This window comes from Ambystoma mexicanum, chromosome 12 (assembly GCF_040938575.1).
Source record: "Ambystoma mexicanum isolate Mex_15411 chromosome 12, UKY_AmexF1_1, whole genome shotgun sequence".
NCBI classification, from domain to species: Eukaryota; Metazoa; Chordata; class Amphibia; order Caudata; family Ambystomatidae; genus Ambystoma; species Ambystoma mexicanum.
In genome coordinates, this window is record NC_090936.1 from 691450821 (window position 1) to 691739178 (window position 288358).

Below are 288358 nucleotides of genomic sequence, written 5' to 3' on the forward strand. Positions count from 1 at the left end.
CTTCATGGTAAGCTCCGAATCCTGGACCACACTTAGGGTTTTAACTTTATTTTGGATCGCTATGGTACATTCAGCTACTGAAAAAATGACTGTATTCAGGGCTACGTTTTGCCAATCTATTCGAGGTATCCGCAAGCATTGACTCAATTTTGCCGTCATTCAATACCATTCCATTCATCACCATCCAATGTTGAAGGAGAGCGTACACCTAATTGACAACCACAGTGTCCCTCTCAAAGTGTCCTGTAATTAGAATGAGCTACTGTGTCATCCTCGTAGTTTGTGTATTAGACACCTTTCTCATCCATTAGCTCGAATAAGGGCATGGTGAATTATGTACAGAGTGGGGGAAAGGCATGACCCCTGGGCTACCCCATATGGCAATTGAAACACATCTGAAGCTGCTGTACCACTGAATACCGTAGCAGATCTGTCCCTGAGAAGAGCAGAGTGCATTCATCTTTCGACTAGGATCTCATAATCAACCCAGTCAAATGCTGCTCACAGATCCTGGAGCATCAGTAGCACAATGCTGCCTTGGTTCATTGCTTGTAAAATGTTGGTCTTAAGATCTATCAATGCTGTTTCAGTCCCATGATTTCGTCTGAAGCCTGACTGAGGCAACCCAAGGATGTTATTTTCTGTTAAATGTTCCTTTAACTGCAGTTACGCTGTACAATCAAGTATCTTCAACAGGAACGGCACGTGTGTAATGGGCCTGTAATTGGTCGTGATATTAGTATCCAGAGAAGACTTTTATTTAGGAGAGGGGAGACCCACGCCTGTTTTTATTATGTCGACAACAAGCCCTCCAAAAAGGAGCTGTTCATAAACCTGGTTATAAGAGGTAGTAAGGCAGGCACACACGCTTTAATTGCGACCGTAGGGCTGCTGTCTCCTTTGCAAACCGTAGGGTTGAGCTGTGCCAAAATACCTGTGACCTCAGACTCAGTCACTGGCTTGAAGGAAAAGATGTTAGGGCAATGCTGTGCCATGGCACCCTCCGCAGGTATTTTGGTTGCAAAATCCTCACCCCCAGATGGAGCAACAATTAGCCCCTAACTCTTAAACGTAGTGCTCTCCCTGATCCGCTGCACCTTGCCTACCTGGGCATCTTGAATGGCTACAGACCATGATTTATCTTTTACTATGCGCCTGTACATGGGAATGGGATATTCCAGCTCCCTAAGGATTTTGAAGATTTCACCAGAGTCTGATTCCGAATGCGTAAATCATAGGAGGTTTCCTTTGCCTCAATGATGGCGTGCTTATGGTTACTAGCTGCTACGGCATGCATTTGCCTATTCTCAGGCGTTTGTGACTTGGCCCATCTATTATAGGCCTTTTGTTTCGCTTTTTTAAGACCGTGTAATACCAAAAATTCCTTTTTTTTACATGCAATGTCCAGGTATTTAGCAGCGCAATGTGGTCCACTGCACTGGATAAGGAGGTTTGATGTAATGTTGACAGTTCTTGTGATGTGCCATAGTTGTCCAAATCCTGGGTTGCTGGATAAAAAACGGCAGCATCGCTTCTGTTGTAAGCAGGCACGTATTTCGTGTGACCACTATGACCTTGTTCGGTTTCTTATTTTGCAGTTGCAAGGATCCCTAAACTTTAAGGTGAATGAGGAAGTGGTCCGGCCAAGGGGAAGAGAGCACACGAAGATTGAGAATGTTTCCGTTGCAGCTGGCTACCCAGTCTATGGTGTTCCCTCTTACATGAGTAGGTTCTGTTTGAATCCCAGACTTGCCAAAGTAAATTCAATGGCCAGTGCAGTGGTATCAGCAGCATCTCAGAGCCTTAAATTAAGGTCCCCACACACTATGATTTTACCATTTCCTGTGTGCAATGATAACATTGCGAGTAACTGGTCGTGAAATTCAGTCATGGGCACTGGGGGGCCTTTAAATGAGTATCAAATTAAGTCGTTTTGGGGACTGTGAGGATTTTAATATGCATGATGTCACAACCCAGCGGAATCTCCACCCCTACCTCATCAATTTTAAGGGATTTCTTATAGATTATACCCACTCCCCACCTCTATTCTGGGACCTGTCAGCTCGAAAAAAAACATACGCAGCTGGCATGGCCAAAGACAGTGCTCGCCACGCAGCACTAGGTAACCATGTTTCAGTGATGGCACAGATATCTAGATTGTGTGACACAATGTAACCTGCAATCTCAGTAGAGTGTTTGACAAGTGACCATATATTTAATAAAAGACATTTGAGAGATAATCCTTTTTCCTATCGGATATATCAACTGTATCATCTGCCTGTGCTTTTGGACCCAACGCTAATACGCAATTTGAGACTAAATGCGCATCATCTATCACTGCAGATATAGTGCCAGTGTGTGCACTTTCTGGAAGAGCATGGCCATGTTGCAGGGGTGCAGGGGTGTAGTAACATTCTCCAATTGCACGGCATGCAGAGGAGAGGAGGTGCAGGGTGGCCGGTTGCCCAACACAGGTACCACCCTTTCATGCTTCACCTGAGCTGCAGGTAATAAACAATGGCTGATCTCTGAACATGCCCTAGTGGCGTCCAGAAGGGCAGTCAAGTTACAAATAACATCCTTAACTGGCACAAAATCCATAGCCAAATATCGTTGCAGAATCAACGCGGCATGATCCGACCTTGATGAGATCCCCATCTTGTCCCTGGCAATAAAACAGCACTAATTCTGAATAATTCAGAGCAGACTCTCCCTTACCTGACCTTGTTCGCTCAAGAGCAACCTGGACCGGAATACTGAACAATAGCGAATCCTGGTAAGCCAATAGGGGGTTCCATGTGTGAAAATGGCGGCAGAAATGGCTGTGGACACAAAATATTGCTGCAAAAATGCTCACCGCAATCCATTTATAGGATGCGGGGGCCACCTCCGCAACCCACAGACCCATTATACCATTTAAGGGGAGCGTGGGGAACCCCCCAACCCTCGCTCCACTTCAATGGGGTAATGGGGTACACCTTTAATGGGTCAAACCACAGCATTTTTGCAGCGATGTTTTTTTGTACAGGCGACATTTTTGCAGCAATTTTATCACTGCATACCCAATAGAGTCCTCCACCACAACCCCACACACTCTGCACAAACCGGCTTGCCAACATGGAGGCGCTAACTCGCCACAAACGATGATAGATTACAGTGCATTGGGTGTGGTTAGTCGTTGATATGGTAGTGTGTGATAGGGCTAACGAGGGTTATGCAAAAATGCATAAGGGGGCGTAAATGTATGCTTTATATCGTTTTATAGCACAGAAAAATACATTTTGGTAGAAATATTGAGGAAACATTCAATATAATTAATATGACATTATATGTAGTTTATGCTAAAGTGAAAAATTGTTTCTAGAAGCCAATCTGCGTGAATAAAGCAGGTGAACTTAGAAGAAAATATGCTTATCGGATACCAGAAGACCTCAGAGTATGGGACCAGCGAAGCATGAGTGAATACATTGTGATTGCCTTGCCAGTGCAGAGGCATATAAAAGTGAAATGGGCCTGGATAAAAAGGATGTCTATCATTCTCTCATCTTGTTGATGTGGTCTAGTGATTAGTGCTGAATTAACCACTCACTGGTCTGCCACTTCAGGATCAAGAAAGACAGAATAGCTGTTGCAGAATCAATTAGAACAGTTGATCACCTTGCGTGTACAGAGAATTCTCAACTGAAGCCTCCAAACACCCATTGCCTCTCCATGCCTAAGAACTCTAATCGGCAGAACTCGGCCCAACAGGGAGACTGCACGCTTACCCGTGCTCAGATAACAGGGTCCGTTTCACTACATGCATTTGGAAATAAAGTCCTACATGTTGACTTTAATGTGGGTTGCGACTGGGAGATAGTGCTGGTCGTGGAGAGGAAACACAGCCACTTCTTTTACAGACACAAGCGAAGTGTACAGCGTCATTTTGGATTTTCCAAGGTCTCAGAATTATTTGATGAGTGCAATTCAATAAATGGCATTGGCATTGTGAATCCATTAGTTAACTGATGCCCATTTCATGATATTTCGAATTAAAGTGTAGCATATTGGATTAATACTTTCAACTGCAAGAAACGTGTTTTAATAGCCACATTCATTTTCAGTTTGGGGTAAGGGACTGAGATGGATGGAAAAAATACAACTTTTTGGGATTGTTTTCTGAGTGGTTGGTCTACTAAAACATTCTGGTAGGGATATATAGACAATGTGAAGCTCTTCTGTGTACTACGAACATAAACAGTTTGCTACCATCAAAGACATGAAGTGCCAACCATCGACCGGTTCATCAAGTTGACATGGAACAGAGAACACTGAGCCTTCTGACAATTTCTATGATATAACAATATCCTACGCAGTTGATCCCCAACTCTATTCTGTATGTAGTTTCACAAACCTAATGAAATTAAAAAAGGTTCCATAATCCCAGGTACAGATACATTGCCCACAACGGGAAGATGGTATTTGCTCAGCAAATCAACTAATTATTCCCCAGAAAACCTCAAAAGGAACCTCACAAGGAGTTGTGGGTGTCAGATGTAATATATTCTTGTTCTGTGCATTTGCAAGACAGTAATATTCCAACCTTTCACCAAAGATGTGTTATTGGGCGAAATCAATGACATGGACCCAAATTATAGAGCTAAGTCCAGTTTTTAACTTTTTTTCTGCCCTATCCAGTCATGATTTTAGAAGGCATTTGGGGTGCTGTCTAAACTGAAATCTACACCGAACTTCCTCAAAGTGTGCATTCCTCTGCTCTTTCTGCAGTCTTGTTTGATGCATCAAAGGTCAAGTGTAAACAACCGGAGGTCCTCATGGAAGCACACCTCACTGTGTCAAGAGGCCCCGTGTATGCTAGCAGGGTTTTCTTCTCAGTTGTGGCTCCAATGGTTTGGTATTCTATTGTGCTTGTCATTTGTATAGCACAATTATACCATTATTGTAGTCTCAATGCAATATGCACTCCCTCCAAATCTTCACTCACAAAGTGCCCCTGTTCCCAGATTGTTGCAAGACCTATTTTTCCATATGGCTTTTCCCTCTTGAGGTTAGTTTTATGTATTTTATGATAGTCTTGTTTATTTACAGTTTTCCTCTTTCCACATATGCAGGAATGTTGTCACACTTAAACTTGAGCATGTCATGTCAAACAAGTAGCCCCAGAAACCATTGTGCTAAGCTTACCCCACGTTCCACTTAAACTTGAGCATGTCATGTCAAACAAGTAGCCCCAGAAACCATTGTGCTAAGCTTACCCCACGTTCCACTTAAACTTGAGCATGTCATGTCAAACAAGTAGCCCCAGAAACCATTGTGCTAAGCTTACCCCACGTTCCTAAAGCCTTTGACCTAGAGAGGAGTCATAGCACCTGTGCATTTGCTTCTTGGCTGGTTCTATTCATCAGTACTATGCTGCCAGGGGAAAACAAGGTACATGCTAATTAAACCTGCATAGTGATGGACCATCCTGCTACCGTCTTCATTTGATGCCTATTGCTGCTGACTGCAGAGTCCATGCTGGATGGCTTGTTTTCCTGTCAGATTGAAGTGTCAGTAATCTAGTGCTACCAAGGGGGAACTTGCTCTCTTCTAAATGAAGGGCTAATTGTGTGCAGCTTGCTGTGTACCTAGTCTGTCGGGCCTCTCGCCTCATGAGCTACAAGTCTGTGCTGCTCGGGCCCTCCATTATATCAAACGTTATATTCAAGCATTCATGCACCCTGGGAAAAATAGACTTGTTTCGTTAGACACAGGTTCAAACTATTGCTCTGGGTCCCAATCCCTGGGCATTCTTCAGCTTTATTTCTTTATTTTTACATTTGTAAAGCACCCAAACCGTGGGGCACCAGGGCGCTGTTGCAACCAGGCACATGAGGCAAGTTTAAGTAAGGCAGTACATAAAATGCTGTGGGCATGAGATAATAACAGAGGCAAGGTTACTACAGACCAAGAGTCAAATGATCCTGTAAAGAGGAACGTTGTGTGAGGCAAAGAGCCACGTGTTCAGTGACTTTCGGAAGGTCCAGTATGAGCTTTCTGATCTCAAGCCTGTGGGAAAGGCATTCCAGTGGTTCGCTGCTACCCAGGGGAAGCTAGCCCTGCCTCATTTAGCTCTTTTGAATTTGGGTAGGATGAGTATGTGAGCGTAGATAACCCTAATTGGTCTGTTAGGTGTTGCTCTCTTAATTGTATGGGCCATACAACGCGAGGTGGTATTGCTCAGACATTTGTTGGTGATGGATCACAATTTAAAGATGATCCTTTCGATAACTGTGAGCCAGTGTGCTTTTTTTCTTGCAGCAGAAATGTGGTCTCTCTTCAGGATGTTTAATCCGGCTCTGAGGGAGTTATTTTGAATTAACTGGAATTTGTTAATGTTCTTTCTGGAGGTTCCAGCAAACAACACATTGCAGTAGTCCAGTTTTGCGCCCGTGGTGGCTCTTGCGATGGTCCGGTATCTCTCTGGTGTCCGAAAGTGTCTTGCTGCAGAGATGAGTTTTGCTCTGTAAGATGCTGAGGAGGCAACAGCGCTGACTTGTTTGGTGAGCGATAATGCAGAGTCAAGGTGTACACCAAGGGTTTTTACTGTAGTAGAAATGGGGATCTGGAAGCAATCTATCCTGAATGATGCGTATTGTGGGCTGAGTTTCTGAATCAGAGAGCGTGAGCCTGCCAAGTCGATCTGTGTCTTTTCATCATAAAGACAAAGGAAGTTCGTGGCCATCCATGTTTGAATAGTGGCGTAGATGTGGTTGAGGGAGTCTTTTTCATAGGAGCCTGACAAGGGGAGATGGATTTGGGTGTCATAGACATAGTTGGTGTAAAATATGCCGGTATCATCCACGATGTCAAAAAGTGGTTTTGTGAATATATTGTAGAGGGAGGAGGAGATGCAGGAGCCTTCTGGGACACCACAGGGGATGGGGATGGGGCGGCATTGACTGTGTCAGAGAAGACTCTTATGGTTCTACCTTCTCTAGGAAGGAGGCTATCCAGGAGTTGATATTGGTGGAGAAATTCGCTGATGAGGTGAGGTGGTGGCATAGGATGGTGTGGTCAACTAAATCGAAAGTGACTGATAGGTCTAGTGGGAGTAGGATTGCAGGTTTGCCATTGTCCCTGGGGATATCAAGTTAAATTTTTAAGTCCAGCAGGGCCGATTCTGTGCCGTGACCTGGCTGGAAGCCTGATTGACGCATGGCAAGGATGTGGTTGGATTCGAGATAGGATTGGATCTAGTTGTAGGCTGCCCTATCCAGAATCTTGAGAAGGGATGTAACTGGAGTGATAGGGCAGTAGTTGCTGGGATCTGTGGGGTTGAGTGAGGGTTTTTTCAGCAAGAGGTGGACCCAGGATTGCTTAAGGCTGGCTGGGACAAGGTTAGTGGAGAAGGAGGCATTTATGAATTTAGTGATGAAGGGGATGAGTGAATCAGAGCAATCTTTGATTACTGATGCCAGACAGGAGTCTCCCTTACAGTTCGTGGGTTTGAGATTGTTAACAATATTGGTGGTTTCTAGCTCAGATATTTGTCTGAAGTGGATGGCCGGTGCCTGGTGTACTCTGGTGAGTGTGGGTGTGGTCGTGGGAGTGGGTTTTGCTTGTTTGAGCTTGATTTTTTGCCGTAGCTGACCTATTTTCTCACGCATGGCATTCTGGATGTTTGTGTACCATGTCTCGTCTTTCGCAACAGCTATTGGGGCTGTGGTGGGTGTCTCCAGTTCCCTGAGGATTTTGGATAGTTCCTTGGAATTAGAATTGGCGTTTTTGATTCTTGTCTTGTAGATGTGTGCTTTTGCTGCTGTGATAGCTAGTTTGTATTCTTTTGCGATTTTGTTGAAAGCAAGTTTAGGAAGATTGGAGGGGTCTTTTTCCAGAGGGCTTCTGCCTGACGCTTCTTGGTGCGCAGGTCTTGGAGCTCTGAGCTCTGAGTTGAACCACGGGTTGAGGTGGCAGGTTGGTTTATCCTTTATAGGTAGGAGGTATAGAGGTCTTCTAGGGTTTGGGGGTCAGTTACATCGAGTGCTTCCGAACTGAGGGGTAGAATGAAGGGGGAGAGAGATCCTTTTTTTTTTTTTGCAGCCACTGCGGGCTAGGGTAGGCAGGAGAGTGGGTGTGGTTCCTGAAGTTTATTTGTCAGAGGGGAATGAGAATGCAATGATGTGGTGGTCAGACCATGGGCAGGGGGTGTTAGTGGAGATGCTCACCTGGCTATTCAGGTCAGCTATCCAGTCAACGATCTTACCTTTGTTGTGTGTCGGAGAAGAAACGCAGTGTGTAAAGCCAAGGTCGGTGAGAGTGTTAGCTGTGATTGTGGCTGCTGAGTCTGCTGGGTTGTGGAGGCCAAGATTGAAGACACCCAGTAGTATGGCTCTTGAGGTGGGTTTTACATCTAGCATGTGGATGAGGTTTTCTTCAAACGAGGTGGGCAGTCCTGGTTTCCTGTAAAGTATGTGTAAGGTGATGGATTCCTTGGGGGCCGTAGTGAGTTTGATAGTAAGGTGCTCACAGTGGTCCTCTGTGGATTGATGGGTGGGTCTGATTGGCAGGTCCTCTCTGTAGATAAGGGCCATGCCACCACCTCGGGAGTTGGGTCTGTCGCACCTGAGGATGTTGAAACCCTCGGGCAGAGCTAGGGAAAGTGTGGGACCGGAGGCCTGGTTGAGCCATGTTTCTGTGATGGCTAATAGGTCTAGTTTATGGTGCGTGATCAGGTCATTGATGTCTAGGGAGTGGGCAGGGAGTGACCTAGCGTTTATGAGAGCCCCATAGATGAGTGGGTGGTCATGAGGGGATGGGTTTAGGTTGGGTTGGCTGTTGTTTGGTAGATAGGGTGTTGCAAGGTCGCCACCAGGGATGCCTATGTAGTAATTGGTAGCTGGTGGTTGGGTTGGGCAACCATGTTTGGAAGTAGAATGGGGGAGGGGCGGTGTCCGGTAATGGTGAGATGACTTGTGATAATGGTTAAGGTCATAATGATTGGTGTAGGGGTGGAGCAAGGTCTTTGATCTTGAATTGAGGTGTGCGTTTCTGAAGAGGGTGGAGGTTGGAAGCTGGGTGGGATGGTATGTTGAGGTTCTTAGGCCAAGTTTGGTATTTCGTGTAGCAGTGCTTAATGGCTGTGGTGTGTCTGTTACTACAGAAAGCCATCTTGGTGCGTGAGTGTGCTTATCATAGGAGGGTATGGTGCTCTTAGTGTGTGTGAGCTGGGGTGGGCTGTCTGTGGCAATAGGACATAGCCCAATGCTGTGTTGTGAGGTGGAGAGGCTTGTGGCAGTGTCAGGGGTTTCGAGCAAGGGATAGTCGCAGGCATGATATGGCTAATCAATGGTGGGGGATAGGTGCAGCACTGCACCAGTGATGTGCATGGGATCCGGGTGAGCTGGCAGTGCATGGAGCGAGGAGTTAGTGCGCGGTCGCTCTATGGGGATTAGCTCTATGTGATACCTTATGTGGCCAAGAGGAGAGGCACCCACCAGCATTCACATTTCTATGTGACCAAGGAAGAAAAAAGAAAGCTTGATTGCCACAGGTCCTCCTGTAATTCTTTGATGCTCCAGCGCATTGGTGTAAAAGAATTCAACTGCTCCAAATTTCTTGCTACAGGAAAATAAATAGTCCCCATGGACTCTGCTTCCAATATAGTGCTATGTGCCATAATGGAAGACCGTAGTGCCTCTTAGTGCTGCAGATAGGTGAAGAAATAGTTCATTTCGCTATAGAACCATGAATTTTGGCCCACCTTTAGACCACAACCTGATGAACAATTTTGTCTATAAGGTGTAAGAAACCTGAGGGTATTCTTCCAGGTAGACCTCAAGAATCCCTAATTCATGTGGCCAGGGATGGGCTGGTGCTCTCAGATCCCAAACCTGGGGGCAGACGAGTGAGGGAGGATCACCTGGGTAGGGAAGCCTGGGGTTATGCTTGGGGGAATACCCCAGGAGAGATGCCGTATTCTACCAGGGACAAAGTCCCTGGAGCTTTTCTGGGTTATTCTACATCCACCTCCCTTCCAAACAAAGAAGCTCCCTTACTAAAATCCAACCACCTGTTCCACTCAAAACCCACAACTCCCAGAATCCTTGTTTTTCTCCCCGAATACTCCCCGTCATTCTTTTTCACGACCCTCTGATTGCTCTCTTCCGAACCCCCAGTATACCGCATTTACATCACACAACCATTCCGACAATTCTCCTTGTTTAAGTCACAATAGAAATTCTTCTCATCTTTGTTCAATCCACAACCCCTACCAATCTCACCCTTCTGAACTTACCCAAACCCCTAGCACGAGAACTATAATCCTGTTCAACACCTTTTCTCCATCCTACCCCGTAGGATGCTCAAAATTCCTAGCACCCTTTTTCCTGTAGAATACTCAAAAATCCTACAACCCTCTTTTTCCAACATGAACACTTGCTTGCACAGTGACAGACAGTGGGCTGATGTTGAAACTGTTCACCTGACCTGTTTAGACACAAGAGTCTGGCAGAGGCAAGCAATTAACCAGAATCACACACACCTGACTGCCTTTCTCTTCCTCACAGGGAAAAAAGGTGGCGCACAAGAGTGCAATACGAGCAAGGCAGACTGCACAACGTGAGAGCTACCTCGGCATGGCAGTTCAAAAGGAGAAGAAAGACAGAGCATACCGAGGGGATGACAAGGAGAGAAGCAACCTTGCCCTTTCTGAACAAGGCCCGTGAAACCTCAGCAGAAGGAATCATAAGACGGCGAACAATAGCCAGCGTATGGTGCAGCCTCCGCTGATAACCAATTCAGGGAAGGGCACTAGTCACAGTCGTACCAACCTTGACTGTAAGGATAAAGAAAGCCAAGCAGTTCATCACAGCCAGTGAGTCGAGGGGAGAATCGATAAGAAACCGAACTGTGTTGAGCAAAAAGTAGCCAACGGCTAAATTTAACTTTGACGGTTTTAACTACTTAACTGCCAGGAAAAAGTGTCCTGATGGGACTTCCCATGCACTTAGGATGAGCAATCTCATCCTTGGCACTTTTAAAGACATTATTGATGAAAGAAGGGGAAAACCAGCAACAGAGGAGGCCGGCATCACGTGGGTGTTCACGCAGCAAACACTGGCTGATTACCCGGTCGGTAGAAACTACTGTATCCAGAGGACCTTGGGAAAAGGCGAAAAGAGGTCAAAGTGGTCATACAGGGGTCTTGTAAAATCCTCTGTGCCATCGAAATTCTTTGACCGGCAGTTGATTGCAAAGCTAAGGGAAATTAATCCCGCTTGATGAAATGAGAGCATGAACAGTGTGTTACAAAGATTGGCAAGTTATCACCCAAAGTTCATTGAAAAAATTAGCTATTTAGTTGATTTGTTGAATACGATTTGTGAACGGTATATGCCAGGAAGAGGGGGACCCAGTGGTGGAGCCATCACCCAAAGTATATGTAGAACAGAACTTTTTTATTGAACAGAGACTTAACCGTCAAAGAACCTGATAGCTGGTACGGAACTGTTGGCTCGTGCTGGGAAAGCTTGAGTGTGTGCTGTGCTCAGGATATCCACTTTGTCTTGTACTCAAAACGTGGGGACGGGAGACCCCTGGCAATCACCTCCTGACATTTTATTTGTGAACACTTCTTTCTGTATTGAAATCCCTATCCCACAGTCTTTCTGTAATTAGTTTGAAGGATTTGGCAATCCGTTTTTTTAGTATAGGCCTTTTTATTTTGACACAACACCACAAGGACTGCCTTATTTTTAATTTGATGGTCGAAGCTTGCTCCCATCTTAGATTTAGGTTTAGTTTAGGCGTTTATCCACCGTGCATTTACAGCTTAATAAACACCCTTGAACTGTGATCACTTGTGTCTGCCACCATGAATTCCTTACAGAGGCCATCTCAGATTTTTCCTGTAAAATAATTTGGCAGCCCTTTTTGAAAAATTGAAACTAATGTCATTAGGTATCTTAATTTCTGTACATATTAATTGTTCAATTATTTACTTGTGGTAATGCGATACCTATTGTACACTTTAGAAGTATAAATGAAGCCTAATAGTAAATCATGTTTTTTTTTCTTCATAATTTATAGCAGAATATATAAATTAATTGATGAAGTTAAGAGAAGAAAAACAAAACCATGAACAATTATTGATTGATGTCTTTGGTATGCAAATGCAGTGCATTGTATTACTGATTTGTATGCTATTGTTCATTATTGAATAAATATTGATCCTATTCCTCAAACATATTATTGCTAATAACACCCCCCCCTCTTATTTCGGTCCGTATGAAGATTGCCACAAGTACAAAGAGCACAACACTGTAGGGCAGACTTTTTACACTTGCACTGTAGTGTGCAGCCTTTCTTGGAGCCACGTTGTAAGAGTGCCCTGCAAGCTTGCGTACCTTTGATAGGGTTGTCCAGGATATTTCCTATCCACCTTCATCCTCCTTCTTCCACCCCCAGTCACTTGGTGATGGAAGCTGTGGTGTTGCGACCATCATTTGGGCCCAGCAGCAACCAGCCTGGTAAACAGCTCTTTTTGTATGCTGAATGAGCGCATCTTGCATGGCAGGTAGATTGTCAATTGTTCTACCTTTCTGAGTAAATAGGCGTTTTCTTGCCTCATTAACATGTTTGTCGCTGCTAATACAGTCATATAGCAAAACTACAAATCTCTCCAATGGCTTCAGCATTTCTTCTAAATCCTGCTCAGTAGGCCTGTCGGTCAATCCACAAAAAGCTGAGGTGATATCTCTGTATGCATTCAAGGTGTCCCATGCAGCCCTCTTGCTTCTTCCTCTCTTCCTCCAAGGAAGTACACAGTGTCACAACCAGTTATTGGGTGAAACATCTGTAAGGCAGTACTACGATTTGGAATCACATTTCTTGCTAACTCATGAATGGCAAATAACCGGAAGTTCTTTCCAACTCCAAATTTAACCCATAGTTCATTAATGTTCAGACGTTGTGCAGATGTGATGGCGAGAATCACGTTGGTGTCCACAGTGTGTATTTTGGCTTTGTTATATCTTTGCTGCACAGCATCACATAAATGGAGTAGGATGCCAGTGTCTGCTTCTTCGTGTGAGCATGGAGCCAGTCGCAAGATATCTTGATGAGTTATAGAAAGACCATTGATACTATTTGTGGGAATTACCTGCTTTTTCATGTCAATAGCTGATAAGGTTTTTGCCAAGAAAGAGCACAATTCAGTTTTATTTTCATCAACCCAGAGAAAATCCTGCCAATTTTCTAGGAAGTGCGTTTCTTGGCTCAACCGATTTCTGGACACCTTTTCCCCTATTACTGTTTACCTCACTCTTCAAGCTGTCAGGCCTGTACACATCCCAGATGATATTTAGTCTTGTAACATATGGAAGCTTAGATTTGATATAGTGTATGAACACAGTACTGGCATAATCATCAAACGTTTTTGCAAATCCTGGTTGCATCATGTTGACAATTGCAGCGCCTTCAAGAATATTCATTTGGAGTGTTGGTTTGGAAGTAGTGTTTTTTCCAGGTGTGAGATCTTACAGGAAAATGAATAAATCAGACCTTTTCTGGTTCTTAGTCTCCCTAACTTCGACAGTGCGGGAGAATAGGTTTGGTTTTCGTGTCTAAAGAAATCATCCAGATCTCCATTTTATATCTGTGATGCGATGCAGAATCTAGGAAATAGTGAGCAGTCGTGCCTCAAAGATTTCAGTTGTAACTGTTTAGTTGACTTTTCACGAACTGGAGGATGGCTGAAGAGGTGGAGGTTATTCCGCTTAATAGGATCTATGATACATTTAGTTTGATTACATTAATTAGCCTGTTGTGAACATATAACTCACACTGGTCAACTCCAATTTTTTCAGTATTTAAGAATGTTTCTGCAACTGCTGGTACTATATTTCATATCTTTGCTGTCAAGTACTGTTAGATAACAGACAGTTTCACTAAATGGGTTTCCCATATCTATTGCATGAGTAAGAGACTCCATATATTTTGCAAAAGTCATCTGCGAATGCTTGTTGACCTCATAGTCATGCTCATATTTTTCCCATCTCTTCATCTTCCTAGAATTAAATTCTTCAACTAAGCAGGCCATCTCTCAGGACCAGAAACCATCCAAAAAGGCAGAGCTGTTGGGTTTCTGTTAGGCCTACAACCCCTCAATCATAGTTGACTGATGCGTTATGTTGTTCATGGGCCTGATCAATGGCAATAGCAGAGAACGGACGCTTTGACTTTTTTGTTGCAAACTTTCCTTTCATGAATTCTGCATAGGTGTTCCGTTGATGCTTTTTAAGTGAAATCATATCATGTACGTGGACAGGAATCCATCATGCATAGCAAGCATGGTGCAAGGAAAAGAACCAGGGAACAATCTCCTTCTCATATCTCTCTTACAAAAGTCATCAAAAGGAGTTCTAGTTTTGGAACGATGTACCAGAATCTAAATTGGGTACATACATCACTTCTTTCTTTAAACCAGTCATCAAGTGCCTTAACTTGCCTGCTATCCTCTGTCTTGGTTGTAGTCAGTGTAGGCCTGCTGCAGAAGTAAATGGAGACTACTGGCTGTGATTTGATGAGCCCTATGTGCAGTGGTGTATTTACACTTTCTGCTGCCTTAGGCCCAAATAAGTGCATGCACCCCCTCAACCGTATTCCTCCTCTGACAGACTCTGCACCTTCATGAGATTCCACACCTACAACAAACTCTGTCCATGTTGTCCAAACTATGATCAATCACCCCCATGTTGTACCCCATTTTGGCTCCATAACATTATAAGGACGTTTTTAAGGTTGCAAACTTGCCGGCTTTCTCTCTATTAATTCAAGCCTGTCATCTTCTATGTTATTTTATTTGAAAAAGTGTTTTCAGATCTCTGCTGCCCAGGATTTGGAGAATGCAATGTGTTCTACAGTTGAGTGCACTGGAGGTAATTGTTACAGCTACTTGTCTACTTTCGGTTAGTCCGAAAACAATCTTTTAGAGGAAGTAATGAGAACATAAGCTGTCTGCCACTGGACACAAGTGAGAGAAGGTGGGAATGAGGAATTTTGGTTTCAATGCTAATATCTGGTTTCTCTCACAGATTGCTGAGTAGCACCTCGACTGGTCTGTAATATTAATGCAACATAACTTAATTTTTACATCCGGTTTTATCAAATGGTAAAGTTTACAAATGAAATATATGCAAGTGGTACAGGCACATCTTATAAAAATGTTGAATAAAAAGAGCTTCGGGGGGTACGCTGAAAAAGATGGCTGCCTAAACGTCGAGCTCTGCATCGTATAAATCCTTCCAGCTATATTCTGCGGAATGCGTAAGCCCCTGCAGATTTGAAATGAAGAATATGAAGCAACAACATTGTGGGCAGTAGCAGATGGAGTTTGGTGCTGAACCGCAGTTCTGGGCACCCGAAACCAGGGCTGGTCTCCGAGAACGGTCCGGTGAGGGACGCGCTGCCCACACGCCAAAACCGCATGAAGGTGGGTATCAGGCTACACGACACAAGGCATACGGAGGACCAGAACCAACTTGCAAGGCACGGACGGCTGGATAAAAGCACAGCTCTACCCGGTGGCACAAGCAGCGGCAAACATAATTATGAGGCAACGGGTGGCAAATTATGAGGCGAAGCAGCATCGGGACGCTGGCTACAAAAGGTACATGCATCCCGGCCCCAGGTGAAGTAAACGGGCACTGTACATGATAATCGGGGCGGGAGCACCCACCTACTGAGCCAAGACGTTCGAGAGAGGGAGGCGGACCGTAAATGTGAAACAATATGACCCGAGGAATGGGAACGGGAGCCCCCGCAGAGCCACTATACAGGCAGGTGATCCACACTAGGAGGGACGCGTATTAAAAGGTGTGCAGGTCTGCACATTTCAAATATAAACCCACGCTGCCTGGGTGAAAACCTAAGCCCAAATACACCAGCCTCTTGCACTACCAAGAAGGGTCGAACAAAGACCACAGGAGGCCTGGGACAGTACAACCGAAAGACCCTGGTGCTGGGGCCAGACAACAGAGCACGCTGCAGCTTACCCCGCATGGTATCTGAATGAAAACCCCTTTTGATAAGTGCACGGGACACAGCACTGACTGCAGGAGGCAGCCCGCAACAATTCGGGAACAGCTTGAAATAGCAAGGAGCTGACTCCACCACACAAGATCAACCGGTCTTGGAACAGTGCTGAGACGGCGTGGGCAGCTTGCACAACTACAGCAGACAGGCACAATCTACGTTATCACGAGCAGCAACACATCATGGCAGGAACAGAGCTGCAGCCTCGTAATGGCACAGAGCATATCTGTTAGTACATGGGAACGCCAACCATATTAGGGAACTGACACTACTGGAAGGTGTAGGGGACGCGGCTCCAACAGCAACATAAGCTCCCAGTGGAGGAACAAAGCAGGACCAATGGACCACCCCCATCCAACGCACCCTGGTGAAGAGACAGAGAATAAGACTGCACGCTGGCATACACTATAGACTACCATAAAGGCCAGCCGGGCTATCCTGAATTGTCATGACACGAGGTACAAAGGGGAACAGAAAGGGCCCCATTGATGCCTACACAAGCACAAGCGCCCAGGAGCACACTGAGGGGACCCAATCAACCACTGCAACGACCAGCCAAGCCCGCACAGAAATTAACATGGCTACCTATATGGCAGCACTACAGGTGGGATTCTCAGCAGTTAATAATAAACTTGATGACATTGGCAGTAACATCGTCTCCATCAGAGCCGACTTGCAAAAGGTGGATGCTAGGGACACAGAGGCAGAGACCAGGGTGAGTGCACTGGAAGACACAGCAGCCACACACGGCGAAGACATAGAGGCTATTAAAAAGAGCCTAAAAGCTGTGCGGGTCAAATGTGAGGACCTAGAATCCAGGTCATGCTGCAACAATATCCAAGTGGTTGGCATGGCCGGGAGGGCCATAAACATCCCAAGGGAAGTGTTCCTCGAGGAGGCACCCCGCATGATGTTCCCAGATGTGCAGTTTTCACAGCAATTCCTCGTGGAGAAAGCCTACAGATTGCTGGCCCCACCGCCCAAACCGGTTGCACCCCCACGCCCCATCATTGCCTGCCTATTAAATTACTGCGACAGCAACCTGATTCTTCGGTTCCACATCAACCCGAATCCACATCTACACCGATTTTCCGAATAGGGTAGAGGCAGCCAGACGCACATATGACCACGTCAAGAAGGTGCTCAGGAATAGGAAGGTTCCATACGCCATGCTGAAACACCAGAGAAGGCCATGTCGTTCATTGAACTGAACATCCCAGCTCCACCGAATAACGGCTAACATGTGCTCCCTATTGGTACACGATTTGCAGAGCTCAATCTTGCATAGTCATTGGGACACACGCAATATGTGGTTCTCACATTCCACTCGAGCCATTTGATGCGGCTCCTGAAGGCTGAGAGTTTCATTGCTACCTGTTGTGACCACAAGGAGCCACCCACTGTTTCAGACAAGAACGTTTGGGGAATGGGGGTACACTGTCCAGTTTGGGAGGGTGGTAAGGATGGGAAGGGAGGGGGGTGGGGGATTGGTTGGTTAATTGAAAAAGCTTATGGTTAGGAAGTATACAAAAAACTTACAGAGTGTTCAATTAGATGAATAAATATGCACCTAAATTAAATAGATGGTGATGGCCGGGCTGAACTGTTCGTTTAAGCTCCTCACCTGGAACATTAGAGGGCTAGCCAAGCCTATAAAAGCACGGAAAATTCTGGCATATGTGAAAAGTCATAAGATTGATATCCTGCCACTACAGGAAGCACATGCCATACGAAGGATAGTAGATACATTCGCTCGAGATTGGGGCCCCTTACGTTTAGGTACATATTACTCTACACAGTCTAGGGGGGGTGTTGACCATCACACACCAACGGATAGGGTTCCGACTCACTAGATTCACTGGTGACCCCAGGGGGGCGCTACGTAATTATATGATATGATATGGCATTTGCAACGCTATTATACACAAGTGTTTCAAGGCGGGGGGCTCAATACAGAACCAAGAAGTAAACTGCTCAATACATACGGCCCAAACACGGACGAACCCGACTTTTACCTCTATATCATCCAACAGATATCACCAGTGGGTGATGCCAGGGTTATTTGTGGGAGGGGACCTGAACACGATCCTGAACCCACAAATAGACAGAACAACCAGAAGCACCAGGGCGCACACCAAAGCAGCACTGACAATACTGCAGGGCATGCCCGCGATGCCCCTCATGGATGCATGAAGAGAATTACACCCTCACCTTCCACTGCCTGTCTTCATGAAACTGTGTTTGTAATCATTGTAAATCACTCTGTAAGTGGGCTGATTGCAAATTGGATAGATTTGATGTAACCATCAGTGAAAAATAAAGTTTAAAAAAGAAATGTCGCTTCAGGGAGGCTGCGTAAGGGCAATCAAAAGTGTACCTTTTTTCTTTGCACTTGGCTGATAACCATGATGTTTGTTTTTTGGGATAATTGGATATAGCACTGCTAAAAATCTCATCACAATATTTAATTAATGCGTTAAAATCTTGAACAAAAAACAAATGTTGAATAAAAAGAACTCAACCCCCTTCTCATGTTTACAACTCTGGTGTTTACAGGGGGCAGAATGGAAATAAGGCAAGTTACCTGCTGCAGCCGATGCACCTCCAATCCCTTAGGCTGGAACACCATTAAAATATGGCAAAATCACAAGTGAAATTTGTGAACGTTGCCTGGGCAGAAACACCTCAGTGGAGTGAAGACAGTTGGAGAAGGTTCCTGGAATCTTTGCCCGTGCATTCTCACGGTGGCGGTAAAACCAGACCCTGAACATTCATATGTGGGAAGCAACAGCATTCCTCGTAGATACACAGTGTTACATACTGTTTACATCATTGCTGTTTGTGAGGTTATTCAAAATACCCAACACTCCAATAGTAAAATGTAGCAATTGATTGGGCGTTCCAGCACAATATTACTTTTGTGGGTGTGGTTTATGCTATGGGTCTTGCCAGCTTGCGTTTAAGTTCATTTAAAATGTTAACTCCATAGAGTTGGTTCGAGTGTTCAATACATAGGAACATATTGAGACGTGTAGGTATATATATTTATATTTATGTCCTGCTGTTGTTTGAAGTACTGTTTCACAGTAAAAGTCCTACTTTGTATTTAAAATATAATTAATGTAAAGATTACATATCAGCATTACAGTTATGCATTGTGTGACATAACATTTCAGTTGGTTCTCCTGGTAGTACTGCGCTTGCAGCAGAATGTCATCAAAGACATGATAAACGGTTACCAGTCATTTGGTCGAAAACCAAAGGATCGAATGCCATTTGATCGACAGTGAAATGGTTGAAAAAAATGGTCGATTTTTTTTTTATGGGGGCGTTCCCCCCAACCCCCTGTTTTCTTTATTAAAAATATTTTTTAACCAACCAAAACTAAAAAAATATATATAAATAAATAAATAAATAATTCAACCTTTTTTTTCCGACCATTCGACTGTCGATCAAATGGTCATTCGATCTTTTATTTTCGACCATTTGACTGGACACCATGATAAACCCAGCAGGGATGCCATTTGCCTTCTTAGAACAGAGCAGGTTCTGTAAAGATGGCTGAATGGATATCTTTACGGGAAAACTTTACAGCTTGGAAACCGAGTGTATCTTTGACACACAGTTTTTGTTCTCACTCTTCTATGGCTGTGGGTATCCTTTCACAGGTTTCTTGCGCGTTCAGATTCGCTCTTCGCCATTTTAACTACTCTATGATCTATTTCATGCTTGCACCTTTTGTGAGGCCACAGACCTCTGAAATGTGGGGCTGGGTTGGAAAATTAGTGCTTGCTTCTGAACATCATTTTAGTGCCAACTGTAGGAACTCTGTGCTTGACTCAAGCATAGGGATGCGTTTAATATTGTAAAACGATGCATCTTTTTTTAACTTTTATTTTTCTGAAGGGAAAACACTCATTTGTGCAACGGTTTTTAAGAAATGCATGTCATGTATTTGATTATTAAAGTGATTTCTTAACACAGTGGGGGTCATTTCGACCTGGGCGCAAAGGGATACCGGGCACCGGTAATGACACCAGTGCCGGTAATCCCTTTGCGCCCTATTCCGAGGTCCCTTTGCGGGTCCCTCCCTTAACGCCTGGTTTTACCAGGTGTTCAGGACAGGACCCACAAAGGGATACTGGGGTCAATAATGGTACTGCAATTTACGGTACCGTTATTGACGCTTTCCCCCTTCCCATTGAGCCCTATGGCTTTTCAAATGGGGACTTATCGGTCCCGCCAAGGTCGGACTGGACCGGTAAGTCCCCATGCCACCAAGTCGGTAGCGGTACCGGTATTGGTGCTAGTCATGGCTAATAGCGCCATGACTAGCACCAACCTCGGAATGAGGGCCAGTGTATTGATTAGAAAGATCTAAAATATAATGTGAAGTGGCCCCAATAAAACCAATGAAGTTTTGGCTGTTTTGCATATTGAAGATTATTTTGGTATGATAAGAATGACCAAAGAGTTTTATATCTGTCATATATGTCTCTAAGAGTTGTGCGACTGACTCACTAAATACCTAAAGCAAAAATCATCCTAACAATAATGCTTTAACGCTTTCGCAAATATCAAGCATATATACAAGTTTGGCCATCAAAGGCTTCAGCGGTCACAGTGAAATTACTGCAAATAGTTCCAAATTACTTGCAGTGTTGTAGATCAGTCAGACTCGGATAAACAAAATTGGCATTATGTTTAAAAAAAATGACAGTAATCTGCCACCCTAAGCCAGGGCCTAGTCAACCTTGTTGTAAATACGTCTATTCCCATATGTACGAGTCGTATGGCAACCTTTTATAAACGAATCCGCTTTTCTAGCTGTCGTAATATATCTGCCTGAAAAGGTGCTGCAGTCCATCCACTTTCAGCCAAGAGAACTCCAAGAACCTTGAGAACTGCCATATCAATATGCAGCCCACCAAATATTACAATTAATTGATCTTTGCCATGAGTCGTTGGCCAGTTCCACAGGATTTGTTTTGCTAATGCGTAGAGTGGCTGGTCGAATGTAATGATTGGAATCTGCCCAGGATTAAGGCCTTCAATCGCTGTCTTCACAATATCCATTGATTGGTAAATCATGGCCACTGGCATTGCATGGTCTGAAATAGAGGAAGCAGGGATGAAAACGTTAGTTCATAATCTTTTGGAGTTTCTTCTTGTTGAGTTGTGTGATATGCTGCCCAGGTGATTATTTCATCTCTTTGTAGGTTGTCACTACCCAGAACCTATGTTACATGCTTCAGCCAGGTGTACTCTTTCACCATAGTTGCAGCATAACTTGGTAGTCTACTAAGTTCTCTTCTACTATTAGCAGAGGACAATCAGTTCTCATAGAAGGAATAGGGGACACGCTGGTGTAGCACTCAGGAAGATGTTTAGTCACTTTCTCGACCCAAGCATTTTTAGTCATAGTCCGATCAGCCCCCATAAAATTATCATCTGGATGTTGAAATATTGATATTCCTGTACCATGGATAGAGTCATGAGCTGTGGTAGAGCTTGGATTGTGGCCTATATTGTCGACTGCACTAGTAGTGACGAGCCCTCCTTTTAAATGAAAAGGAATGACCACGTTTTCCATGTGATAGTGATGATATACTTAATTTCCAAGTTCTGATGAGATGTGTAGCACACAGTTGTATGATATGCACAGTGTTTCAACAAGTTCCTGCTTTCGAGTTCTCGTATGGATTAAAATACCTTAGAAGATAGGCAAAGGAGTTTCCCGTTGTCGGTTGTACCTGAAGGCTCTTTCAGACTCATACTCCTGACTTCTCACCAAACTGTTGTACATTAGTAACTGCACAACAGTGAGTATTGGTTGTGGCATTGTTGAAGAAGTTGACTGTGCTTTAATGTTTGGGCTGTTCTTAACCATAGCAACCAGTGCTAACAGAGATGCTGGCACAGAGTTTTCCTGACACTTGTTTCCAAAAGATCAGTTGAAGTGATTTTTCATTTTAAAGTTGTCTTTTCTCCCTATATTTGTTGCTTTAGCAAGATGAACAGTGTCACTATCTGCATCATATTCACATGCAGATCTCAGTGCAGGTCCAATATCATTATTAAATATAATGTGACAAATCCCCAGATGACGCTTTCCCCATAGGGGAGCATTTTCCCATAATGCCAGAAAGGTGAGGCCACTGCCCTACAGTCCCCCTCGGGGTGGTACAGAGTGGGAGGATCTCATAGGGAGAGACTCCTCCTATGGGAACAGGGGCAGGCTTCTAGGGAGAATGCATTATGACGCCCTCCCAATTACCCCTCACCCAACACCCTACTCGCCTCCATGCTCCATAGACCCTAACACTTTACCTAGTAACCCCATGTACCTTTGTAAATCTGGGACTCTAGGAAATACCTAGCCGAAGAACAGTAGGGACTACCCAAAGTGAGGGTACCAGATATGTACTGGGATGAGGGGGAGGTGCAGAGCCATGAAGAAAACCCGGTGGAATTGTAATGACTATTCTAGCTTTCTGCGGAGGAGTGGTTGTGAGACAGAGATAAAAACAACAAGGGGCTTGCAGAAGTTGTTCTAGAGCCGAGGAGCTGCATTCGGGAGAGAAACAGCCGCACCAGAATGAGAAGGTCATTCTTTTGGTAGTCAAGGCCAAGGGAACTGAGACATTCCCCCCCCCCGCCCCGGTTGTGTTGAACTACATCCAGATACCAGAGACAAGACAATCTGCTTCATACGGCTGTTCCGATTCACGCCAGAAGCAGTACATCTCCTGCGCCACCAGCCACCGTACTCCCGGTCTCTCTCCTTGGTTGTCCTCACCACAGCTGGGCAATAAGACAACAAACTCCATACTTCTTTTCCTCAGCATGGTTTTAAACAATATCAGGCCAATCGGATTCTTCCAGCTACTAGACTTGCGGTGTTGGTTCTCATTAGGAGTAATCATCATTCCTCCTTGCCCCTTCCTTGTCTCAGTTTTTGTTTCTTTATTTGCTATATGATATTGAGGAGTACTGTCAGAAACATTGTCTAGTTGTTGAAGGGGATGTTGGCAGTATGCCATTCGGGCATGGGTAATGGAGGGAATATCCCTAAAAGGGAAAGGAGGGTCACCATGTCTCACCTGAATATGTCATGTTGTCCCACCCCCAAGGGTTGCCTACTTCAAATATCCACCCCAGAGTCAGGATTAGGTAGCGGCTGGCGCACACTGACCACATGAGGAGAGGCTATCTCAGGGAAAGGAGTGATGACCCCATCAGATTCATCGCAGGTTTTTGACACAGGGTGGTGCACTATTGATTTACACAGTCATTCTGACAGAACTCTTCACGTTTTAGTTGAGGAAGGGAAACCCCTCTTAGAGATGTGGAAAATTAGGTTTTCTCTTTATTTTCCTGACTAATAAAACTCTATAGCAATCACCAATCCACATGTGTGTCGTTCTCCTCCTTCTTCACCCTTACAAAAAGCATCACATGATGGCCTTGCTTATGTGCTTCCATGTCAGGAAAGTAAGCAAGTTCCTGTTTTTCAGTTTCGTGGAATGTATATGTCCTGAGAGACCACTGCCAAGTTGTTTAATCCTCATGCTGTACAGATTGCATAGGTCAACATGTTTAAATATGGGTGCTATTTCATTGTCCGTTCGAGCCTCTTGATTGTATGATAGGAGTTCTGCAAATGCAATACCATGGTTAATTTAGTCTATCTCAGTTTCTTGTGTTGTTTTTTTGCAATACGATCACCTGCACTCAGTTTAGCAAGCAGGGTTTTGTCTTCTAGTTTAGGGGCACAGTCATGAACATGAGTATCAAGGCCGAATGTAGATGCTGTACACAATTATTTTCCAGCTGGGGAAGGCATGCCACAAAAAAAGCATATTGGTTTTGTATTCACTTTTTTCTTGAACACTCTGATGGGTGAATTTCATGCAACTATCAGCATTATCCGCTGGTGATATCTATCTTTTCTCTGCTCTTTGCAATTTTGTTTTATTGAACTGCAATCTACATGATTTGTGAATCCAAGCTTTACATCGTACAAATGTTGCCTCGATGCCTCCACCTTCATCCAGATGCGACAGATTCATTGTCCTTGGTAAACACCCAACACTATTAAACCCTACAAGCACATTGGATATTGTCTTATAACCAGATCACTTTGATTCATGTTTATTCTCTGCTGAACAGTGAAGAACTTTTAGTATATGTGCCCCAGGTTTCATGCTTCTATCATCAATAGCACAATTCTTTAAACTATTTACCCTATCCGCTGTACTATCTTGCCATTTTGCTACTGGGCTAAGTTAGAAATGGAAGTAGGAAGAGCAGTCTTCTTTCCTTGTTTAAACCAAAAGGGCTTTCCTCCATAGTTCCCCCTCTTCACTTCACTCCCTGTGTCTGAATGAAACTCACTGGTGTGTGTCTCAGGGGCTATTTCAGGATTGCACTCAAATCTGACACTTATAATTGAGAAGGAAAGTTTGCTTTGACTCAGCCCAATTCAGGCATGGTCCTTGAATGGGAAGGGAAAAGCAAAGGCTGCCTTGTGTAAGAAAATACAAAGATTAAATGAGAAAAGAATCCCTGAGTGCTTGCAGCCCCCCCGCCCGTCACACAGATTGTTGGCTAATTCACTTATCATCGAACATTTTACTTTGTATGGACACCCTTATCATACTGGCCTCACTAGGCCCCTTGTAATAAAAGGATACAGACTCCTGGACCGGTTAACTTGCACTCTCCTTTGCCTAGATGAGAAAGAAGTACTCTTAGCACTCAGCTGTCTCCAGTATTCAGTTTGGTATTAAATGAAGAAATATATACTCTAGGACTGTGGCCCTGCCTGCCTGCATAAAAATGGGGAAAAAGAAGACCAAGGTAGATTGGTATAGCCACCCACCCTGCTGGCCATCCAGTGTGAGAATTGTAGTGAGCGGGAAGGGAGCTGTTTGGCTCAGCCTAGTCAGGCGCTCAGAGATTTCAGCACCAGACATTGCTTTAGCTCAGAGAGAAGAGATGCTACCCAGCCTTGCCGGCCTCAGTCAGCATCGCTGGGCCCGCAGCTCCAAGAAGTATGATTTTCAAGAATCGGTCCCAGCCTCATGTGTGGAACCAGGAATGAGACACGTACACAGAGGATTTACAGTGATTGCTATAAACTTTTCTTTAAATAATAAAAGGGTTGGAAAAGGCCTCACTATCCCTATTCTAGGCGGTATTTCCCTACTTCAACCAAAACTAATGGTATGTCCTGTGTCAAGATGTCCAAAGCAAAAAGTCCTGTGTCTGAAATCCTATTCTGGTCCTCGCATTTTAGAAACAAACTCTAAGTTGGTGAAGGATATGTCTTTGGCCTTGAAAGTGCACACATGTTCAAGTTCAACAAAAGGTATAACTCCAACCAAAGTAAATAGTGTTCACAGTTCCAGGGAATGTCTCCCTTCCCCAGGTTTCTTCACAGCAAAACAAAAGTTCAAAGAAACAACTTCTTAGTAGCTCAAAAAGGGTAACGTGCTCCTCTTGTTACCATTCACTTCAGGAGAAATGACTCCCTTCCCCAAGCTATTGTGACATTCAGTGCTCAAATCCTATAGGCATGGATCTTCTTTGGGATTCTCCTTTAATAAAGCACAACACAACTTGAGTGTGAGTGTCTGACTTTCAATACACCTGGTGCACTCTCCTGCCAGGTTCTTCCCACATTTAATGCAGTTCACATAACCGAAGGGCATGGGTCTTCCTTAGGATTCTCTTTTTACCATATATATATAGTTTGTTTCACACACTTGACTTTGCCTTGTATACTCTCCTGCCAGTACTTTCATAAAATATACTATGCACAAAACCAAGAGGTATGTGTCTTCTCTTTATTTCTTCCACCTTCTTATCTTCTCGTTATATTTGCTTTACTTGATTTCACAGTTTGCCAAATACTGAGACTGTGAAGATTATTTGAGGAGACACATCCCATTCCCCTTTCTCTGTAAGCAAAATCACCTTCTATGCTTTCTTATAACAGTTCTTCGGAGTCCCAGCCCTCCATTGTGGGCTCACTGGTATTGTGTCTCATGCCCCACCTCAACCACTCTTGTTCTGGTCTGTTTCTGGCTTCCATGGTGCTCAGGCAGCTTTCCCCAGCAGCGGCACAGTGTTCCTGAAGCACCCCATCACTCCACGGCCATAAAAAGCCTGTGTGTCGGCTTCTCATCTCAGCTGCATCGTTCTTGGGTTTTGTCAGCTTTGCATCCCCCTGGCAGCGCTCTCCAGCACAGAAGCACAGTGTTGATTTGGTGTTCTGGCTCTCACGGCTCGTTCGAACCCCTTGCATCGGCTTCTCGTCTCACCACTTTGACTCCGGGCCCTCTGGGACACATTCCCGGTTCGGACACTGTCTTCGCCATGCTTGTCCCTTCTTCCTCAAACTGCACGCCACTGGCCTCCCACTTGGAGTTCAGAGGAAACTCTACCCTAACAATCTCCAGCAGATGGGAGCCAGCTGCTCCTATCAACTTCTCTCGTCCTGGCTTCTCTCATAGGCACTTTAAATTTCCCGGCAATGCATATTTCTTTCCAACAACTAGAGTGTGGCTAGGCTTCGGTGCTCAAGTGATCCTCATAACTTCATTCCTCTTCCCCATCCCAGTAGCTTCAAGGGGTTCAAGAACATGGGTTTAAAAATCAGTTCTTGCTATTCTATGGACTACAGGATTTTGAAAAAGGCTATCTGCAAGTCTTGTGGGTTGTTGAAGGGGATTATCACAATCGGCTGGATGGAACATTCCTGAAAGGAAAAGGGGGATACAGCGTTTGGTCCGATGATGTCTGACCCCCTCCCCAAAGGTCACCTTCCCTCATGTGAGCCTGACAGGCTCAGGATCGGTAGCGGTTGCCGTCCCCTGGCCACATGAGGGAGGCTACACCCAGGAAAGTAGTGATGACATTATCAGATTCAACACACTCACCAGACTCTGAGAGCTCCATCCCATCTGCAGTGGGAAGCTACCCCATGTTTAATTTATTTATTTGTAAAGCGCACAAACAGCCCGCAGGCATTGTGGCACTGTTGCAGCAGTCAGAAGGCTCCTTAGTTACAGTGCTACATGAAACAAATGTAGAGATATAACATAGGTAAGTGAGTTGGTTACATAAAATGAGTGCTACAGATATACAACAGTAGGAGCGAAATGCACAGTCACAAATGGTTAGGAATGTTAATGACCCAACAGAGGGAAAAAAGCTGGTGCTTCCCTGTAAAATACAAGGATCTGACATGCATCTTGCAGCCTGCTACGTTCAACCAGGGCACATTACCTGTCACGGTTCAAATATAATGGAGACAAAAGATGATCAATTTGTGTGGAGTGAAGGCAGTCAACAGGAAGAGATGCCAGAGGAAGACAAGAACCTGTCCTTGAGTTTAAAAGAAGTACTAGGGCATCTTTGCTCCTCTGCATCCCTCTTCCTCATCCCAGTACTGAGGGAATTATGGGACTTGAAGTCCCTAATGATTAAGTTTGTTTTCTTAACCTCTTCTGTTGTGCAATAAGCCATGAAGAGACTAGGGTCTCAGGGAAAGTTTAACAGGGGAATGTCCCCTTCCTCTTGACCTGTTTCCTCCTCCCCCATGTGATCCTCCCACAGAACACCACCCCCAGTGACGGGGATCAGAAAGAGTCTGCCTTTCCTTGGCCACATGAGAAAGGTCCAAAACCGAGGTTTTGGGAGAAATCGCAACTAACTGCTGACACTAACTGTTACTGTAACAAAACATGGTGGTTTGCCTGGGGAAACACTTTTCGCTTACGTGCAAGCAGTCATTGCTTGGGTAGCCGGCAGATTTGAACTTCTTCTATACAAGTAGACTTTGATCAAATAAAGTATGCACTGTCCCTTGGGACTGGGAAAATGCAATCGGACACAGCGGATAATAGTTTAAAATGTAACTGTTTTATTTAGGCTTTTACTACAAAGGACCCAACCTAGGGGCTGCTTCCTTAAGACCTATACAGAGGGTTATTCAAATTGGCCAGCCTCAGGGACACTTCTCCCTTCTCGCTTCCCTCTGGTTTGAGATTCTCATGTGTCCTTGCTTATTCTTGGCCAAATGGCAAAACAAAAAAGTCTCTCCTTGGTTCCTTTTTATTTTTTTTATTTTAACCAACTGTATTTATTTTGTGAGACAGACAGGAGACAGCGCAATGACATTGTAAACAGATATCTGTACATGTATTAATTTACTAAATGGCAGAAAATCATCACGCACATTCCATATATTTTGTGATCGTAACAGCCATGTGGTGACCTCATACATTAGTTTTGTGGAATGCTTATCAGCCTTTATAGCAGTGCCATATATTTGTACAAATGTGGTTTATAAGCCCATGGTAAGAATGCTGTGCATAGTTAATAAAAGGGAGCCAAGTTGCTACGTAGGATGTGTGTCTACCCTCTGCTAGTGCCGTTATCTTCTCTGAGGCTAGGATTTCCCAGAGGTTACCCCACCACATCGCTATGATAGAACCTTCTGGGTGTTTCCAGTTGTGTCTCAGAGAGATCTTCGCTGCCAGAAGGAGGTAAGCGATTAGCTTAGATGTATTTCCTGTGAGGGGTATAACCCATCTCCTCGATGTCCCAGCAGGATAATGAGCGGCTCCAGCGGTAGCATCACTTTAAGCCTCGATTTAATGTGTGAGAGAACTTCTTTACAAAATGTTTGGGCTTTAGGACATAACCATCACACGTGATAGTAAGTATCTTTTTCCGGACATCCCTTCCAGCAAGTATAAGCGGAAACATACCTTCTGTAGCACAGTTTCAATTGGCACTTCTTATCTGTAGTGCACTTGGTAACTTTGTGATTACATTCCGAGGTACCGCACCAGGACTCTTGTCTGATCTGGATACCCAAATCCCTTTCCCAGCAATATATGGCAAACTTTTCTGAGGATCGTGAGGAGCAAGCAGATTATGGAGTACTGAAATTCTCCCCTTAATTAGTCCCGCTAACTAAGTGAGCATTGAAGTTTTTAGTACCTTTCTGTGAAATCGTGAGGTGAGAAGCCCAATGGCGTAGCTGGAATGTCTGAATCTTTCTCCATCCTGCCATGAGAACTCCTGTTTGCACTCTTGAAACGTATGTAGGGATCCCTCCTTATAAAGCTGTATAAGCTCCTTGAGTCATCCCTGGTCCAGCCTGAAAATGCTGCTATTTGCATGCCAGAGGCAAATTCGGGGTTGCAACTAATGGGCGATAGCGTACCTAAACCAGGCGGGGAGCCATATTTCTTTGTCGCTATGTTGCAGCACACGATTGTGTGGCTTGTAGAGGATAAAGTAGATCATGGTGGTTCCTGAGCTACTTTTGTGAATAGGAGTGCTTCAAGGTGTAAGGGAGATCTCCCTCAGCCGGGCTCAGGCCTCGTAATCACAGCACTTGCAGGGGTTCCCTTTCCCAAGCTTCATTCACATTCGTTAGGTGTTCGCTTCCCCTAACTTATTTCATGTTTTCGGTCTCTCGCAGTCAGACTCAGACCTTTCACTGTTGTCGAAGACTTTTGAATGTGCGAGGCTTTTACTTCAGCTCTCCCTTATGTTATTTGCCCCAGTGTCTCTTGGTAGTTCCCTACCACAATCAGAAAAGTTCAAAGAAATCTTCCTCTTAAAGCATTACCTTTTAGCTTCCCCTTCCAACGGGGTTAATCTTGACCATTGCGCATTTCAGAATTCGTTCATTTTGCCGCTTTATAACAAGACATCAAACATTTTGCAGAGACTTTCGAGTGGGCTATTTCTTTTCTCTGGACCACTCCGCTACTCTGTATCACTAGGTTCACAGTTATCATCAACTTAAAGGTTCACTAATGGTTTGCATTCTTTTGTGTCTCATCAGCATCAGTTCAACCTTCTATTGTGAGATACACTGTTGTGGCTTCAATATTTCCTCGACACAAACCGGCCTTTGATGTCTTTCACTAACTCACTGGTCGTGTGCATTCCTTTCTTATCTCTGCTGCTTTGATTTACGAGTAAAGGTTGATGCCACAGGCTTGGCCTCACCTCTCCAACTCTGTCGTTCACCCGGGAGGGTCGCTGGTGTCCTTGAAATACAGTGCAAGTTTCTTCTTGTCTGGGATTTGGCTTTCTCTGCATATCATACACGGTTTTCCAGAGGCAACAACCTCCTGCAGGCATCTTCAGGGTTTCCCTACCTTTTGCTCTAGTCCCTCGATTGGTCGCCCTGTTCCAGTGGGTTTGCCTTCACCCCGGAAGATCTGCTCCTTCTCGTGTCTCAACTTTCTCAGAGTGTGTCTCTGTGTTCCGCCTTTTATCCGTGTGGAGGAAGCTAATGCGTATCAGGTATAGCACACGGAAGATATCACAGGGGCAACGTTCTGGTCTTGGAAGCAAGACCGACAGAGCAACAGAGGTTTGAATCCCAATTCCGCACTTAGAAACCGAACTCAGGTATTAAGCACGTTATAAAAAACCAATTCAATAAATAAATATCAGATGTATGTGATTAAGGTCAAGTGATGACTTTGCCTGATCTGATTAACAGGACATGTCCAATGAGAAATGTAAGTGTTAGCCTCATTACACTCAGCTGCCCTCTTGCTCGACCCAGTGTTTGTGTAGAAAGGGGGGGTTGGGACGTTGGAGAATCCCAAAAAAATAGGATGGGACATGGGGACAGGAAAGGGGGAATACCGCGTCTCACCATTGGTTGCCTTACCTCCACTCCCCGAGGTCCCTCACCCAGGTGATCCTGCCGCACTGGTCCACTGGTCCGCCCCCAGGGTCTGGATCCAAAGGCGATGGTCGTGCCCTGGCCACCAGAGGGAGAGATTCCCGGGGACTAGCAAGTGAGACACCCTTTGGTTTCTCCCATACCCTTCCCCTATGCGATGTAGCCGCACTTGTTTCGCAGGGGAGCCAGGAAAGAAAATCAACATGCCCCTGTTCTTTACCTTTTTGGAGTTCCACAGTGACTAATTAGGGTTGTAGGTCCAAGTACCATTGCATGACTCAAGGGTTAGAGTCCTTTCATTGACGTATCCATACCAAAGGTGAGTGGTCAGTGATTGTGAATTTTCTCCCTTCCAGTTCCAACACTGAGTAGTTCTTCTCGTGACAGAAGACTTTATGACTAGTGAATAGGATGGGGTGTTCTAATCCATCTTGTGTATTTGAGAAAAAACTACTCTTAACCCTGTGAGGGAGGCATTGGTCTGTAATATGAATTCCTTTGAGATGTCTGCTACTTTTAATATGGGATTTTGGCATAAGGTTTGTTTCAGGTTATTGTAACAAGCATCGTCCTCACAAACCCAACACATTTTCTAGGTTTCTGCATTTCTTAATTTATTGGTAAGTCTGGATGTTCTATCTGAACATTTTGGGATATACCTGCGATAATATCCAATCAAACCTAGGAAAGCCCTAAGATCTGTCTTGGTCCTAGGTGAGGGGGCATCTAGGACGGCTTTCACTTTTTCTTGCTGGGGCTGTACACCACCATTCCCTATAAAGAAGCCTAGGTATTTCACTGCTGACTGAGCCAGCCTACATTTTGTTGGGTTGGCAGATAAGCTGGCTTCTCAGAAGGTTCTCATAATAGTAGAAAGATGGAAAAGGTAGTCTTCCCAGGTTTTACTATAAATGACTATGGGCTTCATTACAAGTGCGCCGGAACGGTAACAACGGCTTGCCAGAGCTGCTGTGCCTGACAGGGCAGACCATGCCAAACACAGCGGCCATGATAAGCAAGCCGTAATTGAATCACCGGCACCATTGTTAACGGTGCCGGTGCTTCCATGGTCCCCATTTCCATTGAGTCCTATGGGACTCAAATGTGAATGGGGATTAACATTTACCAGCGACTGACTTCCCAGAACACTAGGGTCTTAATCCCTCAGTGATTCCAGCAATCCAGGTGGCAGTATATATTGCAAGTCCGGCGGAAACCCGGACTCGACTTCGGACGAGTTTCATATGCTCTCGCAATCAGGTAGCGATGTCTGTGAGAGGGGTGCTGGTGCCTCTTCTCTTTCTTCACAGGTCTCTCTGAGCATGTCTAAGACATCTCTTGCTTCTCTACCATAGAGTAACTCGAAAAGGGAGAAAACCGTGGATGCCTGAGGGGTCTTTCTCATTGCAATCAGAGCCCAAGGGATCCCAGTCTTTCCCATCCTCGTCTACTAACTTAGTCATAATCATTTTGAGGGTCTTATTAAATCTCCCCACCAATCCATCCATTTGGGGGTGGTAAACTGGTTCTTAAGGTGATAATGTGTAATAATTCCTTAACTTGACCCATGAGCTTACTCATGAAATGGGATCCATGATGCGTTAGAATTTCCTTGGGGAAACCAACCCTAGAAAAGAATGGTAGCAGGTGTTTTCAAATTTGCTTGGTTGTGTTGTTCCACATGGGGAAGGCTTGTGGGTACCGGGTGGTATAATCAACGATTACAAGAACATATTTATTGCCCAGATTAGAAGTTTCCAATGGTCCAATAATATCCTTCCCGATTCTAGAGAAAGGAACTTCTATTATCAGTAGTGGGTTTAGAGGGGCAGGTAGGGGAATATGTGAGCTGTTTTTTGGCATATCTCACATGTCAGAATGACGTTCTATATGACAGCATGGATACCCGGCCAATACAATTTCCCACTGATGTGAGCTTGGGTTTTAGAGTGTCCCAAGTGTCCCCCTGTCAAGTGACAGTGTGCAATTTCTAGCACAATCTTATGATGGGTTTTGGGTATTACTAATTGAGCCTTACTTAGGCCTTCCCTTGAGGTTTCCCTTCTATATAGTAATCCCTGTTTCAGGAAGAAAAAGGGACTTCCCTTTTCTCATCTATCTCCCTCAGGAATTAAATGAAATGGTATTTTATTTATATTGTGCTCGTACACAAGTGTTTCAGAGTGCAAATCACTTGCAAGAAAGCCTCTGTGAGTACTGGACGAAGGCTAGGTCAGGAAGGATGATAGGTTCATCTTCCCCTTTTGCTTCGGTGGTACGAATCTCATCGGCCTCTCCAAAGCCCAAGTTACCTCTCTGTTTCCTTGGGTTCTGTTGCTGCCTCAAAACGGGGAAATAGAGCTTTCTCAAGAACTTCCTCTGCAATTGTGTCCCCAGGAAGTATTTCAAATGGGGTCTCATATGGTTCTGTAAAAGAACTTTTATGTCTCCTTTTATGTCTCCCCAAAGGTCTGGATATATAACGCCTGCTACAACATCCAGACCAAATTTCCAGGCTAGGCCAGACTTTGGGGCCAATCTTATATAACAACTCGCAGGGGGTATTAGAACTAAGTCAGTGGGAACCATCCCTCTTTTCCTGTGAGGGATAGTGGCCTCCCTGCTGTTACATATATCAAAGCCTATGGATTCTTTTGTGGCGATAGAGGGGTCTGAGGGTATGTGGCTACGTTTCTGGAATTTTAGGGTCCCTCAATTTGTCTCAATTGAATTGTATCCCACCACTTACACCATATATAAGGAAGGCATGGTATCACAAGTATGACACTGACACAAAAGTTACAAGTTTTCAAAACCTTTATTAAATTCTTGGGGTTTGGAAAAACTCCTTTGTTGCCCTATAGCTATTATGGGAGTAGTCTCTACCATCAAATAATAAAGAAAACACAGTTATGGTCAGTCTATGTCAAATCAAAATGGCCTATACTAAAATAAACTAATGCCTGCCCTATCGCTTATACAAAAAATTATGTAAAAGGGAGTGTGTATGCAAAGGAAAATTAGTGTTATAACATAATGGATCAAGGTGGCTGACTCAGCTCTCCTCCCCAGGTTGGACAGCACGGAGTACAGCGGCCCCCGTAGACAGGATGACACATTCTGGCTCAGGTTACCAAAAAAAGTCAGTTCAAAACATGGGTCGAGGGTCGCTTGGCCTTCCACGTTGAAAGTAACTTATTTTCAGTACACCAAAAGTTCTTTCACAGTTCAACAAAAGTTCACATAGGTCTCCCTCAGTCAGGCTTGGACCTCTCAAAGCATTAACAGTTTACGTAGGTCTTCCTCAGCCGGGCTCGGACCTCTCAATGAAAAAGTATTTGATTCAATGTATATCGCGTTCAGCCGGACTCGGACCTTGCAATCACGCACTTGCTGGGGTTCCCTTCCTCAAGCTTAATTCACATTCGTTAGGGGTTCCCTTCCCCTAACTTATTTCACATCCCAGGTCTCTGTTAGTCGGGTTCGGACCTTTCACTGATGTCGAAGACTTGCGAGTGTGTAAGGCTTTTTTCATAGACCTTAGCAGGACCACTTTGACTTTCACTTCAGCTCTCCCTTATGTTATTTGCCCCAGTGTCCCTTGGTCGTGGTAGTTTAATAACACAATCAGAGTGGGCGGTTTCCTTTCACCGGACCACTCTGCTACTCTGTACCACTGGCTTCAAAGTCTCGGTAAGGAAGTTCACTACTAGTTTACTTTCTTTTACGTCTCATCAGCACGCAAGCAACCTTCAATTGTCAGATACACTGTTGCGGCTTCTATCTTTCTTGACACAAACCAGCCTTTCAAGCCTTTCGTTAACTCACCAGTTGTGTGTTTTCCTTTCTTGTCTCTGCAGCTTTGATTCAAGAGTCAAGGTTGATACCACAGGCTTGGCCTCGCCTCCCCAGCTCTGTCGTTCACCCAGAAGGATCACCAGTGTCCTTGAAACAAAACACAGGCTTCTTCTTGTCTGGGATTTGCCTTTCTCCGCTTATCCTTCCTGGAGGCAACAACCTCCTGCTGGGATCTTCAGGGTTTGCTTGCCCGTCACTCTGGTCCCTCGATCAGTCATCCTGCTCCATTGGGTTCGCCTTTGTCCTGGAAGTTCTGCTCCTTCTCGTGTCTCACCTTGCTCAGAGTGTGTCTCAATGTTCTGCCTTTTATCCGTGTGGGGGGAGCTAATGGGTATCAGATGTATGTAAATAAGGTCAAGTGCCTGACTGTGCTTGACCTTATTAACGGGGCATGTCCAATGATATATACAAGTGTTAGCCTCTTTACAATCAGCCCTCCGCGGCCTAGTGTTTGTGTAGAAAGGGGGGGGCAGTTGGAACGTTAGTGAATCCTATACAATAGGATGGGGTATGGGCACGAGAAAGGGGGGATACCGCGTCTCACCATCGGTTGCCTTAACCTAAGGTGAGTCCTAGCTTTCGTGTAGGGCGAGTCTGTTTCAATAGCTCACGCCAAACCACCGCTTTCATGGCGTCCCAGACTATATTCGGGGAAATGTCCTTGATATTTTTCTCGAAATACGGGGTAATTGCAGTTTGAATCTCTTGGTGGATCACTATGTCTTTGAGTATTGGGTCATAGAGTCCCCAGGGCCTATGCCTTAGAGGCAACAAACCTGAGATAGACTGAGACAGTGAAACGGGGGCGTGACCTGATAGCACTGTAATGTGAATGGTGACTTCTGGGATTGCTGGGACCAGAGGAGAGGAGGTTAAGACTGTGCCAATTGGCGAGAATCCTCTGTGTACGTGGGAAAAGTGTGTGTAGTCCCTTTGAATGCAATAATGTAGCCTCCAGCTATCTGTCAGGTTCATGTCCTGGGTTCGTTTCCCCAAGCATATATAAGGAATATAAAGTGCTGCCTCAATGGACTCCTTGATGTCCCGGGTTCTGTTACCCTTCCTGATCGTTCTAAGAACATATCCCAAAAATGTGCCCCATACTCCTGTATGACTGGGATCTGGCTTGGTTCTAGTCCTTCAGTGATGAGGTTGCAAGGGTCCCCCCTCCCCGCCTCACTTTTAGGTCCCAGAGCTTTTAAAGACAGTCACCACTCTAGGTTCTTGCTCTTCCTTACCTTATTTTAACTATTTAACATGATATATCTGTGAAGGTTTTAAATGGATTGAAGAGTATTGTCGTAGGATGGCAGGACTCAGTAAGCATCAGACTGAGAGAACCAAGATGGCCTCCAGACTCTTGTGAGATCAGGACCTTTTCTGGGAATTGAAGTCCACTACCTCTGCAGTAGCCACTGCAGTCTTTATGTGGTAGCTAAGGCTTGCAAATGTCATAGGTTGTCCATCATCCCCTATGCCTGGAGAAACCCTAGTCTGCCTGACAACCTGTCTGCATCCGCTATACTCTATGCTTGAAGCAACCCTGCTATGCCTGATGATGAACTCCCTACTAACTCGTGCTCTACTGGTACCTGTTCCTTAATATTCCCCCTATGATCTGTGCCTGGTCATCCTTTACATCCTTGATGCTGCCAACCTGTAAACTCGGCCCTGCATGTATCTGCCCGCCCTTCCTGTCACTCTGTATAGCTTGAAAACGGATGCTCATGGCATTCAATGCATCAAGGTACTATCTTTTATGGCACACTTTGCCCATCAACTGGTGACTTTCTTGTTTTGGTTCCTTTGTACGTTTCTTGAGTTTCCCTTTGTTTCTTGTTCATTTCCTCTTTCTAATTATTGAGTTCTTCCTTTCATACTGCTTTTTCATTATGCAATGTTTGGTTGGCAGTAATTTGCGCTAAATTACAGAACATCTTTGATTTATCAGGTTTTCTGGGACATGTAGTTTCACTTTAACACTATAATAAAGGGCAAACACGTGTCAGTGTGCCAAGTGAAACGCAGGGAGTGGCTCTGTATGGCCCTCCATGACCGTGACGTGGGTCTACTATGCTGAATACTAATTGTTAAATTTACAAAATGTAACCTAACAGTATAAGCAACTGACAAAAATCAGAAAGAAAACCGCTGAACACAATAATCACACTTTAAGCAACTCCAGCACGTGCCCATGCTTACATAAGTAAAGATAACCTAGCCTAAGGTGAAATAAGGGTGGAGGTCAAACATATCTCTACTGTAACACAGTGCACATTTCAAAATCACTCAAATTAGTGGCAGCCGTCAGTTTTTCTTCGTCGGTGTCCTTTGAAAAGATTTTTAAAACAGCGTTTTGTTGGCGTCAGTTGAACATTACATGTGAACAGGATATGTGATTACCGTCAACCTTAGTATTTTACGGCTCGACACTACATTGTAAAAGCCTTTTTTTCATTCGATTGCTTTTTTGACCTCATAAACAAAACCTGTTATTTTTGATTTTCGGCAGCATTGAAAAGTGATGGATCGAAAGATCATTTCAAAGATTTTCTATCCATCGCTCATCATTGTATACATCTCTTGACACACATTGTCATTTCTCCAGAAATTTAGATTTGATCTTAAATGACCCTGCAACACAGAATATGTGCTGTTCTTTAAATAGAAAGCAACGAGAAGGGAAGCACATTTTGGACATGTTTTCCAGTTGGATGACACCTAGTGAAACAATGTTCTCTTCCTCACTTCCCTGTCAACATCACACTATTTCCTGAACGCTTGTTTCCTGCCTACATCACCAGCTCTCGAAGTGTAAAAAAACTAAGAAAGAGACTCGATTACTATTATAAACCACGTGGGTTGGATGTGTTCCTTGTTGCTCCTGCTTTGTTTTGGTGGTGCCGCCATTTTCAGATTTGCTGATTCAGATTTGCATCCTTTCCTCATATAGCCACACAATAGACAATGTGGACATTTGACAAAAGAAAAGTAGGGCCAAAACTATGTATTTTCCCAAAGACAGAAAGCCTTGGCTATCAATGGACCCAATTTGAAATTGCTGCACATCAGAAAAGAGTGAACACTGGTGTATCAGATATGCGTGCTCCAATGTACGTTCTACCTGGCCAGGTACGGCACTGTCCACTCGAGGGGAATCCGTGCTCGCTGAGCCTCTTGCTCCCCCTGAGCAGTGCAGAGCAGGAGGGCGCTGAGGCCCAGTAATTTTACCCACCATTATTCTGATACACCAAGGTTGTTTCTACTTTCTAGCTATCCTTCACACCATGCATACACATACTGTGCGACCGCAGGCACCCGTGGCATACACCGGCCTGCTTATTGTGCAGTACGCTTTGTTTGATGCTTCATCTTTTCTGCCATTGGGTCGGCAGGAAGGGCGTGACAGATGGAAGCAATGTATGATGAGTGGTGAGGAGCTTGATAAGAGGTGACTCTGTGTTTGGGAGCACCACGAAAAGCAAGGTCTGGAGGATAGGAGTAGTAGAAAGAGCCAGAGTGGGGGCAGAAAGACATCCGTGTTGGCAATTACAGGACAGAAAATCATTGCATAGTCAGAGAAAGTGGGCGGTGAGGCCACATATAGGCAAAGTAGTGTGAGTGCAAAGAGACAGAAGTGTATCAGGGTGTAGAATCAGAGTGTCTTCAGGCCAGAGAGAGGCACAACAAAGAGTAGGGTGCACATAGATAGAAATCAGAGGTGGGAGAGGGCAAAACGAACCACAAGAAATGGACCATGGTAAGGTACCGCAATGAAGTCCATTGTGGTATACAGACTTTCCATGGTCGGGGAAATGGAGGAAACCCGTATGCAAAAAATAATTCATTGATGGATAGAAAAAAGATTTTGGGAATTTTTGATTACGCATTTATTTCTATTAGCATACATTACTTGTTTCAAAGAAATGTCTGTATCAAAACAATCAGATTTAAGATTTAAGATTTTAGTTTGAAAAGTTTTGAGTACCATTACCAAATGTCAGCATACACACCTCTGCAATGCCTTCTCTTTAGAGCTTCTCTTTAGAGCTGTGAAGTTTAGGCGGTCCAGGCGGGGAATGATTTAATGTATGAATGGAATAAAGCACACCATGCATCAGCATACTAATGTTCATCTCAACTATCTTTGACTCTTCAGTAGCAGAAGAGTTTTCACTTAGGATATTCTGAGATCGCCAGTAAAGACATGAGCAGCTCTGTTAAATCAGCTGTTATGTTTCTTCTTTCATCTTCACGGTGGGAGTTGGATTAGGTTGAGGTGTGCAGATGCTATAAAATAAAGCCTTTCTCTCCAGTGCAGCTTTTGTTGGTCTAGCTCACACAACACCACAACCCCACCGCTCCCATAGAGGGGGACTGGAATGTGGGATGTTTTTACCCATGCATCCGAGCCCTACCACAAAAACTGTGCAGTACTGGCATTGAAAACATCAAGATGGCCAGAGCTTCCCAGAAAATGCCTGGGGAAATGCATGAAGAATAGGCTGCCACCCATTTTTGCCGATGTTATGGGCACAGAAGGGCACTGCCTAAAACCACCATTGGACTACCCACGCATTGCCATTCCCAATGAAACCATTGGGAATGGCAATGCTGATTGCCAAAAGCAACCTAGAACTGTGGGGAATTCATTTTCTTAAATCCCAAAAATGGTTGCATTACCAGTACTCACCACTATCAGAAAGCCGGCGTTTTAAAACCAACTGACTTTTGTGTAAAACTGAATAAATGAACCCAAAGCAGGCCAAAGAAAGACTTACTGAGAGGTGGATACAATGTAAAGTTATATTCTGAAGTGACTTGAAGGTTTATAACAAAACTGGCTGAGCTGTGGATTTCAGCAGTTTAAGTAAATTTGGACTGAAAGACACTAAAAATCTAAATGTTTAAAAGAAATGAGTGACCTACTTTTGAGTGTCACATAGGTTGCAATTGTTTAAATGTCATAGTTTTAAACTTAGAATCAGCATTCTAGCTGCATGCGTAAAAATTGGAAGTTTGATTTGGACAGGAAAACTGGCAGCCAAAGAGACATTTAGCTGAGGCCTGGCTTAAAAAGAGAGGGAATTTTGCCCACCAGCTACCCCCGACAGGAGTTGAGACTTGCACAACAGCTGTGTTCCCAGGCCTAGCTGCCTTTTGCTGTTCCCACCAAAAGGGATATGACACTTCTCTGATTGAATTACCTGGGCTCTGCAGGAAATTGAACAACGCCCTGTCCTGACTCAGGCAAATGTTTTATTGGGGGGGGTCGTAAAAGTGGCTTCCTCCTGGAAGGAAAGGGGAGGAGCACTGCCTTTGAGAGCAAGCTGGCTTGGCAGAACTGGAAAAACCAGAAATTCAACCTTGTGCTGGGGGGAAACCACACCCCTTTGGGGCCAGAACATAAATCTAAAAAGATGGATCATTCATAGAGCGGACTTGTGAACATTTTATAAGTGATATCATTATTCTTGTGATTTTTCTGTGCACAATTGAAGACGTGTTAGGACCCGGTGGTATGTTCAGGGGGGTTTTTAGCGGAAAAGAGGATATTACTCTAAATGTATGTATGTTAAAAATCTGACACTCCACCACCTAATGCCCACATGCTTTGCGAACATTTGTGTAAATGCGGGGACAAATCCAATATTGGTAACCCGACCAAAAAGTGAAATATGTTGCCATTTTTTAACCCAAGCTCCTAGAAACGACAGAATTGGAACAGGGGCTACCATCAGTAAATGCATGATGTGTGTATGCAATGCCAAACAACTGTCTGTCAGGGAAGTATGTATTTGGATCAGATATAGATTGTGTGTAAAGTTGACAGGGGTGGGTTCTCTGTATCATAAACAGACCTCATCATGATGACACTTCATTTCATTCCCCCAATCAAGGGGAAGAGGAGGACGTGGCCAATGACAAGTGGAGTGGGGTAGGGCCTAGAAAGCTAGCCTCTCCACCCACTTTCAAAACACATAAAAGCAGACAGTCAGGACAGATAGAGGACATTCAATTCCATTTGCTGCGGAGCATGCTGATCGACGACTTCACATCCAGAGATCCAGACTTCAAATCCATCAATCTCCAGAACCTGTAGCAGTACCTAGAAAGCAGAGCAGTATCCAGAATCCAGAGAGGCTAGACCAGCAGAGCAGAGCTGACCCAGACCGCTGTTAGCAGAACCAGAGAGCTGACCCAGATCACTGTGAAGTGCCGAGACCAGACCGGAGTCCAGTCCAAAACCTGACCAGATCCGTGGCGAGGCCTATTTCTAAATATATTGTGAGTACCTAGCAGAACTGTGCAGAACCAATCTCTTAGTTAAAATAATATAATTCAATCTATTTTAATCTAACCAGAACTGCCTCCTAACTGTCACCTGTCATTTGCAAAGCTGTCACCTGTCATTTTCTATCTGCAAGCTGTAACCTGTCGCTTTGAACTTTTAAAATTTCAAATCCGAAAAACTACCTTTATTTAATCGTCCGTATCTCTGGAACCGTTTGGGCTAGGAACTTGGTTTACCTTTCCTCTGAAAGCTTAGAATCTCAGCTTGTCAACAAGCTTAGAACCGACTTGCTACACCATGCTTGCCGTAATCACAATTCTCGCACTCGCGAATTTTACCGCGATTTGCGATTTGGTTAAAAATCCAGCCACGTGTAACCATCAGCAGTCATCTCTTTCCTTGCTAAAAATGTGTTTGCCTCTTAAGAACCATCCCTGAATCATTGCTAGAGTGAGCCTGGACTAATATTAACTAGATACCACTCACCCTGAACCTCCTGAAGGGAATTAAAAGCATTTTCAGCATATTTCTCACTGCATTGTCACCATATTCAAAGCACTTGGGCCTGTGTTTCAAACTTCTGTAGTCTAAGCTTGCTGGGGTGAACTGAATTACATTTGATTACGTTTCTGAGAACTGTGTGCTTTCCTTCCATTTCCTTGCATTGCATAAAGGGGGGGAGTGAATTGCCAGAGAAAAGTGATTGCATTGTCTTTTGCTGAAATCCTATCAAGTTTTTTTTCTGTACTGCATTTTCATTCCACCTTGCATCCATTTGAAACCATAAAAGTATTGTTGCTATCTTATGCATCCTATAACCACTCATCATTGATTATAAAGAAGTGTGCTAGTGCCGGACTATCCATTATTGATTACTGCTCAGATTAAGTGTGATATTCAATTATTAATTTATTATAAAGTGTGATATATATATATATATATATATATTGTTTAAATTATCAAATAAACCTTTTAAACTTGCAAAACAGAACTACTTCTTGGCTCAGTGGGGTCAGGGGGATTCCAAGAGAGGGGTGTTATATAGGGGTAGTCATGCAGAACTCATGAACTGGACATAAAGATATATCAATAAGGGTTTTCATTCAGTATCCCAGACTAGGCATTGACTTAGCTGTAGTGTTGAATTGAATCTTCTTACAGGAAAACCAGGCGCTGTGTGATGCAACACTTGGAGGTGGTATCTGGGGAATTTCCCAGACTTCCCTCAGTCACCCCGTTACAGGCGTGACATTACCCACTTAACAGGCCAGTCCATAGTATACACCATCTGAACATGTAGTTTCTGGGAAGTGGAGTAGAGCACCCAGAGTTGCTACAGTCTGGGGAGCGTGAGGTAAAGGGGAAAAACCCAGTGAAAATCTGCCTCAGAAAGGGTTTCCCAAAAATGCCCTACAAGTAGGAACTTCGGTCTTCTCTTCAGTCTCCACTCACAAATACATAGATGGAGAGGCATTCTTTAGCGAATGCATTTCTGGTGTGCAAAGCCCTAAGTGTGTCGTGGAGTGGAGGATACAGATGGTCCCCCTGATGAAGTTCAGATGAATTGTGTAAAACAATATTGTGTTGAATGAAACATTGTGAGTTGTTAACAATAAAGTAGATTAACATATTTAGTTGGACTAAGCCCCAGGGTAGCAAGAGATGGGGATGCATATTACTCTGATCATGGTAAGATATATATGAAGTATCCTAAATAGAAAGGAACCCATGAGCTACTGACCATTGTGTTCCTTTATGTATAACTATTGTGGTGTCCATAAAGGTGTCTTACATCATATGGTTTTGTATAGGCAGGGTGTCATAGGGTTTAGCACATTTTAAGTTTTTTGGAAAAAAATCTATAATAATTTTCTATTTTTTCTATTATTTGTGATGTACTTATTTTAGGAATATTTTGAAAAGGTTTTAGAAATATATTAAATTTGATATATTTTTTATCCATAGGTATGAAATTGGTGTATGAGTGATAATGTTGTGATGTATATGAAATAAAATTGTGATTATTTATTTGTGTCATGGTTATTGTGAATTGACTTAGTACTTATTTGGTCAACGTACTAAATGTTGAGACCTGGGAAACAACAAAAGGGAGAATCGAGTGGACGTTTTTGATCTTTCGTTTAGTGATTGTCCATAATTTGTTCAAAGGAGCATGATCTAAAAACGTCAATAAATAGCTCCACGTCTCCTTCTGGTTTTTGTTCCGTGGAGTGGAGCCAGACAAGAGTCTGGCAGTTGCATTGAGAGTGACAGAGGTTACACTCCCACTGTGATTAAATGCGCACAGCAGGTGGATACACTTACTGAATGCTCCAGTAGCTGCTGTCTAGAAGGACCCAAACACTGTTACTGATATGCCTTACCCCAAGATGCCAGGCAGGGTATTTGAACTCCTGGACCGTGGATGTCAGGGCAGTGGTCGAATTGTATCAAGAAAGAATCTGCACCATTTGAATCATATACAACCTAGGAGACTGCATGTGGGGTGAAGGAAAAACCAGTCAGCAAATACCAATCACAATACACTAGATTAATGTGGAAATGGACGCACCAATCGTCATGGTTCTTGGACCGATTAGTTCCTGAGTCATATATAAAGAGGCAGACACAAGCCAGCAGTGGAGGCTTTAGGACCATCTTCCAGAGTGGTGCCGCTGTAACAGTCAGCAACACATGAGATGGCCTTGCTATGTGTGAGCCACAGTGTAGAGAAGGTAAAGCTTGCAGGAAAGGAGGAGACACCGAGCTTGCTGGAACCCTTGATCGAAAAGCTGGCAGGAGTCAGTCGTTGAGGAGTAGGTGCAATAGTGTGTAGCCTACTGAGTGCTCTCGTCCAGATATTGGTGGTAGCTGCAAAGCCACCACTTCCCACTAAAGATGTTTTCCAGAGCCTTAAGAACCTAGGCTGAGCCTGCGGTGTGCTCAACCAAGGAGCAATACCCTTTCATGCAGGGGATGAGGGGGTATTACTGCTGCAGCATGACAAATACCCTGGTGGGAGGAAAGAAATTCCTACCAAGACGACAAAGGTGCAACAGGAGGACATTTCAAGAATGTGCCCTGGCAAAATCACAAAGGGGATACATACAGCAAGAGTGTTGTCGGAGAAACAGAGCTCATGCAATCATTCTTGGATAGTGGCACAATCGGACTGCTTTCTTGTCTTGCAAGACAATCAGCAGAGCTACATGTTTACTATACTGGAACAATCCCACAACAACCTGACCCACACACCAGACCTTCTCCTTTATAGGTCAAAGCCTCATGACCGAAACTGAAACCTATCAAGAAACCTTTGAGAACAGAATCCCAATGTTCAGTACCTAAGAGGAAGACTCCCTCCTCTGTCTAATTCATTGTGGAAGGTACACAAATCTGTCATCACCGCAGATGTCTGTTAAGCCGTTATCTCAGGATAGATCTAAAGAAACATATAAACTAAAATGTACCTGGTAATGAATACAATTTTGCATGCTTTTCAACAAACAACAATATCTCTCTAACAACATTAACTCTACATTCATTAATTTAATACTTACAAAATCCATAGTTATAGACAAAGGGATCAACAAACCTATAAAGCTGGTAGTAAAAGAATGTATACCTTGTATACACTCAAAAAGGCGGTCTATTGTCTATGCACTAAATTTGATTAGAAAAAATGAAAAAAGTGCAAGAAAAGGAAAACAAATATTAAGGGCCTCATTACACGGATGGCGGTAAGGGTTTACCGGTACCGGTAAATCCTTACCGCCTTACTACGAGGTCCCTTTGCTGGTTGGGGAAATTAACACCTGCTTTTTGCAGGCGTTAAAAACCCAACCCGCAAAGGGACCAGGGAGCTAATTATGGTACCGCAATTTGCGGTACCATAATTAGCGCCTTCCCCATCCCCATAGAGCCCTATGGGACAAAAATGGGAATGGGGAAGGGCAATGGTGGAAGGGGGAATTACCGCCCCGCCAACCTTGGAATGGGGCGGTAATTCCCCTTTCCACCAAGGCGGTGCCGATATTTTACCGGCATGAACCATGGAGCTAATAGCGCCATGGTTCTCCGCCATCCGTGTAATGAGGCCCTAAGTCTAAAAATAAAGTAAGACATCAGCACGAATACAAATGCAAAAACAACAGAATACCGCATTAAAATGCTGTAAAACCCAGTGGAAAGATGTTCTGCAAAACTAATGAGTTTTGTCTAACGTCTTTCCCCTTGTTCTTTTGCATGTTCTGTACATTATTAAGAGCAGATGAACTATGTAACACTAACGATATTTTTTTGTCTGTCCACATCTTCATGTTTGAGAAGCGACCATGCTATCTGATGGCCTTTAAATCTACAGGATGTTTTAAGTTTAAAAATGAAGTTACCAGCAATAGTGCATTATATCTCCCGTATATTTTTCCATATATATATCAACATATGAAGATGGTAAAACACCGGTTATACGGTGAACAGACAACGAATGTAGCTTTAAGTGTTTATTATATATTCTACATCAAGTATATATTTTAGTTAAGGGTAAAAAAATAGCAGGAAGAAAAATGGATTCTTAAAAAAATTGATTTTTTAAAAAAATATCAAGTGTATACCATGAATAATTAATTTATTTAAGTTGAAAAGTTGTAAAAGTTTGTTGATCGAAATAATAAACAAAAAAAGAAGCGACTATAGCAGTAGAAGTCTATTTTTTAATTAATCTATCCAGTCTGTTCTTTTAGGAATGACACGTAACCTTTAAACAGTAACTGCACCAAGGGTAAAGAAAACATGATATGTGTTACTAAATGGCTAGACTGACCTACATTAGTGCCGCTACTCTGTGTATACTTTCTTATTGTGGCATGGCGTTCTTTTACCTGACGTCAAGGGTATTATAAACATAAGTGTTGTTACCTGGCTAGAGTGGCCTACATAAAATGTAGAAAATATATCCAATAATCTGTATCAGATGCTCTGATGAACTCTGCTCAAATGAAACTCCTTCCTTAAAGTTTATGCAAACATCTTCTATCAATCACCCATAACTGAACAATCAGTTACTTTGTTAATACACTAGAGGAACACTCCACAAGAATAGTACGAGAAATATAGGGATAATGTGATGCGTGACCTCACGACTATGATGTCACGTGCAATAAGGACGCTGGCACATATTTGGGCCGTAAATTGAATATTATGAAAACTGCGAGACGAATGCCGAGATTTGCATTTGGTGATTTGAGGGACGGTTAACCTGACCAAAGTGAAGGTAAGCCCAGAGCAAGGGAGGTAGAGATGTTGGCTAATACACATTGAGAGGAGAGATAGAGAACTGATATTTGGTCATATATCTTGAGGCAGGATCAAGTGATGATGAAGAATGGTTGTAGAATATTCTGGGAGAAGTAGGAGGCAAAAGTGGACATCTTGGATATACTAGAGGCTGAATAGGTGTGACAGTCTATTTTCTATAGAGGAATAATGAGATTAATTGCATTTAAACAGAAGACAATAAGATTATATTATTGCAACATTATTTTCTACTGATTCATTAAAGTACAATTTTAAGGTGGGTGACAGCAGGAGCTATTGCATGAAGGTCAGCTAATTAGTTACGTTGATCCTGTGAGTTATTATAACTTTAACATTAAATTATAAGCAACATTTATTTGATTACTTTTTGTAGGAAGGCAGATCAGAAATTATCCTGAAGAAGAACTTCTAGTCTGAAACGTGTCAATATTGGAGCTGGATAGAAAAGGGATAAACTCTGAAGTTTGCTTGATCTGCTGATAATGGCTAAAGAAATTGAATAATCACAGAGTTGCAGAAATTGACTTGATTGATACATTTCTAAAATATTGCATGTAAATGAATGAAGTGTGCTGAAAATTAACGTGATTTGAAAAATATGGATATTGTGATTAAAAAATATAATGGTTTTTACAATAGTTTCATTTTTATTTGGTTGATTGTGATTGCATACACACACACACACACACACACACAAACTCACACAAACACACACACACAAGACTATCACCTGTGCATTCACACACTATTCATACAATTGCTTGTATGCACGTGCAATAAAAATGCAAGTTCAGCACGAAATGCCTGCCACTAAGGAGTGGGGGGAGTCACCACCCTGGCCAAAGTTGCGGACTGCCACTGCATCTGGCATTGGCATGAAGGGTAAAGCAAGCATTATAGGTGTTCTTACTTGGCTAGACTGGGCCGCATTGGTGGTGCAGCCACTCTGGGCATGTTTTTATAACTTTGGAATGTGATTTTTTACTAGCAAAGTCAACAAGAGTAAGTTCTAATACGGTAAAACTGGCATATATTGGGGCAGTCTGCACAGGAGTGTATGGACGCAGTCAGCATAAACATCTTTTTATACTGGTATATATTGTGGGTAAATGCATCATAAAATGCTCCTCTGTACTGTTGGTTGCTTGCACCTATTGGATTTTTACATTTGCTGCCATATGCAATGGATTTCAAACTGTTTGGCGTTTGGCAGAATTTTTCACAGAAATTGTGCTGGAAAATGTGCAATTTTAATGCATTATTTTAAACAAATTCTCAGGGGGAGAACCTCCCTAAATCTCTCTAAATCCCCTCTGACTCGGGCTCCCACACAATCATAGCAACCACTTAAGCCCCTCCACTTAAAATATTGCATGTAAATGAATGAAGTGTGCTGAAAATTAACGTGATTTGAAAAATATGGATATTGTGATTAAAAAAAATAATGGTTTTTACAATAGTTTCATTTTTATTTGGTTGATTGTGATTGCATACACACACACACACACACACACACACACACTCACACAAACACACACACGCAAGACTTTCACCTGTGCATTCACACACTATTCATACAATTGCTTGTATGCACGTGCAATAAAAATGCAAGTTCAGCACGAAATGCCTGCCACTAAGGAGTGGGGGGAGTCACCACCCTGGCCAAAGTTGCGGACTGCCACTGCATCTGGCATTGGCATGAAGGGTAAAGCAAGCATTATAGGTGTTCTTACTTGGCTAGACTGGCCCGCATTGGTGGTGCAGCCACTCTGGGCATGTTTTTATAACTGTGGAATGTAATTTTTTACTAGCAAAGTCAACAAGAGTAAGTTCTAATACGGTAAAACTGGCATATATTGGGGCAGTCTGCACAGGAGTGTATGGACGCAGTCAGCATAAACATCTTTTTTATACTGGTATATATTGTGGGTAAATGCATCATAAAATGCTCCTCTGTACTGTTGGTTGCTTGCACCTATTGGATTTTTACATTTGCTGCCATATGCAATGGATTTCAAACTGTTTGGCGTTTGGCAGAATTTTTCACAGAAATTGTGCTGGAAAATGTGCAATTTTAATGCATTATTTTAAACAAATTCTCAGGGGGAGAATCTCCCTAAATCTCTCTAAATCCCCTCTGACTCGGGCTCCGACACAATCATGGCAACCACTTAAGCCCCTCCACTTAAAAATGTAACCAGCGACCACTGAATGACTGTCTTGGAAAGCATGACGAATTATAAACAAGGATTTAAGATTCGATCAGAAACTTCAAATACTATATTTGTTGGAGGAGGAAGGGGGAAAAGAAAAAAGCCAGTAGAAGGGAAATATAATTCCTTTTAGCGCTAATGTTGAACTTTCCTTGTGAAAAAGAATTGTCGCTTTTCTTTAAAAAAGGGAAATCGTCAGGGATGTCTTTTGAGTATGGGAAATTTGTTGAGCCTTCTGAAAGAAAGCGTTTCCATTACGGCCCTAGTGTTTTATCATGGAAAATCGGAGGCTTGTTTAAAGCGTCTGACAAAACAGAGGTGCATGGTGTGTTTCAGAAATCCGCTGGCAGAGCAGTTGACATTATTTTGGGAGTTTAAAATAGCTGCTCGGACAGGTACTTTAAAACCACATCCTTTTTTGAACATGCTGCAAAAAAATGAGGCAGAGCTGGCTAAACAGAAGTAATACAAGGACGAAAACATACCTGCCCATCAACTGACGCACACTTTCCTAGCTCGTGCTTGCGTTCGCCTCATCTGCCATTCTTTTTATCATCTGATGTGGGGATGAATAAACAGCTAGTGAAGGTTGTTTAGCTATTGTGACTGTATGTGTAATTGTAAAGCTGTTACATCATCCGTACTAACGCAAAATGTGTCGCGCAGCCCATGGAGCGATTTTCTTTGCTTATTACTTAACTCGAGTGGTTCGTAGAGGTCAAGAATGAATCGCACACTTAGACATTCATAGGTGCGACCTACCTTCGTATGACCGTACATTGCAACTGGGCATGGTATTCACAAGAAACCAAGTGCAACACACGTGTAACTTCCGAACGTCGGGAATGATGCATGCAATGGGCGAAAATTCACAAAAGTCTGCATTTGTGACCCGCTGGGCATGATTCACAGAGCTTTATTCCTATGGGATTGATTCATTGTATAACAATTCTGTGAATCAGGCTCTATGGGCCTCATCATTCCGGGCTCCATTACCGGGTTCCTGCAATGGGGACTTACCGGATTACTCCGACATAGGAGGACCCGGTAATTATTCCTTGCAGGAACCCATCCCCATTTGAGCCCCCATAGGGCTCAAATGGGAATGGGGAGGGAGGTAATAACAGGCAGATTACATCTGGCCCATTATTGCCTCCCTCTTCCCTTCGCGGGACCCGGAAAGCACGCCTGGTTTTACCAGGCGTGCGATCCGGGTCCCGTGATGGGAAGCTCGTAATCGGCGCTCCCGGAATGAAGTGGGCCGGTCCCGTACCGGTTCCCTTCATTCCGGGAGCGACAGCCTTATAATGAGGCCCTATGTGTGCTTACTGTACACAACATATACAGAGCAAATCAGTAAATCAATAGGATAAGGATATACATGTATTAAGTTTTGATAATCCACTCTCCTTTCCCTGTCCCTCCCCAGGAACTCCCACGCATGGGCATCTATAGGGCATTTAGATAATATGGCATTCATAAGTGCATTCACTGTTTTCAAGTTAACACTGCACATTAAATTCTCTCCACATTTGGTATCATTTACGCATTCATGAATACTGACTTTTCCAGACCTAGCTAACACTTACTACTCGAAATAATGTGAATCGGATTATAGAGCGTGATTGTTATGATCTTCCCCTCATTTATTTGGGTTTTGGCGCACAAGCGTCAGAGGAGAAAAAACTGTTGGTCGGGATAGTAGTAGATGGCAAGCATGGATCAATGCTCACCCGCCTGAGTGGTGTATCATTATTCCCTCCTTTTGGATGCCCCTGGCATTTGAGTTGCTGAAAGGTGAACATTATGTGTGAGCCCTTGTTGCAGTTTGTATGTGCTCTCAATTTAATTGAAATTATCCCTTATGTCCTAGACTTGTAGGAACACCCGTTTGCTTGACTTTTTTGGTTTGGTTATATTTGTTGGAGAATTGGGTATAATTTTGAACATGCATGATTTGCAAAGTAGGCAATAAGAGAGAGTGGAGGCAATCCCTGGATAAGGTGCCTTTACATAAGAGCAGTGTTTGATTGAGTGAAGTATAATTCGGTGGTGAAGGCAGAGGCATTGCTAGGCGGGGCTGAGGGAGCTATTTTGGTTGTAGCTCTGGATAGAATCTCAGGGGCTACAACAAAAAAGGATAAGTAGCCCCGAGTCTCGACGGTCCTGCATTAGTGTAGCATCAGATCTTTTTCAGACTAGCAACACCCCTGGGTGAAGGGATAGCAGTGAGAACATACAACAGGGACATGGAATGGAAGACATCATTTTTTTAAATTCACTTAGTGTGCTTCAGTTACAAAATAACTTTTAACACAGACACATGAGATATATAACGACACCTTAAACAAACACATTAAGATCTAATATCTTTGAACATTGACAGCCTGCAGCCAGTATTTACACAATTACAGATTCCATTAAGTGGTCCTGAGGGCACAATGCAGGAGAGGTGGGTAGGGCAGTTCATTTGGATAAGATAGTGGAACAGTTTTGGGGCTCCTTCCATTGCTAGCAGCTGGAGTCTAAGCCAGGCTTTGAAGAGTTCCACTGAAGAGACAGCTGTACTGGCCAGGGTAGGGAATTCCAATCAGTCAGGAAAATAAGTTAAAGTTGAAGGAGGCCTGGGGGAACGGAGGCGGATATGTTGTTTAGAGAAGAGGAGCTAATAGTTTGTGAGGGAGGGTACAGTAAAATGCAATCTGAGAGGTAGCTGGGCAAGATCATGGATTCATTTATAGACCAGTTACATGAATTTAAAGTGAGAGTGATTTTGCATGGTGAACATTCCGGCATGGTGAAAGTAGATAGAAGTGGAGGCGGATCTAGGAAGGTTAAAAACGGTGTGTGTCACAAAGTTGATGATTTTGTTGAGAGGAACATAGAACTAGAGGGGTGGGCGAAGAAGTAAGATTGTGCAATAATCCAGTTTGCTAAGCACAACAGTAGGCAAAAGTGTTTTCGTTGAGTGGTGTGTTCAATTTTGGTAGATGTTTCTAAAGTAAAGAAGGTTGAGTTTGTCGGCAGAGGCAGTGGCCTTGATGAACTGGAGGTGGGTGGTGTACGAATACAGGGAGACGCTGGTCGTACACCTTGACAGACTATGGTTAGTGGTACTGTCGGGCTCGCATTCACAGAGCTTTAACTTCCCTTGGGGCCCGGGGGACAAACAGTGTCCACCCCAGACAGTAACGAGTTGAGGAGCGGGGGGATCCGTCACAGGCCTGCTGGAGGCTTGCTGCATATGCTGATACAGCGAGCACTAGCTGGGGAGAGCAGAAGTGGCAGAGGATTGCACCCCCAGTGAAAAGGTACACGCCCAGGTTGACCACCGAAAAGGTTGTGTGAGGAGAGGAGCGGGCCTGTGAGAGGACATTATTCATGGGGTCCTCCTGTGGACTGGTGCTGGAGGTGGTGGATGCGCCGGGACCCTGGCAAGCCTGATACAATAGACGTGGGCCTGGAGCTGTGCCTGGGACGTAGGCCTGGCTTGTAGTGCTGGGTACGCAGGTACCCTACCCCCGAGCGCATTGCAGTGCGGCCATTTTTCACCAGGGATGCTGAGCCCCCCCTTGTTTCCCCGTGATGTAGCCCATATATGAGAACTGCACATCGGAAGGGGAGCTATACGGAACGGGTGGGTGCTGGAGCTCCTGTTTCTTGGACTGCTGTGCCTGAGTGCCTGACTACTGAGATCCTTGAGCTGTCTGGCAATGCTGCCCGGGACAGCAAGAGGACATGCATCACCCCAGGCACCTTAAGCTCACCATCCCTAACAACAAGGAGCTCCACAAGCTGTTGGGCAAAGTCACAGTTGCCCAGGGTGGTGTCTTGCCCAAGTTGATCCAACATCACGCAGGGGAAATCCATACCCTATGTCCGGTTGTGGTTAGCTCCTGCGCATACGCTGACACTGAGCTGTGGAAGAAGAGTCCTGACCCTTCCTGGGATTACTGCTGGACCAGGTGAAAGTGACACTTGCCTTCTAATGCTTTAAGGATCCTGTATGTCTATTTGACCCTCCCCATATTACTATCTTCAGCTTGCAGTGTGGTAGGAAGCCCCAGTGGGTGACTGGTAATCTACCTATGACCCAGGAAAAAGTGGGGCCCAAACAGACCAAGATGGACTCCTTTGTACAAAAAGGCTGCCCAAGCAGGAGCCTCCTCTGGCCCATTGAAACAGCGGTCTGGGGTACAACTTTGACTTCAATGTGTACACGAGAACTATGCATGGTGAGGGAGATAAAACTGGGTAGATTGTTGGCATGGCTTGGCTGCGGGGAAAACCCTAGATATGTAATCACCTCTACTGTGGATGAGTGCAATGAAATGTGGAGGGTGCAGGGTGAAATTAAAGGAATTTTAGCAGTTATTATGGCTTGTTATATGGGGAGTCGGCCAAGGTACAGCTGGAGGAGATTGATTTCATGTTATCTAAGATTGTGCTACCTAGGTGTCATCTGATCAAGTATAAATGTTAGAAGCACCCCTGACGGTGGAGGAGCTTGTTGTGGTCATTGAAGCCCTAAAATCTGGAAAAACATCAGGAGGGGATGGTTTACCGTCTGAATTCTATAAGGCATACAGTAGTCTCCTAGCACCGGAACTGCTGAAAGTGTATGAGGAAGCCAATGAACAAAGTTATTTGCCCACTAGTATGCAGGAATCTGTCATTATCCAAATTCTTGAGCCTATGAAACAGGAACATACATGTGAGTCATATCGGCCACTCTCTATGTTAAACCAGGATGTCAAAATCCTGACAGCTCTGTTGGCAGGGAGGCTACATCAGGTGATAGGTACAGTTATACACAGAGACCAGACGGATTTGTTCGGGATAGGAATACTTCGTTGAATCTGAGGGGGTTGCACCATGTCAATGGTAGAACCTGTCACTCTGAAGCTGAATGCATGGTGGTCTCCTTAGATGTTGTTAAGGCTTTTGATTCAATGTACTGCCCATGGATGTATGCCACATTCTGTGGTTTTGCGTTAGGTGAGAGGTTCCAGAGATGGTTCTGATCGATACATGCAGCACCGATGACCAGGGTTAAAATGGACAGGCAAATATCATGACGCATGGGAATTATGTGTAGGAACTAGACTGGGCTGCCCACTGTCACCAATGTTGTATTACAAGAGGCTAGAATAGTGGTAAATGGGAGGAGCCATTTAATATCACAGTATGCAGATGATATGCTGCTGTACCTCCAATAACTTGCCCATAATCTGCCACTAGTGATGAAAGTATTTGATAATTTTGCCGCAATCTGGGGCATAAGGGTGAGCAGAGATAAATCCTGTATTTTCCCATTGGCTGTGCTTTCCACTAGAAGTCTAGAAGACTGTGGATCCCTGAGAAATGCCTGCCATGTACCCAGACACTGTTAAGGCTGGGTAGAGAGATTCGGGACAGGATGCTAAAGATGCTTGGGATTCGAGAACCCTATTGCCCACATGTCCCACTGAAGGCTGTCATAAATAAGAACAAGGGGGATGTCAAAGAAGGAGCGCCTCGGAGACTATGGGATTGGCCACGTGTGGAGACGTTTTCATGGATGATATGTTAATGGAGTTCCCTGCAGTGATGGAGGAATGTGGGCTGAGTACAGGGCAGTTTCTTTTGTACACGAGACTGACGACGACTATTAGAGGGAGATGGCACAGAGTACCCATGGAACCTGAAAACGGTAAGGTATTTAGGTTGATGTACGAGTTGGACGATGGTTGGGAATGAGTCTCGAGATTATATGCTGTACTATTGGTGAGATTAAATTGTAAACCGCTGCGGATCAAGCAGCTATGGGAAGCCATAGCATGGAAGTTGAAAGTCAACTCATTGTTTTTGCTGTGGTGGGAGGACCTGTGAACCTGTGGAGATAGTCTGTGGCTGCGACTACAGAATGGTATAGAGCCTTACAGAGGGGATCTTGAGAGACATCATACAATATAGAAGCCTGGAATGCCCTGTTAATTGATTGTGATTTATTTTTGGTGCATCAGATGACAAACCCCACTGAGTGCACTGGTATACCTGCAGTTTATTTAGCACTAGATTTAGACTTATTCCAATATTGAGATATTGTTGAAGTAAAATGCCCTATGCCCAGAGTGATGATTTTTAAGTTGGATCATTTGAGGATTGCAATACTTTAAAATGCATGGTAAACCCCATCTTGTTATGCATCATATGATGGAGGACCAAGACAAGATATTCCCTTGATTGTGTTTGGTTGTGTTTATTGTTTATTTTGTATGGTTCTTTTGAATGTTTTGTAATGATCCTATCTCCGATTGTCTGTGTATTGGTTACTGTTCGATATGAATAAACAGATTATAAAAGAAATGTATGCCATGGTATGTCCAGCTGGCAGGAGTTCCTCCTGAGAATGGGGGTCCTTCTCCCCTATGGGGGAGTATTTCCCGCTGAGGCCCCACTTTCCTCTACCCATAAGCAGGGTATTGCAGAGTAGTCTCACCTCCTTAGCCTCACAGGGGGAACTCCCGCTTGGTGAGAAGGGATGAATTCCCTCAATGCATCAGATACCCTTCACCTAATCTCTGTGGCTTCCCCTTCCGAACTGATGGGAAAGCGGCATAGGGAATCGACGTTTCCCCAGTTCTTGTCCTTTTTGGTATTCCACTGCAAAACAGGAAGGTTGTAGGTACAAGAACCATCTCATTACTCTGGCATTGGTATCCTTTTGCAAACTCATTCAGGTCAGGGGAGAGATCTGTGATAAGTCTACATTTTCTGCCAGTCAGGTAATATCGTAAGTGGGTGACAGCCCATTGTATGGTCAGGGCTTCCAGTTCCAGAGTAGCATAAGACTGTTACCTGGGGAACTGTGTCTGGCTTGTGTACAAAACAGGGTGTTCGGCCCCCTCATATTCCTGTGATAGTGCAGCTCCTAGCCTGACCTTAGAAGCATCTGCTTGTAATAAGAACTCTTTGTTAAAGTCTGGCATTTTAAGGATGGGTTTGCTTCATAGGATGTTCTTAAGGCCGTTGAAATGTTCCTGATCTTCTCTGTTCCAGATCAATGTTTGGTGCACGGCATGTTTGAACATGTCTGTTAGATTGGCAGTGACATTTGAATAGTTAGGGATGAGTCTTCTATGGTAACCTGTCAACCCCAATAAAGTGCAAAGTTCTCTCTTAATCTTAGGGATAGGTGTTTTTAGAACCACTTTCATTTTTTCAATTAGTGGTTCAACAAGTCCATTCCCAACGAAGAAGCCTAGGTATTTTACTGCAGACTGGCACAGATGGCATTTTTCGCTGGTTGGCTCTGAGTCTGGCTTTTCTTAGGGCCTGGATGATCTTATATTATAGAGGTGATAAAAGGTGTTCTGCCCAACTACCACTATGGACCACAATTTCATCCAGGTAAGCCCCACAAAAGGAAGAATAAGGTTTTAATATTCTGCCTATTAATCGTTGAAATGTAGCTGTGTATCCGTGAAGGCCAAAAGGCAAGACCTTAAATTGAAACTGACCACATGGGTTAGAAAAGGCTGTTTTCTTTCTGTTGTCAGGATTCAAGGTACTTGCCAATATCTCTTAGTCAGATCTAAATTTGATATACATTTAGCAGAACACGATTTTTCGATGAGTTCATTGGTCCTTGGCATTGGATAGTTGTTGAACAATTATATTGATACAAAATCACCAAGACTGATCAGGTTTAGCAACTAAGACTATAGGGGAGCATCAAGGATTCTCTGAAGGTTCAATTATGTCTGCCCTAAGCATGTCCTTTATTTCCTTTTCTATTACCTTCTTTCGGGCCTCAGGATTTTTGTATGGTTTAAGATTTATGGTTTTCCCTGCCGGTGTTCTAATAAAGTGGTGTGAGAATACCTCAGGAAACTAGTCTAACAAGACTTGAATAGTGGCCTGTTGAGAAGGTGACAGTTCTGAGAAGATTATCGGATTTTCCTTAGGGGAATTGGTAAATAGGGTTGCCATAGTAACAGTAGTTTTCTCACTGGGATCTATTTTCCACTCCTTAAGTAAGGTTACGTGATAAACCTGTGTCATCGGGCATCAGTCGGCTTGTGCTATAAGATAGTTTAGAGGACCCTTCTGTTCTAGTACCTTATAGGGACCATAACACCATAAGATCATTTTAGTGGGTAATAGGATCAATACTGACTGTCCTATGGAGAAGGTGTCATTGACTGCCCATCTATTATAGAGACAGCCTTTTGTTGTCCGGGCCTGGCCTAGATATTTCTTTACAATTTCTCAGACAGCTTGCATATGTGCTTTTAATTTGTGTGCTGTTTGAGAAATTGGTAATAGGACTTCTTCTCTTTCCACCCGGGTTTTCTTCAACATGTCTAAGGCATTGCATGTCTCCTTTACATACAGAAGTTCAAAGGGAAAATATCCCAGAGAGGCTTGGGGGTCTTTCCCGACTGCAAAAAGAGCCCATGGTATCAGCATGTCCCAATTCTTACTTTTTGTCTCTACCAATTATTTTAGTATTTTGTTTCAAGGTTTGGTTGAAACGTTCTATGAGCCCGTCAGTCTGGGGATGATATACTGAGGTCCTTAGGGTCTTGATATTTAATATTTCTTTCACCTCTTGCATCAGATGAGACATAAAGGTTGTACCTTGATCTGTAAAGATCTCTTTTGGGAATCCTACTCTGGAGATGAATGGCAACATGTGTTTTAAAATGTGTTGTGTTGGTGCATAGAGGGAAAGCTTCCAGATAGCGAGTGGCATAGTCCACAATTTCAAGGATGAAGCAGTTCGCCAGCTTTGAGGTTTCCAAGCGCCCCACTATATCCATAGCAGTTCAAGAAAATTAGACTCCAATCATTGGTATTGGTTGTAAAGTTGCAGTTGGTACGGGAGTGTTGGCAGTCTTCTGACAGATTTCACGGTCTGCTATACATTTTTTGATGTTAGAAAACACACCCAGCTAGTAGAATCTAGGTATTATTTAGTTCTGTGTTTTCCCTATTCCTTGGTGAGCTGTGGTTAGATGGGAGTGTGCTAGTTCTAACACTGTGTATCTATGACTCAGGGGTAATACCATTTGTGTTAGTTGTACTCCCTCAAGTGTTATATCATCTCAATAACCCTTTCTTTAAGAAAAAGAAGGGGCTAGCCTGGCCCCGTCCATCTTCTTCAATGAGTACCTTGTTAAAGGTTTCCGTGAGGATGGGATCATTTCTCTGTGTGAAAGCTAAAGAAGGTAAGGCAACAAGCTCTTAAAGCTCTTTGTGCTTTTTTTCTCTACGGCTAGGAGGTCAGCTTCCCCAAAACCCTTGGAACCTTGTTCTGTCTCTATCTGTTCTACCACTTCTTGGGGTACTGGGAACAATGCCTTCTCTAGAATACCTTGAGCAATCTTTTCCCCTTCTTTCACTGTATAGGGATACTTCCAGTGATTATGCAGAAGCACTTTGACAACTCCCCAAAAATCAGGGTCAATGACCCCTGATATTACATCTTACCCGGATTTAGAAGTTAACCTAACATAGGTTCCTTTGGGAGGGATTAGAGTCAAATGTGTGGGAATTAACTGTATCTCACCTGGTGGAAACTTAACTTTGTGAATTGTCTGAGTTCCCAACTTCTATCAACTGGTAATGATCCTACTCCTAACACCATTCGTGGTAAGTCAGAAGAAGGGCACAGACTCTCAGAGGATATGATATACTCTTGTTCATTAAAGTAAAGGTAGAAAGCCTAACTTTCCCTATAGCTATAAGTGGTCCCTGCCTATATTACTAATTAAGGTGCTTGTTTGTCAGTCGTAAATGTCCAAAGAAAATAGTCTGCTCTCCAAAACTACCCTAACTGACCCAACCAGTAAGAAAATGCTAACTTAAGTCAGGAGTGTGACTCCCTTCTCCTGAAGGTACTGCTAGTACCAGGCTTTAATATACAATCCACAAATAGTCTCTTGTGACTTCTTGTATTAATTTCTTTAATTCCCCAAGTGGAATGTTGCACTTTCTCGCTTCACTTTGAATCCCTTTTGGCTCTCTCTTAGCCAGTTTACGGTTTTGGTCATAGACCTGGTTGTGCCTTTTTCCTGAGGGAATATGTTTTTCATGGGCTTTTAATTTTCGGTTATAACAATTCCACTTTATCTGGATCGCTGGGGGTTGTATCTGATTTAGATCTATAGGCTCATAGCCCTGTCCTTCTCTCTTTAATAATATAGTTTTCTTGTGCAGGATGGCGCTTTGTTTTCCCCTTTTCCCAGGGTATTTTGTCCCACTGTGATAAGTGTGCCTGCTTATTTGTTAACCCAGGCATCCTGATTAAACATAGTGTGAAGGAAAAGTTAAATTCTGTATGAATGCAAAACCTCCTTTGTTCATGTGAAAATAGGAACATATAATAGAAATGAGACAGTTTAAATGTTTTTGTCTTGACATAAGGCATAGGCTTGGATATTTATCTTGAGCTTTTTTTGGTCGGCCTTTCTAATGTAAATAGCTAATGTCCCCCTCAGTTCTTTTCACTGAACAGTACGTTTGTAACAAAGAGGTGTTCATTGTTTAAATGTGCCAGTGAGAGCCTGTGGACTGCCTGAGCTGCTTTGTGTACTCTACCTCTAATCACTGCAAATGGAAGGCAGTCAATGCATTTTATTGCAGCCCTAAAAAACCCTAAGGTTTCATGCTCTTACCCGGAGATCCGTGGAAGAGCATGAAAACCCAGAGGCTCTGGGACAAACTCAGAGGTTAGGCAGGTCTGGCCAGGGGTGGGTGATACAGGTGTGTGTGCAGTGTGGATCCTAGTGTTTTCGGGTCCAGGTGGGCTCCATCCTTGAACCAAGATCTGTCCTCGAACTATTCAGCAAGCAGCAGTATTATGGGCTTCCATGGAAGAGGGACATTATGATTCCCTTCCGTTGTAGTGTTATGCAGACAATTAGGAGTGACATCATTGCTCCTAATTGCCTGACCTTGCCTCCTGTGACCTCCAATCTCGTATGCGTGCTTTTAGGCAGTACAGTCTATACAACGAAGCCCCCTACTGGGGTGCTTGAGTCTCAACTACACTAGTGCTTAGTGCTTGTCCCTGTTACTGCTCACTTGCTGATTTTTTCAAACTGGCAGAAGACGACAGGCTGACGGATACCCAATTAAGATCTATTACGGTGTTTCAAATCCTATTAATGCAATTGACACACTCCAAATAACGTGAAGATTAGTCTACAGCCATTGAGGACAATTGGTCAAAAAGGAAAAAACAACAACACTGAGCAAATATGTGACTTGGAACAGAAAACCATGGTGATTGGGCCATTTCAGCACACCCAAAAGTATACCTTAAAAAATACATTAGGGAACACAACGCTCCTTCATTAAACCAAGGACACTAGTCAATGCAGCACAAACATGCCAACTTCTGCCTGCATAAGGACTACAGCATGCATGAAACTACACTCAAAAAACACATTGGGCCTCATTACACGGTAGGAGGTAACCATGCCGCTATTAGCGGCATGGCTACTCCCTTACCGGATACCGGGTCCGGGTAGGCGGTATGGGGACCTGCCGGGTCATTCCGACCCTGGAGGACCCGGTAAGTCCACATTCCAAATACCATTCCCCATTCCCATTTGAGCCCCCATAGGGCTCAATGGGAATGAAGAAGGAGCTAATAACGGTACCGCAATTTGCGGTACCGTTATTAACTCTGAAGTCCCTCAGCGGGTCCCGTCCTTAACGCCTGGTCAGACCAGGCGTTAAGGACGGGACCCGCTGAGGGACCTCGTAGTAGGTCACTAAGGGATTACCGGCACCGGTGACCTTACCGGTACCGGTAATCCCCTAGCGCCTACCGTGTAATGAGGCCCATTGTACAAGTGCAAAGCAAGAAACATGATTTGATGAGAACCGCACCTCTCACCACTCTTGTTCACATAGAGCACAAGGAGTCACCCACTGCACATGCAAGTACCGAGTGTTTACAGTGCCAAGAGACTAGGGTAGACATGACCACACAAAGGATGCTTTCACACAGATAGGTGTTGCTGCCACCCCACAGAAATGATCATGTGATGGCAATAATTACATCCTGATAGAATGACCAATTTATGTTTGTGAAATGATGCCGCACATACAAGTGTCATAAAGACAAAAGAAAATGGTTGGCGATGCCTTAATCATCACACTTGCACACCTTGCAAACCCAGAATTAACATGAAGCGGAAAGATAGCCATTATGCCATGTTTAGGCAAATAACCCACGTAATCACAGGAGCGGTCACACTTCAAAACACAGACAATCCTTACCTAATGACCATCTGCACGCTGACCAATCGTCATACTTGTGTCAATCTACATTCTTTTTCAAAGTGCTGATCCTACCACACCCAAACTTGGAATTTTCAGCAGAGATGGGCACCATGCAAACATCATGACCCCATCAAACCTCAGCTGCTAATGTCAGGATCGCATAGCATCTAGGATATAACTATTGCATGGCATGTAGGGCATAACTACTGTCCTATATTTCACACCTGCTGTTGTCCTGAGGGAGCAAGCACTGCAAGCCAACAGGGTTCTCCTGATGCCTAGCTCTGTTATATGGCTATCATGCGGTCCACCTGATACATCCGGCCTGATTGTATCAGAACTATCAGACCACATGTGTAGTAAAAACAGCATCCAGCAACACCTGCACTCCATTGAATTCCTCCATAATGTGCTGCACTCGCCCCTGAGATCCCATAATGAGACCAGATGGAGCTGCATCAATACTACCAGGACAGCAGTTCATGCAGGAATGAAGTGATGCTGAAAAGCCTCATTGTATTTGGAGACACAACGCCAAACTATGTACAGCTCTATGAAAGCAGAGCTGGGGAAGTCCAGTGTAGCCACACCATCAACATAGAAGTACACACCTTCCTTCCCCAACGACTTTGCCAAAGACAACCAGCAAATCGTTACTTCAACCGTTCCAAGACAATCTGTGGTGGTACAGGACAATCTATGTACACAGGTACATGCAACCATGAAATTTGGGCTTTGAGTGAGCTGCAACCAGACCAGGAACAGTAGCTACCTGCTATCATTTATTTAATTATGTGTTTTAATTGTTTTCCTCTCGTTCTTCTTTAGCCTTTTATTCTCTTGTTTTATTCTTCTGTTCCTAAGTTTTTTTAATTCCAATTGCATTTGTATGGTTTAAGTATACACTTAATTGTATGTTCCTCTTTTTTTTGATAGGATGATTTTAACTTCTTTATGCAATGAATTTGTAAACGTTTAATTTAAACCATATACAACATTTTTCTTTTTTACACAGGTGACAAATCAAACAGCGCTGACAGCTACCCACGATAAAAAAAAAAAATCAACAAGTTGCAGGGGGGTAGCTTCAAGCGAGGCAAAAAAGGGTCTGACTTCAGCAATTCTGCTGCTTGCTACTGGCCAAAGACGTACCAAAGAAATACCAACGAAGACAGCCACATGTAACGTTGCAGTAAACCAGAAGGGAAAGGAAAATCAACTGCAACCAATGGAAAATGACCAGGAATGTAGACACCTTAAATATGTAGACACTTTTGCTGAAAGGCACAGGTTTCCAGGAATTGTGTGTAACTCAAAGTCAAGTATTATCAGATGTGCCTAACTTACAAACTAGAGATGGTGAGAAGAAACCGCATGGCCACATAGGCACTACCACTGGATTGGCCAGAGAACAGGTCTCTGGAGTGGGATGTGCCAAAATAAATGACTATGGTAAATGTGCAGAACGCATCTGGAAATGTAAATGCCATTCCAAGCTATTGCAAGGTCTACTTTGTCCTGCCAAGTAAACGTAGCTACCCAGGTGACTGCATATGCTCAGGAACTGTAGAAAATGCCCCTAGTGGCGAGAATGTCACCTCTTTCTGTCATCAGACCCGCTACACTTGGTATATATCATACAGCGGAGGTAGATGCTCATTGGGAGCTGCTTTACTGGAAATATGTTCTGAAGATGGGCAACATGTTTCATAAGGTAAGAATTAATTTCACTATTATTCATGACATTTACCTTCCCTTACACCCACAACGATTTAGAAGTCACTGGTCCCCCACCACTCCTGGCATTGTGCGCATGAAGGAAGCTATGTCTTGCATGGCAGATCTTGTGGTCATAAATTTGGGCAGGGACATTGTCCCTGCTTCTCCTATTGGAACTGGGTCATTATTGACCAGCAGAGGAGCCTGTCAATGTTTTGATATCCTCCGGGTCAAAAGGCCTAGACATGGTCCATGGTGATGATTCCAACATTTCTGGCAGATCACCATCACCAGTCCCATCTACAGGCTGGACAGCACTGTGGTTCTGGCAGGCAAGGAAGCCACAGATGCAGGCTACATAGCCTTTGGGGTGGCAGCACCAATGTGATGAACCCATGAGAGAATGGGCCATCGTCAGGGCAGAAGATAGATAGCAGGTGAGGTGGAGAACCTCATGAGTACATTACGTGTGTAACAGTATGATTTTGAGAGACATGTCACACGGGCTGACTGAGTGGGCAGGACAGGGTAGAACAAGGAAGGGCCAATCGAGAGTTCAGAGTAAAAACGACCCAGAGAAGACATACAATGGCAACCATCTTTGTCCCACCTCTTGTCTTTACAGTGGGAATATCTGTCCGTCTGCAGGATTTTAGGGCTGCATTGTGTGCACAGCACACACAATCCTGTGCATCAGTGGAGCAAGCCACATTTGTCTAATTACTATGCATTTCTCCTGAATAATGACAAAGTCCTCCATTCTTGGAAGGCAAGGCCAGTACTCAGCGCGCCAGAGATGTTACTCCCACAAGTCCACTTTGCCTGTTGCCTGAGCAATTTCAGGTCTGCTTACATGGAATTTCGGATTTTCTTCCTGGGTTTCTTGTTCTCCTCTATTCTTGAGGCAGTAGCTCTGTCGGCATTCACACAAATTGTAGCTTGCCATTTTTCTGTGCTAAACTTTCTGTGTCTGGAGGCCCTCCACCCGGTGTGAACAATGTTCACAGGGGCCTCTCCAACCTGCACCATCAGGTCCACCTGTTCCAGAGTGTTATGACTGGTTGCATGTTGGCATTTGTTGTTCATCTGTTGGGAGCAATGTAATGTATGGCATATTTCAACTATTTTGGGTTGGTCTGGATTGCTCCATAGGTGGCAATGCTAGCAACGGTGCCGGGGCTTCCGGTTCCCCACTCCCATAGAGTCTTATTGGACTCTATGGGAATGGGGACTTACAATTTGCCTGCGCCTGCGTTCCCGGGCCACTGGAATCGTAATGAGCCGGTTGCACTGGGAAGTCAGGTGCGGGTAAAATCTTACTGGTCCGGCGGCAACCCGCCAGCAGCACTGGCAGGGTTACCGCCGGACCCGTAATGAGGCCCAATGATTATAGACTCCTCCTTAACCACAGGTCGATTTCAGCATTCCTCACTTCAGTCTCATTTATTACTTGAATTTGTTCTTTCATGGTTCAATAGTCACACGTCTGTGTGGTTATGGGTTTCCTCTCGTGCCCATGCTATCTCAGGATGTTGGCCCCAAAGAAGCATAGGCAACCTAGGCTTTCTGTTATTGTTCCATGTAATAATGGGTCATTCAGAGTCTTTCTGAATAGGGATGCTTACCCTAGTTTATTTTTGCAGAAAAAGAAGTATGGCAGACTAACACTCTGAATGTGGGTCTGGCCAATACCTGTGAAAGTTATTTTATTTAATCATTTCATTCGTTTGTATACTCTAACATGTTGCCTTCCATATCCTTTGCAGCATAAGGGGTCTTATTTATTGTTGGTCATGAACATTGACCCTCTGAAGGGTTGTAAGCGATTCTTGTATTAGCAGGGGAGGTCTTTCGGGTGTGCCTCGGCTGATGTCATTTTGTCATTTTGATATCATTTTGTAACTTCTAGTGCGTAAGTAATGGGGCATGGTCCCTTCTTGAGAGATGGGTCACAATGATGGCAGAAAGTGTCCCAAATGCCTCCTTGAACAGGTACGTCTTCAGGGATCTCTAGAGGTCCCTCAGGTACAGATTCAATGCCTTCCAGGGTCTTGGACCCAGCAGCAAATTGGATTGCCCAAGCTTGTGTTTGACAAAGGATTGTGTGACTAATCTTGGTGTTTAATCACCCTTGTAATAGGGCTTCAGCTGTAAAAGATGTAACAATACACCAAGGAGCTCATTTTTAAAATGACTCATTATGTATGTGAATGGTGTAAAAGTCTATGGTGGAGAGGAGGAGCGGAATGCAACTTGCGTTTCCACCATCTCCCTTCCTCTCCACCATACAAATGCCCCAACATGTGCACTGGTGCAAATTCTGGAGATCCCTGTGGAGCCCGCCGGCTTTATGTGCCAGCATAATGCAGGCAGACTCTGTAGGGACTGATTGCAAATGCTGCCTGCCATTCTCACATGGCAGGCAGCGTTTATACATCTTGCACAGTGCAGGGCAAAAGGCAGCGTGCATGCTTTGTGGCGAAACAGAAGAGGGACTCGGACAACAATGGGTCTTGCTATATACGTATTTATTCAAATTAATGCCCTGCCTTCTAAAATAAAACTAAGGGTGCTCATTCTAGTCCAAAACAAAGCGTCCTGATTCCAGATTCCTAGCTACTAACTGGCCCTACCACTTTAGAAAAAACCTATCTACAAAAAAAGGAGGGTTACACAAACAGCCTCGGCATGGGCTTTTGCTTGACCCTGCTCTTGGAGAACTCATCTCAGTCGCAAAGTTCTGTTAGGCTATTTCTACACAATATCCAGTCCTAATGTGTAGTTTGTTGGTTAAAATATAAACATCCGATGTACAATTTTTGCTTTCCGCCTCTCTGGAAGAAAAAAGACAATTCCTCTTGCTTTATATTCTTCACAGATTATCACTGGTTAAATCCCTATGCAGCTTTTAGCAGTAGTAAAATCCATACAGCAATACTTTTGTATGTAGTTTCCTTTCTCCCACCTCTGTGGCACTCGGACTACCCAAATCCCTGTGGCTCTGTGGTAGAATTGTTACCTCACAATTCAAGCCCTTTTGTACATGTGTTGGCTTGCCCAGCCTGGATACAGATCACAAGTATTCCTTTGACTCTCCGGTCCACAGAACGTGTGTCAATGTTTTTTTTTTATTGTTGCTTTTTTAGTTTATAAAAAACCTTACACAACATATAGAAATATGCATAGCCACATAAAAAAATCAATTAATCCATTCACAATTAAAAAGCAGTAAATACATCAAGATTAACCTGTCACAATAATTTCATCAGACATTATAAAAAGGCAATGTCAACATATCTTAAGTCGCGCAAACCACACTTCAGTAAAACATTGGGCCTCATTACGACCCAGGCGGTAAGGGGTTTACGGCGGCGTAAACAGCGCCGACCCTTACCGCCTGATTCCGAGGTCCCTTAGCGCCATGGAGGATTTAACACCTGCTTTTAGCAGGTGTTAAAATCCATGGCGCTAAGGGACCTTGTTGTTAATTACGCCACCGTAATTTACGGTGGCGTAATTAACGCCTTCCCCACTCCCATTATGCCCTATGGGGCAAAAATGGGAATGGGGAAGGGTAAATGGGGATTGGGGACTTACCCCCCCCGCCAACCTCGGAATGGGGCGGTAAGTCCGCCAACCACCATGGCGTAAACGTAGTTTACGCCATGGTGGTAAAGGTACGACCCAGGCGGTAATTTACCGCCTGGGTCGTAATGAGGCCCATTGACTCTAAAACGTCCCTAAATGACCAAATTCTTTTTTTTTCCAGTTCTATTATAACCTGTTGTAAAAATGCATTTAATGCCAAAATCAGGGCAATATTGAACCCCCACATACATCTACTCCAGAAAAGGTTCACTGAAAACTCTTAATTTTTATCAAATTTGTCTTTAAATAACTCGAGTCGCATAGGCTCAAAATAAGGACAGATAAGCACTAAATCCCTAAGTGTCTCTTGGGAGTTTTTATCCCCACAAAATCGACACCGAAACTCCAGAGGACCAGACCCTAGCGTGTCTTTGTTACACCAGTACCGTGTCCTCTCAACAGTCGGTATCTGATTGAGCCTAAATCGCATGTAGCTCGTTCTTCCCCTAGAGCAAGGGAACCTCTGGAGATAAAGTGACAGACATTCTCTTGCGTGCCCATCATTAGAATATTCTTTATAGGTCGAATAAGTCTGTAAATGGTCAACAGTCTCGACCCAATCTGTCCTGAAAAGAGTCCTCTTCACTTTCCTAGGACATTGAACAAGATCATCTGTAGTTAAACCAAGGGAGTGCAAAATCAACTTCATTTTAGCACAAACCTTTTTCATAGACAGAACCGAAACAGTACTCGTAACCTCTCCTAGTGTTTCATACAGAGTATTTTTCGGGGGATCACTTATTTTCCTAAAAGAGGAGAGTTGTTTCCAAATATACCTTGCTTTAAGACATATTAGGCAGAGCTCATGACATATGACTGTGTTTGGCACTGCCATGGTTAAGCCCAATATCTCTTTACATAGTTTTCCTTGTATAATGTTAAGGGTAAGGGTCATATCATGAGTGCATAAATCCAGACCATAGAGCAGAATGGGCTCACATTTGGCAAGATAGTAACTCCTAATAGGAAGCAGAGAAAGTCTACATACCTTTTTGTTTCAGAAATTTCATTTCAGACTTAAACTTATAGGCCTTCTCTTGAAGGCTCTGTTTCCAAGATTCCAAACTAACCCTATTTGTGCGGTTATACCCCATATAGGTGACTGCCTGGACCTGGTTCACAAATTCATGACCCATAACCCACTTGTAGTCTGGGTCTTTTTTCTTTTGGAAAAGACCAGTATCTGAGATTTAGATGTGTTGGGCATGAGAGTATTAGCCACTGCATAGAGGTGTGTCAATGGAATTCACTCAGATTCTGATGCTGAACGCAACTTCCCCAGCCTTCATAGACCTTTTTCATGTTTCTTTCCCTCCCTTTAGATGGGGCTGTAGGCCCGTTCCATGCTTTCAGGTTTGCATGCACCCACTGACTTCTCCAGCCTTGATCTGCGATATTTGCAAAGCTCTCATTCCAGATTGCCTGGGTCTTGTGCTCGGTTCAGTTTCCCAGTGTTTCGTACCGGGAATGGTTTCAGTTGTCTCTGACCCCACTGCTTCTTGCCTTCGTTGGCGTCCTCACGGCGGGAGCATTCACCTCCCTGTTCGCGCTTATCTCCCTTGGACTGGCACTCACCGTGTGGAGCTTGGAGACTCTGGCTCTTTGCTTGTTTCTGATTTCAGCATTGGTTGCTGGGCGCCCGGCCCACCACTGAGCGTTAGTGGTCGTACCACCAGAAAAGATAGTTAGCTTTCCGCCCAGGCACCTTTCCTGCTCTGATCCACCTGCTTGGTCAGTGTATCCATTTCGTAGCCTCCAGCTAGTGGACCTTGCTCCTGCTGCACCACTGCTGGCTCCAGGCTATGTGAAGCTCTAGCCACCCCGCGCACAGCTTCCCCAGTCTCTCTCCATTCACAGTTCTTATTCTGTGCACGTATGTCATCACGGTAGGTGTGTCCTTCCTTTATGGCGGCCCTCAGATAACAGTCAGCATTACCTAAAGCCAATATGGAGGAAAGAGGATTTCTGGTATTTGTAGTAAAAATCTGAGAACACTCAGTTCTTTCCAGTCCCATACATGCAGACAATGTAGTCCTTTCAGGGAGGTCCTCATTGGACAGGGAGTCTTTGGCCCCTGAGGTGTGTCACTTGCGGCAAGGTCCCACTGCCCAGACCCCTAGGAACTGTTTTGCAGAGTGGGCTCACCTCCTTAACCTTACAGAGGGTGGCTCCTCTCTGGGTAGAAGGGACAATTGTTCATATGTGTCACATACCTCTCCTGTTAACTGCAAGGCTCCCCCTTGTTGATGAAGTGGGAAACGACTTAGAAAATCCACACTGCCTTGTTGCTTCCCTTTTTGATGCTCTACCGAGAAACAAAATGATTGTATATCTCAAAACCATCTCATGACTCAAGCATTAGAATCTTTTCTCAAACTCATCCATTTCAAGGGGTGAGTGATCCGTCACGAGTCGGAATCTTCACCTTGTGAGATAATAATGTAAGTTCAGGATGGCCCAATTGATGGCTAGGGCTTCAAGTTCCATGGTGGCATAGGATTGTTCTCTCTGGAACAATTTTCTGCTTGTGTATAATGTGGGGAGTTCCAAGCCATCATGTTCTTGAGACAGTACTGCTCTCAAACCGTCCATCTGCAGAATAAATTCTCTGTTGAAGTCAGGCATTGTCAGGATAGGCTCCTGATGCAGGATTTGTTATAGTCCATCAAAGCTTCTTTGGTCTTCACTTTCCCAGAGAAGCTTTTGGGGTTGGGAATTATTAAGCTTGTCGTTAAGATTGGTGGCCAGGTGGAATAGTTTGGTATACATCTCCAGTAAAACCAAGTAAACTGCAAAATAAATTTCGAAAGTCCCTTTTGGTTTTGGCCAAAGGTGTTGCTAGCACCGCTTTGACCTTCTCTGTTTGGGATCCATTCCCCACAAAATAGCCAAGATATTTTACAGCTAATGGGCCAGATGAGATTTTCTTGGATTGGCTGTCAAACCTGCTCTCTGGAGTGCTCGGGCGATCACATCAACATGGTGCATGTCCCCGGGTCAGGTCTTGCTATGTATGATGATGTCATTGAGATAGGCTCTGGAGAAACCAGAATGTGGCCGTAGGATTTTATCCATCAATCGCTAGAAGGTGGCAGAGGTATCAGGTAAACCAAAGGGCAACACTTTAAACTGAAAGAGCCCCTGCAAGGTCAAAAAGGCTGATTTTTCCCTATAGGAGAGTTTTAGGGGCACCTGCCAGTAACATTTGGTTAGGTCCAGTGTGGATATATCTTTGGACGATCCCAATTTCTCAATAACTTTGTAAATTCGGGGCATAGGGTAGTTATCGAAAGTGGAGATGGAATTTTACTTCCTGAAATCTATACAAAACGTACATGATTTGCTGGATTTGGCTACCAACACAATGGGGGGCGACCACAGACTCTTAGGGCTCAATAATGTGGGCCTTGAGCATCTCATGGAGTTCGGTATCAATTATTTTCCTCCTTGCCTCTGGAATCCTATACGGTTTTAGATTCACTGTTTGCCCGGCTGGAGTATGGATGTAGTGAAAGAAGCCTTGCACTGTACCTGGATGCTCAGAAAAGACTTCAGAGAATTGATCTAAAAGGTCTCGAAGGTTGTCCTGTTATGAGAGCGGTAGATGGTTGGAGATCAACTGTCGTTGTCAAGGTTGACAAGGATGGTGGACATGGTCACCAGAATCTCCTCCACAGGGCTGACCTTCCACTCTTTCAGCAGGTTTATACGGAAGATTTGGGTTTTCTGTCTCTGGTCTGGTTGAGCCACTATGTAATTCAATGGACCTTTTTTTTTCAAGAATTCTATAGGGATCATACCACTTGGATATCATCTTGATCTCTGAGGTGGGAAGGAGAATTTCTGATGTTCTTGTGCCCTAACCAGTTGGTGTTTGACAATTTCCCTTACAGCAGACTTTTGGGATTGAATTTCTGGGCTGTCTGGGAAATGGGTAGGATGGCTTCTTGTCTACCTCCCAGGTCTCTGTCTACACATCTAGGACGTCACAGGATTCTTGCCCATATAGTAACTCAAAAGGCAAATATCCTAAAGATGCCTCAGGTGTTTTTCTTATTGCAAATAGAGCCCATGGAATAATTGCATCCCAATTTCTACCATCCGCCTCTACTAATTTGTGGAGGATTTGTTTCAGGGTTTGGTTAAACCTCTCCACAAGGCCATCCATTTGGGATGATAGACAGAGGTTGTTGAAGTTTTGATGTGTAGAATTTCTTTCAATTCATTCATGATTTTGGACATAAAAGTTGTACCCTGGTCCATGAGGATTTCTTTGTGGAATCCTACTCTTGATAGGAAGGGAAGGAGATGTTTTAGGATTGATTGACTGTTGTTGTTCCGAAGAGGAAACACTTCAGGGTAGCGGGTAACGTACTCAACGATCTCCAATATATATATTTTCCCATGGGGCCCTCGAGAGCCAACAACCAGGATGGTTTGAAACTGGAATGGGTTTGAAATTCAGGAATTCCTGTCCCTGTGTGATCACATTATACTAACTTTAGTGAATTTGTCATGAACAGACTTTGTTATGAAACATATTTGATAGTTTAATATTAAGGAAAGAACTGGGTTCTGAGGCACAATAACCATTTAGAGGACTGACTGGATGAATTTAGCTGGGCGACTGTTACTTTAGGCATTTAGTCGCTAAGAGTAAGACTAGACACATCTACAGAGCCGTTTTACTGCCCTACTAGATCGGGAGAGAAACTCCTTTCTAATATGGCGCATAGGAAAAAGCTCCCCGAGTGAAGCGAGTGTAGTACCGGTAAACAGCAACAAAGGACTACGGATTACCATAGTAACACGGATGCCGTCTCCGCAGCGTTCGTTTACTTAGGTAGTCCATTTTCAACGGCAGACGAGATTTATACTTGAGACGGGGCGAGCAGGAGAGATATGGGACCAACGAAGCCTGTAACCACAATTACACTCAAGGTAAGAGGGTTGTAATTCTAACCTCTTAACCCCCCCTCCGACCTGCAGGAAAATACGCATCACAACGTATTAGCCTCATTACATGGAGGCGGTCCTGTTGTTAACACAGACCGTTTGAGTATGTTTTAGTCTATTTGTACCTCACCACACAGAGAATTGCTCAGCGTAAACTTGGGCATTTATATATGATGAATGTCTTGGCCCACTTTACTACAGGACATATACATTCTGTGACTTTCTATTTAATATAGGACGACCTGCAATTCTTTTGGGTCTCCAATAAGAAGTCCGGAATGGCGACCTCTCTACCTCTACCTGGCAGGCTGTTTGAAGATACCGCCACAGGTAAATTTCCCTTGGACCCCTGGGGGACGCTCATACGCAGTTAAACAATGACTCTTTCTTGTTTACTAGCACAAGAAGTATGTGCCTTTTACGAAATGCTGGGAATGCACAGTAGTTTAGCCCAGAGAAGGGTACTAGATACATCTTCCCTTATTTTCCTTTTCTTTTTCTTTTTCTTTACCAGCATAGGTAACCCCGTGTGTACGCCATTTTTAGATGACTGCAGTACTATTTTGGACTGACACAGATTCATGGTGAATACGGACAACACCGCGCAACAACTTCAACTTCTGTGGCCAAGCTGGGTGACTTTTCACCTCCGTACACAGCAAGCTCTATCGATACTCACCACAGGTGGGTGATTTTTGATTTGACAATTTTTGCAATACACTCTGGTGCCCCGACAACTTCATGTTTGTTTTAATGGAGCCACACGCTCGTACTGCGTAAGGCTAACTTGACCTTTGCTTATTTTTGCAGCCACAAAGTGGGGAAATTATTGTTCCCTACTGCAATTCAAAGGAAGGATTGCAAGCCCCCGCAAGAACCTCCCAGAGGTAATTGGTTTATCTTAGGCTTTATGGTTCCTAGTTCATTAGTGAACATTTAGAGACTGACTGTAGCAATTATAGCTTACAGATTATCTTTTTCTTTTAAACCTGGACAGGTCATGTACTGTTTGTTTTTATCTTCACTCAAGCTGGATGCAGAATAGGAATTTGATGCACACTATTTCCTCCTGATGAAAGTTCTGTACAAATGACATTGTGGAACTGAAACATGTCGAGAGACTAGTTATCTCTGTAAAATAACAGAGTGATAATTTGGACATCAATTGTTAAGCTACCAATGATTGTGAAATATGATTTATCATCTCTTGCCTTTTTTCTATGCTCCAATTTGAGGGTTAGCCTGTGAATGGCTATGTGTCAGAAAAATTTATTCTGATGACATTTGATTTAATACTTTTTTTATGAATGTTTTTGAATTATTAAACTACTGATTGTTATAATACTTTTTCACTGACCTGTCCTTTTAAGTTCTATTTCCTTATACTTTATACTTAATTCTTCCCAGAACAGATAGAATAGACACTACTAGCAGGTGCTTACACAGTGTCTACTGGGTTTCCTTCTTTATCTACATAATGTATCTGCTGGTACCTGTTCCCAGCGACTTCTGTCTCCTGGGAACAGCCAGCTGGCATCATTTTTCCCACTCCCTATTTACAGCGGAGCGCTCATGCAATTTTATGTTTGCCCATCATGCAAGGCCTGTCAATGTTAAACCCACGTGTAAGGGAGAATTCTCATTATACGGCTAATTTCCCTCACCTAGTGAGTCCCCCAGCAGCTTTGCTGGATTTCTGGAGTTTATTTTTTTCACTTGGTAAGAGTGTGAGCTTTTCCCCCACTCTTAACCATGTTTTGTCATGTGTTTTTCCTCTGTTTTTGTGATTGTGGACTCTGGAGTACACCACTACAGTAGCCCCCTTCTTTTGTGTGTTACACGGCACCTTCAGTGCAGTAACACAGGGTTGTCTTTTAGACTTCCCACTGACTCCATTTCTGAGGCTGACTACTGTCCCCCAGAAAAGGGTAAAGTTGCCATTAACTTTACATAGTCATTTAACCACAGATCCAGCACACCCCATCTTACATGGAGTACTGGAAAGGTTTAATCTTTAGCCCTTTTTATCTGTACCTCCTAGCTCTTTTAATATTTAGACTTGGCTGGTGGCAGTGGTATCTACCCTAACTTTTCTACTGCGATTATACTATAAACGTGGTATTGTTTTAGGCTATTATATTAGCCTCGAACTTAAACCCGCTTCACCAAATACTTTTTCTTTTGGCTCCGGTCGGGTTTATTCATCATTTCTTTTTGTTAAAGTCCTTCTTGTGTTTTACTTTGCGCGGCAAACCAGGTTTGCCTTCTTTGATCACTGTCTTTTGGCGGGCTTCTGCCAAGAAGCCCTCCTCTAGGCGCCTGGGTGTCTAGGTGGGCTGAATGTGAGGGAGGGGTGTAGTCACCCCCTGCACAGGGTATCCTAGGAAACCCAAGTCACACTTTGCCATGATTGGCTGAGGTGGTTGTCCGGGCTGGACAACCCCCATGCTGCGTGATTGACAGCCAGGCTGTGTGAATGGGGGATTTTCGCATAAAAGGCAGGACTCTTGGGCTGGAAGTCAGAGTCGCCACTGGAACTGCAAGAAACCGAAGAGAAGCAGAGAAGAAGTTGGCTGCTGCAACTATCCCATCCCGGTGAAGCCCTGCTGCAGTCCTAAGCTATCTACCCTTCGACGACCAGAGAAGATCCAGTACAGAGTCTTCTTCCCTTGAGCCTGGTGGGGATAAGCAGCTCATCTTCTATAGCCAGAGGATCCTCTTCATGGTCAAAATCGCTGCACACTGCTGTAGTGGTCCGGGTAGCCACCTGAAGAGCCTCTCCTGTTTTTAAGGAGCACACCTTTTATTCACCGTCGCTGCCTGCCGGCTTCAGCCCTGTGTGGTGCCAACCCCTCCAGACATCCTCCTTCTTGCCAAAGCTCCAGCAACCGTGGGTCTGCAGGAAACTACGAGGAACAACTGCCGTGGCACCAGCTTCTTCATTGAATAAGGTACTGTGTTCTGCTTGAGGAATTCGTTTGAACCCCTTTTTTCCTCCTACAAGGCTTGCCCTTATCTTCCCTCCTTCTTATAACTTTTGCTTCCTCCATTGACAATATCTAAGTACTCCTGACTATGTTGAATCTTGAATTGTCCGACTGTGTGATCCTCGACAACAGGAACCCGGTTCCACTTGACACTGGCTCCGGCCTATTGACTCTTAAATTTCTGTCCATGAGTGTTCTCTGATTCTGTCTGCCTTGACAAAAGTATTGCCTATGATTTTTGCCCCCAACTTTCTCTGGGTAACTCAGGTGCTAAGTGTGTCTTTGCGCCGGTAACATTTCTTGCCGCGGATACGCGTTTCTTTAGTAAGACCGAACTGTCATTACTGTCAAAAAGTGATCGCATATGTATTCCCGGTAACGTCTTTGTTTCACAACACCGGTCCGTAAAAATATAGGGTACTTACCTTGAAGATATACCGTTCAAAGTGAATTGGTTGGTTGTAGTATATTTTACGTGTGGTTTTGAATTAATAGAAGTGTTGTGTTTATAACAAACGGTTTAAAAATAAATGTACTTATATATTTTACCTGAAACCTTGAGTCAGTGTTTGCTTGAGTCACAGTAATTGTGGTCCCTTTGTCTAATCTCTGCTACTGCTCATATACTCTTGAGATAAGCCTGGCTGCTCCGCTACTGCTACCACTTTAACATAGTAGTACAGGCTTGTACCAAAGGTAAAACTTGTATTACCACCTGTAGTCTTAATTGTGTGTAGTAGTCCCTAAGGGCACTACACAGGATTCTGCCTAACACCACGTGATTTACATATCTGTGGTTCTCACCTCATAATGGCGGTTAGGGAGTTCCTCCTCGTGTTAGGCTACCCTAGTCATTTTGTTCTCATATTCCCCTCTCCCGAAGCCCCCTCATTTCCCCCTATGTATGCCCCCACCTGGTCTTGTCCCTGGACTTCTCGAGCTGCATGTGTACCCTAGACACCTTTATTACAGCTGTCAATGATGTCCTATCCGCCTATGGGTGACCTGCCCTGCTCCCCTTCATTCCCGCAACTGGCAGTTACTCCCCCCTTGGCAGCACTGGATCACCACCTTTACTGCATTCCCCCCTTCGATCAACCTATCGATCAACACTCTTTTTCCCACCATTTCTTTGCTTACTGTTTTGGGCTTCTGTAACCTTGATAACTTGGCCATGTCCCCTTCCTCCTCTTCATACCGCTCCAAAGTGAATCCTATTACCATACAATCCTGCCAATCTAAGGAACACGCTACCCAAAATGCGTCATAATCCTCTGCATTTGGTGGTGGCACTGCGAAGACCACCTGATCTTGCTCAGTACCATCATTCACTCCAGGGTGCTGGACCTAATTTTTGTTATCTTTCCCTCTACCTTCCTTTCCCCCATCTGTAGCAGACATTATATAACAACTTTGTTTCCTGCTGCAATTACAGTTTTTTAGGATCAACTGTCTTGCACAGAAGGTGACGAGCATCAAGACAAACAGGGGGACAGTCACCTTAAACATCACAGCCAGCCACTCAGGCCCTCAGGCAAACAGAGCATCTAGCCAACTGTCAGATGTAGTATTGTGCATTTCTTTGGTCATCTTCTCGTGAAGTGTGTGGATTGCCTTGATGGCCTCAGTCAGCATCCCATTGGTGGCGTCGTTGGCGGGTGTTGCCATACAGCAGCTGCTGCCAATTTTGTGGTAGGCACCACCTTCCATGACTGTCAACATGTCCAGGATGAATCTATTTCGGAGTGGTACCAAGCGTAGGGCACAGCATTCTTCTCTTACTGCATTGAGTTCTTTTTCAGTTGCATTAGCTAGTTGTAGCACTTTGTACATGGTAGTTTGCAGCCACTTGGCATTAATGGCTGCTTGCACCACAGGCAAAAACAGTGAGTCAAAGAAGATGGATGCTTTGCTGAACAGTCTGAAGTGGTGTGGCATGGTCCGCAAACTTTGTGAGGATTCTTCCAACAAGTAGTTAATACTCCCTTTTCTTCTATTCCTGGTATTTTACTGTCCTCCTGGTGCCCTTTGCTCTTTCACCATCTTCCTTTGCTGTTACGCTGAGTGGTTGTTGAAGGGTAATGAATCTGTTTGAGGCATGACCAATGCAGGGCTGTAGAGCGAGACCAGGGAGCACACCCCTCCCCAGTCAGGAGGCAGCTGGGCAAATGCTTTTGATCCGCTGGCCAGCCAGTGGTCCATCACCACTGTTGTCCCTCTCTGCAATGCCGGGATGCTCACCGTCTTGCAGCCAGTATTCACCCCCACTACAGTTGTCCCTGTGGCCCTGAAACACAAAGAGAATTTGGTAAGAGGCTTTATGTGAAATAGTTATTGTCTCTCATCGGTCCAAGTACAAAACATCGATATTGTCATTCCATTCTGCCTGACAACTGTCATTTTTTTTTGTCGCCACATCTTCCTGAAATCCCACTATGCCTTCTGCGTGACACTGTACCATTTCCATTTCCCACTTTCCATCATGAAAAACCCAACCCCATATTCTCATCAGGTATCTGGTGTGGCACCATTGGATATCATGTCCTCTGAATTCTGCTGTGGGTCATGAACCATGCCCCATCAGTTAGGTACTGTAGTATCATGTGCTTATCTCTTCATTTTTGGACATACTCTCCAGTTGCATATAATTATCAGCATATACTTCTTCCCCTTCATCTATCCAATGAACCACTACCATTCTCCTCTGAGACAGCCCACAAGCCTGTCTTGTTTTTCACAAAGTACACGGATGTATTTCTATCTTCCTCCCTTGGAGCTATACAGAATAACATAAGCAATAGGTAGCGCTGAAAACATGTTTACCAGTGGAATATTACGAGAAGAATTTGCATCAAGTGTAGCTTCCTCTGAGGCCTGGAGCAAATGTACATTAAGGCTCTGGGTGCACCCATAATGTACTGCACACATGCACTATGTTTTAGTGAAAAGCATTATAGATACCTACATAAAGACAGGTGCATTATGCATCCCTCTTCCCCTGGTGCTACCTCTCAGGGCAGGAATAGCCACGGTGTACCTGTAACATGTGGGATTAGAGAGCACACATAGCAGGTGCCATTAGCTCTCTCTCGCCCCACCCACTTGATTTCTTCGTACCACACGTTCCTGGATGTCCTGTCCTATACCCCTCCACCGCCATCATCTCATGAAATCTATCTATGCTGATAACGCTTCTTCTGGTTCATTTTCTCTAGGCATGTCACCAGACTCTTTATGCAATAGAAACCATAAGAGAAACAGAAACAGCAGAAAAATACAAAACAATCCTCCCACTATACATGGCACCTCTTTTTTTTATATTTTCTTCCATTCCCCACCTACTGTATGCCCATTGTCCTCCTCTTCCCCAAGCCTCCTGTAAAGTCTAATAGCACACAAACATGTTAGAGATGACTGAGTTATACTCCCCATCAAGTTGGTCCCCTCTCTTTCTCTCTCCAGAGGGGGTGATGCTGTTATCTCTGTGAATGTCTGACACGTGGATCCATGGTTTTCTTTTTTTACCTTGCACTGCTGTATGTGTCAAGAACACTACTTACTGGGGGCCAGTCAACCTAGGCTCTTGCCATTTCCATGCAAAATTGTGGATGAGCACCTTTTCTCCAGGATAGGGTGGCATAGCTTGTGGAAATGTGTCCTCGTTGTGTGTGCTTTTGGGTGTTCTTTCGTTGGCTGTTTGGCTGAGTAGTCGCTGAACCTGGCAAGACATGTATTCCAACATTTTAATGAGTTCGGTCAAATATACGTTAGATTCTTCCCCCAGCACATGTGCTGTTGCATTAGCATCCACAAATTGTACACGTAGGAGCAGAAGGCATATGCATTCTCCTGAAAGTAACAATTTCATGCAGTGTCAAATGATGATCACGCCAGGTAAGGTACATAATGGAAAAAGGACGAATGGATGTCAATAAAGACAGTTTTTGCCCCAGGTTGTTGTTAACTTTGCTAAGCGTTCTTTAAGCAGACCATTTAATCTCTCCCTCACACTGTTTGCTTGCGGTCGGTACACTGTGCAAAGGTGATGCTTTATCGTTAAATAGGTAATTCGAAAAGTGTTGTCTGTTATCTAGCCTCAGTTCATCACATACTCCCCATCTTGAAAACATGTCCTGCACCAAACATTTTGCCACTAACTTTACATCATTAGGTTCACAGGGTCCCGCCTCAAGCCAACGTGAAAAATTTCAGACGATGACAAGCATGTACCTATAGGAGGCACATCTACCTTGTATATCGACATAGTCTATTTGCAAATGCCAAAAGGGCCCTTGTGGTCGCGGTAGTGTCCATCATATTGTTTTCAATGTATGACCTGCTAAAAGTCGTTGATGCACCACACAATTCCCTGTAAACTCTACTACTAGGTTGTGGAGCTTGGGGAAACATCAAGCCTCTTTTATTTCTGCTGCTACATGTCCTTTGGACACATTGGCCGTAAAATGTATCTGCTCCAATGATATAGCCAGCAGTTTCCTAGGCATCACCATTTTCCCAATGCTAATATGTACCCACACCATATCTGTGGGAGAGAGAGGGCACCCCATCTATATCCATAAATCCTTCTCTTCCTGGGGAGTTTCCCTCTGTAGGTCAATTATCTGCACAATCGGTATTGCATTGAAATGCTCTGTGTTCTCTCACCCTTTATTCCACTTTTCCCCCGCAAGCATCATCAGCACCCTCCCCTCTGTAACTGTGTCCCTAGTGGTCCCTTCAGGCAGATAGGCCGCTTCTTTTGCTGCTTTGTCGGCCATGTCATTGCCCTGGGAGGTGAAGTCCTGCACACTCTATTATCGCTACATCTATGGGCTGTTTTAATGTGTTAATTAGTTCATTTAACAATTCAGCATGTTGTACGAGGGATCAGTCGCTTCTTATGAACCCCCTCCATTCCCAGCGGCCTAAACATGAATGTATGGTGGACGTGACATAAGCAGAGTCTGTAAAAATGTTGCCCACATGCCCTTCTGTCATGATTAGTGCACTTACCATGGCCACTAGTTCCGCTCCCTGCGCTGAGTAGTGTGATGACAATCTCATTTGGGAGGCAATAGGAAATTCTCTGTCCCTGTGATATACTACTGCAGCACAAGTGTATTGTCTCCCTGTATTTGGGTCTATGCTTGTGGACCCATCAATGAAAACATATCCCCTCCCTCTATTTCCTCCTCCTTTACCTGAATGTTCCCTTCCATCCTGTCCATGTATGCTGTGCAATCATGCATATACTCTCCTGGCGCGGCTGACTCTGCAATAAAAGTGGCTGTGTTCACGACACCTGACAACCTCAGGGGCTGGGTTTGTCAGTATAATCTCATAATCCCAAGCCCTCTGTGTGGTGATATTGGATTTGGATTTCTTCAGTATGGCATAAACAGAGTGCTCCACATACAAAACCACTGGGCACCCCAAAATATCCCTGCATCACTGGGTCTAGGCGACCACTGCAGTAAGCCAGAGACTTGTGTCCCTGCAGTTTCTTCTGCGTGAGTACTGCTGTCCTCACTGACTCGATTGAGTGTGAGAAAAGCTAGAATTGTTCTTGTAGTTGTGGCTTCCCAACACTAACACATGGACTAATGCCTCTTTGAGTCTGGCAAAATTCTAGTTAATTTCTGAAGCCCATTTTATAGGTCTCTTCTCTTTCTAGGTTCCTTTAGTGCTTGGAGGAGGGGCTTTGTGAACGTGGAGTAATTGAATACCCATGCCCTGCAACAATTGCACAATCCCAGCAATTTCTGTATCCCTTTCACTGAGTGGGGAGGTGGTGTTCTGTGGATTGTCTCTACCCTCTCTGGAGTTATCTTCTGTCCTTCTGTACTTATAATCTGTCCCAGTTACACCACAGTGTCCCAGGCTGTTGGGTGAGCAGAACTGCCAATGTATGATCCCTGTGTAGTTGGGGGGATAGACAAGCACCACAGTGTCCCAGGCTATTGAGTGAGCAGAACTGCCAATGTATGACCCCTGTGTAGTTGGGGAAGGGGGAATAGACAAGCACCAGAGTCCACACATCTTACTGCTGCAACTGCCAAATGGCACTATGTATGACACAGCCATGTCACAGCAATATATACCCTGGCTATCATTAGGAATACCATAGCCATGGAGTGGCACAACATGCAATGCCAACGTGTGGTTGTGAGTATCTCCCCCGGTAAATAAATATTACCTACACCTATGTGAACGATGGGTGCACCTCATGCTGTGCGCAGAAGTCACCTCATTGGTGTGGTCTGCGTCTGCCTGATGCAGATCTGCCCAGTACCTTACAATACACAAGCTAACTCCCACATCTGTACACATGTACATTGCAATGATTGAGACATGTACTTGCCTACCATCACTTCACGAATGGAACCATCAGACAAAACTGACTGTAGGAATGTGTGACCCAAGTGTGCAGAATAGATATGTCCAACATAGCAATACCAGATAGGAAATCTGGGGTTGTAGTGATCACTGTGCTGAATCCACACAGAGAGTCTAGACATGCTATCTAATACAAACAGTAATACCACAAACAGTAACATGTCTCCTTACTATCACTCCCATGCAGGTGATGCCGGATATGCACTCACGCCATGGCTCATGATGCCCATTCGACTGCCACGGAGCAGGCATGAGGAGGCCTACAACCGGGCACACTTACGGACATGAGGCATGATAGAGCGGACCTTTGGACTGCTGAAGGCCAGGTTCCGCTGCCTCAGCCGATCAGGCGGCGCATTGCAGTAAGCCTCGTAAAGGTAGGAAAAATAGTGCTGGCATGTGCCATGCTGCACAATATGTGCATACGCAGGAACATTCCACTGCCCCAGACATTGAGTTAGCAGATGAGGATGGAAATGATGATGACGATGACGACGATGATGATGGGATGAGTGTACAACCAGGCAGGGGTGCCATGGATGGACTACATGCACTGGGAGCACTTTTTTCTGATCAACTTCAAATGCACATGCTGCACTTCATTTGTGACACTTAAATTAAATGATTACAACACACACAAAATAAGATTGTCCACTCGCAATTTGCATCTGCACACCAGTGTATTAAGAAATTAACATATGGAACAGGTGCAAGGGGCGTGGCCTAGGCTCATGGAGTGAGGAAGCTGAATGGAGGGGGGTACTGTGAGGAAAGAGAGGCGCACACTCCAGCACAGAAGACAGAAGAAGGATCCTGAAGCCCGGGTACGGATAGACCGTGACCCCAACGGACACCTGGAGCGGCTCCTGAGCACAGAGATGCCAGTGAGGGACTGAAACAGAGGGGCCTCGAGCCGTGGTGAGGCGGTACCAGAGCCTGATCCCTGCAAAGGAAAGCTGCAGCCCTAACCGCGCCCGGAGTTATAACAGACCCTGCAGACAGCAGCTGAAGAAACCCAGCAACACAGTGAGGCAGCCCGCAAAGCAGCACCCCCGCGGGTGTACACGGATGGTGCTCTGTAGAAGGGGATAACGGCCCGGAAGGAGGGAGCCAGGACTGCCAACCGGGCAGGGCCCTCTGACAAACGGCGTGCAAATGAACGAAGGAGAAGATGTCGCCCTCGGCCCCTGACCTGAGAAACACAAGACCCCCCTGAAGGCCACTGAAAGAGGAAGCATGAAACCGATGGCTGCGGAAACGCTGGTGGAGGGCCCACACTTACACAAAGGGCAGCCTGGGCGACACCGGCCTGCAATGCTGGCGACAAACCACTGCAGAGGCTACCTCCACAACAAAGAGCTAGACCCAGCTGGCCACGAGGTAAGAGAAGGGAATCGCCACAATACAGCGGTGGATATTTTCTGCACACTACAACTGAATGGTAGCAGAGACCTCTGCAGGCCAAATATTACAGACAATCTGGGATATTAACACAGCGTTAGCTGCACTCTGAGGGGCACACACTGGACACTCTCATTCGGCACCGCAACGCCTCAAAGCTTGCACACCCTGGCTGGCTGCTTGGCTGGGCCCGCGAGGCACACCCTGTCACCAAACGGCAAGGGCCGGAAATAAGGCCAAAGTCGGCCCTGGGATGGACTTCAACAATGCAACAGACCCCGCCAACACACCACGGACCCTGAAAGACCTGGACCAGGGTATAGCGCAAATCCTCGCTGGGAAGCAGAAAAGAGGTATCCACCCTGTGCATTCTGCCTCCTCGCACATAACCACCACCCAAGATACCCCTACTAAAGACAGTGGACCAAAAGCCACAACACTAATACGCCTGGGAAAGCTGAAAGACATTCGAGGGCAGAGCGGCCTACACTCTGAACTCGGATTTACCTACAAACAGAGCGTGCTGCCCATGTCCATCTGCTGCTAGATGGGCAAGAAACAACGGCAAACACTGCCTGAGGCTGTGAAATTGCAAAGGGGCCCGTGCTGGACCCGGGCTACGCGGGACCTTGGCCGCAACCCACGGTTCTGCACTCCAGGCAGTACCTGACAATTTGAGTTGCCTATCGGACATCAACGACCTCCCACTGAGAACCTAGCACCTAGGAAGAGGACCTAATTGTGTGCATGGTAACAGGTAGGTGCAGGAACCCGTAAAAGAAGCAACAAGATAACACCACTGAAATGAGGGATCCTGACTGCCCTAACTGGTTATTAGAAAGATCGGACATCCCCAAACCGACTAGTGTTAACCTGAATCCCCTCGCGTCACCAGTGCTTGGCTTAGGGACATTGCAGCCCGACTTGGAAAGAAGAAGCAGGGCAGACAAACATCCTTGGTCGCAAACAACAAACATGTGCCCTGCCAAAGATAAGACAAAATCGACAATTATGGATTCGTTCACGGCAGCCAAACATAAGACCCCACCACCAACCACAATAGCAGCGGCCAATGATCCGCAAGCCCCTGAGAACGGCACTGGAGACGGGCAAGTACTGCAAGCCATAGCTGCACCCAGATCATTCATTGACATGAAAATTGAGGAGGTCAAATACGACATGTTACTGATGAGGCAAGATGTGCGCAACTTGGCAGAAAGAGTGACCACAGCAGAGGCGGTGCTCCTAGAAACAGCCGAAACCACTGTGGACCCGAAAGTGAGGGGCTGGAGTTGGAGAAGAAAATTGTCACAATAGAAGCGAGATCAGAGGAAGCTGAAGGGCGGGCCCGCCGCAACAATATTCGGCTACTGGGAATACCAGAAGGGATGGAAGGCTCGAACCCGACAGGGTTTTTAGAAACCCTGGTGCAACAAGAGGTGGGTGCTGGTCGACTAACACAAGGATTTGCGGGGGAGAGAGCCCATAGATCCCTGCAAAAGAAGCCACCGCCGGAATCACACCCACGCCCAATGATTGCAAAAATCTTAAACTTCCAGGATAGAGAGGTGACACTTAAGTACTCCAGAGAAGGCGGGGAGATAACAAGAGATAACTCTAAGATCACCATCTACCCTGACTACACGCTTGCAGTGCAAAAAGTGAGGAATTCCTTTTTACCAATAAAGGCCAGACTTCGCCAACTGAACTTGAAGTACATGCTGATGTACCCCTCCCGCTTGAAGGTGCTTTATAAGGGAAGTGCAGTGTTCTTGGCGACAACAGCAGCGGCCAATATGTGGCTAGAACACAACAACTTGGCTGATGGAGAAGAACCGGTTACATGAAAGCGCTGAACGAGGGAAGGGGCGGGGGAGTTGACGCTAAGAGATGAAGACTGAAGACTGAAGACCAGAGTAAGTCAACGAATGCGCACAAATGTGGTGACTCTGACATATGCTAGAAAATGAGCGGGTGGTTAGCTCGGCCATAGGACCTGAGCATAGGTAACCGACCCACAGAAAGACTGGTGCAGGCCTGTTGCTAGCACTCCACCTATGCCCGATGGCCCGAATGGCTCTGGAGGGCGAGGGAGCACCTGAGCGCTGCCGGATCCAGACAGCAGCTGGGCACAGTTATTTGTTGTTATTGTTAGTTCAATCACCTGTTGTGGTTGCGGTTACACTTGAAACACCTGTTACACAATCTCATGAAGCAGTGAGGGTTGGGCTGAATAGCCCTTTGAGCATGAAAGGGTACAAGCCTGGGCAGAAACATAGGGAAAAGGGAGGAATTCGAAGAGCAAGTATTGTAAAGCCATGATGACACAAATCAAGGTACTAACTTGGAATGTACGGGGAATGGGCAACTATCTCTGCAGGAGTCGAGAGAAATCCTACCTGAATAGAAAAAAGATCTCCATTGCCCTGCTACAGGAAACTCACCTGACAGCTGAGTCAATGTCCAAACTGAATGAATACTGGGGCGGGCAGGGGTATGGAGCAGCGTATTCAAAATATGCAAGAGGAGTGTACATGTGGGTTGACCCCGGGTACCTTTTAGACTGGCCAAGGTAGAGGCGGATGCGGAAGGCAGATACCTGATACTATGGGGCTCGATAGAACAAATGCATAATATGCATAATCAACTGCTACTTTGCGAATTGCACCTGGAGATGATGTGTGCCAAACTAGCAGAGACATTTACTGTGTGAGAGACCCCGAACTGGACAGATCTCTCCCCCCCACAAACCAAAAACCAGCAGCTTCAGTAGCCTTGAGCGGGTGCTGGGCACAATGAGCAGAGTGAGTGCCGCCTCACTGAAGCAGGGTTTCCGCTGCCGGCTGACTGGCACCCTTGAGGTCATCTTCCTCGTTGTTTTTAGCCAGGCAGAGTACCGCTGGGCCTTGTGGTTCCAGAGATTGCAGTAGATTGATGGCCACCACTCTCTTTCCGGTTTTCGCGATGCTAGTATTTCTGGCACTGGTGTTTCCGCCTCTGCTGATACCGGCATGGCCGTGGCAGATTTGGATGTACTGCTGGCATTTGGCATGTTGCATCCGTCTCTGTGGGTGTTACCATGATGGCAGTGGCACCGGTTCCGCACTGGGACGTGTGGCCGCCAACCCGTAATTCTTCCTTGTTTCCGCATACATGCTGTCACAGAACTGGTGTCACTGCTATCATGGTAACACCGGATTCTGGACAAGCAAACTTGTAATGAGGGCCATGGTGTTGATGCATGGGTACACTCATGTGTCCTAGAGATCCTCAAGCCCTCTCAGCACCGAGCCTTCCTTGCTGGCTTGCGCCTCCTGAGTGTAGGTGGCACTCAGTACCAGGCAGATCTTCGTGAACTCGGCATCTGCAAGACCTCCTCGATGGTGCGTGTAGATCTGGTCTGTGGTCACCATAACCGTGCTCCTCTTGAGGGCGAGCAGAATACCCTCAGTTGCCCGAGGGAACTGAGAATCTCACTGGGGACTCCAAAATGTATCGAGTGTCCTCCATGAGCACCTAGTCATTAAGACACCTAGGGGGTAATTCATATAATTTAGCGCACATGTGGCGGGCGCGGCTGGCGCCCAGTGTACGCGTGCGAATCTATGCACCAGCCGCATGCGCTAAAATCCATTTCCACGCACAGCGTATTCATGGATTTTAGCTACCAAAACCAGCTGTGGCGCACAGTGGCGCAGCGACCCTGCAGCATCGCCAGTTACGCCCCCAAGAACGCCCCTCGCGCAGGGAAAAGCCATCAAAATCCCCAATCCAGCGCAAAGGGCTGCGTTAACCCTGTACCAGTATTGATGGCCGCCACACAGCACACGGCAAGCGGGGAACGTGTATTACTGGGGTGCACGGGAAGTTTCACATGCGATTGGCCCTGTGCGACTAGGGTACGTGTATTTCTGGGGTTCGTGGGAAGTTTCACATGCGATTGGCCCTGTGCGAGTGGGGTACGTGTATTACTGGGGTTCACGGGAAGTTTCACATGCAATTGGCCCTGTGCGAGTGGAGTACGTGTATTACTGGGGTTCACGGGAAGTTTCGCAAGCGATAGGCCCTGTGCGAGTGGGGTACTTGTATTACTGGGGTTCACGGGAAGTTTCACACGCGAAAGGGCCTGGGCGAGTGGGGTATGTGTATTACTGGGGTTTGCAGGAAGTTTCACACGCGATAGGCCATGTGCGAGTGGGATACGTGTATTACTGGGGTTCGCGGGAAGTTTCACACGCGATTGGCCCTGTGCGAGTGGGGTACGTGTATTACTGGGGTTCGCGGGAAGTTTCACACGCGATTGGCCCTGTGCGAGTGGGGTACGTTTATTACTGGAGTTCGCGGGAAGTTTTACACGCGAAAGGGCCTGTGCGAGTGGGGTATGTGTATTACTGGGGTTCGCGGGAAGTTTTACACGCGAAAGGGCCTGTGCGAATGGGGTATGTGTATTACTGGCGTTCGTGGGAAGTTTCACACTCGATTGGCCCTGTGCGAGTGGGGTACGTGTATTACTGGGGTTCGTGGGAAGTTTCACATGCGATTGGCCCTGTGCGAGTGGGGTATGTGTATTACTGGGGTTCGTGGGAAGTTTCACACGCGATTGGCCCTGTGCGAGTGGGGTACGTGTATTACTGGGGTTCGCGGGAAGTTTCACACGCGATTGGCCCTGTGCGAGTGGGGTACGTGTATTACTGGGATTCGCGGGAAGTTTCACATGCGATTGGCCCTGTGCGAGTGGGGTACGTGTATTACTGGGGTTCGCGGGAAGTTTCACACGCGATTGGCCCTGTGCGAGTGGGGTACGTTTATTACTGGAGTTCGCGGGAAGTTTTACACGCGAAAGGGCCTGTGCGAGTGGGGTATGTGTATTACTGGGGTTCGCGGGAAGTTTTACACGCGAAAGGGCCTGTGCGAGTGGGGTATGTGTATTACTGGCGTTCGCGGGAAGTTTCACACTCGATTGGCCCTGTGCGAGTGGGGTACGTGTATTACTGGGGTTCGTGGGAAGTTTCACATGCGATTGGCCCTGTGCGAGTGGGGTATGTGTATTACTGGGGTTCGTGGGAAGTTTCACACGCGATTGGCCCTGTGCGAGTGGGGTACGTGTATTACTGGGGTTCGCGGGAAGTTTCACACGCGATTGGCCCTGTGCGAGTGGGGTACGTGTATTACTGGGATTCGCGGGAAGTTTCACATGCGATTGGCCCTGTGCGAGTGGGGTACGTGTATTACTGGGGTTCGCGGGAAGTTTCACGTGCGATTTTGCTGTCAGAGCGGGTACGTGTATCTAGTGGGGTGTACGGGGAGTTCCGCACGTGAATTGGCAGTGTGGGTCCTCCCAGGTGTGCCCTCCACCCCATCCACGGCCCCTGCAGGCTACCCACAACACAGGGGACTACCCTGCACCCCTGGGCATGACCCCCAGCCAGCAAACATGTCACCTTCCACTAGTGATCACCAACTCATGTCCCCCTGCACCCCAACCCCCCAGCAGTGAGGGGCACCTGCCAGCAGGCCCCCACTCATGTCCCACTCATGTCCCCCTGCATCCCCACCCCCCAGCAGTGAGGGGCACCTGCCAGCAGGCCCCCACTCATGTCCCACTCATGTCCCCTGCACCCACACCCCCCAGCAGTGAGGGGCACCTGCCAGCAGGCCCCCACTCATGTCCCACTCATGTCCCCCTGCACCCCCACCCCCCAGCAGTGAGGGGCACCTGCCAGCAGGCCCCCACTCATGTCCCCCTGCACCTCCACGCCCCAGCAGTGAGGGGCACCTGCCAGCAGGCCCCCACTCATGTCCCACTCATGTCCCCCAGCACCCCCAACCCCCAGCAGTGAGGGGCACATGCCAGCAGGCCCCCACTCATGTCCCCCCCTACACAAAATAAAGAAGCACAATCATGGGCCACTTCTACACCAAAAAACCACATCACGCCATCCCATTCTTGAGACGCAATGATTTCCCAATCCACCCCACACTGACATGCCTATCTCAAGACACAAACCAAAAGTCAACTATGTACTTCAACACATGTCCGTCACACAGATACACTGATTGGCATTGATTGTGTAAACACATATTTTCAAATGCATCAACCCAATGAGCAAATCCCACACATGGAAATAAAATATGAATATGTATTATGTACAAAAATAAATAAATGAAATGAAATCATACAAAAATAGAAAACATGAAATGAAAAGCATGTGCAAAAGATGAGTGAATGAAAATTATAACCAATCCAAAAAAATGTGAAAGAAAAACAGTCCAAACTCTCCCTCCACCAACGCAAATCCAAAGGAAAGGTAAAATAAAAATCCATTGCTTCATGTTCATAATGAAAAAAAAAATTCAAATTATTCCATAGTCTAACTATTTACAATACATTGTCCCAAAAAAAAATCCATTACTCCATGTCCATAATGAAAAAAAATATTCTAATTAATCCATGATCAAACTATTCACAATCCATTGTCCAAAAGAAAAATCCATAAATCCATGTGCAAAATCCAAAAAATAAATCAAATCAATCCATTGTCCAACTATGTAAAGGGTCCATGAGCCCAACCAACCAAATGAAACCTACCTAAGAAACTACATAAAAATAAAACTATATACAAATGTGTGTGGCATTGTCCATTGACCACAAATAAAAGGAAAAGGAAAAGGAAACCTAACTCTAAAAAGTATTTAAAATGGCAGCGGGCTAGTCCGACGGCTCACTTCCCGATTTCCTGGGCCAGGGCATCATCGAACTCCTGCTCGATGTCCCGGAGGCGGTCCTCTTCCATGGCCTCGAGGGTTCACCGGGACGATGACATGTGGACCTCGAGGTCCCTGCGAATTGCCTCGAGGCACTCGGCCCGCCTCAGAGCCCTACGCATGGAGTTCTCTGCCCTGACCATTGTGAGCCGTGCCTCTTCTGTCCGCTGCCGCTCCGCATCTATAGCATGGCCTAACCGCTGCCACACGGAAGACACTTCCAGTCCTGGGTCCTCCTGCCCTTTGGCCGATGCCTGCCCCTCCGATGTTGAAGGCCCCGAGCCATCATGGCTCTCACCTTGTTGCTGCTGCTGCTGTGCCTCTGCCTGTGCCCTGGCTCTTGCTGCCTGCACATCCTCCTCCGGCTGGGGTGCAGTTGTTGAGGTGGCCACCCCTGCTGGACGTCCAACTCCCGACTGTGGCAGGGATGTGTCCTCCACCAGCCTGGCCGCAGGGTCAGAGGCAGCTCCACAGGGTACCCAGGTGATACATGGGTGGGAAGATGGCATGAAGGACGACTGGCGCATAGGGGGTTCAGGTGAGGAGGGGGTCGGAACAAGGTCCAGCAAACGGAGGAATCCAGCCCTGGTGACCCGTCCCAGTAGGTCAACGCGGTCAACGAGGCAATCGAGATGACGTGCAGTGTCCTCACGAAAACACTGCAGGTCACCTTGCATGCCCCGTTGACGCAACGCCATCCCACTCAGGACAGGCTCAACCCGGTCCCAGATAGCCACGTCCGCAGGCAGAGAAAGGCCAGTTGTTGTAAGCGGATCCCCTCCCTGAAAACGGGTCTGGACGTAGGCATCCCTGCTGGTGCAGGATGATGCAGTCACAGGATCGGGGACAGGATTACACACAGGCACCTCCGCGGTGGCCTGTGCTGCCTCCTGTCCCTGCCCCTGCACTGCACCACTAGCACCAGTGGAATCCCCACCTCCAGACCCCGTGTCTGTCCCTTGCATGGCCTGCTCCTCCACCAAACCCCCCAACAACCTGGAGGACTCCGTGCCATCTTCCTCCGTCGGACCCTGTGGGGTCTCAGCTGCCCCTTCTGCTGCTGAGTAGTCCAACTCCGACCTCCGCCTCTTGGACCTACCCTCGGCAGCTGCGGCCTGGGACGCGGCACCGGACTCCTCACTCCCTGACGAGATGACAACCTTGGAGGGGAGCCGGGCCTTGCGTCTCCGGCTGGCGGTGCGATCCCTGCCGCTGTACTCCACAGCACCGTCTCTGCCCTCTTCATCAGTTGACGCTGCAGACAGGGAGGGATAGGACACAGGCATCAGGGCACTGTACAATGGACTGATACACACATGACAGTTGCACATGAGTGGCAGTGTCAAACTTCAGACATGGCATCACAATCCCCAACACACATGTCATTTCAACTCACACACATGAGCAATTCCACAGCCATATCACAACAGCCAGCACCATCCATACACATACAACAGCATGAGCATCCAAAGGTGAGCCAGACATCACATGAAACACAGGGAGTGTAGTAGACATGCACACACGCCACCACACTTACATGCATGTCTATATCTCCTCCAACTGTTGCAGTGATATCGCCATACATGTCAGATCTGCCATTCAGCCTTCTACATATCAGTGTCACATGCATCCATGTTGCATCACAGTTGCACACTTGTCAAATACACACACATGCACATGTACGCAGTGCAGATACATGCATTAGGAACCACCATCCATGCCAAAACCATGCCAATGTACATACACAGAAATTCAAACATGTGTGCTCCTACACCTGCATTTGTCCAGCATGCTTACCAACACATACACCATCAATGTGTCTCACACCTGAGAGGACACACGTGTGGCAGCCTCACACCCATGTTCATGCACATCCCTACATGGCCCTACAAAAACACATGTGTAACCTGCACACTACTGGCACACCACGACACGCACAGTGTCCAGTCACCCTGCATGTACACTTCCCGCTCGACTCCAGACGGGTCTGCCTCTCAAGGATCTGGACGTAGAGCGCTGGGCATATGCGTTCCAGGACCCTCATTTGGTGGTCCAACAGCTGGCCCCAGTGCCCCTCGGCATCCGCTGCCTTTAAGAGGCGCCGGGCCTTGTTGAGGGTCCTGGACCTGAAGTCCTCCCAGCGCTTCTTGACATAATGTAAATCGCGGACTGCCACCCCCCCCCCCCCCCGCGTTGATGGCAGTCACGATGTCCATCCGGATCCTGGTCCGTCCTTCATTGTCGGCGCGCAAACTTCCAAAGAGGGCATCATACTGCCCCAGGACTTGCTCCACCAGGACACCAACTTCCCTGGCACTGAAGCTGGTGGCCCTCTGCCTCTCTGGCTGGGGGTTGCCAGTGCTGCCAGATGGTGTTGTGCTGGACATGGCAACCCCAGAGGCAGGAGTGGGTGGGCAACTGGGTCCTGGGGCTGGGCTGTGGAGCGATGGAATCCCAGTTGGGAGTCTTCGGTTCCAGCAGGGGTGGTCACAGCAACTGCACCCCTGGCTGACGTGCAGGCAGCAAATGGCAGGGCACGTAGGCAGCAGGCAGTCAGGCAGCAGCAGATTGCAGGTGGGAGCATGCTCGGGGCTCTGGGGGGCAGTAATTCGGCCTTCTAGGCAGGAGCGTGGTCTTCCGTGTGTTTTCGCGTGGCCAGCTTGATATGGAGTGATTTGGCACGTGAAAAAATTGCACGTCAGTGTGTAATTGGAGGAAAGGCCCTTAGCGCGTAAGCGTGTCAGCGCACGTACGTGTTTTCATTGGACCAAAGGCCCTTAGCGCGTAAGCGCTTCTCTGACGTTACGCGCACGGGCGTTTCCCTCGTGACATGGGCATAGTGGTTCAGCACGCGTGAAAAAACTGCACGTCTGCGTGTGAATGCGTGTAATCCGAGGAAAGGGCCTACGCACGTAAGTGACGTGACACGAGCGGGCGTTTCCCCCAGCACGGGTTAAAGGTGAGCGGGGCAAGCAGTTTGCTGTATGTGCCTTTCGTGGAGACCGACGTGTGTAGCTGCTTCGTGTTGTTTCGCGCGCCATCACATCTTCACAGCGATTGAGGACGTATCTCTTCTTTTGGCGGGGCTATTGGCTACGCATGTTTTTCATTATCACGCTAGTCAGACGGTGAGTCACTCATGCTATTTTTCCCACTGCGGGTGCCCCTGTGTATCGCACCCGTTTTCGAGGTCATAGTAGCCTGTGTGTCCCACGCGTACATGTTTTTTGTGTTACTGGGTGCCACCGCATACTGCGGGAGGTTGATTCCACGCACGTAGGCTGCAGGGTTGCGTGCACGGTTTTACTGCAGTTTTGGGGTGCCTGAGCATAGCGTGACCCGTCACTACATCACCGGGGTCACAAACAGCGTTGCAGGTGCAAGGGGGCTGTTAACATCTTGCATCCCACCCCCTTCACCCCAATTGCCCAGGTCAATTGTGGTGTACACCTCCCATTGGCACTACTCCATCTGTGCTGGCACTACTCCATCTGTGCCATGGTTAGGAGGCCACCAAAGGTGAGGGGCGCCTCAGCTGGGCATACTCCTTGTGGTGGGCGTGGTCAGGGACATGGCTGGGGTGACCAGGGAGTCGGGGGACTCCAGGGTGTCCAGGGTGGCCACAGAGGGGGAGGAGGCAGGGGTGCGCCACTTGAGCACAATGTTGTGCCATGTATCGGTGCAGTCATGCCATCACCCCCTGTGGTTCAGGGAGATGCAGCTTCTGCATCTGGCACTGGCACCCGTGTGACCCAGCAGTCCGTTTCATTGACTGCCACGGGCCCAAGGGTAGTGGTAGCTGCAGGTGCAGCTGTGGACACCACCACCCAGGCTCAGGGTCTGCCAGCGCAGGCTGCGTTGGCGATTGAAGAGCCCTTGGAAGATTTCCAACAGGGCTGGAGGGAAACCGTAGGGGCACGCAGGGCTGCCCTGACCAAGACACGTGTCCCTGGGGCAGTAATGTCATCTGCTGCCCCAAACAGCTGGGTGTTGGCAAGTGCAGGGGCAGATGGAGCCAACAACACCCCGGTTGTGAGTCTGCCAACCAGGACAGTTGCGGTCAATGACCCTGCCACAGCGGATGTTGATGAGCAGGGTCCATTAGAGGGCACCCTGCTGCCACTGACACAAGTCAGCCCTTTGGTCGTCCCTTCACCTGCCACTCCCTTGGCTCAATCCACCAGTCCCACTGGCCATACTGATCAGGGCGGCATCAGCCAGCCAGGGTCTGCGCCACAATCCAAGAGGAGGAAGGTTGCACCTGCAGCACAGGCTGGGACCCCACACACAGCCACGACCTCCTGCACGACGAGGAAGAAGCCTTTCTGCAACCAGGAACTGGACTTCATCGTTGTCTACGTGCGGAAACACAGCTGTGACATGTTAGTGGGTGCTAATTGTCAGACTACGGCTACCCACCGTGATACCCACTGGAAGCAAGTTGCGGAACATGTGAGTGCATTCGGCCATGAGGTGCACACGGCGCAAGAGTGCAAAAAGAGTTGGAATGACCTCAAAGCGTGCCTCAAATTACAACTTGACTCTGGTGACTGGCGGTGGGCCTGCACCGGAGGAGGAAGACCTCACTCCGCATGAGTCACTCGTTGCGGAGTTCATACCATCTGAATTGGTCGAAGGAGTGGGAGAGATGCCGGACTTTGATGCCCAGTCCGGTGAGTGTTGATGTGTGTTTGTTGAGGATGTTTGTGTTTTACTTGTGTGATGTGTTGTGCATGACTGCCACTACATGTCACGTGTACATGGTTATGATGTGTGAGTAATGCAATGCTTCCCTGATGCATGTTTACTCTGCTGGATGGTGGACATGTGGAGCAGACAGGGACTGTCCACATCACCACTTATGCACCGTAGTCACATGCTGGTTACCAGTATGCCCCTCCGGTCCATGTTCCAGCTCACTGGCACTTCTGCATGTAGCGTGTGGTGAGCTTCCTCTCAGCCCAGGAACTATGCATAGCATGACTGACGTGCATGTGTCCTCTGCCTGCAAGGGGGTAGCCAATGTAGGCATGCTCCCTTGCCCCTCAACCCCCTGCTCTGCACCCCAATTCCATTTTAGCACTGGTCTGCTACAATATAGCTGTTGGTTACTTCCCTGGTCATGCCTCCTGTGTACATTCTAACATCCAGCGGCCAATCTGCCAGACATATCCATTGTGGTACATCCTTAGTACTTGATGCAGGGTGTCTCACTTGGACTGTGCAGAGGTCAGATGCCCCGCCGGGACATGAGTGCCCATTCATGCTCCATGTGCATTCCACGCATGCCCATCTGTGTCCATGACTGGATGATCACTGTTACACAAGTCCATGATGACCCAAATTGCATGGCATTTCATCTGCCTTCCCCTTGTCAACTGTGGCTCAGTACTGCGTTGCACACATGTTTAGGGTCTGACAATCTGTGAGGGTCACAGGCCTCAGCCTGTTTAATGGCCAATGACTCTGTCCAACTGGTGTAGTGTCTTCTTCACACGTGGGTGGACTCCAGAGGTTTCATCATGTGTCCTGCTTACTGTCCCATCATCATTTGCAGTGTTGTCACTTGACTCACATGAAGCTGTTCATGCTAGTCAACACTGTCTGTCAATACACAGGTCTATGGTCAGCCTTTTGATACCATGCTAGGCACCCCTGCTTTTGCACTTGGGTGGAGGGGTGCTTTGCTTGTAGATATGCTACCCATTGAATGCACATTGCACGTGATGCCTGAAGTTGACCTGACACTGCCTTTACATTTTCTGACACACACCATGGAGTCCTTGTACATGTAGGTAGTGAGTAACATACATATTTGCTGCACTGCATAGACCCACTTCAATGCAGACTGCCACCTTTCAACAGGTCTGATCACAGAAGCAATTCCAAGTTGACCCAGCATGCATGCCAGGTTCTATTTTGTGTGTCACATGTCTGCCTGATGTGTTTGTTGTCGGTGTGTGTGTGTGTGTGTGTTGTGTGCTTCGAACATGTGTAGTGACCTTTTTTCTCTCTATTTTTCAGATGATGACGCAATGGAGCCAGAGGATGGTGTTGTCATGCCAGGCACAGGGTTGTTATCACTACATCAACCCAGCACAAGTGGGGGTAGTGGGGTGGTAGGCCACAAAACCCCCCAAGTGCTACAGTCCATCTTGTCTCTGGCTGCCTATGAGTCCAGCCCTGAAGAACACTCTGACGACCATGTCGAGTTGGATGAGCATCAGGTCCATATGTCAGGGGTGAGTGATTCTGATGTGGACACTCCTCTGTCCGTGACACCTGCACTGAGGGGTCAGACAGTCTTGGAACCTCCGCCCGTGGTGGATCGGGACGCAGGGTCACCCTCCACACCAGTCACTGATGTGCCTGGGACATCACGTTGACGGGGGCATGTAGTCGTGCAGCCGCGGGCGGTGCCAACACAACGGGGACACACGGTCCTTGGGTCCCGCAGGGGTCAAGCCCAGCAATGTGGTCGCCACGCGCAACCACAGTATACTGAGTGGGAGCAAGACATGACTGCCAATTCTGAACGGCAGGCGGCAGCAATGGAGAACATCGCTGAGAGCATGGAGCGTGTGGCCCAATTTGTGCTCCCCCCTGCTAGGCAGGTGCTTCTCCAGCAGCAGGCGGCACGGTCCACGGCCCGCTCGTTCAGGCTGGGCATGGTGGCCTCGGACAGGGCACGCCAGGCTGAAATGTCGTCTCTGCATCAAGCAATTGCTGCTCACGCAGAGGAACACATGAAGGCCCTGAGGGAGGAACATGCTTCCCTCAGATCCACTCTGGGTGTCCTTCTGATGTCCCAGAGGGAGCGGGCAGAGGAGAGGTTTGCACAGCTTGAGCGTGCCATCTCGGCTGAGCTACATGCTTGCCGGGAGGTGCAGCGGTTGTCCAGCCAGGCCTTGCAGGAGGAACTCCGTGTTACACGTGCTACCTTGCAAGAGGACGCACATGTATCACGGGAGGTTCTGCATGCAGACCTACATGTCATTGCCACACAGAACCAGGCTCACCCATCCGGCAGACCTGCTGCCGACAAGGGGCAAGCTGCGGCTAATCATGGTCATGCTCCTGTGCCACGTCCTCCTTTCCAGGAAGAGCCAGACTCGGTCGACAATCTATCTCCCACATAGGTCGGGCTGTGCAGGTGTTGAGCCCATGGAGGTTTTTTATTTTCCTCAGCATCATCGCATGTGGGTGTTGAGCAGCACCCTGTACCTCCCCCCTCCTGGGTGCCTCCCCCCCGGTCGTATGTGGCCATTTCTGATTTTTCTTTTAGTTTAGTTTGTTAAGTTTCTGTTTGATAGTTAGTTTAAATAGATAAAGTAGGTTTTTCATAGTTAGTGTAATTAGTTAATATAGTTTAAAATTGCTAGTCTATTGTGCTTTCATGTGACGGTGTGGTGCTTTGTGGCTTTTGAAAGCATCCACTGTCTGTTCCAGCTGGGCCCTTCAAGCTTGTCTTGTGTATATGTTTGCTGCTTGGAGTTCTTGACTCACATATGCCACTCCTGCTTCCATAATCCATGGGCTCACAAGGATGGTTCGGTGTAACAGCCTATTACACAAGGGCAATGGACTGTCATATCTGTGGCATGTCTGCTGCTGTGGAACTTGTGTTAACAAGGGTGGATCAGTAGAAGCACTCCCTAATATTATATATTTAGAAATTAGTTTAATCAATGGTGTAAAATAATATCAATACTTTTTTTGAGGTGCGGGGGAGGAAACGTGAACCTGGCACAGGATCACTGCAACAGTATATGTAGAGGAAAAACGAGGATCCAAAAGTAGGAACCCTCCCGTCCCCTGCACTCTATCATAAATCCATCAAAGGATGGTTCAACAAACTTTCAAAAGCATTAGTAATAGTTAAACAATAGTTTTCAAATTAGATAGAAAATAAAAATAAACATTCAATGATTTCATAAAGACACCAAAAGGTGGTTTTAATTATAGTCACAATTAGTTAACCATAAAGCCTTAGTGTACAAAAAGCCAAAATGACTGTCTAAAAAATACCATGAAAACAATAAGCAATGATAGTCCATGTATACAATTTATGGCTGACGCGTTTCAGGATACATATCCCTTCTTCTTGAGCCTAGTTGATTTGGACTGCGGAACCTTAAGTTTAAATCAAGGTCAAGTGTAAATTTCCACTCAAAGCATGGTAAAACCGTTTGTGCCAATTCTTTCCGCCGTAGGCCTACAATCCTGGCACTATGCACTTTTGAAAAGAGCAGTTCTCCTTCACTGACCGGCGGAAAGAATTGGCACAAACGGTTTTACCATGCTTTGAGTGGAAATTTACACTTGACCTTGATTTAAACTTAAGGTTCCGCAGTCCAAATCAACTAGGCTCAAGAAGAAGGGATATGTATCCTGAAACGCGTCAGCCATAAATTGTATACATGGACTATCATTGCTTATTGTTTTCATGGTATTTTTTAGACAGTCATTTTGGCTTTTTGTACACTAAGGCTTTATGGTTAACTAATTGTGACTATAATTAAAACCACCTTTTGGTGTCTTTATGAAATCATTGAATGTTTATTTTTATTTTCTATCTAATTTGAAAACTATTGTTTAACTATTACTAATGCTTTTGAAAGTTTGTTGAACCATCCTTTGATGGATTTATGATAGAGTGCAGGGGACGGGAGGGTTCCTACTTTTGGATCCTCGTTTTTCCTCTACAGAACTTGTGTTAACACCCCTAGTTGGGATGATTGGGGTGTAATTGACCACTGTTCTTCTTTTGCTAGATGGGGTGTTTAATGATTCATGTGTACATTCATTGCTATGCATTGTGTAGTATGTTTCTTATCTTTAATGAACATGTGCTTGTTGAAAATCATGCCGTAGATAGTGTGTTCCACACTGCTGCTGTGAAAGATGGACTGATGGTGTGATTTCTGATGTACTTCTCTGACATGGTCCACTCATGTAATGCCTGAAGAGAAACACACAGATGAATATTAAGCATTAATCATGTGTTTCATGGACTTTCTGCAGGGGGATGAGCCTCAAGACCACCTTTGCCAGCAGACATGGGCCATTGGACGTCTGGAATCTGGACACGTTTGGTGGTGCCGACATGCGCATGTGTGCGCAAGCAGAGGAACAGGGATTGCGATCATACATCCAATAAACGATGACGTGTTTCAAGGGACTCCAGGCAAGGTGAGCAGCACAGGGGGGTCACAACACAGCAAACCTTCCACCTGGCCAGTTGAACATGCATGCTTAGTAGCAGAACTGACGGTGAGCTTGGACAAATATTGTTGTTGAAACGCACAATACAGCTCAGATGTGTTGGTGGACTGATGGCTAGTTGATGGGAAAGTTGTCTGGGGCACCTGCATGGGCAGTGGCACATACCCTCTGTTCCACCATGGTCCATTGAGGCACTTGTATTAGCCATGTAGCGTTGCAAGACATGGAATGAAGCAGCTCACAGGGATAGACAGCAAGGGACAGACTCGGGTTCAGTGCATTTCATTTCCAAGTAGAATTTGATACATGCACTGGCTACTTTATTTTGGTCATGGTGGTACAGGACTTGTTCTGAAGTCAGACCTTGCTATATGCGTCTGTCTGCTTACCCAGGGAACATTGCATGTTGTGTGAATCTTGACACATTGGTGTTCCATTTGCCACGCACCCACCGGGGCCTGACTTAATGCATTGACTGTGTATGAACCATCACAGGGGTAATGTTACATATGGGTATGAAGCATCCACACAAGATTGTCTGTTTGTAGAGTATTTTGTTACTTTGGGGCATATTTGGTGGTGTGTTTGTGTGTTTTGGGCATGCACAGATTATTAACTGTGGCTCTCTTTGCAGCATTGAACTGCTCCTGTTACCGGAGCAGAGAGTGCGCAGGCAGGAGGCCAGCACTCACCCCAGAGATAAGTTTCTCTTTGACTTCCATTTGAGTAATTTGCTGCTATGTGCATGTGAACAAGTTTGGTCTATTTGTGTATGTGTTAATGTGTGTACTACATTTTGGTGCATTCCCTACTTTCCCGTGTCAATCCTACTCCCCTCTCCTGCCCCTCATTCCGGTTATCCAGTATGCCAATGCCTGTGCCGACTGCATATCCCTCACCCTCCTTCCCCACCAGGGTCTCAGAGGCCTGTGTGAGTTAGACCTTGCAGGCACCCAGACCATGGTGGGGGTGGTTGTTTTGTGCCACTCCTGTGCCTGTACACAGGAGCTGTGACAGTAGACATCCGTTCGTGTTGCATCATTCTATGTTATGTACCACACATGGTTCAGATCCTGTTGTGACATTGTTTTACTGTGCTACCTTGGTTGTTAACATCATTGTGGTAGTACTTGGCCTTTGTGGCGTACTGCTACTTGAAGTCATCCACTGGAGGCTGTTCTGGTTTGTTTTACTGCCTGCAGGGTATTTGCTTGGCTTCTGTGTTGTCCTGCTTTGAGTTCTCTTGGATTTTGTGCTTTTGCAAATCTAGGTGGACTCTGAGGGTGCTGGCAACTTTTTACACACAAGGTGGGAGATGGTGACAAAGGGGAAGGGTGATCCTGTGGCCAGGTGGAATTCAAGGATGTCGGATGAATAACCCAGATGCAGTTGTTCAGTGGGTTGTGGTGATTTGTGAGGGAGGGGGGTGTTTTGTTGTTGATAGTTGCCTTGCCCTGCAGTGTGATGGGCACCCTGAAATTGTATTTGTGCTTTACTATGTACATGATGTATTCTGCTCATCAATGCCTGGTCATGTGTTGTGTTTACCTTTCAGGTGTGAGGGGATAGTTGTGGTTTGACATGCTGGGGTATACACATGGTGAATGTTCACATGTAATGTGTAGAGGACAGTGATGGTCACTTGATTTCACATGCATATGTTGAGTGCATGTCCCTACTGACCCAAACACTTGCACTATGATCCACTACAACCACCCTTACATATCCATGTGTACACTCTGTTTGCCTTCTGGTGCCCACTGTGTCCCAGCAGCAAATGTTCTATGACCATTTGTGGATCCTGTACATGCCTAATTTTGTTATTTTATGTAGTTTGTCGCTTAGATGTGATGCTCAGGGTATGCATCACACACAATGGCTGTTCACTGTGCTGTGCGCTGAGCAGTGTGTTGCAGGAGGTGGACATGGCACACAGTAGCTGCAGTGTTGATTATGCAATGCACGTTCTGCATGTGGACAGGCATTCATTGTTATGTTTCAAATACAACTTTTGGAATGCATTTGGGTATGACTTATTTTGGGTGGGAGGTTGTTGGTCAGTCATTTCATCTGATTCCATGTCAGGCATCATTGTCTGATGCCCATTTACATTTTTCACATGGCAATGTGTACCTTATTGGTACTGTGTTGGTGTATGGCTATTGCTTGCCATGTCATGTTGTGGTTTGGGAGGGTTTGATTGACATGCCAGTGATAGTCATGGCCTGTTTTGCAGGTCTGTGTGATTCACACCTTGCATGTGTGCCTTTTGGTCACACAGGATTGCTTGTGTTTAAGTAGCTAGGGATGCACACAATGTGGCAATTCCATGGCAACAATCTCAGGGTGGTAAGGTTGTGACAGTTGACTGTCTCTTTGTCATCATCGATTGTCACCTGGTATGTGCCAGGCCTGTGTGCACTCCGCAGGGTTGGGAGTTTAGGTGATAAATCTGGCCACAAGCTGGGACCGGGCTTCCTCGCCACGTGCCCTATCCCCTCCCATGGGCAGCGCCTGTGCCTGTGGTTGGGGATATGGGGCCACCACCATATCCACCGGTATGCCCTGCCGTGTTGCAACATTGTGCAGGACACATGCTGCCACAATGATCCTGCACACTACTGGGGGTGCATAGAGTAGCTGCCCACCAGAGCGGTCAAGGGAGCGGAAGCGTGACTTGAGCACTCCGAATGTGCGCTCCACTATGGCCCTGGTTGCAATATGGGCCGCGTTGTATCTTACCTGGGGTGGTGTGGTGTGGTTCCGGATTGGCGTTATCATGTGGTTGCTCAGAGGGTAGGCACTGTCCCCTGGAGAGGTGATAATGGTTGTGATTATTGGGGTTTGTGTATTTGTGTGTGTGTGTGTGTGTGACATGCATGCATGTGCACGGGCATTTGTACTCACCTAGGAGCCATGTGTCGCCATGCTGCCCAGCTTCCAGGGCCCGGCTCAGGGCAGACATTCTGTATATGAAACTGTCATGGGTCGAGCCAGGGTAGTTTGCATATACAGAGGTGATGATTCCCTTTGCATCGCATACCACCTGTACGTTGATGGAATGCCAGTGCTTGCGGTTTCGGTAGATGTGCTCAGTGGCCCTAGGTGGACGTAGGGCCACATGGGTGCAATCTATGGCACCGAGCGCTTTGGGGAAGTGTGCCACCCTGTAAAAGTCCTGGACAACGGCCTGCCTTTCTGCGGGTGTTCTGGGCATGTATATGTGCCTGCGGATTTAGGGGCGCACTGTCATGATTGCCAATACCTGGTGTAGGCAGCGTGACTGCGTGGCCTTTGAGACCCCACCCACTATGGCAGTAGTCCGCTGAAAAGACCCAGTGGCCAAAAAATGCAGGACATTGAGCACCTTCTCCAAGGGGCTCAATGCTTGGGAGCAGAGGGTGGGGGATGTTAGGTCATCTTCCCACTCCCTGACCAGGTCTAGGATAATATGGGGTGGAAACCTATACCTGCCATAGACCTGGTCGTCAGGCATCCCAAAAAGGCTTGTCCGTGGTGAAAAAATGCATGCCCTGGCTATTCTCCTCCTCCTGCGATGTCCCACGATCAGTGCTGCGACAAATGGGGCATTCATCGTAGCTGTATATACGTGTTTGTTGTTTGCGCGCACTTTTATGCAGTGCGCGGGGACGCTTCCGCCTGCCTTCGTGTGGCGGACGCGTTGACGCCTGTGTGCGTCTTTTGCCGTGCGCAGGTTTCCCGTATTCGAATCCATGAATATGGGTTGTTCGCGTGCGTGTGGCCGTTCCGTGTAGTTGCCTGCAGTACTTCCCCAGTTACACCTTCTTTTTCACGCGTTGTTCCCCATTTCGCGTGTTACTCCCACTGTTCGCCCACTTTTGTTGTGTGCGCTGCACTATGTGTGCTTTTGCTGTGCGCGAAGCGCACGCCGTTTGATTATGTGTGTGCCTGCGTGCGCCATGCATGGATTTGGCACACAACAAGTAGGAAAGTAGCGCAGCGCCTTCCTTGAATCACACGCGTGCACGTGCGCTTGCTTTCTCACGCTTGCGCCTCCTTGTGCCTGCTTGCGCTGGGATTTTCAGTGCACGTTTGTTCCATGAATCGGCCCCCAAATGTTATCCAGGAAGGAGCGTACACCAGGCAAGAAATAGTCCTGTTTATTACAGCTGGGCAAGTACAAATCAAAAAGCATGGTGGAACAGACCTGGCTGATAGGAGCTGACAACACCACCCACTGCGGTCAGCTATTATATAGAGTTAAAAGGTTATTTGCATAATCAAAAGCAGTTACGGTTAATGTTGCAAAATATTAGACATCCTACTAAGTTGATTGGTGGGACCACGTCAGTCTCCTATAGCTAGACATAAGTTAATCAACGATGATTGGAGCAAATAATCTTGACTCCCCTGTTCATCACCTCCCCTGTGGCGCCACATTTCTCCCCGCTCCGCCCGAAGAGATAACCCTTTGTTTTATTTGCAATATGAAATCATGCGGACTTCCGGGACTTTGGTATTCTGCCATTGGTCAGCACACATAGGAAAAGACATAAGACACCCTGGGTCCATGGGAGGGGAGACATTCACATGGCATCTGACCAATGAGGTGTCTCATGGACATCAGCAAGAACACAACATGCTTATTACTTCTACATAGAAACTCTCCTGAGGATCCCTTTTGATTGTTAAGGGTGAAACACATGTAGAGAATACAAATACAGAGAGAATAGAAATACCTTGTGAGAAATTACAAACACCATGTGAAATAAAGCATTTTCACGAACATTTATTCACCAAGTGTGGTAATTTCTATCATGGCTCTCACTGACAAAAGTTGAATACTTTGTCTTCGATTGGCGCAATTTGGAAATGTACACCTCTACTGTATTGATCTCATCTTATCTCTGGTAATCAAGATGATAGTACGTACCCAAAGCTGACAACCAAACCTTAATGTGATATATTCCTAAAACATTTAAGATTGATTTTCCAATATGCTTGTAGCTTTACTGGGATACCAAAACTCACCTTCTGATTGGTTCCTTCCCTTATCAACCCCTCGTCCCACATCCTCTTCCCATGTCCACCTGCCAAGAGGCAATTTGAAACTACTGACCACACTGCGTCAGTGTCTCCCTGAATGTATTTGTATGAGTTTCATCCTCCTCTGTCCCAGCAAGTGCCAAAAAGCTAGGCTCTCCGACCTTGTAGGTTTCTGCTGGTCCCTGTTCCCAGCAGCTGCTGTCTCCTGGGAACAGTCAGCTGCCATAATTCTTCCCACTCCCCATTTACATTGGAGCGCTTATGCAATTTTATGTTTTCCCATCAAGCAGGGCCTGTCAATGTGATACCCACTTATTTAACTTACCTTTTGTTCTCACCTCATAATGGCGGTTAGGGGCTTCCTCTTAATTTTAGGCTACCCTAGTCATTTTGTTCTCATATCCCCCACTCCCGAAGCCCCCTCTCATGCCCCCCGCGCTCCACCCTGGTCTTGTCCCCGGACTTCTCAAGCTGCATGTGTGTCCTAGACACCTTTATTACAGCTGTCAATGACATCCTATCCATCTAAGGGTGCTCTGCCCCACTCGCAATCATTCATTGATTGGGAGTGGGGCAGCTGGTAGTTACGCCCCCCTTGGCAGCGCTGGATCAGCATCTTTACTGCATTGGTATGGAAATGGTCTCTACACTGTGTAAGTGAAACTAGGTAAAATGGGGAGTGGCCAAGGATGACGGTTTTGGTTTTCTCTACCAACTTGATAAAGAGGAGGGGTCCATGGTTTATATCAATCTACTGACATCCCTCACCTGACACCATATGTGGCAAACCAGAAGGAGGACTCGGGCAACAATGGGTCATGGTATATACGTATTTATTCACCTTAAAAAGAAAAAAAAATGCCTAACTGGTTCTATCACTATGAGGGAAATGCATTGCTGTCTAAATTAAAACTAAGGTTGCTTGTCGTAATCCAAAATAAAGAATCCTGATCCAAATCCCTAACTACTAAATGACTCTACCACTTTCGTAAAAACCTAGCTAAAAAGAAATGGAGGCTTACACAAACAGCCCCAACATGGGCTTCTGCCTGCCTCTTGGAGGACGTATGTCAGCCTCAGAGTTCTGTTGAGGATTGATTCAGCTTTACCAGTAGTAAAATTCCTCCAGGATCACTTTTGTATGTTGTTTCCTTTATTCCTCCTCTTGTGTGGTAGGATTGTTACCTCTCAATTCAATCAATTTTGTACATTTGTTGGCTTTCCCAGCTTGGATACAGATGACATGTATTCTTTTGACTCCCTGGTCCACAGAACGTGAGTCAATGTAACTCTCTCACTTTCTGATACTGAACGCGGCTTCCCCGGCCTTCATAGATTTTGTTTATGTTTATTTCACTCTCTTTACATGGGTCCGTATGCCTGTTCCATGCTTTCAGGTTTGCACACACTCAGTTACTTCTCTTGCCTTGATCTGTGAAATTCCCAACACTCTCATTCCAAATTACCTGGGTCTTGTGCTTGGTTCGGTTTGCCAGTGTTTTTGTACTGGGAATGGTTTTGGCAGTCTCTAACCCTGCAGCTTCTCACCTTCGCTGGCATCCTTGCAGCAAGAGCGTACCTCTCCCTTTTTGCAGTCATCTCCATTGGTCCGGCACTCCCTGTGTGGAGTTTGTAGACTCGCACTCTCAGCTTGTTTCTGGATTTGGAATTGGTTGCTAGGCACTGCCCCACCACTGAGCGTCAGTGATGGTGCCACCAGAAAAGATGGTTTGCTTTCTGTCCATGCTCCTTTTCCGCTCAGAAGGCCAGTCTGGTCAGTGTACCCGGTTCGTAGCTTCCAGCTAGCGGGCCTCTCTCTTGCTATGCCATTGCTTGCTCCACAGCCATGTGTAGCTCTGCCCCTCCTGGACATGTTTCCAGAGGCTCTCATCTGCATACCATGGATTCCACTTCGAGCGTAGGAGTCGTGCACGGCTTCTCCAGTCTCTCTCCATTCAGAGTTCTTATTTGGTGCACATACGTCATCACTGTCATAAAAGGTGTGTCCTTCTTCCTTTACCGCGGCCCTCAGATAGTATTCAGCATTACCTAAAGTCAATACAGAGAAAGGAGGATTTCTGGTACTTGTAGTAAAAATCTGAGAACACTCTGTTCTTCTCTAGTCCCATATATGCAGACTGCATAGTCCTTTCAGGGAGGTACCCATTGGACTGGGAGTCCTTTTCCCCTAGAGGGATGTCACTCCCAGTGAGTTCCCACTTGCCCAGACCCCTAGGGGGGGGGTCATGCAGAGCAGGCTCACCTCCCTAACCTCACAGGGAGTGGCTCCGCTCTGGGGAGAAGCGACAAATTGTCCACATTCGTCACAGCTTGTATGACACCTTTTATCCTGCACATTTGCACTCTGCTGTGCAAATGACCAAAATTTGGCAGCAGGGAGCCACCTATGTGTACCTAACAGCTCCCCGCTGCCAAATTACTGAGAACTCCAAAATGCACCCACATGTATGTATTGGGCAACCGTAAAACAAACAAGGTTAGGCAAAATATATGAAGAACAGGGGGTCACCTGATCGATGCTGCACCAAGTTCACTGAAACGTTTAAACATGAACAAAGCCCCTTGAAGGACCTATTAAAACAGTCTTCAAAAATAGCACTTAATGATGTAAACAAGGGGAGAACATCTTGAAAAATATTTTTAATTCTGGGAAACTGAAAAAACAAAATTGTTTTACTTGCGAACAAATGTTTTTCCCTGCCATGCACAGTTCACTTAAGTGTAACTAAAGCTATGAACTGGCTAGAATCACAGTCTCTCTATTCAAAGCAAATTCCCTAAGAGGTTTCCCCTAACAAAATCTCTATCAACAATGAGCTGACTCTTGCAGATTTACCTTTCCTTTTAATTAACATTTTATGTGCTCCCACCCTCGTGCCTCTCAAACAGTCTTTTCCCAAACGTTGTGTAGTTTCTCAGGGTCCCTCCTGACCTCCAATGGAACCGCTATCTAGGGCAAAAGAAGGCAAAAACAGTTTAAGTCTATCAGCAGCAGTAATATCCAGTTTAAGCGACTAAAAACGGACCACAGAATTTTGCATTATAACCAGAAGCAAATGTTTCTGATACAGAGAAAATGAAAGCACCCATTAATTGCTGTGCCTCGAACAGGAATCTCTGTAGAAATGCACTTTTTTCTCATGTAAAGAGGTCTTCATTTGATTTAATGCTCAAACATGGTATTAACATTAACGCTATAGTGAAATAGGGCTGTAGGAATTTCTGGGGTTGTTCAGTACCAGGTACATTGTTTGCTGCACCAAAAAGCCCTCCTGCAGAAATACTACACTGTTGTGTTCTACCATGAGGTTGGGGCCACCGGGCTTGGGGATGCCTGCCCTCAGATGTTGGGCCTCCTGGTAAGCAGTACGAGGTGACTAGTAATGCAACCAGATTTTCAGCAATCCCTGATTACAGAAGGCCCACTCTGGCCATAACACTCCCACAACATATTTGTAGCAAATGAGTGCCTTCACACGGTTAGTTGGATACGCACGTGGCGCTCTGGCCCATGTGGCAGAGCACCAAGCCTTTTATTGATGTGGTGATGCTTCTCTGCGGTACCACATGACTGGGTGAGTGACTGTGGTTGTGCTCGCGTTTCACATGGGTAATGCTCAACAGCTTTGCCCGAGTGCCACATAACGCTACCACATCCCTCTCCTCCTTCAACAAACTGGTACTCTCGATCCCCAGTGCTGGTTGCCCTCCAAACAAACTCTTTAATTCTTTCTGGTGGCCTGGTGATTGTTCTTGAAAGGTATCTTCTCGTTTCAGGAGTAGTTGGTAGTGGGATAATCTCAGGCAGCTCTTCTTCATTTGAGGCCCAGATGTCTGGTGCCCAATACTCATCTAGGGCTGTGCCTTCATGTAGAGGGGAAATCTCCTCAATGATTGGCCCTGCCCCTTTGGCAGGTGAAGCCACCAGAGGATTGTCAGGCTTGAAGTGTCATGAACTATGGGTGATTGATGAGGATCCACTCTATGCAGTTATCATGCTACCTTCCTGAGCTTGATGATCAGGGGTAATGGATTGAACTGCAATGAGAACTTGTTCTGGGGTCTTGTGTTCAGTATTATTACCCATGCAGAACATGGGCAGTCTAGCCCCTTGCCTTTTGTTCTACTCTTCATTCTGTTTCTGTCTCTTTGCAGAATATTGTCTGTGAAAGGTTGGCAGCCTCCCTTCAGGGATGGTTGGTTTGGTTTTTCTTGGAGCGTGCCCTAGCAACATAGCACAGAGGGCCACGCCAGTAGCCTTGTGGGATGTCGAGTGGTATTCACGGAGGAACTGGAACACTGATCTTTAGGTTTCTTTTTGTCTTCCCGAGGCGATCCTCAGCGTTGTGTTGAACATTCTCATGAAATGCTCAGCATCTCCATTTGCTTGAGGCCAGCATGGCATTATCTTCCGGTGTGTGATGCCCAGGCCCTGAAGGAAACGCATGGAAATCTGCTCCCTCGAATGGAGGTCTGTGAATTTTGAAATTACCATAGTTGCGGCAGTCATGACAACGATTTCCATCTCTGGGTAGTGAGAGTACTCATTGATCACTACCAGAGTGTGCTGACCATTTGGGAGACACCCAAAATCAGCACTGATGATATCCTCTCCCAGGAGCATGGACCGAATGGGGGCTTGGGGCACTGAAGCTCCTATGGCTTGACATGGGCACAGCAGGATATTAGTGCCTCAACCGCTGGTTCCAGCCCTAGGAGTCATACTTTCTCCCTTATACAGGATTTGTCATTGCTGATGCGGTACAAACAAATCACTCTTCAACACAGACAATTCCTCCTCCCATCAGAGGAGGCTTATCAAGTGGCGTCAAGCTGACTCTGTCTTGTGCTGGCGTGACTTCATGAAGCCATACCATCGCCCCGTGGATAGGTCCTCTTTGAGAGCTTTGTAGCACTCGTGCAGTGTGGTTTCCAGGATTTCTGCCAGTGCCAAAGCTCGAGGGACGTTCTCTTCGGCCCCCATGTTTACCTGCACTTAAAGTCGCATGGCTGCTCTTGACACTCTTGGTGTGGCAGCACGCGGTGATGTGAAAGAAAATCAGCTGGATTCCCCACTCACATGTGGTATTCAATGCAGACATCAAATTCCTGTGGTTCGGAGTATGCATTTTTCTATTCTTGGAGGTGGGCGTATTGATGTCCCGTTGAATATCGGAAATGAGCGTCATTTGGTCCATCAGCATTTTGAAGTGCCTCCCATGCATGTAAAAGTGGAAGCGGTGACAGCCCTAGAGCTCTGTGATGTCCTCTTTTTCTATTTTTGAGTACCTAGGTTCTGGTGACATTAGCGTTCAATACGCAAATGCGATAAGCAGAATATTGTATTCCGCCGTGCGTTGCGTCAGTACGACACCAAAACCGCAAGAACCACCATCCACAATTAGCTCAGTGTATTTCGAGGATCAATGTATGACATTGTGGTCTCATCAGCTATTGCATGTTTGATGGCATTGATTGCTTCTTGCTACGCTTTAACCCATTCCCATGAGACACCTATGGAGTTCTGAAAGGGATGCAAGGTGGGGAATAAACCTTCCACAATAGTTAATCAAATGAAGAGCACTCCTAATTTCAGAATGGTTTCCCGGTGCAGGAGCAGATTTAATATCTCTGCCTTTCTGGGGGTCCACAGAGATGACAGTTTTGATGAAATACAAATACCAACATTTCCAATCTGTCCTTGAGGAATTCTTGCTTTTCCCTATTAAGTGTGAAGCCATGCTCACAAATTCTCTGAAGGACTGCTTTCAGCCAGAAATGGTGTCTAGCATGTGACTTGGCAAAAATCAAGATATCGTTGCCAACATTGATGGCAACAGGGATACCTGTTATGACCCCATGAATGTGTCCTGAAAAACCATAGCCGCAGATGCCACCCTGAAACTGAATGGTTTGTACCGGTATAGTCTGATGTGGGAGGAAAAGGTGGTTATATATCTAGATGCCTGATGTAACCAGATTTGGTGGAAACGTGACCTCAGATCTCATTTGGAAAAATGTTGAGCACCCTGAATGTCTGCAAGCAGATCATTCAGAGCAGGGGTCCGGTGTCTTTCATGTCTCACCATCTTATTGGAGAGGCACATGTCCACACATATGCAGACTTGATTGTGTCTTCTGGGTTTTTTCGTGATCAAAGCCGATGGTGTGGGGCCCAGAGCTTTTTTGTTTATGCTTGCGTCTTCTAGTTTCTTAAATTCTTCTACCATTTTGGAGCACATGCAAGGCAGAATACTACAGTGTTTTTGAGCAACCAATTGAATAATTTTGTCAATGTCGAGTCAGAATTCATGGGTGCATAGGCAGCCAATGCCATCAAATACTCTCCTGAATTCATCAAGGAGGTCTTCAATATCTACGGAGTGTACTAATGCAACACTGACTAGCGCTAGCTTTTCAGCCATGTCACAGCTCAGCTCAGCAGTGTTGCAGTGTCAGCCTGTGTAACATACAGTTTCTCTTCAGTTTTTCCTTAGTTTTTTTTTTTTAAATCAATTTTTATTGGGTTCGTTATAGCCACATACAGTATAACGGTAAATTATATCCACATACACAGAACCACATTTAGTTTTTTCTCCTGACCCTTTTCCCACCCACCCCTCTCCCCCCCGAGCGTACCCCACCATTCAATCCACTTCAGCCTCTTTTACGGGTGTCCCCCCTCGTCGTCTCTTGAAGAGTTTCCCTCATTTAAGCCTCCCGAATTACTCTCAAACAAAGATGCCACCAGGTGTCACCAAGCTATTAACGTATTTGTCTCACCCTCCCCACCCCTGTTGGGGGCCTTTTGCCATACCGTTGTTTCGGCATTCGCCCATTTCTGGAGATCCTGACACCAAGCCTCTACCCTCAGCCTCCTATTCGCCTTCCAACTCATAGCAATCCTCCGCCTGGCAAGTATATACGCTAAGTCTTTAAGCTTGCTCACATGTTTAAGGTGACGCGGCCTGGGGAACCCCCTACCATCCCCGCCCACAGGGACACTATGTCCAAGATTATTGCTTTCTCTGCCAGGACGTGAGCCACCTCCCCCCCAGGATCTTCTAATCTTGGGGCAGGCCCAAAACATATGCACCATTGCAGCATTTTCTTCACCACATTTCGGGCACGTCTGTGTTCCAGCATTTTTTAACTTGGCTATCTTCCCGGGGGTCATATACACTCTATAGGTAATAAACAATTCAATTTGTAGCTGTACATTTCTAGATACCTTTTTATGATATCCTTGTGCCATGCCCCACAGCCCATCACTCATCGACCCTCCCCCTCTTCTTCCCAATCATATCTTGCCTTAGTCACCTCCTTCCCCACCCGTGACATCATCAGCTCATATATCCTAGAGACTTCATGGCTCCCTTCCGACACATCACATAATGTTTCTATAACCCAATCAAGCTGTTGAGTCAGTACTGTCGTTGGCCATGTATCTTAACCACCAGCGCTTTTGCGTAAGGCACTTTAGAAATAAGATAAAATACAAATACCTTTATTAGCCTGGCATATGTAATGTATTGTCCTTGGTGCAATCCCATATCATCCACCAGCGCATCAAACTCTATCGCCCTCCCATTTTGCCATATATCTCCTAGGGTTGCTATACCCCTCATTTCCCAATGTCTCCTAAGTATCCCTCTCATCTGTCCGTCAATCCCATATAGGGCCACTAGCAGCATTTGCGGAGTGCACGGCATCGGATTCCCCAACATCCGGCAAGCTCTCTCCCATATACCTCTCCCTACATCAAACAACCTTGTCTTCCCCATCCGTTGCTGCGTCGGCAAACACATCCATTAATTTAGGAAGTAAGGGGCACAGTCTGCTCTGAGACACCTGGCCTCAGGCGTGGAGTCATCCGCTAGCCATCGTACTGCATATTGGAGTTGACTAGCTAAATAGTACACTTCGAAGTTAGGCAATCTGATACCTCCATATTCGTACGGGTTTTGTAGTTTCCATAACGCAATTCTGTTCCTGGAATTATGCCAGATAAACCCCCTGCATATACTATGCATGTCAACAAAGAAACGTCTAGATATCATATAGGGTATGTTAGCAAAATAAAGCAACAACCTGGGCAGCACAACCATTTTCAACAGTACCACTCTCCCCATCATAGTCAATGGTAGCTTAGCCCAGAATGTCATGCTGTTCTTAATTTTAGCCACAGCCTTCACCGTGTTTTCCTCTTGCTCCACTTCGACCTTATGGTATATGTCTATGCCCAGATATCTGAATGTTTCTGTCTCCCATCCTATCTGTAGCACTGGGAGTCTGTCTACCGCTCCCCCAGATATCTTCCTATGGGGAATATACTATATTTTTTAGGGTTAACTGTTATGCCCGACAACTTTGCGTACTGCCCCATTAACTCCAAAATGTACTGTAGATTCTCCTCCGGGTATTTTATATATAACAACATATCATCTGCATACATCGAAATTAAGTGTCGCTCCCTTCTGCTGATGATCCCAACCTCACCATATTGCTGTCTTAGATACCCCACCAGGGGCTCCAGCGCCAAGATGAAAAGCATCGGGGACCCTGGGCAACCCTGTCGGGTTCCTCTGCTCAATCGCCATTGCTCAGATATAGTCGCCCCCGTTTTAACTCGGGCCAACAGATTGCTGTATAACGTCTGAACCCACTTCAGGTATCCGCCCCCCCCCCATTCTCCCTTAACACCGCCAGCAACCAGGGCCACTTAACCGAATCAAAAGCCTTTACTGCATCCAATGAAATTATCGCTCTTTCCTGGGAGCTCCCCTCAGTCTGATCTATAACATGGTGAAGCCTCCTAACGTTATCCGATATACACCTCCCCGGGACATAGCCTGACTGATCTGAATGGATTAGCTTGTGCATCATAGGCTTCAACCTGTTCGCCATTACCGCTGTAAGTATTTTAATGTCCTGGTTCAACATCGAAAGCGGTCTATAGGACCCACATTCCGTCTCCGGTTTATCGGGTTTGAGCAGCGGGATGATTATCGCTTCCCGAAGGGATGTGGGAAGCCTGTCTGCATTAAATGCTTCATTCAACACGGCTAGCAGTGGAGGGAGTAACTCCTTTTCGTTTGCCTTATAGAACTCGCTCGGTAAGCCATCTGCCCCCGGAGCTTTAATAGTGGCTAGTGACTTAATAACATAATCTAGTTCATCCAGCGTCACCGGTGCTTCCAAGCTCTCCCTTTCCGTCTCATCCAACTTAGGCAGGTTTATTTCTGTCAATGTCTCTAACATGTCTATTTCTGCATCCTCCTCACCACACTTATGTAGGTCCTTATAATATTCATTAAAACATCAATTTACACCCTCCTGAGTGTCTCGTAGTTGCCCGTCTGCTCCTTTGACTGCTCTGATAGCCTGTCTAGGGGCCTCACTCTTATACAACCATGCTAGCAGCCTGCAAGGCTTATCCCCTTCAGCATGCTGTTTTACCACATACTTCTCATAATTTAGTTAGCATAGTCTCTCCCAATGCGCCCTATATGTCTGCTGTAATTGGTGTATGGTCGCTGTTCCATCAGTGCATTCCCTGACCTCCTTTATTCTAATTTCTAGCTCACTCTCCGCCTTACTCAGTTCCCGTAAAATGCTACCCTGTTTTCCGTTTGATTTAGAAATAGCCGCCCCACTGGCCACCACCTTAAATGCCTCCCAAAGTGTCCCAGCTGACTTCACACTCCCAGTGTTAAATTCAAAATACTCTGCTATGTCTTTCCTCAGGTCTTCCCTGAACGCGGTATCCTTTAGTGCCTCTGCTCTAAGTTTCCAAGTTGGGATTTTTGCCCTAGCGGGTGAGAACTGGCATGTTTTTATCAGTGGTACATGGACCGAGAGGACGATAGCCTTATATTCTGCACATGTCACTGCTCCCAGTAGCTATGGCCCAATGAACACATAATCTAATCTGGTATGTAGGTTTTGCAGGGCAGAATAATGCGAGTATCCTCTATCCCTTGGGTGTTGTGTTCTTCACACATCCTCCAATCTAAATTCTTTCAGCAGGGTAAGCAAGGCTCTCACCGCCGGGGTAGGCTTATCAACCTTGACGTCCGACCTGTCTGATCTCGGATCTAAGGTGCAATTGAAGTCCCCACCCCAAATGACTGCCATGTCCATGTATGGGCCAATCCTACCATACAGGTTCTTAAAGAAGGACGTGGTATCATGATTCGGGGCATAAATGTTTATAATATTGACTTCTTTATTTTCCACTAATCCTTTAATCAATACCATCCTCCCGTCTTTATCTATAGTGGATTGCAACAGTTTAAACGGGACGTGTGGCGCTATCCACTTGATGACTCATCTAGCATATGCTGAATATGTCACCCCCTAGGTTATTCCCTTCCATTTCTTCATCATTACCCCCAACTTCTCCTTATTCAAGTGAGTTTCCTGCAACAATGCAATATCCACTTTCATCCTTTTCAGATACATCATCACTTTATTACGCTTAATGTAAGAATTCAATCCCCTCACATTCTAGGTCAATATCTGCACCTCTCCCATTCTATTCATTTCCACTCCCCCTGTCTCCGCCCCCACCCTCCTTGTCTTCTTCCGTGGTTTGTGAACGTAGGCTCGCACCCCAACAACACTCCAACCCCCTTCCCTGCCCCTCCCATCAACTTCCCAACTCCCCCCTCGTCTCCCATTCCCAACTGCCCAGCTCCATCCCTGGATCTCAGGACATCCTGCATCTAGCCCTCTCGGCCCCAACGGTGCCGGGACTCTGAAGGAGGATACCCTACTATCGGTACCTCTACTAATCAAACTACTAGGGGGGTAAGAATGCATCCCTCCTGTCTCCTGCATTTAGCTAAATTGCTTTAAAGCCTCATTATGTACGTATTGCATACCACTATGTATATGTGTCCAGATATCCTATTCCTAAGGGCGAGCTGCGTTTAATGTCTACATCACTATACATTCACTCTAAGCCCCCTAGGATCTGGCTTCTCTTTTGTCAGTTTATGGTACAAGATACACAATACGGTTGTATACGAATTGTTCGTTTTACAACTGTTCGAATGACAATTGACCTTTTCACAATTGACCGAATTGTGAAGGTCAATTGTACCATATATGTGGGGGGAAACCCCCCACAACCCCTCACCCAACACCAAACCCCCAACACCCATATATATATATATATATATATATATATATATATATATATATATATATATATATATATATATATATATATATATATATATATATATATTCGGTCAATTGTGAAAAGGTCAATTGTGTCCCTTTAAATTCGGTCAATTGTTCATTCGAACAATTGTAAACGAACAATTTGGGTAATACCACACAATACCGAGTCACTTATCTTGCTCTCTCCGAGGTTGACTCTCCGCACCATCCGGGCAGCCCAACGTGTCTAGCCAGTTTGCAGCCTCTTCGGGCGTCTCAAAGAAAAACGCCTTATTTTTGTGAAGGATTTTCAGTTTTGCTGGATATAGCAACATGTACTTAAATCCAGATTCTCGCAGCGGCCTCTTTATCACCACATACTGTAGTCGTTGTCTCTGTACCCCTTGGTATAGTCCGGGTACGCCGTGACTGTAGCAGACCCTCTGGTTATCGTTCCACCCTTGCAGAAGTGTTCTAGGATTTTCTCCCTATCTTTATAGTTCAAGATCCTGGCGATGATCGCCCAGGGAGGGGCTCCTGGCTGGGGCTTCCTTGCTTTGGGCCCTATGCGCCCTTTCCACTGTGAACCCTTGCGTAAGTGCTCCAGCGCCAATCTCCTGTAACAGCATGTTTTCTACAGAGTTCGTCGGGTCCGTACCCTCTTCATTCTCTGGCAGTCTCACACCTGTATGTTATTGCGTCGTGCCCTCCCTTCTGCCTCCTCCACTCTGCTTTCCAGGTTGCGCACCTGTTGCTGTAATATGTGAATCTCTGCAGCGTTAGCTTTACAGGTGTCGGTATTGGTTTTCACCTGACTCTCCAGCCCATTTGTGCGCTCTGCCAGCGTACCTACGTCCTGTCGTAAGAGGTTGACGTCTATACTGACCACGTCAATTTTGCCTTCCAGTGAGGTCTTCAATTCCGTCATGGCCACATTAAGCTTTGCTTCCCACAAGGATTTCAGGTCTGCTATGGCCACCAAGATCTGTTGGTCGTCTCACAATGGGGTGACTGCCTGGTGCGGGATGCCCTCAGTATTTGTGGAAGTGTCCAGCGACTGTGATGCCTTAGCAAAGATATCCAGTGTGGGCTGCTTCCCTTTGACTTTGCTGATCTTGGACGCCATCCCTGCGCGTACCCTGGATGTTCTTCACGTACTCAAAAAGTCTTGTATTTGCAGTAATCACTGGCCATATGCACCTCCCACGTCACTTTCGATTCCAGTCTACGCACAGTGTTATCTGACCCTTAGCCCAGGCCTTAAAACCGGTATGTCATCCATATCGCTCTCGCCCAAACCTCGTGCTGGGCTGAAGTCACTCTGGGTTGGCGCTACATTGCATCCGTTCACCTCTGCCTCAATTGTGCCTTTATCCGCGCCAGGTGCCTCCCTGGACTGACCGCGTATGTGTACGCCTGTTAATTGCAATATTTGCAAACGTCCTGCCACTTCCGCCGTCTCCAGAAAGCCTCTCCTACCGTGTCCTAGATCCCCAGGCTCAGTGTTGTAGCCGACATATCTGGAATAATACTCCGTAGCAGAGGTTGAGGTGTACTCATAGATATTGAAGTGTTCATCATTGCTATCTGCTGCGTAGATCCACACGTCCCAAACAGATCTATAAGGGCCGAACTTCCCCTAACCAGGCACATTGTAGATGGCTGTCAAGTGCCCTCTATTGTCAGGTGGCCTAATGTCAATATTCAGCTGTGTATTAGCACAGGAAGCCGGGTTCCTTCAATCAATCTGAAAGCCTGGCTGCTTTCAGTGTCCCAGTACAACATACACGGGCTCAGCTCCCAGCCCCTTGCAGAGTGCTACCACCATACCCTTGCCATCCATGCTCATTGTCTCCGCCACAGTCTGTGTCTTCCGCACTGCGGGCTCTCATTAGCCTGCGATATATCAATGGCACATTGTTTCTTTATCCAGGGCTCGACTGGTGTTTATTTCAACATGCGCTGCCATAGCCTGCAGCCACCTCCGTTTGCCCGCAACAAAGTATCCCATGTATTCGCAGCATTTAGCCGGCTTGTATCCACTCTCTGTGTATTGCCCAGACCTTATCACTTTGTATCCCGGGCCTGCAGACAATCCGCGGCTCCTCCTTGCCAGCGCTCGCACACAGCATCTGCGTCCTGAACTAGAAGGACAGCAGATGTAGACGCGCCCGACCCCGGGCACAGCAATCAGCTGCAGGATCCCTGCTCCGACTCCTAGTGTTCGCTCACCATGCCCCTCAGGGGCTGCTCCTTTGTCCGCCTCACAGCAGACCGTAGCTGCGCCTCGCTCCAAGTAATTCTTGGATCGCCTATCCTCCTGTAATCATGATGCTGCTTTTGTCTACGTCACACTCGCTGAGCGACCTCGGGCAGCAGTTTTCACTTGCCAGTGACCTTAGTTCCCAACTCTTTGTCAGACGAGATCCACCATTTTGAGTTCACTTCTGCGCGATCAGCTGCAGCCTCAAGAGCCTTGATTAGTGCAACAGCGTTGTTACAGTCCATTCACCAGCTCCTCTCCTAAGCAGCACTCCTTCATACTTCTGTGTGTTTAATTGTAGCGATCCTGGACACCATTTAACATGCTTTTTTCTCGGATCAGCTCAGGATCAGCAAGAGCCTCCAGAAAGCTCGTCTCACACCATGGCTTGCTAGCCACGCCCCTCAGTTTTTCCTTAGTTATTTTCAAAAGTGGCATGGTGTTCCACTTGTAGGGGAATTGGAGCCTGACTTCCATAAACAAACATGCGCATCTTTGGCAGCTATAAGGGCGGGCGAGGCTTCAGTAGAACACACTGGGATATGCTCATCACATTAACTGCCATGTCGATCAATTCAGGCATGTTCGTTCCTCTAATCAATATTCAGCATTGCGGCAGTATCCTTTTCCTTGGTTTTCTGCCTAAGGCAGATATCATGAATGTGTCATGCTCATCATCTAAGTCTTCGGGGTCAGGTGCCAGTGCCCATCAATTTGACTTATTTTGAGGTGTTGCAGTCTTTGGATTCTGGATGGGTGTACAAAAGGTCCGGCTATGCATACTTCGGGTAAGTGACCAATTTGCCTGCATATGGAGAATTGTACCCTAAGAGCTGGGCAGCATCCCTTATAAGGCAGCAATCCTCCACAGTAATCACATGTGCGGGTTGTGGTCGATGTGTGGGATAAATCTCTCACTTTTGGTGCAAAGCTTTGGCTGCATTCAGCTGCCTTTCCGGGGCATCATTTGGCAACATCGTTCACCTCTTGGACAGTTACTGATTTGAAAGCAGCTTCCAGTTTTCGAGCTCTGACTTCCTTAAGTTTGTGCAAAGAGCCTAGCTTTAGGATGCACTGGGCCGTGAGGCCTGATTCAAGTAAAATCTGCCAGCAGAGTTTATATAGAAATCATTCAAGATCTCCATTAGCCTGTGGGTTAAAATAACCTGCTATGGTTCTTTTGGCGTCTTCCAATGAGGCATCTGCTGGATTGAGGACCCTAAATATGTTGTGGTCCCTGGGGCCAGCAGAGAGTGTCAGGGCTTATTTCTCATTTGCCTCAAAGTATTGGGTAGTGTCAAAATATAAACCAGGTACAGAAGGAGCCTCTTGAGTGTCTACTTCTTGGATGGGGATTGTGGGTGACGGGTGTGTTTTTGCTTTTCTAAGTGTAGGTGGTGCTGCAAGCTGGGCGGCTTACTCATCAGAGTCATCCATCCCACCTTCGTCGCCAGTTGTTGTGTCCTACCATGAGGTTGCAGCCTCCATGCTCAGGGATACCGGACTTCTGATGTGGGGACTCCTGGTAAGCAGTTACAGGTAACTGGTAATGTAAGCAGGTACTCAGATTGTCAACAGTCCCTAATGGCACAAGGCCCCCTCTGGCCATAACCATTCCCCAACAGATCTGTAGTGAATGAGAACCTTCACATGGTTAGTGGAATCAGTGCAGGCCTCTCTGGCCCGTGCACTAGAGCCCCAAGCTTTTTGTTGACTTGATGACGTTTCTTGGTGTCACGACGTGACCGGGTGCAGGCCTGAGGATGTGCCTGCAGTTCATGCATGCAACATGCGACAGTGTTGCCTGGTTAGCAAATAACAGTACCAGATACCCTACTCAGGGGTCATTACTGTTGCTTTGAATGAATTGTCAGCAGGCATGATAGCCTAAAAACACTCCAGGAAAGCGAGTACAGACTGCAACTCCTTTCCATAAAATCAGGGAGCACAGGACTGTTATGTGGTCTAGTGTTTCTGCATGCTGCAGATTGATCATCCTTAAGCTGTCATGCATCAGAACTGGATGTTGGAAGCAAGAGACCAAAGGGCATCCTATTACAGCTGAAAAACAAGAAAGATACTATTACAGATACTATTGTGGTTCCTTGTAATATCTAAGAGACTGGAAAGGATACCTACCTTCGGAAAGAAAATGGGACCCAGATTTTTTCGTTCATGCACCTGCCGTAATGCATCTCTTCCACTGTTTACATCCATGGAAACCGGGTATGTCCAGGTTTGGCAGGGGGCATGATGTCAGAACTCGTACCTGCCCCTGGTCCCTCTGGGACTGCTGGCGAAAGAATCCCTTGCCAACCAACACCAGGAACATACTTGCCATCCACAATATGGACGCCACACTTTCCACGCTCAGCATCCACCATAGTAGAGGAGGAGCTTCAGAACCCGGACCTTAAGACCGAGCCTCCAACGCACCGCAATGCATTGCAACTTCCTTGTTGCCAGTAATGCTAGTTTTCTCTTTCTTGTTTTCCTACCTACTCGGCCTCTGTGGCCTTCATTCCCAGCTCGTCCTTCCCTGCCGCTTCTACGGCAGCCTCTCTGCTCGTTGCCCTACGCTGTGAATTCTAGTCTCTCCTCACCTTACCCAGCACTGCACTGGCCTTCCAATCCCTCTCCTTGCCCTCTGTGTCTTAACCAAATTTGTGCTCGGGTTACCTGTTCTTGGGATTCCAATTGGATACTTTGGTATTTGGAACTTCATTACGGGCTGTAAGGAGAAGATCAGTCCTTCACAGCTTTTCCTTGGGATAACGTACTCTACCCACGTTTTTGTGCACTCAGGCTTCAGTTTTTACTTGGGTCGTGCCTCCCCTTTTACCCGCCTGCCCTGTTCTCACCCAGGAAGCCCTGGCGCCAGGAGCGTCTACCTTTCCCTGGCCACCTGGGAAAGCCCAGGAAGCCCTGGCACCAGGAGAGGAACAATGTTTTTTGCACGAAAGAAGAACCGCCACCAAAAAGCAGGTAAAGACAAAGTCTGAAATAGTATCAGTATCTTGTTCTGCAGCCCCTGCCCTCCAGTGGCACAGAGCAGGTTTAGAGGTCACAGGGACCGTATTTGACAGCTTTTGTGACAGCCAAGTCACTGCAGTGCAGAGGTTACATTTAAGTCTACACCTTTGTTCCAAAATCATCATAATTATGATAAATAAACTAACAACCTGGTGACAGGATAATCTGGAAATATAAACCCTTCCTATTTTGGTATTGTGGTTGGTAGTTCAGATGATCTTTAAAGCCACATCAGATTATACCAATGTCATCTGTGTGCTTAGACAGCAGTGGGAGGCTATGTGGATTTCAGGCACTTGCCTGTCTGCATTCCAGTGAATGGGACAATAGGGAAGGATGCACACCTCTGCTGATTCCCTGGGGGGGAGACAGGAGGGGGGAGGGAGCGGGGGAACTCCTACCTTGCCAGTCTTGGGATCTCGCAGCTCGAGATGCCCTGAAAGCCTGGATTTAAAGAGCCAATTCCATAACAAAAGCCTGTCTCACACAAGTGGGCTCCACACCAGTGTACCTTTGAAGCTGGAGGCTGGCAAGGGGCCAGGTTAGGACAGTCAGGGTGCACAAGTGGGTTTAAGGAAAGATTTCTAGACCTTACGTTTCTATGGGCTTTCCTCTCCTCCATGTCCCCTCCATTTCCTGTGGAACAAGGCACTCTGCATACGTCATCAGTAGGAAGCGGCACTTGTCACAAGGACATGGAGTGCACCCTTAGAGCAGGCTTGATTTCCTCCAAAACTGTGTGGCATTCTGCCTATAAAAGATGCGGTCTCTCACTCCTCCTTTGATTCACTTATGAACCTTCAAGGACATTAGAAAGAATGAATTTGTTCTTTTATGGGAGAGTTGATTTTTGCAAAGCCCTCAACCTTCGAGGTGAAGATGTGCTCTGCTTCATACCCATTCCCAGGGAGCGGAGGGGGGACTCTTGCTGAGGATCAAGACCTATTACACTGCTAGCAAACCTCCCTAAACTGGGAAAGCAGATACTGAAAAGTACTCATCCTGTCCAGGAGCCCCCCTGGAGTGGGTCCCTCAGCATCCTGAGAGCCAGAACATCCAGGATCCCTGTTTTTGCTGATTTATTCATTATGGGCAAATTTTGAACCACATATGATACCTTCGAACCAATGGGACCTGTCAGTGTTACCTTTGGCACTCACTCGAACTTCAAACTACCGCTGTTTGCATAATCGAACTGGCTCAATTCTGCATTGCCTCAGGGGAGCTTTGTCACTTGCCCAGCTCAAGTTTCAGCGCACCATGCTGATGGCTTTGAACTGCCACATCAAACCAAGCATAAAAACCACCAGGACTTTGCATCACAGCTCAACTCACTCAGCAGCCCGGACCAGCGGTACTCATCATTTCAAACTACGCTCTATCGTAGAACCAATCTTGATGATCCACAGCACTTGCTGCCACCTTGAAAAGTCACTGAGCACCCGCTCACACCCCACTCACCCCCTACAATCCATGCAACTCTGCGCCTTGGAACCTGGTTCGATCCATAATCACAATAGTCTGAAGCCTTGTTCAAACTTGTCAAAACCGCATTAGAATCAGGCAGTTTCAAGTGACCCAGTCCGACTGATCCCTTTATATGGTGATAGAGACTGCTTAAGTCTCTTTGCACCTTTTGCCACCAAGACACATCCTTTTTATTGGACAGGTTTGCCTTTGACATGAGAATCTCAAAACAAACTTACCCACAGCCTGAATTCTCAATCTTCACTGGGACTGGCCTTCCCATGACTATGAGAGCAATAAAAATAGGTTTTTGGGTACTGTGATGAATCCTATTGAGTCCTCACAAAGACCCTACCTCAATTCTCCTCCCAGGTGGCCAGGGAAAGGCAGACGCTGCCTGATCCTGATCCTGATCCTGGAGATGGAATTAGCTGGGTGGATCACCTGGGAGGCAAAGGGCTCCAGGGGAACAGGAGGACTCCGCTGGGTGAGACGGCGTATTTGCCTTCCTCCAAGAAGGAATTATCAGGGATACAGGAATATAATGTAATGTAATAGCATTTATAAAGCGCTACTAAGGCCATCGGCATCTAGGCGCTAAGAAAGAATGTGGGAGACTAAAAAACATGCCCATCCAACCAGTTCAGAGGATACAGAGTCTAAAAAAGATGCCTCTTCGAGGCGTTCCGAAATAAAAGCTGATCACACTGAACAAGCCATTTGGAAGCCTATTCCACATGCCAGGCGCAAGGCTTGAAAAGGCACGGACACTCATCTGAGTCCTTCGGAAATGGGGGACTATCAGAAGCTTCTAGGATTCAGATTACAAACACCTGGCAGGGATGTATGGGATGAATGTAGTCTGCAGGTTCTCAGCCCCACACTGATGAACACCCTATTGGGTAATTCACAGTCTTAAACTCAATGCGACTATTCACCGGGAGCCAATGCAATTGACGAAGAAGATCAGCGAAGTGGGACATCCAACTAGCTCCTAAGGCCAAGCAGGCAGCCGCATTCTGCAGTAGCTGCAGTCTGAGGATCAGAAAAGCCATTTTTTCCAGAAGATGCCATTACAATAATCATTGGCGCCCAGTAATGAGGCAGCAACCACCTTTGCACGAGCCTCCGAAGGAGGAAAGGCAAAGTCTTCCTCAGAATTTTTAACTTGAAAACCCAGAATTGCAGACGGATGTAATTTGTAATTCCCGAGAGCCAGAGGCCTGGACTTTAATGCCCAGGCTTTTTACTGAGTTCACAGGAAGTGGACGACGACCCAGTGACACTGGCCATAAATCATCGATCCAGGATGCCCGAGATTCTATGTTGCCCGTCACCATGACCTCCTTTTTTGCCCCGTTCAATTTCAGCTCGTTTTTTTCCATCCAATCCCCTACTGCTATCAAGCAATTCCTCAGTTGGGTCAGTGGATCACTTTTAGGGGAATCTAGCTGAAAAAGAAGCTGAGTATCATTGGCATAGGTAGAAAACTTTACCCCAAACACCTGAATCAGGTCATCCAAAGGGCACAAGTACAAATTAAAAAGTGGCAGGGACAATGATGAACCCTGAGGAACCCCACAGGACAAGACCGTGGCTGAAGAAAAAAAAGTGAATAATGATACTGTCTGAGTACACTCTTGCAGAAAAGATGTAAACCAAGCAAGGGGAGCCCCCAAGATTCCTGCATTCATCATGCCCTTCAGCAGGATACCATGGTCAATGGTATCAAAGGCTGTGGAGAGTTTGAGCAAAATCAAGACACCAACCTCCCCACGGTCCTGTAGACATGCCAGATCATCCAGCATGTGAGCAATATGTGATGGGCTGTTGTCTGAGATAGATTTTAATTTCCTAAGCTAACTATCTCAATGTGGGTGAAAATGATAATAACCAGTTATGCATTGGAAGGAAGGAAAGCCCCTTTAAAGTCACGAACATTCATAGATATGAAAGCTCCTATAACCCCCAGGAGTGTATTAAAGATGCATCCTTAAATATTACCAACTTTGATGTGGAAAATCATAATTCCCCTGTAAAACCAAACTCTTCCTTAAATCCTCATAATACTCCTTTAGGGACAATAAATAAGGCGAGAAATAAACTTGGTATGGATGTTTCAATGAGAAAACACAATTTTATCAATGTGAACTCCAAGTCCCATAAATCCCAAAGTACTGGGACGACGAAGAGGGCTGCAGATGCACAAGACTGCAAGTTGCAGCCTAATGGTGTTAATGACCCACACTTGAGGGAGACTGGGAGGCATAAAATTCCCCCTGAGGTGCAGGCCATAGAGAGAAGCAGCAGAAGGTGGAGTAGTCGTGTTTCTCCACGTTGCAGCAGAAGTAGAATTTCGAGGGAAGCGGAGACGACGTGACCACTCTCGTATGTCGAGCAGTTGCAGTTCCTGAGAGGGTCTCATCCTCTGGAGACCTTGATTGCAGAGGTTGCGCAGCAGGAAGTGTTGTATTTAGAAGCTTTCCCCTTGGAGACCAGACTTGCAGAGGTCACGCAGCGGAAAGCGTACACTTTGAAAGCTTTCCATGAAGTTAGGAGAGCTCCGGTAGCCGGCAAGCACTGGAGAGTGTGGAGAACCCTGCGGATCCCCCACTAAAATCCTGCCTAGAGTCTCCACCCAGGTGGCCAGGAGAGGGAAAATGCTTTCTGATCCCAATCCTGGGGTTGGTGTACTGTGGGAGGATCAACTGGGTAAAGACCAGGTCCAGGAAGGTGGGGTGATTTCACAGGGTGAGACATGGTACTACTCCTTGGATAACGGTAAGATCCTTCCAAAAGAGGTTATAGCCAGTGGTCGAAGTGGGCGGGAGCGGTCGGGAGCGGTGCTCCTCTACTTCTTTTAATGAAGTTTTACCGTTCCTATACTTTTATTTTAAAAAGAAACTGTTCTGGAATGGTTTCGTTTTAAAATAAAAGTGTAGGAAGCAGTTGAAACTTGCACTTTCAGTGCAGTGCACTGAACATTCACTTAATCTGCAGGCACATGTGTTTGGGGGTTTATATTGTGTATGGGAGGGGGTGTGACGATGGGGTTAGCGTGGAGCGGTGCAGACCAGTAGGAAACATAGCTCCACTACTTCTTTTCAAACACTTCGACCACTGGTTATAGCATCTTGCCATTCTTTTGTATGCTAGTCTATGGTTTAAATTAACGCAGTAAAACCTAAGATTAAAATGTCCCAAGATACTACATCTCCACAAGTATTCTTGTATACCCCTAAACTCCCATGTCCCGCACAATACCAAAGGTATGCCAATGGGAATGGTGAACATGTGACCTTTCCTGACGCTTCTGTCTCTAAGGGCTAAACCTTATCATTCATCTCTTAATAATATCATGGGAGAAAATCCATCTTAAAACCTTTTAAAGAATTAGAGAAACTGAACTTTCCCAAAAGGAACTGCAAGTCCCAGAATCCCTCAGGGACTGTAAAGAAGAAGATGGCTAAAGAGGCATGCAGGAGTCCAAGTCAAGCAGGCAAGCCTAATTGCTCTTGACAAGGTCAGGCAATTAGTCCTAAGAGCCTGTATCTGAGTCCAATTAGCCCACCTGAGGAACATAAAAGGGTGCAGCAGGGAGGAACAGTAAAAAGAAGTTGGAGCTGGAAGCAGTAGCAGAAGAAGCAGAGCATTAGGCTAGCAGTTCACAAAGAAGTGTGACCACAGAAGGGACACTGGAGCAGAGGAAGGGCAGATATCAGCTGCAGGCTCTGAGTTGGTCCTGTGCTCACAAACCCTGTTTGGCTGTGGCAGCATTGGAAGAGACTGGAAGCAACAACCAGTCTTTCCAGGTGCCTAATTGCTGCGAATTCAGAGCTGAAGTTGTGAATTCTCTCAAGGCCTGTGTGCAGAAGCAATCCGAGGGAAACTGGAGAGTAGGGGACTCTTCTTTGAGGAGGTCAGGTCGGAGCCACCCATGCAGCAGAGGGGGGTGGGTCCCAAGAGTGCTGTAGCAGTAGCAGGAGAAGAAACCAAGCCAGGAAGCAGCAGCAGCCCACAGTCGTCATGATTGGGAGTCGGAAAAGAAATCTCTGCACTCCTGAACAAGAGAAATACCTTGCCGGTAACTGTAGCCAGCTTTAATGGCACTTGGGCATACATCTAAGCAAGTAGAAGCTAATCGCAGAAGTGGGAAGTCTTGTTAATAAGGAAAAGGTAACATGCGCTTATGTAAAACACTTGCGTGTAGTGAAAGCATCTCCTTTTTTCCTTAATATTAGAAATACTTTGTTACCGAGCGGTCGCGTGGCTCCCATTAACACAGAGAACGTTGCTGGAAAGCTTAATTGAAGTAAAAATGACTGTCCCAAATTGTTTCGAGCATCGTTTAGAGAGGCCACACATGAGACAATGTTTCCCGATACCTTCGAGGCTGAATGCTGGGAATGAGTCTCCCTTTGAAGTGGCAGTTCAAAAGCAAAACGAAATTGTGCAAGCCTAATATCATTTTTAGTAAGAAGTCTACATCTTGTAACACATTAATTGCTGAAGCAGCAGTTGTAAAAGTGGTTGAAGCTGAAGCAAGAACAGGTATTATCCAAGTGGAAAGAGGAATGCCTTGTTGAAGAAAAGAAGTTTTTTTGAGCTCTTTGTCACAAGTGGAAAGAGGAAAACCTTGTTGAACATTTGTGAACTGTTGGTGGAATTCAAGTTGGAACTTTGTGTTATCAAGTTGGAACCAAAAGAACTGAAGTAGCCCTTTCTTATGAGACTGTATGTCCTTATCCTTTTGGAACTGTTGAATAGAATCCTGCTTGAATATGGGGAAGGGGACTTCACCCAGATTATAAAGAGATAGTTATCAAATATTTGTTTTATTTGAACTGCCATATATTACCGTATTGAGTTGTTGTATGTACAAGTGTGAGGGACATAAACCTTTTAGAATGTTTCCCATAGTTTATTTTAGGCAGGGAAATCCTCATTATGGTAGGGATAGTGAGGCGTTTATCCAACCTTTTGAGTCGATATAATGGCATCTTTTGAAAAATCTTCACAAAGTTGCCTGCCTCACATTTCTGACCCCTCACAGTACCTAATTGCAGAAAACCCAAAATCGGATATTAGCTACCTATAATCATACATTGAAACATAGTGTCTTCAAGGGGGAGAACATTGTTTGGTCATCTGGCACTAGCAGCACAATTGGTGAAAGCCTCCCTATATAAGGAACCAGGCGCAGAAGTTCACAACAGAAGAATTGTAACATCTTGTGTGTGTCACGATCCATGCCCCTGACCCCCTCAGGTATAACAGCCCCCAGGCAACAGTGGGGCTAAAGACCTTCACACTGGCCCCAAGGGCCTTAAAACTCCACCAGAAACATACATGGAGTCAGTCCTGGTGCCTTTGGTGCCAGGCTCATTATCAGGAATAAAGTAATACCAGTTTTGGACCTTAATCCAACATGGAGGTCTATTACACAGCTCAGTTCTTTAGAACCAAGACATGCGGTCTAGTGTTTTGGGTGTGGCTGGGCCTGGAAGTACTTGGCCTGGAACTACTTTACCTGGGCTATTTAAACCACACCCAAACAGCAGAACACGCTTCGCATTATTCTGCACTCCTGCAGCGTAACGCTCACCGTGTCCAGCTCCTGCTCATCTGTTTCTCTGGCGGCCCGATCCTGAAGCCCTAGATCTGGATTCCATAAATAACCTAGAAGAACAAGAACAGCATTAGTGAGCAAGAACACTTACCTGTGAAACCTGGAAGAACAAGAACAGCATTAGCGAGCAAGAACACTTACCTGTGAAGTAACCGGTTTTTAATCCATCCTGTGCTTCGCTTACCTCACCCATCTCTGGAGTTCGCCGCAGCCTGCAAAGGTAAAGAAACAAGGATAGCATTAATAACAATTCTTACCTGGGCAAGCAGCGAGTCCGGGCAGCACCCTGCGCTTCTCTTACCTCGCGCATCTCCGGATTTTACCACAACCTGCAAGGGAGAAGGAACAAAGTCAACATTAACAAAGCACTTACCTGGGCAAGCAGCGCTTCGATCGCTCATCACTGCGAAACATCACCGCAACCTGTACAAAGAAGGGAAGAGAACACAGGTTAGCAATTAACACCAATAAACAGTGCAGCTCTCTGCGCATCAATAACTCATTGTGGTCTTCGCCATCGGCACGGCAACTCCGAGATCGCAACCATCCATGTGAAAACAAAAAGAGACATTGTTAGGGAACAGCGCAGTGGAGCAAGACGCCGACAAGACAGAGAAAACGGAGCGAAAGAAAGAGACAGAATTAAGACAGAAAAGACATTATAACTCACCTGGACGACAGCAAGCAGAGTCGGAGTCACAGCCGGTCTGAACCCGACATAAGGGCAAACGTACCAGTGAAGCAACTAGGTCCACGGAACGCCCGCACCAACCACGCACCCCTGCACAGAGACGTAGGACGGAGAGTTCAATGCAAAAAAACCTAAGGTGAGCAATAACCCCAAGGGAGCGGATTTGGACCAGAGGGAGGTGGGAGTCCACCCATCACAGAACCAGTATCTTAACACTCCCATCTCCTGTTATAGGCGCTACCCAACATCTGGCACATACCCAAGCAGAGAGGAGTCCGGTATAGCGCTTAGACCTCCATCCAGTATCGTGTGGTGCCCCCGTGGATACCAGGTGAGCGTAACTCTGTGTCCCTAAAAAATGTGGTCTTTTTGAAGGAGATTTTCTTTTAGTGGGGGGTCTGTTTCCTATTTGTCGGCGATGCTGCTCTTAAGAGATATGTGGAAAAAGATTAGTGATATTGAACAGAATGCTTACAAACTATTCTGCGTTGGTCTTCTCTCTCGCCCACTGGTTTATCTAAGGTTCCAACCTAGAACCTTACTTAGGTTCTGAAAGTACCTTAGTGCCACTTGCCCATCATCTGATGAGAGAGGACCTGATGTGTTTATCCTGCAAGGTGGTGCTTCTGGTGATGATTATGTAATGTGACGAATCCAGGGAATTCTACATACCACCAAGGGGACAGGGCAAGCAGGATCTTGCTTGGGATGACTCCTGCCCTCCTCCCCCTCTTAGAGGATAGGCAGACCCCTAGCAGGAATATGTACCACCCTGCCTTATCTCAAGAAGCCAATGGCTTCATTGAGTATTTAGGGTTTGCCTCAAATCACTATGGTGATGTTGTACCTGCCTTGGTGTCTGGCCCAATGCTGTTATCCTTACAAAACCAATGGATTGCTTCATCTCCTTTCAGAGATAGATATAAAAGAAGCGTATCACCATCACAAGGAGCAATGTGAGAGTGAACCGGAAAGCAGCTCATCTTTCTGTAGAGCCAATACACAGAGGAGGGCCATCCCCTTCGAGGCGGAATCACAGAGACATGCTACACAGGTGGCCTAGAGCATCTCCAGCAAAGTCCCTGAAATCAAAGAGAATAGAGTAAAATAAGCCATCCAGACACATTCCCACACATAAGTAATGACAGGTGCACAGGCACTATGGGCCTCATCATGGGTCCAGCGATAACTGTGCCGTTGCTACCAGCAGGTTGACGCCAGATCCGTAATGATTTACCGGCACCTGACTTCCCAGTAACACCAGGGGATTACAACCCCGGCAGACCGGAAAGTCAGGCCCCAGTAAATTGTAAGTCCCCATTCCCATAGAGTCCTATAGGACTCTATGGGAATGCGGACCACAGAAGCACCGGCACCGTTGTTAATGGTGCCCGTGCTTCCGTGAAAACTCTGCAGATGGGTGCCGTTCTGCCTGGCGGGACGGCACCCGCCTGCAGAGTTGTACATTGCCGGTCCAGAACCAACAGTGCCGGTAAGCTTACTGGCACCGTTGATTCTGGACCAGCAAACCTAGAATGAGGCCCTATGTTTCACTGACACAGACTTGCAGATGATAGTAGACAACATGATGCCAGTAGAGGCACAACTCCTTGGTGCAGAGATGTGGCAGTGAGAAGAGGGACATGTGGATGAAACTGGTCTTTGCAGGCAATGCTATGTATACTGTGCCACAAGAGAAGGAAGAGCTACATAATATTTTAGGCCTGGATGCCAAGTACAGCACTGGTGAGAGTGGACCTGAGAAAGTATGGGCTGCCTAGGACCAGAAGGTGCTCCCTTTGATTGAAGTGGATAGTGTGACAGGCCTAGGGGAGGGCCATGATACAGATGAGTGGAGAACAGCAAATCCTGTCATACAAAAAGATACCATGCACACAAATATATGCACATCGACAAACATGTTTACCTACAGGTGCAAAATGTAAACATGTCAACCAACATTCCCCCCATGCCAAGTCCACAACCACTCACCTTCCTGCAACACTCATAGGACATGTATCTACAACACAACAGACACAGAGATGCAAATATACCACCTGAGTACAAGCTGATGCCATGTATGTATATGTTAGCCCATGTAGGCAACACATATCAGCAGTCCAGTGGCCATGAAGCTGCACATGCCAAATGGCAGAGGAGGAGTGGCAAGAAGCAGTATGCTGCAACATCAAGGCACAATGCCAGCCCCTCTGGACATGCCACACATGCTAGTGACTGCAGTGCAGACCCAGTAGCCACTGACACAGCCACAGTGGATCATGGTAGCAGTATTGGTACCACTCGGCCAACCCCAGCAGCCCCAACCAAAATTGCAGTACCCATGTAACAGGTAGGGGCAATTGAGCCGGAGGAAGAGGTGCCACCTGCTGACCTTGGGGGCCAGGCACCCATGCAGGAGGGTGAGGATGAAGATCTGCATGTAGGACTGCAACAATATGCAGACGACTGTGCTGATGAATGCTGCAACACTCCACCTCAGACGTCTACCCCACAGCACACACCCACTGCAAATGTCGATGTCAAGGTACAGGATCATAAAGCCCTGTTGGTTGCAGGCCAACATGACCTAGCCCACAAGGCCAGATGACAGTTTGATGCAGCAGAAGAACAGCTGTACATCCAGGAGAGAATCCTGCAACAGCTTGAATGAGACCAAGGCATCACTTAAGGAGTCCCTTGACATGCACACATTGGCCATAATGGGCATACATGAAAAGGCAAGAAAGGAGCAAGTACAGTCTACAAAAAGCAGGAGGAGCTGGAGCGAAGCAATGCTGGACTAGCAGCATCAAATAGGGGATTCACGTGTGCTGTGTCAGCTGTCGGTATCTTGCAGCGTGGCATGCTTCTCGATATGGTTCAATGTATGGAGGCCACCAACAAGGTGCTGGAGCATCTGACAACTGTGCTTGACCCACATGACCAATCACTGCAACAGGCCCGTCTACAGCTGCAGGAGGCACAGCCATCCATGTCTCATGTGTCCAACACGGCAACCCAGGACGCAAGCCCATCTCGCACATGCAGCCGCCCCACTCCCACACCGCCATCAGAGGGTATTACAGAGGGCCAGGAACGACCTGCAAAGAAAAGATGCAGGAAGTGAACTGACCACAGCAACATTCATAGGGGTGCCCTGTACAATTCACAGAGACGTTGGCATTGCACACATATGTGAGGGAACATGTGTGCTGCATGGACCCACAGCCCCAGGTGGGCCAGGATGGCACAAGGCCATGATGTGGCACGTGATATAGCATGTGTGGGGTGCCATTAATCTCTATATACCATGTGGGGTATACATATATGTCATTCCTTGAGGGGAACATGCAAGTACAGAAGGCAAGTTGTGATACCTTGCACACAGGTCCGCTGTACTTCAGATTGTCCTCCTATGGGGCAACCGATGAGCAGATGAAATGCATTTCAGCATGCATCAATACTTACTAGGTGGGTTCCCTGGGATGAGATGGCAACGTTGAGTGGTAAACATGATTGGTGGTAGTGTGACCCTGCATGCATCTGTGCTACACCATTTTGTCCTATGCAGTTGTTGAATGGGAATCATTGGTGGGATGGAACAGTCCATGGTGTGTGCAGCATTCTGTGCCACTACATTCACCTCTAGAAGTAATCACCTATTAGTGCCTATTACATGGCTGTGGATTTGTCTGAGTGTCTTGGTAATCCTCCTATGCGGGATCTCCTCTGTCACCTGCTTCATCCTCATTGTCTGCATCTGCTGGTAATGGCACACTCCAACACATTGCAATGTTGTGTAAGATGAAGCAAATCAGGATAATGCTGTACACCTTTCCAGGGGCATACATGAGCATGCCTACGGTACAATGCAACAGCGCCATTGGTTCTTCAGCAATGCAAAGGCACGCTATCACATTGTGTGTCCTCATGTGTGCTCCACTGCAGCATTTGTCAGATGCTGTTTGTGGATTGTGCACAGGTGTCAGTAGCCATAGTCTGCATGGATAGGCAGCATCACCTGTGGGAACATTGGGAGACACATTTGCGTGGTAATCTTAGATGTGTGGCATGCTCATTGGCAGTTCTGTACCTGCTTGTGTTACCTATCAGCCATGTCCTCATGTTGGTCATGCTACACATCATTCAGAGCACACTACCGTTCTGCATTGCCATGGCATCACATATGGATCCTAGGAACTTTGCGCATATATGAGTGAGTATCATGTCAGCATCACACAGCCTGGACATTGATGATATGGAAACCTGTTTGATTCTGATGCCTTCGGCAATGCACTCTTGGGGATATGAAGGCAGCATGTCTGCCATCAATTATACCCACCACGCTGAGTAGGCAAGCCACACTATAAAAGTCTGTGCTTAGGGTGTTGATGGTGGGGGCATCTGTTGGCAATATGATGTGCTTCCCCACGCATGTGATATGGGCATCCAGCACCTAGGTGAGGATGCCACCGAATGCCGACTGTGGGATGGCAGCGGCATGTCCCTCAGAGGTCTGGAAAGATCCCCTGGCACAAATATGAAAGACACTCATCACCTTCAGAATTGGAGGAATGGATGTGACATTGTTGATCTGTGCCTATAGGTCAGCAACTACACTATCTGTCAGGTCCATGATGGTCCTTTGGTGGAGTCGAGATGCTGAGTGTGTTCGCTGCTGACATGACCTTTTGGCAGATGGATACGTGGTCTTCACTGCTGTCTGTGATGTGACCTGTAAGGTGCACAATGTTGAACGTGAATTTCATGTTACCAGTGTGCATTGCATACTTTCCATGCACACACCCATTTGTTGCTTTTCCTGGGGTAGAATGTAATGCAGGTCAGGAAATAGATGGGTGTATTGGTGTTTACATGTTCTACCTGCCCTGCTATGTTGCATGCCTATTCCCATGCCCTTCCTATCCCATTGGCCCCCATATATATATATATATATATATATATATATATATATATATATATATATAAGAATTTTGCTTGCTCCACTCACTGCACATTTTGTGATGCATTTTCATCTAGTTCAACTCTGTTTTCGGATGCACCCTCTCCGTCCTGTGCTGGCATTCTCGCTCTTGCTTTCTTTCACCTACGAGTGTGCAGGTCGATGGCCACAAAGTTAGGTGTACCCCTACAATTGCCACCATGCTCTGGTGGATAGGCAGGACTTGCTCGATTAGTTGTTTGCCGTTTTTGCCACATCCATTGTGGCGTTGATTTCCGCTGTATTTACAATGATCTTGTGACATACTCACCGCCCGTTATTGGTGGATGCTCGTATGCCGGCGCAGTGGCTTTTGGACGGCAGACGACCACCATTGTTCCGTCAGTGTTGTGGCAGCACAAATGGAGGAGGGATGTTTGTTACATGAGAGTACATTACAACAGTTTCACTGTGTTTGTGATCGGCGGAAACATGTCGATTTCGCTATCCGCCACTATTCTGACCGCTTTTTGGTGAATATGTGCAGAAATGCACTTTCTGACACACTCTAAATGAGCTCCCTTGTCCTGGATTCTTTTGTGTCAAATTTCGTATCTGCAGTGCTAAATTCTGCCAATTTATTTCATGGGGCCTGATTCGCAATAGTGTTTTGCGCAAATGATGGAGATGCCTTTGCAGAAAAAAAGATGCGAACATTCAGGTGCCCTTTTTCACCCCATGTGCATTTATACATTTCAATATGCATCCAGAATTCATAAGCGGGAGGTCCATTAATATCGGCAGAAAACAAACACCTTCCCCTGTGCCTGTTTGGAACAGGGGCATGGGGTGCACAATATGATATGATATGATATGATATGGTATTTGTAACGCGCCTATACACAGGTGTTTCAAGGCGCGACGAGGCAGGGAGGGGAGGAACAAGGGGAGAAAAAACAAACGATCCTACTAGGCCAGGTGTCATTCAGATCGCGCAAGTGCAGGGGTGGGGGAGGGGGGAAAAGTGCAAGGGGAAGGGGAGGGGGGGAAGTGCAGTAAAGGTAAGTGGCGTAAGTAATAAATAAAAAAGGGCCAGCTAGTGGCAAGTGCAAGGTAAGTGCAGAACAAGTGCTGGGGAAGGGGGGGGGGGCTGTAGGGATACAGAGACAGTCCCGTAGTGCAGAGGGGTTCCAGGGGATCAGTGACTGGGACCAGGACCGAAGGCAGTTTAGAGTGGTCCAGTTGCAGGATCAGTGCAGTTTAGTGAAGAATTAATTAGCTGTTCAGCAGGGGAGAGGGAGAGAGAAAGCAGAAGTAAAGAGGAAGGTTTTGAGGTGCTTCTGGAACCGGAGGTGGTTCTCCTCAAGTTTCAGGGAGGCAGGAAGGCTGTTCCACAGGGAGGCCCCTGCCGCGGAGAGAGATCTACCCCCAGCTCGTTGCTTCGAGAAGCGGCTGACCATGAGGGAGTTGGAGGCGGATGAGCGAAGGGCTCGGGGAGGAAGATATTTGGGAAGAGAGAGTTGAAGGTATTTAGGACCCAGGCCCCAGAAGGCCTTGTGGACAATGCAGAGGGTTTTGAACTTTATCCTCGCAGCCACTGGGAGCCAGTGTAGAGATTTCAGTCCTGGGGAGATACGGTCCCTGGGCTTGAGGCCAAGGGCAAGTCTCGCAGTTCTGTTCTGGATGAGTTGCAGAGGGCGGAGAGTGGAGGCAGGCAGATTAAGATAGAGGCTGTTACAGTAATCCAGCTTCGAGAGAACCAGGGCTCGGGAGACAGTGAGCTTCTGGGGGAAGGAGAGGAAGGGAAGAATACCTCTGAGGAGGTGCAGCTGGTAGTGTGACCTCTTGGCGACGTCAGAAATATGAGGAGAGAAGGAGAGTGTGGAGTCGAAGATGACCCCAAGGTTTTTTGCCTTGCAGGTAGGAGCAGGGAGGGGGCCAAGGGAGGCAGGCCAGAGAGCTGCAGGGAAGGAGGGAGTGGGAGTACCGATGAGTAGAATCTAAGTCTTACTGGCATTAAGGCAGAGGTCATTGGCGGCACACCATTCTTGGATAGCAGACAGACAGTCAGAGATGAGGGAAGGAGAGGGGGAGGCTGAGGGTAGCCTGAAAATGAGCTGGGTATGCATAACAAGGTAACTTCCGACCCTATCGTGTATTCTTTTTTTAAGTGACATGACAGTGATGTGGACTGCAGCTGCCCTACTTGCATGTTTCATCCCCAAACAGCCCCTCCAAAGGCCCATCACTGTGAAATGCACTGCAAGGATGTGCTGAGAGAATGTCATACATTAGCGGTACTAATGTAAGCCCGGGGGTTGGCCAGTGCATCATTTGCGCTCCCCCACATTGCCCAAGAAATGTGCAGATCACCGTTGTGTTCATTTCTCAAAATAACATAAATATAAAAGCACCTGCTCTGCACATATTTCATTTGCATTCGTTTTTGACAATTTGCTTGGCAGTCTTTAATTCAGTCATTAGTGCATGCGCCTATTTGCTGCAAATTGTGGATGGTTTGGACATCCCAACGTGTTAGGACTGTGACGAGCAAGAATACCAGTAAGTAATCCAAGCATGAACTCTAAGCGGCTGTAAAAAAAAAGGCCACAGACAGAAGCAACAACAAGACTCTAAAGCAATAACAAGACTCTAAAGCAATGAAAACAGTATTATGGCCGCTTTAAACAAAGCAAGATGAGCACACTATGACATATAACCGTGTTCAGAACGGGTCCCTGGCTGGCATGGCTGGTCTCGGAAGGAGTTCACCAAGCACCAAGGGATATCTCGGGTTCCCTTTTGCATAGGCACACTCAACACTCGGGCTGGCTATGCGTGCTCTTGGACAAGTCTTCTTAAAGGTGGAAAATCATGCAGATTGCTGGAGAAGCACACAGTTGCAGGCACCGAGTGTTCTGTTGTGAAAAGTGTGGATTTAACTGAACTAAAACGTGCCGAGTCATATTACAGTGCACAGAGGTACCCAGTCTGCCACATGCCTGGGGAGCACGGTGTGCAGGTGTAAGGGAAGGTACAGAAAGAGAAAGAACCATGCACATTATTAGAATGTTCAGTGGGTAACACTGTCCTGATCAAAAGGCCTGTGCGTTATGAAGAAACATTCCGGTGAGTGAAGCTCAGAGACCTCGCCCTTAGACCTGGTGGGAGCTTGTGATACTGTTCTCCCCCTTTCCCGTGTTGAGACTTTGTGCAGCTATTGAAATGTCATAATGGCAAAAGGTACTTGAGCAAGATCAAATCCCCTGAACTCCGGAAAATGATGGCCAGACTTTGTTTAAACTAGTTCCCAGCATGTGAAGTAGAAAATGGACAAGTTCTCGGAAACGTACGCTTTTGTGAGATTGAAATCACCACTCAACAGAATATCAAAGAGATTTCCAGTTAAACCTGGAAGATGTTACTTTTCTTCAAGGAACGGAGGTAATATAGTCTCAGTGGCAATGTAAATTATATACATCTTTTAATTTTGTGGGAATCTTTCGTCTGCAGTTAAGTAACTGAGTTGCCGCCCAATTAATTAATACTCTTCAGAAAAGGACAATTAATTATATTCCCACATTTAGGATATTCTATAGTAGGGGTTTCATGTTAATTTGGTGGCATCCTTTCACCCGTGTATATGAAATGTTTTTACCAAGGGTTCTGTAGGACTTTTTTTATGTCGTCATACAAATATTGCAGGGTTGATTAAATGACTGAATAATCTCACACAGGGTAGGGGGCCGGCCATATGATAATAGTGTAGGTGTCCTTAATTAATACGTTCCAGAAAGCTTCCATTCGGCTTCTGGGAACATTTTGGTGTGGGTTATCATGCTCATGCATGTACTTGTCTGTGCTTAATTGTGGAATATTAAATGCAGGTAAGGGTTGGGTTAGAATGCTGAGCCCCGTGACACAACTAACAGGGTAATTCATGGAAATTCGCACAAAAGTGTCGCACGCGGCTGGCGCAATGTGTGCCCGTGCGAATGTCTGTGCCAGCCGCGTGCGATAAAATCAATTTCCGCGCACAGCGTATTCATGGATTCTCGCCTCCAAAAGCAGACGTGGCGCAGAGTGGCGCAGCAACCCTGCAGCAGCGCCAGTTACACCCCCAAGAATGCCCTCGCGCAAGGAAAAGCCATCAAGATCGCAAAACCATCGCAAAGGGCTGCGCCAACCCTGGACCAGTTTACCGGACTGACAAACAGCAAACGCAAAGCGGGGAACGTGTATTACGGGTTTCGGGAACACATGTGCGCGAGAAGTCTCACACGCGATCGGGCCTGGGGGAGCGTGTGCGTGTATTTCAGGGGTGCGTGAGAAGTTTTACACGCAATTGTGCTGGGTGCATGTATTTCAGGGGTGCGCGAGAAGTTTTACACGCGTATGGCCTGGGTGCGTGTATTTCAGGGGTGCGCGAGAAGTTTCACACGCGATTGTGCCTGGGGGAGCGTGTGCGTGTATTTCAGGGGTGCACGAGAAGTTTCACACGCGATTGGGCTGGGTGCGTGTATTTCAGGGGTGCACGGGAAGTTTCACACGCGATTGAGCCTGGGGGAGTGTGTGCGTGTATTTCAGGGGTGCACGAGAAGTTTTAAACGCGTATGGCCTGGGTGCGTGTATTTCAGGGGTGCGCAAGAAGTTTCACACGCGATTGGGCCTGGGGGAGCGTGTGTGTGTATTTCAGGGGTGAGCGAGAAGTTTCACACGCGATTGGGCCTGGGGGAGCATGTGCGTGTATTTCAGGGGTGTGCGAGAAGTTTCACACGTGATTGGGCCTAGGGGAGCATGTACGTGTATTTCAGGGGTGCGCAAGAAGTTTCACATGCAAATGGCCATGGTGCATGTATTTCAGGGGTGTGCGAGAAGTTTTACACGCGATTGGGCTGGGTGCGTGTATTTCAGGGGTGCGCGAGAAGTTTTACACGCGATTGGGCTGGGTGCGTGTATTCCAGGGGTGCCGGGGAGTCCTACATGTGATTTGGCAGTGTGGGTCCTCCCAGGTGTTCCCTGTACACCCTCCACGGCCCCTGCAGGCAGCCCACACCACAGGGGAATACCCTGCATCCCTGGTCATGTCCCGCAGGCAGCCCACCCAACATGGGCATGCCCCCCAGCAAAGGCACATGTCTCCTTGCACTACTGATCACCAACTCATGTCCCCTTGCACCCCCACCCCCCAGCATTGCGGGGCACCTGCCAGCAGGCCCCCACGCATGTCCCACTCATGTCCCCCTGCATCTCCACCCCCCAGCATTGCGGGGCACCTGCCTGCAGGATCCCACTCATGTCCCACTCATGTCCCCCTGCACCCCCACCCCCCAGCATTGCGGGGCACCTGCCAGCAGGCCCCCACTCATGTCCCACTCATGTCCCACTGCATCCCCACCCCCCAGCATTGCGGGGCACCTGCCAGCAGGCCCCCACTCATGTCCCACTCATATCCCCCTGCACCCCCACCCCCCATCATTGCGGGGCACCCTCCACCAGGCCCCCACACATGTCCCCCAGCCAACATGTCATCACAATCTAGATCCCTGGCCCTTATGGTCAGCCTCCAAATGCCAAACACCCACCCGAGTATTGCATCCACCCACTTAGAAATGGCAATAACATGATAGAACCCCAATTGCAAGTTTGGAAATGAACACATGTCCCTCACATACACCCAATGGGTGTCAGTGAATCACAAAACCCATATCATGATATGCATGATACCAATGAGATGATACTACACATTGAAGTTTGATGAAAAAAATGTATTAAAAGCAGCATAAATGGAATTAAAAATAAACAAATGACAATGGGAATCAAAAACCAAAAGCAGCATGTCCGTAAAATAATGAAAGACCACAAATCATAATCCAAAGGAAAGGTGTCCAAAGTCACAGTTCAAGAAAGTAAATCCAAGGTAAAAACAAAACTGAAAACCATTGCTCCATGGGTAAATCCAAAAAAAAACTAAAATCCAACAGTCAACTATATACAGATAAACAATCCAGGGTCCATGATCCCAACTGAAACCTATATAAAAATACTACCTAATAAAAAAACTATATACAAAAATGTGGTCCATTGTCCAAAAGGTCCAAAATAAATAAAAAAGCAAAGGAAACCTAACACTAACTACATAACTATTTACAAGGGCAGCGGACTAGTCCGACGGCTCACTGGTTGTTGTCATGGGCCAGGGCATCATCGAACTCCTGTTCAATGGCTTGGAGGCGGGCATGTTCCCTGGCCCCAAGATCTCGCAGGGATAATGCAGTGTCCAGCTCCAACTCCCTGCGAAGACCCTCGAGGCACTCAGCCCGCCTCAGCGCCCTCCGCATGGAGTTCTCCGCCCTGACCATTGTGAGCCGTTCCTCCTCTGCCCGCTGCCGCTCCGCACCTATCTGCTGGCCCAACAGCTCCCACACGGAGGCCACTCCCATTCCAGGGTTCTCCTGCCCTCCGGCCGATGCCTGCACCCCTGGTGTTGATGGCCCCGAGCCATGATGCCTCCCACGTCGAGCCTGCCGCTGCCTCCGACGCAACTGCCTGTGCCAGCACGACGGCATCCAGGCTGATGGAATCCACCGACGCCGTCGTGCACGTGCCCTGCCCTATGATGCCGTCACATCCTCCATCTGCTGGGGTCCAGTTGCTGGTGTGTCCACCCCTGCTGGACCTCCGACTCCCGACTGTGGCAGGGATGGGATCCCCACCGAGGTGGCTGCATTGGTCGGGGCAGGTCCACAGGGGGCCCTGGTGGCATCTGGGCCGGAAGACGGCATGGAGTACGACTGGCGCATAGCCTCCACAGAGGAGGAGAGGGTCGCCAGAGTGCCCGACAAATGTACGAGACCCCCGACCATGACCGCTCCCAACTGGGCCACGTTGGCACAGTGCTCTTCGTGATGACGTGCATGCTCCCACCAGGAAGCACGCACCTCATCACGAATGACAGCCGTGCGCAACGCGACACCAATCAGGACCTTCTCCATACGGCCAGGGGTCCCCTCGTCCGCAGGTGGAGGGGAGTCAGATGACATGGACATCCCCCCTACCTGTGGACGGGCCTGGGATGGGGCATCCCTGCTGGTGCATGGTGGTGCAGTCACAGTGTCAGGGACAGTGACATGCACAGGCACCTCCACGGCGACCTGTGCTGCCTCCTGCCCCTGCCCCTGGACTGCACCACTTGCACCAGCAGGGATGCCCCCACCAGGCCCCATGTGTGGCTCAGTAGCGGCCTCCTCCTCCTCTGTGGAAACCACCAACCTGGATGGCTCCACACCGTCTTCCGTTGTTGCAAGCCCCTGTGGGGGCTCACCCACCCCTTCCGCTGCAGCCGTGGGGGCATCCCCGCCGCTTAGCTCCACAGCGCTGTCTCCGCCCTCTTCTTCACTTTGCGCTGTGTAGAGGGAGACATAGAACACAAGCATCAGGGTACTGTACAATGGTCCCCTAGACAGGAAGAAATAGCAGATGAGTGGCACTGTCAAAGATCACTTCCATCATGTCCCTCCACAACACATGGGTCAGTGCAGGCAAAACACATGCAGTAACAGGCATGGCGCATGCTATGGACATAAGCAAACATGTCCAAGGGACTCTTGAAGCATACAATGTTGTTTTTGGACTCACTTGCATCATGGGTCATGCCTATCACATGCACACACTTCAACGTACTTTCATCCATCTGGACTCGTACACCCCAGACACAGTGGATGCAAGGATAACTAGGCTGCATCAGTGATTCTGAACATTGTCACAGACATGTGTCATGCATCCATGGCATTCAGAAGTCACAGACACGCAGGTCAGAAACACAGACATGGACACCATACATGTACATGGCATCAGCACCCATCCCTCACCCCCACCCATGTCCAGGAACAGACACTGGCGTGCTCTCATGTGTCCATTCCGCATAGGGCTCCCCATGTTGCATTTAAACACATACACCAACTGTGTGCTTCACACATTACTGGTCTCACATGCATGACCATGATGTCCCTGCACACACACACGTGTACATGGCCTATGTCACACATACAGTGTATCAGACAACCAGCACACTGCAACATTCCCTGTCTCACACAGCAATGCTTGGCCACTTACCGCTCGACTCCAGACGGTCTGACTCTCAAGGATCTGGGCATGGAGTGCTGGGCGTACGTGTTCCAGGACCCTCAGCTGGATGGTACTCATACTGCCCCGGCACCCCTCCACGAGGCGCCGGGCCTTTATGAGGGTCCTGGACCTGAAGTCCTCCCAGCGCTTCTTGACTTGCTTGATGTTGCGGGTTGCCACCCGCTCCGCATTGATGGCAACCACAAAGTCGTCCCAGATCCTGTCCTGTCCTTCCTTGTCGGCGCGTGGTGATCGAAAGAGGGCATCATAATGCCCCAGGACAAGCTCCACCAGGACACCAACTTCCTTCTGACTGAAGCTGGTGGCCCTCTGCCCCTCTGGCTGGGGGTCGCCAGTGGTCTCGGATGGTGTTTGCCCCGACATGGCGACCCCCGAGGCAGGCGTGGGTGGGCAACTGGGTCCTGGGGCTGGGCTGTGGAGCGATGGTATCCCAGTCGGTAGTGTTCTGTTCCAGCAGGGGTGGACACAGCAACTGGACCCCTGCAGATGGCTGATGTGCAGGCACCAAATGGCAGGGCACGGTGGCAGCAGGCAGGCAGGCAGCAGCAGATGGCTCGTGAGAGGCTGCTCGGGGCTCTGGGGGGCAGTAATTCGGCCTTTTGGGCAGGAGCGTGGTCTTCCGTGTGCTTACGCGTGGCCAGCTTGATACGCAGTGATTTGGCACGTGAAAATTCTGCACGTCAGCGTGTAATTCGAGGAAAGGCCCTTAGCGCGTAAGCGCATCAGCACGCATACGCGATTCCATTGGACCAAAGGCCCTTAGGGCGTATGCGCGTCTGTGACGTTTCGCGCACGGACGTTGCTTTTCGTGGGGTGCGGTGCGTGTGTTTTGCAGGCGTTACAGGGGTTCACACGCTATTACTTCACAGCAGGTGGGTGTTGGCTATGCGTTCTTCTACACGCAAGGCAGACGGTGAGTGGTACCCTGCTCCCCCAGGCCCGATCGCATGTAAAACCACCCACGAGCCCCTGAAATACACGTACCCCGCTCCCCCAGGCCCGATCGCGTGTGGAACTTCTTGCGCACCTCTGAAATACACGTGCCCAGGCCAATCGCGTGTGCAACTTCTCGCGCACCTCTGAAATACACGCGCCCAGGTCAATCGCGTGTGGAACTTCTCGCGCACCCCTGAAATACACGCACCCAGGCCATTCGCGTGTAAAACTTTGCCTGCATCCCTGAAATACACGCACACGCTCCTCCAGGCCCAATCACATGTGAAACTTCTCGCACACCTCTGAAATCCACGCACCCAGCACAATCGTGTGTAGAACTTCTCGCGCACCCCCGAAATACACGCACACGCTATTATTCACACAGCGGGTGTCCGTGTTTGTCGCGTACCCCTTTGCACGTCATTTGTCCAAGAGGGCCCAGTACGGGACATTCATCAGAGCTGTATATAGGTGCTTTATGTTAGCGCACAATTTGGCGCACATTTTTTTCCTGCGCAGGGACGCTACCGCCTGCTTTCGTGTGGCGGACATGTATGGGCCTGTGCGCGTCTTTGGCCGTGCGCTGTTTTTCCCTATTCGATTCCATGAATATGTGTTGTAGGCGAGCGTGTGGGCGTTCCGCGCACTTGCCTCCTGTACTTCCCCTGTGACGCCCACATTTTCACGAGTTGTTCCCCATTCTGCGTGTAACGCCCCGTGTTACGCCTACTTTTGTTATGTGTGCCGCGCTATGTGCGAATTCGTTGTGGCCTTATCGCACGGCGTTTGATGACCTGTGCGCCAGCGTGAGCCAGCGTGCGCCGCGCACTTTTTCAGCGCACATCCCACATTTTGCGCGTGCACGGACTTCCATGAATAGATGAGTGCTGTTTTCTATGCGATAATCGCACTTGCACTGCGATTTTCGCTATTTCACTGCGAATCGCACGTTTTCGCACGCGTGCGCCGTTTTTTCAGCGCACATTCCTTCCATGAATCGGCCTGTAACTCTAGTGTCAAATTTACCAAGAAGCTGACAAGGAAATGGGACGCAGGGGTCAAGTCCTAAATAAAAGTGGGGGGACTCATTAACATACCAATTGAATGTGGCGTCACCAGAAATTAGCATATCAAGGTGCCCTCTGAAAAAAGTGGGGGGACTCCATCCACCCGCGTGCACCGACTTGAGCCCTGTGACCTCAGATTATTGACTCGATGGACATGTGTGGGCATGGAGATGGCCTAGAAGAGACTGGAATCAAACAATGTCAGCTACCCTGCTCCTTGCGATGGGGGCGGGGAGGGAGTCGGAGGGGGCTGCCGGGGGTGGGGGGGCGGCCTACTGTGCACGTGCAGCCTGGTCACAGACTATGGTATGACTTTAGACACTCAGTAACAAGCTGCTCCTTTCATTTACTTGCTTTGGCATGCTAGAGTTTACATTTAAATTTATGCCTGAATGCTGCTGTGCACCGCGTGTCCTCCACTCTAAGGCCAACGCGTTGGTTGCTCTCCTTAAAAAGCACATCGCAAACACCGGCAAAAACAAAAGCACCATCGGTAAAGTGCTTTAGAGAATTATTGCAAGATACACTGTAACGGTTGGATATGCGCTGAATAGAACTTTACAATAAGCAGTTTGAAAATCCAAGAGGTCCCTTAACACTTTTTATACTTCCCATAGAGACGGCACAGTCGCCATTCCATTCATATAGAATGAGATAACAGCTGCCATAAGTGCAGAGTGGGAGAGAAAAAGTAAAGTATCCTAATAACTAAGAAAGGAATGACCACTACAGACACTGTGGACTGGGCGCTGTTCGCTGCTCTGTGGGCTCTGAACGTGAAGTCTTAGCACCCTACAAGATGCTACCACTTGTGGGGAACCAGAGGGTGTCTCGCCCAGGTGGCCAGGGCAAGGCCATCGCCTTTGGATACAGAGCATGGGGGTGGACCAGTGCTGGAGGATCACCTGGGTGATGGGTCTTTGGGGAGTGGAGGTGGGCAGCTGATGGTGAGATGTAGTATTCCCTCTTATTTTGTTATCTAACCCATTTTATTTTTTGGGATTCTCCAAGGTCCCAAATTCCCCCCTTTTCTAAACAAACACTGGGCCAAGCAAGAGGGTGACTAAGAGTAACAACACTAACTTTCATACATCGTACTGGACATGTCCCGCTAATTAGGTTAGGCAAAGTCAGGCACTTAACTTGAAGTGCATACACCTGATACTAATTACCTCTCCTCACACGAATAAAAGGCAGAACCTAGAGACACACTCTGAGAAAGGCTGAACTCGAGTACGAGCAGAACTTCCGGGGCGAAGTCAAAACTAGTGGAGCAGAGCGACCAACCAAGGGACGAGAGCAGTGGGTCGAAAACCCCAAGAGTTCCCTACTGGAGGACGTTGCCTCCAATAGTACATGAAAGACACATGGAGAAGGCCAGACCCCACATCAGAAGGCTGCATTCTGTTTCAAGGACGCCAGCGGCCCTCCCAGGTGAACGGCAGAGTTAGGGAGTTGAGGTCAAGGCCGCGGTTACTAACCTTGACTCGTAAATTGGAAATTGTAAAACCAAGAAAGAAATGCACAGAGCCGGTGAGTTGGCAAGCAACCTGAGAGACCAGTGTGAATAAAAGTTTGAAGTAGCAACATTATATCGCAAGTGAAGGCTGCACGCGTGTGAATGAGACGTGAAAAAAGGCAGACCTGTGAATTAACTTTGAAGTAAGCCAGCTGTGGAATCAGCGATACTAAGTAACGGAGTGGTCCGGCGAAAGGAAGTAGCCCACTCGACAGTCTACAATGTTTGAAGCGATAAAGCTAATGAACGGCAAAAGTGAATTAAGCAAAATTAACTCCTAGAGAAGGGGAGAATGAAAGTTAAATCGTGAAACTTCAGACAAAGTAGTCCTGCGGTGGTCTGTAAAGAAAGCTTCGAACATTCGAAAGTCTTCGACATCTGAAATTGTACCCATTGTTTCAGTGTCATTCTTGTGATACCATGCCTCCTCTACACACTGTAGACGGGGATGAGCAGACTGTGCTCAGATAGCAGGGTTTAATGCTTAAGGAGAACTGGCTGGCACTCCTGCAAGTACGCAGCCGCGGCAGACGGAACAAACTACTGTGGAACCGGGAGAACATGTTGCTTTTGTGTTCCAGGCACCATGTGATCTGGCGGTGACTACCGCTGCAAAGCTGACATGCTGAGTGTAGACTGCAGGCCCAGCGCACTTGTCCTAGACCTGGTCCTAGTCCAAAGATCACCGACCAAACTTCGCTATAAGGTTAATGCTAATTGCTGGGGCAGATGGCTGGTATATGCATCAGCTGTGCAGCGGGTTGCTGATGGCATGGTTTGATTGTCCCTCGTGGCGGTAAAGCTCCAGGCAACTGCCTCTCTTGGACCGGGGTTTGATAGAACACTGCGCTACTTACCTGAGCCTGTTACGCCAAGCCGATAGGATCTACAGATGGCATAGTATACATACAGTGCCTGGCTTGCGGGGCTTCTATCTATTAGATAGCTGGGTGAATTGTGTCCTCATCTATGCCGAACCTGAGACCCACAGGAAGAGCGAAGCAAACTAAAACAGAGGCTCTCCCCAACAAACAACCTCAGAAAGCTGTGTCCACCTCTGCCCCAGACCTGGCAGAGGTGCACAGCTCTCCATTGAACATCTAAGCAAGAGTCAGATACTGGACGCCATTGTGTCCTTGAGGTCTTCTGTACAATCCAAGATTGATGAAGTGAAAATCGATGTTAACCAACTACGACAGGATGTACGCTCCCTTGCTGACAGAGTGAATGTTATGGAAAGTAAATTGACTGACAATATGACTGCAACGAAAGAGCTGCAGGTTCTGGTACAATTAATTAGTATTTTCTTATCGGGCTTTGAAAAGGCATGCTCTTTACAGCTCAGAGAAAATAAATTCACAAAAGAGCTTCTGCCTCTTGCAGCTTCTGGGCCCACTTTTTCCGTCCATTCAGAATTGGGTCTCGGTTTCATGGATGACCTCCGGATAGCTCCAGATATGGCCTAACTCTCCATTGACAATGACTCATCACATTTTAAAAGATATAATGCCCGGAGAAAGATGGAAAGAAAATCCTTTCCCGAATTATATTAATAACCATTCAATTGAATTCAACATCACATTCCTTGTTTCCTCAAGTCATTTATTGAGTGTTGAGTGTACAAATAATTTTTAAAAGGCTTTTTCGGCCCACATTAAAGAACTTCATGAAGTTAAAGCCTTGCAAATTCCCACCAATAGAAGGTTAGCGATGATTAGTTCTATTGACATCTTGTAACCCTACCTTACTTATGGTGACCAACTAGCAGATTGAGCACTCACTAGGGTGTGTTTCAATTTCATTGAAATTAAGTGTATACACTGCAAAATGGAGGGGCTTTTCTAATTCATCTAGTTGCCCCATTTGTAAATTCCAAATAGATGAGATTTTACAGTTTGTGATGCTCTGCCCATTGTACTTATCAATCCGCCAGTGCACAATTTTGCCCGACCTTCGACAGCTTAATTATACCCAGTGTCATCCTGCTCTTTTTTTATTTATTACAGGCAGATTCACCACATGTGGCATGGGCACTGCTCTCTTATTTGAAGGGAGCCATGAGAGTGAGGAAAAGCTATATGGCCCAATCTGCTGCACTTAATGAGCCAGGCCCCATCTCAAGGATGCTTTAATTTTATACTGTTGGATTCTATTGTTTGAAGATCTAATTAGGGCTTTATTTTATGTTCAGGGAATTTCTTTATAGCTCTCTGTATTTTAATCAATGGATTTCTTGTATTTTTTATTCTGAATATTGTACTGTTTGCATATCTTTTTTCAATTTTTTCTGTCTTGTCCATACTTATTTTATGATGAATGTATTTGTATTTTGTCTTACATTTATGCCATAAAAATTTTGAAATAACGTATGAATTGATTGAAGAATTAACTGCACAGACAAGGATGCTGGAAAGCAGGGTGGAGAACATGGAGGGGAGGTCCTTCAGGAACAACATTAGGATTCTAGGAGGGAGAAGAGGGACAGGACCCGAACAACTATGTTGAAAATCTGTTGCTTCAGGAAACTGGCCCAGGTGCACTGACGCAAAGATTTACGATTGAGAGACTGCATATATCCCTGGCAAAGAGACCACTGCCCGGGTTCCCTCTGAGACGGCTTATTGCGAAGTTCCTGAACTTCTGGAACAGGGAACCAATCCTAACATTTTCCAGGGATAGAAGCCTTATGAAGAGAGTATCTTCGATGCTGCGCATTTACTCAGAATATTTTTCATTTTTTGGACATTTATAGAGCGCGCTTAACCCAGAGGTATTCTGCGTTGGTCTTCTCTCTCGCCCACTGGTTTATCTAAGGTTCCAACCTAGAACCTTACTTAGGTTCTGAAAGTACCTTAGTGCCACCTGCCCATCATCTGATGATAGAGGACCTGATGTGTTTATCCTGCAAGGTGGTGCTTCTGGTGATGATTACGTAATGTGACAAATCCAGGGAATTCGTCCCCTGTCCCCAAGGGGGAGTCACCCCCTTTGGGACTAGGGAGGTGGTCCTGCTAAACTACATACCGCCAAGGGGAAAGGGCAAGCAGGATCTTGCTGGGGATGACTCCTGCCCTCCTCCCCCTCTTAGAGGATAGGCAGACCACTAGCAGGAATATGTACCACCCTGCCTTATCTCAAGAAGCCAATGGCTTCATTGAGTATTTAGGGATTGCCTCAAATCACTATGGTGATGTTGTACCTGCCTTGGTGTCTGGCCCAATGCTGTATCCTTACAAAACCAATGGATTGCTTCATCTCCTTTCAGAGATAGATATAAAAGAAGCGCATCACCATCACAAGGAGCAATGAGAGAGTGAACCGGAAAGCAGTTCACTTTTCTGCAGAGCCAATACACAGAGGAGGGCCATCCCCTTCGAGGCGGAATCACAGAGACATGCTACGCAAGTGGCATAGAGCATCTCCAGCAAAGTCCCTGAAATAGAAGATAATAGAGTAAAATACGCCATCCAGACACATTCCCACACATAAGTAATGACAGGTGCACAGGCACTATGGGCCTCATTACGGGTCCAGCGGTAACCGTGCCGTTGCTACCAGTAGGTTGCCACCAGATCCGTAATGATTTACCGGCACCTGACTTCCCAGTAACACCAGGGGATTACAACCTCGGCAGACCGGAAAGTCAGGCCCCAGTAAATTGTAAGTCCCCATTCCCATAGACTCTATGGGAATGGGGACCACAGAAGCACCGGCACCGTTGTTAATGGTGCCAGTGCTTCCGTGAAAACTCTGCAGATGGGTGCCGTTCTGCCTGGTGGGACTGCACCCGCCTGCAGAGTTGTACATTGCCGGTCCAGAACCAACAGTGCCGGTAAGCTTACTGGCACCGTTGATTCTGGACCAGCAAACCTAGAATGAGGCCCTATGTTTCACTGACACAGACTTGCAGATGATAGTAGACAACATGATGCCAGTAGAGGCACAACTCCTTGGTGCAGAGATGTGGCAGTGAGAAGAGGGACATGTGGATGAAACTGGTCTTTGCAGGCAATGCTATGTATACTGTGCCACAAGAGAAGGAAGAGCTACATAATAATTTAGGCCTGGATGCCAAGTACAGCACTGGTGAGAGTGGACCTGAGAAAGAATTGGCTGCCTAGGACCAGAAGGTGCTCCCTTTGATTGAAGTGGATAGTGTGACAGGCCTAGGGGAGGGCCATGATACAGATGAGTGGAGAACAGCAAATCCTGTCATACAAAAAGATACCATGCACACAAATATATGCACATCGACAAACATGTTTACATACAGGTGCAAAATGTAAACATGTCAACCAACATTACCCCCATGCCAAGTCCACAACGACTCACCTTCCTGCAACACTCATAGGACATGTATCTACAACACAACAGATATACAAATATACCACCTGAGTACAAGCTGATGCCATGTATGTATACGTTAGCCCATGCAGGCAACACATATCAGCAATCCAGTGGCCATGAAGCTGCACATGCCAAATGGCAGAGGAGGAGTAGCAAGAAGCAGTATGCTGCAACATCGAGGCAGATTGCCAGCACCTCTTGACATGCCACACATGCTAGTGACTGCAGTGCAGACCCAGTAGCCACTGACACACCCACAGTGGATCATGGTAGCAGTATTGGTACCACTTGGCCAACCCCAGCAGCCCCAACCAAAATTGCAGTACCCATGTAACAGGTAGGGGCAGTTGAGCCAGAGGAAGAGGTGCCACCTGCTGACCTTGTGGGCCAGGCACCCATGCAGAAGGGTGAGGATGAATATCTGCATGTAGGACTGCAACAATATGCAGACGAATGTGCTGATGAATGTTGCAACACTCCACCTCAGACGTCTACCCCACAGCACACACCCACTGCAAATGACGATGTCAAGGTACAGGATGATAAAGCCCTGTTGGTTGCAGGCCAACATGACCTAGCCCACAAGGCCAGATGACAGTTCGATGCAGCAGAAGAACAGCTGTACATCCAGGAGAGAATCCTGCAACAGCTTGAATGAGACCAAGGCATCACTTAAGGAGTCCCTTGACATGCACACATTGGCCATAATGGGCATACATGAAAAGGCAAGAAAGGAGCAAGTACAGTCTACAAAAAGCAGGAGGAGCTGGAGCGAAGCAATGCTGGACTAGCAGCATCAAATAGGGGATTCACGTGTGCTGTGTCAGCTGTCGGTATCTTGCAGCGTGGTATGCTTCTCGATATGGTTCAATGTATGGAGGCCACCAACAAGGTGCTTGAGCATCTGACAACTGTGCTTGACCCACATGACCAATCACTGCAACAGGCCCGTCTACAGCTGCAGCTGGCACAGCCATCCATGTCTCATGTGTCCAACACGCCATCCCAGGACGCAAGCCCATCTCGCACATGCAGCCGCCCCACTCCCACACCGCCATCAGAGGGTATTACAGAGGGCCAGTAACGACCTGCAAAGAAAAGATGCAGGAAGTGAACTGACCACAGCAACATTCATAGGGGTGCACTGTACAATTCACAGAGATGTTGGCATTGCACACATATGTGAGGGAACATGTTTGCTGCATGGACCCACAGCCCCAGGTGGGCCAGGATGGCACAAGGCCATGATGTGGCACGTGATATAGCATGTGTGGGGTGCCATTAATCTCTATATAACATGTGGGGTATACGTATATGTCATTCCTGGAGGGGAACATGCAAGTACAAAAGGCAAGTTGTGATACCTTGCACACAGGTCCACTGTACTTCAGATTGTCCTCCAATGGGGCAAACAATGAGCAGATGAAATGCATTTCAGCATGAATCAATACTTACTAGGTGGGTTCCCTGGGAGGAGATGGCAACGTTGAGTGGTAAACATGATTGGTGGTAGTGTGACCCTGCATGCATCTGTGCTACACCATTTTGTCCTATGCAGTTGTTGAATGGGAATCATTGGTGGGATGGAACAGTCCATGGTGTGTGCAGCATTCTGTGCCACTACATTTACCTCTAGAAGTAATCACCTATCAGTGCCTATTACATGGCTGTGGATTCGTCTGAGTGTCTTGGTAATCCTCCTATGCTGGATCTCCTCTGTCACCTGCTTCATCCTCATTGTCTGCATCTGCTGGTAATGGCACACTCCAACACATTGCAATGTTGTGTAAGATGAAGCAAATCAGGATAATGCTGTACACCTTTCCAGGGGCATACATGAGCATGCCTACGGTACAATGCAAGCAGCGCCATTGGTTCTTTAGCAATGCAAAGGCACGCTATCACATTGTGTGTCCTCATGTGTGCTCCACTGCAGCATTTGTCAGATGCTGTTTGTGGATTGTGCACAGGTGTCAGTAGCCATAGTCTGCATGGATAGGCAGCATCACCTGTGGGAACATTGGGAGACACATTTGCGTGGTAATCTTAGATGTGTGGCATGCTCATTGGCAGTTCTGTACCTGCTTGTGTTACCTATCAGCCATGTCCTCATGTTGGTCATGCTACGCATCATTCAGAGCACACTACCGTTCTGCATTGCCATGGCATCACATATGGACCCTAGGAACTTTGCGCATATATGAGTATCATGTCAGCATCACACAGCCTGGACATTGATGATATGGAAACCTGTTTGATTCTGATGCCTTCGGCAATGCACTCTTGGGGATATGAAGGCAGCATGTCTGCCATCAATTATACCCACCACGCTGAGTAAGCAAGCCACACTGTAAAAGTCTGTGCTTAGGGTGTTGATGGTGGGGGCATCTGTTGGGAATATGATGTGCTTCCCCACGCATGTGATGAGGGCATCCAGCACCTAGGTGAGGATGCCACCGAATACTTACTGTGGGATGCCAGCGGCATGTCCCTCAGAGGTCTGGAAAGATCCCCTGGCACAGATTTGAAAGACACTCATCACCTTCAGAATTGGAGGAATGGATGTGACATTGTTGATCTGTGCCTATAGGTCAGAAACTACACTATCTGTCAGGTCCATGATGGTCCTTTGGTGGAGTCGTAGATGCTGAGTGTGTTCGCTGCTGACATGACCTTTTGGCAGATGTGTGAAATCAGAAAATACAATATTAAGGCTTTTACACCATGCAAAGAGAAATACACCAACACAGGCTTGTAAAGATTCCCAGAATCTTTATTGCAACACTGAACAGTTTACAAAAACAAAGTATACAAATAGCTATTTGGCCGTCAGTACTTCACAGAGACCACCAGCAGGTTCAATGTGAGCAGTGAACAGGAATTGCTAGCTGGACATCAGCATATTTATACAGTTTCTTTGTAACGATGTCCAGCCTCCTACAAGTTAATCATGTACTGGGCTAGGGTTCACGCCAGGTTAATTCCTAATTTACATATCTCGTGCATGTGGTTTACTTCTTAATACATTTACTAACAAGTACTATTATTATCTGGATGTGAATTTACACTCTTTACCCATTTGCTTCAATGCAGGTCAGATGTTTCGCATATCATGTTTAAATAGCATTATTGTTCTTGTATACTTGTAGGTCAATATCGCCGATTCAAGTAATCCCCTGATCCCTAGGTCAAGAAAGGACAAGGTCTACATGACCCTAACATATAGCCTGCAGGCAGGTTGGACATTAACTCGCCTACAGAGGTTGAAGAGGTTAAAGTGAAAACAAGAGGACACAGGTCGGCCATTTTAGGCCGTAGGGTGACTTTGCACGACAAACCAAAATGGCGGTCTAACCTAAAATGGAGGCTTGATTAACTTAAGGTCACAACCTTGCAATACGGACTTCCTCGCAAAGCGACTGGGCATAGGCCAACATATACAATGAAGACTAACTGAACAGGGAGTGCGAGCGCTGAAAGTAATCGCACTATTAAAGTGCCGTGCTGTATTTTTGTGCCATGTGAGGTCAAGAAACCTCGTTCTTTCCAGAGTCTACCGAAGTTGTGAACCACCCCAAAGGCATACTGGCTGTAGGTATATATATTTACTGTAAGCCCTTCAGAAAGTTCAAAGGCTCGAGTTAATGCTATCATTTCTGCGGCCTGCGCGGAATTATGCATGATTCTTTTGGTTTCCACAATCGTGCTCAAGGTAGTTACGGCATAAGCAGCTGTGGATGTACCATTCGGAAGTTTGAAACAAAAGCCATCACAAAATAGCTCTCCTTGTGGGCTATTCAAAGGCGTATCTTTCAAATCGATTCTACCTTTAGTCTCTTGTTCTGTAGTGTAAAGGCAATCGTGTGACGTTTTGTCACCATCAACAGTATCTTGCGGGACAGGTAAAAGTTCAGCCGGATTTAATACACAACACCACTGAATTTGAATGTCGGGAGCAAACAAGATCAATTCGTATCTTGTCAATCGTGCGGAAGTAAGGTGTTGCGTTTGAGTTCTATTTAATAGAACATCTACAGAGTGAGGTACTATTAGGGTTAACGCATGACCCAGGACCATTCCCTCGCTCTGTTTTACAGACGCAGCAGCAGCAGCGACAGCTCTCAAATATCTTGGCAAAGCGCATGCAACAGGATCAAGGACGATGAGAAATAGCCGCACTGCCTATTCTTCCCTCCATGTTCCTGCATTAACACAGCCAAAGCACATCCATCACGTTCATGCACATACAACACAAAGGCCTTTTTATAATTTGGAGTTCCTAAAACCGGTGCCAATCACAGCGCGGTTTTGAGTAAATCAAATGCTGTCTGGTGTTCCAAAGTCCATGGCAATGGCAAAGAAATGCCCTTCCCTATCAAAGCCAGCATTGGTTTAATCGTTAATGAAAAATTAGGGATCCACAATCTACAGTAAGAAGCCATACCTATCAGGGCTCTAACTTCCTTCTGCGTATTTGGGACAGACATGCCAGAAATAGTTTTTATTCGTTCAGGTGTCAACCTTCTTCCCTCCTTTGACAGGAGATAGCCTAAATAGGCGACCTCCTGGCAACAATATTGGAATGTTTTGAGTGAAACTTTATGGCCATGTTTTGCTAGATGACAAAGCAACAACAGGGTGCCTTCTTTACAGGCACTCTCAGAATCAGCAGCCAAGAGGAGATCATCTACATACTGTAGTAACGTGCAAGTAGTCGGTAACTCGAGAGTATTGAGTATCTCTTTCAATGCTCTACTATAAATACTTGGACTCTCAGTGTACCATTGTGGTGCATGAGTGAATGTGAACGAGCGTCCACCTAGGGTAAACGCGAACAAATACCTACTATCCTTGTGTATAGGAATACTGAAAAACGAATTTTTGAGGACCACAATGCTAAAGTGAGTGGCAGAAGCCGGAATCATAGTTAGTATCGTTGTTACATCAGGTACAATGGGAAACTGAGGAGCCACAATTTTGTTAATAGTATGTAAATCAATTATAAACCGAAAAGGAATCGCATTATCACCTTTTTTGTACACCGGCAAAATCGGGCTGTTACACAAACTACCTGTAATTTCCTCAATTACTCCACGATGTACAACATCAGAAACTATAAATTTCAAAGCCTGTTCGCCTTCAACTGAGATCTTATATTGTGGAATGTGAGGCAGTTTTACTCCATGTTTCAGAATAATTTTAACAGGTTCAATTTGAAGAATGCCCACATCATTATCATCAATTGCCCATAAGCATTCTGGCATGTTACTGAATTCTGGCGGTAAAGGTCGAGTCAAAATCTGAGAGGCGAGTGATTGCTGAGGTGAAATTGTTAACCGAACTCCGTCCGAGGAGCAATGTATTACTGCATTCAATTCCTTCAACAAATTTAACCCCAGCAAATTCTCTCTACAGTTTGTAGTAAGTACAAATGGACACTGCTCCGTGAAGGGACCCACTGTTTTCGGTACCGGCAAAGAGACTGAACAAACTACAGCTGTGCCTGAAAACCCTACGGAAACATTGGATTGCCCTGACAGGGGAATGTTTGGAACTCGTGAATGGTCAATGGAACACTTTTGTGCTCCCGTATCTACTAAAAATAGTTGCTTCCTATTTCCCACCACCATCTCAACGTAGGGACCTTTCTGATGAACTGGTATAGGCGTTGGTTCCAAATCCTGCTTCGGGCAATCCTAACGAAACAGAATGTCATCAAAAGGAAGTTCTTCACAGAGGTATGCAGCAGAAGGATGATCAAAAATGTTTCTATTATCCACACTCAATACTTGTTTATCCTGTGAAAAAGGTTGCTGTGATTCTGGCGTAAACTGACCTCTACCTGGGCCCCCTACACCTGGGCGACCTCTGGATCGTCTACCCATGTTCCCAAATGACCTTTGATGCAAAGTCGGGCATTGTGCGCGCCAGTGACCTTCCTGTCGACAATAGGCACACTGGTTAATGGTTACCGGAGCCAGGGGCATACTTCCCTGTAGAACGTATTGACCTCTAAATTGCGTACTACCCCCTCTAGGGCTCTTAACAATCTGTTGTAATAGTACTTTTGTTTTCAGGTCACCCTTTCTTTTTTCAAGTGTTTCCTTTTCATTATTCACACGATTTTCATAGTACTGAGCCATGTGCAGTACTTCTGATTGAGATTTCGCCTGCCAAGCGCTTTCGGAGGACATAATCTGCAACTGAATGTCAGGCAGCAATCCATGTACAAATTTGTCAACAAACAGCCTTTTCCCTGACTCTGTGCCTAAGTCTTGTCTACTGAAATCCGAAAACACTTGTTCGAACCGATTAAAGAACTCGGTAGCACCTTCGGACTTTCCTTGGACACAGGCCGTAAGATTGTCCCAAATGATTCTTTTTTCAGGAATTATGGTTTTTAATTTTACAATAATCATATCAGGCAAAGTTAATATCACTTGAGGTGGTCTCTCGCCAGCTGGTCTTTCTCTGTCGAGCCTAACCATGTTATCCCATGTATCTCCTAACCCAGGTACATCATCTACAGTCCTAATCTGTTTCCACAAATCAACTGGCAGGAGTACGGGAAATAATAAATCAATATCACTTAAGGTGAATACCGATGATTGTAAGACTGACTCTATTTCTTTATAGAACCCCGTCGGATTCTTTCTTATATCAGGAATAGATTTCTTTATGGTGTTAACTTCCTGTCTCGAGAACGGGACGTGAACAAACTGCGATACTTAATGTGCAGGAATGACCACAGCGACTATACCTCGTGCAGCATCGGCCGCAATCTAAACCTTTGGAACAAATGTCGGAGGCACCTCTCTCATAGGCAACTGAGAAGTAGGTAGCTCTGAACGCTTACTAAGCAACAGAGCCAAATCAAGCACTAAGACAGTCGAAGAGGTATCAATCGAAAATGCTCTCTTATAAACACCCAACAATTCTGCGGGACAACAAATGTTTCTTTTTACACACTCATCCTGCAGGTATTCTACCATAACCTGTATCACTTTCTTTTGCATTTCTAACGTATACTGACTATATGTGTCATATACTTCGGCTGGAGTTATCGACATATCCGAAATCCATCTTATCGCATCCTTTGTACAAATTCGCACTTCCTCACCTATCAATTCGCGGCGAGGAGAAAACCGTTTCTGTAAGAATACAGTGCCTAAACTATCACCATCTGCTTCTTCATTCTGTAACTCTTCCAACTCCTTCCTATACACAAAAATCCTCTCGACATGCTCATATACTTTCTCCGACAGTATCTCTAGATAACGCTAAGATGTTCAAATCCCATAACCCTTGTGGGAGATCTACATCGTTTAATCTATTCCACATTATGCTCAAATGAATTCCTAGTCCTTCAATAAAAACATTTTTCTCAGGGATACTTTTTAGATTTTCGAGTGTGGAAAAAACATCAGCTTGTTCACCCCTCTCCATACAATGTTTAGCCCAAGCAATCAATTCATTCTTTTTATCTGGGGACACAGTATTACGAGTCACAACCCTTGATCCCGTTCCCTGGTCTACTACAAGCGGTGCGGAATCACTTGGAAGAGGGAGAGTAGGCACATTCTGAATATCAATAAGTGGAGGCAAGGGAGCAGGCAAAGGAGCGACGGCTGGAGGAACAACAGGAAGAACAATAGGAAGGACCAGGGGAACTATAGGAGGAGGAATAGCGACAGGAAGGGGCAAAGCACCAGGAGGAGGAACGTATGGGTGTGGCGCAGAGGCATCAGACCTTCGTTCATGCAAAAGTTTGTTAATCAATTCATCGGACGTATGAAAACCTTTTGAAGGGTACATTTTCTGAATGCCTAATTGAAACGCTCTGTCTGTGTTCCTAACTGATTCCAATTGTTTATTTTGATCATATAACAGTGCCTTTTCAGCATTCGTCATATGTCGACGCATATGTTTTCTCTACTCTTTTGTTGCTGCAAAGCTTCTGTTTTCCAACTGTGCAATGCGTCAAATGCTGCAGGTCTAGCCTGTTTCTTTATCAATACAGACTCTAAATATTCTAACTGAGGGATTTCGAAGCTACCATTGGTTGGCCACCGAAAATTAGAGTTATGTCTGGTCTGTCTGTGCCAAATATTATTAAATGCTATACTACCAAAGCCTTTCTTACAATACATAGTACATGCCGGCGACCCCTCCTGTGGTGCGGGACGGCTAACTTCCAAAGATTGTCTGTCACTGTGGAATAATGCCCTGAAGCAGGCAGACAATTTCTCAGGCATATCAGAATTCTGGTGTTACCTGGTCAAATAATTGTGCTCGCGAGTACAATGCGCCAAATTCAAATTGTCAGGGTTGAATTAAGAATCGGGTCACGATTCACCTGACCAAAGGACTGGGAGGCCCGATCGGGTTACTAAGGACAATCTAAGGACCCACGTGTCTGGTGATTTCGGCAAATTTACCCACCTCGATATATGGACCCTCGTCAAGATGTCGTGTCGGGCTACAGCTCACTGTTCAGGGATCAGATCGTGCTGTTCTGTCGAGGAATTTGCTTCTCGTCCAGAGGGGCTTTTTTGTTGATACCGTCCGACCCCGGCCGATAGCTGAGCCAACCTTCAACGAGACGAAGTCAATCTTGAGGGTCACTATTCGGGCGTGAATTCGGGTGTGAAATCAGAAAATACAATATTAAGGCTTTTACACCATGCAAAGAGAAATACACCAACACGGGCTTGTAAAGATTCCCAGAATCTTTATTGCAACACTGAACAGTTTACAAAAACAAAGTATACAAATAGCTATTTGGCCGTCAGTACTTCACAGAGACCACCAACAGTTTCAATGTGAGCAGTGAACAGGAATTGCTAGCTGGACATCAGCATATTTATACAGTTTCTTCGTAACGATGTCCAGCCTCCTACAAGTTAATCATGTAGTGGGCTAGGGTTCGCGCCAGGTTCATTCCTAATTTACATATCTCGTGCATGTGGTTTACTTCTTAATACATTTACTAACAAGTACTATTATTCTCTGGATGTGACTTTACACTCTTTACTCATTTGCTTCAATGCAGATCAAACAGATGTTTCGCATATCATGTCTAAATAGCATTATTGTTCTTGTATACTTGTAGGTTAATATCAGCGATTCAAGTAATCCCCTGATCCCTAGGTCAAGAAAGGACAAGGTCTACATGACCCTAACATATAGCCTGCAGGCAGGTTGGACATTAACTCGCCTACAGAGGTTGAAGAGGTTAAAGTGAAAACAAGAGGACACAGGTCGGCCATTTTAGGCCACAGGGTGACTTTGCACGACAAACCCAAATGGCGGTGTAACCTAAAATGTAGGCTTATTTAGTTTAAGGTCACGACCTTGCAATACGGACTTCCTCGCAAAGCGACTGGGCATAGGCCAACATATACAATGAAGACGAAACAATATTATATCAGTTTCAACAGATGGATACGTGGTCTTCACTGCTGTCTGTGATGTGACCTGTAAGGTGCACAATGTTGAACGTGAATTTCATGTTACCAGTGTGCATTGCATACTTTCCATGCACACACCCATTTGTTGCTTTTCCTGGGGTAGAATGTAATGCAGGTCAGGAAATAGATGGGTGTATTGGTGTTTACATGTTCTACCTGCCCTGCTATGTTGCATGCCTATTCCCATGCCCTTCCTATCCCATTGGCCCCCATATATATATATATATATATATATATATATGAATTTTGCTTGCTCCACTCACTGTACATTTTGTGATGCATTTTCATCTAGTTCAACTCTGTTTTCGGATGCACCCTCTCCGTCCTGTGCTGGCATTCTCGCTCTTGCTTTCTTTCACCTACGAGTGTGCAGGTCGATGGCCACAAAGTTAGGTGTACCCATACAATTGCCACCATGCTCTGGTGGATAGGCAGGACTTGCTCGATTAGTTGTATGCCGTTTTTGCCACATCCTTTGTGGCGTTGATTTCCGCTGTATTTACAATGATCTTGTGGCATACTCACCGCCCGTTATTGGTGGATGCTCGTATGCCGACGCAGTGGCTTTTGGACGGCAGACGACCACCATTGTTCCGTCAGTGTTGTGGCAGCACAAATGGAGGAGGGATGTTTGTTACATCTGAGTACATTACAACAGTTTCACTGTGTTTGTGATCGGCGGAAACATGTCGATTTCGCTATCCGCCACTATTCTGACCGCTTTTTGGTGAATATGTGCAGAAATGCACTTTCTGACACACTCTAAATGAGCTCCCTTGTCCTGGATTCTTTTGTGTCAAATTTCGTATCTGCAGTGCTAAATTCTGCCAATTTATTTCATGGGACCTGATTCGCAATAGTGTTTTGCGCAAATGATGGAGATGCCTTTGCACAAAAAAAGATGCGAACATTCAGGTGCCCTTTTTCACCCCATGTGCATTTATACATTTCAATATGCATCCAGAATTCATAAGCGGGAGGTACATTAATATCGGCAGAAAACAAACACCTTCCCCTGTGCCTGTTTGGAACACGGGCATGGGGTGCACAATATGATATGATATGATATGATATGGTATTTGTAACGCGCCTATACACAGGTGTTTCAAGGCGCGAAGAGGCAGGGAGGGGAGGAACAAGGGGAGACAAAACAAACGATCCTACTAGGCCAGGTGTCATTCAGATCGCGCAAGTGCAGGGGTGGGGGAGGGGGGAAAAGTGCAAGGGGAAGGGGAGGGGGGGAAGTGCAGTAAAGGTAAGTGGCGTAAGTAATAAATAAAAAAGGGCCAGCTAGTGGCAAGTGCAAGGTAAGTGCAGAACAAGTGCTGGGGAAGGGGGGGGGCTGTAGGGATACAGAGACAGTCCCGTAGTGCAGAGGGGTTCCAGGGGATCAGTGACTGGGACCAGGACCGAAGGGAGTTTAGAGTGGTCCAGTTGCAGGATCAGTGCAGTTTAGTGAAGAATTAATTAGCTGTTCAGCAGGGGAGAGGGAGAGAGAAAGCAGAAGCAAAGAGGAAGGTTTTTAGGTGCTTCCGGAACCGGAGGTGGTTCTCCTCAAGTTTCAGGGAGGCAGGAAGGCTGTTCCACAGGGAGGCCCCTGCCGCGGAGAGAGATCTACCCCCAGCTCGTTGCTTCGAGAAGCGGCTGACCATGAGGGAGTTGGAGGCGGATGAGCGAAGGGCTCGGGGAGGAAGATATTTGGGAAGAGAGAGTTGAAGGTATTTAGGACCCACGCCCCAGAAGGCCTTGTGGACAATGCAGAGGGTTTTGAACTTTATCCTCGCAGCCACTGGGAGCCAGTGTAGAGATTTCAGTCCTGGAGAGATACGGTCCTTGGGCTTGAGGCCAAGGACAAGTCTCGCAGTTCTGTTCTGGATGAGTTGCAGAGGGCGGAGAGTGGAGGCAGGCAGATTAAGATAGAGGCTGTTACAGTAATCCAGCTTCGAGAGAACCAGGGCTCGGGAGACAGTGAGCTTCTGGGGGAAGGAGAGGAAGGGAAGAATACCTCTGAGGAGGTTCAGCTGGTAGTGTGACCTCTCGGCGACGTCAGAAATATGAGGAGAGAAGGAGAGTGTGGAGTCGAAGATGACCCCAAGGTTTTTTGCCTTGCAGGTAGGAGCAGGGAGGGGGCCAAGGGAGGCAGGCCAGAGAGCTGCAGGGAAGGAGGGAGTGGGAGTACCGATGAGTAGAATCTAAGTCTTACTGGCATTAAGGCAGAGGTCATTGGCGGCACACCATTCTTGGATAGCAGACAGACAGTCAGAGATGAGGGAAGGAGAGGGGGAGGCTGAGGGTAGCCTGAAAACGAGCTGGGTATGCATAACAAGGTAACTTCCGACCCTATCGTGTATTCTTTTTTTAAGTGACATGGCAGTGATGTGGACTGCAGCTGCCCTACTTGCATGTTTCATCCCCAAACATTACCTCCAAAGGCCCATCACTGTGAAATGCACTGCAAGGATGTGCTGAGAGAATGTCATACATTAGCGGTACTAATGTAAGCCCGGGGGTTGGCCAGTGCATCATTTGCGCTGCCCCACATTGCCCAAGAAATGTGCAGATCACCGTTGTGTTCATTTCTCAAAATAATATAAATATAAAGCACCTGCTCTGCACATATTTCATTTGTATTCGTTTTTGACAATTTGCTTGACAGTCTTTAATTCAGTCATTAGTGCATACGCCTATTTGCTGCAAATTGTGGATGGTTTGGACATCCCAACGTGTTAGGATTGTGACGAACAAGAATACCAGTAAGTAACGCAAGCATGAACTCTAAGCGGCTGTAAAAAAAAAAAAAGGCCACAGACAGAAGCAACAACAAGACTCTAAAGCAATAACAAGACTCTAAAGCAATGAAAACAGTATTATGGCCGCTTTAAACAAAGCAAGATGGGCACACTATGACATATAACCGTGTTCAGAACGGGTCCCTGGCTGGCATGGCTGGTCTCGGAAGGAGTTCACCAAGCACCAAGGGATATCTCGGGTTCCCTTTTGCATAGGCACACTCAACACTCGGGCTGGCTATGCGTGCTCTTGGACAAGTCTTCTTAAAGGTGGAAAATCATGCAGATTGCTGAAGAAGCACACAGTTGCAGGCACCGAGTGTTCTGTTGTGAAAAGTGTGGATTTAACTGAACTAAAACGTGCCGAGTCATATTACAGTGCACAGAGGTACCCAGTCAGCCACATGCCTGGGGAGCACAGTGTGCAGGTGTAAGGGAAGGTACAGAAAGAGAAAGAACCAGGCACATTATTAGAATGTTCAGTGGTTAACACTGTCCTGATCAAAAGGCCTGTGCGTTATGAAGAAACATTCCGGTGAGTGAAGCTCAGAGACCTCGCTCTTAGACCTGGTGGGAGCTTGTGATACTGTTCTCCCCCTTTCCCGTGTTGAGACTTTGTGCAGCTATTGAAATGTCATAATGGCAAAAGGTACTTGAGCAAGATCAAATCCCCTGAACTCCGGAAAATGATGGCCAGGCTTTGTTTAAACTAGCTCCCAGCATGTGAAGTAGAAAATGGACAAGTTCTCGGAAACGTACGCTTTTGTGAGATTGAAATCACCACTCAACAGAATATCAAAGAGATTTCCAGTTAAACCTGGAAGATGTTACTTTTCTTCAAGGAACGGAGGTAATATAGTCTCAGTGGCAATGTAAATTATATACATCTTTTAATTTTGTGGGAATCTTTCGTCTGCAGTTAAGTAACTGAGTTGCCGCCCAATTAATTAATACTCTTCAGAAAAGGACAATTAATTATATTTCCCCATTTAGGATGATCTATAGTAGGGGTTTCATGTTAATTTGGTGGCATCCTTTCACCCCTGTATATGAAATGTTTTTACCCAGGGTTCTGTAGGACTTTTTTATGTCGTCATACAAATATTGCAGGGTTGATTAAATGACTGAATAATCTCACACAGGGTAGGGGGGCGGTCATATGATAATAGTGTAGGTGTCCTTAATTAATACGTTCCAGAAAGCTTCCATTCGGCTTCTGGGAACATTTTGGTGTGGGTTATCATGCTCATGCATGTACTTGTCTGTGCTTAATTGTGGAATATTAAATGCAGGTAAGGGTTGGGTTAGAACGATGAGCCCCATGACACAACTAACTCTAGTGTCAAATTTACCAAGAAGCTGACAAGGAAATGGGACGCAGGGGTCAAGTCCTAAATAAAAGTGGGAGGACTCATTAATATACCAAATGAATATGGCGTCACCAGAAATTAGTATATCAAGGTGCCCTCTGAAAAAAGTGGGGGGACTCCATCCACCCGCGTGTACCGACTTGAGCCCTGTGACCTTAGATTATTGACTCTATGCACATGTGTGGGCATGGAGATGACCTAGAAGAGACTGGAATCAAACAATGTCAGCTATCCTGCTCCTTGTGATGGGGCGGGGAGGGAGTCGGAGGAGGATGCGGGGGGGGGGCGGCCTACTGTGCACGTGCAACCTGGTCACAGACTATGGTATGACTTTAGACACTTAGTAACAAGCTGCTCCTTTCATTTACTTGCTTTGGCATGCTGGAGTTTACATTTTAATGTATGCCTGAATGCTGCTGTGCCCCACGTGTCCTCCACTTTAAAGTGCTTTAGAGAATTATTGCAAGATACACTGTAACGGTTGGATATGCGCTGAATAGAACTTTACAATAAGCAGTTTGGAAATCCAAGAGGTCCCTTACACTTTTTATACTTCCCATAGAAACTGCACAGTCGCCATTCAATTCATATAGAATGAGATAACAGCTGCCATAAGTGCATAGTGGTAGAGAAAAAGTATCCTAATAACTAAGAAAGGAATGGCCACTACAGATACTGTGGACTGGGCGCTGTTCGCTGCTCTGTGGGCGCCGAACGTGAAGCCGTAGCGCCCTACAAGATGATACCACTTGTGGGGAACCAGAGGGTATCTCGCCCGCTAGTTCCTGGGGATCTCTCTCTCAGGTGGCCAGGGCAAGGCCATCGCCTCTGGATACAGACCCTGGGGGTGGACCAGTGCGGGAGGATCACCTGGGTGAGGTGTCTTTGGGTAGTGTGGGTGACGCAGCTAATGGTGAGGCACAGTATTCCCTCTTATTTTGTTTATCTAACCCATCCTATTTTTTAGGATTCTCCGAGGTCCCAACTTCCCCCCCCTTTTCTACACAAACACTGGGCCAAGCAAGAGGGTGACTGTGAGTAACAACACTAACTTTGCACATCGTACTGGACATGTCCGCTAATTGGGTAAGGCAAAGCCAGGCACTTGACTCAAAGTCCATACACCTGATACTAATTACCTCTCCTCACACAAATAAAAGGCAGAACCTATAGACACACTCTGAGCAAGGCGGAACTCGAATACGAGCAGAACTTTTGGGGCGAAGGAAAAACTAGTGGAGCAGAGGGACGGACCAAGGGACGACAGCAGTGGGTCGAAAACCCCAAGAGTTCCCTACTGGAGGACGGTGCCTCCAACAGGCCGCGAAAGACACATGGAGAAGGCCAGACCCCACATCAGAAGGCTGCATTGTGTTTCAAGGAAGCAAGCGGCCCTCCCAGGTAAACGCCAGAGTTGGGGAGGTGAGGTCAAGCCTGTGGTACTAACCTTGACTCGTAAATTGGAAATTGTAAAACCAAGAAAGAAATGCACACAGCCGGTTAGTTGGCAAGCAACCTGAGAGACCAGTGTGTGTTAAAGTTTAAAGTAGCAACATTATATAGCAAGTGACAGTATGGATGAGACGTGAAGAAAGGCAGACCTGTGAATGAACTTTGAAGTAAGGACAGCTGTGGAATCAGCGATACTAAGTAATGGAGTGGTCCGGCGAAAGGAAGTAGCCCACTCGACAGTCTACAATGTTTGAAGCGATAAAGCTAATGAACGGCAAAAGTGAATTAAGCAAAATTAACTCCTAGAGAAGGGGAGAATGAAAGTTAAATCATGAGACTTTAGACAAAGTACTCCTGCGGTGGTCTGTAAAGAAAGCTACGAACATTCGCGACATCTGAAATTGTACCCATTGTGTCAGTGTCATTCTTGTGATACCATGCCTCCTCTACACACTGTAGACGGGGATGAGCAGACTGTGCTCAGATAGCAGGATTAAATGCTTAAGGAGAACTGGCTGGCACTCCTGCAAGTACGCGGCCGCGGCAGACGAAACAACTACTGTGGAACCTGGAGAACATGTTGCTTTTGTGTTCCAGGCACCATGTGAACTGGCGGTGACTACTGCTGCAAGGCTGATATGCTGGGTGTGGACTGCAGGCCTGGCGCACTTGTCCTAGACCTGGTCCTAGTCCAAAGATCACCAACCAAACTTCGCTATAAGGTTAGTGCTAATTGCTGGGGGCAGATGGCTGGTATATGCATCAGCTGTGCAGCGGGTTGCTGATGGCATGGTTTGATTGCCCTCCTGGCAGTAAAGCTCCAGGCAACTGCCTCTCTTGGACCGGGGTTTGATAGAACACTGCGCTACTTACCTGAGCCTGTTACGCCAACCCGAAGGGATCTACAGATGGCATAGTATACATACAGTGCCTAGCTTGCAGGGCTTCTATCTATTAGATAGCTAGGTGAATTGTGTCCTGATCTATGCCGAACCTGAGACCCACAGGAAGAGCGAAGCAAACTAAAACAGAGGCTCTCCCCAACAAACACCCTCAGAAAGCTGTGTCCACCTCTGCCCCAGACCTGGCAGAGATGCATAGCTCTCCATTGAACATCGACAACAATACTGGACGCCATTGTGTCCTTGAGGTCTTCTTTACAATCCAAGATTGATGAAGTGAAAATCGATGCTAACCTGCTACAACAGGATGTACGCTCCCTTGCTGACAGATGAGTGTTATGGAAAGTAAATTGACTGACAATATGACTGCAATGAAAGAGCTGCAGGCTCTGGTACAATTAATTAGTGTTTTCTTATCAGGCTTTGAAAAGGCATGCTCTTTACAGCTCAGAGAAAATAAATTCTCAAAAGAGATTCTGCCTCTTACAGGTTCTGCGCCCACTTTTTCCGTCCATTCAGAATTGGGTCTCGGTTTCATGGAAGACCTCCAGATAGCTCCAGATATGGCCTAACTCTCCTGTGACAATGACTCATCACATTTTAAAAATATAATGCCCGGAGAAAGATGGAAAGAAAATGCTTGCCTGAATTATATTAATAGCCATTCGATTGAATTCAACATCACATTCCTTGTTTCCGCAAGTCATTTGTTGAGTGTTGAGTGTACAAATAATTTTTGAAAGGCTTATTTGGCCCACATTAAAGAACTTCGTGAAGTTAAAGCCTTACAAATTCCCACCAATAGAAGGTTAGCGGTGATTAGTTCTACTGACTTCTTGTAACCCTACCTTACTTATGGTGACCAACTAGCAGATTGAGCACTCACTAGGGTGCCTTTCAATTTCATTGAATCTAAGTGTATGCACTGCAAAATGGAGGGGCTTTTCTAATTCATCTAGTTGCCCCATTTGTAAATTCCAAATAGATGAGATTTTACAGTTTGTGATGCTCTGCCCATTGTACTTATCAATCTGCCAGTGCACAATTTTGCCCATCCTTCGACAACTTAATTATACCCAGTGTCATCCTGCTCTTTTTTATTTATTACAGGCAGATCCACCACATGTGGCATAGGCACTGCTCTCTTATTTGAAGGGAGCCATGAGAGTGAGGAAAAGCTATATGGCCCAATCTGCTGCACTTAATGAGCCAGGCCCCATCTCAAGGATGCTTTAATTTTATACTGTTGTATTCTATTGTTTGAAGATCTAATTAGGGCTTTATTTTATGTTCAGGGAATTTCTTTATAGCTCTCTGTATTTTAATCAATGGATTTCTTGTATTTTTTATTCTGAATATTGTACTGTTTGCATATCTTTTTTCAATTTTTTCTGTCTTGTCCATACTTATTTTATGATGAATGTATTTCTATTTTGTCTCACATTTATGCCATAACAATTTTGAAATACAGTATCAATTGATTGAAGAATTAACTGCAAAGACAAGGATGCTGGAAAACAGGGTGGAGAACATGGAGGGGAGGTCCTTCAGGAACAACATTAAAATTCTAGGAGGGAGAAGAGGGACAGGACTCAAACAACTATGTTGAAAATCTGTTGCTGCAGGAAACTGGCCCAGGTGCACTGACGCAAAGATTTACGATTGAGAGACTGCATACATCGCTGGCAAAGAGACCACTGCCCGGGTTCCCTCTGAGACGGCTTATTGTGAAGTTCCTGAACTTCTGGAACAGGGAACCAATCCTAACATTTTCCAGGGATAGAAGCCTTATAAAGAGAGTATCTTCTATGCTGGCTATTTACTCAGAATATTTTTTATTTTTTGGACATTTATAGAGTGCGCTTAACCCAGAGGTATCTAGGTGCTTGAACTTAAGAGATTGGTTACAGGCATCAGATCAGTTACAGACATATGATTCATCTTCTAAAATCATATCTTTTATTCATACCATACATTACATAGAATTGCCAACATTATACATTTTGCAGCTCTAGTTTGTTGTAAGATCAGTAGGATTTACTCATTTCTACAAATTGTTGCCTATGATAGCGGTAGGTTTTTGAGGTTGACTAAATGGATAACTTACTGGGGGTCTTGATTAAAAATCCAGGTTTTTAGGCCTTTACGGAATGACCACAGGGATGTGTCATTCCTCAGTGATAGTGGCAAGATTTTCCAGTTTGGCCGTGATCACTTGGAAGCTAGATCTGCCCGCTTTTTGTCTTTTGAATCTCGGTGTAGCGATTAGGTTGCAATAGGAGGCCCATGTAGGTCTGTTGGATTGGGAGTTGGCAATTTGATTACAGAGGTATGCTGGTGCGCTGTTAGAGAGTCATTTATGGGTGAGTGAGAGGACTTTGAACTTGATTCTGTCTTGGACTGAAAGCCAGTGAATGTGTCGTCTGGTTGATGAAATGTGCTCATGTTTGGGTATATTGAGTGCTGCTCTGATTGCATTATTTTGCACAACTTGAAGTTTACTGATATGTCCAGTATTGAAACCTGCAAAAAGGGAGTTGCAGTAATCGATCCTGGAAAGGATAAGTGTTCTAGCCAGGCAATGCAGCTGTTTTCGGAGAGGAAGGATCTACTGGCTCTGATTAGTTTTGACGTGTAAGCTGCAGAAGATACACTGTATTGACCTGTCTTGTCAGGGAGAGTATAGAGTCGATATAGACCCCTAGAGTTTTTATTTCCATGGCAACATTAATGGTGTTCCCATCAATATTAAATGATTTATAGAGTTGTGGTAGGTTGTTAAGTTTGTATTTTCACCCGATTAAGATTAACTTGGTTTTCTCATCATTGAGACATAACTCGTATTGTGCCATCTAGGCCTGGATGGTGAGATAGATTATGTTGAGGGTGTTTGAGTCAGTGTTGTAACATCCTGTTATGGGAAGAGGTATTTGGGTGTTGTCCGCATAATGAGTATACGTGACACCCAAATTGTTTAGTTTGTCGAAGAGGAGTTTTGTGAATACATCATATAATGTTGGCGACACACAGGAGCCTTGCGGTATGCCGCATGAGACTGAGGCTGGAGGGCTGCTGATGAGGCAGTGAAGACCCTCATAGTGCGATTGGAAAGAAATGATTCGATCCATTTGATAGCTCAGGGGAGAAATGGGCAGCTGTTGCTAGATGCTGGCATAGGATTTTGTGGTTGACCAAATCAAAAGCTGCGGATAGGCCGAGCAGGAGGAGGATACAGAGGACCCCTTTGTCTTTGAATTGGTCTATTTGTGTTTTTAGGTCCAAGAGTGCAGTCTCAGTTCCATGGCCAGGGCGAAAAAGCCAGACTGTCTAAGGCCTAGGAGTTTATTAGATTCCAAAAATGTTTGGCTCTGTAGTTCAGCTACGCGGTCTATGCTTTTTAGTAAGAATGGCACTGTAGTGATAGGTCGAAAGTTCGTTGGAATGTTAGGGTCCAATATGGTTGTTTTCAGCAACGGTAGTACCCAGGCTTCCTTTAAATTCTCTGGTACTTTGCTAGTAGCAAATGACCTGTTGATGAGTGTGGTCATGAATGGAGCCAGTTCGTTGGCGCATTCTTTGATGAAGTATCGCATTTACATCTTGATGGCTTTAAACCTTTGATGATATTGATCGTTTCAGATGTGGTCAGGGGTGTGAATGAAAATTTGTGAGCAAATTGTGTCCCAGTGGTTGGGGCATTTGCTAAGGGGGTGGGGTCTTGTTTGAGTTTGGTTTTCTTGATTTCAATTTTGTTCTGAAGGAGAGTGATTTTGTCAGCTAGGGAGTTTAGGACGTTTGAGCACCATTGCTTTTCTTTAATCAAGTGGTCAGGGGGTGTGGGCTGGTGATTCTAACTCACGAAGTATGGCAAATTATATTTATATTCTCTGGTACTTTGCTAGTAGCAAATGACCTGTTGATGAGTGTGGTCCTGAATGGAGCCAGTTCGTTGGCGCATTCTTTGATGAAGTATCGCATTTACATCTTGATGGCTTTAAACCTTTGATGATATTGATCATTTCAGATGTGGTCAGGGGTGTGAATAAAAATTTGTGAGCAAATTGTGTCCCAGTGGTTGGGGCATTTGCTAAGGGGGTGGGGTCTTGTTTGAGTTTGGTTTTCTTGATTTCAATTTTGTTCTGAAGGAGAGTGATTTTGTCAGCTAGGCGTTTAGGACATTTGAGCACCATTGCTTTTCTTTAATCAAGTGGTCGGGGGTGTGGGCTGGTGATTCTAACTCGCAAAGTATGGCAAAGAGTTCTCTGGAGCTTGATTGGGCCTTCTCAACTCTCTGTTTGTACGAATCACCTTTGGCTTTAGTAATTGCTTCTTTGGACTCATTGACTTGAGCATGAAAGTGGGTCTTATTTATAGTTGATGGAATTTTTAGCCATTTACTTTCCGCTGACCTTTTAGCCACTCAAAGGGTTTGCAAGTCTGTTGTAAACCAAGAGTTAGCGTGAGCTATGGGTTTTGCTTTTTTAGATTTCAATGCAGCTACTTTGTCAATGGCTGCTAACATGGTTTTGTTAAAGAGGGTGACTAGTAGTTTAGGATCAGCAAACTGATAGGTGGTGTTGATTATTGGCAACAGGAGGGGTAACATGTTGTCTCAATTAATTTTATTTTAGGCTTCTTGATGGTAGAGTAGATGTGAGAAGAATAGGTTTGACCGGTTTGGTGATTATGGTGGTAGAGAATAGGATGGTGTTGTAGTCCAACCAAGGACATGGGGTATTGGCTAAGATGTCTGTGACACAATTGTTGTCAGCCAGCCAATTTAAAGTCCGTCCTTTTTCGTGAGTCGGGAGGGAGATACCATATGTGTAAACCCTTGGGCTTTCATCGAGTTGGCCAGGAGGCATGCCTGAGTATCAAGAGGATCGTTCAGGCCAAGGTTGAAGTCACCTGGAATTATTATTTTAGAGAGGGTTTTGTATTGGAGGCTAAGAGAGAGGTGATATAATTTTCAAAGGAGGATATTGGGACTGGGGTCTGTAAACGATGTCGAGGGTAAGGGTGCAGTTGTACATGAGGCAAAAGGGAGTTCTGCCGATATTCTTAGATCATAAGTGTCTTTAGCAAGGAGGGCTACTCCTCCTCCTTTGGCAGTTGTTCTGTCTTTTCTATAAATCGTATAACATTCTGGGATGGCTAGGGAGAGGGTGGGACCTGAAGCTGCATGGAGCCAGGTTTCCATGGCAGAGAGGATGTCTAAGTCATTTGCTGTAATGAGGTCTGCAATGTCGAGGGCGTGGGCTGTGAGTGATCTAGCATTAATGAGCGTTCCTTTCAAATAGTATGATCTGTATGGAGAGTGTCCTTGATGTCTGATTTCGGGGTTCTCAAGCTTTTTTGCATGTCAATTGGGGGTGGCAGTTGGTCTGTTAAAGTAGGGGTATTGGATTTTATGGGAGGTGAGAAAGTATGGGATGGCTGCGAGGTGTCTTTGCCATGGTTGGTGTGTTAGGCCACCCAGATTGCTGGGGTCTCTGCAAGGTGAGGGAGTAGGGGTAGGAGATGGAGCCATAGTGTACCTTCTGTGGAGATGTGATCTGGTCCATGAGGAGAGTTTAGATCATCTTATAGACCCTAAGATAGGGCAGGTGGAAGGAGGTGGTATGGTTGGTGTTCTAGAGCTAAGGTGTGAAGAGCCTGGGGACATGGTGGTAGTAGCTATCTCGATGGTAGTATTAGAGACGGGTGAGTATGAGGGGAGGCTGGCTATGTGAGCAATATGTGTAATCTCTCCGGATTGAGTAGATGGTATGACAATGTTGGGCTGGGTTGCAAGTGCAGGGAAGGGGGATGCTCTGGGAGGAAGTGAGTGGGGCACGGGAGGGGGTGGTGTCAGGTGCACCAGAGTCGAGCAAGGCCGTTCCCCACCTGGGTGAATGAACCTTGTGTACAGAGCAGAGCAGAGTTCCTGGGCTGGGGGGGGTCCATGAGGGATCAAAATATCGCCTACTGAGATGAGGTTTGGTAGGACTGGTTAGACAGGTCTCAGAGGTGTCAGGCCTTTCTCTAGGGGTCCTAGTACTATGCGGCTAGGGCTAAATCTGGCCAGTTTTAGCAAGAGCAATCACAAGGATAGGCTAGGAGTACTGACCTAGCAGTATCAGACTCCGTCTAAGCGGTTTTTGCACACCAATCACTGGACTGGGTTAGAGGCAGTACAATTGCGATATCAAGCTATATCTAGGTACTCAGTGGAGTTCAAATAGAGACACTGATCTAGCAGTAATAATCTGTAATTCACTGTTACGCGAGGTTATACTATGGCTAGGAAATTATTGGCAAAATCCACTGCTAGAATAGGTTAGTGGCAATACACGGGTTCCATGTCTAGGTGAAGTCATGCCTTGCATACATCAGGTACAGTGGCTAAATGCAGAGTTCAAGCAAGGCACAGTATCACACTTGATGTACTTGATGTAATCAGGTACTGGCCTACATCAAGTACAGTTGTTAAATGCAGCGTTCATGCAAGGCTTCATACAGTATCAGGGTGCGATCAGGCAGAGCATACATCCGGTACAATGGCTAAATGCAGAGTTCAAGCAAAGCACAGTATCAGGGTGCGATCAGGCAAGGGCATACATCAAGTACAGCAGCTAGATGCAGAGTTCAAGCAAGGCATAGTATCAGGGTGCGATCAGGCAGAGTGTTACGCTCACCCGGCTCCCACAGAGGCGTCGATCTGAACGGGACAACTGCGGTCTCCACCAATGTGACGCGTAGGGCCGAGATGACAGACTGGACTGGCCCACCTAACTTCGTTTGCTTGGCCCGTAGGAATATTCTTCTGCAAATAGAGAAAGGGAATTAACCACCCGTGGAGTTGAGCATAAATTCCCCCACCCCCGCTGTTCACCCCACTGATCACCTTTGATGTCCCCTCTATAGTCTCACCTGATGGTTTGAAAAGATGAGCTCTCCATCCTGCATTGAGCGCAGGGCCGCCTAGATAACCAGTTGTTTCACTGGCTTGAAAGGAATTGGTGAGTTCCAGAACAATATTGACTCCGAGATTCCCGGCAAGACGCCGTAAGTATGTAGTCCGTAAGAGTTCAAATGCCTGACTTTCACTCTTGTCCGATTCCTTGCAGGTTGCAGCTTGACCCCAGTGAAGAGTTCCTCATGGCAAATGGTAATATTCTGGTAAGGATTTGTATTATCCAACACAGTTTGAAAAATAATGTCAATATGTAACCTATTGCTTTCTCCCTTATTCAGGCACTGAGAGAAAGTATGAAGTCTCGGGGAATAATACCTCCGGCGGTACAATCAGGTAAGCCTATTGTGGTGAGGAGGGTTCCCCTTGTTAGTCCCTTTGTTTCACCTTGCTGTCCTTTTGTTTCCCCTTAGGGGCCGGGGTTTGGCGAAGATGCAGTGGAAGCTGCGCCGACCGGTGAAGAGGAATAGTACCCCCGGTGGTAAAATCAGGTAAGTCTATGGGGGGTAACTAATATTCCTCTGTGTATTCCCTTGGCTCACCTTGCTGTTCTTGTCTTCTCCTTAGGTGTCAGAGTGCGGCGGAAACATGCAGGAGTATGGGGTGGAATGTGAAGATGCTGCGAAGGCCGGTGAGTTCAGTGAGGCGCTTCAGCAGGCGAGGCGAGGCGACGGGCATAAAACAACTTCTTTCTTCCAGCTCGAAGGCGCGATGGATCAGGAATTCAGGTAAGGATCAAAGGTATTGCTCTTGTTCTAACCTTTTCTCCTTCTTTCTCCCTTTTTCTAGGAGCTCCAAACTCGAGGCGGGTGTGGCAGAAGGCTGGATGCAGACTTGCAGGTACGGTGAGCGTTAAGCTGCTGGATGCAGAATAACGCGAAGCGTGTGCTGCTCTTCAGGCGTGGTTTAAATAGCCTCCAAAGTAGTCCCAGGTAAGTATTCCTCCCCAGCCCCACCCGAGTAAAAAAATAGTCCCTAGGTAAAGTAGTCCCTTCCAAGCCTCTTTTGGCTTGGAGCTCTTGCAGCATGGTCTGCAGCAGGTAAGTTTGCAGCATGGTCTGCAACAGGTAAGTTTTAATCTATGAGCCTGGTGCCTATGGCGCCAGGACTGACTCTCCATATGAGCCTGGCGCCATAGGCGCCAGGACTGCACCCAAATAGCCCCTAGCAGGGGTTGTTGGGCTTGCTTGGGATAACTTGATGCCTGCTTCTGGGGTTGCTGGACTTGGTCTGGGCCCCCGGGGGTAGGCATCATGACAGCACTCCCCCCCAAGGCCCCTCCTAAAGTCGTTCTTCCCTGTGGTTTCGGTTTGTCTGGGAAATTTTGGTGGAATTTTTTCACCAATCAGGGTGCATGAACATGGTCACTAGGTTCCCATGACCTTTCCTGTGGTCCGTAACCTTTCCAGTCGATTAAATAAAAAAGTTTTGACTTTATCATCTTGGAGTCCAGGATGTTCTTAACTTCAAATTCGGGCTCTCCGTCTACAAGGATGGGGTCTGGTGGCTTGGTTAGTCTTGTCCCTGGTTGCACTGGCTTCAAAAGTGACACATGAAAGATAGGGTCAATTCGCATATTAGCAGGTAAGTCCAACTTGACAGCCACCGGGTTGATAATGGCCTTAATAGAGTAAGGTCCCAAATATCTGGGGTTAAAGGTCCGTGTTCCCTTTAGAGGTATATGTTTTGTGGCTAACCATACTTGATCCCCTATCTGGTATTGTGGAGTATCACTTCTATGCCGATCAGTATCTTTCTTGTATTTTTCTTTCGCCTGTTTTAAATGTGTAGTTGCTTCCTTAAAGGCTTGTGTAATTGTAGCGTGCAGATGGTCCACTGCAGGCATTTCTAAGTGTTGGGGTGAGTCAAGGTCTGAGGTTCGAGGATGGTGCCCATATAAGGGGCTTTGTCCAGTTCCAGAGTGTACTGAATTATTGTATGCATATTCGGCGATCCAAAGAATGTCTTTCCAATTACTCTCAGTCTGATGTAACATACAACGCAGGTATTGTTCGAGAGTCTGGTTGGTGTTCTCCGTTTGACCATCGGTCTGGGGGTGGTGACTGGTTGATAACCTCACATCGATTTGTGCCAATTGACAGCATTTTTTCCAGAAATGTGAAATGAATTGACTGCCCCTGTCAGAGATCAATACGGACGGAAATCTGTGTATGCAAACAATGTTTTCGAGGAACTCCTTGGCCAGGATTGAAGCTGAAGGTAATCCCTTTAAAGGAATAAAGTGGGCCATCTTGGACAAAAGATCCACAATAACTAGAATGGTGTTAAATCCATTGCATGGGGGTAGATCAGTAATAAAGTCTAACGATAAGGTGTGCCATGGTGTAGGCGGAATGTCTAAAGGTTGTAAGAGTCCAGCTTGTTTTTTCTTTTGACTTTTGTTTTGGGCGCAAATGCCACAAGACATCACAAATGATTTAATATCCTTTCGCCAGGTGGGCCACCAGAATTGTCTTTTAATTTTAGCTTCGGTTTTTGCAATACCTGGGTGTCCCTCCATTAGGGTATCATGATAACGGAAATGACTAGCTCTTGTAGTTCCTTGTGTGGCAGAAATAGCTGCCCTTGTTAATAAGGCAGATCATTGGTGACAGAGTAGTCCGGGCCTTTCTTAACCCAGTCCTGCAGGGCTGTAGGATCAAAGAGATGCTGGATCTTTACCTGAATGTCCTCTAGTGTCTGTAGAGTAGTCATGCCAAGAATCCTTTGTTCGGAAATATAGGTACTGGTTCTGGGTTCTCTTCTGCCTCTCCCATCCCTATTCGGGATAAGGCCTCTGCCTTACCATTCTTACAACCTGGTCGATAGGTTATCACGAAATCGAACTCGGCAAAGAACAATGCCCATCGGAGTTGACGTGACAATTGGGCCTTGGCTGTCTTTAAATACTGTAAGTTCCGGTGATGGGTGATCACAGTAATGGTATGCCTGGCACCGAGAAGAAAGTGCCGCAAGCCTTGAAGGCAGATTTAATGGTTAATAACTCCTTGTCGGTAACTGCATAATTTAACTCGGGTGCCGAGAACTTTCTGGACCAAAATGCTACTGGGTGAAGCTGGCCAGTTTCAGAGTCCTTTTGAGACAGGACAGCTCCCATGGCTAGACTGGATGCATCAGTTTCCACTATGTATGGAAGTTCAGGGCGCGGGTGCTTTAATACTGGTGCAGACGTGAATTTCACTTTCAGCTCTTGAAAGGCATTTTCAGCTTCTTCAGTCCACATAAAGCGTTTATTTTATCGCAAGAGTGCTGTGATGGGATGTACAACATGTGAAAAATCCGGGATGAATCTGCGGTAGAAATTGGCAAAGCCGAGCATGCTTTGTACTCCTTTAACTGAACTTGGTGATGGCCACTTAGGGATTGCGTCCACCTTTCGTGAGTCCATTCGGACTCCCTTTGGGGTCAGGATAAACCCAAGGAATTCAACTTCTGTGGCATGAAAAACGCATTTTCTCAGCTTTGCATATAGTTTGTGCTGGCACAATTTCTCAAGGACTGCTCGGACGTGCTTCACATGGTCAGATTCTGAAGAGGAGTATACTAGAATATCATTGATATATACGACAACACAAACGTCAATGAGTTCACGAAGGACATCGTTCATGAAGTATTGGAAGGCTGCTGGTGCATTGCACAACCCGAAAGGCATCACCTGGTATTCGAATAACCCATACTTAGTGCGGAAAGCAGTCTTCCATTCGTCGCCCTCTTTTACACGTACCAGATGGTATGCCCCCCGGAGATCTAATTTAGTGTATATGCAAGCATCCTTCACTTGGTCTAGCAGATCAGGGATCAGAGGCAATGGGTATCGGTTCTTAACAGTTATCTGGTTCAATGCGCGGTAGTCTATGCTCGTTCTGAGGTCACCTTCCTTTTTGGGCACGAAGAACAAAGCTGAAGATGCAGGGTACTTGGATGAGCGAATAAAGCCATTGGCAAGGTACTGGTCTAAGTATTGTCGTAGGTGAAGGTTCTCTGGTTCCGTAAGGGCATAGATCCTGCTACAAGGGGGTTGTGCACCGGGTATGAGATCGATTTGACAATCGTACGATCTGTGAGGAGGTAAGGTGTTTGCCTGTTCTTTTTGGAAGACAACCTGGAATTCTTTGTATTCAGGAGGTAGGTGCATGACTGCTGTAGTTACTGTGGCCAGGCCTGCGTTCAGATTTTTCTTTGGGTAACAGGTTTGTGCACAATCCGGGAAGGTTATTCTCTTCTCTCGCCAATCAATACAAGGATTATGTGTTTCCAACCAAGGTATCCCCAGTATTATTTGGAACTGTGGGGCTTTGATTAGACCCAACACAATAGTCTCTCGATGCCCATCCTGACCCAATAGTGTCATCTCTGCGGTGGAATGAGTTACAGACCCAGAGGCAATTTCAGTTCCATCGACTGTGGTGATGACATCTGAGGTGGTTTTTCGGCAGAGAGGTAGATTCATCCTGGAAGCCAATTCGTAGTCCACATAGTTTCCTATGGCCCCGCTATCAATGTATGCCCTTACTGCGTGCATACGCGATGGCTGCCCTGAATCTACGAGGACCATTGGTATGATGAAATGCGGGGTCTGAGTATCCTTCTTCAAGCTCGGCAAGCGGACCCCTATGCTTGTCGGGCGTGGTCGTTTCCCGAGTCTGACTCCATATGGCTTTTATCAGCAGCTCCTACCACCTTCTTGGGTGGTTTTACAGGGCAATCCCGTATAAAATGGCCAGAAGTTCCACAATATAGAAACAATGGCATTTGCCGTCTTCTTTCTCTTTCCTTCTGGGTTAAGGGTCCTTTAACGCCTCCAATTTGCATGGGTTCTGAAGCATCTGCTCCTTTGGGGTTGGCGTGGGTTTTGACCAACACCCGATTCTCAAACTTGACTCGATCAGCCTTTCTGTTCTGAATTCTGTGATCTAACTGGACCACTAAGTCTATATATTCAGTGCTGTCTTGAGGTGGGTTCACAACTTGAGCCAAGACATCCTTGAGTTCTCCTTGAAGCCCTCGATGAAATAACATGATTCGTTTTACCTCAGGCCATCCAGTTTCCACTATCAACCTATTGAAGGTCGCGATGTAGGATAGAAGGTCCTGGTTACCCTGTCGCAGGGACAAAAGTTTGTTATCCAGGGCCTGTCCTTGGGGGTGCCGGGCAAATAGTCTTTCTATGCTTGTTTGAAAGCCCTGAAAATCCAGAAGAATTGGGTCATCATGAGTAACAAGTGGAAATGACCAATCAGCTGCACTGCCGCTGAGATATGACAATACAAAGGCTACCTTGGCTTGATCGTTTGGGAAGGCTCCAGGTCTGCATAAAAAGTGCAAACGACATTGGTTCATAAACACGGCAAACCTTTTGGGATCTCCGGCAAAGCGTTCAGGTGGAGCTAATGGAATATTTCCTGGTAGGTTTATTTGCACAGTTACTTGATAAAAACAGGAGCTGGATTTCCCCCGGAACCAGGTAGGGGTGCTTGTCCAGCCTGGATTTGCAATAGTTGCCTAGCAAGGTCATCATTTTGTTCCTTTGACAAAATCAGTTCTCTCCTAAGAGCATTGGTTTCTTGGCGGGCGGAATGCACTTCAGCCCTCAGTTCCCCTAGTAATTGGGCCAATTGATCAGTTTCTGAGGTATCCATAATGCCTGGGTGGGAATTTGTAGGTAGGCTTTGTGTTCTGTTACGCTCACCTGGCTCCCACAGAGGCATCGATCTGAACGGGACAGCTGCGGTCTTCACCAATGTGACGCGTAGGGCCGAGATGACAGACTGGACTGGCCCACCTAACTTCGTTTGCTTGGCCCGTAGGAATATTCTTCTGCAAATGGAGAAAGGGAATTAACTACCCGTGGAGTTGAGCGTAAATTCCCCCACCCCCGCTGTTCTACCCACTGATCACCTTTGATGTCCCCTCTATAGTCTCACCTGATGGTTTGAAAAGATGAGCTCTCCATCCTGCATTGAGCGCAGGGGCGCGTAGATAACCAGTTGTTTCACTGGCTCGAAGGAATTGGTGAGTTCCAGAACAATATTGACTCCGAGATTCCCGGCAAGACGGCGTAAGAATGTAGTTCGTAAGAGTTCAAATGCCTGACTTTCACTCTTGTCCGATTCCTTGCAGGTTGCAGCTTGACCCTAGTGAAGAGTTCCTCGTGGCAACCGGTAATATTCTGGTAAGGATTTGTATTATCCAACACAGTTCAAAAAATAATGTCAATATTTAACCTGTTGATTTCTCCCTTATTCAGGCGCTGAGAGAAAGTATGAAGTCTCGGGGAATAATACCTCCGGCGGTAAAATCAGGTAAGTCTATTGTGGTGAGGAGGATTCCCCTTGTTTGTCCCTTTGTTTCACCTTGCTGTCCTTTTGTTTCCCCTTAGGGGCCCGGTGGTCGGCGAAGATGCAATGGAAGCTACGCCGACCTGTGAAGAGGAATAGTACCCCCAGTGGTTAAATCAGGTAAGTCTATGGGGGGTAACTAATATTCCTCTGTGTATTCCCTTGGCTCACCTTGCTGTTTTTTTCTTCTCCTTAGGTGCCGGAGTGCGGCGGAAACATGCAGGAGGATGCGGTGGAATGTGAAGATGCTGCGAAGGCCGGTGAGTTCAGCGCGGTGCTGCAGCAGGCGAGGCGGCACGCATAAAATAACTTCTTTCTTCCAGCTCGAAGGCGCGATGGATTGGGAATTCAGGTAAGGATCAAAGGTATTGCTCTTGTTCTAATCTTTTCTCCTTCTTTCTCCCTTTTTCTTGGAGCTCCAAACTCGAGGCCGGCGTGGCAGAAGGCCGGATGCAGACCTGCATGTACGGTGAGCGTTACGCTGCTAGATGCAGAATAACGTGAAGCGTGTGCTGCTCTTCGGGCGTGGTTTAAATAGCCTCCAAAGTAGTCCCAGGTAAGTATTCCTCCCCAGCCCCACCCAAGTAAAAAAATAGTTCCTAGGTAAAGTAGACCCTTCCAAGCCTCTTTTAGCTTGGAGCTCTTGCAGCATGGTCTGCATCAGGTAAGTTTGCAGCATGGTCTGCATCAGGTAAGTTTTAATCTATGAGCCTGGCGCCTATGGCGCCAGGACTGACTCTCCATATGAGCCAGGCGCCATAGGCGCCAGGACTGCACCCAAATAGCCCCTAGCAGGGGTTGTTGGGCTTGCTTGGGATAACTTGATGCCTGCTTCCGGGGTTGCTGGACTTGGTATGGGTCCCCGGGGGTAGGCATCATGACACAGAGCATACATCTGCTACAATGGCTAAATGCAGAAATCAGGCATTGACATAATATCTGAGTGTGAGATATGTGTGTTAGGGTACTGGGAGGCAAAATGTGGCGAAGGCAAGAACATGAGTCAACTGATATAGGAATCACAGAATGTGAAGCAGCAGGCATGATTATAGCACAATGTGTCATGCTGTACTAATGGTCACTCGTTTTATGTAGGCATGGGGAAGCAGCATTTTAGAGCAGTAATTCAGATCCAATCCAATAAAGGGAAAGTATATTAATGAGAGGATGTAGATAGTGTTCAGAAACTGGAACCAGTCAGCTGAAGATGATCCGGGCAACAGTCCGATATGACACAGTTCAATAAGATACAGGATACGGAGTGGATATCTTTTCTTGTGGTGATGCGTATTTCAATAACAGTCGGCTATCACACAGCTGTGCAGGACAGTTCAGGGGGCCCAGTGGGATCTGGTCACATAAATCATGTTGCTCAGAGGAATGGCTCAGATTGCAGTAGTCTGAGTTTGGAGATTGCCAGGAGGGACAAGGGTTCCGGCGAGTGACTAGTCGCTGTGTTGGGTGGGTAAGGTGGAGTGAGCTTAGGCGTGGATTTGTGCAATCGCACCACAGGATTAGGGAGAGATGCGGGGGCAGGCACGAAGCAAGAAGATGGGTATGATATGTACCTTACTTGTAGGTGGGACAGGAGTGTGTTGTTCTGCGTTCTCCTGGTCGTCACAGACAGGCACAGACAGGGGCCTTGAGTGTGGGCCTTTGGTGGGGCGCAGAGTTTGCCTGCCGGTTCCCGATTGGTCAACTTAGGCACGCGGATAACCAATCACTGCAGCAACCTACTGCAATGAGGAAGTGAGGAAGGCACTCCAGTGCCAGATGGCGCAGCTGCCATTTTGGGAAGGCCTCACTTGCTTGCAGTTGCGTGGGCACGGCAAAAGAAGCACAACGATGCCCAAATCGTGATGCTTGTTTCTATGAGCAGGGTTATGGAAATGTGGCGCTGCTCCTATAGATGTTCAGAGGCGGGTTCTGGTCGCTTCTGTAATTTTTTCAAATTTTGATCAACAAACAGCAGTTATACCACATTTAGCCACAGTGGGCTTACCTTGTGGTGAGCTGATGCCGGGGACCATCTGTGAAGGTCCATCTGCTTGCCGATGATAGTCAGTATCAGCTTCAGTGGAGGATGGCAGGACAGCAATGAAACAGGATCGAAACAGAGCCTGAGTGTGGGCCTTTGGTGGAGGGCCAGTGTTTGCCTGCGGGCTCCCGATTAGTCAATTTAGGCATGCGGATAACCAATCACTGCTCCAGCCTACTGCAATGAGGAAGTGAGGAAGACATTCCAGTGCCAGATGGCGCAGCAGCCCTTTTGGGAAGGCCTCACTTGCTTGCAATCACGTGGGCACGACAAAAGAAACATAATGATGCCCAAACCATGAGGCTCATTTCTATGAGCAGGGTTATGGAAAATGTGGTGCAGCTCTTATAGATGTTTAGAGGCGGGTTCTGGTCGCTTCTGTAATTTTTTCAAATTTCGATCAACAAACAGTGGTTATACTGTAGTTAGCCCCAGTGGGCTTACCTTGGGGAAACTGATGCTGATGCACTATGCTGTGCAGGTGCAGAGAAGGAGAAATATGTTTGCCCCGACAAGGAAGTGACTCTGGAAGCAGGGTTTGAAATACATGATGATTTACCCGGCTAAACTGAAAGTGCTATAAAATGGGAAATCCCACTTGTTTGATTCTCCTTAGAATTTGCACCACCGGGTGGATGCAAACAGCATGGGCACAATCCCAGACAAAAATATAGGAAAATACTGAAAGATAGGATTGCATTCCCTTGTGTACACATTTCTGGGATTGGAGCTGCTGTCCCTGAGCTTCTGCCCTCATAAATAGAGACTCCAAGCATGGTTCCTAATTTTTGCTGCACATGCCAGATGTCCGATCGAGATGTTTACGATCTTCTACTGAAGCTCCTTTGTTTACATTACACCAAGTTATGGTCCCCCCAGTTGCCCACGCTCTGAGTTTCAGGGAGGATCAGTATGATGGACGGGATATGCCGATGGGGAGATATGGATGCTTTGGGTATGGCTTTATGGCTAACGAGTGGTGATCTGAAACTTGTCTTGGAACTAAATAGCTTTATTAAAAGGAGCAGAGTGGGATCATATTTCTGCACGGAATGGGTGATGACAGCACTGCGACAAGAGACTTCCCTTACTGTGAGAAACCAGAAGGTGTTGTGCAGCAGAGTCGAGCCGTCTTTGCTGGTGGAGAGTCTGCTTTCGATTTTTGCTACTGAGAAGGAGGAGGCTCGATCATTTAAAACCCCTTCTGGTGTATGGAGCGCACAGTGGAGTCCTGTAGCAGAGTCGAGCAGTCTTTGCTGGTGGATAGTCTGCTTTCTATTTTTGCTACTGAGAAGAAGGAGGCAGGATCATTTAAAAACCCTTCTGGTGCGCAGAGTACACAGCAGAGTCGTACAGCAGAGTCGAGCAGTCTTTGCTGGTGGAGAGTCTGCTTTCTATTTTTGCTACTGAGAATGAGGAGGCACGGTCATTCAAAACCCTTTCTGGTGCGCGGAGCGCACAGGGGAGTCGTGCAGCAGAGTCGAGCAGTCTTTGCAATCTATGCAGGCTCGAGGCTCGTGGAGGCTTAAGTAGATGCAGACGGAACTCGGAACAGATTTAAGAACATAAACAAGAGGTAAGACCGTCCCACTTTTCAGCCTCCCCACATCCGTACACAAACTGTCACTTATTACTGCACCTTAATTTGACTGAGATCACACTAGAAGGTGGGGTTTGATGCAGGGCTGCTCTACACGTCGACAGGCAAAAATACGTGAGGAGGCTGCTTTAATGCGAACCTCAATCAACGAAGAACCAATGTCTGATGCTGTGCTACCAAATTTCCCTCAGGTAGCTAGAGCGTGGAATAAAATAAGGGATGTCCAACTTTCAGAGCCTAACAAGCAACTGACCTCCATTACAGTAGATTCTCAGGGAAAAAGCTGACAGACTGATGAGGGAATTGAGCCCCCCAGCCCTCAGTACCCAGTATGTGGGCCTTTAAAAAAGCTACTTGCTCATGTGGGACGGCATCAACATGAAACAGTCCTGTGTCCAAGGCCAGCACAGATAAAAATGTTGAAGTTTCACCACATACTGACCTTACCGAGAACTGCTGCAAATTTGGGCCCACTAATCATGGAAGAAACACAAATATTCTGAAATGTCCAATGGTGACTCAGATAGGAATTCCTTACTACTCTGAATTGGCTCATGGAAAAATAAAATGTTCACCACCCGCAGGGTATATGCCAACTTGCTGCAGATATAAATCCTCAGGTGGAAATGATGGAGTCTCAACAACTGAGTAGGGAGGAGCATCCAAGTCCTGCACCCAAACCTAATCAGCCCAATGTGAATTGGGAGGGTTCGATTTATGATGACCACAACCAACATTTAAGAGGAACTAATCTACAGACCTCTCAATCATCTGCTTCTGAGTCGTCGTCATTTTAACAAAGGAGGTTGTCATCTTCCTCCCCTAAGAACATAAAGGAATCACAAATTCCACTTCCTATCCTGAGCCAAATACAAAATGCCATAATGGCAGGCCTGGCTGTAGCCCTGAATCCGTATATTAAACTGTTTGAATCTATGAACTACTCGATAAAGGATCAAGCAACACTTCTTGCTAAGATAAAATGAAATCACTTAGAGTTGTTTTCAGAAGTCACGCAGAAAAGAATCGATATAGAGGCAGAATTGACAGTCCAGTGGAAGAATAGGCTATATGACTGTGCTCGTGGTGAGGATGCAGATAAATCTACCCTGATGGCCTCGGTCCTCAAAGCCTTGAATTGGAGAAGGTCTCACCAACCAAGAGAGTCTGTGCTGAATGACCGTCCCAGGAAAAGACAGAATTTAGGTTCAAGAAATGACAAAGGAGGTAATGAAGGAGCAGTGATAAGTCCTGCGATGGCCGGTGTAACAACTGCACGGACTGATGAGAATAATAACCATGGGCCTGGGAAATCATATCTGGAGTCTAATAGATCAATGATAGTAGGAGATAAGGGGAACTTAGATTGCTTGCAATAGTCCACAGGTGCTAAGGAGGTGGTTGTTTCACCTCAGCACCCAGATCCAGAGGATCGTGCTTAGGCCATGATTGATCTGACAGAGGAATCTGTCCCACCACCTACAGTGAGAAATGGAAAACCTTTTCCCAGATTTGAAAAAAACAACCATTGCAGATAAAGGGGGGGAGCAGAACAAAAAAACAAAAATATGATTGTGACGTTTAAACCCAAATCCAATGGATCGAGAGCTAGTCTCTGAAATCTAACTACTCCTCAACCCAATAAAAAGGCACAAGTGTTGAATCAGAAAAGACAGGAGGTCCTTACGACCATGAATCAAACAACGACAACCCCGCTGTCTACGGCCAAAGTTGTTCAGTTGCAACAAGAAATGGAAGATAGAGACTTACTCCAGATACTAGACCTATCAACCTAGTCAGAGGGCCAAGAGGATATTGATTCAGACCTCCAAAATCAAACTTACTCTCCGGTCAAGGACGACACCCCTTCTATCCTGACATGTCGGGACGACCAAAGTAAGTGAAGGGAGAGGTCTACCACCTTAATGGACTATATGGACCTGACAGAAACATCAACTTCATTTCAAACAATGGAGGAGAAGAAGAGACGTTTTCTTGCATTGAAAGTCCATTCTGTCACCAAAAATTCTAAGGACAGAGAGGAAAAGGAGGTAATTTTTTTTTTCTTAAAGAAGGAATTAAAATTGCAACCATTGACAGGAATGGCCAAATTGCGAGGTCTACCTCACTCTCCAGAAGAGCCTGTATGATTGAAGGACATACCTTTGAGAATCCCTCAAGACTAACCTATAAAATATTGGCGACAATTGAGAGGATCATTCCTTTCAAGGATGGACTAATCCTTAATCGGAAGAACACATTGAAGTTATTACATTGTACTCCAAGATTGCGTAACATTAATTCAGAGGACATTAAGATTGTTCAATTTGTGAATGAATCACGTTTGGATTGGGTGATTCTCCATCTATCCTCAATGTTGATTACAAATAATCTCATGTGGGCTTCATCAGGCCTCTTGCCACTGGTGTTTGAAATTACAGATAACCCTGACTCCCAAGTAAAAGAAATATTGGGGGGGTCATATTACTCAGGATGATAATGATGCCTACCTTCTTAAGAGTCCCCTGAAAATCCAAGAACTCCCCGGACCTGCCTACGTCCTCGATCCCCAATTGGAACTTAGAATCATCTTCTAATAAGGACGTCCAACTGCCAGTTATTAAAATTACAGTTAAACAAACGAGTGATAGCCCGAGAAAGGTCACAACAGATTGTGAAAATATGGTCCCCTTGACTCAAATCACGATTGGTCCTGGCTGGCTGGATCATTAGCACAGGCTCACATAAAGTAACAGCCAAAAGAAGCATACAATTATCTCTTTAGTATTGGCTCCTGGAATACAAGAGGCTTTATGCATCTTTTTAATGAGGAAGCCTTGATACTAAAGCAACATAACATACTCTGCTCCCAAGAGACATGGCTCAGTATTGACCCAATATGTGATGGATATGGAGTCTGCAGCAATTATGCCATTAAAGGGAAAGTGCAGAGAGCCTCAGCAGGCTTATTAACCCTGATTACATTTGGGCAAGGATTGAAAGTAATTAAATCAGAAAACCCAAACCAATACAAAGAAATGACTGTCCTAGAAAGGGACATGCCGGGATGTATTCCGGCTATCACTATAGTAGTGTTTAATGTATTCTGGAATCCTGCCAGTATTGGGGATGAGCAACTTGTTAATAACGTTATGCTGCTAATTGATGAGGCATATCTTGAAAGAAAGGACGCAAAGGTTCTGATATGTGGGGATCTTAACATTAAGTGTTTAGATAAAGAGGGCGTACCCCTTATAATAATAATAATTAGCATTTACATAGCGCTACGAAGCCTCAGGCACCTGAGTGCTGCTTTTTTTTGTTCTACCCACAGTTTGTGGTGCTTATTTGTCGACCTCGGAAGGATGAAAGGCTGAGTTGGACCTTGCTGGGATTCAGGCTCTGCACGGATGTCAAAGCGAGCACTCTACATCCTTATGCAGGATATCCTGTCTAACAAAGCAAAACTTTGGGTTACAGAATTAAATGAGCAAAATATAAACATAATTAATGGCCAGAAAGACAGGGATATTCCAGCGAGGCCAACCTGGACGAGAGGGGGCCCGAAGGCGGGATTGGAATTCTTTTTTTTGCATCAGGGAATGTATTTACACCAACCACTTCACTAACAATACCACCATTGGTAAATAGTGACCTTCACCTCCTAACCCTAACTTGGTCAGACAAGGACGCTTGGACTGAGAACATAATGAAAGAACAGATGGAGATAAATCAAGCTGGGACTCGTCTAAAAATCCCCTCTAGAACAGTTGCCAAAATTGTGGATCGGTACAGACAAGACCTGCAAAGTGAAAAATCTGATCTGGAGCATGGTGGGCTGCTAATGTGTTTTTGGACTCAACCAAACAGGTATGGGGATAAAAATGTGCACTGTTATGATAAAGAACTGAGGGACATGAAGAGACCCTATTGAGCGGACTTAAGAAAATTAAATCAGCTACAGTCTTGCGATAGATTCTCTCTCATAAAAAAAGGAGACAACAATACAAAAACGGGATCCTTTCAACTAGGGCATTGAGACAACAGACAGATGCTGAAGTCCAGAAGAATGGTCAGACTTCTGATATACCCTTATCAATCGTATCTTGCTGACTGAAGAAATTCTATCCTCATGGAAGTCAGCTTTGATTATCCCGATAATTAAGAAGGGCGATCGAAGCGAGAGCAACAACTATCGACTGATTGCCCTCCTGGACTCATTGGGTAACATTTTTGCATATTGAGGCATCTACATCCATGGGCTAAACATGCGGGCAAAATTGATGAGAGGCAAGCTGGCTTTGTCAAAGGAGTTGGTACCAATTTGAATCTCTTCTTATTAAATATACTCAAGCGAAGGGCAATTAAATCCAAAACAAAAATGCATTTGGCATTTATAAACCATGAGAAGGCCTTTGATAGTGTCTCCAGAGAGTGCCTCTGGGATAAAATAACAACTTGGGATTGCCCGAGGGACCTCCTGCAGGCAATCAAGGCCTTGTATAATAATGCAGTACAGGTGAGATTATCAATGGAAGGTACCCTTTCAGGGAAAATTACAACTTCAAGAGGTCTCAAACAGAGATGCTTTTTGGCCCCCACCCTATTTAATCCCTATTTACCAGACCCTGTGGGTACCCAAATGGGGATTAATGCATTCCCCCCAAAGATATATGCCCAACAGCTCCCATGGATAATATATGCAGACGATTTGGTCTTAATTGACTAAACGCTGATTAGCCTGCCACGTTGTCTGAATCAGCTAAGGTCATACCTGGAGGAAAACGGGCTTAAGATAAAAGTTAAAAAAACCAAGATAATGATGTTATCTAATGGGCACGGGAATAAAAGACCAAAATTCAGGTGGTGTGTGGATGAAGAAAGGCTGGATTGTGTAGAAAAATTATATACCTGGGAGCAGTTTTCAATTTGAGTACAATTGATAAACATTGGATGGAATTAATACAACTTAAATGCAAATGCTTAAACACAAAGGCGCAAATCTTCCATGAGAGATATGGGAACTACTCACTAACACCAACTATTACCTTCTACAAGCAGAAGGTGATTCCCATTCTCACATATGGAGTGGAAGTAGCCATGTCTCTCCCCGTTAGATTCTGGGAAAGGATGGAAGGCTCTTTTTGGCAAAAGGTACTTAGACTTTCTATAGTGTTCCAATTCCGTTCATTAGATATGAACTTGGATTGCAATCCATCCATTTGATTAACCAATGGAAAACATTGACATTATATCGGAAATGTACAGAACCAGGCAGGCTTTAGTCCTGAGAACTCCTAAATGAATAGAGATTTAATTAGTAGAGATCAAAGTTCTTGGTGATTGGAAACAAGATGGTACTGAAGAGTCGAGTAATTTAGATACAACTTGGAATATTTTGGCGACAAATTGCGGGAAAGTAAAAAAACAGATTATGAGGTTATGTTGGATTGGGACCCAAGCTAGAAGACTCACATATAAAACGGCCCTTAAGCTGGAGTTGGATAATAGATCTGCCAACCAAGCTCCAGTGTACCTTTCGAAAATTCCCAAGTCCTAAGTACCGTGACTTATCCATGGGACTAAGGCTAAATATCTTGCCAACAAAAGAGGTACTAAATAATAGAAGGCAATCTGATGCAACGGGGCCAACATGCAGATACTGTAAGGTTCATCGGATAATTGAATCGATAAAACTTCTTATGATAGAATGTCCCAAATTGGCCCCACTGAGAATGAAACACCTGTCTGATTTTGGGGATCAGTTTAAAACATTAACAACGGGAGAATGGTGGAATATGTTTTTAATTGGGGAAATCCCGTCAATGATGTTTGCTGCTTTGAAATGTAGGGAAATTGTTTTAATGATGTAGAAAACAAAATATGAAACTGTGAATCTCGCTGCACCACTCTCAACAGTCTGCTGAACTTGGACCCAGTCTCGGGATCTCTGTGCACCATTTTAATCTTTATCACATCTCCTTCTTGGAGTGTGCTTTGTTGAGGCTTTCTCCTTTTGTCGCTATATCTCTTCATGTTTTCTTTGCTCCTTTTTAACTTGCCATACCAATTCTTCCATGTCCACCTTTTCATTCTCTCTCACACTTGCCAACCATGGCAGGACCAAGTTGGAGGCTGCCCTGCGCCCCCTTAGAAGGTGGAACAGCGATATATTTGTGACCCCGTTGGGGGTGAGGCGATGAGCAGCTATAGCTTCCTCGACTGTGCAGAGCGGGTCATTTCCCGCTGCTGTGGCTAACTGCAAGGATCCCTTAATGAATCTGTTGATGCGTTCCACCAACCCATTCTCTTGTGGATGATATAAGGCTGCCTTGATTAGCTTGATGTTGTTCTCCTTCAAGATATTTTCCATCTCTCTGGATATGAGTTGCACTCCGTTGTCAGTGACCAGTTCTCTGGGCAATTCTTCTCTCTGACAGAATGTTTTTGAGGAACTGCATCACTGTGGCTGTGGTTGTGTTGGGTACAAATTCAAATTCAACCCATTTGAATAAATAGTCCACTAACACTATGCCATACTTGCCTTCGTGTTCCATGAGTTCTGCCGGGCCTATGAAGTCCATGCCCAATTTTTGCCACACTCCTTCTGGCACTTCTGTGGGGTGGGGTGGAGTGGTGCTTGTCTTACTTTAATTTGTTTGTCGCTATTCACACACTCATGACACCTCTCTGTCATGGTCCTTATTTCCAAGCCCATACCTGGCCAACAATACACTTCTCTCACTCTCCGTCTTGTCATGTTGTTTCCAAGATGACTGGCCTGAGCCCTGCATATGATGGTTTGTCTCATAGCTATGGGTGGGATCACTTGGTCACCACTCATGAGCATCACTTCGTTTTCAAATATTTAATCTGACACTTTTCAATAGGGACGGAACCCCTCTAGAATGGAGCTCTCTCCGGGCCACCCTTTGCTGACCCATTCTGTGATTTTTGTTGTGGTGTCATCTTTGGCTGCTTCTTCTTTCCAGTGTCTTTCGCTAATTTTGAGGAATTCCCTACTCCTCAAGTCAATGAGTGATGCAACGACACATTCATCCTGTAGAAAGCTGGATACTGTGTCTTTGCACTGCTGGAGTCTGGACATACAGTCTGCCTGGGCATTTTTCCACCCTGCAATGTGCTGTATCTCATACGTATATTCTTGCAGCTTGGCTGCGATGCGAGCAAGGAGAGGTGTCGCTGTGCGGGTCCCTCCCGGGCTCAATAGGTGCAGTAGAGGTTTGTGATCGGTAACCAGCCGAAATCCTGTACCCCAGACGTATGTGCAGAAGTAATCCACGGCCCATGCACATGCTAACATCTCCTTTTCAATGGTGGATTAATTTCTTTCTGTTTGTGAGAGAGCCTTGGACGCGAACCCGACAATACGTTCTTCATCGCCCTTCTTTTACGTGAGGGTTGCTCCTATACCGTACGCACTGGCATCTGTGGTAATCATGGTCTTCCATTGAGGATTGAAGGGTTGTAGAAAAGGCGCATGCATTATTCCCTCTTTGACATCTTCAAATGCCTTAGCTTGTTCTGCCTTCTACTGGTACTATGTGCATTTCTTGAGCAATTCTCTCATTGGAGCAGTGGTCTCCAAAAACTTAGGTATGAATTTTGCATAGTAGTCGGATGAAACCCAAAAATGATCTCAACTCTTCTTTGCTGGTTGGGGGAGGTACCTTCACGATTGCTTGCAGTAAATCTTTCTACGGACTGATACCTCCTTGGATATGGTGTATCCCAGATATTCTACTTCGTCTGCCTGCAGTACGCATTTGTTACAGCGTAGTCGCAATCCTGATTCCTGGAGTTTTGCCAACACTTTGCGAAGAGCTGTGTCATGTGTCTCTTTATCTGCTGCATATATTAATATGTCATCCTGGAAGTAAGAGACATTTCCAATTTTTTTCAAGAGAGAGTTCATCATGCGTTGGAACGCAGAGGCCGCCAAGGACAACCCAAATGGCATTCTAGTGAATTGATACGTACCAAATGGGGTTATGAACGTCGTGAGGGGTCTGAATTCTCGATATAAGGTGATCTGGCTGTAGCCATCCCTCACGTCGAATTTCAAAAAGACTTTTGCCTCCTTCATCAGCAAAATCAGTTAATTTATGCTTGGTTAGGGTTAAGTGTCCGCCACCACCTCCAGATTTAGGCTCCGTAAGTCAATGCAGATACGTAAGTCACCCGTGTGCTGTTTCTTTATAAGCATCACTGGGCTGAGCCATTCCTATGACTCCACTGTCTCTATGGTTCCTTCTGATAGAATCTTGTTGAGCTTTTCTTGTAGTGCAACTCTCGCCGTCACCGGCAAAGGTCTCACCCTATGCTTGACTGGTACTGCTCCCTGTTTTATTTTTATCTTGTTCACATGGCTTTTAATGCAGCCAGGCGTGGCTGAAAATAATTCTGGGAATTCTTCTTTGGTGATTGACGCACCATTTTTGTTTATGGACAGGACTTGTCCCTCCACGCTGGGGTTGAGCCTGATTTGCAATTTGGCCTGGTCATCCCAGCCTAATAGTGGTGGTCCTTTTTTGTGCAAGATACACTTTGGTTTTGGTGACCCTGCTTTTGAATTCTACTGTCGCTCTGATGTACCCCAGAATATTCACATTGGCACCTCCTACGCCATGGGACTAATGTTTGTTTTGTACGCTTCTACTCTTTCTCTTCCAACCATGCTTTTGTATAAGTTTAAAGGTAGTATGAGTCTGACATCACTCTTGTTTCATGGCCATTGACTTTAATGGTACGGTGGGGCTTTTCCCTCCGAATCGTGGCGCTATTCACCATGAGCACTGTGGTGGATGCTTCTTCATCTGAGTAGGCCTCATCTCTGCTCTCTTCACTCTGGATTGCTGCCACAGTCTTCCTCTCTTTCCACGTGCACACCGACGCAAAATGTCCATACCTTCTGCATTTCGAACATTCTTTATTCCTTGCCGGGCATTCTCTGCTGTTGGCTAGGTGGCTTGTACTGGCACATCTGTGGCACTTCAATGGTTCACGTTTCGCTGCTGCGTCATCTCTGGCCTTGCTTTGTCCTTTGTCTCTTCTGCCTCTGGATTGCACCCACTGTACTTCGGGTGATTGTGCAGCGATTCCCCACTCTTTGTGCCTGCAGGACGTCTCTTCTATCGCCCTCGCAATCTGGATTGCTTTATCCAACACTATTTCCTTTTCAAGAATTAATTTGTCTTGTACCTTTCTGTTGTTCGTGTGGACTATGAGCATGTCGCAGATTCTTTCCTCCGACGTTGCTCCAAATGCGCACTATGCACCCAATTCTCTTAGCTTCACTACGTAGTCGTCCACAGGTTCAGCCGGCTCTTGCTTCCTGACATAAAATCTGATTCTGTGTAGTACCATGTTTTCTTTACATGAGAATCTCTTGGCTATTCTGCGTTTTGCTTCTTGATAGACATTATCACATTCTCCTGTCAGGGCTCCTGAGTTCAGGCCTGCAAAAGTTCCTTGTTCTTCCATGCCCATCGCATTTAGTAACATGGCCTTCTTGCGCACCGCTGGATAGCCTGTTCCACCCATAGCTTCCAGATAAGTCTGAAACAAAGGCTCCCATTGGAACGGTAGTGGTGGCGTTGGCATTGCTCCTTGCATCGTAGAGCAGCTGGGCCTGTCCGATCCTCGTCGCCAATTATGTTGTGGCCCTGAAAATGATCACACAGGCAGGAGAATGAGTTAGTGTGTTTTTATTCAACCAACACATGTAGCGCTGTCTTTATACACAAATCACCTCTCAGCTTACAGTGCAGTAACTGTGGCATCATTAATATAGTCGAGCTAGTGGTTCCTGTATTTAAGGTAAATGTTAGGCCCCTGGCAGGAGGTTGCAAGGGAGAGCATGGGACAGCCTGCCTTTCCGTTGCTTGCCTCACTCTTAATGTTATAAGCGGGAACCTCCGCTCGTAATTTCGTGGTTGTTCTGCGGGACTCGTCGCAGGACTTTCTAAAGGTCCTTTACTCTAAAGCATGTGATAAGAGACGCAAGTAAAGTTGAACTGCTGATGAGTGATTGTACTTTAAAATCAAGCTACAACACCTTTGACAGAGTGGACCAGCACCATGTGGGTGCTCAATCGAAGGTCTTTGTAAGATATCCAGCTAAGGAGTGGCAAAAGTAAAAGTGAGATAAAGGTTTTATCAGGAAGAGAACTAATAATTGTGAATCGAAGTGGTCCTGCGACGGGTCGAGCAAAATCCTGCACACAGTCAAAAGTCTTGATTTTGATGAAGTAGAGAAAGTTTGGAAAAGTAGATGCATTTGGTTCAAGCCCGGCAGAGGGAGACCAATTGAAGGTTTTGTGTTAAAGTGGGTCTGAGCCCAGCGGAGGGTGACCCGGGGCAAACAGTAAATCACCCGAGAAGTAGTATATGTGAAATCCTAAGAAGAAAGGAACTTTAATGGTTGTCGAATTACATCAGGCCCTCTGAAATAAGAGACTTTGAATGGCAAAGAGACTTTGGCACAGAAGGCCCTGATGTTGAGGTTTTGAACTGCATCCTTATGCTAGAGAAGCCAGAGAGTGTGCTAAGCTTGAGTGTGTCGAATTGTCCCGTGCTCAGAACGTGGGGAAGGGAAGCCAACGGCTTGAAAATGCTGACATACAATTTCTTGAACACTTTTCGTTTTGCATAAAACTGTTTCCCAAACTATTTGTATTTAGAAGTAAGGATTGGCAATAGGTGTATTAGTATAGGCCCTTTTATTTTGACAGACACGACTAGGACTGCGTTATTATTATTTGATGGTTGTGGTTTGCTCCCATCTTTAGATTTATGATTAGATAGGCGTTTTTCAAACCCAATGGAAGTTCAATAAACACCCTTGAACGGTGATCCCTTGTGTCTGTCTCACTGTTTGATACCATGCCTTCCTTGCATTACAGACGCTAGACAGGCTGATCTCATGGATAGATGGCAAGGTACGGTATATGGAGCTAACTATTTCACATAAACCAGTGTGTTTCTAATCTGGTTACCGGCCTCAGTCTCCTTTAAACTACTGGAGTTCCATATGGATAATGAGGGTAGGATTGTTAGTTACACCAAGCAAGCATACCTGATATAACAATGGACCCATACCTGTCCACTTGGACGTCTGTAACTGATGTAGGGGAAAACCTCCCAAGCTCAAAGCAAGTCTCTGAATAAAATATGAGCCCTGAGTGGTATTGGGAAACCCTGGAGGGAAAAAAACCGAAGGTTAGGATTCAGATGTTGTGAAACAGAAAACAGAAAGAAGAGCCGGCGGCCAAGGAATTCAGAAGTCCTACGACTGATGGTAACAGCAAGTTTATCCAAAAAGCAATCAAAAGGAAGCAAGGGTAGAGGATAGAATGGAGATTCACAGGAGCAGCGTGGGCAAAAACGAATGTCCTGATTTCCCACGTCGATCGGTATCCAGTTATGCGCAGGAATGAAAAGACAGAACGGGTTCAGGTCACTGAGCAAGGATGTGTGTGAAGTGCCACGCAATATATAAACGGGTAATATTGACGTCCCGTAAAGTATTATCCATAATGAAGATCAGCCAACGAAAGCACTATGTATGAGACGATCACGTAAAATTCAGGGAGCAGATTACCATCAATAGAGAAAAGAAAGAAGCAAATGAATTCCTGATGTCCCACAACTGGAAAAAGAGCAATGGACTGGGTAGCTAAGGCAAGGATGGGAAGACAGTAGATAAGAAGGAAGGGCTGAGAAGTAGCAGAGCTAGGAAGGTTAGGAGCCAGGAGGCACAGGAACATTTGGGAATCACTGCAAGGGAGTGTAACGATTTAAGTTAGGAACAACTGACTGGGTTTATCGGTCAGACCTGTTATATGGAGAACCTTTGCTGTTCTGGTGTTCTTGTAGCCAGCAGGCAGCCATCTTGGAAAGAACTAGACCACTGAATGCGATAGCTAGAAAGGTAACAGACTCGGAAGGATAGATCAGGGACAACACGCTTGCCTTGGAAGCAAGACTACGCGGAGCAACACTGGTTCGATGCCCCGGGTCCGCGCTTAGAAACTTCTGGGTATTAAGTGCATTGTAAATAACCCATTATATATATTATATATTCAGTCAAAAAACTTTGTTAAAGGGACGTTATGGTTAAGTTGAGCTACTAAAAACCTATGAAATTCAGTAAAAAAACTTTGTTAAAGGGACGTTATGGTTAAGTTGCGCTACTAAAAACCTATGAAATTCAGTAAAAAAACTTTGTTAAAGGAACGTTATAGTTAACGTGCGCTACTAAAAACCTATGAAATTCAGTAAAAAAAACGTCGTTAAAGGGACGGTATGGTTCCAAGTAAAACCGAAAAACCCCTCAAATCCGCTAGTTATGGTAAGCTAAGCAACCATAACTCGCGCCACCACTGTGCACTGCTAAGACTAACACTAACAATAATATCTCTGATTTTATGTACATGTAACATGGAACATACTGATCCCCCTCTACTGAATTTGATGTCCACGAACTCTTCTTATGTCCGCGGACATGTGCAGACAACAGCAACACTACCCAAAAAGTCTGGGGGGTATGCTTAATTGTTATATCATAACATATGAACATTGTACAAATTCACAAACCAGCACACATACACATTATATGTAGTAATAAATAAGAAGTGTAACCCATATATATAGCACATCAACCATTCATTTAAATACAATATGTTCTAAAATGGAATATACCAAAAGAAGAAAGATAGGCTTCCAACATATTTACCTCACAGAAACTCCACAACTAAGAGCAACAGCAAATCTACAGACCAGTAAGAACACACCTTACCAGAATCTAGTAGGTGTACTGCATTTTACTCATATATTTCTAAACTTTCTGTATTAGATACAAAAAAAGTGATATTATTTGTTTTTCTCACAGAAATGTCTAGTACTCGAGTGGCTAGAGGAGCATTTCCCACGTGAGGAAATGTCTAAAGATAGTGAACCTAATGGTAGACACTTTTCTATATAAACCAATTAATACATATTATTTTATAAACATTTAACATATACATATTTTTTTTGTACAGACCATACAAACATTGAAAATAGTAAACAAAAAGAAATATTGGATAAGAAAACATGGACCTACTCATGGACAATTTCAACAATTTAAAAAACTTTGTGGAGGATCACTTGAAACAAAAAACTAGATACCATTGTCCCACATGTACCTGTCCCCCCTCACCATATCCCAGTCAATTATCCCCAAACCCTCTGCATGAACCAAAACGTTTTGATGAGACTTCCATCCCTTCTTCACCTCATATGAACCCTCTTGAAACCCCCAATTCTCCTGAGTTTGTCTCAATTTCTGCTTCACCTTTTCTGTCATAAATTTAACATCCATATATAATAAAGTAAAATTATTATAGTGTGTCCTAATTCATTTCCTTTTTTTTTTTAGCAGTTCAAATGTCCGCGGACAGCGCGGGTGTCCAGAATGTCCGTGAAGAAAAAAAAATGGAGGTGTCCTAAGAACACTATACCTGTCCGTACTGTTCGCTAGCAGGTTGAAACTGTTCGAAGAACACACAAGATGTCCTGGATATCCACAATGAACCAAAATGGAGATGTTCTAAGAACATTATGCCTGTCTGTAATGTTCGCAAACAAGTCCAATCTGTTCTAAGAACACATTTGGTGTCCGAGATGTCCGTAATCAAACTAACACGAGGTGTCCTGAAAAGTTTGTAAATAAACAAAATTGGGGTGTCGTGAGGACACTAGACCTGTCTGTGCTGTTCGTAGGCGAGTTGAAACTGTTCTAAGAACAAATCAAGTGTTCCGGAATGTTCGTAAATAAACAAAATGGGGGTGTCCTCAGGACACTATGTCTGTCCGTATTGTTCACAGGCGAGTTGAAACTGTTCTAAGAACGCAGGCAATATCCTGAAATGTTCGTAAATAAACAAAATGGGGGTGTCCTGAGGACGCTGTCCGTATTGTTCGCAGGCAAGTTGAAACTGTTCTAAGAACACAGGCAATATCCTGAAAGATTCATAAATAAACAAAATGGGGGTGTCCTGATTACACTGTCTGTATTGTTCGCAGGCAAGTTCAAACTGTTCTAACAACACACAAAATGTGGGTGTCCGTATTGTTCGCAAGCGAGTTGAAATTATTCTAAGAATACACACGGTTTCCTGACATGTTCGTAAATAAACAAAATGGAGGTGTCCCGAGGACGCTATGCCTGTCCGTATTGTTCGCAAGTGGATTGAAACTGTTCTAAGAACAAACGCCTGTTCGTAACTGACCGGTTCCCTTCGCGGACATGCTCGCGAAGCTATCATATGACCGCGCCCACGCTGAGCGTGTGTTCTGACTGCGGACACTGTTCATGTTCCCGAACAATTTAAAACTACCTTTTCAGGCAATCCACAATATTTTTCAATAATAAATCACCATAGCACAAGTCCCAGACAGTAATCCTGACTTTCTACATACTTTTTGTGACTTTTTGAACTTTTTTTTGGTGTTTGATCTGTCTGCGGCCAGCACAGGTGTCCGCAAACCGTGCACAAGCACCCCTATAAAAGGCCACACCCCAGAGCTCATCCTCATTGTGTTTCTGGCTATCTTACAGAACAAAGTGTCTTTCTGCTGCCAAATTTCCAGATTTATTTCTGAAACCTGATGGCATCCATGGCTGCACTACTGCCACCTGGTGCTACATCTGCCTCAGCACCACCCCCACCCCCTCTATCACCTCCCCAAGGGCCTGAAGAGGGGAACAGGAGTGAGGATGCAGAGGAGGATGAAGAGGATAACGAGAATGAGGTAGTGGAAGTCCCTACTACCAGCACTCGCCGTGAGTCTTGGGTGTGGCGGTTATTTATCATTCATGGTAACGGACCTAAGGCACGTGCGAACCAAGTCACCTGCAAAGAGTGCAAAATGATGCTCAGTCGCGGGAGGCCTGGTTCGTACAGTTTTGGTACAACTACTATGAAGCGACACCTAAGGTCGTTCCACACTGGGGCCGTTCGCAAGATTGTACCTTGCGAATAGCGTAGTAGGTTGACTTCCTCTACTACATCCTTCGTTTCCGATCCTGTCACCACAAGGAACACTCCTGTGGGACAGCGTATTCCTCCAGCTGCCTCACAGGCCATTCGCAATGCTGATGACCCTTACCTTTCGAGGGTCACAGTTGTGTGTATGTACTGTGACGCAGTACTCTGCAGGGGGGAGAGATTTCGAAGTGCTTTTGAGACTCTGGTCTCAGAGCACGAGAAGATCTGCTCACTACCTAAGTAAGACCCACCCTACATCTTCCTCTCTCCACCTGCCCTTTCTTATCCCCATGGCTCCTATCCTAGTGTGTCGTGTGTAAAAAACAAAACAAATATTTAAAACAAAATGTTCTTTTCATAGCCGCCTTTCACAGTTTAAAAATAGAAGTGGAAAATAAATGGAGCAGGGCCTTGTGTATTTTTTAGAAGTCTGCGGGCAGTCCGCGAACATCTAAAATTTTGGGGTGCTGCCCTATCATAACCATTGCAGTTTTGTCTGGGAGGAAGTGGTGGCTCTGAAAAGAGCCTTTTGGTGGTGTTTGTTTGTGTTTGAAAAACTTAAAATGGTCAACACCTACTACAAAATGGATGCTGTAATTCCAAAAAAGGTCGCAAAGCATTTTGTACATTTCTCAGAAAAATCTGATTGCCAGCATAAGTAAGATGGACTCCATCTCTGCGAAAAATGTATCTACTACGAAACATCATATTTTCATTGTGAAAAGAGGACATTCCAACATCTCTTAGAAAGGCACAAACAGCCTTATTGACATTGCGCCTTGCTTTCTCCATTTGTGGACCAAATGAAAAGAACACAGCCACATTTGTCTCTGCGCAATCCGAGAAAAAATTACTTGAGAATTTGGAAACATGTCCAAGTCCTTCTTTCATTGCAAATTGCAAGGAAATTCCAGACACATGTCCTAAACTGTTCCTTCCACAATGAATTACAATTATGTCTGGATGATGCTCTGTCTCCAAAGTAGCACAGAGAGGTAGCAAGTCCAACCACTTCATTCCACATACTCCATTAAAGAGCACTTCCACATGTGGGAATCCAAGATCTACAGCTACTCCACAGCTTTCTGCATGCACCTTCAAACAATGTATCCACGAGTCTCCCAAAATCCAAACAATCTGTTTTCTGAAACACACAGCCATAGCTATCTGTTCTTCTCTCAGGAAAAATAATATCAGACAAACTCTCTCCTGGCACAACACACCCACTAAACTTTACTGACCAATCCCTTGCTCTGCTCATTCTCATTTGCATGCCTCCCCACCCAAAAATCCCCGGATGTAACACGCGAGGTTCGCGGACTACCGCCATGTCCGCGAACATATCGTAACATGACAGTCCTTCTACCATTTCCATTTCACTTTCTGTGCCATTCTCTCATTGGCTATAGCTAAGCCGTCACACGACCATCCACCAATCACTTCCAAGACCTTTACATCTAACTGCATCATCATAGACCAGCACTTCAAATGTACTGTTAATCACTCTGAGTACAAGTGTCATATCATTGGAAAACACCTTCTACAAGAAATACTCCAAGATTTCTACTTGCAGCTGCATGCATATCCATATGCATGAACACAAACTACAGGTATGCATATTTTCTGTATAGTACATGTACAATTCCTATACATTCATATAAACAGATTAACTGACTTTTAGCTTGTATAACCTATAAAATGAACTTACTGTCATTTTTCCCATCTGGTATAATCAACTGTCACTTCCAAACCTATCTGCTATTTAATTTCTTTTTAAACACACATTTGCAAAGCATGTTGAACTAACATATTTAAAGGAAAATATAAAAAGTGCACATAGTCAAACAAAATTGTATGCACACACTATGTTCAAATATCAGACAACAATACTTGTACAAAAACATAAAAATCAATGTCTAAATTAACATCAGTGCTATATACAAACAAAATTATGAATTTGTTTCCTTTACAATTGCAGTGAAGACTACTCTCCTGAAAAGCAGCAGCAGAATTTGAAGTACAAACAACAACTAAGAAGAAACCTGCTCATTCCACAAAAAAGTAAGTTAAATACCACCATAATATTTGTACTATTACTCAAACACACTGTAGGGTTAATTAATGCTATTTCTGCACCTAATAACAGAGATTGTCTAGAGATTGTGCACCATTCTGTCTACAAAAAACTCCATTTGTTAAACAGAGATTTACAGGCAGAATGGCACACAAATTCCCATTTTTCGGCGCACAAATGACACAACTCAGCCCCTAGAATTTTGATATTATAGAACAAACAACTGTTTTTCTCCACACCACTAGCTTACTTTCTACTGTCATCTGAACCCCAGTTTAGTAGCACATAAATTCAATAATACCCATCCCAACTAGTTGTAGTTGCCCAATGCACAATCACACACCATGACATACATCTTTATCATCATACTCAGACACTCATGCAACAGCACACATACATTGCAGAACACCCCAACCCATACCTTCTTTATTTTTTTCAACAGACCCTAAAGAATGCCTACCAAAAATCAAGTCTGTAGAAAGCAACACAGAAGTAGAGCAAATGAAAATAGAAGTGTCCAAAATAAACATCCATCTCTAGCAGAATTTATAAAAAAAAGTTCAAACAAAACAGCTAATACAGTCATTTAGCGAAACAAAACAAGCTTTGAGTACATAAACTTTGCCTCCTCTACCAAAATGTAACAGAAAACAATTAACAAGAATTCAGCTACCACTACTGATAAAACTGCTCCTATAAATCTTGATATAGTGCCAAGTAAGCATACCAAAAAAAAATATTTTAGCAAACATGTTCCGCCACAGAGTCCTTCAAAATCTTATAAAAACAGGAGAGAAATCATCCACAACCCTTAAAACCTACCGTAGGAAATTAATCTTAGAAGCTTTGATAGACAATGCAATCCTTCTCAAAAGAAAGTTATTTATTTTAATGTTAAACAAAATGAAACCACTAACAAAACTAATGACTAAATTACAAAAAAGACTTCTCAATAAACAAAATGTCAACAGAAATAACTTCTTAAATATCTGTGGAGGTAAGTGGAGTCACACTACAAGCACAGAACCATATGTTAATGAAGAAGCATAGAAACAAAAGCAAACAAATACAATTGCCATACATAGCAGTGGACGAGGTTATGAAGAAGTTAATAATACCATAATGGAACAAGAAATACTGCTTACAAAATTATCCCCAGAAAACATAGAATTACCTCTCCATTCAACTGAATCAGAACGTCTAGTATACAAATGGCCATGCACGTCAATGTGTAACATTCCCAAATAATCTTTCAAGTCTTTACGCCTATTCCTCAATCAGTATGTGCAAGGCAAAGACAAAATCAAAATTAAACTACTGGAAAATATGGATACCTGTCCAGTGCGCAAGTACACAGGACTACAAGGACATTCATTGGCCTGCATTTCAGGACCTACTTGCAAAACCACCTTCCATCATATCAAAATTATATCAACACATCATTCAACTATAAGAACTGTAGTCTATAAACTGTACTATGCTAAAAGTCCTGCTTTAGCACTAGCCAATTTAAATAACATTCTTCTACATGGTACAGCAAAAGACCTACTTGAAGAAATCGACTATATCCAGAAAAAATATTTTGGAAGTGAAAGCCACTTACAGAATGAAATAGCTTTAAAACAAATTAGCAATGATTCTATGCATGGCAACCTTCTACTACACACATACAAAAAAGAAATACTGAAATTTAAAAGTACATCTGCTGAAGTACCAAATCATGCGTGTGTATGTTGCCGCAGAACTTTTTATAAAAGTAACACAAAAACTGTAATCCTAACACACAAAATAGAAGATAATGAAGATTCTAAATGGTTTGAATTAGCTCTCTATCTTATAGCAGAAAACAAATACGAAATAACAGACCCCTTAATACTTTGCAGTTACTGCACTACAAAACTGGACAACAGCCAAACTCCTTCACATGCTATCACAAATAATTTGGAATTATTTCCACTATCAAAACCCCTACAACAACTCAATTTATATTAGAGCATCATAATTCAAACAGTGCACCCCTTTCAAGCAATAATACGCCTTCAACCAAAAACAGCAAAATTACCTCCCTCTGAATTGGTGAAAGGCATTAGTGGAAAAGTAGTCTATTTACCATTAGATCTAAAACAAAATGTGCACACTCTGGGAGTGCAACGTCCAATGGACATTCTTTAATTATCTTAGTAAATTGTGTACCTAAAAAAGACAAAAAAAATTGGCAACAAGTGGTAGATTTACATAAAGTTAGACAAGCCTTGCAATATCTAAAAGACAATAATGAATACTACAAAGAAATTAATATTGAAGAAAACTTGAAGGAAACCACTGAAATTATTCAAGAGTCACCAGAAGCTGGTCAGTTTGAGCTTCTAGATCCTGCTACATTATCCAATACTTTAGATCATTATACAATTCATCCATTGCACTCTAATGACACTGTAAAAGATGCACTAGAAACGTACCAAATGCGACAAACAAAAGGATCACCAATCAGCATATGGGAAAAAAGTATAGAAGCACGTGCTTTTCCTCTACTCTTTCCTACTGGCAAAGGAGGAAGGTACTATGATAGACCTATTCAAATAACAGCATCAGAATAGCGCTTGTTACAGATGTATTCGGAAGATCCCAGATTTAGACAACTACTCTTTGAAAGTGTACTAGCAACTCTATGTTACGGAGTTGCACACACATTAAAATCAGGAACCCACTTTCAAAATATGTCAGCTACACAATTATTAGAAAAAGTGGTTTTACAATCAAGTAATCAAGTATTACAAATGTACGTTGTATGATAAGAAACCTTGGACCATCCACTTGGTTTGTTACATTAAGTTGTACAGAATATGCATGGGAAGATTTACATGATTTCCTATGCATATCAAACAAAAACAAAACAAACATAAATATGCTAACACCTGGAGAACTTTGTTCTCTAGATCCTGTTAATGTTTCAATATATTTTCACCATCGCTTCATTGCTATGCTACACTTTATTTGTAATAAAACTGTTTTCCCCCTCGGAGAAGTGCAACACTTCTTTTGGAGAAAATAATACCAAGCCAGAGGAGCACCACATATCCACATGCTTTTATGGATTAAAGATGCTCCTAAATTTGGTCAAGACAATGATGCCACTGTGTTACAGTTTATCGAAAAATATGGCACTTGTGAAATTCCATTGAAAGCAACAAATGGTGATCTTCATGCACAAATTTTACAATTTCAAAGACACAAATGTGGCAAATATTGTCATCGCAAATACAAAAACAAAGGGAAATACTAAACCAAATGCTGCTTTGGTTTCCCTAGACCAGTTACAAAAACAGGTCAAGTAAACAACTTCATGTCTTCAGTTAGACATAGTGTTAAAGGTAAATCACCTAAAAATACATATTACATAAAAAGAACAGAAGAAGAAAAATATATCAATGATTACAATGCAATCATTGCCCACTTATGGAATGCAAACATAGATGTGCAGTACATTGCAGACAATTCCACTGCAGTTGCACGATATGTTACAGCATACTTAACCAAAGCAGAAAAAACAGAGCTCCAAGACCTCTGGAATGACCTGTCATCAGACAAAACACTGTCTCAGAAATTATACAGCTTGGGCATAAAAATGCTCTCCCATAGGGAATGTGGCTCCTATGAAGCAGCAGATCATTTAACCGGTACTGCTTCGTATGGAAAATCTGAAAATATAGTATGGCTAAGTCTTGGTCCTGCTAAATCTAGGAAAAGGGTTCTGAAATCATACGACGATATAGAAACAATAGCCAAACATGATCCCAACAGCCAAGACATTTTAAAAACAATTCACTGGACACATACTACCCAAACAGAAGTGCCACTTTGGAAACCATGTGTCTATACCACATAGCCCAAAACTTCACATACAAAAATAATATAAAACCTGATGAAAAAAAGGTAGATACAGAGAATCAAATTGTGAAGGCAGCTTAGTAAAACTCACCAAATCAAATTTAATTAATCATATCAAATTGTCATTAAAGACTCCTCAACATGAAGAACTATATTACATGTCCCTGCTACAACTCTTTAAACCATGGAGAAAAGAAGAAGAAATACTAGATAACTATGACTCCTACAAAGACGCTTTCAAAGCAAATGAAAGCACTATAACCAATTTAAACTTTACACACTACAAAACAATGTTGCACAATGAACAGCAATACGAAGAAGAACTCCAGGCCCAACTAGATAAGGACACTCCTGACAGTAGTCAACCTTCTGTAACAGGAAACCAAGAACCACTGGGACAGCCAGTAATAACAAATGAGGCAGAATTAGCTTTGACGGAAGTAGAAAACACCATGTGTCAGTATGAAGTTAAAGAAGACTTAACTATACTACAATCAAAACTAAACAATGAGCAACGTAGCATTTTTCAAGAAGTAACAAAAGAAATTGCACATGGTGTACAACATGAAAACAAAGAATGCAACTGCCAAAATTACAAACTTATACTACCGTACGTCAGTGGTGAAGCTGGTTCTGGCAAAACATTCTCAATCAAAATCATCAGCAAATTCCTTCAACAATTGACAAACAACAAACTGTCAGCTGGTGTCACTGCCCCCACAGGTTTAGCTGCATACAACATAGGCGGTGTCACTTTACACCGATTACTACTCCTGCCAGTAGAACACCAAAACAAATTAGACTATTACAAACTTTCTACAGAAGCTGCAATAGAACTACGCAGGGTATTAAAACAAAGGAAAATGCGACTAATAGATGAGGTGAGCATGTTCTCCAACCTAATGTTGGCTTTGATTCACCTCAGATTACAAGAAGTAGTCAGAACAAACTACGAAGAGCTATTTGGAGGAAAACACATTATTGTTTTCGGAGATCTTCTTCAATTGACACCAGTGAAAGGTGAGCCTATTTTTAAAACCTTAGGACACAAACTCTGCCGTAAAACTGTTGGCAGCAAAGGAAATGTCAACCTTTGGCAACATTTCCAATACAGAGAACTAACAGAAAACATGTGGCAATCTGCAGATCTCACTTATGCCAACATCTTAAAACGTATTAGAGTTGGTATACTATCTCAAGAAGCACAAGCAATATTGAAAACCCAGCACATTCATGCACTTTATGGCGATAATGCATGTACTACGGATGTTATGGAACAATTAGCCCACAAAAATGTCAATTTTATGGCCTTAATGCCAACTATTGCAAGCTGTTTCAAATTTAATGAAACAATGTTAAAAAAAGAAATGCAACCAATAATTGAAATTAGTGCCACAGACAAACTAGACATACATGGTATGACACTACCTATGTGTGAACAAGCCATAACAAGACTAAACCGTTTAGAAAATTCAATCTCCAACACAGCTGGATTGGAAAAAATATTAAAATTATCCTTAAATTGCAGAGTAATGCTTAAACGTAACCTTGACGTGGATCAAGGACTAGTTAATGGAGCACTGGTTACAGTTGTTGGCTTTCAAACATACCCACGTGACAACAACATTCAGTTTGTCAATATTCTCTTTGACGAATTTTCAGAAGTGAAAAAGATAGGATGGTCAACAGCTCAATTCCTTCTCTTCAAAGACATGTATGTACGCAGAGAACAATTTTCTCTAACTCTTGCATACGCAGTCACCATTCATAAATCACAAGGTCTTACTGTCATACCATGTAGTACCTGGCGTTTGTGGAGCCGATGGCGACGCGGACGCTAGTTTTGTTCCGTTCAGCATCCGCTTAGCCATGCCCCCTTTTCCTGTGTTTCTCTCTTCTGTCCTGATTCCATTGGTTGTGACGCTCCCCGGCTCAGAGTCTTTACCAGCTCTTTCCGGGTCGGGGATGCGTCGCAACACTTCCGGGTTTCGGACCTTCAGCGCCTTGCCTGCTGTTCCCGTTCGCCTTCCTTTTGTTCGTGCCTTCAGCACTTTCCCCTGTGTGGAACCTCGCGCCTTTTCCTGGCGCCTCTCCTCCCGTCTGGTTCCCCACTGCACCGGTCTTTTCTTTTTCTCCTTTCCCGTATCTTTTCTCGTACCCGCCTTCTCCTTCTCCTTTCAGCCTTTTACCTCCCTTCCTCCCTTCTCCGTTCTACGCTTTCCTTTCTTCCCTTTCTGGTTTCCTTGTTTTCTCATATGCTTCCTTTCGGGGTTTTTTCTCCCGCCAGACTCTCCTGTTTTCTGGATACCTCTGCCCTTGCCCTACAGTGTACCGGATCCTTGCCTGTTCTCTGGACTGCCTCTTCTTGCCGTCTTGGATACCTGCCTATTTGCTTACCATGTACCGGATTCCTGCCTGCCTTTTTGGACTGCCTTCGCTTACCGTTTGGGAAAATTGCTTGATATCAGGCGCCTTTGTTTGTTCTTGGCTGGCCTTGGACTATTGCCCTTCCCGGGTACCATTCCACGGAGTACCCCCAGATCTCCTGTTCTACACACCCTTCCAGAGATTCCCAGCGGTACCACAACCAACGAACATTGTAGAATTCAGGGTTTTTTTGTGCCTCGTAGGCTTTTTCCCCTCCTCGGCGATTCCGGGAGAGGAGCCCCCTGGTCTTCCTTATTGGAGACACGGTGGCTTCCTTTCGGAGTCGTCCCTACCTCCATAAAAAAAAGGAACCTTCACGGAGGAGAGAAAAGAAGGGTACCTGGAAAGAAGAAGAAGGTGAGGAGTTAGGGGAGGGGGTAACTTCAGAGTCTGATTCATCTGACAAAGAGATCACTGATTCCGGTGACAGTTTGCGACGCCCAAAGAAAGTGATGGCCACCCCGCAGCAGGCACAAGAGCTAGTAGCTGCTGTACAAAGCTTAAATCTGGAAATGCAGAACCTAAAGGCCGCTAATGCCACCCTACAACAGCGGCTGACGGACCGAGAAAGACTCTCCCCTGACTTACCTCCGCTTCCCCTTGTGTCAGGAAAGTTTGACGGCTCCCCAAAAAAGGTCAAGGAGTTTCTGGATGCATGCAATTTACATTTCGCTTTTCGCACACAGACCTTTGCCTCTGACCACGCAAAGGTAGGATTTATGATTACGCATATGACCGGGAACGCCCTAGCCTGGGCTACCCCACTTGTTAACCTACCGGACCCCGTACTGCAAGATTTCAATGCCTTTAAAAATCTGCTACAACAAACCTTTCTACGAACTGAAAGCACCTTCCTAGCCTCAGAAGACCTGCTTGATATTAGACAGGGTAGCTCAGACCTCCTAACCTACATCACCACCTTTAAACAAGTGGTGGCTGAAGCAGGTTGGCAGGAGCAGGCCCAGTACGCCATATTCCGGCGGGGTTTAAGGGAAGACCTCAAAGACGAACTAGCACGGATAGAAAGGCCTGGGTCTTTTGCAGAGCTTCTAACCGCTACCCTGCGAATCGATTTCAGGATGTCGGAAAGACGTCAAGAGAAGAAAAGAATTAAGTCAAGCGCACCCCCCCTCTGGGATCCTTCATCCTCATCGGTACCCTTCCAATGGTCCGCGAAAGAAGAACCCATGCAGATCGGAACGGCTCGAGCACCACTTACCCCAGAGGAGCGAAAACGGCGAAGGGAGAACTCCCTGTGTATGTACTGTGGGTCTGCTTCCCACTTACTCAGAGATTGTCCGGATGTACCACTCAGAAAGTCGGGAAACGTGCGCCCTCGGTAAATGTTGGGACACATAACCGAGGGGCCGTTCACAGTCCCTATGCTCCTCTCTCGGTATCCTCGACAGAGGTCTCTGAGGATTCCCGGTTGATGGTGCTCACAGTCACACTCAGAATCGACTCTAAGGAAGTCACCACTTTAGCCCTACTTGATTGTGGAGCTGCAGGAAATTTCATGGACATCCACTGGGCAGACAGACAAGGAATTAAGAGAATCGCTAAACAAGAAAATCAGAAAGTCGAAGGGGTGGATGCAAGCCCCTGAGTTCGGGCATGATTACTCACACCACCATAGCCCTCACTTTGTCTATCCAACAACACGTTGAAAGTATCGCGTTTGACATCATCAGAGCGGCCCACTTCCCCATTATTTTGGGTATCTGCTGGTTACGCAGACACAATCCCAGAATCGACTAGTCTAGTAATATGTTGGATTTTCAATCTTCGTATTGCAAGACAGAATGCTTACCCGAACCCAAGTTCGAGATGGTAAAGACCTCCAATAGCTGTGAAGTCCGAACAGTACACTGTCTACCACACTACCTTGAGGAATTCAACGAGGTAGTAACGGAAAAGACACCCATCGAACTCCCACCACATCGGCCTGAAGATTGCGGCATAGATATAAACCCAGGAGCATTGGTGCCTTTTGGGAGGATGTTTTCCCTTACACTGGAAGAAAAACAATACCTCCGCGAATATCTGGATCGCAATATGGAAAACGGACTCATAAGACCATCGAAATCACCCGCCGGAGCTTCACTGTTCTTCATATCCAAGAAGGGATCTAAGGAACTGAGGCCGTGTATTGATTATCGCGGTCTCAACAAAGTCACCATAAAGGATAGGTACCCCAGGCCTTTGATCACCGAAATCTTACAAGCAGTTCACGGAGCCAAGATCTTCACTAAACTTGACCTAAGAAACGCTTACCACCTCCTCCGGGTTCAAGACGGGGACGAATGGAAAACGGCATTCTGGACTCCATTTGGCCTTTTTGAGTATAGAGTAATGCCTTTTCGGTTAGTTAACGCTCCATCGATATTTCAACGATTCACGGACCGGCTATTTTCTGATCTACTGTGCCAAACCACGTTGGTGTACCTAGACAACATTCTCTTTCTTCTCCAAAACTCCTGAAGACCATAAAAAACACGTCAAGGAAGTTTTTCGCAGGCTTCAAACCAACCATTTGTCCGTCAAGCTTGCCAAGTGCGTGTTCGCAGCCTCCTCCATCCCTTATCTCGGGTTCATACTTTCGGACCACGGAATCGCCATGGATCCTTACAAGGTGTCTTCCATCCTGGACTGGCCTTCTCCGACTTCAGTCAAAGAGGTCCAACGGTTTTTGGGTCTGGCGAACTTCTATAGGAGGTTTATCCCCAACTTTTCTCAAAAAAGTCTGCCTATCACTTCTCTCCTAAAGAAGACGACAACATCATTCAAATGGTCAATTGAGGCCGAAGACAGTTTCAAGATCCTCAAGAAAGCTTTCTGCTCAGCCCCCATCCTACAACAACCTAACCAACACCGGCCCTTCATTCTGGAGACAGACGCTTCCTCAGCAGCTATAGGAGCTGTTCTGCTTCAAGAAATACGGAATGTTGAACATCCGGTGGCTTACTTCTCCAAGACCTTAACCCCTAGTCAAAGGAATTACTCGGTCATAGAAAGGGAGTTATTAGCTATGAAAGCGGCTTGTTTGGAATGGCGTCACCTCCTCCAGGGAGGTGAGTTTCCATTCACTATTCGGACGGACCATAAAAACTTACAGGTCCTAAGACAATTCGAGTGCTACAACACCCGACAGGCACGATGGGCCCACTTCTTCGCACAATTTGATTTTCATATCACATACATCCCAGGCAAACTGAACCTGGTACCAGACTCACTTTCCCGCCGAAGCGACTATCTGCCAGAGACAGAGACATCTTCCGAATTCATGTTCCCCAAAACAAGAACCATCGGAGTGGTTTCAACATTCCTCAGACAAGTACAGGAGGACTCTGGAGGTCGCTTCGAGTTGGAAAAACACCCCAAAGACTTGTCTTATGAAGTCAGAGACGGTCTTTATCTAGTCAAGGGAAGACTGTACCTACCCACACAATCTTTCCGCAAAATGGCACTGAACTGGTGCCATGACTCCAAACTAGCGGGACATCGAGGCGGACCCAACACTCTCGAGTATCTTCAACGACACTTTTACTGGCCAAAGATGAGAGAGGATGTGGATCGTTATGTTCAGTCCTGCATCGTTTGTCTTCGGAGCAAGTCTTCACGCCAACGACCAATCGGTCTCCTTGAACCATGTGAAGTGCCCAAGAGTCCTTGAAGCACCATCTCTACTGACTTTATTGTGGACTTACCCCCATCTCAAGGTTGCACATGTATCATGGTAGTGGTGGACTCGTTCACCAAGCTGGCTCACTTTTCCCCATTACCAGGGGTTCCCACAGCGGACAAGATGGCGGGTGTATTTCTCCAGGACATCTTTCGGTTGCATGGTATGCTAAACAAGATAATATCAGACCGTGGTAGCCAGTACACCTCCCGGTTCTGGAAGGCATTATGTGTCAGACTGGGGATTGAAAGAGCTCTCACTTCAGGATTTCACCCGCAATCCAACGGACAAACTGAATGTTTGAACGGGACTCTAGAGCAGTACCTACGGTGCTTTATCAATTCCCAACAGGATAACTGGTACACATTACTCCCACTCGCAGAATTCTCCTATAATAATTCTGTACATTCTGCTATTGGGTGTAGTCCTTTTTTTTGCACCTATGGATACCATCCTCGTTCTATTCTCCCTGTCTCTGGTCTTTCTTCTGATTTGCCAGCTGTCGATTCATCCCTCTCTCTTCTCAAGGAAACTCACAAGAAGGCACAGGAGGGCCTTCGATCGGCTCAAGCGCGCTATTGCGTTCAAGCCAATAAACATCGTCGGCCAGTTCCGGGGTGGGAGGTAGGAACCAGAGTCATGCTTTCCACTAGATACCTCCCTCGTTGGGTCCATCCCTCCAAGCTGTCTCCCAAGTTCCTAGGGCCATATGAGATAATACAAAAGATCAACCCAGTGGCCTTTCGTTTGCGATTACCCACAAACCTAAAGAGGGTTCACCCTGTATTCCATGCCTCTCAACTCAAGTCTTTCCAGGCTGACCCCTGGGCACGTCAGGCAAATCTAAACCCGATCCCTCAGGGTTCCTCACAGACGGAGTTTGAAGTTGCCCAACTCTGTGACTCAAGATATCGTAGGGGTAGATTAGAGTATTTGGTCAAGTGGAAAGGCTATCCCTCCTCGGAAAATTCCTGGGAACCCATCACTCACATAAATGCACCTTCCTTGCTTCGCAAGTACCACTTTTTTCACCCGTGGAAGCCGGGGGGTGGGGCCTATCGGAGGGGGCATACTGTCATACCATGTAGTACCTGGCGTTTGTGGAGCCGATGGCGACGCGGACTCTAGTTTCGTTCCGTTCAGCATCCGCTTAGCCACGCCCCCTTTTCCTGTGTTTCTCTCTTCTGCCCTGATTCCATTGGTTGTGACGCTCCCCGGCTCAGAGTCTTTACCAGCTCTTTCCGGGTCGGGGATGCGTCGCAACGCTTCCAGGTTTCGGACCTTCAGCGCCTTGCCTGCTGTTCCCGTTCGCCTCCCTTTTGTTCGTGCCTTCAGCACTTTCCCCTGTGTGGAACCTCGCGCCTTTTCCTGGCGCCTCTCCTCCCGTCTGGTTCCCCACTGCACCGGTCTTTTCTTTTTCTCCTTTCCCGTATCTTTTCTCGTACCCGCCTTCTCCTTCTCCTTTCAGCCTTTTACCTCCCTTCCTCCCTTCTCCGTTCTACGCTTTCCTTTCTTCCCTTTCTGGTTTCCTTGTTTTCTCATATTCTTCCTTTCGGGGTTTTTTCTCCCGCCAGACTCTCCTGTTTTCTGGATACCTCTGCCCTTGCCCTACAGTGTACCGGATCCTTGCCTGTTCTCTGGACTGCCTCTTCTTGCCGTCTTGGATACCTGCCTATTTGCTTACCGTGTACCGGATTCCTGCCTGCCTTTTTGGAGTGCCTTCGCTTACCGTTTGGGAAAATTGGTTGATATCAGGCGCCTTTGTTTGTTCTTGGCTGGCCTTGGACTATTGCCCTTCCCGGGTACCATTCCACGGAGTACCCCCAGATCTCCCGTTCTATACACCCTTCCAGAGATTCCCAGCGGTACCACAACCAACGAACATTGTAGAATTCAGGGGTTTTTTGTGCCTCGTAGGCTTTTTCCCCTCCTGGGCGATTCCGGGAGAAGAGCCCCCTGGTCTTCCTTATTGGAGACACGGTGGCTTCCTTTCGGAGTCGTCCCTACCTCCATAAAAAAAACGAACCTTCACGGAGGAGAGAAAAGAAGGGTACCTGGAAAGAAGAAGAAGGTGAGGAGTTAGGGGAGGGGGTAACTTCAGAGTCTGATTCATCTGACAAAGAGATCACTGATTCCGGTGACACTTACCCTAGACAAAGCATTGATCGACATTGGTAACACGTCTTTAAAGAAGGCATGAGCTACGTAGCACTATCACGCTTACGTACACTTGACGGTCTATTTCTAATCAACTTTGATGCAAGTAAAGTAAACGCTGATATTCCTTGCATTTTAGAATACAATAGACTTCATTCACTATACACCCCCATCTAAAAACATATCCTGTTCCACAAAAAGTTAAATGCTGTAAAAGAAAACTAAATCAAACAGAAATGCAACAGGATGTCACTGCAAATCCTCCAAAGAGAGTAAAAAAAAACGAAAACTTCATCAAGTACCACAAACAAAAAAGAAACTATTAGGGAAAGTAAACCAGGTACTTCTTCAAAAAAGGAAGACAAACTCAAAAAAAGCACTCAGATACAGAACTACCTGGTTCATTTAAACTTTCAAATGTAATTGGTGTAAGTTGCTACGCAAATGTAGCAATGAATATTCTATTTCAATTACCACCAATTGTTGACAACATTTACTTACACAGTACAGACCAATTGTGTTTGCAAATGTTAGTACTTCATAGAACGCAACAAACAATCCTGACAACACGTAAAGTGTTTATGGAATAAGACAACAATTGGACTACTCTGCTGGAATGGTGAAATTCATACATGTGGAAAGATACATGCACTCTCTGAAACAATGTCACACAAGAGCAAATCCCCAATGAGCGCTTCGTGTATATATCAATACCTAATTGTGAATCCGTTCCATTTCAGCAACTTGTACAAAATGCAAACCATGTTAGATTATGTACAACCTGCAATTTGGATAATCGCTCCACCTTACTAATACAAACACATAGTAAATACGTAATACTAATGCTTCTACTTTACAATGCAGATGGTACCAAAAACAACGGCAAGCTGACTGGATTCACACATGGTCAAGTATCAGTTGGTAAGAAAACCTTCACAACAACAATAGGTATAATCTACCACACAGGAGCCACAACCAATGCAGGTCACTATACTGCATATATAAAAAGAAAATTGGATGGTTCGAATGTAATGACAGTACTATTACTCTAAAGCAGAGATTACCAGCAAATCTTACAAACGCTTATTTAATCTTCTTAAAACCAAAATGTATTAACTAAACTTAAACATTAACAAAACTTCTATTAAAAAACTATAAACTGATAGAATATGCCAACAGCTATCTAACTGCCCCACGATTCTACAACAACTAAACAGATAAATGAATACCACTAAATTATATCATAAAATAGACAGGGCCTCATCATGAGTCTGGCGGTAACCCTTAAATGCGGCGGTAGCGCTATTACCGCCGCATTTAAGGGTCCACCAGATCATGGCTTTGGCGGATTTCCCCCAAGCTCTGAGCTGGGGGGAAATCCGTGGCAAAATTGCTGATTTTTGGCGCAATTACCGCCGGCAGGAAATCCGCCGGCGGTAATAGCGCAAATTTTCCCCATTGGGCCCAATGGGGAATGAGGAATTCCCGAATAGGCCCAATGGGGAATGGGCAATAACCCCTCTGCCAAACCCGTGATCCGGCACTAATAGCGCCGGGGGGTTTGGCAGTATGGCTATTAGCGCCAGTGTTACCGCCCAACTCGTGATGAGGCCCACAGTTAGAATACGCCAACTGGTATCTAACTGCCCCAAGATTTTAAAATAACCAAACAAATAAATCAATACCTCTTCATTATAACAAAAAATAGACAGTTAGAATATGTCAACAGATATCTACCTGCTCCAAAAATCTGCAACAAGCCAACATATAGAAAATTAGCCAGAAACAACAAGTGAACACTGAAAACAAACACATAGACTGTAGCATAACAAAAAAAGTTTGTTTTTTTTTTAATCCAGCAAGGATTTTTTTTTCACAGACCCAATGATTTTAGCAACAAACATGGAAACTGAGCAAATTGCACAGTACACTGGTTTGTAATCTACTAAATATGAGGGTAAAAAAAACTGTTGATTATTCAATGTTATAAGTTGTTACAAACTACCAATACTAACATGATCTTTTCTTTTATCACAGAAATTAACAAGGAATACATGTACTCCAGTTACTAAACCAAGCAGTAAGTATATTATAATAAGTATAACCATCGCAGCAAATCACACCCATAGTGACTTATAACTTCAGTGTTTATAAATTTGGTCTTGACTATGCACCCAAGACTCTAGGCCCTGGCCACAACCGCCGCAGTATACCACACCCATAATAGCTTATAACTTCGGTGCTTATAAATGTGGTCTTGTCCATGCACCCAAGACTGGATAAGCCACTATGGGTGTGATATGCTGCTGTGGTTGTGGCCTGGGCATAGATTCTTGGGAGCATGGCCATATGGCCATGCTCCCAAGACTCTATGCCCTGGCCACAACCACCGCAGCATATCACACCCATGGAGTCAAACATTTTAACTATGCCATATGGACACTTTTAATGTCTGCGAACATGATGAGTGTTCTTAGAACAGTTTCAACTTGCCCACGAACACTATGGACAGGTATAGTGTCCTCAGGACACCCCCATTTCATTTACTTACGAACATTTCAGAACACTGCAAGTGTTCTTAGAACAGTTTCAACTTGCCTGCGAACTGTACAGACAAGCATAGCGTCCTCAGGACACACCTATTTCGTTTATTTATGAACATCCCAGGATACCTGATGTGTTCTTAGAACAGTTTCAACTTGCCTACGAACAGTACGGACAGGTATAGCGTCCTCAGGACACCCCCATTTTGTTTATTTACGAACATCCCAGGACACATAATGTGTTCTTAGAACAATTTCAACTTGCCTACGGACAATACGGACAGCGTCCTCAGGACAACACCATTTAGTTTATTTATGAACATTTCAGGACACCGTGTGTGTTCTTAGGACAGTTTCAGCTTGCTTACGAACAATTCGGACAGGTCTAGTGTCCTCAGAACACCCCCAATTCGGACAGGTGTAGCATGCTCAGAACACCCCCATTTTGTTTATTTACAAACATCCCAGGGCATTTGATGTATTCTTAGAACAGTTTCAACTTGCTTACGAACAATACAGACAGGTATAGCATACTCAAGACACCCCTATTTTGTTTATTTAGGAACATCCCAGGACACATGTTCTTAGAACAATTTCAACTTGCCTATGAACAATATGGACAGCGTCCTCAGGACACCGCCATTTTGTTTATTTACGAACATTTAAGGACATAGTCTGTATTCTTAGAACAGTTTCAACTTGCCTGCGAACAATACGGACAGCGTCCTCAGGAAAACCCCATTTCGTTTATTTACAAACATTTCAGGACATCATCTGTATTCTTAGAACAGCTCCAACTTGCCTGCAAACAATACGGACAGTCATAGCATCCTCAGGACACATCCATTTCGTTTATTTACGAACATTTCAGGACACCGCGTGTGTTCTTAGGACAGTTTCAGCTTGCTTGCAAACAATTCGGACAGTTCTAGCGTCCTCAGAACACCCCTATTTTGTTTATTTACGAACATCCCAGGACACTTTATGGGTTCTTAGAACAGTTTCAACTTGCCTACAAACCATACGGACAGGCTTAGTGTCCTCAGGATACCCCATTTCCTTTATTTACGAACATTTCAGGACACCGTATTGTCTGCGGTCTGCGATATCACTAATTTTTTATGACCTACTTTTTGGCCATTTTTTAAAAAACTACTGGACGGATTTTGGGACCGAGTCACTGCTCCTGGTCCAAATTTGGTGAAAATCCGTCCAGCGGTTTGGGCTGTAGGCGTGAGCAAAGTTTTTTCCCCATTCAGTCTATGGGAAAAAAAGAAGTTTTGAGACCCCCCCTATAACTTTTCCCCCCCTGGACCAAACCTCACCAAACTTTGCAAAACATTTCAGAGTGACCCATATACTTCTTTTGCAAAGTTTGGTGAGGATTCATCCAGGGAGAGCGAAGTTATGAGCCACCCAAAAAGGGCTCTTCCTATGGAAACAGCAACTTAACCATAACTACACAGCCACTAGCGTGGCTGTGTAATATATTGGCATCATCTTGGAAGAGGAATCTAGGCATCCCACTCTCATTCCTTTCCATCTACATCAGAGACACCAAGAAGTGACACGATTCATAACAAGGATGGTGATGGTCCATCGTTATGTGGAACATAGGGAGGTGTGTAAAATCAACCCCTAAACCCCAAACCATGAAGCCTCTAGGTGTTTTCATTCCTTGTACAGGTGATTGGCCCCATTTAGGGATGGCTTGTGGATATGTGGGGGGCGGGCTTTAAATGTACCTTGGGCCCAGTTTTGGACAGGTCTGATGGCAAATTCACACGACCATCCCCACCTGCACAATCTCTATGCAAAGTAATGGCTGACTTGGACCTTGTGGATATTTGGAGATTCAAAAATGCAAAACGTAGGGTGTACTTGTATTCTTCGTCCATCTATTGGGTCTCCACGGGGATAGACTACCTGTTTACTGGAGTGGAACACTTGCATGAGTTTTTTAATGCATGTTACATAGGTAGGTCACTATAGGATCATCGTATGCTGTTTACTACTTGGATATTGCATAGGGGCCTATCCCGACATGGAAATTGAGGGCTAAGGCTTTGTCCGATGTGCCGTTTAAGGACCATCTGGTAGTCAAAATCATGGAATTGTTTTTACTTAAATGAGGGCAGTGTTGAAAGCTGTGAGACGATATGGGAGTGATTCAAGGTGGTGATTAGAGGGACCCGGAAGTTGCTGTTGGATGACCTGACCAGGAATGAAGTAGATATTGAGTGTATTGAGAATGCTTCAGCTGTTGACAATGCTATGGAAAGATATTTGATCACTCTTAGACAGCAGTGCATTGGCGCCTTGTAGAGGCTGGGTACATTTGATTTCGAGGCATATGTAGAGAAGCTGCATGAATGGGGAGATACCACAACGAACACCGACGATATGTTCGATAGAGGATAAATGCAGGGAAATATGGCACTCTCATAATGAAATTAATAACATATTTCAGAGGTAATATGGGACAATGTGTGGCGACGCAGGTACTATGGAAGTGGATGATATTGAGTACACACTGTCACAGATCACACTACCTAGACAGACGCAGGAACAGACAGAGTTGTTGGATGCTCCTGTGTGAGAACTATGGGTGGTGGTTTCCTCCCTGCCATCTGGGAAAACACAAGGTGATGATGGACTTCCGGCAGAATTGTATAAGGTATTGTGATGAATCCGATCAACTCATCACCGATTCCCCGGTGGTGACATCCTCTCATGTGGGCAGGGGACGGCAGTCGCTACTTGATCCTGACTCTGGGGATGGTTCTATGAGGGAGGATCACGGGGGAGGCGACAACTACTGGAGAGAAGTTATGATTCCATTAGATGGACGCAGTATTCCACCATTTTTCCTTACAAAGACCCTATAACATTTAAGTTCTTGAGGGTTTCTTGTCATCCAACAATTTCCCCCTTACCATAAAAATTAGAAACCCCTTCCCTTAGGTCACTCTAACCAAAACTCCATGTATACTTCCAACATTCACAACACACAGAAAATATCTGCAATTTCTCACGTTTCTGCATGTGACTTTTTTAACAACATCATTTTGAAAATCCAATTGCATCTATGGATCTCAGCTCCCCTAAAGCCTCAAGTACTGAGACGAACAAGAGGAGGGAAGAGTTCATGTAGATTAAGCAAAGTCCAAAGACCAACGTGCAGACTAGTTTTTCTATTCACACTGAATTGCCTGGGACATTTATAAATGGCAGTTGCTGCATTCAGAAAGGCAGTACGGGAGAGAACCGCAGAAGAGAAGACAGGCACTTGCATGCGGCAACTCACGAACGTGAGTTACGGACACTGGCGTGGCGGGAGACAAGGAGAAGTGCAGCAAACATACCTGAAGGAAAGAGGGTGCACCGAGAAGCACAGCGGAGCTATTGGAGGTACGGTCGAGTCAGGATACAACGTTCTCCGGTCCTGGCCACAGAAGGAAGCTGGCGAGTAAACACAGAGCTGCAGGGAACACTGAAGACACCCACATTGCCTGGTAAGCCAATCCAGAGAGGACGCTTCACCGCAGAGGCACGCCATAAGTTGCAGCCACCACGAATCACTGGTGAGTCGGCCCAGAGCCATTGGGGACCGTACCAACAAACTAGAAAGCAAGTGAATGAACTATGTGAGATTGATATTTGAACATTACTCCAAAGCGATTTAAACATCTGCAAAACCTAATGTTAAATCAAGGTTTAAGAGAAAGAAGATTTTAATACTGTAAGGAACTCATGGTGGCAACAGTAAAGACAAACACAAGTGATCACAGTTCAAGGAAGTTTATTAAACTGTATGCAGGTTGGAAAAAATACCTAATCTAAACCCATATCTAAGATGGGAGCAAGCGTCGACCATCAAATGAACATAAAGCATCCTAGTGGCTTTGTGTCAAATGAAAAAGGGCCTATACTAAGAAACCTATTGCCAAACCATATAACTAATACATAAAGGGCTTTGGGATAGTCAATATGTCAGGATACCGCGCAGGAACACTTCCATCAACTTGGGGAGGCTGCATTACGTCATAGATATGACTAGCACACTGGAGGAACAATATGAACAATATGTGGTGGCCTCAATGGATGCTGTCAAGGCGTTCAATTTGGTACGCTAGGACTGGATGTACGCTGCGCTCTGACACGTTGGCATCGGGAAGGATGTTTACACCATGCCTAAAGCCAGAGTAAAGACTGCAAACATTATCTCAGAACGATGGGACATAAAAAAGGGGCTAGACAGGGCTCCCCATTGTCCCTTATGGGGTTTATCCTGGCATTGGAAGCAGAGTTTCTTATGGTGGAATTTTCTGCAGCGGAAATACTGGTAGACAGCTCCAGACACCATATTTCCCTTTACACTGACTATATACTTTAGTATATTAAGAACCTTGAGCGTAAATTGCCATACATTTTGGAGGTACTAGATAATTTTGCCACACTCTCAGGCATAATCATTAGTCATAGTGAAACCTGTCTTTTTCCACTGGGAATGTTAGCCACCCGTGAGTCTGCTCTGCTACAAGACTTTGGGCTGAGGTGGGCTTCCGGTACCTTCAAATACCTAGGGGTTGGCATTTGTCATGATGTGCGGGAATTGCATGCATATAACACCTAACAAGTACTGCAGGGTATAATTAGATCCATGGATTCTGGAAGAAGCTGTCCTTATCATTGATGGGCCGTGATGCACTGGTCAATATAATCATTTGCCCCTGTCTATTCTATCACTTTACGGATGTCCCGTTTTACATACTGTGAAGGCATCATGAAGCAAGACATAGACAACAGATTCAATGTTCAAATCAAATACTTTTATTAAATTAAATGTAAGGACTGTGTAAGACCTAACTGGCCCTATGCTAAGATGGGATTTCCCTATCTAAGGAAACTAAGTCAGTAAGTTCAACTTAAAAGTCTGTCCGTGTCCAAAACCTATATCAGCTTGCTCTTGTCAATACTTGATAGGTACAACAGCTTCAGTAGTTTAACTTTCCTTGGTTCACTTCAAGTAGAGGTTACTCGGTCTCGGCGCAGTTGTTGGGCCAGATGGTCCACCCATTACAGGTCACACAACCGATAACCTTTGGCACTTGGTTATAGTCACTTGTTCTCATTGGACTTGCTTGCTAACACAGGCTCCCACTTTGAACCAGTGTCAATTGTCCATTTACGGTTATTTTTCTCCTTGGAAGCTTCTTGCCTCTACCACAACGTATCTTTCACACCATCCACTTTGTGGGGTGTTTTCCTTGTCACCACCTTGCTTTCACACTTCACGACAGTGCTTGTCATTTGCTTTTCACTTGTCTCCTAAGCTCTTGTTACTGGCTTTCATTCAATTCATACTTTCACATTGTCCATCAGTGCCTTTTGCTTGCTTTCACCTGACTTTCATTTCACTCGCACAATGCTTTTATGAACTTTGCATAACGTTTCCTTAGTTTGGTATTCAGTAATGCCACAATGGTCACCATGGTCCCAGAAACTGATCAAATATTTTGCCGACCTCTTCAGTGGCTCGGATGGTGGTCTCGGAGTAAACCCAGGAAACTGTTGTGCTCTCTGGTCTACAGAATTTGACAACGGCGGATATACAGATTCTCATTAAAAAAAATTGCATCAAGGGCTGCAGGGCCTAATGGCCTGAATAACAACTTCTTAAACGAGAATCCAGAGGATTGGGCAGAATTCTGCTGGATCCTCTTTAAACAAATCCTAACTGCCAGACCAATTCCGCCCTCATGGAGGAAGTCAATGATCGTCCCTATCTATAAGAAGGGAGATAGGGACGATCCGAAGAACTATAGGCCTGTAGACCTGCTTGATACCCTGGGGAAGATCTTTGCCTCCTTCCTTCTAAAACATCTAAATAAATGGGTACTTGTTTCTGGGGAACCTGGATGCTAGGCAAGCAGGCTTTGTTTCAGGGGTGGGGACAAGTCTGAATCTATTTTTACTAAACATACTAAAGATGAAGGCTATTTAGACCAAGCAGAAGGTGTATATGGCTTTCATAGAACTGGAGCATGCCTTTGATAGTATTAGTCGAAATAAACTCTGGTAGAAATTGTCAGATTGGGCATGTCCTCCAGATCGTTTGGAGGATTCATCCAGGGAGAGCGAAGTTATGAGCCACCCAAAAAGGGCTCTTCCTATGGAAACAGCAACTTAACCATAACTACACAGCCACTAGCGTGGCTGTGTAATATATTGGCACCATCTTGGAAGAGGAATCTAGGCATCCCACTCTCATTCCTTTCCATCTACATCAGAGACACCAAGAAGTGACACGATTCATAACAAGGATGGTGATGGTCCATTGTTATGTGGAACATAGGGAGGTGTGTAAAATCAACTCCTAAACCCCAAACCGTGAGGCCTCTAGGTGTTTTCATTCCTTGTACAGGTGATTGGCCCCATTTAGGGATGGCTTGTGGATATGTGGGGGGCGGGCTTTAAATGTACCCTGGGCCCAGTTTTGGACAGGTCTGATGGCAAATTCACACGACCATCCCCACCTGCACAATCTCTATGCAAAGTAATGGCTGACTTGGACCTTGTGGATATTTGAAGATTCAAAAATGCAAAACGTAGGGTGTACTTGTATTCTTCGTCCATCTATTGGGTCTCCACGGGGATAGCCTACCTGTTTACTGGAGTGGAACACTTGCATGAGTTTTTTAATGCATGTTACATAGGTAGGTCACTATAGGATCATCGTCTGCTGTTTACTACTTGGATATTGCATAGGGGCCTATCCCGACATGGAAATTGAGGGCTAAGGCTTTGTCCTATGTGCCGCTTAAGGACCATCTGGTAGTCAAAATCATGGAATTGTTTTTACTTAAATGAGGGCAGTGTTGAAAGCTGTGAGACGATATGGGAGTGATTCAAGGTGGTGATTAGAGGGACCCGGAAGTTGCTGTTGGATGACCTGACCAGGAATGAAGTAGATATTGAGTGTATTGAGAATGCTTCAGCTGTTGACAATGCTATGGAAAGATATTTGATCACTCTTAGACAGCAGTGCATTGGCGCCTTGTAGAGGCTGGGTACATTTGATTTCGAGGCATATGTAGAGAAGCTGCATGAATGGGGAGATACCACAACGAACACCGACGATATGTTCGATAGAGGATAAATGCAGGGAAATATGGCACTCTCATAATGAAATTAATAACATATTTCAGAGGTAATATGGGACAATGTGTGGCGACGCAGGTACTATGGAAGTGGATGATATTGAGTACACACTGTCACAGATCACACTACCTAGACAGACGCAGGAACAGACAGAGTTGTTGGATGCTCCTGTGTGAGAACTATGGGTGGTGGTTTCCTCCCTGCCATCTGGGAAAACACAAGGTGATGATGGACTTCCGGCAGAATTGTATAAGGTATTGTGATGAATCCGATCAACTCATCACCGATTCCCCGGTGGTGACATCCTCTCATGTGGGCAGGGGACGGCAGTCGCTACTTGATCCTGACTCTGGGGATGGTTCTATGAGGGAGGATCACGGGGGAGGCACCAACTACTGGAGAGAAGTTATGATTCCATTAGATGGACGCAGTATTCCACCATTTTTCCTTACAAAGACCCTATAACATTTAAGTTCTTGAGGGTTTCTTGTCATCCAACAATTTCCCCCTTACCATAAAAATTAGAAACCCCTTCCCTTAGGTCACTCTAACCAAAACTCCATGTATACTTCCAACATTCACAACACACAGAAAATATCTGCAATTTCTCACGTTTCTGCATGTGACTTTTTTAACAACATCATTTTGAAAATCCAATTGCATCTATGGATCTCAGCTCCCCTAAAGCCTCAAGTACTGAGACGAACAAGAGGAGGGAAGAGTTCATGTAGATTAAGCAAAGTCCAAAGACCAACGTGCAGACTAGTTTTTCTATTCACACTGAATTGCCTGGGACATTTATAAATGGCAGTTGCTGCATTCAGAAAGGCAGTACGGGAGAGAACCGCAGAAGAGAAGACAGGCACTTGCATGCGACAAATCACGAACGTGAGTTACAGACACTGGCGTTGCGGGAGACAAGGAGAAGTGCAGCAAATATACCTGAAGGAAAGAGGGTGCACCGAGAAGCACAGCGGAGCTATTGGAGGTACGGTCGAGTCAGGATACAACGTTCTCCGGTCCTGGCCACAGAAGGAAGCTGGCGAGTAAACACAGAGCTGCAGGAAACACTGAAGACACCCACATTGCCTGGTAAGCCAATCCAGAGAGGACGCTTCATCGCAGAGGCACGCCATAAGTTGCAGCCACCACGAATCACTGGTGAGTCGGCCCAGAGCCATTGGGGACCGTACCAACAAACTAGAAAGCAAGTGAATGAACTATGTGAGATTGATATTTGAACATTACTCCAAAGCGATTTAAACATCTGCAAAACCTAATGTTAAATCAAGGTTTAAGAGAAAGAAGATGTTAATACTGTAAGGAACTCATGGTGGCAACAGTAAAGACAAACACAAGTGATCACAGTTAAAGGAAGTTTATTAAACTGTATGCAAGTTGGAAAAAATGCCTAATCTAAACCCATATCTAAGATGGGAGCAAGCGTCGACCATCAAATGAACATAAAGCATCCTAGTGGCTTTGTGTCAAATGAAAAAGGGCCTATACTAAGAAACCTATTGCCAAACCATATAACTAATACATAAAGGGCTTTGGGATAGTCAATATGTCAGGATACCGCGCAGGAACACTTCCATCAACTTGGGGAGGCTGCATTACGTCATAGATATGACTAGCACACTGGAGGAACAATATGAACAATATGTGGTGGCCTCAATGGATGCAGTCAAGGCGTTCATATTTGGTACGCTAGGACTGGATGTACGCTGCGCTCTGACACGTTGGCATCGGGAAGGATGTTTACACCATGCCTAAAGCCAGAGTAAAGACTGCAAAGATTATCTCAGAACGATGGGACATAAAAAAGGGGCTAGACAGGGCTCCCCATTGTCCCTTATGGGGTTTATCCTGGCATTGGAAGCAGAGTTTCTTATGGTGGAATTTTCTGCAGCGGAAATACTGGTAGACAGCTCCAGACACCATATTTCCCTTTACACTGACTATATACTTTAGTATATTAAGAACCTTGAGCGTAAATTGCCATACATTTTGGAGGTACTAGATAATTTTGCCACACTCTCAGGCATAATCATTAGTCATAGTGAAACCTGTCTTTTTCCACTGGGAATGTTAGCCACCCGTGAGTCTGCTCTGCTACAAGACTTTGGGCTGAGGTGGGCTTCCGGTACCTTCAAATACCTAGGGGTTGGCATTTGTCATGATGTGCGGGAATTGCATGCATATAACACCTAACAAGTACTGCAGGGTATAATTAGATCCATGGATTCTGGAAGAAGCTGTCCTTATCATTGATGGGCCGTGATGCACTGGTCAATATAATCATTTGCCCCTGTCTATTCTATCACTTTACGGATGTCCCGTTTTACATACTGTGAAGGCATCATGAAGCAAGACATAGACAACAGATTCAATGTTCAAATCAAATACTTTTATTAAATTAAATGTAAGGACTGTGTAAGACCTAACTGGCCCTATGCTAAGATGGGATTTCCCTATCTAAGGAAACTAAGTCAGTAAGTTCAACTTAAAAGTCTGTCCGTGTCCAAAACCTGTATCAGCTTGCTCTTGTCAATACTTGATAGGTACAACAGCTTCAGTAGTTTAACTTTCCTTGGTTCACTTCAAGTAGAGGTTACTCGGTCTCGGCGCAGTTGTTGGGCCAGGTGGTCCACCCATTACAGGTCACACAACCGATAACCCTTGGCACTTGGTTATAGTCACTTGTTCTCATTGGACTTGCTTGCTAACACAGGCTCCCACTTTGAACCAGTGTCAATTGTCCATTTACGGTTCTTTTTCTCCTTGGAAGCTTCTTGCCTCTACCACAACGTATCTTTCACACCATCCACTTTGTGGGGTGTTTTCCTTGTCACCACCTTGCTTTCACACTTCACGACAGTGCTTGTCATTTGCTTTTCACTTGTCTCCTAAGCTCTTGTTACTGGCTTTCATTCAATTCATACTTTCACATCGTCCATCAGTGCCTTTTGCTTGCTTTCACCTGACTTTCATTTCACTCGCACAATGCTTTTATGAACTTTGCATAACGTTTCCTTAGTTTGGTATTCAGTAATGCCACAATGGTCACCATGGTCCCAGAAACTGATCAAATATTTTGCCGACCTCTTCAGTGGCTCGGATGGTGGTCTCGGAGTAAACCCAGGAAACTGTTGTGCTCTCTGGTCTACAGAATTTGACAACGGCAGATATACAGATTCTCATTTAAAAAAATAGCATCAAGGGCTGCAGGGCCTAATGGCCTGAATAACAACTTCTTAAACGAGAATCCAGAGGATTGGGCAGAATTCTGCTGGATCCTCTTTAAACAAATCCTAACTGCCAGACCAATTCCGCCCTCATGGAGGAAGTCAATGATCGTCCCTATCTATAAGAAGGGAGATAGGGACGATCCGAAGAACTATAGGCCTGTAGACCTGCTTGATACCCTGGGGAAGATCTTTGCCTCCTTCCTTCTAAAACATCTAAATAAATGGGTACTTGTTTCTGGGGAACCTGGATGCTAGGCAAGCAGGCTTTGTTTCAGGGGTGGGGACAAGTCTGAATCTATTTTTACTAAACATACTAAAGATGAAGGCTATTTAGACCAAGCAGAAGGTGTATATGGCTTTCATAGAACTGGAGCATGCCTTTGATAGTATTAGTAGAAATAAACTCTGGTAGAAATTGTCAGATTGGGCATTTCCTCCAGATCGTTTGGAGGCAATAAGGGCACTCTACTGTGGTACCTTAATACAAATAAAAATGTCAGCCAGGGCTTTGCTAACTAGCCCAATCCCCACCTTCAGAGGATTAAAACAAGGTTGCCCATTGGTGCCTGCGATTTTCACTCTATACGGACACGGCGCTTTGCCAAGAAGGGGTAAGAGCTTGTACTATCATCCAATCCTGTGGATGATGTACGCCGATGATTTGGTGGTCATCGATCTCACCCCTATCGGCCTCCAAAGGAGATTGAACCAGCTTCAAAGCTATTTCCAGTCCAACGAACTTAGAATGAATGCAAAGAAAAAAAAAATTCTGGTGCTCTCCAATGCCCGTGGGAAGAGGAAACCCAAATTTAACTGGGTAATTGGTTCTGACAAGATAGATATTATAGACTCAATAACATACTTGTGAGTCTCAATAAATTGCAAAGTGAATGAGAAGTTGTGGATGGATGGGCTCAGACAAAAGTGTGTAAGATTGGCGGCACAGACCAAGGCTTTGCACAGTAGGTTTGGCAAATTTACGTTGGTCCCAATAATTACCTTTTAAAGCAACGGGCCACCCCAATCCGTTTATATGGTGCGGAAATAGTTCAGAATATTCCGCTGGCTGTTTGGGAATTACTGAAGGGTCTTTTATGGAAGCAGGTTTTTGGTTTTAGTGAAATTCCCCAGCTACAAATATAGGAATATCTTCATGAGGATGAGATTGAATATACTCCCAACAAGAGATGTTCTAAGTTCGAGGAAACAGATTAAGGATGCCAATCCGTCCTGTAGATTCTGCGGGAGAGGTGACAGGGGGAGACGATGAAGCATCTTCTAACAGAATGTGAGGAACTAATGGGCATGAGAACAAAGTATTTCTCCTCTGCAGCTCCTTGTTCACTCGCCGGGAGCTCCGACATGCAGCGCTTGTCGTTTTGGAGACCTTTTGCTGTTTTTGGTGGCCACCTGGAGTCTTCGGTGTCCCCCAGTTCCAGTGGGGGACACACAGCATTGGATTCTGCAGGTCTCTCGACCTCCTCACAGCCCACTTGGGCTGCACAGTGACATCTCCACCGATGCTTCTCCAGCCTGCTCCGTACCGGGTTGCCACATTTCTTCCAGGCAGCTCTGTCACCCCAGGCAGCTCTCACGCCCCGGGGCAGCTATCTCGTCCCGGGCAGCTGTCTCGTCCTGGGCAGATTTCTCCTTGCCATTTGCCACTTGCCATAAGTCCTTTGCCTGACCCCAATTAGTGGGACATGCCTCACCATGGTAATGGTGTTTTACAGTCCTCTTCTTAGTCTCAGTACCAGAGTGGTGCACAACAATAGAAGTGTGCAATACTCCTATTTGCCTCTTCTTAGTCCCAGTCCCAATGGCATATGAAGTGGGACAGCAAGTGTGAAAGAGGGGCAGGTTGAAAATAACCTACAAAGGTAGGGGAAAGGCAGTGTGCATTTTGATAAGGGAAAGGGGGATACCAAGTCTTGCGTGAAGACATCCTCTCCCCACTTCCCAAGTACCCTCCAACCGGGTGATCCTCCCTCGCATATCCACCCCCAGGGTCAGGATCCTAAGCCAATTGCCTTTCCCTGGCCAACTGAGAAGAGGATCCAAGGGGAGTAGATGGGAGGATGCCCTCAGGTTCCTCACAATACCTAGATCCTTTTTTCCAACCCTGAATACTAAGGTGATGGAACTTCTCCGGTGGACTGGTAGACATAGAATCTCACTGGACACTCTTTGTCTGAGAAATGAGGATGCCGGTATTAAACTGCCTCACTTGGAACTGTACTATCTTGCAGGGTGGCTGAAGTTTGTCTCATGGTGGCTGTCGGATGACGCCAACCTTAACCCCGAATTAATGCAGCCGGCTATAAACCCAGTTATGTTGAAGGAGGTATTGTGGACAGAAACTAAATGGCTTCCATGCTGCCTTTATCTCCTGGGATTGGGGAAGTAAATCTTGCACAGCACCTTGAGATTACTTGGGATACGGGAGCTCCCATTGAGCCCATGGAGGGGCCACCTTGGGTGACATCTTTCACAGCAAGATATTATTGGAATTTGCAGAGCTGGTGGATGAATATGGGTTACCCGGGACAATTCCTGACATATATCAGAATGGTTTGGATGCCAAAGGCCTTTTGGTTGTGCTTAACTGGAAAACCGGAGATTGATAAATTGCTTACAGTACAATACAGCGCAGGGTAGACACTGTGGGTCTAGATTATGTGGAGCACTGTTGGCTAGATTGCACAAAGTGGACCTTGAAGTGAAAGCACTTTTGGAGACGGTTTTTGGCACAGACATCGGGGTGACAGAGTGGGATAATGCATTATTGTGCGAACCTAAATCTCCTTTAGCCGTTCATTGGCAACTTGAACATCAGTTGGATCATATTGCTGATCTATGGTATATTGGTTTGATGAAAGTGCAACGGGGAAAAAGGGGTGGCAATCTCCAACTCAAATTGCGGCAAATGGAAGCCAAACTCATTTGTCTCTTACGCTGCACAACTCGAGGTCTCAATTCTGATCACGAGATTATGTATTTTTGTAAACACACTCTGCACGTGAACAGGTTGTTACCAGTATAATTCCAATCCCCGGAGCCTGATGCTCATTTTCTTGTGATCTGAAATTGGGGTACTTTTGGGACCAGGTTGGCCTGCACCGGGATTGATTTCCTCTTCTGTTCAAGCACCACCACTTATAGCATATTCCTTGAGCCTTTATTGTATATTTTTCCATGGCAGATCTTTTCAAGCTAGTAGGTTTTTACTTGTTGCTTAACACTATGATCATCTATTATATGATTAGATTCAATTATTGGCTCATCTTTTATTGCTCTTTGACTTGTACCTCATTTCACAATTTCCCTTTAGTTTTCTCTCTCTGTTTCGCTATTTGGCGTCCTTAGTCAGCCCATTTGTTTACCACACACTCGTTTAGCATTTATCATACTTTTTTCACAACTATTGTTCTTTGTCTATATTAGTTGCCCTCCTCTGGGCTCCCATATCTCACATTGCTCACCTCTGTGAGCGCTGACATTTTTCTCACAGTTCCCTTGATCCTTTCCCACTTCTGTGTTGTTCATGTATTTCTATTATTACTTCTCCTTGCACTACTATTTGCTTTTCTTCACACTGTCACATAGACTTTTCTTTGCCCCAATTCGCGCACATGATTTTGTTTACTTTTTTCGTCACGTGCGTCACGTCATCAGTCCGCGACGCTGCTCATGTCACTTCCGTGACGTGCATAGCACCTTTCATCTTCATACTCGCCTTCTCGGCAGGATGTTCTGGGATTTCCCTGTGATTCTTATGCCACTCGATTTGACGAGTAAGTTTGTCCAACCCATCTTCTTGCTGTTACAACCATTTTGGTGGTTTCTTGCACCCTGAGACCTGCTCCTGTTCTTTTATTATCAATGTCATTTCTATCTGACTAGTGCGTTCATTTCCATTGTATATTTATTTTTTCTAGGTGATATAGAAACACTTGCCATCACGGCCTGACCTTTGTCTGTCAATAATCTGACATTCTTGTTCTACTAAGCCGTGTATCCATACGGCCCTCCATTAGGTATGTTCCTTGCTTTTGCTTTACACCATTTTTACTTTCCACTTCAGTTTCCAGACATCCAATAGGCTTTGTTTCTTTCTTCTTCTTTCACTCAGGAGCTTACTGAATATCTTCACTTTACCTATCGTGCGCGGTAAGGTTTTTCATTTTGACATCTATTTTGACTATTGTCTTCACCATTATGGGAATCACTATCTGTCTGTTATTTGGTATCACTCCCTCATTTGATACCTGGACTTATTGGTTAGGGCTATCCTAGCATTTATCCGCACTTTGCCCCTTGCGTCCTTGTCCTTTGTGTTTTTTTCTCTGCCTGGACTTGACTTACACTATTATAGCCACTGGTGCTTGGTGCTTGGATTGTATGCTGGATAATGTCGGTGCAGATACCAACCCTGGGTACACCCTTTCTCTCTTTCACTCACTGGATACTTTATTTACAAGCTCTGTTATTACCATTGCATATTGTTCTACAAGGTAATTTAGACCCATACATCTAAACATGATGTTTTTGCTCATTATGACTATGTTCATTTTTCTCTGTAATTCCCCTCACTGCATCTATCCCTCCTTCCAAACCGGATATGTGGTATGTGATGTATTCTTTTTATCTTAATTTTTATTTCAATTGTATGTTGATACATGTAATTGTGCACAACCCTCGGGCTATTATGCATCAATGTGTTATTGAATCCTTTATGCCTATACATTATTTCTTTCGATCATGCAATATTCTGTCTAATTTTGTTGTCCATTCAATATCACCACTGTTGTTTTATTTGCTCATGTATATGTTAATAATTTTTCATTTTTTTTTTATTTCTTAATTTTGGAACATTTGTTGTCATTTATCAGCCTTGAAGACAACCTGTGTGTCGAAACATGTGTCGGCTGTTTTGAATTAAATATCAAACTATGACTGCTTTGTTTCATTGTAATGGTGTAAAGCGCATGTCCACCCCTCTCTTTCTCTAATCATTCTATATGCATAAATGGACCACTATTTCTTATCTCTTCTGTATGTAATGACTTCTTGGATTATAGGTATGGGCAAGTTTTTTTTGTGTTTTTTATGTTTTACGTCTATATATCCTTTATGGTTTGTTGTTGTTCTGGAGGTGGAGTGATTGCAATTCCCAGCAGGGTACTGCTTAATTGAAATGCCAATAAAGAACATGTACATTTTTTTTTAAAGTATACAGTGCTGATATAAAGCTAATGTAATTCTTTTACCAGCATCTGAATGGATCTTTCTGGTATTTAAAAACTAAACAAATGGGTATGTCTGGTGATTTGTGGGCATTTTAGTGGTTGTGTGTCTGTTTTTGATGGGTGTGTCTGTCCACTGAGGGGGTGGAGGGTGTTGGTGGGAGTGTCTGATCATTTATGGGTGTTTCGGTAGGTGTGTGTGTGTTTTGTTGGGCATTTTGTGGGTGTTGTCAGTCACATCAAGTGTGACAGACAGAAATTGTACGTTTGGAGGTATATACTAGGCGAACACGGATATTAGCAGATCCTAACACACACACACGTGTTGAAGCTGTTACTAGAAATGTTGTGACTTCAAAAATAGATAAAAGGAAATGACACATTATACAAGTGTAGCATTATTGATCCATGCTGATGATTTTATGTGTATTCTTTGGCCTAGAATCCCGGATGTTATATATACTGTTTGGTTTATACTTACATTTATTATATAATTATTACATATATTTATGTTGTAAAGTGTATCACATGTGCTTGGTGCTACCAACATTACATAAAGCGTACATGAGTAATTGTTTAAGGTATATTATTTAAAGTAACATTATGTGTGCATGTATACGCCACTTATAATGTGAAGCGTATAGTTTACAAGCTGTACTTTGTTTATTATGCTATTTCTGCTTTTTAGCACTCACACTTGTACATTAAAATTGTAAGGACATTTGTTAAATATGAAATGTGGTACTGTTTATAGTACACCCCAGTATGTATAATGTGTATACATGTGCACGCTTATAATGTCAAGCATATCATTTATAAGTTGTACATTATGTATTATGCTATTCTTACAGTTTAGTGTACACACTTGTACATTATAATTGAAAGAATAGTTGTGAAATATAAAGTATACTGTTTATATACACACCTGTATGTTATAATTGTAAGGACATTTGATGCTACTGCATACATTTGTATTAACATTTGGTATATAGTGCTATGAATAGTAAACTTGTGCCTACATTCATATTTATTTGTATTTAGCATTACAAACATAACTGAATTTAGTGTATACAATTGGGTTCGAATGAAGGCCTGACTGGGCCTGTAAATTGGCAATCCATTAAAGAAAAGATTACACAGGATCTTAATTAATGCAAAAGCAGTTCTGACTTTATTGCATGGGTTGATTCCTTTAATGAGACTATTGGCCTCATTACACGGATGGCGGTATTAGCACATGGACCAAGGTTGGCGGGGCGGTAATTCCCCCTTCCACAAGTGCCCTTCCCCATTCCCATTATTGCCCCATAGGGCATAATGGGAATGGGGAAGGTGCTAATTACGGCACCGCAATTTCGCGGTGCCGTAATTAGCACCAAGGTCCCTTAGCGGGTTGGTTTTTAATACCTGCAAAAAGCAGGCGTTAAAGCACCAACCCGCTAAGGGACCTCGTAGTAAGGCGGTAATGGTTAACGGTCACCGTTACCATTAACGGTGACCGTTAACCATTACCGCCATCCGTGTAATGAGGCCCTATATCACATCTGCTTTCTGACAAGGTTAATAAAGCGTCTCAAACTGATCCAATGGATATCCAGGAGCTTATTACTATGTCAGACATAGCTTGTCAAACCATTTTGCTTGAAAACATCACTACATCAATTGTTCCCCAGGAAACTAGTATATATCAGCCTGTGGATACTTGCTCAGACTCTTGTTCCATTGTCGGATTGGAACCCATTGCCTCTTCAGGAGGTACTTTGTTATCCTCCCAAAAACCTCTGTATACATCTAAATCCATTTTTTAATCCAGTTATCTTGCCGTTTGGAAAGGCTATGCGTGCGAAGAAGTCCAGTTTGCCTGAGGACAAGGACCCTACTCAAAGAGGATTTGTGATGGATCAAAGAAACATTGTTATCACCAATGTAAATAAACCAGAGCGGACTGAATCCAGAGAGGTGCTGTGAAACAAGGTCCTCTTTTAGTTACGCTATAACGCTGTCATTGCTGTATTAGAGCCTGAGATCTTCGACCCGTGCGGAGAGTGCATATCAAATTGTGGTGCTCTAGGAATGACACAGACTGTATATTATAGGTTGTGGCCAGACCAATTTGCCTTTGTTCTTTAGTCTGTACAATGTGAGTGACTTTTCACCTTCTTCCAAGTTAAAGCTCATACTGAATTGCTGTGTTTTCCTTTTCTCCTGATTCATGGTGTTTTTGTTATATGCTCTGGCATTATTGTGTATGGTGTTTGTGTATATTTTGGTGTTAGCGCCCTTATGCCTATAGGCCTGTCTGATAGCACTTTAGAGAAAAATAAAAAATAACAAATTCTAATAGATGATTTGTTTTAAAGTATGCAATTTGATAATTACAAGTTTAGCATTATTTATCAGACTAGTGGTTATTTCTATAATGGATTTCTGTACTTTTGTAAAGGGTACTTTTATTTTACATCTGTGCTGGTCACTGTCTTCAACTGAAGTGTTTAATCTTGTTACTAGGCGTGGTTGGAAAGGTTTCGCATTTGGGTGTAGAGTAAAGCATAAACAGAATGTGAATTTAGTTCAGCTGGGTGTTTCTGTCTAGTGATTGGTTAGTGTACATTATGCATGCAAAGTTCATTATTATTTGCATGTGCCGTTTGTGAATGAAAATGTGTGTTTCTTTGGCAAACAAGTTCATATTGCAGTTTTTCCAAAACACCAGGTAAGTGTATAAGGAAAAATGGTATGTATGTATTAGGTGTACTATTTAATATTGTAATGTATATTAAGTTGGGAAAGTTTAGTAAAAAAGTAAGAGTGATTAGCATTACGCATTCCTGCATATTTGTAGTGTTGCAGCATCATTCCAGTCACATGAGTAGTACAGGTGCATGCACACAATGTTTGTATATCAAATTGTGCGTATTGTACGTTAGGCAAGCGTGTATGTAGGGTATTGTGTATGTTATGCACATTATTGTAGTTTACTTTATGCATGCTTGTGTGTATGTTTTTATGCATGTATCTTCATTACAGAAGTGCTTGTGTATTATTTTGGTAATTTATGTTTCTCTTGCTTTACTTATTTATAATTATGCATGAGTTTGCCTGTGTAATTTTCCATGTCTGTATGATGATTGAAGTGCTTTATTTATTTCTCTAAATGTAGGTTTAAAGGAAAAAGGTGGCACATACACTTGTAAAGGTGGCCCAAAAGTAGGGCAATGTTATAGTTCTGAATGTTCACGGTGTCCCCTTCCCGCCCACAGCTTTAGCAAGGCACGGGACATATGCTCCAGATTGTACTGCACGTACTACTTCCTTAGACTTCTAAGGTGGCACCATAAGCAGGTAAAAAGGGTAGTAATAATTGGAGACATTATGTTTGCTGAGTGCTAACTTTTTCACCATTAAGTGACATGAAGGTGGAATGGCATGGCTATCGAGGTGGCGAATGGCAACAAATCATCGAAAACAGTTACCTACTTTGTAACAGTGTTGAAAAAACAGATTTAATTTGAATTAACTTTGGTGGAAATTATCTTGGCTACCGAAGAGGATCTGACATTTCTTTTCACATTAAAACTGATTTGGTACGGCTAGCAGGATTATTTCCCAAAACCAAAAATTATGCATTCATGTTTGGCAGCACATAAAATGTGGATGTGAGGAAGTGTTAAACCTTGTACTATAAAAAGTGCTTGCATAAATGTAATTAGATGTGCATACAAATGTATGTGGTGTGTGCATTTGTTGTGTGTGATTATGGTAATGCTGGCTGCATACTGGCTGCATACTGTTGCTTGAATAGTATTTCCTTTCTTGAGTGTATATCTTGTGATGAATGTTGCAGAATCATCACTAATTCCCCAATGGCGTCTCCCCCTCCATGGCCAGGGAAAGGCAGCCGCTACCTGATCCTGACCCTAGGGGTTGTGTAAGATGGGAGGATCATGGAGGAGGAGATAAATACAGAGGAGAGGTGATGTCACCAACAGGAGGGATGTGGAATTTCCCCCCTTTTGTTGAGGAGGAAATACAAGATCTTTAATGGCACATTGTTGTGAAACATCTGATATTTATGGTAATTGAAATGTTGGTGCAACTGTTGAAACATATGATGTAAAATCCATTAAAACCTCTTTGGACTGAAAGGCCCAGAAATCCTCAAGTACTGTGACAAGGAAGAGGAGCAAGTAGTTCATGTGGAAGAAATGTGACATTAAAAACAATGTGCGGTCTTGTTGTCAACAAGCTAATCAGCTGCGCAGAATTTTTAAATTTCAAAACCATCTGCAGCTGGGGAGACAAGGACATCAACGAGAACGTGAATGAGGATAGAGAGAGTAGGCAGGTTGCAGAGTGCGCAGAGCAGGAAGAGTGGCTGGTGGCAGAAGAAATCCCACAAAGGAATGTGGGAGCGAAGCGTTCCAGAAATCAGCTGGCAGCATTCGGGGCATTCAGAGAGGAGCTTCAGTGAAATAGAAGCAGTGGATGCGCAGCAGAGCTGTGTGTGGAGACGCGGTCCTGAAGAGCAGCGCCGGTCTCGGCAGCAAAGGCTAGAAGAGTCTACACAGAGACCCAGAGGAACTCTGCCACTGAATGGGAGCCAGCCCCTTGTGAGTATCTTTTAACCACAGCACGAAGAGCCGGTGAGTCAGCCTAATAGTGATAGGTGACCCGGGACGTGCGAAAATGCTCATAAGCATATGCAAAGTACTTTTCAGTACCAACATAATAGAACTAAATGGAAAAGAAAAATGTGGTGCAATTTCCCTGACGTGAGATGTCAGTTGGGGGAAACTTGGGACCAGCATTGCCTAAGCCAAGAGACATTGCCAAAGTATGAAAGGGGCAACTATGGTGTAATCCTCCTGATTTAAAGAAGTTGGTTGGGAGATACTTGGAACAAGCACTGGCAAGAGTCAAGAGATATTGTTAAAAAGGAAACCCTCAGATATTGGATAACGGTTTGGGGGACATTGATACAAGTAACAGTTAAGAAAAAAGAGAATTTGCAGAGAAGCCTGATAGGGATATCAGGCAGTGAAACATTTTTGGACAATGATACCTTGCAGGAGAGTATACCAGGGGATCTCAGTGGGACAAAAGTGGGATATTCCTGACGGGAGAGTAAAACAGGATATCAAGAGTTACAGTTGATGAATTTCCTGACAGGAGAGTGCACTGGGAAACTCACTTTGAATTGGTATGTTGAAAAGAGATGTGTTAATCTTACATTCTTGTTTCCTTTGAACATGTTTGTGAACCTGAAACTTTTAAAAGACATTTGTTCTGCCACCCTGAAAAATAGTAAAGACTTTCCTTTACCTTATTTAAATCAGCTCTGTTGAAAAGATACTTTGTTTTACCATTCTGAAGGGTCAGGAGAGACTTCCTCTTTTCCATATAATCCTTGTAGAAAGAAGATTTGTTTGATCACTTTGAGGAGAGTATTGGAAGAAAAAGACATTTGTAATGCCTTGAAGAGATTGGTCTTGACAGAGAATAGTCTGAATAGTTTGCTTGAAACAATCCAGGAAATGGAGTCCACCCTTGGATAAAAGAAGTGTTTTATTGTAGTTATATGTTTGAAATATTGCACTTTTCTGTTGAGTTGAACTTTGAAAGATTTAAATTGCACATTTTGTTTGTATGTATTAATGTGAGGGTCAGATTTAATTTGGACACAAGGCCATCCTGCTTTAATTCTAGTTTTATAGGAAGGGACAATCTTGTTAGGATTGGGAAAGTTAGGCTTGTATCCCAACCCTTTCTACTAATAAAATGGCTAATGTTGAGAATTATATCTCTTTGTGGCTGCCTCTCATTTCTGTAATGTGTACTGTGGTGGGTCAGAAGATGGGTGCGGACACAGTGATTACATTTCTAAAGAGTTTTCTATTAATTGATAAGAGAAAGGCCAATCTTCCCTATTTCAATGTGGGTGTTCCCTGCCTATCTAAATAATTAAGGTTCTCGTCAATCATCAGGAAATATCTAAATTAATAAGTCTGCTGTCCAAAAACGAATTCTCTACACTAGTCTAACAAACTAAGGTCAGGAGAATGCATCCCTTCTCCTGATTGTCTCTGCAGACAATGTTTCTCCTTCTGCTTCAGAGTTCTTGCTAATGGGATATTCTTAAATAATCTCTTATCACCCTCTGTTTGAGTTCTTGTAATTCTTTCACCAGATCTTTGGGCTTTTACTTCTTTTTAGGGGTTGTTCCCTAGTAACCCCTATTTGCACTCTGGGTTATTCTTTGATTCAGGCTTGATTCATGTCTTGGAGGTTTCGGTAACATGCACTTTCTTATGTATGGTATGCGATCTTGTCTATTAATGTTCCTTCCCCTTTTCCCCAGGGGTTTACTTTCTCTGTCTGGTAGGATTTAGTTTGTATTTACTTTCCACTTATGGGTTGCTCTTGCTTTTACTTCACAGAATACTCTTTCTGATATGTTCCACGTTATGTTTTTTGGATTAGGGACAATTTTCCGTCTTCCCCAGGTCTTGGTGTCCTTGTTTTACTGACCACTCACTTCTTAGGGTATTGGACATTTTCCCCTTTCCCAGGTTATTTGAGTTTGAATATTAATGATCTTTCTTTCAGTGTTATTCTCTCTTCCTATTAGCCCATTCTTTGCTTCCTTCTATGTAGGGTACATTTCCCTCTTTCCAGGGTATTTGTATATGTCTTTTAATGACCTCCCTCTCAAGCTTAAGCGTGCTTCTCTCTATCACCTTATCAAAGTTCAACTTCATCAGCTTTGTATTCAACGCTTCGTCAACTTCACTGGAATGAGTTTCTCCAGATAAAAAGACAGACCCCTTTTCCTGGCAGAAACAACATATTTCAGCTTTGCCTTCAGTCAAGTGTCCGGAATTTTATATTGTTCTTCAGGTCAGAGAGCCCGATTTATGCTGCCATGCAGAATGGCTTAGGGAGTTCCTCAAAGGAACAGGAGTCCTTGTCCCCTAAGGGAGAGTCTCTCACAGTGCAGTCCCGCTTGCACAAACCCCAAGGGAGGGTCTTTTACCTAGCCTCAACAGGGAAGGCTCCCACTTGAAGAGAAGGGACAAATTCCCTCAATGTGTCACAGTACACTGTGGAATTGTGTGCATATTGTTGCTTGAATTATGTATATCCATGCTTGAGTATATGGTTGTAATGTGTATGCAGTGGTGTGGCTGCGTATGTTGTGTGGGCATGATAATGTTGGCTGCATATTGTTGCTTTAATTGTGTATTTCTTCGGTTGAGTGTATGTTTGTAATGTGTATGCAGTGGGGGGGTGAGTATGTTGTGTATGGTCATGATAATGATGGATGCACGCTGTTGCTTGAATTATGTATTTCCTCACATCAGCTCTTCCTCCAGACAAACTCTAATTGACATCCTCTTGGTCGTTCCCTCTCCAGACCAATGGATCCCTGATATGGTATCTGTTCTCTCTCCTTTCTCCTCCTCTCCCATTAATGGTGGCACCCAGTGGGAGGTCCTTGTGGCCCCCTTCCAATCTTCCAAGACCATCATAAATGTCTATCTAAGTGGTATCGTTATGGTCATGGCTCTCAGCCCAATCTCCTCCTTCTTGATAGCCGTCTCCCACATCTCATCAATTTCCTCCCTTCTCTTGCCACTCCTTCTAGCACCTCTCTTACTCCTCTGCCACCTCCTTCCTCCTCAGCTGCCTCTCTGGCACCCACCTCCTCCTCTGCTCTGGCCCCTAAGCAACCTCCGTCTACTGCCTCTGCCTACTTCCTGACCTTTCTACTGCCTCGGCTGGGTGTACCCCACTCCTGCACCCCACAGCGGAGGTCTTTCAAATGTGGCAAGCTGTTACACGTAGCTACTCTCAACTCTCGTTCTGCTGTTAAACATTCCTCTGGCATCTGCACCTCCTCAAACACCTTGAACTGGATGTCCTCGCTCTCACTGAGACATGTTTCACAGCCAGCTCTGTCACAAGTTTTGACACTACAAGATCCTCTCCGAGCCCAGAACCAACCGGCTTGGAGATGCAGTGGCTCTGATCATTCCGAAGTGGGTCCCTGCTTCTGTCATTCCTACGCAGGCCCACTCGTCCTTTGAATGCCTGCTCTGCAGGCTCTCTAGCGCTCCTGGCCTCTCTCTGACTGTGGCCACCATCTACAGGGCACACGGCCAGGTCACCCTCTTCCTCTTAGAATGGGATGACCTCTCTGCTTCCCTCCTTGCCTCGACCTCTCAACTTCTCCTCCTCAGAGACCTCAAAATCTGCGTGGATGCTTCTAATCCCTATTCTGGGCTTTTCCACAACCTATGTGACTCTCTCTGACTTTCCATTTTACCCTCTGGTCCAACACACTCTGCTGGACACACTTTGGATGTTCTCATCTCTGCAGACATCCCTCTCTCTAACCCTCTCACCACTCCACTCTCTTGGACTGACCACTTTCTGCTCTCCTTTCACCTGAAATTTCTTGCCCCTCAAGCAAAGCCTATCCCAGCACTGCCACCTTCCTTTGCGGTCATTTGTCCCATGAAGCGTGTGTCAGTGGACACCTTTGCCTCTACTTTTTCTGCTCCTCCTACTCCTGCGGCTGACTTGCACTCTGACACAACCCTCTCTAATCTACAACATTCTATCTACAACACTCTGGACATTCTTGTCCCTGTCATGAGAATCTGTCTGAAGCCTACCTCCAATCCTATTCTGACCTTGCCGTCCTGAAACGCAAGTGCAGGATGGCTGAGAGCCCTGGTGACCCCCAAATGACATCCCTGGGTTTTCCCAAGTCTCTATACTCTCACGCTGTCTCTTCAATGTTTTTCTGGCCCCTTTGGCCCACCTGAGCTCAACCTTCACTTCTAAATTTCAGAGTTATGCGGCTGACACACAGCTCTCTTTCAGGCTTCCCTCAGCCTCCTCTCCTCTCTCCCTCATTCCTGACTGTCTATCCACGATTCAGGATTGGTGTGCCTCAAATGATCTTTGCCTTAATGTCAGTAAGAAGGAGATCCTTCTCATTGGGAACCCTGCTCTCGCTTTTCCTCTTTTAATCTGGCCGCCCTCTTTGGGCCCTCTGCCCTCACCATACTGTGAAGCAAAAAACCTTGGCGTAACCTTTGACTCCACCCTGTCCTTCTCTCCTCACATCACAAATCTTGCCAAAAAAGACCACTTTCAGCTGCACCTCCTGTCCTCACTTTCCCCCAGAAGCTCCCTGTCTCCAGAGCCCTGGTTCTCTCCAGGGTAGAGTACTGCAACAGCCCCTTTCTCAATCTGCCTACCTCTACTCTTCGCCCCCTGCAACTAATCCAGAACAGGACTGTGAGACTTATCCTTGGCTTCAAGCCCAGGGACTGTATCTCTCCACCCCAGAAATCTCTCCACTGACTCCCGGTGGCTGCAAGGATCAAGTTCAAGACCCTCTGCATCGTCCATAAGTCTTTCTGAGGCCAGGGCTCACACTGCATCCAGCTCTCTCTTCCCCAATACCTTCCTTCTAGATCTAGAGCCCTTCGCTCAGCTACCTGCAACTCTCTGAGGGTCAGCCACTTCTCCAGGCAGAAAGTGGGGGTAGATCTATCTCCTCTGTGGGTGCCTTCCTCTGGAACTGCCTCCCTACCCCATTCAGACTTGAGCCGGATTACCTGAAGTTCCAGAAGAAGCTCAATACCCTCCTTTTGTCCTCTGCCTTCTCTCTCTCTCGCTCCTATGTTAATTTACCTGTCTGCTGTGCTGACTAGTTGCTTGATTCCCTCAGAGTCTCACTGGGAATGAGGCTCCTCCACAACCAGTCTTCCTTGAACTGCCTCCTGGCCTACAGTGTACTTAGGGCCTGTAATTGTAGCCCCTACAGCCCCCATGCCTCCTGCACTTACCTAGAGCCGCCCTGACCTGGCTGCACTTGCTCAGAGCCATGCTGCCCTGTTCGCACTTACCCCTTTCCTCTCCTTTGCACTTCCCCCTCTCCTTCCTCTTGCACTTCTATAGTCGCACTTGCACGATCCGAATGACACAAAGCCTAGTAGGATTGTTTGTCTTGTCCTCCCTGTGTCTTCCCTCCCTTGGCTTGTGGCACCTGGAAACACTTGAGTACAAGCGTGTTATAAAAGCCATATCATATCATATCACATGTTTGTAATTTGTACACAATAGGGGTGGGTGCATATGTTGTGTGCGTGCATGATAATGTTGGCTGCATATTGCGTCAATTATGTATTCCCTTGCTTAAGTGTATGTTTGGAATGTGCACGCAGTGGGGAGTCAGAGCTTATGTTGTGCGTAGTTATGATAATGTTGGCTGCATATTGTTGCTTTAATTATGTATTTCCTGGCTTGGGTGCATGTTTGCAATGTGTACGCAGTGAGGGGTGAGTGCGTATGCTGGATGCAGTTGTAGAGTCTCTGTGTATAGGTTGCGTGGTTGCTGAGCACATGGTTGGTGTGTATTTTTAACTTATTTTGTATTTTTTCCAGTGAAAAAACTTGGTTGTCATAGCAATTTGTCATATATAGATACATTTTTAATAGTTAAAATCTCATTATTTGCAGAGTCGTTTTTCAATTTTGTTTTTTCAGTGCAACAGATCCAGCTAAAATGTAGGTTCCTGCAAAAAATTAGGAACATTGAAGCAGCCAATTTTGAAATATTTGGGCCGAAAAAAAAATTCCTACGGAAAACCCCATGTGAAAAGCCGTTCACAATGCAATCAAAGTAAACATTTTTTATAAACTATGAAGCCGTTAAGGTAGAAATCTAAAATCGTGCATGCACTGTCGGCTGCACCGAAATATTAATCTGGAATATTTTCAGATTTGTACATGCTCTCATTTGAATGTTATTGAGAGAAGTAATATTCTGAAACGCTGTATTGACTTCGTCTTAACCTTACCTAGGCCTTGTGCAAGCACAAAGGCATAACATAATATATTTAAAATGATAGATAGATATGGACATCAAGTAATGTTTGTGACAGTCCACAACTACTCATCCCTACCATGCCAGGGTCGGCCCATTGACTAGCCACTGAGATTTAGAAGTGGCTACTCCAGTCACAAGAGTATAACATCACTCTATTTTACCTTCCTAGATGTTGGCAATCCAGATGATTTTCTGTAGCCCCATCCTACAAAGCACTTGGATGGACAAGATGTTGAAAACGTCCGTCCAGGTGACCATATTAACATGATCAACAAAGCTACAATCCCAGTGTTCATGAACAAAAAAGTATTGGTTGAAGCCTCTATACAGGAACATTGCTTCTTGCTGGCAGTTACAGCAGTTTGGTCTGGCCACTGGAAAGAGCTAATGAAGTCACAAGAACCACAAAGCACTCAAAGCAGAAACCACTGTATCAAGGTTGTGGACATCTGCCGAGATTCAACATGCTTAGCAAAAGGTTTTCTGCTGAGTGGCTCCTCCATTATTCTGCCATCCGGTCGGATCTACAAAGTAATACATCTGCCACACATGATATAGCCAAAACTAAGGCAGGGCTTCGGGAGAAGCTGTGGTGCACAGACCTAGAAGCTAGAGTGGAGAGAATCATCAGGGTTGCTTCTACTCCTAGAGACAAAAATTCTGAACCCGCTGCCTCACATACAAGCACCTCACTGGAGCTCCACATCATGGACCAGTGACAGCATGGACTTTCGCATCATTCTAATAGACACACATTGCTCACTGGTAATGAACAATTGGTCCAGACACCCTGACAACAGATTTTTGCAATCAACAACAGCTGGAATGGAAATTCCTGTCCTAGAAAAGATATTTGCCAACCATAGTTTGGCTGATGAAGAATGTATGGGCAATGCTCCCCTTTTAGGGGAAGAATTCAGAGCGTTCACAGACTCTCTTGAAACCAAGCATAGAAAAACTACACCGGCATGGCCCGAGGTGAATGGTGATGCCCAAAGTTTAATGAAGACACTAATCAAGATGTTTCAAATCACCCAAAGTCAATAGAGAAGTAAGGACAGAGTTCTATGTCAGTTCCTACATGAATATCGAAGCACCCCTGTGATGTCATCTGGTATGGTGCCGGCAGAGACACTGATGGGCTGACTGGTCATAGGGGCTGTACCAAGCTAAGCTTTCTGGACAGTCCCCCATATTGTAATGAGCAAGTAAGAACAAAACAGCTGGCCGCTAAGTCAAAGAACTGTCAAAAACACAACACAATATCAGCATCCCTACAAGTTTGAGATTCGGGCGCAGTATGGAAAACTTAACCCACATGCACGTTTAGTCTGCCCTATGACTCTCCAGTAAAGGAAGTGAAAGGTTGGATAGTGACAGTTTAAAAAGGACACACGCGCTAAAAAGAAACAACAGCTTCTTTTAAACCTGCCAGTAAAAAGGTGACCTGGCATTGACGGGAACTGAACCTCAGACTGACGAAGGCATGGATGATAAAGCGCCACCCCTTAACTCCCTTGTACAGAAAGAAGAGGATCTTGCAAACGTGCCACAGCTGCTCGACAGTAGGTGTAACAAGATGTGCAAGCCGTAGATTCCCCAGTCTCCCATCCCGAAGCACCTGACGACCCAACGAGAGACAGACCAAGCCGCAATGTCGCATGATTAACAGACATTACAGCCAGGAAGCCTGCTGGGAAAGGTCACACATGGACGTGCCCGTAAATGGTCTTACAAAATGACAATCTGGGTAGTGGTTTTGCCATCTTGTTTAAAGGACCGGGATGTTAGCTTTATTGTCTCCATGTTACACACCTTTTAAGTATGTGACAGAAAATACAAAATGAGCATAATAAAAAGATTTCAAGAAAGTCCTGCTAAATCCTGCTAGACATACATATAACACTCCAAAAGACATTTCCTGAAGTCAAAGAGAGACTGATGAGAGCTCTGCCGAAGCACATTTTGGCCCATGGGTTGGCGCTGGAAACATGCTCTTAATGGGGTGTCTACAGTATGCAGAGGATAGTATAATTCAACGAGCAGTTCCACAAGGAAGATGTCCCGTGCCACGTAATCAGAAGACAACGTTCTGCACGCAATCCAGTGCGAAATATCCTCTCTGTGTGTAGGGGGAGAGGAGATGGGCAAGTGGCAGGGATTCCGGGCGTGTTCCTGTATTAGTTGTATGCGACTTGGGTAGTTAGAAGGTGGGGTGGAAGAGTGGTGAGGGTTCCTGTTGGTTCTCAGGCGATGGAGCCAAAGGAGGAGCATGGGTTTGGGGGCAGCAAAGGGAGGGGAAACAGGGATTCTGCAACTCCCACTCAGTGCAATGGGAGTTGGAGTCTGTTGTGATTCTAAAGAACGCCATAGGTCCATGAAGCTAGCAGGTGTAGCTGCTGTACCATTCCCTTAGCCCTCCTAGTGGTCCTCAATGTGTTCGTCGTCTCCCTATGTGCGGTTTAATATGTGTCGCCCACATAAAGCATTCGAGATCAAATTAAGAAGAAATGTAGCCTGTGCAATATAAGAACAAGAGCAACCCAGGTTCAAATCCTGGTCCCGCACTTAAAGAATGGTATCCGATAGAGCGTGCTGTAAAAGATTAATTCATTCATTCAGTCATCTAAAACAGTTGTAACGTAGCAATGTGCACACTTGGAATGTACTGCTAGTCAAAAATATGTTTAACCTATTTCTGTACCATTGTTTTTATATCTTGTCAATTCTATTTAGTATCATTTTTAAAGCACTCTATCTCAATATAGGCATCCTTGCGCTAATGAGCAGTACTCATTGTACGGTTATGCAACAGCAAAGGCAATTGAGAAAAGGACTAGAAAAGTGCTGGGGTTTTGAATCGTTAATAAAGAAGATGAACAACTTTTTTCAAAGAAAATACATGTTTTCAGTTCCTTTTTAAACCTCTAGCGATCAGGTACAGTCTTTTCAGAGGTTGGCTTTTTTTCTCGAAATCTCATATGTCTTAACTCCAAAGGATTGACCACCAGGCAATGCTTTTTTTAATTGACTAGTTTTAGCATCAGGGTGTACATTGTGTGTAAATTCCTACAGGGATTGTGCTGGCATAACCTGCTTCTTATAAAAATGGAGCTGTTCCGGGTGTAACATTGCAAAGTTAATTTTAAAGGAATTATTTTCTGCCTCAGCAGCCTGTGTAACATTTTTAAAGCTGGTGCTGTATGATTTGACATTTTAAGCTGGGAAAGGCTTCTTGCGGATGTGGCCTCAATTTCTGCAAACATTTGATAGCTTTCTTGGTTATTCTTGGTTATTCGCGTAGAGACTGCCCAGGCGAGGAAAAGAAAAAGAAAATCACGAATGTGACTTGGTCACTAAAAGTAACATATTGAAGAATTTGACTTCGCTTTTTCTTCTGTTAAAATCCTGCCTGCAGAACTGAAGAAATCACTTCATTCATAGTCAAATGAGAATCGATTTTTTTGGCAACAGTTTTATCCTCAGCATATTCAGCCATGCAGTCTGGCCATAAGTCTGGTTTCCATAACGGAATTAAATGGGGCCACTACTCCAGTCTTACTGCTAGTACATGTGTCTATTTACACGCATCCAATATTCTATAGGGCCTCATCACGAGTTGGGCGGTATCCCGACTGTGATACCGGCCAACTTTATTTGCGTTAACGCCCACCCGTCTGGCGGTATTACTCCCCTTTCCCCATTGGGTCCAGTGGACCCAATGGGGAATTTTCGGCACAATTACCAGACGGTAATGCCGCCGGCGGTAATTGTACTGAAAATTGGCATTTTTCCAGCATGTACCCCCAGCTATCAGCTGGGGGTAAACATGCCAGACTTGAGATTGGGCGGAGTGGTAAATATGGCGGTAATGTTGTTGCCCTACAGCCCAACTCGTGCCGAGAGACAAGATTTTTCATTCTTGGCAATGAGGTTTATGTTTTAGTCAAAGCAAATTAGAAGCTGCTTGTTCTCAGCATCTACCAATGGTAACTTTTTTATACTGGACCCCCATTGAGTAAAAATATTGTTTTCGTGCACTCTCCACAAGCTATAACTGATTATTAAAAGCAGTCACCATAATCCTTTTGTAAAGAAACTAGCGTCTCCTTGTACATCCTCCCCTCCGACCCCCAACCCCCATTCACAGGGTGCCAGCCTCCCAGTTTGAAGACCACCGGCACACATGAATAATTTTACATTGATATAATCAGTCAAGGTGGCCATGGGAGCGATGTATACATTAAAAAGTAATGAGCTAAGTTACCAATAGAATCCTTCTCTACAAACCTTGCAATATGACCAGATTGAAAGGCACCTTTTGTGCATCAGTCACTGAGGAAACCTACCCTTTTGACAAGATTTCAGTGGGACCCACCGGTTTCTTTTATCATGCTTGACTCCCCCTCCCCCCCTCCTAAACAGTTGTATTGTGGGATTTTCCAGCAGCTCAGAAAGAGTGCAGACCGTGACCCAGAGCCAATATAGACAGACATAAAACAAGATGATGGATGTTTACCTTTCACCACTTAGCTGCATGTCACGCATGACCCAAAACCAAAATGGCTGCGTGGACGAGCTTCCAAAAGGGAGATATTATCTCGTGCAGAGATTTTAGGGATTTCCAGTTCATTTATTGGGTTAACAGTAAATACTAAGGCGCTGATTCGCTAAGAAGTTAACAGTAGAATCTCTGTACTATTCGATTCACAAAGAAGTTAACACACGGAAATAGGAAACAGTATCACTCTTTGAATGTCCAGATGGTTTGTGATGCCATGCAACTGATTACACACTGCTGCACATGTTTCCAAGGCTCATTACATGACTCAATGGTACTGCGGAATTCCACGTTGCCACGGTACATGGAAGGCTATGCCGGACAAAGCACATGGCTATTGGGTGAGTACAGCTGACGATGCTACAACCCTGTCGAAGTGGTGTGTGTGTGTCCAGCCCAATGAGCATTGTGAGTGTGCCGCTGTGACCGCACATGCATCACCCCCCTTCCATCTACCAAATACACAGCGGATGCCAAACATCATGAAGGAAGACATGACAGGGCACCACAATGTGCCCGTGCACACGCTGGCACAGCCAATCTCGTCACTGTCCCATGAACCTTGTGCCACTGCAGACACCCACCATCAATTGAAACACTGCCTCAAAAGGCACGAGAGGTGTGTAAATGAGACGACGTGTATTTACTACTTCCGTACAGTGGAGTCACTCTGCCATGTGTGGACAGCACTGCACCGTGGCATGCACACTATCATATGTCACCCGCAGGGCACAGTAAACATGCAAGTAAATGTGTAGGCCCATATCCAGTTAGCGACATACATCATGATGCCCACATGATGGCCAGAGAGCACGGGATGCCCTGATTCGCATTTACTTTTGAGTCACAGCACATTCACAGAAATGCACGAACATGGTGACGACAATGAATTAATAGTTGCACTGCAAAATAAATGATCAATGTCCACACATGTATGTCTTGATTCGAAATGGTGATGTATTGATGTAACAACAACAGGGAAGGAGGTGCATTGGTTAGGGAAGCTGTACACCCGGGGCCACCCACCACCCAAACGTGCCCACCCCCACCCAGGCCCCATTGTTCAAACACCCAAAACTACCTACCACACCACCCAAACGTGCCCACCCCTCTCACACCCTTGTAGTCCACATGTGTCCTGCACTGCCCCACACACATGCCATCACTTCCGTGTGCGCTTCTGTGCCTCTGCAACCTTGCCCGAGGGACCCGTTAGCCTACTCGAGCGCCTCCTTGGACTGGCAGTAGTGGAGCTGGATGGGGTGGTTGTGTTTGATTGCGCAGAATCTGGGATTGAGGGCATCCGTGCCAGATTTTCCTGTTGGCCAACCAACATGGCCTCTACAAGCCTGGAGGTGTGGTCGTTGCCCTCCCGCACATGGCGTGCAAGGGTCACTATAGTGCTCGCAAAGCATCCGATGGACCTCGACAGGCGACGCACTGAGGCGCTGTAGCTCTCCCTCTGCAGCCTGGATTCCTCTAGCTGCCTCTCCACCAGCTGGGTGAGGGTAGCCTGCTGGTCCTCCATCCGCTGCATGCAGGCATTCAGTTCGGCCATGGATGGGGTGGGCGACCTCATGGGACTCCCCAGTGATGTGGGGCTGAACCCCAGCTCATGAAAGGAGCCCAGGTCTTCAAATGTGGGCATCTCCCCCTGTGGGCCCGTTTCCGAGTGCTCTTGCGGGGCACTGTTATCACTGCAGGCCGCCCCCTCTGCAGTGCTGCTGCCTTTGGTGTTGTGTTGGGTGGCCATGATAGGTTCCCGTGGCACCTGTCTAGATTCAGGCAGTGTGGAGACAGTGGGGACGTCGGTGGTGGTGGTGGCCGGCACATCTGTAGTGGCTGGTAATGTGACCAGAGGTGCAGAACTGCCGGCAGCATCCTCCTGTGTGGTGGCGGTGGCTTGTGTACTTGCCGGTGCAGATTGGCTGGCCTGTTGTGCAGTATCACTGTCACTTGAAACGGCTGTGGGGACACAAAGGGCATGCAATTAGTGTTGTTGTGGTGGCAGATGGGTGCATCACATGCGTCATTAAGATTGGACATTGAATAGTGTTAGTCACATGCATCTGATTGCTGGTGTATGCATTCTGTGATATTGGTTGCCATGCGGATCATGATGGGTCCTTTGGCCCACACATGCACTGCCTCGGGGGCGGGGGGTTGTTAATGGGTCCTTTGGCCCACACATGCACTGCATGGGGGGGGGGGTTGTTAATGGGTCCTTTGGCCCACACATGCACTGCCTGGGGGGGGGGGGTTGTTAATGGGTCCTTTGGCCCAGTACTCACAACTGCATATTTACATGTGGCATTCATGTTTGGGCACTTACCAGCATCTGCAGGTGGGCTCATTCCTGCCTCAGCCTCCCCGATCCCATGGATTCCCTCTAGGTGGAGGACGCTGCTGCAACGCTCCTCCCATGCTTGCAGCCTCAGTGCGGAAGGGGGTCCTCCGCCTGTCCCACTGCTGCGTTGGCGGTGCGTGGAAATGAGGTTGCGTACCCTCAGCCTCAGGTCGTCCCACCGCTTGTGGCAGTCCTTCACGCTCCTCACTGCCACGCCCACAGCTGTGCACTTGCGTGCATCTTCGGCCCACACCTCCTTCCTCCGCTGCTGTGTGGCACGCCGTTGGTCGGCGCTGAACAGCATCTCCGCATTGTCCACAATGTGCTCCACCAAGACGGTTAGCTCCGCCTCGCTGAAGCGCTGTTTGCGCTGCCTCTGAGCAGGAATCCTGGCAGACATGCTGGTGGTCCCTTCTGGCTTCTCAGAGTTAGGATTGTGCTGGCTCTGGATGGCAATGGATTGTGCTTTTATATGATGGCCGCCTCTCTGTTTCCTGTTTTGGCGATCATGGTATTTCCGGTTCCGTGGCGGCGGAGGCGGAAACGGGTTTTGCGCCACTTGTGGCTGCGTTATTTCCATTTCCGTGGGGTTTTCCGTGACGGCGGTAACAACGTTTCCGAGTCCGTGTGGTGCGCGCGACCGACAGCGTGTAATCGGACGGTTTTTCCGCAACCTTGCGGACACGGAAACGTTTTTACCGCCGTCACGGATTTTGCACGGTCCCGGACTGGCAGGTTGTAATGAGGCCCAGTAACTTTTCAAGATTCCATTTTGAATTGGCAATATGCCACACTACTTCAATGCTACAGTGATGTGTGGAATCTGGTGGCATGGAATTATATCTCACACAAATAACTTGCCAGCGAGCATTATAAAATGTGGGGTGCAGTTATTGCCCAGCTTAGAGAGATCAGCAGGGAAATCAGTAGAGAGAGGGAGAGAGGTGTGAGTAACCAAGTTTGAATTTAAACAAAATAACCTTTGGTTTGCACTTTGCAATGTGCACAAGAAGTGTAAGGGGCATATGAAGGTCCACATCAGAGAAGCCTGCACTTACATGTTCTTTGTGAAGTGTACGCAACTTCTTTTGGAGACAGTAAAGGGGACGATGTAGTGCATCCCATCACCTCTGCCAAAAAGGGCTCATAGTGCCCTGAAGGGGGTTTGTGCGTTATACTCTCACAACGAAACTTTGTTGCGGCAATGAGGATGAACAAATGGAGTGGGGTCTTGGGGAGGGGAGACAAATATGCCTGCCCCTTGAATCACACACAACTATAACCCAAACGATAGAACAAACCAGATAATATTACCAACATAAACATTCCCTGACTGTGACAGAGTCAGAGCTCTTTCGAGGTCTGGTCAGGGTTGTTAAAAGTCAGTATGGGCCCTGGCTGTGAAGGGCAATTTGCAGTCTTTAGCTCCTTCCTAAATTAAGCCGGGTAGTGATTGAGTAACAGAAATAATTCATGGATTATTTGCGCCAAAAAAACGGGATTTGTGCGCCATTCTGCCCGCAAATCCCTGTTTAACAAATGGAGATTTGCGGGCAGAATGGCGCACAAATCTCGTTTTTTTCGGCGCAAATTATCCATGAATCAGGGACAGAAAGTCAGTGGTCTGGCCAGGCAGAGCCTCACTCCAGTTGGTTTGTCTGCAGGGCGTACAGTGGTCTACTAACAGTCTCTTGTCAGATATCAGTTGCACTGACCATACAAGGACTGTTAGGCTTTCACTGTGAGACACTGTAGTCACCTGATGAGACATCACTGGTGCACAATTATGCCCATAATGTTTGTTTTATGTACTCCAGTTTGCATTGGGAAATGTGTCCCACAATTGACCCTGGCCTTTGCAGGCATTGATAAGGTTGGCAACACTATTTGCAGGATCCTGGGTGTGATTCCTGTGGAAAATGTTGTGAAGCTGAATAATGCGGCTGTCAGTGGTTGCCTCTGTTTTGCTCAAAAGACCTGATCACCTATAGCTACCATAGAGCATCATGATGCCTCAGTGATTATATGTAACCAAAAAAGTTATGGGTGGAAGGTTTTGAATAAATCTGAACCGCTGGCACTTCTCGGGCCGACCTTCCACATCTGCGTTTTTTAGCCCGTCTGCGCCATTGTAAAAGGGGTCCAGCCATATGCAAATCAGTCAGATGCAGCCACCAATGGAAGCAGCCCAGCTTGAACTGCTAGGCTAGGACCCTTCTGCACAGAAACACAAACAACCCCAGACATGTTTTGTGACTTGTTGGGCCTCCTCAGTGAGGTGCAGCTTGCTTCCCTGTGGTGCAGCGAGCAAGGCACCCACGTCTGGGCATACCCTCTCTCACACAGGGAGACAAAGTATAAGTAAAAAAGTGATGGGTGGAAGTTTTGGAATAATTCTGAACCACTGGCACTGCTCTGGGCAACCTTCCACACCACAGTTTTTTAGTCTGCGCCTTTGCAAAAGGGGTACGCCATATGCATATCAGTCAGGTGCTTCCACCAATGGGAGTGATTATATATGACAGTCATCACCTTAGTCCAACAACAGCTGTGTGTCTCTGAAAGTCACCTCCTATTTTTAAAACCCTATTGGACTTTCCAACAATTGAAGTCATAGTATGTCAAAAATACGAAATCAGATATCATATCATCAAGTAAAGGGACAATCTAGAGAGCAAACTGATGACGCATTGATGGCTATAGAGGGAAACATTTATGTTCACTAAATAGCTCACTTGATGTGCTCTACAGTAAATGAAGTCACAGTAAGTATCAAACCCGACCCAGACATCAAACAGGGGACATGTTGTAATTCTTTTTGTTTGGGAGTATGTCTTTACGATGCTATATGGCTAAAGAGAACAGGAATTGTTCTGTCACACAGAATACACCTTTAATATACGTTCCTGCCATCCAGAGTAAAAGCCAACTATCCACCATGGCCCCCTCAAACAAGGACTCCTACCAGAACAATGCTTACGCACTTGACCAAATGGCTGCAATTCTGACTATTGGGCACTAACCTTTGTTTGTCAGAGAAAGATGGTAGAGAAAATGTCCACTTCCTATTAACAAGCATTGGCAAAGCCAATGGTTTTGGCTTTTGTGTGGACAAGGTCTCAGCATTTACCAGGCCCTTCCATAAGAGTAGTACCTGCCCATAAAATGGTAACAGCTGGAAAAATGGTGTGAGTACCTGGCCATATGACGTCAGTGTGTGCCAAATGTTTTTCCAGATATTTTTTTATCAAATGGAGAGTTAAGGACTTCAGGCATCATGTGGTCAATTCAAATGGAAGGCACTCAAATCACCATCAGGTATTGCTGTTATGTGCAAAGTACTCACAATTTGGCATGTGTTTCCCTCTCCGGCACCTTGATGCCCCTTCCAACATTTGGATGCCTCTCACCCTTTAACTTGTCACGGTCACCGATGCTGAGAAGCGGGGCACGATGCCAGAATAGGATGGCCCTGTCCAGGCTCTGAGGTATCAGGAATAAGCCATTTGTTTGTGAGAACCCAAGCACTTCTGTGAAGATGACGACAGCGGGCTGGAAAGTGCTGCTAGGTGGCCGGTATACCTGCGTGCTACAAGCTGGCATGAGGGCCACCATGGGCCAAAGTGCTGTGGGGCAGAGGGCCTCCCTGGTTGGCAGCCTCCTACTGGGCACTGGCGTGACCTAGTACAGCTTAGTACAGCTTAGGGAGAGCTTGGATCAGGGAGAGTCTTGGGGACATAACTACGGTGTGGGTGCAGGTAAGCGACTGACAGTGCTACAGAACTGTACAGTACTCAACACAAATCGCTGCCGGCAGTACACAGGAAAACACTGCACACTTAGTGAAAGTAATGTAAAAACACATCACTAGCATAGTGCTCATCCAATCAGCTACTGCTTCCATCAGAAAAGGCTAGGCCAAACATCCGTAAGTAAGGCCATGGACATTTTCATAGCCATTTTAAAACCAAACGTAACTGTAATAGTAACTTTGTTTATTTTTAATACAAAATACACTACAATATGAAACATAACTGAAAAGATGCAGTAAATATTTTTAAAAGCATCAATCAAGTCAAATAACTTTTAATTAACATTAACAGATGGCGGCCGCCATTTGGAAGAAGAACATTGCTGACAAATTCACCATACAGTAGAAAATTAGCCAACGAGTGCAAAAAGAGGTGTGTTGTGGGAGGAGATGGCTGGGAATGGGAGGAAAACCCGATAGATTTTACACAGCAATGGGCGTTAAATGGGTGGGACACAAAGCAAAACTACGTAATATTCATCCCCATATGTCAACCTGCACTGAAAAGCATTACAAACCTGCATCCAAAGCCCCTATTTTAAGCTCTCATGTTTAAGCTCTTATTTTAATAATAATAATATAATAATTCAGCGCCACCTAATAGCCAAAACTAAAAATGGCTCAGTATTCCATTTGAGGATAGCTAATGTACGTGCAAACTGCCCACTTAGATGCGTGCTTGCTTTCTGTCTGTCAATGGAGCTTGTGCACGTGTGTAAAACACAACCCATTTTAAAATCAATTCCTTCTGTCATTAAAGAAAACGTTTCCATTCATGTATGACCCACCAGGGAAAACATTTGACATTTTTACATGTAGGTATTCTGTTTGTCTGCATTAAAATTAAATGCAGGAATTCAAATGTGACTAGTGATCCTTATCTTATTGAACTGAACCATAGTAATGTAACAGCATTGACATCTATAGGCCTTTGTAAATAATAACAGTTGTGTACAGATAGTGAGGGTTGTGAACGCAGTGTTGGCTGTGCTGGATGTGAGGGCTGTGAGCCAGCCTATGTCTGGAGTGAGGCCTGTGTGTAAGGTGCAGCACATATGGGGTAAGGAAGATTCTGTTAAAAGCTTCCAACCTCTCCTCGGAAATGGTGATTTCCCCCCACAAAATGGAAAGTGCAGATAACAAACCTCCTTCACCGGTAAAACCATATCAAAGAAAACCCACCGATTTCACCAATTTGACTAATTCATCAAATATACGAAAGAGAATTGAAAACAGAACAGCATGACCACAACTGATTGTGTTCCCTATGTAATCCTGTTCAATTTAATTGTATCACAAACAATCGAACGTGTATTATATGCCACTGCATTAGCACCTACAATGACCACTACATTAAAAAGACGGTAATACGTATAACTGAATGCATATTGCATTTAAGAGTACCTTAACCTGCACAAGAACAGGTGTAATTGCACTGCAGATCTCTTCACGCAAGGGCATCAGCAGGCAAGTTGGTGCCTGAGAAAAGTTATTTATTTTAACAATCCTGTGATCTATAGAGTCAGTGGGCCTCATTCCGAGTCCGGCGCTAACCAATGGCGGTAGTAGCGCCTTGGTCGGCACCGGACCCGTACCGGCACCGCCCTGGTGGAATGGGAAATTACCGCCCTATTCCGTGTTGACCAGGGTGGTAATTTCCCATTCCCCAGGGCTCTTCCCCATTCCCAAATGAGCCCCCATAGGACTCAATGGGAATGGGGAAATTGCAAATAACGGTGACCGTACTTTACGATCACCGTTATTGGCTAAAAAGCCCCTTTGCGCCCTCGTCCCTAACGCTTAAGGACGAGGGCGCAAAGGGAACTCGGAATGTGGCGGTAAGGGATTACCGGCACCGGTCTCGTTAACGGTGACCGGTATCCTTTACCGCCATACTCGGAATGAGGCCCAGTGTCTTAAACCTATAAATACAGTAATCGGAATTAAATGTACATAAGCAGGAGCTAAAAGGATCTCCTGGGTATCCAGCATTGACCTGTGACCAGGAGCTACCACTGGGGAATGAGGAACTAGTACACAGAGTTACACAACTCTAACTTCCACATAAGATGCACACCTTTCAATGTGTCCATTATTTTGTTTATTTTTATTTTTTATTTGGATTGCCTGACAAAATCAACCTTTCAAATATAATACAAACATACAGAGATATAAACAGAAACAATTACATGTATAACTTTCCTATATGCAACAATTTGAATGACATTGTAGTAATTGTATAATGTGCAAAGCATACTTATTTCATCATAAATTATGCTTCCATGTGCTGACTCTACAAGGCAAATCATACAGTGATTAAAACAAATCTATTGCAAGTTCTATGCAAATATTCATCTGGTTTATCATTTCAGACACTATTTGGGGTCAATGTTTACCGATGATAATGATGAGATCTAGATATTGCACAATGGCGATTCTAATTGCCTATTTTTTACTGGTGAATATTCTATTCTATGCCATATTTCATCTTCATTCATCGGGACATACAGATGTAACAAGTTACTAAAATAGATTTTTCTTGCCATAATTAGTGCTGGACAAGTCACTACCAGATGTTGCAATGTCTCTCGGCAATTCAAATCAAGACAGAAAAGACACTGGTTTGACTCCTTAGGTGTCCATTAGGTATGATCCCTTATGCTTTAAATGTTGTATAGATATGCCATGATGTTTATTTATCAATTGTCCCCAACGGACAAAGTTGAATTCACATAGGTGTGTTTGTATGGCATCAGTTGGGAGACAGAAGTACCACCTCGTAGCTGTTGCTGTCAAGCTAACCAGGCTGTTCTTGGTTACAAGCAGGAGGCAAATAGCTCCCAGCGCCCATCAATTTCGAAACCTGACCATATTATATATAATGAATAAACATGGTGAATCAAGTCATCTGGAAATACCTATTTAATTACAACTTTTTAGAAAACAAAATAAATCTAAATCTTTCAAAATAATTTCTTAAATCCTTCATACATCAAAATACATCTTTAGAACTTAAAATTATTTTCCAAGTGATTACAATGCCACCTATAGGTATTGAAAAAGCCAGAAATAGGGAGGGAATCCTTCACAATGTTATTGCTTCTTAGAAGATGGGCAATGTTCATGCATAGCAATAACATGCCAACAATAACTTGACATAGTTCCTCCTTCTGTTAGCATGAGTTCTGCCTGAGCATCAGATGACCATATGCCTAAAATGTTTCATTTCCCCTGGGCATTAACAGAACTTCTTCCAGGGGTAAGGTGGCATCATGAGAAAAAGAAGCTAAACCCTAAAACACATAATACTCACATACATACTTAAATAAGCACAGTAGGTGCGAGAGGGGCAGGGTTATGACCTTGTGAATGGGGGTGGTGGGGGGGAGAAGGGGACCTGTTCTCAATCTGGAACAGAAGGCTTACTAAGACAAAAGCCACAACCAGCCCTGCCCCAGATATGTGAAGCTGGAGTTGCGGAGCCTCCACCATGTGCCAAAAATGTCATCCCTGGTACTATTCTTTTTCTCTCAATGCCTCCCGATTTAGTTGCTCACCAACATTCTTTCTTTTCGATTTCAGAAATGCTACTGCTCGAATCCCCTTGGGAGCGCCCAAAAAGACCTGGTGGTCCAGATTCAATCAGAAGCAGCAACAGCAAAATGGCAACAAACACGACCCCTGAGCCTTCATCACAACCCCACTGTGTCAATTTCTGCAGACAAGCTTAGAACTCACCAAAACAGCACGAAATAGAATTTCCAGACTCAAAGCATGACAGAGTAAGAGCAGGAGAAACATTAAAGAATGTTTATAACACCATGCTGTAAAATGGGGAGGATTTTAGGAGTGTTTAAAGACTCCAACACGCGTAATCCAACCCCTAGGCAAAAGGCAGGCTCTGATTAGAACAGAAGGCCAGGTGAGCCATTGGGAAGGGGAGGGAAGTACAGAACCAACAGCCCTGAACTATAAAAGCAAACATCAGGAGAGGCGGATGAGGGTTGTCCAATGAGGGCACAGGAAGAGCCCAAGGAGGACCAAGACACCAAGCGAAGATGGGCAGAGGAGTGGAGTGTTGGAGAGTTGTTGGCAGAACTGAGAAAAGGTGAGGTATTTGAGAGAGAGTGATACCAGCTTTGTGTAGTGCAGTGTATTGAAGTGTAAGATGTGGGAAGGGTGTGTGTAGAAGGTGTAAGAGAGAGTACATTAGAGGTAGTATGAGAGATAGGAGTAGCAGAGTGGGTTAGTAGTATTAAGTGTGAGTGAGAGTTAGGAGATAGTGAGTATAGCAGAAAGAGGTATAGGAGTGGGCTAGGACGAGTGGGGTTTAGGAGAGAACCGAGGAGAGGGTGAGGGAAGCGAGAGTGAGTGTAGCGTAAGGATGAGCAGGGCACTATATCCCTGAGTTTAGAGAGGAAGGAATAGTTGTGCAAAGGAGAGGGTAGTAGAGAGAAGAAAAGCAGGAGTAGAGCGGAGGCAGTGATAGTAGTAGGACGGATCTGAGGACTAGAAGGGTAGAAGTGAACGGAAGAAAGTGAGGAGAAGGGAGAGTAATAGAAGTGAGAGTAGTAGTAACAGTAGTGCAGGGAGAGTAGTAGTAGTGCCAAAGAGGGAGTGTAGTAGTAGTGCAGAGAAGGTAGACTGGTAGCAGAGTGAGATGGAGAGGGTAGTAGTGTGAAGAGGAGGCAGCAAGATGAGAGGGAATCTAGTAACGATGAAGGGTGGGAGGCAGAGGAGAAGGATGTTGGGGAGGAGAAAGCTGGATCGAGTTGATAGGATGAAGAGTAGGGGAAGGAAGTGAATAGTAGGGGGGCATAGAGGGTTTACAGATCTAGTGGCACATACGTACACCACCCCTTTAAGACTAATTACTGATAGTGTCAGAATAAGTAGGAAATCCCTGGGAAATTAAATATCTGGAGAATCAGGGAACCATCTTTCGCCAAAGACAGACAAGAGACAGTAGGGGTTACTGGTCAGTAGCACTAACCAGGGGTTACTGACATCTGGGCTAGGGAGGGATCATCATGGAAGGTGAGGGAGAGAGAGAAGGCCCTAGCACCGCCTCTCAGACTGAGACCCCTTTTCCATCCAGTGCCTTGTTTAAACCATCTGCCCGTTCATAGACTGACTAATGTACGCATTGAAACTAGTCAATATACTTTTGTTGTCACTTTCAATAAAAATCCTCAAATTTCGGGTGACTCCCACAAGCTATTAAGGCCATCTGTGACATAGGAAAGACAGACATGTATTAAACTGTACTCAGGGCAGGAAGATGTGAATAATGACCCTACTTTCTGTGAGGAATTGAAGCCCACACTATAATGGAGCTGATTAAATCCCTCACCACCAAAGGATTGTGGCCAAAAAGCTCCTAGAACGAGCTCACATCTGTGATGAACAGGCTCCCTCCTGCAAAAACAAGGGAAATACCAAATCCCAAGTACGCACCTCCATATAAAAATATAGCTATCCACTGCAAATTCACAGAAACTGTTAGGTCCCTTCAACTCACAGAAATCCCTTGTGGTTCCATGCTAAAAAGTTATCATTTGTGGGGTTAGGGATGTACACCTGGGCACCTAAAAAGAGAAATATCGATATGTCAGGTCTAGTCTCTCTGTGGTTACCTTGAAATAATTCAAACAACATTTGTAACTAGAGGCGTTGCTGGGAGGGGTGGCGGGGGCTGAAGGGGCTATATACCCTGGGGATTTTGGTTGTAACCCTGGATAGAAGCTCTGGGTCTGGCTAGCTAGCCCCGAGTCCTGATAGTCCCGACATTAGTGCAGCCCCAGATGTTTTTCAGACCTAGCAACACCCCTGTTTGTAACTCCAGCAAAAATGTTCATGCAACCTAGTGTTTAAGGGGGTATTTACCGTCTAGAGCAGTGAAACAGATGTCAAAAATGAAGTGACACTAACTTACTAAGCCGCACTGGTACCTCGAAACACGAGACGGCCAAACAAATTGAAGATTATTTTGGTTGCAATGCTCAGGATGTTCGACGTCATTGTGTCGATTCGTGTGTAGGTTGCAGGGTTTTAGAGCCCAGTAGAATTCCTGCCTTTTTGTGAGTCGAATTGCGGGTTGCTTTGAAGCTGTAGATGGCTTGCCTCAGAAAAATAGCAAACATTTATCACAACTTTTGCTGCAGCACAACTTACACGCCCTTCCTTGCTCCCCACCCCCCCAGCAGGGTCGGACTGGGCCATGAAATTGTATCAGGCACCAGTTAAAAAGTGGGCCACAGTTGCAAATGGCAATTCATTCCTTTTGTGACACTGCTTGAATGATACCCAAGGGGGAGTTTTTTTTTTAATAAAATGTGATTCAAATTGTGCATTTTAAAGAATATTTCATCAGCAATACGGGTCAAAACTATTAGCCTCATAGTGAAGTGACTCATCAAACTAGCCTACATTGGCCAAAAAAGTGGCCCACTTTGACCAAAAAAACTGGCCCACCACCAGCCTTTTGCGTTTTTGGTTCGGCCATGGGCCTATTGCCCTATAGGCCATTCCGAGCCTGCTGCCCAGTCAGCAAAAATCACAACTTTATCAATCATTAAACAACAACACTTTCAAAAATAGTGTTTAGTTAATTATTTTCTGGAAATTAAAATCTTACCTTTGTTTCTAAGGAAACAACGACGGGCCTGCTGCATGTGACGTGTGCACTGCTATAAGGCAGGGTCTCCGGCAGGAAGCCTGGGATTAGGTCTGCCAGGCACCAAGGAGCATCCAGTGATCGAACAGTAATGTTGGGGGGCTCTATCCGCGCCCCCGATGCGGTCCCGCAAGCCCCGCCACACATAGCACACGGAGACACGGTGTTGCTAGTTCGGGCTTCCCGGTCGCTCTGACGCGGCCGGGAACGCCCCCTTTATTTAAACAGCACGCGGCGGCGTGACGTGTCACGCCGCCGCGTTCGCCCGTCATCGGGCAACGCCACACTCCTCCTTTTCCGGGAGGATCAACAAACAACACAAACCTTTCAACTTTATTAACCCAATAACCACACTTATGAAAACTTCACTGCACACCCAGAAGAGCAGAACCCCTTTAATTGCAGCCACCCCCATTAGGATCCCCAAACTCACTGGCCATCTGTCCAACAACATAGTCACTGAGGTAGGCGGGCTTCCCACGCCCAGATCGCTGGGGGTACCTCCGGCCTACCTCCGGCAATCGATGTCCATCGGTTGCTTCACCTCGGAGGGGAGACTCCGGCACCTCGTCCTGGAAGCTGTCGTTGAACGATGTGTAGGGAGGATCAGGTTCAGGGGGGGTTTCAGTTCGCGAATCCCCCAACTTCTTGAAGAAGCTGACGTTCCGGGTGACGGCCGACCTGCCATCAGAGGCCGTGACCATAGAACCTTTCACCGCCACCACATCCAATGGTTCGGGTTCGTAGGGTAGTGAGAGTTTGCCCTGGGGATGTCTATTCCGGATTAGAACCTCATCCCCTGGTTCAAGCCTCTGAGGTTGAAGGCCCCGTCGAAGATTTTCCTGCTCAATCCGAAGCCGTCTCTCAACCTCAACTCGCTGATCATCAATGACCCCTGGTTCCCTGTCCCCCGCTTCCGGCAGCAGTCCTCGGGGGCATCTCCGGAACAGCACCTCCGCCGGGGCCACTCCGGTGGCGGCATGTGGAGTGGTACGGTACACACGGAGAAATTGATAAAGGGCCCGTTGTAGGGATTGGCCTTGTCCCTGAGCAATTCGGAACGTTTTGTTCAACGTCCGCATCAGTCTCTCGGCATCTCCATTTGCCCGGGGCCACAGTGGGGACACCTTCCTATGATGTACTCCACAGCTCTCCATCAGCTCAGAGAATCTCTCGCTTTGAAACGGCGAACCATTGTCGGAACAGAGTGTGTGTGGAAAGCCATGGGCCGCAAAGATCTTCTCAACAGCGATCACCACATGCTCGAATGCCACGGACTCCACAAACTCAACCTCTGGATATCTGGAGTATTCATCTATTATCACCAGGAAATGAGTCCCCACTGACGTCGAGCCAAAGTCCGCATGAACGATCTCCCACGGCCTCGTGCCCCTAGGCATGGCCTCGATGGCAGGCTCCCGTTGGAGAGGGGAGGCTGCTTGACACCACACACATGCTGCCACGAACTCGTCGACCTTTCTCTCCAGTTCGGGAAACCAAACCTTCGAGCGGAGTCGCGCCTTGGTCTTGGCGGGCCCTTGGTGTCCGTGGTGGGCGAGACTGATCACCTCGAGGACCTTTGATTGTGGAACAACAATGCGGTCCCCCCGGAGCAGCAGCCCGGAGTTAGAGAATGATAACTCTTCCTTGACCTTCCACAACTGTTCCAGCGATGCTCTAGCTTCTGGTGTGCGTCCGGCCACTGCCTCCAGAATGGACTTCCAGGATCCGTTGTGCATCGATTGTTTCAATATCTGAAAACACTCATCTCCTGCTGCTGCCACCTCCAGTTCCTCTATGGACATCGCATTTGGTGTTGCCGCCTCCACAACCATGCTTATATGACTGTCCGCTTCCTCTTCACAGGTATCATACCCCTCTCCCCCACTCGCTCCAGGATGGCGGGATAAGTAGTCCGCCGCATTGTTGGCTCCTGGTCTGTAGACAAGGGTGACGGAGTATTCAAGTAGGGCAAGCATCCATCTCTCGATTCTTGCCGGGGGTTTAGATGAGGACCCTGCCAGTATTGGAATCAGTGGTTTATGGTCTGTGACCACGGTCACCGGGTGCCCCAACACGTAGAGCCGGAAGTGGCGGCAGCCCCATAACACCGCCAAAGCCTCCCGTTCAATTTGGGAGTATCTCTGTTCCGTGTCTGTGAGAGCCTTGCTGGCATACGCCACCGGTCGAATGGTCCCCGTGATGTCTATTTGGGTCAACACAGCACCCAGCCCGAAAGGGCTCGCATCGACCACAATTTCTGACTCCAGCGCTGGGTCGAAGAATGCCATAGTGTCCTCCATGGTGAGAGCACCTTTGATGTCTTCGAAGGCAGCTTGTTCCAGGGGGCCCCAGTGCCACAGCGTATCCTTCTTGGTGAGCGCCCGAAGAGGTTCCGACCTTGCGGCCAGATTCTGGATGAAACGCCCACAGTACGTGACCATCCCTAGGAAACTCCTCACCTCCGTTACCGACTCAGGTGCTTTCGCCGCCTTAATGTCTTGGACCTTCTTCGGATCTGGCGACACCCCGCCCTCCTTAAAAATGAACCCAAAGAACTCGATAGACGAGCGCAGGAACTCACATTTCTCCCTGTGAAGGGTGAGGCCCAGCGACAGAAGGCGGTCTAGAGTCTTCCCCAGTCTCTGCATATGGTCCCCCTCGGTCTTGGCAAACACCAGAATATCATCGCTGATATTAAGGACGCCTTCCAGATCTGCCAGGGCGCCCCTGATGATATTCTGGAATACCTCGGCGGCCGACGACACTCCAAAGCTCAGCCGCTTGTACCGATACAACCCCCGATGAGTAGTGAAGGTTGTAATGTACCGGGACTCAGGGTGGAGTACGACCTGATGATAGCCAGCTCTGAGGTCCAGCTTGGAGAACACACGAGCCCCTTGGACCTCAGCAATAATGTCATCGATGGTCGGTGTGAGGTGCCGCTCCCTCCGGATGGCTTTATTGGGGAGCCTCATGTCCACACAGATGCGTACTGAGTCAGGTTGCTTAGGTTTTCTGGCAACCACAATCGGGGACACCCAGGGTGTCGGGCCCTCCACTTTCTCGATGATATCGAGGTGCACCAAATTGTCCAGTTCTTTGTCCACCAGTTCTCTTAGATGGAAGGGCACTCTGCGGTGTTTCAGCGCAACAGGTTGCACGGACTCATCAATATGCAGTCGGATCGGTTCTCCTGTCATCTTACCGATCCCATTGAAGAGTTTAGCGTAACGGTCAAGGAGGTCATTTATGTCCTCTCGGTGCACGGCGTATGCAAATCTTACGATCCCCAAAGCTTCCGCAGCCGCACAACTAAGCAGGGTATTGCTACTGACTGGGGTTACGTAAAATCGAGCCTTGATGTGCGACCCATCATGCTCCACCTTCGCTACAAACGCCCCATCCAGTGGTATGGGATCTTGACCACCGAACGCAAATATACGGGCTCTCGGCGTTACCAAACTTGGGGGGGGTCTAAGAGAGTCATAATGTTCCCTGGCCATCACATTAACAGATGCACCTGTGTCCACCAGGACTGGGACCGGGGCGTTGTTGATCTCAACGATACACCGTGGCTGCCTTCTGCTCTTCCCTTTGAGCATCTCCACACTCGAGACAAAAAATATGTTTTCCTCGTCCTCTTCATCAGCCACCTCCGCCTGAGGATCACCCTCACCCTGTTCCACCTGGGCTACGCTGGGCTGCTGGTATTGGCGAGGGGCCCATATCCGAGCCTGACCTCTCGGTACCATCACGGGCAGGGCTGCATGGCACACCCTCGAGAAGTGATCTGCCAGTCCACACCTCCCACAGACCTTTCCAGCCGCCGGGCACTCCGCTGCGTGAGGGAGGTCATAGCCGCACTTTTGGCATGACTCACCGGCTCTTCCTGCCCTGTCTCGGGGCCCTCCGCCCGGACGCCTCGCTCTTCGGCCACCTCGCCACACGACGCACACCTCCTCCGACCTCACTGAACGAGACCCAGACTCCATCTTGACAGCCCGGGCTTCAGCTACCTCATGGCACCGGCCTAGCTCCAATATGCGTGGCAGCGTGATGCCAGGCTCCCTGAGGACTTGTCTCCTGAGTTTCCCCGACGAACATGCTTGAATGAGCATGGTGCGGATCATGTCGTCCGCATCCCCCCATGCACATCCCAGAGAAAGACGGCGTAGGCGACCATAGAAAGTGTCCAGCGTCTCCTCCTCCTTTTGCTTGGCCGAGAGCATGACAAACCTCTCATAGTCCGCGTTCGCAAGAGGGAGAAAATGAGTAAGGAGTGCCGCCTTGGCCGCATCATACGTGTTGTTGGCAGGCGTAAGGGACTCAAAAATGTCTTGGACTGCGGATCCAGCCGAGTACAGCATAGTGGCGATTCTGCTGTCATCATCCGTCACGTGTGCCGCTCTGAAGTACATATCAAGACGACTCACCCATCTCCTCCATCGAGGCCCCATGCTTGAGGGTGGACCTGACGCGTCAAACTCTGGAATGGGCTGCAGAGCTGCGTGAGCGGTGGGCACTGGTTGTTGAGCCATGATGGGGGGTGTAGGCTGGCCCAGCAGCAGACCTGGAGGAGCCTGAGTCCCTGGGGGTGCAACAGCCGGCTGTTGGGCGGTCCGCGGGGCAGCCCCCTGGCCACGATCCTGGGGTTGCGACGTTGATGAAGTGTCGTCGTCTGAACCGTCAGATCCGTCCATGGACTTGAGCGCACAGGCACCCCCACCTACTGCGTTGGGGGCCGCAACTCAAACCCGCGACCATTCAGGCGTTCGTGCAGCAGCCTCAATCTGGTCACCCCAGCACACCACCAGTCCCCATGGGGTAAATCCGGCAAGACCCACCACGCCAGGTGTACCTGATGATGAAGGAGATGAAGAAAGAGATGCACCGCACCCTGATGATGAAGGTGATGAAGAAGCTGACATGCAACCACTATTGACTGTCCATCCCAATTTAGGAAGTTCCAAAAATTAAGCCTGGAGCATGGACTGGTTTCAGGCAAGCCCAGTCATACCAATCCTTCTCCGAGCTTCCACACGACGTATGAGTCCCAGAAAAACTCAAAAATCCATAACAAGGATATGGGCGTGCAGATTGAGCCACCCGCTCTTAATGTGTCCAAAAATTAGGCTCATAAAAAGTTTCTGCTCCAAACCGGAGCCTGAGAAAGATTTATGGCCTCGAGACAAAATGGCCGCCGGCCGCGTGTGCGTCCTCGCGACCCGGCCTTGATCGGAGCGAATCTTCGATCCGCTCCGTTACGAAAAATATTGTGAAGTCATTCACCGCCGGGCCCGGGTCTCCTCTACACCTCGTCGCCACTGTTGGGGAGCTCTATCCGCGCCCCCGATGCGGTCCCGCAAGCCCTGCCACACATAGCACACGGAGACACGGTGTTGCTAGTTCGGGCTTCCCGGTCGCTCTGACGCGGCCGGGAACGCCCCCTTTATTTAAACAGCACGCGGCGGCGTGACGTGTCACGCCGCCGCGTTCGCCCGTTATCGGGCAACGCCACAAGTAATAGTGCTGTCCTTTGATTCTCTACTGTCTCTCGCGGTACAATCATGAATTGCAGGGAGCTGAGGCACAGTACACCCGTTGCACTGACTGAAAACATAGCCTGGTTCTCTTCTATGGTGGCCTCGCTCGCATCTCATGAAAAACACTCATGTGCAGACCTTAAGACCTTAAACTCTTAAACTCAAGGCGCCATGAAAGGGGCTTCAGTGATTTCGTTTCCATCTCTTCGCTTTCGGTGATCGTACTTTGAATGGGAAATGTGCATAACTGTGAAGGCGAGTGTCGCCTACGCCCCCCGCATCTCCCCCCAGCATGCTCTTCCGGGTAGTATTTCATTAACTGTACAAATACGCAGAGGTGGTGTCCTAATTGTGCAAGTGCCTTATCTAGGTTGAATATGAAGATACATTTAAGATTCTCCAATCTTGTGGCATTTGCAGGGTTCTAAATTACAGCAGACCCAAGCGGGAATTGTGGCCCCGCCTTTGTGGATGTATCACATGCCAGGCGTAATGCCACCAGACGGCTCTGGCTTTTCCCTGTGCATGCCGTCACACTATGACCCTCATTATGAGTTGGCTGTTGCAGAAACAAAGTGCCGGTAACGTATGCCGCACTTTCCGGGGAACTCATAATTAACCCCTATGACTCTTTCTTTCTGGGTGCAGATGTCACATTCATCCCCATTAAAGGCCCTGTCCCTTAATCTAAGGCTAGAGAAACTGTATGGTACAGTGTGGCCCATGCCACACTGTGGACTAGTATATTAAAGTATGATAGGTAATTCCTAAACTGTATTCACTATGTCTTGCATTCACTGTATCGTCGTGTAGCTCCTTGCATTAATCTTGTAGCATATGGATGCAAGCATTGAAGTTATTCATAATTACTGTTTAAATGTTGTGCTCTTCATGTTGTGTCACTTACCTACAACTAATCGACATCATATGTTAAGAAATAGTGTCCGGTGAAACATATGTGGCATGCTGCATAATACGCAATTCCAATAAACAAAGTTTATTAAAGTCAGGGATTTCAATGGTAAATTGAATGGCAACTATGTTTTAACATCAGGACTCAGTCGGGTTAAGGGTGACGCTGCATTCCCTGGAGCTACAGAATGTGGCAATGGCTGTTTTAAAGGGTCCTTTCTACACTGAAATCTCTTAAGGCTTCAGGCAGTCCTGCCAGGGTCCAGGCCAGGTGCAGGTCACCAGGTGGGCCGAAGTGACCCACCTATATATACATTCAGTGAAAAAACTTTGTTAAAGGGACGCTATGGTTAAGTTGCACTAATGAAAACCTATGAAATTCAGTGAAAAAACGTTGTTAAAGGGAAATTATGGTTAAAAGTAAAACTGAAAAAAACTCAGAAATTCACCAGTTATGGTAAAATAAGCAACCATAACTAGCACCACCACTGTGCACTGCTGAGACTAACACCCAGGACATCAAAGATGACATCACAAATATCATTGATAATATCACTGATGACATCACATATTTGGGCCACTTCTTTTTGTTCATTGACATATCTAGGCTTCAGGATGTGTCACACTTTTAATTAGTTTTGGGACTCCACCCCTGTCCTGCGGACATCTGAACACAAGCGTACATGATCTCGCTGTGCCCCCGAACACTGTGCCTATCCGGACCTGTCCACTCGCACGTGTTGCAATTTTAATTTGTTCGGGGACTCCACCCCTTTCCTACAGACACCTGGGCCCATGCGTACCTGATCTCGCTGTCCCTCCAAATATCACACCTGTCCAGACCTGCCCGCTCACACGTGTTGCACTTTTAATTAGTTCGGGGACTCAACCCCTGTCCTATGGACACTGACACGCATGCGCACCTGATCCCATTGTGCCCCCAAACACTGCGCCTGTCTGGACTGTCTGACCACACCTGTTGCACTTTTAATTAATTTGGGGACCCCACCCCATCCTACGGACACTAGCACGCATGCACGCACCATTTCCCGCGCAATATGTGTCCGCAGGACAGCCGTCCTATCCGAGGTCATCCGCGGACGCCATCATGTGACTGCACCTGCGCTGCGCGTCAGAGGAGTATCCACGGACATTGCCCGTACGCCCGGACAGTTTATAACTGTATCCATCTCACAGGCTCCCAACATTAATCCTGAGTGTGGAAGCTTTTAACCACCATTGAGGGAGAACCTAAGGCACGTGTGGACAAGGTTAAATGCACTGAGTACAAGGTTATACTCACTCAGTCGCAGAACACCAGATCTGTATAAATATGGGACCACCTCCATGCGGTGCCACCTCAGGTCAAATCACAAGGTAATGGTGCGAAAGGTCATACCTTTCGAAGGGGCGAGTAGGTTGACATCCACTATCACACCCTCCTCATCTGCTCCTGCTACCACAAGAGAAACTCCTGTGGGGCAGAGGATCCCTGCAGAAGCCTCACAGGCCATACATGACACAGTCAACCCTTACCTTTCGAGGGTGACAGTGCTCTGTTTGTACTGTGACACACCGCTCTGTAGGGTGGAGCAGTTCCAAAGTGCTTTCGAGGCTGTGGTCAGTGAGCATGAGAAACACTGCCCCATACCTAATTAAGGCCCACCCAACATCTTCCTCTCTCCACCTGCCCCTCCGTCCCTGTGGTTGGTGCCCCTTCCCTTCCCCTCCCCCGTGTCACCTGTGAAAAAAGCACACAAAAATATAAAAAAACAAAAAATAAAAAAATGGTTCTTTTCAGAGCCACCTTTCACAGTTCAATAATAGAAGTACCAAAAAAAAGTTGCAGTCCCCTACGCAGTCTGTGAAGTCCGTTGACAGCGTGGTAGTTCACGGACATCTAAAAAATGTGGATGTGGTGCCATCAAAAATATTACCCTCTTTTGCGTGGGAAAGTGGTGGCTCTGAAAATAGCCTTTTTTGTAATTTTTGTTTTTAAAAGTTTTTTAAAGTTTTAAAGTAAACTAAGCAACATTCTACTGAACTAAACTTTTTCTTTCAACTTCAAAACAGTAGGCATTCTGTTTTCGCCATGCTTCCATACATTTTTTGTTCACCTACTGGAAAATGCTTTCTATATTTACAAAAGGTTCATCAAAGCATTTTGAGTATTTTGCCAAAAAGCTGATTACCAGCATCCGTCAGATGTACTCCATCTCTGCGGAAAATATTGGCAGTGTCAAATTTAATATTTTCATTATGGAAAGACATTGTGCCATTCTCAAAAGATGACATTCCAGAAGCATACAAAAAGCAGATAAACCATTATTGAGAATCTATCTTGACTGTTCAATTTGAGGACACAAAAAGTTTGTTGGATCTCCATATGGGTCGCTGATTTATTTATGAAAAAATAATCTGAGCAGCAGGAAACAGTTGCATAAGGCTTTTTAAAAAATCCTTCAGCACAACTTGCAGAGACACTGTAGTCACAAACCCCAAACTGTCCCCTCCACAATGGACAATCACAATACACCATACTCTCACACAAGGAAAGCAAGCTTACCCAGTTCAATCATGCCATGAAACTTCCACTTCTGGCAACCCAATATCTCCAGTAATGCCATGATTCTCAGCATGTACCTTCAATGAGTGAATTGAAGAGTCCCCCAGAATCCACACGCTCTGCCTCCTGAAAGACATAGCCATAGCCATCTGCACTCCTCTCAGCAAAAACACCTTCTCCAAAACTCTCTATTTGCATACCACACCCAGAAAACCTGATAGGCTAATCCCCTGGGCTGTACACTCCAATGTGCATGCCTGGCACCCTCAAAAGACCCAGATGTAGCACGTGCTGTCCCCGAACTACCGTTGTGTCCGTGGACAGATTTTCCAATTCAAGGGGGCGGGGAGAGAAATTAGACGCAAGGTAAGTTATGTACTCTTCAGATTTGTTTTGCTATACCTACTCACATGCACTCTATATCATTTTCAAAAGAACTTTGTGAGTACATTCTGAATATTGGCAGGAAAGATTGCATTTCCACAATCTGTAAAAGTAATGCCATCACAAAACAAAGTATGTCCACCATCCTCCAGAATGTTATCATTAGGGAAGGATGACATCCAAACACTGTTAAAAAATTAATTCAACCCTTTGTTGACAAGGCGCCTTCCTGGGTCTTGTTGAGGGCAAAAGACATTGGGGTATCTCCATAGTGCCCTAGGCGGTATATGTGAAAATATAAAATTTCCACATGGAAACAACTGCATACGTGTCTTCAGAAATTCTTTGAACACACTCTGCAAACTTATTGCACAAATATACCCCAAACTCTGTCCTCCACAATGCACCACAATGACATCTGGAGTTTGGAAAACAGACATATTTTTGCAAAGTACAAATAAACCCTTCAAGTTTTGCCCAGGCACACAGCACCAAAAAGCCTCCACTCCCTCCAATCTAAGGTTACCAGAAATGCCACATATTTCTGTGTACCTTTGAAAATTGACCATGAACAATCTCCCACCATCCACACATTAAGCCTTTTCATCTCTGCAACCACAGCCATCTTCCCTACACACAGCAATAAAAAAATGATTACCCTCTCTTCCTATGAAGCAGAACCTGAATATCTGATTGGCTAATCCCCACCGTCCGCTTTCAATGCCAGACATCCTGAAAAGACCCAAATGTGGCAGGCCCTGTCCACGGCAACACACCATTCCACTATACAGAATCTTCTCCAGAGACTGTACTATGCAAAAAGTCCTGCTTTACAACTGCAACATTCTCCTACACGGGGCAGCCAAAGAACTCCTTCAGCAAATAAACCATAAAATATTGCTTAGAAAATTCAGTAACTGTAGAGAACATTAGCGAAAACCTTACAAATGCCAATCTTTTAATAAACACGTACAAAAAAGAAACAGCAACGTTTAAAAGCACATCTGCAGAAGTACCAAACCAAGTATGTGTGTGATGTCGCAGAACATTTATAAAAATAGCACAAAAGCTGTAGATATGACTTACAAAATAGAAGACAAAGAGGAATCTCAATGGTTCCAATTAGCTCTATATCTTATAAAAGAAAGCAAATACAAAATAACTGACCACTTTGCACATACTGGAATACAAAGCTTGATAATAACCAAATCCATTCACAGGCTTTCACTAATAACTTGGAAATAGTCCCACTTCCAAACCGCTCCAGAAGCTTAATTTGTATGAGAGCATTATAATCCAAATAGTACGACCATTTTAAGCTATGATACGCCTTCAACCCAAAACAGCCAAATTGCCTCCTTCTGAATTACTAAAAGTCATTTGTGGCAAAGTAGTTTATTTGCCATTGAATCTTAACGAAAATGTAGAAACTCTAGGAGAGCAACGGCCAATAGATCACTCTTTGATTATCCTAGTTAATAGTGTACCAATGAACACAACTAGTAGACTTAAACAAAGTTAGAAAAGTCCTACAATATCTAAAAGAAAACAGTGACTACTACAAAGATATAAACATTGAACTGAACTTAAGGGAAACCACCCAAATAATGAAGGATTCCTCTCCATCTGGCCAATTTGAACCTGTGGATCCTATTACAGCATCCAATATTTTAGACAAGTATACAGTTCACCCACTACACTCCAAAGACACCATAGACGAAGCATTAGAAACATATCAAATGGATCAAGCCAAAGGATCTCCAGTAAGCATATGGGAGAAAAGTGTGAAAGCATGAGCCTTTACTCTTTCCTACAAGAAAAGGGGGAAGATATGATGAAAGATGCACACAAATAATAGCATTAGAATACCACTCTTTACAAATGTATTCTGAAGACCCCAGATTCAGACAAAATGTTGAATATATATTCAACCTCCGGTTCGAAAGTGAACCAGCAACTCTATGTTATGGAGTTGCACACACCTTGAAAACAGGATCCAATTTTTTAAACATGTCTTCTACCCAACTCCTTCAAAAGATAAAAGACAAAGGCCCTCATTACGACCCTGGCGGAAATCAACCGACCGGACCGCCATAGCGTAAATAGCGTTTCCGCCATTGCACGATGGAGCAAAGTGCGGCTCATTCCGACCCATCGGGCACGAGCACCACGCCATGGCGGAAGTGCAAAGTCCGCGATGGCGGAAATGATCCCAAAACGGCCCACACCGCCGCCGTACGGCACCCTAGGTGCAATACCGCCACCCATCTTAGCGGACACCGCAGTGAGCGCCAACCGGAAAGTACGGTGACCGTAAATATACGGAAACGGAAGTAAAAGCATGGTCCCGGAACGGGAAACATCACGCCGTACACCTATAAAACCACAAATTCCACACAACCATTAAAAATACTACCCTGAGACACATCCCAACCCGTCATCCACCCTAGTGAAACCAAGAAAAATGGGAAAAGTAGCGAAGAAAGCGTGCGACCGCAAGCGGCAGGTCCACTTCTCCCGTGAGGAACTCACCGTGCTCACAGAGACCCTCCAGGAGAATGCTGCCGCCGTCTTCTCCATGCAAATGACCAGGACGGCACTTGCGAACAAGGCGGCCATATGGGCCCTGGTGGCACAGCGGGTAAGTGCGGTGGGGACCGCACCCCGCAACCCACAGCAATGCAGAAAGCGATGGGACGACCTGCGGATACGCGTCCGTAGCATACTTTCTGCCAACCGCAACATTGCCACAGCTACCGGGGGAGGATCGGAATCACCCATCAAGTTGACCCCCTGGGAAGAAATCTGTACCTCCACCATTGGAATGGAGAGCATAGAGGGAGTCGGAGGGATGGAGAAAGGAGTGCAGACATCCGAAGAATCAGGTAGGTGTCCCAAATAAAACAATGCCAAAACCACAATGTCCAATCATGTGAAGTACCACGTGCCCACATAGTGCAACAGTAACACATGTCCAGGAGAACGTCCACATACATAGGCCTGATAGCACACTTTAAAACTCACATCAAATACATAAATAATTAAAAATCCTAAAAACACCCTCTACACGTGCAGCAGGCACACCCTAACTGCAGGCTGCCAAACAACTGCACCCTCACTCCACACACAAATGAAACCACCTCCAAGGCCCCGACCCAAATCACCCTCAGGTACCACCCCAATGCATGTGATACATTGCCATTCCAATTCCCACAGACCCATTAATAACGCTCGCCCTCCTTTACTCCACCACAGGGTCCGATCCAAACGACGAGCTCCAGGACACCCCTACCAGCACACCTGCAAAGAGGGCCAAGACCAACGGCCAAAGACCCTCCACCTCAGCTGCACGCATCAAGACACGGAAGCAGCACAAATCAAGTGGTAGCACAGAGGAGGGAACTCCAACAGGCACCCCAGCAGCCAGCATGCCCACAACAACACCACCACAGGTCCCCCCAATGGATGCCACAGTAGGTACTGCTTCTGGTGGCAGCAGCACCATAGGTGACACTGCATTAATGGCAGCATGCTCCGACACAGAAAACGGGGATGTCGAAGTTAGATCCATCCATGACCTGTCTCAATCCCCCTGTCCGTTCCATCCCGTACACCATGAGGATACCACGCAGGGGCACCCACAAGACGACGACTGGCCATCCCCCACAAGCCCTGTGGCAAGGCAACATGAGGTGATCAGCCACTCTGTGACACCACCGCAAATGGCCATGGCCCAGCAGAGGCAACAGTCCCTCGACCAGGTAATCGTGCAACAGCAGCAACTGGCCACGCTCCTCAAGGACCATGCCGATGAATGTGGGGGCACTAAGGCAGACATAGAAACATCAACTGAGACACTTAGGGCAGAAATGGAGAGAAGTACAGAGACACTAAGGGCACAAATGGAGAGTAGCACCGAGAGCCTGAGAGTACAAATGGAGAGAAGCACCGAGAACCTGAGGGGGGAACTGCATGCGACGTCCAAAGACGTATGTGCCGAACTTGCCGCAGTGCGCCGTGTGCTCACTGAGCTCTCACAAACCCTTAGGGACATGCATGGACGTGAGCAGGCAGAGACATCATCCGTTGCAAGTTCCGTCCAGGGCAGCCCCCAACGTAGATCTGGGAGGAACCTGCGCTCCACAGGCAGGGGTGCCCCTGATACCCGCAGAGGGGGCTTGCAATAGCGACTGCCCACTGACAATGAGCATCTTTGGACACTGGTGTTCGGGGGGGAGGTAGGAGGGTGGAGGGGGTGTGTTGGGCTCACTTGGGTGGCGGGTCGATAGGGTGTTTAACATGATATCACATATGCCATAAACAATGCACGATCATCCAATGAGATGTGTGGACATTGATCTTTGTGTACGAGGCCATTATAGGCGTACAGTCCATATTGTGCATGTTCCAGACACACACAGTGCCACGAGTCCCGTGTCCATGTATCAGCCACCAGGCGTGAGTGCTAGAAGCATGCATCTATGAGATGCTGACGAATGTCATGGCCCTCCTGTGCCTTGCAGACTCCTTGAGGTGCTGCCACATCCCCACCCTCATCATGACCATCTTCAGGTGCTTGCAGTTCTGCGTCAGGGGGCATGGGCACATTTCTACGTACGCACATGTTGTGTAGCATGACACATGCCATCACCATCTTTGCAACCTTCACATGGCGGTACAGGAGTGCCCCGCCAGACCTGCTGAGGCAGCGGAAACGAGTCTTCAGTAGGCTGAATGCCTGTTCTATGACTACACGGGTATGTGAGTGGGCATGGTTGTAGTCCTCCTCATGCTGGTCCCGTGGGTTCCGGACTGGTGTGAGGAGCCATCTCTTCAGTGGATACCCGGCATCACCTGTATGTGGACAATAAAGGAATTTTGAGGAATGCCATTGCTACGTACGCACCCCCCCCCTTCCTGCCAGGTCATTGCCGCATCACATACCCCACATCATCATGCATGAAATGAGACTCACCGAGTAGCCAGGATCTGTTCCCTGCGTGTCGCTCCATGTAGCGTGGTATTGTAGAGTTCCTCAAGACCATAGAATCATGGGTTGATCCAGGGAATCGGGCACAACAATGTGTAATGATCCTGTTGGAGTCACACACCATTTGTACATTCAGAGAATGAAATTGTTTTCGGTTGCGGTACTGGGCCTCCATGGCATGTGGGACGACCAATTCCACATGGGTGCAGTCGATGGCACCAATGCAACCCGGTATGCCGGCAAGTGCATGGAATCCCACTTTTGTGTTGGTAATTTCCTGCTCCGAGCGTGGTAGAGAGATGTAGTCGTCTGCGTGCTGCAGGAGGGCATCAAGCACTTGCAATAGTGTCCGTGAGAACAGTGGCTGTGATATGCCATGCAACTGTCCGACTGTGTGCTGGTAGGTGCCTGTGGCCAGGAAGTGGAGTACAGACACCACCTTCAGTAGGGGTGGGATGGCGGTTGGGCTATCTATCATGCTGACAAGGTCAGCCTGTGTCATGTCCACAATGGCGGTTATGGTGTCCCGGTCCAAACGGTAGAGGGTGTGGATCTGCTCATCAGTGAGGTTGAACGGGTGTGCTCGGAGGCGTGGGATTGCGGGCTGCCTGCGTGGTGGTAGTGGCTGTGCTGGCGGCCCTTGCTGGCCCTGCCTTGCCCTCCTCCTCCTCCTGCGTCTCCTCCGTGCGGCCGGTTGTAGTTGGTGTTCGTCTTCTTCTTGAAGTTGGAGTACTTGCAGTGCTATCAGGTCCCCCAGGGCCAACATAGCTAGTCCTGCCGGTAGCATTTCGGAGTGGGTGTGGTTGTGGGAGGAGACTGGGTGTGCAATTTATGTGTTTTCAGGCTGTATGGCCTCCACCTGTGGTGATTCATTCCACCTGTGCAAGCTGCTCTCCCCTTTGGGCGAGCACGTCCCGCACACAACGCTGCAATTCGACGAATGGCATCTTGCTATTCCAATCATGTATTTGTACCCGATGGCAGTGTAACATTGGTTGATATGTTCATTCGGCTATGGTCCCATTGTTTCACATACTATCTTTGCAGTCGCGAACAGACTTGTGAAGGGTCAGTGGAACGTAGTACTCGAGTAACGGTGGACCCTCATGCAACACTGTACCGAGGTACACCGACGGGCGGGGCGTCCCATTTGTGAGTGAAGGCAGTTGCCATTTTCACACACAGCCGCACTAGATGGATTAATTTGTGATTTCAAGCGGCCACAGATGCCTTTTCGACGTGATGTTGCAAATGAGGAATTCGAAGGGCGGCGCTTTCGGTTTTCAGCTAGCGGCGAGGAGATGCCCACAGGTCTGTCTGCAAATATAACGTTCTATTGTTCAATGTCCTTGGGACAGGGGCCATGGCGAGGATGCAATGATTGATATGAATAGTTTGGGATGCGCAATAGCGAAGTGGGCGATGAGGCCGGACGTTCCCAAATACATGTTACTTCACAACACTGGAATTACGGGCTGGGGCACAGTGGATTTTGCAGGCTGCATAACGCACAGACTCAATGGAAATTTCACATGTTATGTGAGTATGGAAACAGGCGTTTTCATTACGGGATGAAGGAATGATGTATGGATGCATGAACAGATGATTTGATACAGAGTTTGCCATGTACAGGGCTTCTTGGAATCTATCCGCCTCCCCTGCGCTATGTGATGCAGGGCTGCCATAGTGGGACCATCGTCTATCTGGCCTTGTTGAGCCCTCCCTGTCTCGACGCGCCTTCAGACACTTGTGTCTATGCACGTTACCAATCCCATCTGATGGATTCTGTTTTAACAGACGCATGCACAGGTACACTCGTTTCTGATAGTGTTTTCACCTCGATATAGATAGTTATGATTCGCAAGTGGTTTTTGGGTGGTGATGATCCTTTGGAGTGGGCTAGCATGCATATGGCTGTGGATTTGGTGTGATCATTGAAGTGAGTAATTCAAATGTAGTTCTGATGGCCATACTATTCTTTTTCATTTCATTTGGTTGACAGGTATCTCCTCCCCTTTTGCCACTGCCATCTGTATGCCACTCCTGCAGATGGATTTTACTCCCGACACCTGCTGCTTCGTGTTAATCAGTGGAGCAGCATTACGATCTTATGGGACGATCGCCAATGGGCCACATGCCCTTACGCAGTACTAGTGGCTAGGAGCAACATTTCGGCCTTTCAGCTGGACTAGTGCCTCCCTATTGGGACGGCCCTGCGGTTCTAGGCGCTTCCATGTTGCCTTTTCGTACGAGAATGTAGCCCCTGTGTACCATGAAGGAACAGGGCGTCACACAAGAAGTAGCTGGTCATTTATTGCGGATGCAGCCCACAATGGTGAAATGTGTTTTGGAGTTCATGGCCTAATGGCTGTATGGGCTTGGTGAATTTGTTGTGCATTAAATTTCTATTCTGATATGAACCGTGTAGCGTTCTTCTTTGCAAGTGATGTGGCATATTCCTATTTGGGGAGCGATGTATTGTGAGGAGATCTGCATTGGGTTCCAGCTTCGGAGTATAGTTGCGTGGTACTGTGCTGGGCGCGTTTGCCTACGAAGCCCAGTGAGGTCAGGGATAAGGGCTGCCAATATGACTGTTTTGATGATGTCATGCTCAGGGGCGGGGGATTAGCTTTTGTGTAACAGATGCCGGTCAGCCAGTTGGATTGGTGGAAAGATGTGATTATCGGAATATTGCTGGTCACAGGTGCCTGTGTTTGCGTGCGTTTCTTGGTGGGAGACTGAGGTCATGTCCATTTGTATAGCTTCTGTATTCGTGCCATCTGTGCCCTGCAGCTCCCATTGGCCCCTCTTGAGATTCATTTGTTCGTTGGCAGGCATGGATGACTAGTACATTTCACTGGTTGCATTGTGTGACTTCATTGCACCTACGGGGAGTTGTACAATGTGGCCAGGGAGCGGTGTACAGGCACTCAGTAGGGCCGTTTACGGTTGGTTCGCGATGCCGTACTTCTCACCATGGCGGAATGGTACTTTCCGCCGTGCTTGATGGCGTTAGGTGCATGTCCGATAGGGTCAGAATTCGCGTACCGTTGCGCCATGGTGGTAATTACGGCTTGGCATGGCGCGCGCGCGCGCGCGTACTTGGTGCAGTTAGCGTTGGCGTTCACTACGGTGTCGCTAATGGCATCGTACTTTGCGGTGACGGGTCATGATCGCACCGAGCGCTATTCGATGGTGGTATTGCATTTCCGCCATCGTTTTTCGATTTCCGCCAGGGTCGTAATGAGGCCCAAAGACAACATTTTGCAGTCAAGTATCACAAATCTCTTGGCAAAAATGCATGGTACATCAGAATACTGGTTCCTACGTTCACACTGATGTACGGTGTATGCTAAGGAACCTTGGCCCACCCACATGGTTTGTCACTTTAAGTTGTGCAGAATATGCTTGGGAGGATTTGCATGACTTCCTGCGCATAACAAACCAAGATGAAGAAGGGATAGACATGAAAAACCATGACAACACTGCTCTATTGACCCTGTAAATGTATCAAGGTATTTTCACCAGCGCCTTATTGCCATGCTGCGCTTCATCTGTAATACAACTATTCCTCCCCTCTGAGAAGTGGAACACTTCTTTTGGAGAAAAGAATTTCAATCCAGAGGAGCACCACACATCCACATGCTTTTGTGGATAAAAAATGCTCCTAAATTTGGTCATGACAGTGATGCCACTGTTTTGCAGTTTATTCACAAACATATAACCTGTGACATCCCTTCAGAAATCACATATAGTGAGCTACATATACAAATGTTACGCTTCCAAAACATAAGTGTCAAATATCTAGTGCAAACGCAAGTGCACATCCATCAGCACAAAAAAGAGAACTATGTCTTCTAAAAAAAACAATTGGAGGTCCAGCAAATGACACAGAGACAGAACTCTCTGGTCCCTTTAAATTTTCCAACACAACTGGTGAAAATTTCTATGCAAATGTAGCAATCAATCTTCTGTTCCAATTGCCACCAATTGTTCTAAACATGTACTTGAACGGCTCACACCAGTTGTGTTTGCAAATGCTTGTCCTTCATAGAAATGTGACAAAGAATCCTGACAACACTTACAGTGTTTCAGGAATAAGGCAAGAATTGGACTACTGTGCTGGAATGGAAACATTCACCATAAACACACAGGAAGATCCACAAGAATTTCTAATCTACTTACTGCAAATACTGGAAAGCAAAAATATACCTATAAATGAAATCTTACAGATTTCATACACGTGGAAGCATACATGCACTCTCTGCAACCATGTTGCACAAGAGCACATCCCTAAAGAATGATTTGTGTATGTATCTATACCTAATTGCGAATCAATTCCATTTCACCAGCTGGTGGAAAATGCATATCATGGCATATTATGCACTGTTTGCAATTCAGACAATTGTTCCACCTTACACATAAACTCACATAGCCAATTTGTAATAGTAATGCTTTGAAGGTACAACGTAGAAGCTACCAAGAACAACTGCAAGCTTATTAGCGTCACACACGGGCAAGTATCTCTTGGCAAGAAAACCTTTAAAACAGTAGGCATACCACACTGGTGCCACAACCAAAGCAGGTCACTATACTGCATACATTAAAAACAATATGGTTGGTTTGAATGCAATGACACTTCCATTTCTCTAAAACATAGATTACCAGCAAATCTAACAAATGCCTACTTAATATTCATTAAACCTAAATTTAGTCACTGACCTGTGAAACTATCATGCGTTAGTGCACTTCAGACTCTCCCTTAAGTACTACACAAATCAAGCAAACATAGTGTGCAAGTTAAATTCACATACATGTACTACATTTTTTGTAATGCTCTATAGTTTTTTCCCCAATGGCCCAATGATTATGCAAACAGAAACTACAACTCGGCAAAACAAACAGTAATGTTGTTTCAACTATAGTACTTAGAACGTACTAATTATGAGGGTCTACAAAGTTTAGTCACTGACCTGCAGAACTATCAACGGTTAGAGTACGCCACTGTAAAGACCGGAGGGGGGTGTCTGTACTTCTGCTCTCTATATGGCAGAGGAGCGGCACAGTGGACCCCAGCCAAGAATCTCTATTGTGGTAGCAATGGACGAGCAATCAAGGTCTAGCTTCTCAGGAGGTGATGCAGGCAGGTTCTTAAGTACAGTGTAGTCCCCAAGCCCCCACAAAGGAATGTCCGCACACTGTATTAGTTAAAACACAGTCTTTATATAATTAATATTCAAGGTTATGTACAATATCACGATAACTCACTTTGTACTTGGTTATCTATAATGGCACATATACAGTTCTACGTGGTACCACAATTACTATTAGATCTCTTTAAAGTGCATCAACTGCATGGTTAAATGTCACACAAATCAATGTGTAAAGGAAACCAACAATAGATATAAGAGGAACGCAGTTGGTTAGAACAATTGGCAGAATACTGGCCTCTACCGTTAAACACAGTTCTGTGTGGAGATCCCCCCCACGTGGGCAACCTGTAGAATAAAGATATATCACAAGCCCAGTCTATATATTGTTCACAAGAGACTTTCAAATAGTTCAGCAACCCCAAAGTACCTGGTGTTGTAGAGTTCCTTGTCGGGAAATCGACGGCCCTTCTTGAGTGCACTCCCTTTAAGGCAGGAGCCACGGGTCGTCGAACATCCGGCGATGAACAGGGTGAACTACGGCGGTGAAGTGGCAGCTTCGTTCCTAGCGGTGCTCGTCGGCGACGGAGCGTAGACGTCCTGCAAGGATGAGGCGTGCAGGGTACCTCGATGTCGATAGTTCAGGACCACAAAGAGTTTGAAGAACTGTGGCCCAGCAAGGGCGTCGAGTCGTCGGGTGGCGGGGAACCCACCGTCGGATGCTCCTTGGCGCGTCGACGGCCTAACCTTCTCTGGTGGAATAAGGCAGGCAGCGGTGCGGACGAGTGCATCCGTGAATCAAAAGTTCTTAGGCACAGGGAGCACGGCGGCTCCGGTCGGCGACAGCGGTCAGTGACTATGATGGACAACAGTGTCTGGGTGCTTCTCCTTGTGATTCTGTGGTGGTCCCCGTCTCCTGTCGGCAGCCTGTCGTAGGTCTGTCTACCAGGGAGCTTTGGCAAAGATCAGCTGGTGCACGATGGTCCCTCGTAGCTCAGGAAGAGGGCGCCCTACCAGGTCCTCTCTGGGTCAGTCCTTGGAGACACAGCAGCTTTCAGATTGATGAAGAAGGGTAACAGCAATTATTTTCTTTCAGCAGGGCTTCAAGGTCAAGCTTCAGTTTCACTCCAGTTACTCTTCGTAGTTTGGACTTCAGCTTCTGAACACGAATTCTAGCAGTGAGAGGCCCACAGATATACTAGTTGCTCTCCTATTCATTCTGCTGGGTCACACTCAGGCAACCAATCGCTCAGAAGGGCATTCATGCAGGCAGGCATCCAATCAGGTGCATAGTGCATTCAGGCCATTCACTTCTCTCCAGACACTCACAACAATTTATGTGTATTGGGACAAGTACCCAGCCATTCAACACTCCACACTGCATCATACCAGTTTCGGGCAGGGCTGTCTCAGTCAATGTGTCAAACACCAGATACTAGACATCCAAAACACAGAATGCGTATTCGTCACACACTCCATTCACCCAGGTCCCACCCACAGGGTGTACCCACAACATACAGTCACTGGGAAGGCTCCAGCCATTCTGGCCTGGACTTCACAACAACACCATATATGGAACTTCCAACCAACAGCCAGTCAGGGGGAAGGGGCAGAGTCAGGGCTTCCCAGGACTTTGGGAAAACAAGGTAACAGGCAATAGAAAGCAAGAGGCCACAGGGGCCACCTGGTTTCCTATCAGGAATCAACTGATTCCAATGACAGGGCCTGGGTATCACAAAATGGAGGATACTCAGAGCACATGTCAAATTCAGTATGGAACTACCACCAGCCCATACCCTGCTCTGTGGGCCACACACAGGTGCCCAAAAACATACACTAGGGGCGCAGGGTTGTTACCTTCACCCATGGGTACCATAAGGGTATCCCATGGGTCTGTACACCAAACCAAAAGAGAGAGCTGCACCGCCGGGAGTCCCACATAAACTCCTGCATGGAAAACACAACAGAACACACGATAAAAACAGTAAAGGACAAGGATAAGGAGGCCCTGTCCCTCCGATGCATTTCCAGCATCACAGTCGCACCCCCCCAGACTGAGGTTAGGGTGCCTAATCTCCCACAAGATAGACACCCTCATCCTGACGGTCAACATACCTTCTGGAAAGGCCATCTGCATTATCAGAGCCAGTCTCCAAACTCAATGATGGCTTACCTTCCCCTGCACTCCACGCATATTTGCTCCTCACCCCTGCGCCTCTACCCCTCTTGCCCCACACGTTCTAGCAATGGAAATTACCTGGCTGCACTGGGAATAGCCCAGTGTAGCAGCACTGTGCACTGTAAACTCCCAGATGTTATTATGTTTCATGAATCAGACAGCAGCGCTGGGAAACACTCAGAACGAAGCCAATCACTACCACTTGCAGCTTCTTAAGTGGCCCTGCGATAGCCCAGTCTGGCCCCCTTGAAGAAATCAGGACCTGGGTGGCAGTGCATCCTTCTAAGCCCACCCTCGTGGCCCTGGGTCTGAGACCTCTGGTTAATGTGACTAAGCAGCTATCTGAGAAGGCTGCATGAGCTTGCAAACCTCTCAATTACATACCTAGGGATACAATAGAAACTCCTTTCAGGCCCATCCAAACCTTCAAAAAGTGAAACAAAATATTTAGAAAAATAAAATGGCATGCACAAAAATTATCAGAGAGAACCCCAGCTCAAGCGAGATTTCTCATCCAAAGTTTAACATAAAAAGTTCAAAACAACTTATAATTGAAGTTTGACCTAATTACCACACCCTGCTCAATATGCCAAGGTGCCGCAAGTAAGCTTCAGGATGCCTAGAAGCAACACTTGCAATACTTTGTGATGACCCGTAGGTAATTACCCTGGCACCAGTCACCTGGGTCACATATTGCCTATCTATCGATCAGCTTCTTACTGGCCCATTCAGGAAAGGGATTGTGCATGTTTATGTGCCAGTGTCTCTGCTCCCATGGGACTAAGGACTCGGGAGAAGGCTCATCTGAACGCTGAACATCCCAGGGGCTACTCAGCAGGCCCAGGTGCTCCCACGAAAATCATTTGGGTAACATTGCGATTCTGTATTTATGTGTTTGCGCCAGGGGCGTTGCTATGGGGGGGCTAAGGGGCCTTTAGCCCCCGATCTTTTGGTTGTAGCCCCGGATAGAATCTCAGGAGCTACAGCCAAAAGACTAGCTAGCCCCCAGTCCCAACAGTTCCGACATCAGCTTAGCCCCGGGTCTTTTCCAGACCTAGCAACTCCCCTGGCTTGCGCTGAGAGTTCAATGCGTTCTTCAGAAGAGTTCTGCCATCCCGAAATACTAGAACTCCAACTTTATTTCTAAGGGCACCAAAGGCCCCGCTTTGTACCAGGTACATACAGAGAACTTCACAGGTACATGCAGCACTGCAGAGCGCACATCTCACTTCCCAAGGTGAAGCAAGAAAAAGCATACTTATGGCTTTATATGTGTACGTAAATAGGCACACTGCTGACGACAACCTGGTTTAGGGAACACATTAGCAAGTTATTTAATCAGATAGAAAAAGAAAGAATTGGCTTATCTATTTTGGGGAATATGTACAGTATGTTTCCTCTAAGAGAAACCTTGTGACCTGGATAAGTGCGACAACGATTCAGAAACAGAAATGAGCCTTGCCATTGAGATGGGCAGAAAGCCACGTTTGGAATAGAGGATCCTCCCAAGGAAATATGGCTACCCTAATTTGATGAGGTAGACATTTTGAGCAGAAAGCCCGAGGCAATACATTTAATTTCTAAAATGTATATTATCTTTTCAGGGAAAGGAAGATCTCAGTTTTGTTTCTGAAAAACATCCCAGATAACTGCAAAATACTTTTTCAAACTTCTTTATAGATTTTTCAGATCATTTTAAAATTCTATGAACATGGGCACTTCACAAGCTTAGATGTTCTGTGAGGAAAGAGAGAAGAATGTACTGTTATAGTTATTAGCAGTAAGGGGGTGCTTCTTAGCCAATCATATGGCTGAGAACGGGAGCGTTAACTGGCAGTATTGTGCAGCATTCCTAGCAAGCTAAGGGGGCAGAGGAGGCTGCACAAATCGCCAGCCTAGAGATAGCCCTGCAGTGGTTCCTTTGCGCATCTCTCTGGTGTCTCCCCTGCTTACTGCCACTATGGAAATAAAAAGCGCGCTACATCGTTCGCAAAATAACTTCTTGTTTTATTTTATTTTCAAAGTGGAAAACTTTTTCAGAGTGCAAACTCTATTCCCACACTAAAAACAGTGAAAAATCACAGTACCCAGGCATTTGTCCCGGTTCTGTAAGCATTACTGCCGGGCAAGCTTACTTTACTTAGGGATTTAATTTGGCCTCCTGCCACTCCGACCAGAAATGCCCACTATAGCCCACCCCAGCAGCCATTAAGGCCATCATTTCATCGCCTATTTAGAAAAAAGCTAGTAGCTGATGTATTTGTTATGGACATTGCCAGTGGTGGAAATGGAAACAATGCACTCTGGGAACCCTCTCCTCGTTAGGGTGGTGGGAAGTGGGCAGGGGGGAACCAGGGCAGGGGAAGGAGGAGGGATGTGGCCCAGGTCAGGCCATGCAACACAGTATCTCATCATGGAACCCAAGCCTGGTGATTTGCATAAAAGCAAAGTGCTTTTGGCGAACATAAGAATGCCCACAATCATAAATTTGAAACATGTCTGTGATCCAGTTGAAGTGGGAAAATGGGAGAACACACTTATCCCATTCTCATTCAGACCCTGGCCTAGAGGATCACGGCCCAAGCACCCCCCGCGAGAGGAGTTTGACCCGCTCACCTCCCTACCAGACGACAAGGTACCATGTGTTTGTGGCCCACATGCACGAGGAGCATGCCCACTACCATGCCCTGGCCAAGCCGACGCCTGCGATATGGACCAGATCGACTAAAAACAACAGCCACAAGTATCCACATCGTTAGAGATGCCATGACGACATAGCCCACAGACAAGAAAACACGTGCCACCATGCACACTGGTCACTCACACACCAACCTACACGAAGAACATACTCAGTGCTATGACGTAGCGGACTGACACACTCACGGACATGCATCGTTGTTATTTTTTCACATAGGCTTCCTACAGCACCGCAGAAATGCAAGATACCTGAAGAGCTTGTGTATATGCTTGAAGACGCTTCTTGCTACCCTGTCCTCATAGAGACACCTTTGTATATATTTCCTGCTACGGCACCCATGTTATGGATTACATACCACCTCCCAGGAACTAGGCCCAAGTAGGCCGCAAAGCAAGAGTCCCCTGGCCAGAGCCTCTAACACAAAAAACCCTCTTGAGACGAAAAGCAATGCGCTGACCATGCAGAATGAGTCTCAGCGAGAGCCCACCACCAAGGCCACAATGTTGCAACTCACATGCCGAGCTCTCAGTACCAAGGTTACACCTGCCGCCGCCAAGCGCCCCTCTAGGCCGAAAAAAAATCAAATGCTCATAATTCTGCTCCAGCTACGGTCTCTACACACGTGACCAAGCCAAACTGACAAGATGCCAAGCTCACGAGACAGAAAGTCACCGGGGTCCCACGTCTGGGATGCAGGCTGCAACAACGAAGCGACAAGTTGGACACCTACACCGATGGGAAAGGCGTGATCATCAGCCACTAGCAAAGACCTGTCCATTGTCCACCACTAACACATAGTTGCACAATGTTTCCAACACCAGGTACCTCGCGGGCTGGGAACAACGATGGTCCCAGGCTTAGGGGCTCACGAGGGAACCAATCAGAGTACAAGAGGCTCCTCACTGACGCCATTTCAGTTAGCCAATCACCAAGGGTCCCCGTGTAACCAATTTATTGTAACAAGTGTTAGGGACAACCCAAGTGTGCCACCTGACCTGTCCTTATCCACTAATATTCCTCCATATAATCATCTATACTAACCCTACCACTCGGGGAGCCAACCCGAAGTGGCGATAGGTTTTATGACGGTTTTTCCCAGGTGACGCGATCAGCACATCATACTACGGTAAAAAGGGCCTGCGAGCGCCACTAAGAACGAGAGCGTCTCCCCGGATGCATACGGGCGGAGAACGATCCCTCCCGTTACTATAATTAACAGCAGTAATTACTTTGCTCTTGTGTGTGCCTCATACTCTTTTTGGGACGCGGGAGAAGTTGGGGCCTCCCCAACCCCGGAGGTCCGCGGACGGCTCTGCCGGTCCCCGGGAGATCACCCCGACACAGTAAGAAACCGTAATTATATACTTAAAAATATCTTCTCCATCAGAACACCACACCTTCAAAAGCTGTCGCTTCATCATCATCACCTGGGTGGCCATCCACTTCCCCAAACTTAACCCATCCAAAATGGAATACTTCTTCATCTGCACCTGCCAGGCACAAACCGGACCTCACCCACGGGATCAAACAACCTGCCACATACAACCTATACATATCTCTCTACACACCTGTCAAATCCCTAGACTTCACCATAGACCCCACCTATCCTTCACAGAGCCCATAGCTGCTGTCACCAAAACATGAAACCTACAACTGCACCTACTGGGCAAGATAAGACACATGCTTCCCCCAGTCAACTCCCTCACCTTTGTCCAAGTGCTAGTTCTCTCCAGCAACCTTGATCCCCTGCAGGCCATGCAAAACACAGCAGCAGTAATCATTCTGCACTTACCCAAACACTCACACAATACCTCAGCTTTCTCCCATGACCACGGGCACCCCACATCCCATACAATTGCTTTCAAAGGACGTTGCATCATATAAAAATCCCTGCAACACAGAACCCCATCCAACCTTCAAAGCAGACTGAAGCCCATCATCCACAGAAATACTAGACGAGCCAAACAAAATCTCCTTTGCATTCCACTCTGCAAACTAACCTCCACACAAAAGCAAGCATTTACCCAGTGGGAACCCAGAGCCTGGAATGACCTACTACTTGACATCTGTATGGCACTCGCCATCATCACTGTCCAAAAGGCCTCAAAACATACCTTTTTTCCCACATCTAATCCAGCCAGACCAACTCCCCTGCCTTCTGTCTATCCTGATCTTCCTGTCCTGAAAGTATTGTAACTCCTTTTTCATCTCCTATCTTTTGAACTTTGCAAAGTGCTCCAAGACCTTCTCAGTGGGCCAGCATTGGACAGAAATTAAAATCAAATAATATTAAATAAATACAATCACCTACCAAACTTCATCAGCACTCACAGGTGCAGTCCATATGCCAACGTACCATCCAAGGTAAGGAGAGGTCAAACTATAAAACACAGCCTCCACCAACCAGTGGGGAAGGGTGATCGAGAAGCTGCTGAGCGAACGAGAGGATTGGCATGCAAGAGGTTTATTTGGAAGAGGTAGTTGGAGTTGGGGAGAGATGTATTGGAAAAAGAGGGGTAGCATCTGAAAAGAGTGGCATTGGAGGAGGGGAGGTCATACTGGAGGAAGAAAGCTACGATTAGAAGAGAGGAATACTGAGTTTGGACAATGAGTCATATTGGTGGAGGAAAGTGGGCATCGGGAGTGGTGCATTGAGAAGGGTGGAGAGAGAAAAAGTTGCTCCCTTCTAGAGAGGAAGAGATTGGTGGTGAGTTAGCTGGCTAGGAGGGGAGACGTAGTTGCACTGCCTGGGAAAGAGGGAGGCAAACAGGCAATCCAATTAGACCATAAAATCACAGTGGCTCTAGTGGACCAGGTTGGTGTAGAGCAGACTCCAGAGCTGGGAAGAGGAATGAGATGGTGCAGCCTTACCAAGGGGCAGTGAAGCTACATCAGTTATGGCAAGGAGAGGACTATCCCAGGCCCAAGACCTTAGTACAGCACTGGTTGTCAGTAGACAGATGCCTGTGCATGTGCATCACATGACTCCTAGGAGAGCAGACATGTGGTGGAGAGGATTGACCTATGTCTTAAAAAGCTAGCAGAGAGGGGAGGGGGTGGTCCAGGCGCCAGAGCATGTGGTATGGTTCCTTCACGGCTCCCGGCCCCAGCCTGGCGGCGACCAGAAGAAAAGCAGCATTAAAATGGCAAGATGCTGCCTGAATCGGGGTGAAGTGACTCCTGATCATCCCAGGCGGCAGTGGATGGATCAAGGGCAGCACTTGGCTGTGGAGCTCAGCACCTGAGTGGCATCGGCGAGCAGCCACACAAAATGGTGGCCCGGGATCGGTGTGCAGCCTTGGCGAACTTGGCTCCTTAATGTCAGCAGCAGTGGGCCGGGCTATGCCGGTGATGGGGTCTCCAGCATTGATAATGGCTACAACACGAGCAGACGCCGACACCCCCTGGTCTAGGCAGGCGATGGCACCTCGGAGAAGCAACAATAGAGGCAGGATTTCAGCTTGGTCTTAGCATTGTACAGCGCCCCGCTCGGACCGGGAGTCCTGCAGTCCCAGCACCGGGTCTCTAGAAGAGAAGCGTCGGAGGTGCAGTGCCTCCAGCCGCTCGGGTTGGGGGTCTCTGTGACCGCTCACCTCAGAAGAGGAGATATCCTTGCTTGGTGTCGCCGTTGGCTCATGTGGGGTCCCGCCAAATGCTGCCCTCAAACATGCACAGAGGTGCCAAGCTGAACTGAACCGGTGGCCAGCCTTGCCATTAATGGAGGCGCTCCCGCCAGGACGAGCAGCAGGGGCAGCGGCACTCCAGCTCCAGGGGAGCCGCCTCAGCCCCAGCGGCATTCCCAGCACTGGGAGTGCCACTTCCCGCTCCGAGAGATGTGAGAGTGAGTGGATACCTTGGAGGCATGGGATCACAGTGGATCTGACCGGGCAAATGGGAGCAGCCGGTGTTCAGTCGCTAAATACTGCTTATACTCCTAACCTGCCTGGGACCCCTGGCACACGCAAGGAGGTTCCGCTTGGCACCAGGCACCTCAGCAACACACAAGTGGACGGGCGAGCACGGCTGACCAGTGATCCGACTGTTGGCCCAAAGGGGGGCATATACCTGGGCAGATCATGGCAAAACCAAGTAAAGCCGTCTAGCAACTAGAGATTTCTACCATGCTAGCCACAGGCACAGTGAATAAATCTAAGAGAGGGGACCGAGTCGAAGCCATGATTCATGCAGAAGACGCTAATCTGGCAGGGTGCACGCAAACACAATTAGTTACTAAAACAGACATGCAGGAGCTGCTTATGCCCATGACTATTGAATACCAAAGAGGCACTAAGGTCCTGATGCAGAAGATCACCGGCCTAGACAAAAAGGTGGAATATGCTGAAAGTAAGATAGCAGACAAGGAAACAACTCTGGGTGAACAGAATTATGAGATTGGCGCAGGAACAGACAGGATCGCAGCACTCAATTCCAGGTTTGAGGTGCTGGGAATGAAGCAGGAGGACAGTGAAAATCACTCCAGATGGAGCAATATTCCACTGCGTGGGATACTTTTGGCAATTCCTGAGTCGAACCTGGAGGAATACATGGGTGACCTCTTCTACTCCATTCTATCCCTCCCCTCTGATGGTCCTATGGAACTGGACCATCGCTCTCAAGCGAAACAGTCCCAGGCCTTCCCTCCTGGTGTCTTAGCAGGCGTTAATTTCTTTAAGGTCAAGGACAAAATCATGAGGAAGGCTAGGGACTCGCCACAAATTCACTTTAGAGATGCAGCAGTGATGCTGTTCCAGGACCTAGCCTACCCCACGCTGCGAGAGAGAAAGAGCCTGAAACCAATAACAGTGGCTGCATGAGTGGAACTTAAGATATTCGTGGAGTTTCCCAACGGCATTACAGCGCACAGTGGAGGGGAAACACTGGAGAATCTGAACAATGAAAGAGGCTGAGAAACTCCTGAATTCCTCTGAGACAGATGAAGGGGACGGAGGAATAGTGACGACTGGGCAAGACCACCGAAAAGAGGCAAAAGAATCATGGACCAAACTTAACAGGAAACGGAGACCCAGAGGGCCAAAGAAGACCGGCAGGGGAGAGTTCCGGAGCTGAATCGTATCTTCTCGCTCAGGAGCGCAGAGGCTGTAGGTGCCGGGGTCTGGATCACGCCACCCCCATAGGTCCTGATGCTGACTAATTTACTATTAACTTGAGGCCCACTCAGGGAGGAAGACATCTCGGTGCACCGAAAGGCCTCACATTATGGACGAGAGAAATGGGTCCCCGGAGAGACATTGAGGAGGTCAAACACCCCTCTTAGATGGTTAGCCAGGCAGTTTCATTGAAATGGAGGTTTGTCGCGGTGAGGGGATAGTTGGTAAACCCGTTCAACTATGAGCTTGGTTTTATTTGTTGCGATTGGGGGAACGGGGAAAATGTTTTGAAAAAGGTGTTGTGTTTGTGGGGAGGTGGACGGGGGTCACAGTGGTTTATGGGTGAAATCATCTAGAAGGCAGTCGGGGCAGCGTTGATACACTGAAAGAGATCCACATAATTACGGGTCTGCGGGCAACGGGGTGGGAGATGGGAGGGGAACTTACGCACCTCGACTCACTCCCTCCATAATAGGTAGCCCTGAGAAGGAGCCTGTCCTGGTGACTTGGTACATCCAGGGCCTGAATTTCCCAGATAATTGAAAATCGGTATGCCTACAGGAAACTCACCTGTTACTGGCAGATGAGCAAAGAGCCTGGTTCCCACGTTTCACTAAGTGTTTCTTTGCTACGGCCGGGGCTAAGAAACAGGGTGTAGCAATCCTACTTAGGAGGGAGGTCCTGATCAATGGGATTAAAACATTGCGCGACCCTATGGGCAGATTTATTATGATAAAGGGCCGTCTGTTTAAGCAACCCCTCACCATTATCTCTATTTAGTCCCCCAACTCTTCACAAGCTCGATTCCTACAATCTATCACTCCAGCCATTGTATCCTTTGCTGTGGGACGACTTATAGTAGGGGGTGATTTTAACCTAGTTCCAAACCCAGAGGTGGACAAGACCTTACAACCAACTAGGTAGGACTACTCAAAGGCAGTGGGATTTGCAGGCTTTCTTAGAGAGGTGGGGGTGATAGACTTTTGGAGATCCCAGTCTCTGTGATTCCACATTCTACTCGCACGTTCACAAGGGCCTCTCCAGCATCGACATTCTCCTCATGTCTGGGGAATTGTTCCCATGCTTAGAAAGAATTTACATACTATCTGCTGATCTGCTCTCTGTTGGCACTGTGCACCTGGTCACCCTCTGTTCCCTGGGCCCAGGTACCTGCTCACCCTGCCACCCTCCTTCACTGCCTCCTGGCCACTCCTTGCACTGGGGACTGTATCTGTACCCTTACAGCCCCCCCCATTTTCTTCTTTTTCTGCACTTATCAGACTTACCCAGTCTCCTGACTTAAACACAGCACTTGCAACTTGCTGGCTGCACTAGCACTGTTTATTGCCCCCATTTTCTATTTATTTTTTATTTAATATTATTTATCTGCCCTCCTCTGCTCCACACTTTCCACTCTCCCCCTTCCATGTACTTTTTCCCTTTTCCCATTCCCATGCACTTGCACGTTCTCAATGTCACTGGGCCTAGTAAAATCGTTGTTGTGTGTTGTGTTCTCCCCTGTTCCCCTCTCTTGCCTAGTCACACTCTGAAACACTTGTGTACGAGCGCGATACAAATAAAATATCATATCATATCATAGTACACGGGTACTTTCGGATCACACACCAGTTATAGTGGGTATTGGTGTATCAGGCATACCGAGCCGAGCACCAAAAGTTTAGAAGTTACAAGACTTCCTCCTACAGGATCAAGAAATCAGGAATTAAATTGCAGAAGCCCTCATGGATTATTTCAGGGAAAACTGGAAGAAACCCCCCTACCAATTATTTGGGACGCAATGAAAGCGGTTCTGAGAGGGGAATGCATAGCAAAGCTTGAAGAACAGCAGAGGCTAAGCTCGCTACAGCTACCTAGAAAACACTCACAAGGTATCCCAATCAAGAAGGGTGTGGGGGGAGCTAAGGAAGGCTAGATCACAACTTGAAATGCACCTAGTGGGCAAATCGGCCAGAGCGCT